This window comes from Cygnus olor, chromosome 20 (genome assembly GCF_009769625.2).
Source record: "Cygnus olor isolate bCygOlo1 chromosome 20, bCygOlo1.pri.v2, whole genome shotgun sequence".
Lineage (NCBI taxonomy): Eukaryota > Metazoa > Chordata > Aves > Anseriformes > Anatidae > Cygnus > Cygnus olor.
The window spans coordinates 3,695,155-3,967,500 of NC_049188.1; the positions used below are offsets into that span (position 1 = coordinate 3,695,155).

A 272,346-nucleotide genomic window follows, 5' to 3' on the forward strand; every position below is an offset into this window, starting at 1 on the left:
AGCTTGCGGTAATATAGATGATGTTCAAGTTAACTTGTCTGAATCTAGAGAAATTTATTTACCCCATAACAGCATTTGCAGTTCAGATTTGACTGACTGCATGGCAAAGTTTATACTGACAAGACTGCTTCTTTACATTCCCACTAATTTCATTATTCAAGTGGTATATGAGGTATACGTGGTTCTGAGGGTTCAGGAAGTTCCTCAGAGGCCAGCCAAAGTATCCAGGATCCCTCACAGGTCGGCTCAGCATGGTCTGCTCCAAAGTCTGTTCCACACCACTTGTGCTCCCCATGGGCATTGCATACAGTCCCCAAAGACTAGTCCTGTTTTGCAAACAGAGGACACTGTGTTTAGAAGATGTTAACAAGGTTAACAGGTAAGGCAAAATTAAAGACCTTAGTTTTATGCATGAAAATGCTTCCTCTGAAAGCAATTAGGAAAGGACAGTTTTCTTGATAAGCAGAAGTTTAATTTTTTTTTTTCCATTTCTAACCAATATCAAGTACACAAACACAGCTGATAATGAAGTTAAGGTGGCTTGCTGCACATTAAAATAGCTGCCTAAAAAGATTGTGGAGTGGCTTCTCCAAATCCCCTGGATCCAACAAATGCCCAAGAGGAGAGTGATCAGCCCAAATGCCAACTTGCTGTTGAAGGCTAACACACACTCAAAAGTCCAGGCAGGCTTCTGATGACCATTGAATATGGAGCAATGCAGAACTGAGCTGAAGGTGCTTCATGTAAGAGCATCCTTTTATTTCTGACACAGAGAGGAGCTTCAGCTCAGAAACATCTACAGATACAGCACAAAGAAGGAGGCATTGATCAGGTAGTTACTTCCACAGCCATGCAAGATCTTACAGCCAACCTTAACATCTTCAACTCTACATGACAATTCATGAACAGAGAAGATGCCAATACATAAATCGTGTGACATGGATGCAAAGGAAAAACAGAGGGAACTGGAAAAAATGTGATGGAATTGGCATTACTGGCATGATGATTCATGTGACTGAACTGCTAAAATCACTGGTTACTACCTCTTCAGAGGGGCAGAGTAGATTCCAGCTTAAATACACTGCTGTTTTTTTTGCTGTTACAGGTTGTTGAGAGGGGATTTGATTACAGAGTGCAAGTTCTGTCATGGGGAGAAAAATGCCAGTGCTAAGAGCTCTAATCAAGTGGAGAAGGGCATAGCAAGAACCAGAACAATGGCTCAGAGCTGGAGTTAGAAAAATCCTAATGAATCATCTGTTTCACATTTGTTAGAGTGATTATCCCCTGGAACAAAATGCTAAAGAAGGGGTGTATTCTCCATCCCTTTGTGTTCTTGGATACAGGTTGATTGCCTTTCTAGAAAGTGCGTTATTGAACTCAAACATGAGCTATTGCACACCACACAAAACTGGCTGTAATTTAATGATAGGAGGTCAAGTTAGATGGGTTAAAGTCCCAACCCTGAAGACAGAAATTCTTACACTGCCTACCAAGCACATGTTTTCTGCACCCACTTCAGTCTCTAGAGTGATCTGAGCGTAGCCCCGGGGAAAACACATTACAACAACCTGATCTTGAAATGGTGTTTGCTAAACAGTAGTGTTCTCATAGCCATGGTCATAGAGATGGACAGCACCTTTCCAGAAACTGGTGATACTGTGTTCTCTCTAGAAACTCACTCTGGAAACGCTACCAGGAAGTGAACAGATAGAAGACAATGACAGATCTCTCTCCAGTCCTATCCATTTTGGGGTTTTGAACAGATTGTAACTCTGCAAGAACAAGAATAACCTGCAATTGCCCACTGTCTCCTGGCTTCTTTTTTCTTCAGTAATTTCTTAGCTGAATTGACCTGTTACTAGGAGTTGATCTTACACAGCAGCATTTATAAGCTCACCCACTTCAGAGGTGTCTTGTACCATATGTTGTAATGGGTAGAACTGCTGAGAATCAAGCAGGTCTTCCAAATCAGCCAAAGGGGCTACACATTAGCATATACCTCCACATTTTCCAACAGTCACTCTTTCAAACAGACTCTATCTCTAAGCTATCTGAGGAGACCACACTCCTAATTTGTGCGTTCAGTGCTCAGCGATGTGAGGAACCCCCTGGTCAACATCCTTCTCCCTCCACTCTCTTATATGACATGTCTCACTGAGGAGAGCTTTGGGCACCAGTGCACCGAAACCTCTTTGCACAGGGTGCCACATGCACAGAGCAACACAGCCAGACCATGTCCCCTTCAGAAGCGTTTAATTATGCAGAGAAGATATGAACAATGCTCCAAGATAAACAGAAGTTTTACAAAGCTCTCAGAAGGCAGATTAGACTTCATCTCAATGTCAAAATGTATTGGTCTTTTAATCGGTTCCCTTGATCCAACAGGTATGTGATGGAGGCAGAGATAGTGAATCAAAGGAAAAATCCATGAACAGGAGCTGCCATCCCAAGGCTCAGTTGCTTTCTAACCCTCATGCTGTAGTGCTTGAAATGATAAAATGGATGCAGAAGAAGCTGTATTGCCATGAAAACATTTAGCTTTTGCAGAATACTAGCAGCCACTCTCTCCCTCTACTGCAATCCTACATAAGTGCCTGAATATTTGTTTGGGAATTTTTTGGTTACAATATTTTTTCGAGTTCTAGTCTGTCTAGCATTGTATATCTCATGCCAACCACGACGGAAAAAAAATAATTCCTTCCCACACCCAACAAGAAAAAACACAACATACACAAACACCATACCAAAAATCTACAGGCCTAGCAGACTGTTCAGAATCACAGCATCCAGAGGAGTTGTTACAGCAGGCAAACGCACCGTTATCCTTTGCAGTTTCTAGTGTATGGCCTTTGATGTTCAGGACTGTTGAATGTAGTAATCCATCTCCAAAAATACTGACCTTCATTATACTCAGAGGAGGCTCAGTGCTCCAAATAAACAGAGCTTGTGGTCTTGCCTCAGGTCCCAGCGGGACTACAATTACTAGCACACCACATTTTTGGCAAGTTTTGTCCCATGTTTGAATGGAAGATGTTGAGCCTGAACTACTGCCTCCCCCCACCAGAGGAGTCAGATTCTGCAGATGATAACATGCGTATTTGCTGTTAGTGTCCCACTTCTCAGAACAGCTAAATACTTGAGGTCTGATTAACTAGCATTTAAGAATCCAGAGTGGAATGGAGAGTTACAGAAATAGCATTCTTACACCACCCCAGCATTTTAGGAAGGCACTGCCAGGTCCATGTGGGAGCAGAGGAATCCCAAAACAATAGGGACAGACCCAGCAGTTACCAGTTTATAAACAGCTTCCTGGCATCTTACAAAAGAGCTTAAGCCACGAGAAGGGGATCCTTACAAAAACAACATCAACAGAAATGGTTGCACCGTTTGCCTTTGCCCACATAAGGACAGATAAGAAATGAGGTCACACAAAGTGGAGCAGGCTGAAACTCTACAGCTCTAACTGCATGGTTTTCACAGTCAACTTAACTCATTTCAAGACCAAATTTCCTCGAGGAACTTGGAAAATTCCAGCTCATTGCTAGCAGCTGTAATTAGGGCCAAGCATCCATTGTCCCAAACATTGTCCCCAAAATCACAATCCCAGTCCCATAACCTCATCTGATTTATGTTAATACTTCATCAGGGTCACTTGAATTTATAGTACTCCATGTGGGCTCAAGCATTTGCATTTAAAAACAGCTATAGCCTCAGCACCTGTAGGGTCAATCTGTATATTCAGAAGAGGGATTTATTTTATTTCACATTTAGTAATTTTCATGCCTCTTCAGCATTTACAGTGAAGCCCTTTGGTTTATAATGTGATACTGGGGACGGACTCTCTAGGACTGAACAGCAGTTACATTCTTGGACTGAATGATTGCTTACAAGTATAGAGGACAGGATTTGACAACTCAATCTATAGGATGGAGGGCACCATCTTTTATTCTTCAGCAGTTCAACTTAAGTCTCCAGAGTCCACAGCGGTGATTGGCCCACTTGATCAAAGAAAACTGAACACACACACAGGTTGCTTCCCTAGTGAATTGCTCTGCCCAACTTGTAAGATCAAGAACATGCAGAGAGCTCTTTGACCAGTTACAGCAAATTCTGTACCACAAGCATGATAAAAGTCATTCAAAGCTAAACCACTACTCCAAAATTAGAAAGCTGAGCTAGGTTTCTACTCAAGGTAATGGTGGCTACACATACTAGCAAGATTCTTTGAAGGGGGCACAGTTTGAATGCAAGCAAGATCAGGGAATGTAAAAATGTTCTAAAGAAGAGCATCCAAATTATTCTGGGATCATTCAGGTCTTGAAAGAGAAAGAAGGAGGTTCTCAATCCACTGTCAATGTAAAGTAGCATGGAGTAGGGGGTGGGCAGATTTGAATTTAAGCTTATATTTTATTTCATGGAAAGCAAAGAAGAGAACACTTCCGTGAGATAGATGCAGAGTAAAGGGACACGTGTTGTGGGTTACAAAACTAACTGCAACTCTATAAATTATTATCAACTACTATTTCGTAGTTCAAGCAATCTTGTTTCCTAATCAGAGAAATTTTAAATTAAGCATCATCTTCAACAAGAAAGAGAGCTGATCACGTAATTGTTTGTTATGATTTGTGTAGGAGTGCTCCTACCTGGATTGTCTTTCTTGTATGCAAACAGAATATAGCTCATGAGTAATTTCCACTTCTGTGTATAGTGTCTGGTGTTTTAACAGGGCCTATTTCACAAAGCTGAAACAATCATGAGTCCAATTAGGAGAGAAATAATAACAACCAAGGAAGCCACTCACTGAGAAAGAGGCTACAAAATGCATACTATAACCACAAAACGGACATTTTTTGGTAAATTCAAAACCATAGATAAAACAAATTGATAACGAAGCAAAAGGACAAAATATTCTGTAAACAATATTTTCATTTTCAAGTCTATTTTAACATAAGAGTAGTATTGACAGTGTACTACCTCCATCATTAGATAAAGGAGTAGAGCTGTCAACAACAGACTGTGCTGCAGTCTGAAGGTAAGGCTTAAGATGCTTTTAAGTCAGAACTTCGGAGATTGTTAAAAGAGCTGGATGAGGGCTCTCTGCTCTGCTGACACAAGACATGCTGATAACAGTTAACATGGAGAGCTTCCAGAAGCCTGGAAGCGAGTTCATGTTGTGCTGATATTTTATAAGTATAAATACAGGTCTGCCAACCTGGCAGCAGTTGTGAGTAAAATAACATAAAGACTGACATGGGACTTGATTAATCGAGAAATATGGGGATCATGTAATTAGTATCAATGCACAAACATTTATTAAAAAGTAAAAAGGTAATAATTACCAAATGAAATTAATTTTTATTCTAATGGGATCAAAAATTTGCCTGCCTGCCGAAAGGTAACAACATCACTATAATGGACTTTTGCACAACACTTAATTTGGTATTATATAACATGCTGATTAGGGATCCACAACAATTCAGACTTAACATGAGACGTTAAATGAATTAGGCTTGGCTATATAACAAGTCACAAGATATAATTGTAAGGGGAGATATATTACTAAACGTATTTCTGAAGGAGTCCCTCAGGAAGTTTAGCTCCGTTTGTTTTGATATATTGTTAGTGACAAGAAGAAAAGCAATCAACAACCAGGGCTACAGTATCTAGTAAAGTAAGAGTGGCAGAGCTTACTGCTGGAACGATCAGGATTGGTTGGTAAGCTGGAATAATACATTTTAACAGCTAGGAACGCAGAACATAGGTCTTACAGGACAAAAGATTTTAGTCTGGAAACGTGACTGGGCAGACAGCGAAAGCTCAATTGAATGTGAGCTCCCAACTGAGTGCTGTAGAAAAAATGGGCTATGAACATTACAGAAACCTGGAGTAGGAAGCGAGTGACATCACCTTTTAATTGTGGTGCCACATCCACTGCTGACACAACAAGTACAGTTTCGTTGACTACCACTCCAGAGCGCTCTTGATAAATAGAAGAGTGAGTACTCAGGAAACAGCTGCAAGAAAGATGAAGGGGCTGGGAATGACGTTTTAAAATGAAAAATTCAAGAAGCTCAATGGGTTTAGATTTTTAGGCCAAGGGCTTACTCGCACAGATTTTTGAGCATATATACGGGAAAATGAATTCTGTTGCTACAGCTCTATCTGTGTAACTGTAAAAATTTTAAAAAAATAAAAATAAATCTTTTCCAGCTAGGATGTGAAGCTACATAGATTTGAAGTACAAACAAAATTCATGTTTATCGATAAAGATAATTAGCTGAACCAATTCACCAGCAATTGTCGCAGTTCTACTTTACGAAAAATTATTTAAGTCAAAATCAGATACTTTTCTAAAACCTGTATAGTTCCAACAGGAAACTGTTGCCAGCTAGCCCTTTTTAGAAGGTAATTCTTCTAAGACAGGTACATTGCATACCTGGTGCTCATTGGAGATGCCAAAGCTGATCTTCTCCAACTTCATTCTGAAATGTAATCTACAGCCAGACCAACGTGCAATCACATAACCATGCAAGCCAAGACAAAAGAACAAGGTAATCTCATGTCTACAGGTGAGAGAAGACTGAGCATCATTGGCAGACTGCTCCACTGTAAAGAAGGCTGGGCTGCATAATGGAAAAACTCACCGCAGCAGGAAGAATATTGCAAGCTCTTCAACCTGCATCATTTCCTAAAGCGACTCAATCAGCAATATTCACACAGATGTATCCTATGCCTTATTCTATGAATTACAGTGATACTGGTGAATGTGTGGAAAGAACATTAAAAATAAAACCTTTGCAAGTGAGGTCCATGTCTTGCAGTAGAGGATCTGGTTGAATACTACTGTAACTCACTTTTTCCTGCCATTCATAAGCTGCACAAATTGCCATCAGCAGTTCCTTTAATTGAATTACAGCGTGGCTGTGGAATCAGGAAATGTGTTTTCTACTCAGGGGAAGAGAATGTAGAGGTAGAGATTGGCACATCCTTTCAGGATACATATATTCAATGTTGATTCATGGGCAGGTCTGAAATTCTTTTAGCAAAAGCTGTCAGGAACAGTTATCCCAAAAAACAGAGGTGCGGGGCATTTAGTAACCACTGATGGAAATAACCAGACTCCACCTTAATACTGCTCCTAAAAATAGTTCAGTTTCCAGCCAACTAGAAAAAAAATAGAATTATCTCCTGATGGCACCTGGTGCTTATGATGGTAGCTAGTTCAGCTGCATCTCTTTTATCCTTTCCATAAAACATGGGACTGGAAAAGCCTTCCAGACCTTCATATTCTAAAAACTTTCCCACAGCTCCCATACCCTTTTGCTCTTTGACTCATGCTATCTTTTGGGTTAAATATATTTAGTTTCCTGTTGTTCATTCCTATGATATATTTATAGACAGAATCTTGCCCCTCACAGGGTAGGCTCTTACCTTCACTCATAAAACTGGTTCTTAGGATGACTGGGAAATGGATAACCTTTTTCTGCACTTGTTTCCGAGCTAAGAGCCCCATGCAGAACTCTAGAGATTTCATTCCTACTTTTTGCCATATATTAATAACCCTTTATCTTTTCCTGATTACTAGAACTACAATTGCATGTTTCCTGTCTGACAGACTGGATCCACCCTTTGACTGGCCTTATATCTAGTCTTCTTCCTCATTTGATTGCACCTAAGTGTTCTGTATAGCAGAAATCCTTGCTGACTTATAGGTTCATAATCCCGCACCTTGTATTGCTGAATTGTATCCATTTCAGTTGCATTAAATTTAAAAATTCTCCATAAATGTAAAACAATACAAAACATGCATTGTTAGGAATTTCATTTCTCAATACTCTCATCTCATTTCAATGCTGCTTGTCTCATCTTTTAAAGATACAGCCTAAAATGCACTTATTCTCACATCCTCACTTGCAAATTATTCCCTTGGTAATCCTATATGAATTGTTTTACTTGGATCCATATCTCTTATTATCTTCCCTGTCTTATGAAAGGAATTGCACAGCTAAACTGAGCATTATTCCTGTTTCATAAAACCAGATGGGACTTTGTCCCTTTGTCCATTTGCCCCCTTCCCTTCCAATTACTCTTTCAATATTCTCAATTTATGATGACCCAAGACCTGTTAGCCAGATCACTTTTTCCTAACTCTTAAATATAGGAGTTCTTCTCTTCTCTGCTTGTAGGGTCCTATTCTCAAAATGCAGATTTGTTCAAACACTCTGCAGCTATATTCTAGTTCTTTCAGTATGCTGGAGTGAAGAGTCATGCATTCAGGAGGAATTCCAGTAATATTTGTAAAATAGCTGACAAAAATTCCAGGCCTTCTCCATATTTAACTAAGTTGGGCTCCCTAATCAGTTTTCCTCCTGAAACAGAAAATCTGATTCACAAACCTACTTTTGTTTATCCTTTCATTTAATTTAAATAGAACCAACTTATGATCACCCAAGCTAGGATAATGTTTTTCAGCAGCTTTTTTATAATATCCTTACCACTTGCAGAAATCATATTTGAAATTATATAATCTCTTGTTGATTCAGGCACATTTTGATGAGAAAGATCTGTTAGATATAATATCCAGGACAATCTGACCTTACATTTAATAGCATCTTCTCTCCGGTCTATTATCTGGGAGGTTTGTCTTCATATGATAGTCACCAGTAATATGTCTCTTTTTAATAATCCTAGAAAGATTTTATGCAGATATGATTCTAATAAAAGAGAGAAGCCTTCTAGCACCAACCTGGCAGAGCTTTTTATCCATGCTGTCTCTTTCTGATTCCTTACAGCCTGTCTTGTCTTTAGCACAGGAGAAAGGGGAGCAGTTGTCCTACATGGATTTTTCTGGACAATGCAAATGGATTTCAGAGCTGTAGTTTACACATAACTTCCATGTTGCAAGGAAGACTGAGAAAGTTAAAAGCTCATCACAAAGTCAACAGTTTATGCTAGAAACATCTAATAAGTCAGGGCCTGCCATTAGCTCTGTTTGCAGCTTTAGACTATGCCACAGCCAGACAGTAGCTAGAGGATGATGAGAGATAGCAGTGAAGATTTCTCATCACCATTGATCATATCTGAAAAACATTTTTCACCATTATGAAAAACATGTTCACTGATGCCCTTGACTCCTTGGCTTTTGCTTATAGAAAAATAACCCAGGCCTTGGAAATACTAGTGTTGAAAAAAACAGCCAGAGCTTTCTTTGTGAAGAAACCACAACTTGTGAAGGACTTCACAATTCAACAATACCCAAGCCACAGCACTTTTATCACCACAAAGTAGCTGGCCCTTAATACCACATGAATGTTTTGTGAGCTCTTTTCCAGAGAAACATTTTTAGCATTTGGGTTTTCCTTCATTTTTGTGGACTGAACTCCCTGTGGAATGGGCGATGAAACACAATGCCATTTTTCACATCTGAGCACCATGGGAATAGCACTGCCCTTCTCCACCTCCAGCCCATGAAGAAGTGTGCCCTAAAAGCAATGTAATTATGTAACTGACCTCTTAACAGTAACTTTCCCTCTTAGCACTTGGAAACATCCTCCTCCCACACAAGCATGGCAGGGTTAACCGGCAGCTTGTTTGGATCGTCCAGGTAGGAGTCGATTTGCTCTTGTCGCAGTTATCACTGAGGGTGAGAAAAACTAGTTCAACAAGATGCAAAACCTGAGCTGACTTCAGGCCATAAGAATGCCCTGCTCCATCTAAGCAGCTCCCTGGAGAGGTGTGGTTTGGCACAGCATCAGGCAGAATTATACTAGATAACTAAAGGCAGTTCTGACAGCCCCCGTTGCTGGCCCTGAACAAGCCACTTCATTTCCTTTCTTCCTCCATTCAATGGTCACTAAGTAAAACAAAGGTCTCTGACGAGATGAAAAAGTATTACTATTCCAGAGGAAACCTTCAAAAGTTGGGCGAGCCAAACTGTGCAAGCCTTTGCAGAGATAAACCTACAGAAGGCTTTGTGTATAGGTTATATCTGCACAACTTTCTGATGCTGACGCTCTCCAGCTCATCCACTAGCATCTCCAAGAAAAACACAACATCTGTAACGTTCTTTGAAGCGACACACAAATACTAAAACATCATGACAGTCCAAACCATATTTCAGGTAAGCAGCAAGTTACTGTCTCTGCTGAGCTTTGATTAGCCTGAACAGCTAGAAAGCAAACGACTAGGAAAGCTGTCGCCGCCAACCAGCATAGCAGGCATTCCCCAGATGGGTGATAACGGCTGTGCAGTCTTCCCAGTGATGTTTTATTTCCTTACATATGAAATCCAAGGCTTCTTTCAGAATCATCATCTAGGTTTGCAGACATGAAAAGAAGCACCTTTAGAAAGAGCTCATGAGCAACCTGGCTTGTCCTTCTGACCTTAGTGGTGACAGAGACCTCCAGGCCAGGTGTTCTGCGGTGACGATGCAGGGGCGGGTTTACCAAAATGCTTAAAGGTGGCTGTAGTTCTTTGCTGCTGGCACTTCCTTCTAAGTCGTACGGCTGTCTGTGCCACGAGTCAGGCCCCTCATCCCTACCACAGCTTCCTCCAGCCCTGTGTTCGGAAAACACAGGAACAGAGTGAGGGCTGTGCAGAAGAACAGCCCATTTTGCACTTGCTGCATTCTGCTTGGCCCTGCACTCCTTCCCCAGAACTGGCTGCACGTTGGTGGTACGCACAGTAACGTGTTTGTCCTCTCTGGCAATACCGACACACCACATCAAGGATCCCAGTGAGCACATTCACACTGCAGACTCCAATGCCGAGGAATCCAGCCAAACAGCCAGCTGCAGCGTGCTTCAGCTGACTGGCTGGAGAGCACGGGGCCCCTAATTCAAGCTGCAGCTGAGAAAGGCAGGCATATCATGAAGCAAAGCCTGCTAACAGCCTGCTAAGGTAGCTACCATCATGTATCAGGCCTCAAACAGGTGCATCTAGCACCAGCTGTGAGCCTAGATATTGAAAGTACCCTAAAAGCAAGAAGGTGGGAAAAAAAAATAGAGAGTAGCTAGCCCTGCATGAGCAAACAGAGTTCATTGCACTGCAAGACCTAACATTAAGCTGGAAAATATGTGAGCCATCCACGGACAGGTTCAGGACTTATATTAGCCTCCAGATAAGCCACTCGCAGCCTGCTCCTGCTTGTATCTAGAGGCAGAGAGAATTCCCTCTGAACCAGCCATCCACAGGCTGCTGCCCTCCTGCTGTGGTGTGAGCTTGGATAAAACACTAAACCTAAGGGGCTTCCAATGGGGAGCATCAGCCCACACTCCTAACATACTTTTGGGCTGCAACACCTTTAGTCAAGGTCTTTCACACCGACATCTTTACTTTTCCCCCCCCCCCATTTCTTTAGAAAAGAGGTATCTCCGTGTGAGGTTAGAGGCAGGGGCTGCATCCTTTATCTTTAGGCACAGTGTGCTTCTTGAGGCACTACACTGACACAGCCTACTCTGCGGGATGCTCTTGTTTCAAAGCATTGTGACTGAATCAGATCAGGCTACTTCCTTGGTACTTGTTGCAAGGACAGAATATTTTCTAACTGCAGATTTATTTACAGGGAGCAGAGTGAAGAAAGAAGTACCCAAGAGTTTTAGTTAAGGTATTTGAGTATAAGGTGTAATATACAGGAAACCGCAGAAATCTCTTGCTAAACTGTGGATGAAGCAGTAACCTCTTGGGAGGTTCGCCGTACCAGCTGGTGCGAGGTCCCAGGGAAGGATTGCTGTCACCGTGCGATGTGAAGGAAGGTGCAACATCCCGCCCAGTGGGCATTTGTGGTACAGCAAGCCCGCGAACACCAATATTTACAAATAAAGTCTAAAAAATCACTGAGCAATCTGGTAGCACTTCCAATTTCTTGAAATTGCCGTGTCGAGGCGTCTAACTTGCTGTGCTCCATCCTCAGCTGAGAGTTCATAGTGCAAGCCTGAAAGTGGAAATACGGACATCGACTCCACCAGTTCCTCATTGCCCAGGGATAAGTCTGCTCTCTGCATCTCCCAGTTTGCACACTACCAGACCACACAAGAATGTGCTCCCATTTCCAAGCGGCAGCAGGACTTCAGCATAACTCAAAAAACACTTCACCACTCTCTGATGGCAGGTGCAATAGAAACGTTATTTACTACTGTATTTTCCTGGCAGCTTTCCTCGATCTTCCTTGGAGCAGATGGAGAATGAGCAGCACTAACCGTGAAGCTGTGGGTGTAATCATTCACACATGCCTAATACTCCTTGAGCAGCAATCACTTCACTCAGTATGGAAAAGCGTGCCTGCCATGGGCAGCCAGAGCCCTTCCCTTACGCAGCAGCCCAGAAGACCCTAATCACCAGAGCTCCCCCAGGCATTTACAAAAGGGGCTTGTTGATGCCACCAGCTGTAAGAGACCAGGGATGAGAGTTACAGAAAAGGAGCAATGATGAGGAAAAATGTGAACTATTTTCCCACACCCCCAGGGGACAGGTGGCAATCCCGTTACCGTAGTGGGGTGGGGCAGGGTGGGGGGAAGAAGACTCTGAGTGCAGTAATCAAACAACCTTGTGAGGACAAGGAAATACTCTGTTTCTTGCAACAACACCGTGAGCAACCAGATGCATTAGAAACTCCAAGCCCTCGGTACGTGACTCACTCTCAAATTCCTTCTGGTACTTCCTCACACTTTGTTTCACAGCCCCTAGCCAGCAGCACGTGCCCCATGCATGAGCCAGACACCAGCTTGCTCAGCCTGGGAGGTCAGCAGCAGGCGCAGGGCAAACCTTCGTGGGGAATGCTTCCCTGGGTGTAACCCTACTGCGTGCTGTGTCGTACCCGGAACGCAGGTTGGGTTTCCTGGGTTAGTTCAGATTTCTTACAGAAAGTGACAGAACAAATAGCGGAGAAATACTCAAAAGAACTTAAAAATATTCATAGGCTGAAGCCTGTTGTTTCACCTCAGCCACAGAGATTTCAGCACGTGCCCTGGTGTATGCTGGCATCCCTTGTGCACATGCACAGGGCTCCCAGAGCTACCACCCTGCAGTATCCTGCACTCTGATTCTGCTGTGGCCGCCCCAAGCAGACAAGCAGAATACCAATCATCTGCATCGCAGCCTCCTTGTTTGCTCTGAGGACATCAGCGAGACTCCTATACAAGGATTAACACATCTCAGCCTTGAAAATGGCCAAGGCAAGACCTGTCCTAACTCCGCCTCCCTTCATCCCTGGCCTCCCTCCAGCTTTGCAAGAAGCAGGCATAGGTGACGAACTGTACTTTCCCCTACAACCACATCGCCCTGTGTGCTCCACCAGAGGGCAGGCAGCTCCCTCTCCTGGCACATGGCCACCTGCCATCCTGGGCTCACCCACAGACGTGGTGCTGAGGGTCACGTCCCCCGGCCCCTTAGTTTCTGCTGACGGGAGCCAGTCCGGCAAGCACAGCCTGACTTCTCTGCGTACAACCAACACGCTGCAGATGAAAAGCAAAAATATATTGAAAGGGCACCTGATGAATATCTTTCATCCATCAGACAGCCTCCATCCTGTAGCTGGACCTCCTTTGTTAGGCCAGGTTAACCAAGTTTTTCTGGTTGAAGAAAATGCTCGGAGATAAGAGAAGTGGTGAATGTCCTGCATTTCGGTCAGCCCCAGGGGATGGTGGGGCCCTATTCTTCTTCCCTCTATGGGGGAAGACAATCACTGCCCTACAGTGCTTGATGTGAATGAAGAAAACACAACGTGCAGCAGAAATCTGAGTGACAGATGGGGGTCTGTGGCATAGAGCAATCAGGTGTCTTGTAAAGGTCTTGCTGGAAATCTGCAGCAAAACCAGGGACCGAAGAAAGATGTCAAATACCAGTAACACTCCTGTGTTTCATTACAAGGTTGTCTAGAAAAATCAATGCTCTCAAAGTTAGCCTAAATCATATAGCCACAGAGAAACGCCTCCTTTGCCGAACTTTATCCTCACCTCCATTTTTCAGGGGGTCTCCCTGCCTGTTCCTCCCCTGACCTCTAGTGGTTTAGGCTTTGTCCAAAGTAGCGGAGTGACGGAGCTGAAGTGAAAAGTTACGGTGCTAGTTCTGGCCCAGTCTCCCTGTAGTAGAAAGCTCCCTGTAGTAGAAAGAAATGTTTAAATAGAAACTGAATCCTAACAGCCTCTAAATAACATTCTGAACTTGTAGAGTTTGAACTAGACAAGCCTGGTTCATTTTCACAAATTTGTAGCCTGCTCCTGCAGAAAGAGAATGTTTTTCAGAGGAAATATTAACCTTGGTTTAGTCCTTCCTAACCTCAAGTGTGTAGGTTTCTATGGAATCTGTCTGTTCTTCTTGCAGACTAAACACAGGAGAGGGGAAGAATTTGGGAGGTGCTTTGATTCTCCAAACCTGGATAATGCAGGGACATCAGGACTCGGGAGAGCACTCAAGATCTCAGTCTCCTCAGATACGTGCACCAACATAATTGTAGCCAATCAAAATAATCATGTTTCTGTAACCCACATGCAGTTGACTATAAAATATTATTGCATGGATAACTGGGTAAAGGAATGTCATGCTTTGATTTTGACCTTTCTGGGTAGCGGGTGCCATAGATATTCAAAGTACTGTTTGCTGCTATAGTAAGTGCATAGGATGTCTCTGGACACTTCATGAAGAAGTAAGACTTGAGGCACAACATGTCAGATACCCAGCTTCTTCAGTGAATTAATGCACTGCTTGTCAAGATGACTATAAGGTCATTATGCCTCAGCTCTAATTGCTATATGACACAAATGTAGCTATGCCAGCAGAAAGCCCTGAGCTATTAAAGGAACATATGCGCCCTTCCCAAAGGAGCATTTGCTCCCATCTAATTGAACTTATCGTAAGTTGGAGCAAGCCCTCCTCTTCCACTTCATCTGTCTAGATCTCAAAAAGAGCAAGGAAAAGAACAATTCCCCCCTTCGTTCCATCCTATATATTTGCCACTGCAAATAGAGCCGAGGCAAAGGAAGAAGTCTGGCTCACCCATCCAAATCATCTGGAAATGGTCAAAACACGCTTTTAGCTGTATCATGTTCTAACAATGCCTTGGTCTTCAGACCCTTCAGGGAAGGACTGTCATTACTCTGTTAGGGATCCAACGCACACCTATCCCTATACACTAAATAATTAATACCGAACATGTTTACAAACTGAATCTTTTTCCTGTCTCCACGCATTTCAGTCAGCGCGGATGAGATCTCAGCAGGCTGTGGAGTTCCGAAGCTTCACCCCAGCAGCTGACCTTGACAGCGCACACTGTGAGGAGCAGGGGAAGACCTCGCACGGTAAGCCTTGGAAGAACACTGGTGATGCTGCCTCCGAAGCTGTGCTATAAGGTCCTTGCCAGATTTGGCAGCCTCGTTTCAGGGTAAAGAACAAAGAGGATACTTATCCTCTGCTAATTGGAAGATGGCAAGCACTTTATAGATGCTGCTGTATGCACTGTTAAGTGCTATTCCTCTCCTGGGAGTGCTTCCCATATGCCTCCTGTGGTCATTCGGATGGATGAAGGTGTAGATTTTTTATTTTTATTTTTGGAGCTGCCTCGTATATGCAAGCTTCCATTCACCTGCATACAGCCTCTGAGCTCCATTTTCTCTTCAGGCTAGTCCCAGAATGAGAACTGTTAGGCTACTGATAGCTGGCTTTGTTTTGTTAACAGAACTTAAAAACAAAAACAAACACATTTAGAGATGATCCAGCTTTTTTTTTTTTTTTCATTTGTTTTCCAGGAAACTAAACCAGAACAAAATTTGAGTGGAACACATTTAAAAACTTACTAAATCAGAGTAAATATCTACACTATGTATTGTTTTCAAATGAAAAGTTTTCCTGCCAAAAGAACAAGTTCAGCATTTTCAGGAAACAAGATATTTTTCGAGTAAGCAACAGAAGCATGGCACTCCTTGAGAATTATGTCAAGACACAGCATACTGCGCCATAGTTGATTAATCCCATCATGTCAACCAAACACATAAGGGTAGAGCATTTACAGTAGCATCTCCAAATTGTCTATGAACGTAAGATCCCATTCTGCTGAGAACAGTTACACTTCATATATTTTATATCAGTGTGTAGCTAATCATATCAACAGATCAGGCAGAGCAATCAAAAGCATCTAGAACAAGCAGTTTGAGCAGATCTGGGATTTAAACTTGGTCATTATGTAGTCCAGTGCTATATTAAACTCTAAATTCACGTTTTTGTAGCTTATGAGACCTGTTAATGCAGAAGGTGGTCACTGCAGGTATCTCCCCTCTAGCTTAGCAGAGGCGTAAAGCAGTCTTTGGACCTAAGGAAAGAAAATGTTAAAATAAGAGATGTAGCTTGCTATGCTTGGAGCATCATAGGGTCCCTTACTGGGTTAGGGAAAGTAACCGGCCTTGTGAGAGTAACTTTTGTTTCTGATGGAAACTCTTGCACAACCAGTCCTGCATGCTAAATAATTAACATCGAACACATTTACAAATTGAATTTTTCTGCTGTCTCCATGCATTTCACTGAGCCAGGCTGAGGAACCTCACTGAGATGTTAAACACTGTAGCCTCCCCCTGCAGCTGACCTGACAGCTTGCACCGTGACAAGCAGAGAATCGTCTTGCACCCAAGTAATTACTTCTATTAATTTCCAAAGACTTGTTCCCCCTTTTAGTGACAATACTTCAAAAGGGACTTTCATTATTAGTTCAAGAATTCAATTAATATATAAACAAAATTAAAACAGCTGGATACCAGTGTGTATCAGGGCTGTGATCTTCGTTACCAGTGTTTTGGATAAAACCACAAATGATGCTCTTAACCAAGCTGTCCAGTTTTCCTACACCAACACAACTGGAAACTGCTCACTGCTGGCTCTGCTCCCTTAGCTAAAGCAGTCCTTGCAAAAGGCACAGGGACAGGGGAAAGATAGCAGCAGAAATTGTCTCTGCGTCTTCTAACCAGGAATAGTTCCAGGTGGTCAAAGGCTTATAATTTGCTATTGACTTAGGAATGGATTCCTAATAATCTCCTTCTGTGGAAGATACAGGAAAAAAATAAATAAAAGAGAATGATGTGCAGAGGAGCCTGGGAAAGATGTTTTATTGCTCAGAAAGAGGCAAAGCAGGTCTTCACCGCTATTTTTAACTCCAAGGACCTGCTCTCCTTCCCAGCTCCAAGTCTGGAAGCTTCAGCCAAGAAACAGATCCCAGACCACCTTCAGAGCCCTTACACTGGATGTCTAAAACATTAGGGCAACAGCTGGAGACTTTACGTGTACTTGTCAGTAATGCTGAGAATAAAAACATTGGCAGGAACAATAATCTGTGAATGGAAGGAGGGTAACAATTTTCCTGTATCTTTGCAGCCAGTTCTAAGTTCTCTCTATATAACAACATTCTTTAAAGCAAAGTGAAATTATCTTCCACTACAAAATACATTTTCTAATATCAGAATAAAAGAAGCATGAGTGGAAGCTGATGCAACAGCCGTTCACTTTGCTTTGAAGTATCCATTAGCCACATACCTGCAGAACATGCAAGTGTCACATAGGACGTGGCAGGTGAAAAAAATAATCCAAGCTGCAGGCCAAGAGGTTGGGTGCATGGACAAATACAAAGCATTCCAGCTTGTCTACGTAAATGCTCCTACTATCTTTTAGAAATAGAAAAATCACTTAAAACTATTAGCTATATAGCAGTTTTTAAAAAATTATTAGTTTGCCTTCATCCATGAACATTCACAGAAGAGATTGTTATTTCAGCCTTTCTTCTACCTAACCCGTGCGGATGTCTGAGAGCAACCCCATTCTGCTAAAAGCTCGCAGAGAGACGAAGTTGCTTCCGCACAACCTGGCACAGGTTGATGTGAGTGGAAACACAGCCAGATCCTGCTGGGCATTTCCAGCTGATGTGAGTCAAAACAGCCTTCACGTTGCAACATTCCTTCCCCAGCCCTTGCACTCAGATGTACAAAAATAACCAAATGCCCCTCAGTCCCCAGTTCCCCTGAGACAAGGCTCCCTGTACCACGTGCCACTTGCTTTTCCTCCAACACTCCTCTGTTGTCGCAGGGTTGTTTATGGCCATGTGTTGTTTTTGAAGGGACAAAGAACCACACTTTGGGCTGGATGAGATTTTCATGTGCTTTCAGTTTTGTTTTCTTGTCTGCCAATCTTGTGCTGAAGATACTGCTTAGAGGCGAGTAGAATTATTGGGTTAAAAGTAGTAGTTATTAGCTATTTCTATGTTTTTTTACATACCCCTCGCTGGAGTGAGGGTCAGACAGAAGTGCCACCGCTCCCTAAAAGCCTCTCACAGTTTAGCAGCTGACATACAGCCTGACTCCCCGACTCCTGCCACCAGGGCAGACAATTTCATGCAGGGCATTCAGTCCAGAGGGAGCCACCGTACACACATCATACACCCTTCCTCAAGCCTGGCCCAAAATTTGGCGAGTCCACAGCTGTCAGGTGTTAAAGACCACAGAAAAGGTCAAGTCACTGCAAGTGTCTCTGGTTTCTATAGAATACTGCTGAATGGGAAATGCTCAAGTGGTCCTGGGAAGCTATCACAGTACAGGGGAGACCTAATGAGCCCCAACGGCACCACGTAATTTGAACATGAAAATTTGTTCCTAACCTGAAATTTGATAATCAGTTTAACCTTGAATACAACAAGATATACAGCACTTGAAAGATTTTAACATCACTCACAGCAGGAGCCCTTGTGAGGCATTTAGGGTGGATCTATACGCACTTACCCAGCCAGCAGATACCCAGCACACACTATTCGATCTCTGAAGGCTGCCGATAAGGTTTCCCTGCAACAAACTACCAGAGGCACAGGCTGAGCCAGCTTTCAAGTCCCTACAAAGCCTCCCACTGGCCTCGTTCTTTAAAGAGGTCAGACAGGTTCCTTGAGACTTTAATATGGGATTTTTCTAAATGCACCTAACAGGAACACATATTTCATAGAAGAATTCACTCAATGCTATAGAAAATACCACTTCCCGCAGGCCATTGTGTTTTGTTACCAGACCTCTTTTTTCTGGCTGTTATTTAACACAGGCTCCATTACCTTAGCTGCTGTCCAGCTCATGTTCTTCAATGCACTCAGCCTCACAAACACCCAGTGGCACAAGGCCCAAGGCATAACTGTAGCTCCACCGGATTGCAGAGGGAGTAAGGCACCTCAGTAAATTAGGATAACTGGGTTTTAGAGACTGGGTACTACCACACAGGAAGGTTGTGGTAGAGCAGGACTTCTCAGAGGCCTTGGTGAATGACTACCCTTGGAAACCTTCTTCCATAAATCCTTCAAAAATATCTCTGAAGAGCCTATGGTGAGGAGTTTTCCAGGAGGAGAGTACTGTCAGCTGGGGTATAATTGTGGGAGTACTGCTGTCTCTCTAACATGTGCACTTCGTCAGCACAGACACATAGGAGGAGACTAAAACCAACAGCCAGAAATAAGAACGTGGAAACAATTTCCTCCTCACTGCTCACTCTTGGGAGTTCTCGTTCAGATCTATTTTGACATGATTGCTTTGGGGTTTAATGCTAATAAGGTTGAATTTAATTGCAGTCTTGCTATTCCCTCTGAAATCATAAGGTTTACATGTGAATAATTTGAAGGGAATCATTTTTTCACTGCACTTTCCCATAAAGGAAACCAATGAGGGGAGAAACAGCCATATATTGGTGTTGATAATATGTCCCTCCAGAGAGGTATTCACTGCATACCAGACGGCACCAGGCCAGATTGCATCCTCGGTAGCATTAATTTACGTGCAGGGTTGCCAAAGACTGGATTTGGGAAGCCCTCCAGCTAATGAAGAGATTCCCTGTGGTCACTTCTAAGTGGTACACAGTGATTTTTTTTCCTTTCTCTTTCCCTGTTTTGAGGAGGTTGGGGTTATGCTATGTACGCTGCCAGTTCCCGTTCATTTATCTTTTTACCATCTGCTTCTGGTAACTTCAGTGGGCCAAACACTTTGGATTTTTATTGTCCATATTTAACGTGACTATCTGGGAGGCTCTTCCTCTATTTCCCCCCCTCCTTTTATTTTTTTACAGTCCTGAGCAAGCAATATTGGAAAAAAAGAGATGAAAAATGATCCTGTTATTCACAAGCTGCCTTGAACTTGGACTTAGCGTCTTTTACTTAACAGAATCTTCATCAACACATCCTGATACACTAGCAAAAAGTTATTAACTCTTTGCGTAGAGTCCATGGAACTGTTCGTATCTTTGTACCGGCTGGAAGAAGAGGCCCCAGCAAAGCAGCAGGCCAGGACAAGTAAGAGGTGTCAAGGGTGAACCCTTTGGGGAGAAAAAAAAGTAAAATAAATATATGAAAAGCTTCCTCCTGTATGTAATCTTATTGCCATGGAGTTAATATAGCCATCTGAGTGTCTGGTCTTCAGCTGGCAGACCATGCACTGGGCTGCTCCCACCTGCTCAGAGCACAGGAGTGCTCCAAGAGGTGCCCCTCAGGTTCAGATTTGGTGGGACTGAGAGAGATCTGAAGGTCACTTCAGTGTTACAAGTTCTGGAGAGGCTGCTAGTCATGCCACAACTTCATCCTTCAACAAAAAAAAACGTGCAGATAGCCAGTGGAGCTGTTACGTTAAAAATAAAATTAAAAATAAAATAAAATAAAATAAAATGAAATAAAATAAAATAATAAAATAAAATAAAATAAAATAAAATAAAATAAAATAAAATAAAAGGGAAAAAGGCATAGCTAGATGTCCTGGTTGAAAACAGCCTACAGAGAAATTCAACTTTGGCTTACCTTCACTTGGAACCTACAAGTGTGCTCTCACCCCAATAAAGATAAATAGAAACCTTGCCATTGTAAAGCCTTGCTCTGAAAACTAAATCTATAAAATGATGCTGGTAGAACAGCAGATTTCTCGTGATATTTTGTTTTAATAAGCTTCGCATACTTAATGACATGACATAATAAAGGGACTGCTTCCACCTGCTCCTCAAACTACGTGAAGCTCTCACATAATGCAGAAAAGTAAAAAGTCAAGTTTAATGCCCATTACAGATTTTTTTAAACTGAATTCTGCTTTCAGTGAAAAGCTACTTATCAAACCCAATTGCAAGCTGTCAAGTTGTGTGTATTTAGGTTCAAAAAGCACAGCTAGTATTGCAGGGGGGTTAATCCATTTGTGGGAAGTCACCGGGAGGATGTAACTAGCCTTCATAGTGACGATGATACCTTGTCCTCAATAGCTACAAGTGCTCCAGACTCCCAAATTCCTCACCACTGCCCAGCAATGTTTATCTTCACCTTAAGTACAGACACTGATGCAGTTTTGTTATAAAGAGAATAGCACAACTTTCACAGAAAGCAAATTCATCATCTTCCTTAGGAGACTCTAAGTGTGATAAATGGCATTCAGTTAGGTGGGTAGAGAAAGGGCAGGAGTCTGTACTGAGAGCAAGAGAACAGAGATAATTCCTACCTTGGACAGGGAATAAAAGAATAGTACAAGGGGACACAGTTGTCGTCTTTTTCCGTTCTAAAGGCAAAGAGGAGTGGGCAGCTGCCTTTGCCTTCTACTGAGAAGCAGGGGGAAAAGGTCAGTGAGGAGAAGCTGTCCGGCAGATAGCAGGTCCAGACCCTGCACTGAATTTCGTGTTGCCAATGGTTAGTAGTAGATCGCTGCATCTTAACAGCAGAAGTGAATTAGTGAAACAAAAAGGGAAGATGATTTGCCCTGTCCTCTTTTGCTGTACAAGAAAACACGGGGGCTAGCAAGTGTGATGCTCAAAGGCATAACACAGAGTTAGAGAATACGGGCTGCGGGAGCTAATCGGGTTTTTGCTAAAATGTGTATGCAACTAAATAACATTTCAAGTGATATAAATACATCTGTCTCGATTCATTCCACTCTGCCAGGAAAGCTCAGCAGCATTTACAGCTTCACGAGGGCTTTCTTCTGCACGCCACTGAACTTCAATACTCGGCTGTTTTATGCCTGGCAGCTTCATGAGAAGGACGTTCTGCTGACAGATATCGATCGTGTTAGGGGCTTTCCCAGCACAGCTGTCCATGCTGTTAAGCTCCTGGGATTGCTTCTGAGCTGACTGTAGGGTTTTGGTTTTAAGCAGACCATTATGAGCTGACTGTGTGGGTCTCTAACTTCTAAAATCCCTTGAATTCTCTGGTTTGTGTGATGAGACAAAAAACACTACATCATAACGGGCTTCGAAGAGTCCTAGTTAGGACTCTTACCAGGTGAAGGTCAATGCACGTTAAGTAACACCAGGTGCAAATGTCAAAGTGCTACATTAGCCTTTGCACAAAGGCCTATTCCACCTCAGTCCCCACGCAGCACAATTGGATTCACCACTCCAATGCACTTTGTAAATGGGGTCTGACAAACAGCTGCTGAGAGCCACAAGCTACGACACTTCACATCAGCCCCCTTTTAAGCCCCTGCTTGCAAGCAGGGGGCAAAGCAAGGTTAAAGCACCTCTCACAGGTGCCTCCCAGGCACAGCTGCCACGTGCCCATTCTTTCAGCGACTTGCCCCACAGAGCTGCCTCCTGCTTTAGCCTCTGCAGGGCACATGCTGGGGCTGTGCAGGAGCGGTGATCCTTTACAGCAGCAGAAAAGAAGGGGGGAAGCAGGGTGCTGCCACTCAGACGGCACACAAGCACTAATCCATTCTCCCTTGAAGAAAACTTTGCCATTTCCTCAAGGCTGAAGGCATTTTGGGTTAATAGGTAACTTCTCTGTGTTCCTTTAGGATTTATTTTTTTTCCAAGGGATGGTTGTTTCTGGGTTCTAGAACATTGATTATTGATTTATTTCTTTTATGCTGACTCCGAGAGGTCATAGGCAGAGCTGCATCCCCAGCACCTCCCTCTCCATCACACTTGTGCATCCTCTGGCACACCTCGGTTTACAGCAAAGTACAAACCATCTCTGACACAGAGCTCTAGCACTGCGTACCACGTATCATTCAGGGCCAGCAAGCTTCTAGCCATGAAGAGTGAAGTTCAAACATCTTGTATTAATCATATTGGGGCAGAATGGCAGCTTTTGATCCCTTTCCATACTCTCCATCCTAACAGAGCACACCTCAATGTAGCTGTCCCTGCAGGAGCTGGGGAAAGGAGCAGAGGCCAGGAATTCTCCGGGGGAAGTTAGCTCTAGTTCAAATTGAGCTGACCTGGCTTTCCTGACAGGAAAAAGCTGTCAGGGTGCCTTTGTGATTTATGAGCAGGGGCGGTTTTATAACATGAAAAATAAAAGCCCCTCAGATCAATAACAAATGGAGATACAAAACATTGAGATGGATCCGTGTTCTTCAGACTAACAGCGCATCTGGTTGAAAGAAACATCACTCTTAAGTTTTGTGTTTTGTTTTTTGTTGTTGTTTTGTTTTCGCAACTCGATCTAGTTATTTTGGGCAATGCAGTCCCTGACCTTAAGTATCTGCATAAACGTCATTCACACAGAAACAGCTGTTCTGATTCACTTTGCACACTCATCTGTGCTTCTCCAAGGCAGAAATAGGATGCAAGCGAAGATGAAGAATGACTCAGGCTCTATCTACCCTGTAGGTTTCCAACTGGGAAAATAAGATAAAGGGTCTGGAGTGGTTAGGAAGGCATAATGTAGCATGGTTCCCATGCAGTTTTACATTCTGACCAATGGCTAGGTGAAGGCAAAAGCAAATCCTGTAGAAGACAGGCAAAAATGTTATGGGTTTGACCAGTTTCTGACATAGGAGGTAATATAACCAGGGACTTTTTACCAGTTGTGAACACTGAGAAGTCTCAGAACATCCTTGATAGAAGTATTTGCTCCCCAAGCTTATGCTTGATATTTCTGTGATAGGGCCCAATTCTCCTCTCCAGCAATCCATCAGAACTGCACAAACAACAGCTTCAGCCCTCTGTATTTAATAGCAGACTGTTCTGCCCCTCATGCCCTGCCCCAAGAGCAATAAATGGCATTTTTGTTAAGCGTCTTTTATGACTTCACTCCCACAGCTACAGCTTTATGAAACCGCAATTTATCTGTTTTTCCAACCTTTCCAATAGAGGGGCATATTTACCCAATGCTTTCTACCATTCAGTTCAACCACGGTTTTTGAGGGTCTGGTGAAACCAGGTTATTTGGTGTTGACAGATGTGAAAGAGAGCTTCCCATTGTAATCAGAGGAGTACCCATCTATACCGTGAGATGCAGATACAGCTTTGCTAAGTAAGAGCTAGGATTTTGAGATTTCTCCACATTTCTGGAGTTCAAATTCATTTTGTGAAATCCCCCGAGTATGACAGAAGAACAAAGTTCATTATATTCCTTTCTGTGTTAGTGCTTAAGATAAGGAAATGCAGCAGGACTTGGTCATTTTGCTTTTCAGTGCTCAAAGGGAAACAATTTGCTGAGTGAGAATAGGAAAGCTTTTTATAGCCTGTTTTCAGGGAAGAATAAAAATGCAAGGAAAAAAAAATCAAGTGAGTTAGAGGGATGAATACTTTTACTTATTTTTTTTTTTTAAATGAAAAACTGTAGAACAGACAAAAGCCTAGAAAAAAAAAATCTGTCCTCCCATGAGTGAAGCATGGGGCTGTGACTTATGGCTTGTGGTTCACACATCCAATCCCTTTGGCTGGGCACCACGTTGCACTTATGCAGCCCACACATTTCCACCCATATTCAGACCAAGGACACTGTTAGACCTGCACCAGGATGTGACTGACGCCCTGCACAAACAAAACCTACCCCAAGTCTCCACATGAGCAGGCACATAGTGGTGCAGGTTGCCCAGCTCCAGAAGACATGAAGAACAAAGTGCATTTTGAAGATGTCATACTCTCAGCTGGCCTGGAAAGGTGTTTTATTTCTTTGCACTATTGGCCCTAAACGTCATGAGACCCACAGCCTGCATTAGGTAAACAAAGGTGCCTAATGCTCATCAGTACTGACTCGAGGTTGCTTTTGGTAGAGATTGAGATGAAAGCTCCCAATCAGCTATAATTTCTGTTGCCCAGTTGAGTCCTTTTCTGAGCACAAGTCTGAGCTGTGAGGCTAATTTCTGAAGCTACAGAGAGAAATTTATTCAGGGTCTGTTAGCCATCGTAGCAGCAGGAAAGACATTACCATGGAATGGCTCAAAGAAAATAGCCTGGATTTACAACACAACTGAACAAATTGGAAAATTAAGTAGCCTCAGGAGTTGCCTGCATAAGCTCCTTAAAACAGAAAACAAGATCAAGTAAAAACCAAACAGGAATGTCTCCAGGAAGGTTTCTCATTTTCCTAGAGATTTAATATTTAATATTGTAGATCCTATGCAAGTCTACTGTAATCTTGTGTATATAAATTCTCTTCCAAATACATATTGGCCCACTACACATGGATAGAAATAAATGCATTTATGCCGATAATATTGTACAAAAGAGAGCAAGCTACATTCCTGTACGTGAGCAATTCTTTACCAAAATGTGGCTTTTTGAAATACTACAATCTAAATCTAGAACAGAGAAACACGTTCACGTGAGTGGATCGGAGCCCTGCACTGTCATGATAACATGATGCTCAACGCTCGTAGAGGGCTGAAAACTCAGTGAAGTGAGAAGGATGTGGGGGGAATACTTCCACAAGGTTTACAGTGGTAGTCAAAATTAAAAAACAACAGGGGAAGAATATCAACTGCAATTTCCAGTACACAATGCTGTACACATTACATGGTTGAACAAATAGCAAAATACTCTCAAGAGCTCTTTACCCTTCCTGTAGTGCAATCCGCATCCTTGAACAAAGTTCAGATATAACCCCCCTGCATATGCCTGCAGGGGAGAGAGCAGCTGGGAGGCAAACCCTTTATCCTGCACAGGATACCTCTGTTGTAACACCTTTTGCAAGGCAGCACAACAGGGAGCCGCTGCTGGACATGGAGTCTGTAAAGGTAGGGGACGCCTGCACGTGTTGATTTTTTGCACCATGCAGAACTCACTTGTAACTCCTAAACTAGCACAGGCTGTGTCCAAATCTGCACTAGCAAAAGAGCCAGCATTGCTTACCTCCAGCTGCAGCAAAGGAAAGGATAATCCAACCACAGCACCAGCCCTGCTCCACCTCGGGGACGGAGAAATGGGTGCCTTTTCTCTCAGGCTGGACATGATGACACAAATCTGCAAGTCCCTGTATGTAACATCCCCAGTGGCATCTTTAACAATTATTTACTGGGCAAAGGAGGAAAAGGATTCCACATGTTTATCTTTTGTAAAGTGTAATTGTTTTGTCCATTTGGGGGAAAAAGTGAAACAACACAGCCACACTTACTCTCCTCACCTTTCACAGATCTCAGTCACAGAACTGCACTACACCAAAGCTCGAAGGATTTTAGAACTAGTCCTAAGGTGTTAGTGCTGCTTACATCTAAACTACAAGGAAAAAAAAAAAAAGCAAAAACACCACACACACACACACACAGAACTCCAAGACAACAGCAAAAATCCCCACAAAAATTGAAGACCACAGCACCAGGACAGGGCTTGATAGCCCCCCCCATCTCTGGGTTTCCACAGAGAAGTTCTGTAAATGGGCAAGTTTTTACTGTTCCTACTCCATTTTGATTTGCATACAAACCATTACAAACAAAAACAAGCTATTTACATACATAATATATGAAATTCCTCCACTGCATCTTCATGACCTTGACTGCTACCTGCCCTGCTTCTCATAGATGATTTGAATTTGTTAGCCATATTTTTCATGCTCCAACTACTTTGCCTTGCCTAATCCTAAAGTGTCTTATTTTCATTAAGGCATTTGGAGTCCCAACATATAATTGACATATGCTTTTGAGACAGATTTACCCAAGGCAAAACTGAAAATTCTGATTTGCACATCAAGTAGTACCTCATCTGCAGCACCAGGTACAGACAATTAAATATAGAAGAGTTTTCTTTTCCAAGGCTCTGTTCCAAAACTTACTGCACTCACTGCTCCAGTTTGGAGTTTTGTGCAAGGGAGCAAGCAAAGCCTAGACAGTTACAGTCTTGAAATAGGATCACTTCTATTAAGAATAAATGAAAGTACATCTGAGATGAGCATCTTTAGCCTGACAGAGTAGCAGTGCCTCTGCATATTACTAATAAAACGAGTCATTGAAAGAATATTGGTTTGTAATATGGTTGTATTTATAAAAAATACTTACTGCAAACACTGCTAAAATGTGTTGATCCCTTAAAGACAATTACGGACTTTTTAATTACAATTCAGATTGGTAATGTGTTTATCCTTCTGGGAAATACTCAAGAACAGAAATCAAATTGAAGATTTTAGTTTTACTGTACATCCTTTCTGCTTTGAATTTGAAGAATTTCAGTTCAAAAAAAAAATAATTGGGTGCTTCAGCATGAAATCCTGTTATGCCTCTAACGTTATAGCCCAGTAGAGAAGTGTCTCCCAATGGGCAGTACAGCTAGAGTGACCATCTCAAAGCTGAAAGGCAGCCTGCTTTGGCATGAAATAAAATGCTTCACTAGGTAAGTTAGATGATGTAGAGAAGTCAACATGGCAAAAAAAAAAAAATGGCATTAAGGAAAAAACAGATCTCTACAGGCAAAAATAAATTCCCCATGAGATAACCAGAGCAGCATCAAGACAAACCTGCCGGTGTTAGCCTCTACATTGGAACAAAATTCATCTGTTTGGCAGGATTGCTGAGCAAGGATTGCCTCTGCTTCTGAAACGGAAATATTTTGGTGTAAATCCTGGCCTTTCACTTGAATCCTGTCACTTGTACCTGTCCTTACCCTTCATAAGCTGCTGTACTGAGTGTGCAGGAAGACTGCCCACATCTGTCAGTAAGGCATAACAGTCTCTTGGAAAAATCAGCTTGGGAGGGGTTACAGGATAGACTATTCCCAAGCCATCCCGCATGGATCCGTACTGATGTAAATACCTGGTATACACGTGTGGCCACATTCATTTAAAATGAGATAAACACAATCGTAATTGATGGATGCATGGCAGGAGACTGACAGCCAGTTGTACCAAAGTTAAGAGCAACCGTCAGACAAAAAGGGGAAAGCATAACTCAGAAATCCCTTCATCACACCACAACAGTTTTACTTGCATCTCATTCTAATGCTTTGCTGGAAATCACATAATTCCTTGTCACAAGGAGAACAGAGGCCTCGGTCAGGACTTGGATGATTGCTTCTTAGACATGGCTCGCTGTACAGTAATGCTCAGTTAATACCAGTCTGAAACGCTCCTGACGTGTCATTAGATTTAAAGGTGTGATCTTATTAGGAGGCCAGAAGGACTAAGTTGCAAATAAATACAACAGGAGGGAGTCACCTTCTGCAGTAAAAAAATAAAATAAAAATCAAATACCAATTCTAGTCATAACACAAGTATCTTACTTTCTCAGTATTGCTCATGATGGCAAAGTGTTTACACACAACAGAAGAGAAGCAGCTGGAAGGGAATGACTTGGCTGCTCACAGACTTTACAAGTTAGGCCAGTGGTACAAAAGGAGGGGACTTCACTGTCTTACCAAAAGCTGGCTGCAGTCAGGCTTCCTGAGCAAGGAATTACCAGTGAGAGTCCTTGCTGGGGTCAATGGGATACCTTTGACAACTACGCAGTGAAGGCACATCTGCTGCTACTGCCCTGCAAGCTATTGCCCACTGCAGCCTCCTCGGTCTGGTAACCTCTGGGGGGCTACAGCAGTAGGAAACACAGCAACAACTCAGCTCGGCATGTTTATGAAAATACTTACTGCTTTGTGTTCTTTCATCCTTTGGATCCTGAAGTGCTTTGGCACATAAGCATTGCAACTCATCCTACGCGCAGCCAAGCTACAGATCTTTGTTTCCTGGCCAGTGTCACACACGAGCTGGAGACTTTGTGTCTAGCTTTGTCCTTCAGTTCCCTGTCACACCTCAGATATCCTGCTCTTGCTCAAATGCTAGATACACATGACAAGGAAAGAAAGCTGCTGAAACATTTCACCTGGAAGCATGGAGGATATCCAGATGCTAAACCTTTTTTTCACAGTAAGGAGCAGCACAACACCAAAGAGGGCACCTCCCACAGGAGTGCTGATAAGCAAATTTGGGTAAATCAGCCCCAAATGTATCCCACCAGGAGGAACAAGGCACCTTTCTGACAGAAGCTCTCAAAAATGTGAGAGCTTTTCCCAATGGTCTCTCTCCATGAGACTTTACCCTGGATCCCAGGGCAATTCCTGTTAGGAGAGCACTGAAACCTTGCAATATCACTGAGAAAGCAGACCAGGAACTCCTTGAGCCACAGCTTTCAAATGTTTGAAACAACCTAGGACAGAACGAAATCAAACATTCACCATGCCTTGGAAGAACACACAGTCACTTTAAGACACTAATAGCACAGTCTGTCATTAAAGTGATTACTTAATTCTTCTACTACTGTCTGGAAAGCAAATCCTTCAGCAATGACAGACCTAAGCTTTGGGGGTTAGCAGTCAGGACTTTAATTCTGCTGTTTCCTCACCCAGACTTTACCAGTCTGCTCCACATATCACATCAAGGTTCATCCCAGAACTCACTGCACTTTTAATCACCATTTTAAAATCTCCGCGAATGGAAAACACTGCATGAAGTGTCAGGGATTTCCTTCCCCTCTCCTTCTCTAAATGAGCTGCTCTTCTTTTTCTTTAAGAGGTTTAGTTCTCACCAATGCCCAATTCTTACTGATTTGTTAAGTCTAATTAGTCAGTATTCAAATGTGCCATGCATTAATTTGGACATTTTTCAAATCCCACACAGATTTCATATGAAAATGGACTATTTGAATTTTAAACACAGTCTGTTCCGCCAATTTTGACGTATTAAGCAAGCTCACAAGCCATTAAAGCCGAAAATGCCCGTTGACCTAACAACCTGCGATGGTAGGGAATGAACAAAGCTATTTATTAACCGATGCTCAGGAGCAGAAGCTACATGCATGGTCTGGTTCTGACTGCTTTGATTTTCTTCAGGATGTGTGAGCTTCAGATGCTGGTCTGTGCACGCAACTGTTGGCCATCCCAACAGGGAAGCAGAGCACTAACAATCAGCTGCCCGCATGCCCCAGCACCAGAAAGCTCTCCAGCCTTCCCAGGCTGCAGCCACACAATGCAAATCACCCTGCCTGCTTTGTCTTTTTTAAATGGTAATTGATTCATTTTAGCTAATAGGCTTTAAATACATCTTTTATGATCTAGGTAGCTCCTGGAGATTACTCCTTAGCACTGTTTGCAGAGCAAGAACGTAACTTTTATATTTCCATGTCAATTTCTGCTGCAGAGAATGCACAGGGCCATCAGAGCTCAGAGTAAGCAGCAAAAGCCCAAGACAACCAGCTCGAGCCCAAGACACGCCACCCTCTCCCTGCCCACCGCTCCTCTCACTGATGCCAACTGCAGCGAAGTTGACCAAGGTTTTGCCTCCCCCGACATCTCTACACAGAGTTCTGGGCTAAAATTCTCCTTTTTGCATTGAAGGAGCAGTGACGAAGGGCAGCCCTTCGAGGCTCACCCATTGTCCCTGGCACATCAAACTGGACAAATAACCTTGTCTAGACTAGGAGTGTATACAGTGGCAGCCAGGCTGCTGTGTTGAGCACAGACAGAGACGAGTACATTTTAACACCCGCATTAAAGCCTGCTGTACCTCTGCTGGTGCATTTTTAGCAACCCAGCGCAGACACTACCTCTAGACCCAGTCTAGACAAGGCCACTGAGACTCTTTGGAATCTGGGCCGAGTACTTAGCATCCGTTTCCCAGAATTGCAATAGCTTTATTTTAATTCAGCATGCTAACGCCTCCGAAACACAGCAACCTGCGCCATAAACTTCTCAGGGTTCATAAGAGGGTTCGCCTGACACCCCTGGCAACACTTCCTCTACTGAACAAGTGCAGAAATTACAGGAGAAAAGCAAATCCAAGCTGATGGCAACAAGCCAGGGGAAGAATGATTAGAAAAATTATTTGAGGTGTAAAAATGCAGGGCTACTAGGATGTTGGTAAATAGCAAGCCCTATATTTTCACCACTGAAGCTTCCATAAGGCAGCAATATTCATAAAGGTGATGGAATCCTCAAATTATGCAATGGTAAATGAAAGGAAAACTCTCTCAGCTCTGCTTGTCTCTCAGAATAAAGCTAAGGGAAACCTCAGAGAAGTAGGATTGTTGCGGATGCCACAGTCTTTAGGCCTCACTTGCTAGTTTTCAGAATTGAACATGGGACCAAATAGAGAAGGGGGCTTGACGTCTGCAAAATGTTTCACAACACTGCCCTGCCAACAAGATCAGTTCCACATATCAGCATGACCAAAACCTATTAACTTCTTTAGGTCCAATGGACCCAGAGATGAGCAAGAGATTTCTTAATTACTTCAGTGGAACTGCACATGCATGTGAGAGTTTTCAGGGCAGGGATGTGCAGAAATGGATTTGCTTTGGGGTAAACAAGCAAACAAGTTTTTCCAAGTGCACAGGAAAAAATAAAGGTCAGCTTTTGACCAAAGAGCATATCTCTAACCTAAAATTAAGTATTTTACTTTGTCTTTGTAATATGTAACACTTAAAGAGTTAAGATTAATACTTTTTCAATTCCAAATCTTCCATCTCTACAGTAGAAAAACTTTGTCTTGTACTTAAGTTATTAGAACAAAATGCTTTGGCATTTTAAAAATGCTGTCCCTTTTACCTTTATCATTTTTAGCTGAAATTATTCGCAAACTGCTTCACTCTTCTTTCAGTAAATCTAAAAGACAGCATTGCTGTCACACATTTAATGCTGAGCACAACGATGCTGTTTCTTTTAGGAACTGTCCCCTGGGATTAAGGCACATCGTGGTATGGACACATCATTGATAAACATGTCTGATAATTTTTAAGCTACCAAGGATTCCCCGTATGCAAAAGCGAGTTCAGACCCTCTTCGCTCCCAGGGTGAGTGAATGGGAAAGGGACCAACCCTCGGCAGGACACCCCTGTGCACTGGGGGCAACAGCTGTAAGAAGCTGCTTCACCACTTGCTGTGCCAGCTGACACCTCGTTAGCGAGGGTCTGATTTACACCTGCTCTGCTGCTCCTCTTCATGAGCTCCTGGTCACTGCTGTGCCAAATTACCTGTGGCCAAGGGGTTTCAGGCCTTCAGGATAATCATCACAAGGCAGATCTTCAGAAATAGTGATTTTTTTTTTCCTCCTTCACTCTCTGCATATTAATTATACATTTAGAAATGCTGATATAAGGAGAAGAAAAACCCTTCCCCTTCAGGGCAGTCACAGCAGGCACCTTCTATGGTCCCCCTACAAGAAGAATTGGCTTTATGCTTTGCTAAATGACTGAGCAGCAATGCACCAGGCAAGTGATCTGTTGAGATACAAGCACCACTGTCCACAGGTTTAGACCCTCCACATCTCAGACACTCGCAAGCTCTCATCCTGCTCTCAGTGCCGCAGAGGATCCACCTCTCAGTACTTTCCCCACCCCATAGGCTGCAGGGACCTACCAGACATTCACAGACAGGTGAATTTGCCAGGCACCCACTGGGATTAATCAGCGCCAAGATGAGGCTAGAGCTCAGATGTCTAAATTCCTTTCCCAGTGTTCACCAAAACCCACTTGGCAAGCAAGAATTGCCAAAGCTTCAGTTCTGAACCAAACTGATCATAAAAGGTGAAGTCAGAGAAAATCTAAGCCAAAGAAATTAAAGAGGTACAAAAGCTGTTCCACCTCACTGCCAGGTGAGGCCAGATGTGTAAGAAAAGGTGCTTCACTGTCTGAATGGAAAAAATGAAGCAACGGAGTATGCTTTGAAATGAAAGATCAAACTTTTATTGCCCTTGCCATCTATAGGTCAAAATCATCAAAATTCCCTAAAGCAAAAGAGGAAAGAAAGATGCATCCATACTACTAGAGAATGAAAAACAAGGATAAAGAAGTAAAAATAGAGATGGTCAGGCCTTTGATGCTCAGGAGAGAAAGGCTTTTTTCAGGGATTTAATTTAAAACTGTGTGAGGAAGGCACTTGGAGAGAAGACGGATGGCTGTCATTAGCATGAATAAGCTCGTCTGACACATTTCGTCTGCAACAGGAAAGGCAGAAACCTTGCCAGACTGTTGTGGCTAAAATACTCGCCAGAATAATGGTGAAACTAAGTCACTGAAAAAATGCTCAGTTTTAAAAGTCTACTTACCACACTGCTATTAATGATGTGACTCCAACACTATTTTTTTTTTAAACTGTTTCTAAGGAGGAATTCTTTTTGCCTTATTTATAGAGGAAATAAGGCACATGCAATTGCAATCCATGCACCTGTAAGGGTCTGTGCCCGCTGCTGCCAGTGATTACTCAGATCCCCACCAAAAGGTTAGCAACGTCACCCTAGTAATGCACAAGTCTGACTTGGGATAATGAAAGTACAAATAGTACCTGAAAAGTAGAATGCCTTAAGGAATGCCACTCCAAATTGTATTTACCAACACTGAAATACACATTCCTATCTCTGGTTTGGGAGACATCTTAATTAGGTTTGAGGCATGCGTGGGTCTGCCAGTTCGGAACATGCAAGTACCTACAGAGCAGCAACAGGCAGTTTGTGGGATGGGTTTCTTTGCAGGGGAGAAAGCAGGAAAGACACAGTAAAGGAGCGGGTTGCTTGTTTTCTCTGCACATTTAAATAGCGGTTAAATGCTATAAGCTTGCTCAGTCAGCATTTGGTACCAGTTATAGAAAGGTTTTCTCTCTGTTGGTGCAGCATCACCAGCACTGTTGCAGAACTGTTCACTGACATGCCTGAGTTTGCAGAGACAGAACAGACACTGGTGCTGGCAGCAGGACTATTTAAAACTAAATTTCATCACTAGAATTAAGGCTTGAGGAAGGTAAAAACCCTAATCCATCAACAATAGAAAACAGTTTAAAAGGAAGCACTTCTATTTCTACTGCAATTGGAGTGACAAAAAAACAGCACATGTGCGAAGCAGCTTTCCACTCACCGTATTCTTTTATCCAGTAAATGAGATGAAGGGCATCTGATGTCTCTGATGCATTTTGCTCCTAGATTTGTACTGCTGAACAAGCGAAAGCATGACTAGTTTTGGGTGCACGCCTGACCAGATAAAAAAGACTTCCCCGCACTTTCCCTGACCTCTTCAATTTGGTTCTGCTGACTACCTGTGCCAGCTGCTGCCGGTGCCAGCATGCTGCCAGGTACTCGAAGGACTTTGCTCTCTCAGGGCGTTCGCTTCCCTCTCCCATGCTGAAAGGAGCTTTATTTCACAATCTTAGCACAGGCGCCCATTTGTCTAGCAATCCAGACTGATCTAGCACCGTATCCCATCCGTGACAATACCTCATCCCATTGCCAGAACACACCCCTAAGCCCCTCAGGTGTTATAATGATGAAACACTAAACTTCACGTTCTTGGCTATTGAACACTTGAAGCAGATACCATATCACACCCAAATGATGTATTTAACTTGTACCACGCCATGTCTTTCCCATGTTAGCAAGGCAAGATGTATGACAGAGGCATAGAGCAGAGGTTTGTTTGCTGGCTGGCAGTGCTGATGCCAAGAGAGTTTACATCAGTGTGGTGCAGTCCTGGCAGCGCAGCTTCTGCTGCAGAGGAGAGGGCAGAGGCAGGCTCTGATAAGCATGTCAGGAGGAAACAGAAGGTATTTTCACCTTTGTTCTTTAAATGTTCTTGAAGATTTAAATACTCAGTACTCTGTAGAAGCAGCGAGCAGGCCTGACTGTTCGTTAGTCAGCAGGCAGCCCTCCAAAGCACATTGGTACATCCCGAGCTTTCAGCCTTCTTCCTGCTGGGCTGTCTGCTTCGTTTATATTTTGTTCTGTTCCCGTCAGGAGAGGGGTCTGACTGACTCCTTCCAAAAGCAACCTGCACACAACGAGCACAGGAGCTTGGTAAATGCCTCAGGCCAACAGCATTGAACACAAAGTACCAGCTGCTGGTGAGCAAGAAGCATCCAAAGAGAGGAGGTCAGCTAGAGAAGTGTCCTGACATTCAATAACTCAGTCTCACACATCACACACCCCCACGTTCACAAGCACAGACTCACAGGAAGGCAGAAGTTCAGCAGTTTCAGGCTGTTCCAGCACACTGCAAGTCAAAGATCCAAGACACTTGACCTTAGACTCAATGATCCTTGCAGGTCCCTTCCAGCTCAGGATGTTCTACGAGTCCAGGTTCAGCAAGAGGCTGTATCACTTAGCCCAGTTCTTCCATGAAGCTGAAGCCAATCATCACTGCTAGCAAGAGAAATCAACAGCAACCTTAGGTTGTTAAAACTTCTGAAGGCCTCTGGTTTTCCAGATGTGATAGGGAAAAATAGGTTATTCCTGAAACCCATCAGAGGGATTACAATTAGAGATCCTTTAAAGGTCATTTTCCAGAGAGCTCAGTGTTGCATATGCCACACTATTGGACACACCTGGCACATACTTGGGGTAATGGAAAAGACATCATAACACTGAGGCCAAATTTTTTATTTTTAACTTTATTTTTTTTTTTTTTTGTAAGTGACTGAGATGTTTTCGAGAAAACAGCATTTAAAGCTGATGTCAACCAATGGAATTGCCTGGACTTGTCAGTAGGCAGTAATAGGTATTACACACAAGTGCTCTAGATTTAACTCAGTTCTCTTTCATGTGATCTCATTCCCTGGTGAGCAAAAACCTTTATTTAAAGGAGCACTGCAATTAGCTTGATCCTGCAGCAGCACAACTGACTTACTGTGTAAAGAAGTTGCTGCAGAGCAAACAAGGCAAAGAAAAGGAAGCTGTACTGCGATCTTTCAGAGAGATTTTACGATTACAAAAAAATCAAGAGTTAATCTAATTCTTATTTGATCTGTTTATCAATAAAAGCTTATGTAGGACTTGGAACAGCTTCTTCACCTTTCAACCAAAATCTGGAACAGACATTTTATTTTTGCTTTTTCAAAAAGAAAAAAAAAAATCAATCTAACATTAAAGGAAGACTGCAAAAGTAACTTAATTCACTGCTCTTACCCTTTCACTGGTGGTATCCCAAGGCACCACCTTACATTAGATATCTTTCAGTGCCAGGTACACTTCTATAAACAAGACTTCACACTGATGGGGTTCACTGCAGGGATTATCGCTACAAACACAAAGGAGATGAGCAGCAGCGTGGTGACAGTTTGTAACAGTCTAACGGCTTTACATACCCTACCTGTCAGCAAAAACTCTACTACCTGTATTCACTGCCTGGTAGTGGCAAAGGATTTTAGTCTTTTTATTTAAATCCACACAATTGTTTAAAAAAAAAAAAAGTCACTTTTCAGCATTTACCTGGAATAAATTTTAGGGGAACTTTGGGTTTACTGCAACTAGCAATAAGTGAAGATTAAAGATAGTAAAGGAGAGATATATAGGAAAGGATAGGTCTAGCAAATAGTATAGTGGCCTCCTCATTGCCATGAAATGATTTTTCCATTCAGTAGACTGAGCAATGCGTAGAATATTCATGTAGTGTGTTTGCAATAGAATCAGAAGTGGATTCCATTTCTGGTTATTTTATCTGGAGAGGACCATACATAAACCAAAAGACTTTATAACCTAAGTCCTTCCCACTAAAGCAGCATATCAGACCTCTTTGCAAACTCTAGGCAGGTGTAATGCCTCTGAATAGGAAGCGTTACCTTTTCTCCAACAGGTGAGAAAACAAGACAAACTCACTAGCTTGTCTTAAAAATCCATAAATCCTGGATTCTAGTACAATTCCCCAGCCAGCAGCATCTCCTTCCCTCCTGTTGTTAAACGATAGCACATACAGAGCACCCTGGATCAGCTGGCAGAGAGCAATTGGGGAAAAGCTAGCTTCAAGTCCTCTTTCAAGATGAAGTAGAAAATAGAGCGATTTCCAGTTACCTACTATTCATTATTAGAGAAAGAAGAATCTCACTGTGTAAGCTATCATGTTAAGACATACAAAACTAGGTCAGCTGTCATACCACGGCCTTTTTGTCTTACTTTCGTCAGCCTCCTCTGCTAGTTAATCTCAATCTAGTCAGCAGAAAGCAGTACACATACCAGCCACTTTATTATGTTCCAGGAAGGAAAAGTACATCCGAAGTGCTTGCATAGCTTCTCCAGCCTCCTCCTGCAGCTGCACAGCTGTCCCAGACCTTGATGGAGTTAGGAAACGTCCCAGCATCACTGTTCATTACCTGGACTTCAGGACCCTGCTGCCACTGATAGGCAAAAGCATTTGGGAATGGGCGCACTTCATAGCAGAATAATATGCTCAGAACAATTCCCTGGTAAATCACATGAAAACAAAAATCACATGAGAAGAGACCTCACAAACACCACAACCAGCCCTTAATTTAATGTACCGAGGGGTGGACGCAGAGTGAAACGGCGGCTATATTGTCTGTAGCATGTGCTGCCTTCAGTTGTGTCGTCTCATTTAGACGGTGTCACTTACAGCACGAGTTAAACAAGCCATTACAGAAAGCAGGGTTGTCAGACAAACAAGGATTCCAGGCAATATCCTAATTCTTGAACACAACCTATTGACAATGAGCTACATATGACATGAAAGCACCCTGGCAGATGGGAAACTGGCAGGCTGTTTTGATAGCTGTAGTCAAAGGAAGATTTCCACAGAAAATTATGACAGCTCTATAACAGCATTGACAAAGTAAAAACGCAACCTGTAAACATAATTAAAGGGACTAGAAAGATTGGTTATCAAGGGAAAAATAAAAGGATTCGAAAGGTATACAGGGAAAATATTTAGGCTAACACACAGGAGTTGTATGACAACATTAAAATATGAGAATGATGAATATCAGGAAAAAATACATTTATGGTGAAATCCACAAGGCTGTTTACTGAAACTGCAGATACACTTAACTCGGGTAATTAAAGCTATAAGCAGACATGGCATTTAAGAAAAAAAGTATAGGAAACAATCTGGCATTAGCAAAGAATAAGCGCTCCAAGATAATGCTACACCCAAGTCTTACAAAGGACACGCAGCAGACCAGAGACCCAATATGCACGCACACACAGCTGCTCTCTCTTCACACTTACTTGGAGTTCACATTTGTAGGTCTCTTCATTCAGCACTGATAGCAGCATTTCTCATGATATTAGGGCTTGGGTACCCAGAGCCAACGTTTAGCTTTGTCTGCAAGGAATACATACCCAAACCACAGTGCATGCCAGCAGGAGAAAGAAAGAAGCAGGGAGCAGCCTTCTCTGTGGCTCAGATAACCTACGGCTCAGGTTTCTTTGGGACAGAATGAGCAGATCAGCACAGCAGGCATTCACACAGGGCTCTGCAAAGACAAAGATGGTGACAAGGTGGATTTGGATAGCCCATCTACCTGCAAGGCAGACATGACACACAAGACTGTTCCACATTTTATCTTCAGAATTTGTCTTCAAGATTATATAGTCACAGGTCAACTCACTCAAAACATAGTTAACAAAATAAAATTAAAAAAAAAACCTTACCATCATTCTTAAGATTCCCTTTTATTGTCAGCAGCCTAGCTGTAGCTAAACAGATACATTTCCTGAAGGATGCTTTCTTTTAGTTCCCTCACAGGACTATTCCTTATTCCACAACACTTCTTGTACTTCCTCTCTCTCATACAGGTAGCTACGGACTTGAAGCTATATGACTTTTCATTTCATTACACATACACAAATTTCTCTTAACACTTCAGCTTTATCGGTACATGTAAAAATAGTTTTGAACATCCCAACACATACCCATTACTGGATACTCTGGTTAGCAATATCCTGAGCAAGATAAAAACCAGAACTGCTTCTCAGACCTAACAGCTGTTGCTACGTTAAAGTATTTATCATTCACTTTTTTTTTTTTTTTTTAACATTACTGAAAATGTACTAAGAGAAAAGAGCTAAGAGGCCTTGTATGAGCTCTTATAAGATTTCAAGGACTACTTGTACTTAGGACAACTGAAATAAGCTGGTAGCGGTCTAATTTAAAAATGAGTGAGAACATATGGTTGCTATTAAAGGTGTAATCAGCATAATTGAAGTCACAGTATTTTCACCTGTAATATTTTGAGGACTTGTAAACTAGAAAAAAAAGGATGCCTGAGCACCTGTACCTTTATAAAACATTAGCAAAGTTAGTATTTGACAAGATTGTTTTATAGTATTTTAATATAGGAGTGATGCAAGTGCAACACAAACTGATCAATAAAGTTATACTAAATGTAGGCAAAGTACATAACTCGAGATGTAGTTTGTAAGTATGTAAAATATGTAGTTTATGGGTTTAAAATATACTTCTAGTTTCATCAGTTTTCCTGCAAAGAGATTGATGCTGGATAATCATTCCTGCTACTCTTTTATTAAGTCAAAGAGCTTGTGATTCTGAAATTGTTAGGGTGTGGATGTTAGAAGTTCAACATCCCTCTTCTGGTTTCTACTGTACATACATAATGTAGCATTATTAATTTTCATGAAAACTTTTGGAGGTGAAATGTAATGAAATGACATATTTAACAGCAGTCTCTAGCAGCACTTTGAACCACTGCTTTAAGGAGTAGCACTGTAATAAATGAACTGCTACCCTGGAGTGTGTTTCTCTGTAGGAGCTGCTTGGAGACCTACAAAATTTGGAGTTCCCACTCCAGCAGTGCTGGGCCAGTAGTTCCCCCAGGACTGTGTCACACAGGTGAGTGGTTCCTGCCCTGGAGAGAGAGATGGACAGGCAGACAGGCAGGAACTCACACACTGATCTTAAAATAACGCCACCCTTAGCTGTAAGGGAGCGTGTAGCTATTTCACCCCCTTATAGCCAGCATACTATCTTTTCTTTAAAAGCAGGTGGATATATTTTTCCTTTGCCTCTTACCAGTGCAAGTCTTTTCACCACAGACCATACCAAGGCTGTTACTTTTTAAATCAGTGTGTTCAGTGAATGCCCTCTGCCGGGGCTGGCACGTCTCCCTGGCTGCATGATTGTTTATTCTTGACAGGCTGGGGCACACTCCAGCCACCGATGGAAATGAATCTTCATTCGCATTTCATCTTTCCACTTAACTAATTCCCTTTCTACTCCAAGTCACTATATTTTTTTTTTAAAGTAATCAAACACATATATATTCTCCTTGTATTCTTTAATTTGTTTTATCTCACAATACAGAAAATGGGCTTGTTGCCACTGAAGCTTTACAAAAACACTTCTAAAGCTGATTTTGACTAGGTTAGGTTTTTTAAAAGCAGGAGCTGTGTCTGGCCACAGACACTTTTCTGTGTTCCCTACACCCCTCCTGCTGTTACAAGAAGACAGATGGCCCTTCTGAGCACCGTATCAGACTCAAGTAAGAGCATGCTTCTCTCAAGCTCCAACAGTTTGGAAGCCACACTCAAAACTCACTTCTCGCCCCTGCCCCAAATTAATATGAGTGACCAGATTTTCCAAGCTACTCTGCACAGTGTGTCCATCCTGTAGGACTGCAGGCCAAAAGTATAACAGTCTCAGCTGAAGATACAAAGCTTTTTGGAAAACTTAGCATTTGTTTAAGTAGAACATGTGAAAAATCTATTCCTGCTTGTGGACCACTGGCTTTACAATCTGTACTGCCATTCAGTCCTTTTGAAAGCAAGAAGAGACTTAAATGAAAAGGTAAATCTGATTTTAGAATGGGAAACGGACCTTTGGAGTCATCTTAAAGGTCACTTACTGCTGGTGAAAGGAACTCAGCAATTTACAGGGACCTCAAACTCTTCTCAGGTCCAACCACCAGCTGCATTTTTTGTCCTTCTTTCTCTAGTCACTCCCTATGTATTTATATAGAACCTCCTAGGGATTGTGCAGCACTTTCCAGTGGTTAAATCTGTATACTTCTGATGTGTCAGATTCATTTCAGGTGAGATCTTGCACCTTGTCCAACCAGACCATGACAATATAAATCAATTCAATGTTAGTCTCAAGCTTCATCACTGCTGTGTATCAGCATTTCTTGCAGATACTAACAAAAAATCTTGCTTCCACCAACATTTTGACAGCATCTTCAATCACCAGGGAGACACAGGAGTAATTTTATCAGATTAGACCAGTGAAAAAACAATATCTTGCCTCCATCTGGGACCAGCTTGAGTTACTTCAGGAAAAAAAATGCAAGAAACATTGTATAGGGATAAAACTACTCTTAATTTTGTAATAAAACAGTTCCCTCAGAAAGTTCAAAGTAACAGTCATTTTTTTCATGGATTGTTTTCTTGTAGCCCACCAAAAAGCTTTGGAAATATTTCTTTCAAGCTGGAGAAGAAGAAGGTCAAGGGGGACCTTATCAATGCCTATAAACACCTGAAGGAAGGGTGCAACAAAGACGATGCCAGGTGCTTTTCAGTGGTGCTCAGTGCCAGGACAAGAGACAAAGGGCACAAACTGGAGCACAGGAGGTTCCCTCTGCACACCAGGAAGCACTTGTGTGCTGTGCAGGTGACAAACCACTAGAACAGGCTGCCCAGAGAGGTGGTGGAATTTCCCTTCTTGGAGATCTGCAAAAGCCACCTGGAAATGAAACAAGTGTTTCACAAGCCGGTTGTGCAAGGACAAAAATTTTAAATAGCTTTGATTTTAACATCATAGTCTTTCTGGGATTTCATGCTCCTGTCATGATTCTTTGCTCTTCTACTACGGCTGAAGTGTGTAAATCACATCATCTTTGTTGTGATTGAGCAGCAAAGTTTTAGAGAACCCTTTTATACCAGGCAGCACACAAGTGCAGCCCTTTCACTTTCTTTTGTGTGTCCCCTTTTCAGAGCAAGTGGTCACAAACATCCAGGAACCACGTCTTCCGGGTAATAATGGCATTTGTGTGATACACACAGATTTGACACTTGCTATGTCTTGGGTGAAGGAGTTCAAATTCACCTTACTGCTCCAAGTCTAACTATCCTCTTATAACTGTATTTTGTGTACCTAAGTGCTAAGCACCAGACTGCAATACTTTATGTAGACATAAGATTACAATGCCACCAGTAACAGATACATATTAAACACCCTGATTTTACAAACAGACCTAAATTGTATGCAAACTGACTGCTGCTTCACTTGCCATTCATAACAAAACCACCATTTTATAAAAATGGAGCATCTCAGACATCATACCTCCTAAAAGAAGAACACAGCCCAGCGTTATTGCAAGGTATGAAGTAAAACAGTGTTTGGATAGCAATTATAACATTTTTCACTGTTACATATAAATATCAGGAATGCAAATTACTTTGATCTAAGGAAGATGCAATGCAATGCAATATTCCAGGTGCAGTTTAGCAGAAATTTATTTCTTGAAAAGCTTCGTTAGCCTGAGTCGTTTCACATCACAGTAGCTTCAGGCACTTGGGTTTAGCATATGTTCATTTTCTTCCACTCTTACATTTCTTCCTTATCTGTCAGAACCTTCCTGAATGCTTTTTCTACACATCATCATTAGCTTCCATCACCACCTGCTGCATGCTACACCATTAAGAGATGCTGACTCAGAAGGTACTTCATCTGGCACTAGAGATGCCCTCTCATAGGAAGGATGAAAGCAGGATTCTTTTTCTTTACAGAAAATTCATTTTTTCTAAAATTTAACTTTGCATACTAAATTCCCTCTCACATCCTTCACAACATAAGATCAAGTTAACTACAAATGGTAAAACTTCCCCATCCCCTAGTTACAAAGATCACTATTCTCAAGAGACAGAGACCATCAAGTCTTTGTCCTGGAATTCCTGTGTGGAAGCCAGTAACTTTCTACTTACCTAGAGTACATCTTTTAATCAGACATTTGGCAGCCTCTTTTCTCCTTTCCGTGGATCCCTACTTTCTGCCTCTAATCTTATCATCTCTCCTCCATCTTCAGCTTTCTTTTTGTTACAGTCCTGGCTTTGTGTGTTGTTTCCTGCCTTTAAGTTACGGAACTGAGCATGTTTAAATTCCTGCCAATTAAAACTGCAGAGCATTGAGCCCTTCTAAGAAAATGTGCCTGTTTTCTGCTCTTTTAGGCTCTTAGAGCTGAGCATTTGAAAGCTTTACTTCAGTCTCTGTGAAGATCTGATCTTGAAGAAGGCACCCTGCTGGCCCTTTGCTGACCCACATCCCCTGCCATGGTAGCTGACATTTCAAAGCCCTGAAGCCCAGTCTTGTCCCCAGTTTCGTTCAGAGCAAAGACAGCAAGTGAAAGTTGTGACGGGGTCTCACGAGGCAGTCTGGGCAGGAGACTCATGTGGTGTTGCTCACTTCCCTGTGATGCTGAGGTTCTCAAAGTGGCCATTTTGCACATTCAGAATCATAGGAACAAACTTGTGGATTTTTTTAATATGTAAAAGAGAAATTGAAGAAGTCCAGAGGAAAGTCAGCACTTAAGCACTATGAAGCTTAGGTACTCCACCTTTACTCACTGCAGGACACTTTTCTAGTTCAAAGAGCAATAGAAAGATAATTGAAATCTCACCTGCCCTGACAACACTATTAGTGAATACCATTGGGAACATTTTTAATTAGCATTTTAATTATTAGCATCTACTTTGGAGCCCTCTTAAAATCTTTCTAAACAGATCTGTATACAGAGTACTTTTCTACTATAAGAAAAGGTAAGGCTGGATCATGTGTTTTTTGGGTTTCCATCCCTACCAGTGCATCAGTCAATTTTCTGCAGAGAATGTGCAGGGATGCTCATTTATTCTTCTGATCTACATTAGGAATAGTGCTGTGAATGCAAGGGTAAAACTGCAAGGGATAAATGTAACGGATGCTGTAAACCCCTCTGTGGTCGCTGCAACAACCTGAGCTCTGGACACTCAGAGGGAAGCATTAAGCACTAGCAGGGAAAATACCAGCCTGAGAATTAAGACAGTCAGGTTCAAACCCCAGCTGTACCTTGACTCTTACACTTCTCTGGGCTTTGGGGTTCTATTGCTGTTAAACAAAACAGAGATGACACTGACCCATTCCAGTGAAATAATACTGTTTTGGTAGATACACATTAACTGAGTGTTATATTCCTTCCTCCTTCCCATTTCATTCTTTTAACAGATGTGACCTCATAAAGTGGTAGAAAACTGCAACACTGGTGCCAGAGTCCTCCTGTTAGTCCCTTCAGAAGACACAAGGACTACTGGCAGTAACTCAGAGAATGTAACAAAGAAGAGAACAAGTCTGGATAGTAGCTAGGCTTGCAAACCTAAGAGCAATGCAAAGTAAATCAAGCACAACATAGTTAGAATGATGATTGGCAGAAATATGATGACTCTACTGCTGGAAATGAAAGTACTGTGAATAATTAGCCACCTCTGACCCAGGAAAACATTGACTTCATTTGCAGCACAAAACTGATTGCAAATGGTATTGGGGAGGAGAATCAAGCTATTCACTGTGCTTTCCCCTCATCAGAAAAATTAATTTCCTCTCTACCGTTGAGCAATGAAATATACCTGATTGGATCTGCTGAGACAACTTCACACGGAAGATTTAGAATGGGGTGAAGCTAAAGGTAATGCTATTAGAACAGGTTGGGGCTGGAGCGGGAAATGCACACATACCTGCTTTTATTATAGAATTAAAATAAATACCTCAAAGGAACAAAATTTATTTGAATATTTCTTTGAAATCTTAATGTTATTTTTGTTGAATAGGATGCTGAATATCTGTGCAAGAATGAGGACTTTTTGTATTCCCTCCTCCTCCTGTTTGTTCCCATTACTACTCCCTCCTGCACTGCCAGCTGCTTTCTGCCTCCTACTGCACCGCTTTCTCTGCACGCCTGCCAGCCCTCTCTCTATCTGACTCACGTCCTTGCTGAGTGCCAGTGCCTGGCCAGCCTCGTCTGCTGACAGGTCTCACCTCCACATGGATGACAGCTTCATTTTGGGCTCTCAGCACTTCCTGGCAAGTGTAATATGTTTCTTATAGCCATGGTTCCAAGGCTTAAGAGAGAAAAAGCAAAGTTATGTTCTTACAGTAGGGTGAGAGACTTGTCTCCTCTTTCCTCTTGTCTCCTCCTTGACCTTTACGTCGCCATCAGAAATCTGAGGCATCTCAGGACAGAGACCTGAAGATTCCACATTAACACTATCCCTCGCTACAGCCTTTGGCTAGTGGAGGATAGGGCTGAGCAAATCCTGGAAGAAAATACAGATAGCTCAAACTTACTGCTGTCTGCCAGTCTCCTCTGCCTTTAGCACGTACAACATATCTGACATATATAGGTACTCACTGGAAATCAGATGATCACAGCCCCTTTCCTAAATGCTGCCTCAGGACAAATAAGTTTTAATGTTGGTTTTCCAGGGCCATTAGAAATAAAGACTAAGGGCAGTGATAAGGAGGAATTTGGTTCCTTTTCTCGCACCCCTGCAGCATCATTAGAAGGCAGAATTTTCCCCCATCAGGAATTAAAATCAGCGTTTTATAGAAGGCTGCTCAGCGTGGTTTTAAGGCAATTTTGCAGTGCTCAAGAAGCTAAATGCGCTTGTAGTTAAAGAAGTCTGCTCTGGAACTGCAGGGATCACGAACAGGACAACCAGTTCTCTAAGCAGACCCATGCCGTGGCATCTTCTCTAGGGTGCAACAAGCTCCCTACAAGATCTCTCTCTTAAACAAGCTGTTCTTTTCTGGTCAAACATTTGCTTCTTATGGAACATCAGCAAATGCAAATCTTTCCCCTTTCCTCACATACATTCCCCTTTTAAAAATTATGTAAATTCTTCAATAAAGACGGCAAGTCCCCACAGCCCCAGTAAGCATGAAGATTTTCTTCCCCCCTAGACGCAGTAACTGACTTCCTTCAGAGTCACTGATGTCCGTGCTGGCCTGTTGCTTCTGTCAGTCTCACCCTTCCCAGGAATGCTTTGAGCTGCTGGTAGGGTGCAGCAAAGAACATTAATCATCACACTAAATTAGGAGACACAGACCTCTTAAGACAACATGACAGTGTTTAACAATCTAAACTAAATTTACAGGAGAAAGCAGCTGGTATGAAAGTAACTGCATCTGCTGCGCTACCAACGTTCTCCCACTTGCATGCGCTTAGCGGAGATGATGATGAATCTCATTTAATCACATGCTATTAGAGGAGGATCAGACTGTACAGTGAGACCAGGTTAATAGGTTGGAGATGCACATATCTGATGCCCAATTAAAACAATTCCAAAGATAAAACTCAAACTGAATTTCACTTTAGGAGTTGTGAAAGAAGTTGTGAAACACGCAAGGAACAAGTTCTTTCATTGAAAATACAAACTCTCAGAGCAAAAAGCTACAAAGAACAATTGGAACATCTACCAGATTGAAGATCAAGAAGTACTCTCCGATCAGCATTTCTTTAAGTTCTGTTGTCATTCAGCCAGAGATATCCCCGAAAAGAATGCCTACAACCAAGATTTCAAAAATTAGGAGTCCAATATTAGGCACCTAAACACATAATTAAGTCTTTAAGCAAATGGGCCTGATTTTCTTGGCTTTCAGACTGCCTTCGTTAGGAACAGAGGGATGTATGGCTCTTTGAAAAAGAGAGGAATGAAGAAAGAAAAGAATCAGGCCCCTTACTGGGGTACATTATGGTGGGAATTAATAGCTGGCTTGAAGTCAGTACTTTCCAAAGTGGTTACCTTCATCCTTTTTACATCAATTTCAAACCTACGGCCCAACATATTAAGTACTGAAAAGAAAATTATACTTGCATACACGAATGCATGAATTTACCTTTCAACTCCACTTAAAAGCATTTTTCATAATAATACAGAAAATACTAACTGTAGGGAAAAAAAGAAAAAAAAAAAAAGCACAATATATAAGGAGATAAAGTCAGACCTTAAAGTCAGATGAGTCAAGTCCTGTGCAGGACAGATTTGTTCATTGGATAGGATCCTGATTTTGGACGCAATGTACGTTTCTTGAGCCCTGCACTAGCTCCATTGGCAAGGTTGAGCCCCCTGGGATTCAATCACATTCCAAATCCATACACACTTAACAGCGCATTTACAAAGGACCATCCTGCAGTGTGATCTGACAGCACTCACATTAATCTCTCAAAATTACAGACATTTCATTACTGCAGAATACGTGGACAACTTACATACTAATAACAACACTGTTATGCAAACACGAAATTACACAAAGTGAGATCAATACAATTATGGTCAGCTATACAGCATTAGAATCAGTCTTTTCATTGCGACCTTTGTGTCCCTTATAAACAAAAGCTTTCGAAGAACCTTTCCAAGGCGTTATTGGATTACAATGAAGATAATTATAGAACCGAGATGAACCCAGTGGCTGCCTTGCAATGGAATAAAGCCAGTTCCAGCTGCTTGAATGCCAGCACAGATTGGCAAGGACCCAAAGATACTGGTCTTTCTTTTTTTTTTTTTTGGTTTTTTTTTTTTTGCCTATCTGAAGGGAGCAGGTGACCTGTCTCCATGTCCTAGGGGAAGGCATGTCCAAGTTTGCCACCTTCATTGACAGCAGTAACTTACAACATTGCAGGCATGGTAGGAGCATCCAGTACTTGAAGGAGACTGGAAGAATGAATAATGTTTGCAAAACAGCAGAAAGATCTCTGAAGAAAAATGTTGCCATAAAAGTTTTAGAGTAATGGACGATCTCTAGGTTTCTTAGTTATTTCAGAATCTATTTCAACAGACATTGCATCTGCATTTTAACATGAGGAGGGGAAAGTACTGTATCTACTGCTAAAAAAAATCTTATGTTGGCTACAGCATAAATCAGTGTCTAATTCTTTTAGATTTCTTTCCTACTGATGAAGGCACTAGGTAAATCTTTATTCACTAAACAACACAGGGAGCAGAAGGGAAGACAAGTACAGGGGAGAACAGCAAGACAGAATTCAGCCAGTTTTTCTGCAACAGAATAGTAAGGGGAAAAAGCTGGTTCTTTGGTGATGGAGTCCAGGCACAGGCCACCTGTGAAGGCGATGAAGCCTTGTTCTGTGGAACGAGGTAGTAAAACAGCCATCGGGGTTGGCACAGTCCTAACGGATCCTGTCTAGGCACGGGTACCTCAGAATGACAGCAGCAACTCCGAGCTTTTTCTTCAAAGCTAAAAGATGCCTTTGACACCTATGGCTACATCACTAACGTTATAAAGGATCACAGCTATTCTGCAAAATATTTTACAAAAGACAATTTGGCTGCATAAGTTATTAGGGCAAAGAGGAATAAAACACAAGATATTCTCAGAAGTGAGCAGCCCAGACAATATATATAAATCTGTAGCCTGGAAAGCCATGGTCTGCCATCTGCACACCTTCATCTGCAGTACAGAAAGAATTCCTAGGTGCTGTGAAACCCCTTTCAGCAGCAGTGCACATGGCAACTTATTTGGGAAGGAAAGGGGAAGGAAAAGTTAGATGAAAGGCCTTTGAAAATCAAAATTCTGCTGATAGAAATCTCACACAATATCACCGGTGGAACGAACCTGTGGAGTAGCAGTTACACACCATGGTACTGTTGTATCTTAGACATGTCCTGCCCACTTGATGGCTTAACAGGCATTTTGCAGAAGCTAGAAATAATCACAACTTTGAAAGCAGTTTTTATGCCAAGCAGAGTTCTGAAGCTTCTTTAAAAAATATCCACATAAAGAGCACTAAAGGTGAAGACCAATCACCCGCCCCTGCTTTGGGGAACGGAGGCAGGGCAGGAAGATGAAAAGATCAAAATCATTACCTGACTGTGCTTATAAAATCACACCTTTGGGCGCTGCTCCAAAGTGCCTCTTACCCACTATTTTGGTCAGAAAGAACAAAGATGAAATGTTAGAAGTAGGACGAGAGTATAGAAACGGTTACAGAAAATATTTGTTCAGTTCAGAAATTGTCAACCTGTTCAATTGTCGTTTGTTTGCTGCAGGGGCCACAAATTCCAAGCAGCTAGGGTACTGCAGAACAAGCTATCTCAATAACCAGCAGCTTCCAGCAGCAGCTCTTTCCAATCAAGTCAGAGCAGCAAATTAAATACCTTCTTTAAGCCACGCATTTTGCTTACTTCTACCCACTTGGAACCATAGGAAACGACTGGCAATTCAATTGACACCCAAAGAGAAATTTTAGCTGGCAGCGTGGCAGGACTCTGTGACTTTCTCTACTACAGGATTTTGATGGCATACAAAAAGTTTAACATCTTAAATAGCTACTTTGCACAACAGCCCCCTCCAGCACTAAGAAACTGTTGCCTTAACCCCTTAGTGCAGAATTTGGTGCCACCTGCTAAGAAGCAAATTCAAGACATGCAGAAACTTTTAAGAAATTCTACTACTTTTAGATATCCTAGCAAAGAGATTACATCTTTTTTTAAGACAGGATCAAGCAGAGCCTGCCAGGGCTGCTTCACAGCATCACTGCATCCCTGCAGCAGTGCTGAGTCAGCAGTTCTCAGCAAGGCAGAGGACAGTGCAGTTCCAGGGAGAGCCAGGCTTGGCTCAGAGCATCCAGCCTCTTGGCTTGGATGTCAGGCTTGCTAAAATGCAGAAAAAAGCCCTAACGAAAATAAAAGTCCTCTCCCTGTACATTACAGAGAAAAGCGAGAAGCATTTGGAAAGATGGAACTGAACTAGTCAGTGCGATCCTGCTAATTTCTAGGCGCTGACTTTCACAAGGGAGATGAGAGTAGGAGTTGGAATGAGTTTGTCAAGGACTTCACGTACCATCACAGAACAGCATGTGGCGTCTCTTACTCATATGTCAAGTGTGTGCCTCCACAGTGTTCCAGCTACATTTCTGAATATGTTTATAAAATAATTTAATAAATAATAAATTTTATAAATCTAATTTAATAAATAGATCATCTGTTTACAGGGCAAATCATGAAGATGCCAATAGAGAAGTACTATCGAGCTGCTTAAACCCTACCATTCTCAAGATCTTGGCCTGTCTGCCTGCTTTTCAAGGAATCAGCTGTGGTGTTGGGGACATCTGGTTTGCAGTTGTCAATGATTTTAGCAATTGCAAACTTTAATTCTAGAGTATGTCAACACAGAGGCAGAATATCATGGTTCTGTTACTGATGTGAGCTCTCTAAATGCAAGTTCAACATCTTTCACAGTATCAGGTTACCTTGAGTTCTTTACCAAAACCAAATTATGAACTAATACCAATATCCCCAAGCAATTTCATAATTAGACTGTACAGAATATAAATATCTACATATTGTGTACAAGAGACTTGAAGCACAATACAAATCTTTATGACAGTAAGCTTATATGCAGCTTCTGAGAAATTTTGATAAAATACTCAGGAAGGATCTGGCACTAAGTTATTACTAGCAAATTTCATAAAGTTAAACAAAATCGAAGTAATTTTATGGCCTCACATACTGACATGTACTTGTCACTGAACTCTTCCATCACTTTCTGGGCATGTAGTGATGTAACAGTAAATGGTATCTACTGAAGATACCACTCACTGTACAATATACTGCATTTTCACCTCATCTCAGAATTCAACTTTTCCAAGTACCATTTTGCTAGAGCCAAGTGGATATCTTCAAACATCACATGTGGTCCAGCAACAGCATACCAGATGAATCTCAGGCTCTTGCAAGTCCAACCTCAAGTGTGCAGCAAGTTGAGAAGGCCTTAAAGAATGTTTTTAGACCTCCTAAATTCATCCTACAATTAGGAATTCTGTTAAGAACAATGGGATTTGTGCCAAGTGAATTCTTCTCCCTCTAGCTGGAAGACAACTGCTGCAAACTTCACTAGGTTTGTCAAAAATAAGCAAGGAATTTCAGTCTAAACACTGCCCCCAGGTAGCTTAAAAATAGACTGAAAATGTTAAGACAAACACTTACAATCTTTGCAAGCTGATGTGTCCGTATCCAATATTAAGAATCCTCTGCTGGACATGGGTTCTCTGGCACCACATAAATTTCCAAAAAGGCAGCGGTATAATGGCTTTGGTAGGCTTTTACAACCAGAAAGAGTTCTAAGTCTTCAAGAACACCAACTTTTATTTTAAAGACAATTATTACATTCTTACTGAGTATCACAGAAAACGTCATTGTTTCTCATAATGGAATAAGCTCTGGCCAAATTTGACTATATGGGTTTAAGGCTGGTTTCAAAACAGACTTCAAAAAATGAGAGGAAGGTAGGGAGGGAAGGAAAGAGAGGGAGAAACCACAGTTGTTGAATTATGCTATTTATAATCGCAGTCAATAGTCACTGTCATTACAGGAATTTTGTGCTTTATGACCCTAATTATTTAGGATCCTTCATGATCCTTATCATACTGTGAGAATCAGGTAAGATTCACAATACTTCGCTTAATGAGGGTTTGACATCAAGGTGCTGCAGGGAACTACACCACCACAAACAATAAAAGTTGGCCACACTAATCATGTCATATTTGGTGCCTGGCATAATATTATGACAATAGTTACCACATCCAATGTCCTATGCACTTTAAGACCTCAAATGGGTAATTATATTTAAGTGTTTTTATAACTGCCACTGTTCACTTGTGAGAGGAAATACTTACCCATAGCTTGAGGATGCACTGAAGAGCCTCAAAGGATTATAAAGAGACCATTAACATATTATATTGTGGTTTAACCTGGCAGGCAGCTAAGCACCACACAGCTGTTCGCTCAGGCCCTCACAGTGGGATCAGGGAGATAATTGAAAAAGGTAAAAGTGTGAGAACTCATGGGCTGAGATAAGAACAGTTAATAAGAAAGAGGAGAAAAATAAAATATAAAATAAAATAAAATAAAATAAAATAAATAAAAACTAGAAAAGAATAAAAGCAAAAACAAGTGATGCACAACACAATACTCACGACCAGCTGACTGATGCCCAGCCAGTCCCCCAAGCACCAGCAGCGCCCTTGACTACCTCCCCCCAGTTTTATTGTTCAGCATGACGCCATCTGGTATGGAATATTTCTCTGGTCAGTTGAGGCCAGCTGTCCTGGCTCTGTCCCCTCCCAGCTTCTTGTGCAACCCCAGACTCCTTGCTGGCAGGGCAGCATGAGAAGCTGAAAAGTTCTTGAGCAGTTACTCTGCAGTGCTCAGTAACAACTAAAACATCGGTGTTATTGACACCATTTTCATCATCGTAAATCCAAAACACAGCACCACATCAGCTACTGTGAAGAAAATTAACTCTATCCCTGACAAAACCAGGACATGCATATAGACATACAGACTGACCACAACCCTCCACTCTTGAACCTGGCATTGACTTTGGTAGTCTGCTTCCCTTGGTCATTTCAGACAAATGAAAACACTGTTTGAAATATCTAGATTTTCCAAATTCTATAGACAAATCTTATCCTCTTGAGAATTCATAGGCCTCCCCTCCTAATCTCCACAAGACATTCTGCCTTAAATGCTAGTCTTGTTTAGGTTGACAGTCATGCTTGTGACAGCTCTATACTCTACCTTCTGGAGCTCCCCAGCTCCGCAGAATACTCATGCCCGTTTTGCAGATTGAGAGAGGGCTGCCATATGCCAATTCAGCAGCAATTTTTGACTCACAGTCAAAAGCATCCAAAAAAGTCAGTACACAGGATTTTCTGCCATATGGATGAATTGTTATTTGGCCTTTTCTCTAGCTGTATCTCATTAAGCAAAAAGGAAAGGAAAGAAAAAGAGGAGGACATTATTTTATTCTTTTTTTTTTCCAAATCTTGCCCTGGAGTTCATCTTCACTTCAAAGACAGCATTCATTTCTGGTACCTAGGAAACCAAGTCAGAGCAGAAGGAAGCTGTAAGAATCTAGGTGATTGAGGACAGTGTTCCATCCAATTCAACAGATTTTCTTTAAGTCATACACTTTGTATATGACTTCTTTCAGGGGAGAGAGAGAAATATTACAGAGAGCTAGGAATGGTTCTAGTGGGCTCCAAAGACCAGAGGAGAGAAAGAAACACCTTCCATGAAGATACATTACCTGCAGTAAAGCTATTTTATTACCTTCATATTTTGAAGGGGTCAGTAATAGCACTTCTGTGATCTTTGTGTGTTCCGTAAAGTCTGTTTTTCTCAATATGAGAGATTTGTTTAATCTGAGGCCTTGCTGGGATTTTGCATTTCTTTTATTTATAGAAACTATTGTACTATTACCACAACACATACATTTGTGTTTTAACTTTACAGAGTCAATATCATGGCTGGTATACAAACAGGAAAGTTATCAGATAAAGGTTTAAAAGATACATAGAAACCTTAGAGCTTCTCTGCTTCCTTACGATCGTCTTCAACGTAGAAAGATGTTAGGAGGAAAAAACCTCCTCCAATGACACCAACAAAAACACAGATGATGAAGCTGTACTGCAGGCTCCTGAAACTCCACTGGACTGAGTGATTGTTCTTGGCCTGAATAACATTGGAGATCTAGGGAATGAAAATTGCTGTCATTAATGTGGTGTAACACCATACTTCTCTCTCGATTTAAGCAAGCTCTTTCCACTGTGGCCCTTGAATAGAATAAAACTGAGCAGGTAGGGACAAAAAGCTTGCTACCTTGGTTTGTCAACCCCAATACACCTATACTGCACTGCAGTTCAATTTCCATTTGGTTGGGGAATCTTGTTCTTTTATATCATTAGTGCCTCCAGTCACAGGAACACGATATACTGCAACCAGTGTTTATCACGACTGGTAAACATTAACTCATTTTACCATTTTCTAGCCCATCTCCAGAGAGCCAGCACAGGACAAACATTTGGCAATGACCTTTATCATTTCTTGGTGCTATTTGATAACTTTATCCATCCTTAATCAGAATCAAATGAATAGAAACTGGTTTGGCAAAAATGCAGCCATGAGCAGCAACACACATTAAAAAGGGAAGAGCTGGAAACTGATTTCAGAGACAAGAGTGGAGTCTGGTTTTGAGCCAAAAGGCATTTCAGGAGTCATGGAATGACATTATGAGGAACTGGGAAGAAGATACCAGACAGCTGCTTTTTGCACTGGCTAGACGATGAGGTTGTAAAAGCTATATGTGACACACAGGAATTTTATTTTTGCAGACAGAAAGAAAAGCTGATTTCAAGAAACCCATAAGGTTCAATACTTAACCTAGGAACTTAAAAACTCTTCTTAGTACAAACAAAAAGATGGATGCTGAATGCAGTCATTGCTATTCCCACATATGTCCTTGATTACAATATGCTTCGTGTTTTGAAATACACAAATATGAGACTCTTCAACCTTTTCTGGGTTGAATATGATTATTTATGACAGTTTAAGGAGATAAGAGTGAGATCAACTCTAAATGGGCACCTAGGGACTACAGCAAACATAACAGCCAAAATACATACCTAATGCATTTAATTTTAAAATGTTCAGTAAAAAAAAAATCTCTAGAGTGCAAAGGGAAGAAACACAGACTCTGAAAAAGACTATTCACTGATTCTCCAGACAATTTATAAGCTAAAGGGTTAGTTGAAGTAGGTCAGCAAACAATAGCAAGACCTGAATACAGAAGATACGGTGTTTAATCAACAGCAGACATGGGCAGCGTTGGTATACTGGTTCACAGAAGCCTTCCAGAACACAATGTAGTGCTCATTGCACCACACATGGATATACAACAGTTCTATTCCTGGATTCATCATCTCTGTTCTTTGTAAAGGAGCAAGGTTACATGAGGATAATCTCATCTGGATATACCATGACAAACTTTTTTTGTCTTATACCTTTCAATTAGCTGCTATTTTAGTCAACTGCATGCAAAGTATTGCAAAAGAAGTATTCTGTCCATAGTTACTAGCAGGATGCAGCAGCACATTCAGCAGGAAGCCTCAGTTCTGCCTGTGCCTCAAAGATGGCAAAGAACAGTGGGTAAGAAATGATACTGTCTTTGCAAAAATGTATGCCTTCAAAATTTAAGAATTTTCAAATTTTAAATCAAAATTAATTTCTACACACTGCAGGAAACTACTCACGTCTATACAGATATAGGATTATATTCTACGTACCTGCAGCGTCACAGGACCAGAAGTTGCATGCAAGTAAAATCATTTACAAAAACGTCCCCTTGGATTCCAGAATCAAGGTTATTCAAGGCTACCAACTTGACTAATTTCTAAGCTTTGGACCAGGAATTGCCTAGATTTCTGTGAGTGTCTGTCTTTCAGTTTCTAAAAGTTTTACCCTAAAGAAAACTCAGATAAGCAGAGAATTCACTTACAGTCCCAACAAGATATGGGCTGCCTGCATCTCCCAGCAAATGGCTCACCAAAATCTGCAGGGCAATAGCTGTAGACTGCCGCCTCGGTGTCACGACATACTGAAACAAAACACAACCCACAGGAGAATGAGTATTAACAGAATGAATCTCAAAAATGGCCACCTACTTATATGAAAACCTAGTGGGATGGATATATTCATTTTTTTTATATTTCATATTCAAACACTGTTTGGAGACAGAGAGGTTATTCTGAGCAATACAGTACACTGGATGTTTTATTTAGGAAGAAAATGATCAAGAAAGCAACACAAAAGAGGGAATGACAAAAAAGCATGAAAAACGTTACTCCCCTGCCTCCATTCACAGACTCACAGCAACTTGTACACATTCACTTGGCCATGCCACTAATGGAAAACTCCAGCCAGTAACCCCTGCAGTTGTACCAATTTACTAGTACCGATTTACTTGTAAGGAGGTTCAGCAGTGACAGCCTCTGAGAAAAATCTCTCGTAACACTGTGTCAGCAGGCCTGGTCTAGCCTGCTGAGAAACTGGGGTACCAGAACGAGCTGCCACAGCTATAGGGGATGTCAGCTGAGACCTTGCAAACTGTGTGGAGACTCAGGGATGGACCAGAAGGTGGCTGATGGTGGTTTGATGACAGATTTGATGGCAGAAGTTTGCTGCTTGTAACCGGAGAGCACCTGAGATATAGCTACTCTAATAACCATACCTCAGAATGATTGTGCTTTCGAGTGCGCGCAGTTTAAATAACAAGTTGAAGAAGATGGTACAGGTACAGAACACGGCAAAGCATCACATAGATTATAACCAATTTTAAGATTAAATATAGTCATTTTGGGGTGATAGGAGCTTTTATGTCTGCGCTACTAAAGAAGATCAACAATGCCTGAAGTACAGCATGATTCTATATAATTTGTTTGTGTCTCTCTCGGTAATGCATTTACATTATTACACACTTAAAGGAGAAGCATTCACAGTCAGAATGAGGCAGAGGCAATTTTAAACCTTCATACATTTGTTTTCCAACCAATTGCTCATATCAGAGACAAAACACTTAATATTCCCCCACTCCTCTACTCCCGTTTTGTTTTTTGTTTTGTTTGTTTGTTTGTGGGAAATTGATTGGAGCATCACTTAGACGTCTCAAACGTTAATTAATAGGGTGATGTGTTTTGCCAAGAGGCAAACACAAGGTATATAAGTTATTGTGGCTTTATTTCTGCCTTCAAAGAAACACTAACATGCATGACAACAAGTTGGGCATAGAAGAAGAAAAAGATCTTGCTCCCACATTTAACTTGAAGTTTTATCATCACTCTGCGTGTATAAGGAGGTCTCACAATATTAGGTAAGGAAATACTCACCTATCACTAAGACATAGCTATATCCCAATAGCAATATCAGTGCCACATCTTTAGGGTGGGTATAAGGAGCTGCATTAATGGAAATTAAAACTGGAAGGTAAGGAAGCAGCATTGCCCAAGACACCAAGGTTAATTACTCTTGTGAGAACAAGAGTATCAAATATATCAGTCTCACTTTCCAAGTGAGAGAGAGAAACAAATTACAGTAGAAAACTCTAGGTTGGGAAATAGACCTTGCTATGACAGAGCTAGACAGGAGTTTGACTGTTCTTGGCTCTCTAAGGTTATCCTGCCAACTGCCCTAGACTCAGTTTTCTTTTCTTTTATTGATAATGATAGGTTGTTTTTGAGCAATACAAATCAAACATTGTTATGTACTTAACATATTGTGGGCATTGCAGGCACCAGAGAATATAAATGCACTTTCACACTCTCAGTGTCCTGCACTGCTTTCTTGCAGCATGCATTTAATCTCTCATACCTGTACCTACGGAACAAAGCTGTAACAAGAAAAATGGACAAGAAGGACAGAAGCTTCCTATAGTTAACAGGCTTCCACATACTCTGACTGTGCTATTACTGAGGTTCTTCTGCACAATGGAAACAGTATGCAAAAGCGCAACACACTGTAGGCTTCTCTAGGAAAATAAACTGAACACTCCCACAAACCTGGGCTTTGAAGCAGCCTGTCCACAGTAACTGCCCAGCTACTCACACCACATCAACAACGCAGATGACATCCTATGCACTGTCATCTCCTAGGAGATGACAGTCCAGATGCCTTGACAGATAAGCAGGGTGCCCCCACAAATTTGATTTGCAAGCCCTGTCATGCTGTCTCTGGAGGTTTTAGAGATCCTCCTGCAGACTATGTGACAGAGCTGTCAGCTAAAAAAGCAGATGGAAGAGACAGGCTGGTAAATGCTTCTATACCTCCCAGGGCACTTCCAAAGAAAGACAGGGACATGTTGGTAGCCTTCCCAAGCCCAATATTAGCTTCCAGTTCCAGCAGCTTTTATGCTTTTAGCTGCCAAAAGCCTAAAATATAGAGTACCGGTACCTCACAGATGGTAAACAGCTATTTCATTAGGGACACTCCATTACAGCCTCCTACTTAGCCGGAGAACTGTAAGCAAGGCGGCTACAGCACTTCCCTACGTGCACGTTCTGATTGCAGTCAGCCAGTAGATACCTTATGTTTACAGCTGAATAAGGGGCACAAAGCTTGCTACATGCACTGCATCTTGATGTAGGATCCACAAAGGAAGAAAGTCCTTATCATTCAGTCAGCGTCTTCCTTTGTCTTTGTCTCCACAGGCTGCAGGATAAATAAATTCCTAACTCTGTTCTGCCTAGCAGTGCCATATAGGGAGAACGAAAAGTCATTTTCATGGCAGAATAAGAACATGCATTAGCAAATCCAGCCACAATATCAGAAAGTCTACCAGCTCACACAGGAAACAATGCAAAAAGAGAAATTTCTGTTGTTATCTACGGCATCCTTAAGTCAACGTAGTAGCAGTGATACACTGAGCCCATGGATTTTCAGCAGGATGAAACAAAACTCTCAGATAAGATTGCCGCTGAATGAGCAGACATCCACAAATTCATCTAAATTCCATCATTTTTCTAACAAAACAATTAGTAACATTTAGAATTCAACAGATTCAACCAAAAGCACATTCATGGTAGTACACTGTATGTCTGCTCTCAGGGGGAGCACACCACTACAGGGCTCTGCTCTGCCAAACTTTTCACCTTCCTGCTTGATGCAGTATTGCTTGCACCTAAAACCAAAGCTTTCTAAAATAAATACAAAAGAAGTTTGCCAGTGACATGGGAGACAAGAACTTCCTCCTCTTCTCAGTTCACATGGATCAAGGATATGGCAATGACACTCCAAATAGATTTTGTGTGGGCTGGAATATGATGCAGCATTCCCTAAGCAAGCTGAGACCTAAGTGACTGAACTGAATGCAAACACAGCTCCTTGCAGATTTTGCAGGTTGGGTTCAGAAAGGAATCTAAAGAAGGAGCTGACAGTACTGACTTGTGCCTTACTTCCTATCCTGTATCAACTGTATCTAACTGAGCAATGTCATCTTCCTCTTTAACAATGACAGAGGAAATAATTAAAACACAAATGTAGGAGTTCAAACAAAAGTAAATTGAGAGACTTTAAGAAAATCTTTCAGTGGAGGCTCAAGTGATGTAAGAAGAATACTAACTGTAATAGTGCTTTGTTCTCTTGGAAAAAAAAAAAACAGTGATTTAAAAATAATCTGAAATAGAAACTAATAAAAAATTATTTTGAAGCAGTTATAGTTTTGCTGTACCTGTTCACTGCTTCAAGGCTATACCTCTTGTCTCAAAGGATAATTGTTTCTGACCATTCTTTGGGAGTCAAAGAAGAAACAAAACTCTCTTGCAGCAGGCTGAGCTTTTCAGCGGGCAACCAATTCACTAATGCTGACTGCAATTTTTATTTTTTCTTAAAATTCCAGACTGCAGAAAACTGACATGTAGAGAGCAGTACCGTGAAAGAGTAACTTGAGACCATAACACAACAGTCAACACCAGTGCTTTGTTGAAGAACCATAAAATATGAGTTGTTTTATTCCTTTATCTCAATCAGAATGTAAAGAAAGACTCTTCAAGCTATGAAGTTTGAAGATAAACAGGCTCAAGGCAAGGTCAAGTCAGCTGAAGCAGAGTTCTATAGTGCTTCACAGCTAGTCCCTTTTGCCATTAGCAGGTGCTCAGTGTTTGGCTATATACTTTCACATCCTTCTTTTACACCAAAGACTGTAATAGAGATACTTTTATCTCTGCACAGTTTTTTACCACTCATTTTTAGGTAGCTGTTAGGAATATCAAGCAAGTTGTATACACTGAGTAACTAAGACTATAGTGACAGTAACCTTGGTAGTACATTTTCAATTTCTGTGGCAGCAAGAAACAATGGCAGCCTTGTAGACAACTATTTTCATCATGAGCCATGGGCTGCAAGTTTTCTTTACTGTCCTAAATTCTTGTGACATGTTATTGGGCATCACTATGCGTTGTGCTACACATTAATGCATTCACTGTGGTTCTTATATGAAAGATTTCTTATGACAGTGGAGTTTGCTTTAGCAATCTGCAAATAGATTTGAACTCCCTCGAAATGAGAAACTATTAAATAAAAGAGATGTTCATGTGAATCTTGCTTAGGATCTCTTCAGCTACCAGTTTTCCATGATTAGCCTGAAGGTGGGAAACTACAGAGTTATTTTCTGCTTTGCCTTTACATTTGACCCTTCTCTCACCTGTCCCGAGGGCTTTAAACAACTGCTCTACTTTGTCTTCTATTAGCACCAGCTGCATCAGAATTTTACCAGTACCACACCTCTCTCAGCTCTCTCTCTTTCAGGTAACATCCTGCTTTCAATGTTTGGGTTCTGGTCATGCTCACTGTTCTGCAACACAATCACCCCACAGAAGAAGATTCTAAAAAGTACAAAATCTGTGTTTCATTGCAATACAGTGCTTCATTCTTTGTAGAAAAGGATAGAGCCAATTTAAATATCCTATCTTATGCCCATGGGGAGCAATGAAAGGATTTTCAGTCATTCTAATAGCTCTGGCTGTGGTATTTAAATCAGCTTTCTGCAGTCAGATTACTAGATACGAACAAGGTAGACTATTTCCTTGCTTGTTTGACTGGTAAACTGTATTGAGCTTGTTTGTACTATGACTTTCCAAAAAAAGTCACATAAGCTACTTCATAAGACTGTGATAATCTGCGTAGTTCAGTGATGGTAGAAAATCTCTCTAGCATAACAATACCTGTCCCATATTTTATACAGACATCGATTAGTGACTGTGGAGCTACAGTATAATACAAGGGTTGCCAAATTCTCCCTTTGAGTGAAACCTCAAGGATATTAAAAAAGTGTTAATCCTTAAAGCCTTTGCAATAATTAATAGAAAAAGCTAGCTGCTTGTTGAAACCAAGACTAATTGTGCCACAAGATCTGTGCTTTTCACACCACTCCTTTCTAAAGAAAGTTGCTGATGACATAATTGAAATGAAATAGGCACTGCTATTCTTTGGGCTTGTGGTGGCACTCCTGGAACCCCCAAGAGTATCGTAAGCATTACTGCTTTGCCAATGCTTTGGCAGTGTAGCATCATTTATTAATTTAACTTGTAAGTACTGGAATTTATCTGAACTGTATTCTTGAGTGAGGGAAGTTGCGAACAGTTCACAGAATGAAGAATTCTAACAGATACACTACCTTTAGTTTGTAGAATATTGGCTTTCCCTCATTTGGCTCATCTTTACAGAGCTTTGGAGCACAAATACAAAATCCCTGAATACAGACAGAAAGTGATTCTTTTTTTGGTGTAGACCATTTTCTGGAAGACATCCAACAACACAGGGCTGTACACAAAATTCAGACTAGTGTGGGTACCAGAAACACTAGATAGTTACACGTGCGTGAATTCCATCCAGTACATCTCCTTTCTGGGCTTACGGTGAGCTTGGACTACTGCACTACTACACCCATATTGTTAGTGGTATCTCTGCATAGCACTACACTACAGCACTACGTTACAACCCTAATATTAGCAGAGTACCAATAAGGGTATTCTTAGTTAGGTTTCACTCATCTCTTCCTGGAAGGAGAAATTTGGTCCTCCTGGCTACCAAGTTGCACACTTATGAACAATATTGTTGTGAAAAGCTGAAAAGCCAGAAATAAGCAAATAGTTTCACAAGCACTTACCAGCAGTATGTCTGTCACAACAGCCCAGTTTGCAGATAAAAATAGTTCTCCAAATGCAATAAAAATCTGCAAAAAAAGAAGAAAGCAGTAACTATGCACACTACACTGCTATTTTTTAGTGTGAAGATGAAGGCAGGCTTATCAACTATGCTCATCTCTATGAGTTGCTGTACATACCCATCTCTTTATAAATTAAACATCTGCTCTGCCTATACTTACAAACACCATCTTCCTCTTAAATAAGAGGAAAGGAACTAGGGAAGGTATGTGATTTGCTTTGGTTCACATACCCTCAGCAGAAGAGCCAAAAGAGGAAACATATCACCCTCACAAATAAATTGGAATGAACTGCTGAACCCAAGAAGAGGGAGACAAAAGCCTGTGAAGGGAAACCTCCAGCACAGGTTTAAAATTTTCTCAAAGATCTCCCTTACCATAGGTTTCCAAATGAAACCAACAGAACATCCCTGTGCCAGGACAAGTTCTGTTAAAGGCTCCTTCAGAGAGGTCAGTTCCAAAATGAAATGGACTCCTAGAGTCAGACAGCCTCAAGGTCTTGGTGTCCTGTGGGAATTCCATAATTCACCACAGATGGAGATGCAGCCATCAGGAAAAAGGGGTAGGGCTCGCAACAGTTCTTACACCTGTGGTCATATAGAACATTAACCCTTTCAGCCAGCCCTGGACATGGATTTCAGCAGGCTGTACAGACTAATCAATACTTGAAGAAAACATTAAAGCTACACTGTAAAGCTGGAGTAGTTCTAGAAGTCAGAATCTGCTTAGTGACACAGGCCACCAAGTCAGATGGCACCTACAAAATAAACTCCATTATAATAACAAGTGCTAGCATCTTGACTGGGTGGGCTTTGATCAAGATATTCTCCCTGGTTGATGAAAGAAAGGCACAGTGCAAACTATCAGATGTTTTCAGAGGGGTAGCTTTCATGCTCCCAAGAGGAATCAGACATACATCTGAATCACTGCATCTTCCTGTTATACACCTACTTCCTCTGCATTTCTTGCCTGTGCTATTCATGTTTTCTCCTCCAAACCAGTCTGGGGAAAAAGTGCTTTGAAGACCGGAGGTACAGAGCACAGACCTTTATCCAGACATCTTTTCCTTCCAAATGCTTTATACAGTTTTTCTAATTTGCAGCTGAATCTATGCCTCCATATATAATTACTTTTCATTAAGTTTTTTAACAGGTATCACCAGTTTCACATACTCTTTGACTATGTCTTAGTTCTTGGATTTGTGCATCCCACTATCAAAGTCTTTCTACTGATTTAACTTTGGTGGACCTTGCCCTTGCAAGAGGCAGAATGCAGTCAGTCTCCAATTCCATGACTGTAGCAATAACAGCCTATTGACTACAGAAATGATTCTACATGCCAGTCTTGGCTGGAGAGCAAGAGACACAGCCTTTTATTAGAGAACTTTGGGACAAACACAAAATGAAATGTGTTGGTAACACGGTTAGCAGTATCACATAGTTCAGCTTATTGCCAAGCTGCCTGGCAATAAGGACCAACAATGGCAAACCTTGCAAATCACCACAAAGTATTAGCCCTTCACCATCGTATCTCATGCTAATACTCTCTGATCTCTCTTGGAAGATCCATATTAATTAAGAACCTTCCTTTCTTTTTTCCCCTGATTCTATACAAATAAACTTTAAATGTGCCATCGCTAACTTAGGATCACAACCTATGAAGTGGTCAAAGCAGTACTCAGGGAAATTAGAGGCAAATCCAGAAGTGCAGAAGTACCCTGCTATACAGCAACAACAGCTTGAACTTAGTAAATTCTGTTGGTCATGCCATAGCTAACAAGAGATATGACAGGTTAAAGTGAAACAGGAAGGAAACAAAGAACAAAGATTTATTTAAATCCTGGCTGATACTTTAGATATAACTAGATGCAAATACAATGGTTAGAGCAGAAGGTTCTGAAGTCTCCCAAACTGTTCCTAGATACCATCAATGTAATATATGACTACCTGCTTTCACACACCAGATGAGGGATTGATCTATCTCCCTCACATTTTTAGTGCTTTTAAAGTGTTGTTTCAGGTTTTTCTTTTTCTTCAAGATTTTTCAAGTTATTTAATCTCTTCAGGTGCTTAAGAACAAGAGCCTGGTATGAGAAACATGCTTAATGTGAGAAAAGAATGTAAAATTCATCTTTAGGAAACAAATTATGCTCTCAACCCAGAGTTCAAAGGAATGGGAATTAATGAAAAGTTATCCATGATAAGAAAATGTGACACTCCAGAGAGGAATTTTATACAGAATTTTGTTAATGTTTGAGACACAGCTTTGTCAGTTTTTCTTTTCTTTCCTAATGTCTTGTGTGGATTGCAGTTGTAGGGCACCAGAAAAAAATTAAGCCAGACAGTTTTGGGAAACAATAAACCATTCTGCAAACTATATTAAAGTATTCTTTCTAAAACCAATATCAAATTTGTATTTTCTCATGCAGAATAAATTCAAGATGGTTGAATAGCTGGTGTATTCACCCATCCAACTGCAGAACAACTGCAATCTGTAAATATGAGACAGCTATATGTACTTTTCTCTAAAACAAGTAAAGATATTCTGGAAGTACTGTACTTGGCAAGGGAGAAGGGCTGATGATGGCAGGAAAGCAATAGTAATGCTTTATTTAAAGTGTATCCTTCAGTTTCTACCATGTCTCAATATTCCTCCCACTGTCTCAAGTTCTTATTTGAAACTAATATGGAAAATGTTTCCATTGAATTTGTGCAATTGTGTTTGTGACATGCCCTTTCTAATCTGCTAAGTGTATCCAGATACACTACATTTTATTGCTGTCACCTCCTCCAGGATCCCCAATTTTTTAGCAGACTGAATACTTGAAGTTGGTCTTCAAAGGATGCAACCAGAACAATGTCCCAAATTTTAAGGAGATTTTGCTTTGTAGATGACTGTTTACATTCATACCTAAAGCTAAAAGAGAATTAGATTGTAATCAATGTCAAACACACAATTTGCTTTTAAAAAGTTGCACGTCTAGACAGAAAAGAAGGGAGTCAAAATGGCTGGACCATATGTGATCACCCATTTCTGTTTTTTTGTGGTTTTTGTTTTGTTTTGTTTTTTTTTTTTTCGGAAAAAAAAAACACAAACAGCATGCAGGTGTACCAGAGACAAGAGCTGCAGAATGCGTCCTTCAAAGGCAATTTGCAGGGCAAGACTGCATCCTGAGACAGCATTACCATTAAAGGTAAGTCCATTTAAATCAAAGTTCCCCCAACACTAAATACAGTCCAACTTTCCCAGCTGCAGGGTTCAGTCATGACTTTCCAAAGCACCTGCTGCAATGCGGAGAGCATGTCTTTTGTTTTCTTTTGGAGAGAGGAACAGATTTAGACAGAGACTCCTCTGACATAACAAAGTCAGATCATTTTTCTGTCTTTTCAAAGATTGCTTTTGAAATCAAGAACTGTGTGTCCAGAAAGAACAGAGAAATCTCATGACATTTCAGTTTATCTATCCCAACAGAGACCCTGGAAATCCTGCCATGTTTACGTGTTAACTTGAGAATTCTTGTGCTTTGAAACATTTCGTCCAGCTTTGTCCATAGCTGATGAAACCACTCATTCCTTTTCATTATCCACTCAAGACAGTGGCAAGTACCATATAAAACCTACTACGATTGGAAGCCAATGCATGTATGTTTTTTGCTTCAGTAGTTTCCAGACTGAAGTGAAGTGATGGAGACAGGTCTGCTGACATCAGTGTGCCTGAGTAGACAGTGACTGGAAAGCCAGTTTCCTGCTAGTGTCCTACACAAATGGAAGACTTGTTTCAGTGGGACCTTCAAATTAGATGCACCAGCTGGCACACCACTCCAATTCTCACACCAGTATGACTAGTGTCAGATCTTGTTTAGAAAGCAAGGAGAGGCACGGCTGCTGCCGGAGAAGGCAACAGTTAAACAGTCACGGTGGTAAAAATATTAGAAGAAACAGGTGCTTAGATTATGTAGAATTTATTACCACTGCGCATTGCTGACATTACATGTGGGAACACCTGAATCAAGCACATCAAACAGAAGATAAAGTGGTGAAGTCTTTGTTCATAAGACCAACTGCTCTGCCCATGGGAAGAAACTTAAAGAATACAGTTATCCACATCCCAGTTCAGAACTTCCTCCCAGATAACGGCATGAAGACAGAATGCTGTTTGCAAGGACAGAAATATTTAAAACAAATTTTATCAGTCCTAATAAAAGGTATATTTTGGAAAAGGGTAATTGAAAACTGATACATTAATTCATTTGTCTAGTATAGACTGGCGAATCAAACACAGTTGTGGTTGCGTGCTACAATTTTAATGACAAAACAGAACTGAAGAACACACTCAGAGCAGGACTATGTGGGAACCTGAGATGCAGAAAAAGAAAATGGCTAATTCTTTTGGCACTGAGATATCTGCTCTTGAACCCAAAAATAATCTTTAATTTCACATTTTGCTTTGTGTACATACACACAGACATGCAAATCCATTTGTTTTTAGCTTTGGTTTAAAGGTGTTTTTCCACAGGAATTCCTGAGGAATGTCTAAAGGAAAACCTCTTTGGACAAGTGTTATTCTTAGAAGCAAAAAAAGCTGCAAAAATACCTTTTTGCAGAGGACTGTTGATTACTGTAATTAACTTTACTTGGATCCTCTTATTTATGTTAATCATGGTAATGGTGGCTATGGATTCACAGAAAAAAAGCTTGGAGTCTTTTCCTAGCTGTTACCAGATTATAGTTAAAATAAGGTTTACATTCAGTTCTCTCTCACAGGGAGTTTTTGGAACTATTTTTCATTCCTAAGTAAGTTTCTGTTTTTCCCTTTACTGAGACCTTATGTTATTTATACTTCAGGTTGCATTGCCAAAAGTTTGACGTTGAAGATTAGCTAGTGACTTGGGACACTGAAGGTGATGGCTAAGTTATTGTTAGCAAGAACTGTGCATATTGTACAGTCTCAAGTACACCAATCTTTAAGTATTCAGGGAGCAAAAAGAAGAATTCTAAATTAGTCACATAGCATTAAAAATTAACATAAGATCAAGACTTCCTTTAACTACACTTTTGCATATGGACACTCCAGCTTCATGCAGCTAGCTACATAGGCTTACTCTTCTCCTCTTCTCTAGTCCGGGAAGATTCCACAGGTCCTGAGTTCCAGTTTATAATGCTCTGACTGACTGCCCTCTTTACTGGGACAAGTAATGCACAGTGGGGCCCTCACAAGACACACTGACACTGCAGGTAATACTAGAGCACCATGCACATTGCCTAGCTAGTGGGCCACTTTGTCTCATTTGCTGAACCTTCTTAATGGTCTAGATGACTGCAGGAATCCAGAAATAGCGATCCTTCTCCTCCTCTTCCCCCTTCCCTGTCTCCCCAGGATCCCAGAAGACATTTTGCTAGTGATAGACAGATTGACACTTACAAAAGTGGAAGTGATGTTCCTCTGTGCCATCATCAGCGCTATGAATAAGCACAGAGCAGAAACAAACATGCTTGTGGCACAGATCAGAGGATCAGCTCTGTTGTTTATCTTCCTTAATCTTCTTGCAGCTTCTGCCCCAGCAATGACACCCAAGATTCCTGTCCCAATGGTGATGCCTCCAAATATTAGGCTGTCGACAAAGCACAGGAGACAGTTGAGCGCAGTAAAATCATACTCTGGAAAAAGGTTGGTGTTGGGTGTCCCATTGTTAGCTTATACCTTCAGTTTCAGAGAAATCTTTAATGGGCAACTTGGATTTTACTTTACTTGATCTAACCTTCCCACTCCTTCCAAATGGATTTAGTCCCAATGCCTCAATTGCAGCTATGCCCCCTGCAACTGACGCTCTACCCTGAGGAACAGATATTCTCCCATTTACAGAGCTGGTGTTATACAACCAGCCTCAAGGAGGACTCTTCTGAGTACAATCTGCTTTGGACATCCAGTGATTCAGAGGAGACACAGTTATCTTGGTTAGCCTAGGAATAAATTTACTCAGTCATCCCTAAAACACAGATGGAATAACTCTGTATCACAATCTGCTGTCCTGGAAGAGATTCTATCACATGGAATTATATACATTTAAAATACAGCCCTCCAGTTAGCACAGCTGAGATAACTCACTTCTCTGATTACGGGAAACAGCTACCACCATCCAAAACTGTTCAAAGAATAGTTAACCAATAGGAGGTCCACGTCATATTTTCTGAATGCAAAATTTCAAGTGCCACCCAGCTTTGTGCATCTGCAAATGCGAACATGTTCTGCAGGAACAGCAAGTTATTAAAAGTATGTGTTCAAATAGCATAGAAGATTCAGATTCCAGAGGGACTTCCATATATGCTTTTCTCTCTGTCCCAAATGAGATCCTAATGACAAAGCAAGTCTCTTGAAACAAGACTAGTGGTGCCACTGATTGTTTAATGCATTATAACTCCCCTGAGGCAAATGGTGACAGGAGCATGGTGTTCTGAGCACAAGTGCTTCTAAATATTTCAGAGTGCTACGTGGAAAGTTTTGTACACTGCCCTAAGCTTTTTCTGAATGCAAAGCAAAGTAACCAGTTAGGATATGATCTGTTCCTTTAATTTACAGTGCACCTGCTTAAATGCCTAGTAAAATTATTATTCTGGGAGTTATTGAAAAACACTTGAAAGACAATGCAGTTATTGGTCATAACCAACACAGGTTCACAAGGGGAAAGTCCTGCTTAATTACCTAAATTTTCTTTTAGGGCAATGTTACCCATCTAGTTGACCAATGGAAGCCAGCAGACGTGATCTTTTTGGATTTTAGCAAGGCTTTTGATACTGTCTCTGACACTATCCTTCTAGACAAAATATCCAGCATATACCTTGATGAGTACATGATATGATAGGTGAACAATCGGCTGATAGGTCAGGTTCAAAGGGTTATAGTAAATGGGGTTACACCAGGCTGGCAGCCAGTCAGTAGTGGGGTTCCCCAGGGCTCCATTTTAGGGCCAGTTCTCTTCAATGTTTTTATAAATGATCTGGAAGCCAGACTTGAATGAATACTGGGTTTGCAGACGATACTAAATTAGGAGGAGCTGTTGACTTCTTGAGAGTAGAGAAGTCTTGCAGAAAGATCTTGATAAATTAGAGAGCTGGGCAATAGCCAGCCGTATGAAATTTAACAGGAGCAAAAGCCACAACCTGTACCTGGGACATGGTAATGCTGGATATGATATACATACAGACTGGGGGATGAGAGGCTGGAGAACAGCCCCCCTGAAAAGGGATCTGGGGGTTTTGGTCGATGGCAAGTTGAATATGAGTGAGAAAAGGCCAACCATATCCTGGTGTGCAGCAAACACAGCATTGCTAGCCAGCTGAGGAACATGATTGTCTCACTCCACTCCGCCCTGGTAGAGCCTCACCTCGAGTACTGTGTGCAGTTTGGGGCACCACAATATAAGAAAGACATAAAACTATTAGAGAGTGTCCAAAGGAGGGCAACAAAGATGGTGAAGGGTCTAGAGGGCACAACATATGAAGAGCAGCTGAGGTCTCTGGGTTTGTTCAGCCCACAACAGAGCAGGCTGAGGGGAGGCCTCATGGCGGCCTGCAGCTCCCTCACGAAGGGAGTGGAGGGGCAGGCGCTGAGCTCTGCTCTCTGGGGACAGCGACAGGACCCGAGGGAATGGCATGGAGCTGGGGCAGGGGAGGGTCAGGTTGGATGTTAGAAAAGGGTACCTCACTGAGAGTACGGTTGGGCACTGGAGCAGGCTCCCAAGGGAAATGGTCAAAGACTAAGCCTGACAGAGTTCAAGAAGCATTTGGACAATGCTCTCAGACACATGGTTTAAATTTTAGGGAGTCCTGTGTGGAGCCAGGAGTTGGATTCAATGATCCCTGTGGGTTCCTTCCAACCTGAGATATTCTATGATGCTGTGATTCTGTGATTCCTCTTTTTCATCTCCTTCTGGCTGATTAGGAAGAACTCAGTAATTCTACAAGAAAAAACAATACTGCTATACTAGATAACAAATCTTAAGCACAGCTGTACTCTGTAAGTTTTTCAGGATTCTGATCCGTCACTCACTATAGCTTGTTAGTGACAATATAGATTGAACAGACAGAGTAAGTAATTTACAGGTTTGTCCAGGAGAGGCAAGTTCCAAGGTGACATTACTTTATCTAAGCATTCATGGAATTGTGTTTAGAAAATTTGTGTGTTATACACTTCAGTTGAAATAAACCTACACCTGGAAGAAAAGGGAACAGCCAAAACTAAATCAGAGCACAGCTCAATTGACAGGGAAAAGGGAAGCAGTGAAGCCTAATCCCAGGGAAAGAACTCTATAGGATCTTTTAGGGTTTGAGAATGCTCACATACCTCTCTGATCTGTTTGAAGGTGTCTGCACAAAGACCAGAATAAAAATTTCATACTGCCTATTTATCTACCTTGAAAGGATTGAGACCTGAGTCAGCTGTGGTGTTATTTGAATTTGTGTTTCCAGGGAGTCCAAGTGACACGGCCCTATCCTTAATAAAAGTGTACAACTGCTGAACGGCCATAGGGGACAGCGTCCTTAAAGTATCCCTGGGCAGGTCTGGGAATGTGCATCTCAGTTCTCCCAGCATTGTCAGCTACAGGGCTGCCATAACTGTTTATATTATTTTTCTTTCTATCCCCCTGGAATAACAGTCTAAAATCAGCCTTATGCTGCCTCTGGCACCAGCTTATGCCAAGGTTATTTTTAAAGCATCCTGTAAGATGCAGTACATGAGGTTAAACTATCAGGTGCTCCCTTTTACTTCCCTGGGGACTAAGTCTGCTCTAACAACACTACTGTGGAATAATAATTGAGAAGGAGGATTAGAAAGCGTAAGATTAACATCATCAGCTTAAAAAATGAAGTATTTAAACTGTATCTGAAGGTTCAGCTTCCCCTCTCTGCCTACCCTGAGCCAAACTCCTAATTCACTCATTTCCTCAGCATTATTCACTATTAAATAATGTGCCAGTGGTGGTATCCACGGAAGGACAACTGCATTTCCCATTGAAGTACCTGTGGATGACTTTTCAATATATCTTCCACTAGCTCAAAACTGGACAGCTCCTCTCAGACTTGGCTCAAGTCTGTATTGAAAATGAAGCAGGAAGGGAAAAATGTGTACGTTTAAGGCCTTGCTGCAGTGGTCATCTCCTATCAGGCTAGCCATCTGGTTATGCTACAACTCAGAAACAACTTTTGAGTTGACTTGGTTATACCCTTGGGAAAAAAAAAAAAAAAAAAAAAAAAAACAGTTTTTGGTTACTGTTTTTGCCTTTACTTGTCTATGTGGAAAGAGAAGATTGTAAGCAGGCAGTTCTTGGAAATCCATCATGAAGATAGGGACTGAAACCAGATCTGGATACTTCCAGAAGAAATGTAGGGACACTTGCATGGAGGCCACTGGTAGGGAGTCAGTACATAGCTGAAAAGTACAACAGTGCTCAGTGTTGTTAAGGGCAGCCATGAAGACTCAAGGGCAACACTGAATATCTTTTTCTGTTCTGGACAACACACTGTAAGGAAAAGAATTCTCTTGCAAGCTGGGCAAAAGAGATCTCCACCAAGTTGTATTATGATTACTTCAGATTCCTCTCCTGTTGCAAATTCACCTTGCCAGCTCAACATTTGACACTTTTTCATGAATCTCTATTGGTCTGGACAGTCTCTGTAAGTTGAGCTCTGCTGGCAGTTCCTCACAAATTATCCTGGTTTGATGCAATACGATACTAGATCAAATTCATCAAGCTTGCTTCATGCTGGGACTCACAATCATCTAGCCAACATGAGAGTAGTTTTAAAAACAGACTATCGACTATCAGGAAGGTAATAGCAAAGTTACAAAAACGTAAAACTTAAACATGCTTAAATGTGTATTTAAGTTACTTGGGGTACAAAGTCAATAGTCAACTGAAATCTCCTTTCTACAGCTGATTTTTTTTCCTTGTAAATGTTCCTGTTACTGCTTATTTCCCTTTACTTAAATAGGTTTGGCAGCATCTTTCCAGTTAACTGCATGATTATAAACAAACAAATAAATAGGAGTGTCTCAGCATACCTGGAAGCAATTTAGTCTAACATTCACACCCATTTGCCTTCACAAAAAGTATTCACAGTTACATCCTACCTTCTGTCTTTGGAAACAAACTGTGATTTAGCACTGTACAGTGTTTCCATGTGAATTTCCACAGTTGTGCACACCTCACCTGTTAGATAAACTGCATGATTTTTCAAGGCATGGTGATACAGTGCCCTGGACAACCTGAGCCCTGTGAAGAAACATCGGTACCCACACTCCCAGCGCTCCAGTAACGAAGGCCATGGCAGTCAAACCCAGTGAGGACCAGACAAAACTGCAACTGAAAGTCAAAAGAAAGAAACGAGAGAGATTTGAAAGAATGGGATGTGAGGTGTGCCTATGTGCACCGTCCAGGATTTCAAGCGATAACAAAACAGTCCACTCAGATATCTTATAATCAAAATGCACTCACTTGAAGATAGGCATTTTGATGACACTTTATCCATGAACTTTGACAGCAAAATACTAGTTAAGAGTGAAGAGTATGACCACTGATTTCATGTTAAATCCCAGTCATGGTCTCTTGCAGATTTTATTGTCAACTTCTGCTAAAACAATTGTTGTGACCTTTTGTTAGCAGAACTACATCAACAGAGAGTGGGCAACAATTTAGTGGCTTAGTAGCTAAATGAAAGGGTTCTATGTGCAAGTCTAAATGCCTTAGGATGGTTTTCAGGTGCTTGTGTAACCAATATAAATGAGAGTAACTTCTGGGTCTTTCAAACTGTTAAGATGCAGTGGTTTGAGCACTGCTTAACTCTACTTGAGTAAATTGACTTTCAGTCTGCACAGAGAGCTAGCAGATAAAAGAAGAAACATTTTTTAAATTGTCCAAACCACGTCACCTTACTGCCCTATTGTAGTAGAAAATCAACTTTTTACCTGTCCTTTTCTAGCTAATATTTTATAGAAAGTCTCCTCTGAGGTCAATGAGAAGTCTTGAAGTCTTAAGATTTCACAGTGCTGCAGATGACCAGCTGACCACTGGGCAAGAAGATTTGTTAGGATATGAATCTAATTCTTCATCTTTTAAAGATAAATGGCTCTTGCACTTACTTAAGTGTGGAACCACCTGGCTTTAGACAGTATGTCCTTATGCTTTGGGAATCAGTACCAAAAGGACAAGAAAATGAAAATCTATTTTTACAACATTGCTGGAGGTTATAAGGAACATCGTCACAGGAAAAACAACTTTGACATTAGTCTGGCTGCTGAAATGTCAGGAAGGTTCCTCTTTGATTCACCTCAGACTGCTACTGCCTTCAAATTGTGATCCAACAAACAGGATTTCTAATGTACTTGCTGTTCCAGATGCAAATTGGATGCAAATCTAATCACCAATTAGAAAATGCTGGCTCCTCCAGAAGAGGAACGCTCCGAAGAAATCTCCCAGGGAGGCAAGAGGTGCATGTCTTTAACTAAAAGCATTTAATCGGGACTCCTGGGAAAGCAGCCTGCAGGCACAGGCAGTGTTGAGCAGATCTGGCGCAGGTGCACAGCGGCACCTGCTGTTCTCAAACCAGATCCATCTTTTACTCCCTGACCCTGGGAGGGTTTTCACTAACTACAGGGTAACCTGGCTGCAATCAGCGTTTTACTTCGTCCTGCAGGTCAGATGGTGTTGACTTTAATTTCTGTGTGGTTACAACGAAGAGGTCATCTGCCAGACCCCGGTTAGCTGGTTGAAACACATGTACAATTACTTTTTAAACCATATTGGGGTCTTGCAGAATCGGACCTCTTTTATCAGAGGCACAGCAGGCTCTCCAATACCATATAAAGACTGCCTGAGACATGCTGATAACTTTCCTTGGGCATTGAGAATTACAGATAAAGTTACACCTGCAAAATGTGCACTTTTACCTATCTAGCCTACCCTATATGTTAAAGCAAGAGGGAAGGGGAAACTTAGTAGAAAAGTAGAATTGGATTTAAACAGGAGCACACTGCCATCATAACTTTTCCTTCCTCCCCCTCCTCAAAATGGAAGGATAGTAGAAAAAAAAGCAAATTTTAATCTCTTACATACTATTTCTGTAAATGAGTGGAAGAAAGCTTTTATTAATGGTGTCAATCATCTTGCATACAGCATGTAGTACAGAAGAACTGAGCAGAATTCGAAGGCCATATTTCTAATAGTGGAATGGTCATTTTTCAATGGAAGAAACCTTTGTTGTTAAATCACTTACTTCTTGCCAAGTGATATGACATCTTGCCACCAAGTAGTCTTGGCAGATCTCTGTACACCAGGTTTTTCAGCTGCTACTCGTATTGTGCCAGATATGCTCAATGCTCTGTGTGCTTCTGTCCTTCTCTGGATCTTGTGAGGGACGAGTTTAATCAGAAGAACCAGTGCTATACCTCCCAGGCAAGGAGTTACCTGTAGACACAAAGCTGGTTAGGTCCAGGATACCTTTTTTCTTACAGCAAAAACTCAACAGCAATTTAAATTCAATGCTACAATTACATATTGGAGAATTAGAGATATGCTCAGAAATTGATGTGACTTTCTGTCTGTAAGTCATATTTGTAAAGAAGAAGAGTGGATTTTGGTAGTTTATGGTGACTTTGGAGGAAGGACAATAGATTCCCTCTCCCCATCATCCAGATACATGATTGCTTGGGATTGTTTAGTCTGGAGAAGAGGAGGCTCAGGACCTTATGCTCCCTACAACTACCTGAAAGGAAGTTGTGGGGAGCTGAGGATCAGCCTTTTCTCACAGACAACTGGTGACAGGACAAGAGGGAATGGCTCTCAAGTTGTGCTAGGAGAATTTCAGGTTGGAAATTAGGAGAAATTTCTTCTGAGAAGGAGTCATTAGGCATTGGGACAGGTTGCCCAGGGAGGTGGTGGAGTCACCGTCCCTGGGGGTGTTCAAGAGAAGGTTGGACGTGGTGCTTAGGGACATGATTTAGTGGGTGATGGTGGTGGTAGGGGTTGGTTGGACCAGAGGCTCCTGGAGGGCTTTTCCAACCTTAATGATTCTAGGATTCTGTGATTTTGGAGGAAAACATGAAGAAAACTATATTGGAGTACTCTGATCACAAATGATGCAGCCATAAAAGACTGTCATACCAGTAAACATTCTTACATATCCTGTAATTGGTACTTAACTTTATAGATAGGCTAGGAGGATCTGGTAAAGTATTTCCAAAGCACTAGGTGCTCAATATGGGGAGACATCATGATGACATGACCAAAACAGAAGTGTTTTTTTCTTGAAACCCTCAAATAATAGAAGTTATTCCTAACAGCATCTCAGAAAAGAAATAAAAAAAAAAACTGGCTACCTTCTCTTTATTTTCCTGTAGAATTATACTGGTGCTACCAGTACAAAGATCATTTTACCTTCAGTTTCCCCTGTTTGAGGATGTCTTGGTGCACTGACAACCATTCCAAGTGTGTCCTCAGGTATGAGGAACAACACCTGCCCTGGCTGCTGTACAATTTCACCTATGCCTGCTTTCATTCTGCAGGAGCTATGCATATGTATTCCATTTGTCTTGCAGGAAGAGTTCTCTTAAACACCAAGTTCATGACCAGTCAGAGAATAGAAAGCTCCTCCACCACTCAACACTACACAATGCACACGAGTAATCCAAACCCCAGCCAAAATTATGATTTTACAGTGAAAGGCTCAGCCCCATGAGTGAAAGTGAATAACTCACCCGGAATGCCCAGTGCCAATCACCTGTGACACCTGCCATGCCGGATGCTAGGACATAACCAAGACCACTGTAAGCAACAGAAAGGGATTATCAGTAGGCACTAATGGACTCTTGCTGGCTGAAATGACATTTCTCATCAGCTAAGGAGAGCACAGGGAACTGTTCTGTCATAGTTTTCAAAATAGGTAAGCAGAAACAACCCACATGGTCTATGCTACTCTACTTGCCAATGGGTATTAAAAAGAGAGTCTAACGTCAGAGCAGACTTTAGACAGTAGTAATAATGTCCCAGATTTCACTCGGAATATATGTTCTGTAGGATGACACTGCAAACCTAGATTAGACAGCCTACAAAGCACTTTATTATTTGCTCCTTTCTGTGCTAGCCATGTGAAATACACCCTGCAGGAATTCCTTTAGTTTTAATCTGGCTTCAGGCCTCAACCTTGACTGCCTGCTCTAATAAAGAGTATGAACCATTTACAAAGCCCTTTTCCACCTCTCCTTCACACATGCCACTTTAACTAAAAGAGGAGAGGAAAGTGCCAGTTCTTCCTTGGAAGATGTTTAATGGAGGGATCTCAAAAATTTGTCAGGTAAACAAATATCTGAAAGCTTGTTCTCAAATAAACAAATAAATAAATAAAAAACTACACATTTCTTTTAGAATTGATTTGATGTTTTATACAAAGCCTATCTGTCTTCAGAGTTTAGATTCTCCCTTAAATTTGAGAAAAAAAGCATTTTTTCCTTCAAAGTAAATATAGAAATAAATCTAATCAGTGCTATTTAAAGATGCTATTAAGTGACAAATCCTTTTGCAAGAGCCAATGCAGATATATGTAAAAATCTGTTTAATCAAGGTTGAGGATATATTGAATTACAGGCCTGGTCACACAGAATTTCAAAAGGCAAGTCAATTACCAGCAAGAAAACCAACCTTCCCACTGGAATGCAGATATAGAAGACAGATAACATTGTGGTCCTTTTTCCCTCATCAAATTGGTCTGCAATGATGGTAGGTGCTACTGTGGAATAACTGGCCGTGCCAATGCCAACTAGTCCCCGTGAAAGAAAGAATATCCAGTGATACTGCAGACAAAAGATATATTATAGTCCAAAAAAGTCCATTCAAGAAAGAAAGCTTACTACTAAAGAGGTGTATTTTAGTGGGTCAAATGTAGCATACGAGATAAGAATTCAGCTGCCTATTGCATATGTCTATAGCCCCTCTGTTCACACCTGCTTCCCTCAACATCCCGCTGCTGTTTCTTTCTTACAGTGACACACCGACAGAATTTCAGGATATGGTCAATAGATTGTCCAGGCTTGCTGGAAAATGCATTACACCCTAATGTCATAATCAATAGAATGTGGGAGAGAAATAAGATCCCATCAATTGCAACAGTAATGTGTAGGTGCTCCATTGTCTTGGCTGGACTTTACCGTCCTATAAAGCATTCCAGTACAAAGTTCATTTAGTCCAGGCTTGGGGAGCGAGTGCTCACTGACAGCTTTTCCAAATGTGATCAGAGGAGGACTGTATCAAATCCTGCAGATATATGCAGGTGATTTATTAGTACCCTCTAAAAAACTAACATACCGATTCACTGATGAATGAGGTTCCTAATGTTACAACAGACCAGAAGAAAATACCAGCTCCAAGGATGATTTTCCTGTTGTACCGGTCACCAAGGTATCCAAAGAAGGGGGCAGCCAGCATGTAACACAAGATGAAGACTAGAAATCCAAGAAGGCATAAGTACAATATTGGTCAAATTACTCTTATGGTTCTCCTCAGCCCTCAGACAAACTCAATTTATTTTTTAGTGTAAAGATTGAAGGCTGGCTGAGTTTGAAGAAACAGTAGGCATTTAGAAAAAGAACAACATAGATGTATTTATATATATATATATATATTTATGTAAAATAAAACAGGCACAAATTGCTCAAGTTCTGTATTTCTTAACTGAGAAATTCTTTAATACATGCTGTGTGATTCTTGAAGAACTTAAGTCTACTCTTTCTTGAACCAAAGACTTTCAGTTTCACATTTTAGTCTGCCTGCCCACAAGAGTAATACCACACACAAGTAGGAACTAGAAAAGATAAGTTATAGACTGTATTTTAGGAACAGACCATATAGACACTAGGCAAAGCAAGCTATCTGAATTTAAGAGATTTTATTACCTGTGTGCAGTAGACCTGCCTCCCCATCGCTGAGACTAAAGTATTGCTGTATATCCAAGAGGATCCCTGCAATAGAGTCAAACACTGAATGACAGCAAAGTACACTATTTATTCTTTGTGATTCTACTCATTTGCCAACTCAGATTCATTTCAAGAAGGGGGCTTGCAAGAATGGCAGCACATTTAGCTTCCCATTTTACATGTAAACCATTACCACAAACTTAGATACAAAGAGATTTAGATTTCTTATCACTGTAGATAAAATTCATGATCTTCTACTATCTATATAGGCTTACAAGAGTCAGTTTACTGACTATCGCAATCACAACCGTTGTATTTCTTTTTGAAAGTGTTAACAGTTTCAGAATATACAACATTCAAATTAATGAATATTGGGTTTTCCAGAATGCAAATGGCTACAGTCCTCCTCAGCCAATGGTGGCAAAATCAGCCAGAGAAATACTACTGTAATTCAGAGAGAAGTTATTTTGATTGGACCATGGTTCCATCACAGTTTTGCAGAGATCAGCTGAGATGTAAATAACCATGGATTTACAAATTAATGTTTTTCTAGTGGTGACAGTGACAGACAAACTTCACCAAAAGTGATTATTTCCATTTGTGATAAATAGCTGACAGAAATTCTGTCTCAATTTCTAACCATTCAATAGCTGTGGAAAACGTTAGAAGAATTGTCAAAAAGTGTGGAAGCAAGCCACAAAAGCAATAATCGGAGGGAAGATCCATGGATCTGGCACTTCATGGATGCATGAATGCTTCTGAGACAAAAAGCTCATTTTCATCTCTGTGTCATTCCAAGGCTGCAGATCTACCATCACACCCAGCCTGCATTTTTGCATTGTATTTCTGAAATAGAAAGTAAAAAGTCAAAGATATTATTTTGAATAACCATACTTTGAAGACATTGAAAGATCTCAACACAGAAGCGTGTTCTCATGCAGCTTTAGTTTTGCTATTATTATAGTCTAAATCAAAATGTTATTCAGAGATGGAGCCACCACTTAAGAAAATGCATTCTGTGAAATTGTCTGCCCTGCCTCTAGAAGCTGATCTGGAGCGGAATGGAGCTCAGCGTGAGGTTAGCAAAAGGTACCTACTATGCTCCTACAGTGGATTTTAAATGTAATGCCATGTCCTGTACTGCTGCAGCCAACTGAAAAGCACTCTTGAGACAGCTAGTTTAAAGCTAAATGCATGCTCTCCAACAGCCCTCGTGGCTGCAGCGTAATCAGTCTCCTCACTATTTACTGATGGGACTTCAAGTCAGTATAGACCAAGGTCTAGCATAACAGCAGCACTGGGGGTTTTATAGCTGTTTCTCAATGACTGTTGAACATATTTAGAGTTTTCTGAATGGTCTCAGAAGTTAAAGTCTGCGACCTCATTCAGAACAACAAATACCTGCTAAAGGTCTGTCTTAGGCAAGGGAAATTGGCAGAATTAAAACACAGCAATTGACAGTATCTATTCTCCTGGTAGGTGATTATCAACACACAGAAATACTGCATTACAGGAACTTCAACTGTTAACTACTAGAGTATTTAGTACAAACCACAGCTATTACAAGACCTGGTCTGAACCACAATTTCAGCTCAAACTAATGTTCAAACTGAGCACCATTAAAACATTATCCCCTCCAGACAACTGAACAACTGGCCTGACCAGATATTGGCAAATGCCAAGGCATTGATGTGAGCAGCTTGGAACAGGGTAACAGATTAGAGGGGCAAAAGTCTGCATGATCACTATTTTTAATGAATTGAAGTCTCAATTCTAGCAGACAACTAAATGGAAGAGCTTATTTACCATGTGAAGATCGATGAAAACTCTGTCAAATCTTGTGAGCAAAAGTGCCTGGAAACCACAACCTCTTAACTGCCACCAGATTACTTACCAGATTACTAAACAAGTACTTGAGCCTCTGCTTTTTTACCTTCCTGTTAACTTATATTTAACAAGATATCTTACCTATGGGCAGCCAAACTCAAAAGTACTGATGCAAGAATTCGGCACTGCAGCTAAATTCTGGCAGATAAGAGTAGATTGCTGTGGTACAAACTGAGATTTGTAAATATAATTCCCTCATGGACTAAGAGGTCATAGAGTTGATTAAAAAGTGCTTTAGGCATATATTGTAATTAAAATAGATGTCTGTTATTTCAAGGGCCTGGATATAACCCCCACCTCTGCTCTTGAATTTTACAAGTCCCCGAAGGTAGCTTGCACACAAGAAACTGAGCACGTCAACTGGTAGGCCACCTTTACTTCGCAGGCCTTCTTGAAAATTTAAAACTCTTAACATGTACAGGAGTCAAAGAATAGTTCAAAGCCAGGAATGAGCCAAATGACTGTTGACACTTTATACTTCCAAGTGCATACCCTCCTAGCATTCCAGTTCTTGCTCAAAGGTATTTTTGTCCTCTCCTGTCCCCTACCCTTCTCCAGGGAAAGTTATTTGACAACAGCATTCATACACAGGATTTTTTTTCACTAGCAGTCTTGCAATATCATGCAGCATGCACCCCTACTTGTTTCCTTCCCTCTTACATGTGTGGTTAATAAGCGTTCAGTAGAAAAAAGTTTTAACTCCTAAACCCACTAGCCTCTCAATTTTCAAAGATACTGACTGAATGTCTTAAATTTGCTAATGGTCTAAATAGTGAAAATAACTACTTTGTGTACTAACACTAGATATTAATTCCAGATTTAACAATCCATCCTTGAGGTTTTTGCAAGGTTTTAAAACATTTATGATTTCCAGGACACTCAGAAGTAAAATACAGCAAGCTCACAAGTGTTTCCTGCACATTTCTAAATAAGATCCCTGGAAGCCTGATAGATGCTTAGAGGTGATTCTAAGCAGAAGAATTTATACAGGCCACAGTTTACATGAGTGGAAAAAAAAAATCTCATTAGTTTAATAGAAGAAATGCTTTGTTGTTCATGGTTAGATCGAAAACCAAATGTTTTGGAAGAAGGATATTATTTATTAGAAAACAACTTCTAAATTTGGTAGGTGATACTTAGAGAAATGGGTTTCCATTCTTTTTACACTGTCATGTTACACTCCTCATTGCAGAAATCACATACATCCCACCAGCTCATAAGGAAGTTAAACCTTCCTTAAACAAACTTGCACAATGAAAACATAATTTTTTGTACTTTCAATGGAGGGAATGTCATCACTTCAGATACAGGAATACCACATCTAATGTATTTAAGCCAAGGAAGGCTTCGTAAACTGCTGTATACAATAAAGAGAAGTTTCTTAGTCATGTCTCTGGAATCCAGACACGAAAATAGATTATTTGCTCTGTATACCAAAGTCTGTTTATAACATAGCTTTAAAACTATGACTCTTAAGCATTTAACAGACATGATTTGTATAAGAGTTCTATTAACAACTAATAACTAATAGATCATTTATTCATCTTTCAAATGTATAGTTGCAAGTTTCATAGAGAGCATGAGCAACAGGCTAAAGCAGATAAGCAAGAAAGATTAAACTGACATATAGAAGTATACCATTAGATTACAAAACATTTGTAGCTAAGGAATAAGTAGAACTGTCGAGAAATTTCTTTTTCCTTAGAAAGAGGAAATAGTCTCTCACCTGGTACAATAAACCAATCCATGAAATTTATTAAATTCGCATAGCATAGCACACCAACTATCAGGTAATCTCTCTTTGCTGGACTGTTCCTTGACACTGACACAAATGGACCTTGTCTCTCATGGGCTTCAGTAGCTCCATAATTCTGCTCCTCAGGAGGTGGCTGGGACTGCAAGCCTGTGCTTTCATGTGCACTAGGGTTCTGCATATTTCCCAGCGCAGAAAGGCACCATATATTATAAAGTGCTTCCTTAGTGCAACAAGCTACAAGCCAATTTTGCATTCAAGCTATGAGGAACTTCAATCACTATAGTCATTTCCGGTGATGAAGCCCAGCCACTAAAAACTGAAATTATATGTTCCTCTCAGTAGGAAGAACTTTACAAAAAAAAAAAAAGAAGAAGAAGCTTTAGTCCTGTGTTTTTGCTAATCAAAAGTGCTATAGAAGAAGACAACTTAAACAGAAGCAAAATAATCCATTGTGCATCCAAGAAATAAAAGTGCACAGTTCTGCAATGATCTCAGAGACATCATGTATAAAAAAAAAAAAAAATTAACAATCTTTGCCAAGGTCTCATTGAGTTGTTAGAGCTAAAAGCAGCCTTTCTACAGGAGAGAGGGAAAGAAAAAAGGGACGCTAGAGAAGCTGGTTCAGTAGACCAGTTACCTATCTTGGACTTGAGCCCTCTTTTACCACAGACTTCTTGTGCTGCTCTGGACAAGTCATTTGCTTTCTCTGCAGCTCAGATCTTTACCGCCACATCACACACTCACTCACATATCCATCTCCATTAAAATAGAAAAAAAATATGTAATAAAACCTTTGTCCCTGCCACCTAACCAGTCACTTCTCCCTGTTACCTCCCATCCGCTTTGCAGTGGCCAGATCTGCCCCCAGAACAGAATCCTTTCCAAGAAGATCCTGAGCTTTGAGGTCAAATCAGCAATTTAAGCAAACAACTCACATTGCAGGCTACTTTCTGTTTGGGGTAGGGGTGTGGGAACGACACCAAACAAAAAACAACCTGCACTCCTCTGCTCCCTTGCTGGAACCATGCATGTTCCACAGTTCTGAACTGAGCAACAGGATTTCTTCCCCTTTCTCCCCCAAAAAGGGGACTGAAAGGGGAAGAAAGGACACAGGAAGGCATTCTGGTTTCTCTAGTGTGTGTAGATACCTTTCTTCCCTGCCTTTCTTCTGTCCATTCAGATTTGAAAAAGGTTTTTATTTAACTTTGCCAGCATGAATTTTCCTATTATATTATTTTTTTTTAGAAAAATAATTAGTCACGTGTCTTTTGAGCCATTTCGTGGATTACCAGCTTCAGAGGGTAATTTATTTTTGCACCCTGTTAAGAAAGTTTAAAGTGAAAATCAACAGTAAACTGTAAGAGTTTAAGAGTAAGGCAGCTAATTGGAACCATTACAGATCGGTTTGTGACTCACAGATTAAGACAAGTCTATGTTGTGGTATTTCGGTTTTTTTTTTTGAAGACCATGTGTTTCACACTTCAGACTAAACTGAAAATGAAATGGCATCTAGTATTCTTGGCCATTTTGTGAAATCTGGACTCCTCTACTTTTGTGTGCTCAACAGTGCAGTATTGCATTCTATCCTCTTTTCACGAACCAGAAGGCACAGTCCTGCTCTGTGTAACTTAATTGTGAATAAATCTACATTAATTTTATTTCAAGAGGGGACTTTTTTTTTTTTGGTAACATCTTAGCTCTCAACTTTCTAAGGGAGGATTTAGATATAGATTATGGGCATCTCTCCCACTCCAACATGGCAACTCCACTGAAGTCAGCTTGCCCCTGAAAACAATTCCGTGTGCCATTTTACCACATCAGTAAGCAGTTGTTGCTGTCTAGTCAGTATTTCCCTGCTACTTTTTCTCTACAGAACCTCCAGTGAGTAATGTTCTATTATCCACACATCCCACCGCTTTATTAATGGAGCGAAGTCAAGAACTGACTACGCTTGGAAGCAACAAGGAACCAGCGCCGCTTTGTAGAAATTAAAAAGTTTATCTGCAGCCACAACCGCGGGTAAAAAAGCTGAAGAAATGCTCAAATCACCCCGAAGACCAGCTGGCTTTAAAAGTAGGGGAGGCAAACACCAGCTCCGCTTATTTCAGCCGGGCGGCCGGGGCTGCTCCGGGCAGTGCCGCGGGGAGGCGCCCGAGGAGCGGCGGCCGGGCAGAGCCCAGCGCGCACACGGGCACGGGCACGAGCACAGGCAGACAGACAGCCGCCCAGACAGACAGGCAGACACACGCACGCACACACACACTGCAACAGCAGGCCAAATAATTCTGCGGAGCTTTGCGACAACGCGCTTCTGCTGAGCGGGCTGCAGAGCGCTGCCCGGTATCATTTCGCTTTTGTTTTTTTTCTTTTTAGGCAAGCTTACAGCTCGTTTCTTTACAGCCAGATATTGTTCTGGCCGACTTGTTCCTTTCTGTGGGTCGGGATATGCAATGTCCTGGCAGTGTTTGCCTGTGTCACTTAGAGGAGTGCCGAGCAGTGCAAGCACAGCTCGCTGGCCCCAGCAGACTGCCTCCAGCAGCGCCTCTCCCCTCGGTTCCTTTAGGCATGAGGTCTCGTGGCCGTGTCATGCAAGAAGCCACCAGCAGCCAAATCCTTCTATGGTAGCAGCAAGTCAGCCCCTGTTTATGTGAGGCATTTGGCACTAGCCACGCGTGCAGCAGCGTATTTTCTTACCCTGTTCCCGACCTGCCTGCGGTAGCAGACGTGGTGAGGGCTGAACCTGAGAAGCATGACTGGAACTGCCGGGGGAAGCAGCACTTTTGGTGGCAGTTGAACTGGTCGGTGGACACTTAGCAGGCCAAGCCCTGGCAGTTTTATGTGCTTAGGAAGCTGGCTTATTCCAAACCGACCGTGCAACTGAGTTCTTCTTGGCTGTTACTCATCCAGAGAGCCCTCGGCTGTGACTCGCCCGCAGTGTCCTGGCTGTCCAGGCGTCTGCTCAGCGCCTGGGCAGCAGTCCTGGTGGGTCTCCACTCCGTGCTGTGTGCTCCACCTGCGGCTGAGGCACCCACAGTGTCGTGGCCACAGCCAAACCTGTGCTGCTATTCTCATTAGCAAGCGGCAAGGCCATGGTGTGAGTAGGAGGCAGCTGACGATGAGGTGCCTTGCGCACTCACATGCAGTGCTACATTACCAACCAAGGCTCGCAGGAGCAGCCTGCACTGCAGCCGCTGGTGTGTTCCTGTCAGTTTGATTAAATCCAGGTGAGACGCCGCCAACAAACGTGCCGTGCCTGCAATCTAGACAGGGCTGTTCACAGACAACTGATGTGAGAGCCTCCAGTTTCCCCTGAAAGGATTCTCAAGTATCTACTGCAAAAAGCCTTCGAATGTATTTATTTATCCAAATACCCCTTCAAAATCAAACATTCTGCGTACCGAGGCTGCCGCATCCATGAACAGCTTTGAAGGCTTTGCCAGAGCTTTCTCAGAGAGCTAGGTCAGAAGGGCTGTTATTAGTGAACCAAGTTGTCCATAAGATATAAATTGAGGAATATTTTATTATCCTGATTAACTCCAAAGCATTTCTATACATAAAACGAAAGGAAGCTTATTAAACCCCTGACTAGCAAATAGCAACAAAGAGTATGAAAGAACTGAATATGGAAATAACATTAATCATTGACCAGATTTACCAATACTGATTTTAAGAGGAAAGAAGCAAGCTGCATGTGGTATCTTCCCTCTCACATCCATCATGCAGACAAAAAACATAAAGTAGCCAAAAGAGAATATATGCTTGTGTGTGTTCGTACACATATGTGGAAATGGTCAGCATTTTGAGACATAGCCATTATGTATTTTAAACCTATGTGATGGAAACAAATCCAAAAATGTTAAGGTTCTACAAATAACTGCAATATGGATTGCCACAAGACTTAGTAAATTTAGTGTCTGAAAAGTTCAGAAAATAAAACAATGCAATTCAGCAAGGTAGTGAGCCTAACAAATAGCTGCCTGGACCTACCTGAAATGTTCCACTCCAAAGAGGCATAAAGACAATGATGATAACTATGAAGGAGCTGCAGAAGGAAATAAACTTAGGTAAGAGGTTGTCTTCTTTTTAAGGTTTGTCACTGTGGTCTCTGAACCACAACTGCACAATAAATCACTTTTGGTTTTGAACCCACTCTGCACTGATAATATGTAAAGGCACACTTGGACTTAACACATTACTATCTCGGTTGCGTGTCTGTAGGAATGGCAGTTTGATTTACAGTTTAAACCAAACAGTGACAGATCTGTCATGAGAGCAAGCTACTCAAGTAATGTAATCATGCGCAAAATTCAACATGATTTTCAGTTTCAGATGTATTATAGAATCAATAGTCTACCCTGTTCTCGTAAAAGACCATAGTGCAAAACTCCAGAGATTACTCATCTACTAACGTGTACATTTTTCTTGCATTATGGTCCTCCTGACTGTTGCATTTACCAAATTTTTATTCCCTTCAGCTATACATCCTGTCCTGACCAGAAAGAAGGAAACTTCAGTGCTCTACTTCTGACCGAAGTTTGAGAAAGTCTGCACCTGTAGTTTATTGAATCTACTCTATCTCAGTGTGTTGTTTGTGGCCACAATTAGATGTGATTAACATTAAGGTAGCAACTGGTAATAGATTAAAATGGTGTTATGAAATACTTAATATTTTAGAATAAAATTTAGTAGCTAAATAATCAGGAATCAACCATACATGACTGGACTGCCAACTTTTTTCCAAATCTTTGCAGGCAAAGCTAACAGTATGAGCCATTACTCAATTTGTCTGTCTCTCCCTTTTGTATGGAACAAATATGTACCAAGGGACTGAACAATCCAGACTAACAATAATTGTGAGACCAGTATGCTTCACAAGCAGTCCTCTGTTACTAGAAAATTGCAACAAAACCGATTGGACCACCTGTTTCACTATAGACTTAATTGGAAAATACCTGCCTGGAAGCTTCTCATTCTGTGAGTTTTAATAAATACCACTTTTTTTTTCTTTTTTTTTTAGTAACCTCATCCTTTTACCACCTCAGCCAGTATTTTTGTTTGAAATGCTTTCTCTCATGTTGCTTGGGTAATGGCATAAAACTTAGTGTGGATCCAGTGTAAGCATACTTTAGCCTTGAGATAGGAGCAAATAAAATTTACACATTCAATACTGTAAACTCCACCTTTTTCATTATTACTTACATTTAATCCATATATAGCTTTAAACTTCCAGGGATGCAGATCATGCTTTTGTCTGGGGAAGGACACTAGTTCAAGAGTCTTCTCCTCACTTTTAAATCAGGAAACAAAATTCAACTTTATGAAAACTTCTTGAGGGACTTATCCAAATAACTCATTTCATAGGTAAGATTCTCCTCATTTGTATCCACATATTTCTGCCTCAAAAGGTATAGCAGGAGAACTTACTGTTCCAGCACATTCTCACAGATCTGTAAAAGATAAAGACACTCAAATTCTACTAATCATTCCCTCCTTCTCAAAATAAAATAAATAAATAAATAAAATAAAAAGGAAAAAGGATAAAAGAAATAAAAAGGAAAAGGGAAAGGAGAAGGAAACGGAAACAGAAAAGGAAAAGGAAGAAAGAAAAAACCTTCTTTGTGAGTTAGCACATTTTGCATTAACATCAGACAAAGGAGGAAGCTGCACATCACTGGAACAGAGCTTCCTCTTCTAGCTGAGATTTATTCAAACACAGAACAGCTTGTGGAGGTCAAGGGAAGTGAGGCATTACAGTTAACATGCATCAAAGACACTATCTTGCTAACCAATTTAACTGGTTTTGCCTCTACCATTATTTTTTTTTTTTGGCTCAAACTCACTTTTACTGGTATACCTGATAACTGGATTTATTGCATTTCAGGATTGAGGATGATTCTGCCACAATTACAGCAGAAAATGGCTGTGAAATCTGCATGGATTTGGGAAAAAAAAAAACTATGGGATTAAATGTCTATTTAACCTATGTTTTGACCTTTCTTCCACAGTGAAACATTAATCCCCAGAAGAACCATTGGGTGATCATTGCAGTCTTCATTTTTATACACCAGAGCCCTCTTAATTAAGAAGACAGCATAACAGATAAGGAGCCATTTATTGTGAGTAATGACACACAGACAAGCATTGACAGAACAAAAAATAAGAGGCCTTTCCTCGTGAGGTCTTTCTCTTCCTAGGCTTGCTAGCTTCAGACCAAAAAGAGAGACCATTCTGCAAATGAACACAGTATTTTAATCGCTGCAGAGAATGTTAAACTTAAGCTTAACTGAAAACTTGCATAAACATAGATTTAAATTAAGAATAATCTAATTTAGTGTTGAGAATGCCTTTATTTCCCAGAAGAGTGTCCTGCACAAAGCAAATTAACTGCCACTTAAAGCTTCCAGTAAAGCCACAGGCAACCTCTATTCACCATTTTGGTAAGGGTAAGTACATGAACTCTCTACTGCCATGCATTGCCCATCAGCACTGGGAAATTCTGACAGCAACAGAGAAAACTTTTGTCATTTCTGGGCTCTTACTTATAATAACCCCAGGATGCTGTTGTTTATGACAGCTATTGAGCAAATATTTGGAAGGACTTATAAAATGATCTAGAGAGAAAATAGGGATTAAAAGATATTTATAGTATCACTGATAGTTACCCACCTTAGGCAGTGCGTAGCTTCCATTCCAACATGAGAGCAGATGCCGAAAGTGGCCAGACTCACTTATTTCCTGTGCATCTTTTGATTTTAATCAACTACTGGTAATGAAGTCTGTAAAACCTTGGCCAGTCAAACATCTGCTTTTAATGAAACAAAGAAAAAACAAAACCGTAAAAATGGGGCAAAATAGCATTACGTGTGGGCAGAAGTCTATCAGTTATATTTGTAACCTGGGAGCGGAGTAGTTGGGAAGAATTCCTTGCTCTGTTCCATACCTCTAAAGCAAATGATACCACCAATAGTTAACAGGGAGAAAGAAAACAATAAATACTAAAGCTTTGAAACAATTACACAGTCCTACTTAGCTTCTGATTTTTGTTAATTAACGCACAAGACATTTTCAGACTTCAGCACTTGGATCTTCAGGCTGTTTTGCATATACTATTCTTTACAAAATTTGCAAGCACACTAGTAAAACCACAATATGAATCATTGTTATTTATTAAATACTCAGCAATAGTAAACATTTGCAAGCAATCACTAACACAAATCTGTTCCTTGGTATCATTTCCAATAAAAACATGCATTATAGCTTACATACTCTCGGCAGGATTTAGGGATGGCCATCTTCTCAGTGTTACGAGAGAAAGAGGTGTAGCCCAGAGGACCCTTTATTCTTATTTAGAAAATAATTATTATGTCTTTCATTCTTCTGTCTCCCACATACTTAGTGTTTCACTTTGCATGCTTCACTTTTCTTATGTCTACATAAGATTTCATTGTTGTTTACTCCATTTTCCCTATGATAAAAGGTCTCTTTTTATTTCTGTAGTAAGATGTGATTCTTCTCTGGCATCTTTTGCTATTATAATGCTTTTCTTTATTCATTCATCTCATACAATTGCACTGTTCCCAAGCCCATAAAATTCTGAACACCAACATAGACTGCAAGATGCTCAGTAATGTATTCAACCGATATACTGCCTACAGATGGTTGTGATCTTCAGCAGTAAAGGAGCTGTGGAAATAACTCTAATGTAGAACACAGATAATAGAAAGCCAGGGATGCTTCATAATGAGACATCAGAACTGATCTGAGTCTTATTTAAAATAAGAATTAGAACTTAGTCTTGATTGGAGAAGACTCAGGCCAGGGTTTCTGATTGTCTGGGAGCCACAAAATATTTGGGGGCAGATCAGGGAAGGACAACCAAAGCTAAGGTGCTAGGCTAGGATTTGAATCACTGCTCTGCCATCCAGTTTCTGATCGTAGACAAACCATTTGGTATCTCTAGATCTTCCCTCAGTAAGACTGGGACAATTGCATATTTCTGTTAAAATAGGATTTGTTAACATTGCCAGGGATTCTCGCTTCACGAGAGGGCCTACATGTATCTAACACAGACCAATCACAAAGCTCTTTCCAGGTACTCATCCTGAGAGAACTCTTACTTCTGTAGGTGCATGAAGGTATTTCATCTTCTTGAAATACAGAATGATGTTTAGGTGGTATCAAGCATAAAAGGCGCTGAAGTATTCAACAACCTTCCTTCACACCATTTGACTGGTATTTGTAGCACTGTATTCCACTAGAAGTCTAGACACATTCATGTCTTATACCTTTCAGTCAATTCATTCCATTCATAACCTCCTTCCATCCACCCCCTATACTACTAGTAATTTTACCTGGTCTGAAGACGGTCTCGAAAGGTCTTCCATATAAAATTAAAAGGTGTGGGAACAAAAGGAGGGCATTCTTTCTTTCTTGCCTGGAATCATGGTGGCATTTGCACACTTTGTGTGCTTTCAATCCAACATTGTAATACAGACTCTCCGGCTACTAGTAACAGAATTTTATTTTCATGGCTCGAGTAGCAACTTCTGTTTCAAACAAATTCAGGACCAGTGAAGAAACTACCATCTCTTTGTTCTTACGAGTCAGAAGCGTGGCAAAGTCCCTGCTCCATACTCAAAGTAGCACTTCTGATGCTTTTCATTAATATCCAATATTTAGTCATGTTCCCTTGTCATGTAACACTGTAACTGCTAAAAATAACACATAGCAGAAAATAATGCTCACATTAGGCTAGAACTCTTATCAATAAGAGCGCTAATATCAACTTCATCCGGCATATCTACTTGAAAAAATACTATGAAAATTTCCTATTGTAAATCAGCAAGTTAAATGAAGCTAAGAAGAACCTTTGTCTTTGAAGTTTAGAACAGTTGCGAGAGTTTAACTGACTTTATCAAAGTTGTGGAAGAACTGCAGTCACTCAATCTTCCAATCAGTAAAAAAAAATATTTTCAGTACCTCACAATAAAGCTTGTGTTGGTGGACAGTATAAATCAGCAGAGTGATTAATCTGTTCAAAAAAGACAAATATAACTCAAGCCACCTGTGTTTTCACTGCCTCCATTACTCCCTCCCCCTTTTTCACCTCCTCTGAGAAGTTCACAGCCTAGTACTTACGCAAGAACAAACCAGTCATACACAGCAAGAAATTAAGATCAGAAAAATCCAGTGCTGAAGCAAGGTCGCAGCAAGAAGTGACCAGAACTCCCTAGGCTGGAGGCGCTCCTCCCTTTCGTCCATTCACCTGCTTCCAGCAACAGGCCTAGCTGGTATTTCCTTCTCTGCTTCAAAGCCCAGTTTTACCTTGGGCTTCTGTAGAAATTAAATTTGTTGCCAGAGTACCTGTGTACATTATAATTACAGCAGTATAATTTTCCAGTAGACGCAAATGTTGTACTATATGATAATACTACAGGCCACAGATGTCTGTAGTTACACTATCTTAACCCATTTTGCTTCCCATGTGGGACTAATCTTCACGTGTTGTGTAACTGCATTCGCATTAAGGGATTTGCCCCTTGAACTACAACACCATAGGCTGTGCTGCTCGTTTCCATGTCCTACCCCTGTGCAGGTTACAATTATATCCATTGCTCAATCAGTCTCTATAGCAATTTGCTATGAAATGCATACCCATCATGCATATGTGCTTTCTTCCCTTTTGCGCACTGTACTATTTTCGTACTAGCAAAGGCACTAGAACACGTCACACGTACAAATATGAGTATATCTCAAAGAACTGCAAGTTGCCGTTCTAGACTATTCCAGGAAAAAAAAGAACCTTGCCAAGTACTTTATATACCTCCTAAACAGCAGCTGTTAGCCACAGTTTGAAGTAAGTGATGAGCACTTTGCAAAATGTGAGCAAAAATAAAGAAATAAATAAATAGAAATTTACCAGCTTAAAGGGCAAAACAAATTTTAAAGTGTCGTGCTTTGATTTAAACCAAACATGTCTATCCCTTAAAAAAAAAAAAGTCCTATTTAAAATAAAATGTGAAATCAGGACAGCCAACACTAAAGTGAAATCTAGAATCATTAAGTACAAAATATACATGCAGTCCAGGCTTGCTGCAGAAATTTCAGAGAAAGTCAGAACACCAAACGGGTGGGTGTTGCTAAGTAAGTGACTAGAAATAGCTTGGTGAGCGCTGAACTAGCTTTTTATAACAGTAGCTTCATCTGCAGGTGCAGAAAGAAAGTGAATTCTTCATTTCAGTTTATTCAACAAGTTCATTTTGGTGACTGGTTCATTCAGAGTTGAGAACTCGAGAGGGATTTGAAAAAGGAAGACAGCTTGCTTTTTCCTTTTCCAAACTATGGGTAGAATCAAGCAGTAGGATGATTAGCTCAAACATGTGGAAGGACAAGATCTGCTGGTATTAATATTTTGGAAGTTGGGGGAGCTAAAGACAAATTTTCATCTCTCATTAATTCCTTTGCACATTTTAATTGAATCTTAGATCCCATCTAAATGTAACTTAACAGAAATAATCAGTTAAAAATCACAGTAACTAATAAACAAAGGATATCAAACAGTACTTAATGACTAAAAGACATAAACAAAAGTGTGAATAGATACACGTTGACATAGCTTAAATCAAGGATTACTCCTGGCCTTCTGACTAAAAGTAACATCCTGCAAAGCACAAGGAATCTGCTTTTGTTCAAGTAAAGAGTTAAGGATTATAAATGTAAAATATGATTAAAATAAATTATGTAGATTAAGATTTCCTACTTGCCATTTTAAATCATTAATCAATTATTTAAATATCTAGTTTCAGCCTACAGTAGAAAAAGGAAGTATGAAAACTGTATTTTAACCTCTGGCTTCAAATTTATATACAAATAACCATTCTCAAATATGTGCCATTGTTTTTTTCAAGTAAGAATACTGATGTTTGTTTCTTTCCAGTAACATCCCAGCATTTCAGAAAAGGCAAATCAATTACTATCTGCCTCATATTTCACATCCTTGTATTTGTTCCAAGGATTGAAAACTGACACAGCAGTGGATCTTATGACTGCTTTCCATCAGGCATATTAAACTGATTGTCAATTAGGTCAGGCTTTGCAGGTGGCAAAGCAAAAATTTCTCAGACTCAGTTCTGTAGAAATATGAGTTAGAAAACTGCATTTTTCGCTTGAGCTTAACACTTCCCATAACTATTTTGGCACTCAAGGCAGTCATTTCATCATTAATTGCTGCTGCTTTCATCTTCTGTTTGATTCTGAAGTTAACTGTTTCTCACTAATAGTGAAGGAAGAAATGCAATGTGCTGCCCAAAAAGCATGTCCATGTTGCCTAAAGCGACCACCTCTCAAGTGGGCATTTTGCCCTAATTCTGACGTTAATGAGCAAGGAAATCCTCAATTTCCCAGCTGAGAGGGCTATCTCTTTAAGTAATAATATAAGCCTATACAAATAAAGTTTAGAACAAGGTCATTCTGGTTTACGGAGGTATTAAACAGAGCCACCCTGCCAAGAGTCTGAGTCAACACCACCATAAGGCTCCTTAAGGATTTCCTGCAGTTCCAGAGACACTTTTACCATGACCATTCCCCTCAAAGTTGATCCAAACCAGGAATCTTATCCAAAAGCCATATCAAAACGCTTTGTTTAGGTGTCACCCTTCAGTGAACAACTTAGGTTACATCCACATCTTTTCTCCCTGGCTCAAGCAATCATCTTCCACTCTTCATGCTCCTACCAAAACCCTTATCTGTGGTCAGTGACCTAGGTGGAATACTGCTGGGTTTAGGGAATGACAGACAGACACACGGTGAGGTTTGAACATCAAAGCCATTGTGGTTTCATGTATCAGGGAATGGAAGACAGGACTAGCTCCTATTTCTGGCTCCAGTACAGGCTTGCTCTGGCATCTTGGGCAAGTCATTTTAGCACCACAGACTGCCACCCATGTCCAGTCTAACTATTTGGACAGTTATGGAAGAATGGAGATTCTTACCTCTACAGGAGATCATCGAGGATTAGTGTTAACCCAGCTGGACTCTGATCTCAGTTGGAGAATCTGAACATTGCTACAATACAAGTAAATATAAACATTTTCATCATGCTGTGCACTGAGGTATGTTCTGAGAAGATGCGCTGTAGCAGCTGCAATGATTCCTGCACCAGGTTTCTCTCTGTTTGCCATGCTACTGGTTCACTTGTCCATTTTTTTCCAGGAAACCCCCCTTCCTCACATGCACACACACTTCCCAGTGAAACATGAGCCCAACAACATTTGAGTAACAGTTGAACTTTTGAACCTGCTCTGTAGGAGTAGCCTTGAACTTACACAAAATACTTCTGGCCAGACTGGGGTGTTCAGCCCCAGGTTTAGTCTCCTACTTTATTTATAGGTCATACCTAATTGGAAACAAAACAGCTTTTAGTTTTTTGTTACGCTCTTATTCAAGATGGCAGGGAGCTATGAATCAAAGACAAAATAACTGAGTTGCTGTCTCCTTTTCCTCAAATTCTCTCTGATAAGCAATTTCCAGAGAATTTACATTTATGATACACATCCAGGGTAATGGTGGAATGTTACCTTTGCATATGAAGAACTAATATGGATTTTACTATTCACATGCAAACTCAGTCAAGGCTTGTTCAAAAAGAATCTCCTTATATATGAAGGAGTGCACAGACAAAACAGTTGTAAAGGGGTAGAGTGGTACACCACAGCTCAACAAACTTTTTCCTGGTAACAATTTGGATCCAGAAATAAGCCCTGAAAAATATATAACCTTTACTGTTAAGAAAACAACCTGTTTGCTAGATATCAACTGCATGAAACTCAAACTTACAAATGTTCTAATGGGCACAATATGGTCCCCATTTGCCTAAGACGATCCTTTTTAAAGCCTAAAACTGATACCTCATGTTGTTACCATTTGAAATGTCTTCTTGCTGATTCCAGCATGTAAAATCAGATGAACATTGCTGAACATGTTACAGGGAGCTATGTCTATCTTACCGTCAGCTTATTGTTTTTGCCAAGAAGCTGAAGTAGAGGAGCAGATGTTGCTAACAGTGTGAATCCAGCCAGAAGACTCTTTACTGAGCAGAAACTATCTACCAGTGTAATCTGTGATTTGTGTTGTGTGTGAGGAATTGGGGGAGAAAGTCAAACAAAAGGCGTTCAACCAAAGTAAGATGCTGAAGGTGAAACCTCGATTCTTTTTAAGGTGACAAAAAACTCCCAGAATCTCCTACAAAATGAATGATTATGAATACGCCCTTGCCACAGGAAAAGATTGATGCAGAAAGGACCACAGTGAATGGCTGTAAGATCAGAATAGTCATCATACGAGGAATGGTCACAGGAAAGAGAAAGTAATCTAAATTCTTGTTGTCCTTCCATTTAATGCAGAGATGGGAGAGACTGTTGCAGAGAGGCAGCATGTCAGAGACAGGAAAACAAATTTAAGTAAACAATCTCTCCTATCTTGAGACCTTTTTCTAAAATGTACTGCATGTTGCCTCAGCAAACAATAGGGAGGTGTTTGCACATAAGGAGTACAGAAGTAGGATATGAACAGAAGAGATCACTTCATCTAGCCACAGAACGGGTCTTACCTCTTTACAGATAGCCAGTTGTGGTCAAGGACAGGCAACACGAACTGCAAGCCAACAGAGTGCCCATTCTGCCGTGGCATGACAGCTTCATTTTCATGATGGGATTCCATGGAGTCTTTATTGCTGTAAGGAAACACTAGACTAGTTTATGTCACAGGCACACACCTGCCCTGACCAGCAGTTGACATGTTCTACATTTTGGAGTTGTGAGGTGATTTGACAGAGCAAGGTTAGGGTACTTTGCCAGAGCTTTTGTACCCTTTGCCAGGGTACAGTTGCCAGAGCTTCCTATAAAGAAACACATATTACTTTTATATTCCAAGGTTGAATCTGCTGCCAGAATAAAGGAATACAGGTCATCCATGCCAGCTTAAACCGTATCTTTTCTCTCCCAGCCCACAGTGTTCAATGTTCCTCACAAGGAATTCATACATAAGCCATAGGAGTCTTCCCTTTTTAAGTAAGATGACTTCCAGTGAGTGACCTAATGGTGAAATTCAGGATTCTTTTCATTATGATATAATCGAAATAGAGTTGTTTTATGTAACCTTTCAGTCTGCAATGCTGTAGTTAGGCCTTCTATTAATAGAACTGTCAGAAATGTGTGCTCATGCCTGAATTGATATCAGGTACAGAAAGTTGAGTGAATTTAGTGCTGGCTTAACTGACATTGTGAACAAAGCCTACCTTTTATTCCTGAAAGAGGAATACATCCACAGTCATGTCACTTCCCATCGACATGCCTGGATTCCAATCTGGGTGACTGTCTCTTAGCATATTAAGTTTACAAAATGAACTTGCACATGATAGCCTTCTATGTTTAAATAGCTAGATTGTTGTTTTTTTTTAAGATTGAATAAGCGTGCCTGACTGAAGCAATACAAAATACAAACACAAAATACATTTGGGAATTAGGGTTAACCTACAAAGCAGAAAGACCTTCATAAAGACTTTCTTTGGCTAAGAACACCATTTCTGAGATGAATTTCAGTGACAGAAGCATATGCTGTGGGATGTCTTATTTCATCCTAGTTTAATCATTGAAGAGGACACAGATTTAATCAGAGTTGCCAGAATATCTGGGAATAGTGTTCTGATTAATTGTACTAGTACAGTAATGAAACTTGCAGACTATACTAGGACTTCCAAATTGCAGCAGGGAAAATGACTTTAGCATTGCCAACTAAAACCATCTTTTATAGGCTAGTTATCTGCTTTCATTGCAAAGTCAAGTTTGATGTTCAGCAACAAACTATACTCCTTGTAGCAGAAAAAAATAAAGAGGTCTGTTTTTGTAATGGATTTGAGCATTTTGGCGAACTGTTAGAGGATAAATTCTTTTAGTAACTTCTTGCAATATAGCAAGGAGTTTCCTAATATCTATCACTGATAATAATTATTCACACAATTAGCCAGAAACTGCATTTCTTTGACAATTAAAATGCAAAATTGAAGAATCCAATAGGATGCTCACAGCCTATGCAGAGGAGCAGCAAAGCCCACACCTTTTATTTCAGTCTCATGCACCAATTTATCACAGTGCCTTTGTTTCCGACAACACATGAATATCGAGGCAATTTTTATTTCTGTCAGTCCTTCTCTGGTCATTTACTTCATTCTTTGGCATAAACTACCCCAGATTTTAGCTCTTCCTCTCAGCAGTTCCTTTCCTCAGACTTGCAGTCACCTCCTGAAGGCTTTTGGTGGAGATCCAAACTCAAGACTACATTCCCCGAGGAGAAACCAATCCAGGAGACCCCCTTTACCTCATAAGTGCAACAAGGGGTTTTACTTCAGCATTTTATACCTTTTTTTTTCCTTCCCGGGCGCACCTCCAGCGCTGGCAGCCTGCCGGGCGCCGCTGTTCTCCTCAGCGCGCTCCCCCTCATACAAGCGTCCCCATCACACCCACAGCCAAATCCTCCTACATTTTGCAGCAATCCTGCACTGACTGCGTTAAGCAACTTTTCCAGAAGCAGACACCTCATTACAAAGCCGCTCTTTTTAGCCCCCTCTGAAAAACTCGTGTGTTTTACTGGATCTGGGAAATGGCAGCAGTGTGAGAGGAAGCAGGGCTTTGAGCAGGGACAGAATGATCAGATAGTTTTTATTACACACAGCCCTGAACCTGAGAATAGTCTCGTGCAGTGTCTTAGCTCAGGAAAGCGGTGAGGAAACTGAGGAAAGCTCACGGGTAGCTGTCGCTGCCCTCAGGAGGAGCCCCCCTGCCCTCAGCGAGACAGCCAAGAAAGCGGCCGTCAGCACTGAGCTATGGAAGAACAGCTCTCAAAGCCCCGCCAGACGCAAGTCCTCCTCAGCAGCAGCTCCTTTCTTACCTGCAGGCTAGGGCTTTACAGAAGGGGAAGAAAAAGAAAAAAAAAAAAAAAAAGAGAGAGAGAGGGAGATAGAGAGAAGTGACCTTCTCAAGATGGCAGCCGAGGCCAGGCTCGCCCCGCCTCCCCGCCCGATATCCCCTCTCAAGATGGCGGCGCGGAAGGGCCGGCGGCGGCGCGGAGTGCGCCTGCGCGCCGGGCCCGGAGTGCAGCGAAATTCCTGGCGGGCGGGGGGAGGAGGAGGAGGAGGTGGTGGAGGAGGGCGGCTCGGAGCCACGGCCGCTCGCCCCTGGCAGGGACCCTGCGTGCTGTGGCGGCGGCCGGCGCGGAGCCAGACCCCCGGGGGGCGCCGTGCGGGCGGGCTGAGGGCCACTCGCCGCCTCCTCGGACGCTCGCAGCACCGGGAGCCGCGCCGTCCCCGGGACTCCCTCCCCGGGCGGAGAGGGGGAGAATGACGGAGCTCCAGTCCGCCCTGTTACTGCGGAGACAACTGGCAGGTACCGGCCTGGGGGGGCGGCCGGCGGCGGTGGGCGACCGGGGGGAGACCAGAGGCGATCGGCTGCGGGAGGGGGGCGGGGGGGAGCGGAGGACGGCCTCTGAGGGACGGGGCCTGCGCTTGGGGGGCGGGAGGGGACGGGTGTGAGGGGGGAGAGCCCCCCTGAGCCCCCCCCCAAATCCCCCCTCCCGCCGCCCCCCTGCCCAGCCTGGAGCTGAGGGAACTAGGCCGAGGGGGGGAGGGGGAGCTGCCTGGCCGGGGGGAGGGGTGCGGAGGGGCCGGCACGGCGGGGGGGTAGGGGGGGTGTTAACCTCCTCCGCTGTCCCCGGCTCCTCGGGGGGCTGAGGAGGGGGAACACAACGGCCCCGTTCGGCCGCCGCCCCCCCCCCCTTTACCCTTGTCTTCCTGGCAAAGGAAGGGGGCCAGGGGCGGGGGGGGGGGGGTTTCCGGGGTGTCTCGGTGGGGTTTTGCCAGCTGCCGGAGCGCAGCGGAGGAGGGAGGGCTGGTTGTTGTGTTTTATATATTTATTTATCTTTTTACACCCCCCCCCCCCTCAGAAACAGTACTTCAGGCCTTCGCACCTTCCCGCGGGGACCTGAGGTGCCCCCGTCCCTCTCCCCTCCCCTCACCCCCCGTGCCCTGCCGCCCGGGGAGGCGGGACGGGAACGGGGAGGGGTGGGCACACGCCGCTTCCCCCTTTGTTGGAGGCCCGGGGGGGGGGGGGGCTGCACCGGGGCTGCCCCCGCTGTGCGTGTGGGGGTAGGACCGCCGGCGGAGGGAGGAGCCGGCGGCCGGGCCCGGGGCCGCGAAGGGCCGGGAGCGGGGCTGCGAACGGGCCCCAGCCCCCTCCCTTTGTCGCCGGGCCGCGCCGCCGCCGAGGGGCCTCAGCCGGGCTTGGTTGGACTCGGGTAGACTCGGCCGGGTTCGGCTGGGCTCGGCCCGGCTCGGTTGGCCTCGGCCCGGCTCGGCCCGGCCCCGTTGCGCATGCGCGGGGCGCACAATGCGGCTCCATGTGCCGCCCGCTGCCAGATTTAAAGAGAAACGCGGCCGGGAGCCCCCCCCCCCCCCCCCCCAGCCCCTGAGGCGCGGCCGGGCGCCCCGCGGTGCCTCCCCTCACAGCTCCTCCGTGCCCACATGAGACGCCTGCTAGGTGCACCCAAACACGTCCCAGGCATGCCCAGAGGGACAATTTGGGGTGACACGGGGGGTCAGGGGGAGGTTTGGGCGGACATTTAGGGCGGTGGGTTTGGGGTGCAGTGGGGGACCACAGGACCCTGTCAGCGGGAGGGAGGGGAGTTGTGTAACTGGCTCCCTTCAGTTGTGCTCGGTGCTAGTAAGGGTGAGAAACTGAAGTATAGCCAACCACTAGCACAGGAGTTTTTTGGTCCCTTTAACATGACGTTCTCTTTCATAAAAACAAGCTTACCTTACATCTGCTCGTGTTCAGGAGTGTAGCCACATACTTCTTGAGTGCCTTGGTGGCTACCAAGCTGCTGGCATCTGGTGAGGTGTCCATGTGGTCAGATATGCCAATAAGAGTAGGTATAAGTCCTGTAAGCACAGGACAATAACAGGAGGTATGTGCTGTAGTATGGGACAATAACAATAGGTATATGTCCTGTAAGCACAGGACAATAACAGTAGGTATATGTGCTGTAGCACGGGACAGTAACAATAGCTATATGTTCTGTAAGCATGGGCCAGTTGGATGTGGAAGTGGACTTGCACACTCTTAGGTAGACTGCCGTTAACCCCCAAACCTTCCTGCTCACTGCCTTCTGAAGGTTTCACATGTAATGGCAAAAGCTGGTAAACTTTTCCAGTTGCCATCTTACTGATTCAGCTGTGCTGACTCAAGTGCTGTAGCTGTGTGACATAAAACCCTGCGTGGGGTTTTTGTGTTTGAAGTACTGTCAGTACTGTTGGTATTCTTCTTAATGTACTTTTAAAAAAAAAAAAAGTACTAAGAGTGGTTGTGGCAAGTGTTGAAGGAGAGCCTTGAATTCTTCGAGAGTCCTGTCTGGAAGAGTTACTGACCTGAGAAGGAGAACCATTTCTTCCTTATTTGATAACCTAAACAGTATCTGAACTGAGCTGAAACTAGACTCTGACACTGCTTTTTCTGATGGCAGGCTACTTGAAATCGCAATGCAGAGACTGAGCTTCATGATGTCTGATCTTCCTACCCTACTGCTGACTGTCTTCTTCCAAGTCTCAGCTGCTCCAATGTGTCTCTTTGTTTACACTCACACTGCTTGTTCTACCTCAAAACAAAAATCAACACTGTGGTATTCTTTCTTCTGGTGGGGCTGGTATTTCAGCCCTTCTACATGCAGCTTTTGCATTATATCGAGTGTGGTGAGTCATTGGGTTGTACTTAGTGGTTGGGTTTTGGAGGACAGCAGACTGGCAGTGGAGGTGAGTTATGTGATCTAAACTTGTTTAAATTGCTCTAGATCACTTGCTTATCAAGGCAGCTGTATTCAAACCACAAGAGGTCTGAGGTTGGAGCTGTTAGACTTGGAGCAAGTCATCAGGAGGTGGAGGAAGGCTGAAGGGGGGACATGAAGCCCATGCAGTTGCGGAGCAGTTGAGAAATATGGAACTTCTTTAATGAGTGATGAGACCCTAGATAGTTATTCTCGCATTGAGAGAGGTAAAAAAAAAAAAAAGTCTCCAGAGGAGAAAGAAAGGTAAAACAGTAGTCCTCAGAACTGTTGTCTGTTTTGTCTCCCCATATGCTGTGTCTTTTAAAAAAGGCATTATGGGGAAAATAGGTGTCTGTGACATGTAGCACTTTAATGAGTTGTTTTAGTTCTTGAAGCCTCTGTTAAAGTGAAGGTCAGCTGGTGAACTTTTTTTTTTCTTTTGTCAGTGAGACTTAAAGCTAAGGGTTTTATCAGAGTGCATTAAAGAAACGTGACAACGTAGCCCTAAGATTTTCCAGTAAGTGTATAAAAACTGCTCGCTTCTCTAGAGTGAGCTGGCTTGTATTGTAACTTGAGGAGGTAACTGGTACCACTGTACCATATGTACAACATGCTTGTCCGTGTAAGCAGCACGTTCTGGATGCTGATAATGCTCTAAGAAGGGATATTCAGCAACAGTCACAAAGTGGGTGTAAAGTTAGATGTTGTGGGCTTTTCATACTAAGTAGCTTCAATATCTCTGCGAGTGAAGTAGCCATATTGCCAGGGAATTAGTAACTGGTTTAGTATCTGTGTGCTTGCCCACCATCTAGGCACAAGAACAGTTCAAATCAAGATAGCTGGAACTTCGGGCGCTTTTTAAAAACTGTTCAAAGGCACTGCTGAATGGGGATCTTTGACTACCAAAGGCAGGCAGTGCACTGGCACTAAGAGTGGAGCCCTAGAGGTTTTCCTGTGTGAATGTCTGTAAAGCTAAATGTCTTTTTCTTCTCAAATCAACTTAATTGTAAGCTCTAGCAGCTTCTGGGAATCTCTTAAACTTCAATAAACATGTGTTCTTGCAGATGTATGTTTGATCCCGATTTTTGGATCGCTAGTGCTGTGGAAGAGAAGCCATGGCCTACCCATTTCCTCTTATGGATAAGGTGCAAGGAAAATTAAAAGAATGAAGTGCCTCTGAACTTTGGGGGGTAGGGTATGATGGACAGACAGACATGCAGGGTCAGGTATGTAGATCAGTATAATACTGGATCAGCAGAGTTTATCCCCCTAAGAGGCGATGGGGTAAAATGTGTTCTCCCTACAGTCCAAATACATCATGCTCTTTAAAAAGAGATGGAACAAAGAAGAGCAGCTTTACACTCTCAGGTCTCCAGATCTGTTGAGCCCAAGGGTTTTGTAGACTGAGGCGTTTTCTCTAAATGTTCTTATTCCATCTTTGTGCACAATCGTTGCTGACACAGAGTAGGCAGACTTGTCTAGTTCATCTGGCAAGATCGTGTAGGGAGGATGCAGTTAAATCAGTGGTGTACAGTGGAACCAGAAGTGCGAGTAGTCTGACACAAACACGGCTTGCTGAAAAACAGGGGAATAACCTTGCCCTCGTTGGCCAAAGTTCTGCTGCATTGTATATATTCTCCAACTTAGGATACCAAAAATCATGCTAATAACTTTCTCAAACACGAGAAACACAGCATTGCTTCAATTTCAAGTGTTTATAACTCTCATTTCAAAGCAAAAATGTCTAGTTAAAAATTAACAAATTGGAAAACTATATTAAATACTTAACGTGGCAGTTCAACAGTCTTTTGTGGAAAAATCTTGTAGTATGACACTGAACTAGTTGAATTTCTGGCAGTTACACAGGGTTTCCTTCAAAATATTTTAGTAGTAAATTCTGAGGGAATTACAGAATTGAGATTGTTTTATAGATTAAAGTTGAGATGGCGTATCTCTTGGCTGGCTGGTAGTACAAGAAGCCTTTGTTTACAGTTGAATACTGGCTACTTTCTGCCTTAGAGTAGGTTAGTCCACGAGATAATACCATCTGAGTGGTACTTACTCAAAGTAATAAGTTGATGCTAATCTTCGTATTAGCTTCCTTGGAGAGGTATGTTTCTGTGATAACTATTCATGATAACACAGAATATTACTTAAGTTTTACACCTGCAGGACCTTGGAATCTTAGCTCCAGTATCACTTAAATGCTGTACGACTGCTGTGTTTAAAAAAAAGTTTCATTTTTAGATGAGAATCAGTCTTCATTGCTGTCATGCTTTTGGGATGCGTAGATATAGCATGTGCATACTGATTATGTTAACACTCTTGTAGTGTAGCCCCCCTTCATAGCAGATAATCCTGTTTTCTTGTAAGAAAGTGGCTGAAGCATTAAAGCTACCTCGCTCACACTGGCTTTATAGATAACATCACTGCTAAAAAACATGCATTGTTACAGCGACTGCAGTCTGAACAGCGTGAGCAGACTGAATTTCTGTTGCACCACAAGTAACACAATGGATGTGACTCGTGGCAAACTTTACTAGCCACACATGTTGGTTTTTCAGATGCTCGTGCTGCATGAATGAGCTGAACGGTGCTTTTTTGACTGCAATCACAACAGCAAAAAATCCAGGGATGCTGGTAGTTTTGGAGAGTGACGTCTAGCTAAACCTCAGAATGGAGGGGCTTGATGACTCAACCAGCTACTTGAACAAATGAGATGAGCTACCAGTAACAACCTGCTTCAGCACGTTGCCCCTTGAAGGGCTGTCTGTGGTCACAGCCAGTTGGCTCTGGTTAGGTCAGTTCAGTAACCTTTTGGGGAAAGAACCAAGCTGACTGGAAACAGTTCTGTTCCCTTCTCTGCTCCCCCCAAATGGGGCATTGTAATTTGCACCACACTGTGGATGTATCTGGATCTGACAGTGGAATGACTTATTTCTGTTCTGTTAGGGGATACTGGGATGGGAGAGTACTGCTGGAGATGTCGTAAAATAAGGAGTGGAAATAATACCTGTTGAGAAAATACTTCCATTAGAATTCCTGATTTATCAGTAAGATTTTTATTTGGAGATGTTAAATCGTCCAAATCCTGCTAAAATGTCTTGCCTTGTGTAACTGTTGATAATAATTCCAACTTCAGTGTCAATGAGTTGTCTGCTGTAGAAATGTAAACTGTAAAGATTGGTTGTCTTGCCATAGATTACTCTTTATTTCGGTCTAAGAGAAATTGAATTGAGATGGACCGAGTAGAGTAAGTAGTCCTCAAATAAAATATGTTGTGACTATAATGGATTCTGCTTTGATTTTTCTGCATCTCATGCCACTTTTTTTATGCAAGACTTGGAACAGCACATGCACATGCAAGTAAGATAGGATTACTTGTGCCCTTTCATGGTTGGTACACATCTCTTTTCTGAAGTCCTGTTATTATAAGCAGTTTGAGAATGAGTGGACTTTGTAGATGAAACTTGCTTGCCTCAAATAGGCATTCTGCTAAATCTTCTTCCCCTAGTGTGTTTAATGTAATCTTTGTTCTAATCTAGGTGTTTTTGTTTGCCACCTTCGAGGCGGGGGTTTTATGAAGGTCTTTAAGCATGTGAGGTATTCTGCAGAAGTAAGCTTTTAAGTATTGGTGCAGAGTGGGATGGAAGCATTTAAAAAAAATAAAATGCAGCTGTTTCTTTTCAGCGTAAAGATTGGGTTCTGATGAAGCAGAACTTCTGAACTAGAAGGCTGCTGCTGTGCTGAAAGTATGAACTAACCAAATACTGAAATGTGTGTGAAGTCAGATGCCTGGAGAAGGAAGAGCAGGTGCTTTGGGTGAGGAAGGAGGGCATGTAGCTCTTGAAACTCTCACAGTCTCACTTTTGTCCCAGTGTATGGGAACAGAATCTGGTAATGCTTCACGTTGCGGGTCTGTGCTATCACCGTGCTGCACCTGCTTTGTGCTTCAGTTTTCAGTGGTGTGTGGCTATCTGTCAGTAGACTGGTCTTGGCATGATCTGTCGCGTAAGGAATCTAGTAGGTCTGCGCTCTAGGCTACCTACCCTGCAAGTGTAAGTGTTCGTACTTAGTTCTCTTCTCCTTCCCGCTCTCAGGTCCAAGGCACATCAGCTGGAACAGAGATCAGATATCCAGACCCTGTAAGAACACTAAGTATAGCAATCTAAACAAAATAGGATTCCATAAAAATAACTGCTGTTGTGGGGGTGAATGTTAGCAGTGCTTGTTCTGGTTTAGATTGATAGTAAAGACTCTGATAGAAGCCCTTTGTAAAAGCTTTCCCATGCAGTCTTTCTATGTGTGGTGACTGTTAAGGGAAACACGTTTTCTTGCAATCATCACACCACCTAGTATGTCAACCCGGCTGGAATTTTAGTTGCCTTGCTCTTGGTACTGATCTGAAAGATGATGCTGTCGAGAGTCAGTTAAAGGCAGATTTCTTAAACAATTCCGAATAACAACATAATTCAAATTCAGGTGCAAACCTGTTATTCGTATGAGTGAGAGAAGAGAACAAGCAGGAAGTGTGTCCTTGGTTTGTACACCAGCTTACACATATGATGAAGAAAGTTTCTGAACTCTTCGGATGCCAGCATCTCCCTATGGCAGTGCTGTGCTACAGCCTTTCTATTAGACTTCATAGAATCGTGTTTTATTCTCGTATGTGAACACGGATCCTAGAGCTTTTCATTCTGTTCAGCAGTGCTGTTCCATAACTAATGCATGTGAGGGTTGTTCAGAAGATACTTAAATGGATTTTTTGTATCCTTAGGCTGTCAGTAGTTTGTAAACAGCTGTTTAATAAAATTTTCCTACTATCCATGGCAAACTCGTCAACTATATGAACGAGTGACAAGTAGGATGACAGTTGCCTTGCAGAATTCTAGCAGTGTATGTGGTAGACATCTGAAGCTCTGGAGGCTCCTTTGTTTGCGAGAGAAATAAGCAATTGTGGAACGTGATTCATCTGACCTGTTTTTGACGTCTGCTTTGGGATGAGATAACTGGAGTCTTGAACTCCTTATCCTGATAAGATCTCTACTGAATGCTGTCGAGGGAGCATCTCAAATGTGTGTGTACCCACCTCATACTTCTGTGACTGAAGAGTGCACGCTAAGGGCAGGACGAGGGTGGCACTTGTGTTATTACTGAGTACAGTGGGTGAATGTGGCCCCATGCTGTGACTGACTCTTTGGGCAAACCTGCTGAAGGTGTTCTGGTGAGAAACGTGCTGCTTCTCAGGCGTGACCCTGAGAATCAAGCTTCTTCTGATCTTCTTGACTCCCTGTTCTTCCCATCCTCCCTCCTGCCCAAAGCTCAGACCTTACTAGGACTCTTTCACAGGCTTGTTCAACCTCAGTATTAACCCGGCTGAGGTAACTGCTGGATTCTGGTGTGACTGGAATAGAAAAGCATGCTTCAAGCAGTCTAGTCGCAGGAGCTCTTGAGGAAATGGTTTGTTTTTCAATTTCTACCGAAATGAGTGTTCATTGTAATTTGAACACTGGTTATACATTTACTGCTGAGAGTCTGTATTCCAGAAGCATGTTTCAAAGCCTTAAACAGTACTTTGAAATTCAGAGATTTTGGTCAGCTGTGGCCCTGGCTAGGAAGTTTATTGGGGCTGAAAACAAAAACCAAACAAGAAACCTCTAACTCTGTCCTCCCTCCTTCCCAGACCTGCTCTCCTGCGCGCATCCTTGGAAGGCTGTGCAGGTGTAGCTGAGGAGACAGTAAGAGGAGCACAATTTGCAGCTGTGGAGCGTTGCGTTAGGCTGATGCCCTGAGCAGCTTGCATGTTGATGCTAAAAATGTACCAGAGGAGAGCTAGGGCTGTAGAAGGCTGTGATGCTGCCCTCCTCAACAGGGGACAGCACGTGGAGCACTGCTAATCAGTTGCCAGGCTGAAGTTAAGAGTCAAATCTAGAGATGCTACTGAAGTGGTTGATAGAGATCTCTCCTTAGGGCAGGTTTGTATTTACTGCTTCGGTCTCAGTGCAAAATAAATAAAAATGTCCTTAGAACAAAACTGTTCTGTCTTAACTGCTCTCTGGTTTGTCACTGCCGGAGTGGCAGCCAGGAATGCATGTGCATCATGTGCTATGTTTTGACTGAACTTCTTGGATGAGCTCGTGGAGCAAGACCGAACATGATGAAAGCAGATAACATGGAGAGCTCTGGGAGCAAGTCTGTATGAGGAGATCGTGTTACTTCAGCAGTATCCCAGCACTGATCTTCTAGATTCAAAGTCCTGCCGCTGCATACGTAGGCAGAACGAAGAGTCTTGAAAATCATACCTGACCTCGGTTCATCTAACTGTGGAAGTCACCGTGTGGGGTATGGAGGAGAGGAGCCTAGGAGGGTTTTCAGGCTCACCAGCTGGTGCTAAAAGCTCCTGGACTAGCGCTGAGGCTCACAAAAGGCACCCAAGAAGAAGCAAGCCTAATCTGTAGCTAACTGAAGCCTCTGGTACGTCCCATACCTGCCTGTGCTGGGAAACGGCTGCGGGTCAGGGAGATGACTTCTCTGGAAGCCTCAGCTGGGACTTGGTCTGTCCTCATTTTGTTTCTGCTTTGGACTCAGTCCCCTGGCAGCACAAACCTCAACCACTGTGCAGCTCGCTGAAGAGGCTGCTATTTAAAAATACTGTAGAAGCTTGTATTTCTGAAAGCTTTGTTCGGTGGTGTAACTTAACCTCGGCAGTGTTGGTGTGCAGCGGTTGGCAGCCGAAGCGTCAGGCTGAAACGCTGAGATGCCGCACATAGCTGCTGCCTGCAGCCACGGGGCTCTTTCTGCTTAGTCACTTCTGTTGACGCTGTTGCTTTTGGATTTCTAAAAGTCTCCTGGTTTCAATAAATGCAGCTTTAGCGAGTGTGGAAACATCAGTAGCTTGGTGTAAACTGAACACAAACTGGCAGCATGGCATAGGGTATGGTATCGGCTCCAGCTTAAGGCGATGGGATCTGGTTCTGAGCTAACCCACCACGGGAGCACCGGGGTGCTGGCAGGCGGTGTGAGAAGCCAGGCGTTGGGCATTAAAGCCTCTTCTGGACTTAAACAACTCTGTCATGGGCCTGCTGGCATCTCCCAAAACAGGTATTGATTCAGGACTGGGACTAAAGGAACCGACAGCCTGATTTACGAGCAGCCACAGGATTCTTTTCCCTGCGCGTTGCTGCCTGGCAGCTGCCCAGGCTGGTGTGCGCTGGCTGTCAGCTGCGGCTTGAGCTGCTGAGAACTCTACCTGAGGGTGCTTCTAGAGGGAATGTAAGAAATTTTCCACTGGGAAGAAAAGTTTCTGTTACATCAAACTATCAGAAACGCAGATAATTTTGAACTAAATACTAAACAGTAGTGTACAGTGCATAGCAGCAAGTAACCTGCACTGAAGTTTGAGCATGGACGTGATGGAGATGTGTTAGTGTGCACAGATTTACACTGAAAAAGTACGGGATGTCTCCAGTTAAATAAAGGTATTGCAGAGAAATAGTGTGTCGAAAAATAACCTGGACGGACGCGGTTCTCTGTAGGTGTCTGACTTCTCGGCTTTTCCAGGACTTAGAGCCCAGCCCTGCTCTCCAGCGGGGCTCTGCAGAGGACCTGCACCAAGCGCTGGTTCCCTCTGCCTGGCAGGAGGAGGGAAGCGAATCCTTTGCTCGCCATCCACGGGTTTGTCTGGGAAAGCTCCCTCCCATTCAGTTCACAAGCAGTTAAGTGCCGGGGGTGGTGGGAAGTGACAGACGGAACAGGTGTCTGCTCTGGGAGCAGTGTCAGTGTCACCGCTCCGCCTGGCAGCAGCCTGCCGGAGCCTGGTGCCTATGCTCCTCGCATCCTTGCGTGAGCTGTGGTGTGGGTACGTGGATTGGGGGAAAGATTTTACTGCTTTGTGAGCCTTAGCTCATGGAGAGAGGTGTTCCTACCTCTTCTGATAAGCAGCGGTGGCTCTGTCCAGGAAAAATAATTAAACAAGGCTTCGGTGTTCACAAGCTTTAATGAGTACTAGCTCGTAACTGTCCACGGTAAAACAACCAAGGACGATGATTTTCACATCCCAGTGCAAAACTTGGCTGAGCTATCCTTTTTTTGTCTGCTAACTAGCCATTGGTGGATGTTCTGTTTAGCATAAAATTAGCTTTTCCATCCAGACTGTCTAACTTGCTTGTGGTAATGCTGCGTGCCTCTACTGGAGAAGGTGCTCGAGCTCATAGCCATTGTTCTCCCTCACGTTGAATTGTTTGTGCAGTAGCTATTTAAACCGTGCTTCGGTATTGCTACAGAGAAAAGAAAGCGGGAGAATTTCTTGCAAGCAGAGGCTGATGCCACCTCCAGTAAAAGACGTAACGTCACAATTTGCTTTATAGGTGACGTCCCCTAAGCAGATTTTCCTAATCGCTGCCACCGAGGGTGTTTGTCAATGGCTGTCCCTCTCGTACAGCTTAGAGGTTTCTGTGTTACAACAGTTGGTATCCAGCAACCTTACTCCTTCTCACAAGATCTCTTGCCATACAGCGCTGCAAGGTCTTCGGTATGAGTCAGAATGCAAGAGCTGGCTTTCATTGGGAACAAGTATGTGAAAAATGCTTCAGAGGAGCTAAGGATTAAAAAAGCTGTTATCTGGAGGCTGAGGCAGATATAAAAAGAAATGGAAGTAGCACAAATCAGGAAAGAAGAAAAGATGTGCCTGCTGGACTTTAAAATAGTGTGGCATGCTGAATACTTCAGCATTCAGAAGCATCCTTAATTTTCCACTTTTAACTTTTTGTTCAGCGTTATCACTGACAAGTGATAACGGGCAACCAGTAAGGAAGCTAAATGGGAACAGCTCTGTTAGCAGTTTACACAGGAAACTTGCCATAAACTGATTTCTCCCTCTGGAGATGTAGAAATGAGGGAACTTGTTTTGGAGGCTTACTTTCAAATTTGAAAGTCTTAGGATGCGATACTCAAATCTAACATCTGCACTTTCTGTTGACTCCTGTAGTTGTGCTGGATGTTCTTCCTGCATCACACTACTCATACCCTAGTGGGCAACTTCAGCATCCTGAACAGAGGCATTAGGACAAATCCTTTCTTTTTGCACAAGCAATAGACAACTTCTAATAAAACCCCATGAGCAAAAGCAGATCATGTTCAAGTATTAATGTCATAGATCATTTAATATCTGGTGCTGAAGGAATGTCTGTAGCAGGGAGGTGTTAGGGGACTGGTGAAGCACAGTATTTTTTTTGGGTGGGATGGGCTTGCTCTTCTACAGCAACTGCTTCTGACTCCACGTGATATGCTTATTCTCTCTGTCCCTTTAACCTAAAATTGGATGGGATTGTTACTCAAGCTTATGCAGTTGTTTCAACAAAGGCCCTGAGATCTTGGAGGGTGAGAACTGGCCTGCTTAGCAGAGGTGTGGTTGTGCTATAGGTTTGGGTTTTTGAAACTTGCATCTTGGTTAGGCAGCCTGTGGTATTACCTTTGTTTTAGGCATTGTTTAATGAAAATATGATGTGGTTCAACACTTCGGTCTGTTCTGTGCTGCAACTCAGAGCGAATGTTTGACTTCATCTGTTGACTGAACCACTGCTGTGTAGGTTCTAAGAAAAGCCCTTCCAACATACTGCCAAGAAATGAAACATTTCTTGGGATTTTAGCACTGACTCATCTGTGTGGATAAACTTGACTCTGAATTACCAGTGGCTGAGTGAAGTCAATATTACTGCTATCCACCTCCTCAGGATCTCGATCCTTCGTATGAGCTGAGCACTCTTAGTGTTTGGACTTACTTGTCTCTATAGAGCTTGAATTGATTATTGTGTCTTTTTTTAACAATGCTTTGAATAGTTTAATTCTTAGTTAGAGCAAACACTGACTGCAACCTTATGGACCACTGGGTTTGGATGTAATGGTAGCCTCCTTTCCGTAAAGGTACGAAGCTCTCACTTGAGGTTCTTCTCTGTGTAGCTGAGGGCATTACAAGGAGCCCTAAACTCAAGTCTGATACCTAGAAACCAACACAAAATACAGCCGTTGCTATGCATTTTACGTAGAAGGAATGTATATAGACTAAGTGGGGGGGATACAGTGACCTCTAATGGGGGCTGTGTGATGCCTGGCAGGATTTAAAATGCATGCAGTAGCAGCTGTAAAACAAAACGAACCCTGATGTCATATGGAAGACAGACCAGTTGAATGAATAATTTCTTCTCCCATTCCCCTATTCTAAATGCCGAAGATCCATCTATCATGAGTTTGTACTGTTTGAAATGCTGTATCAAGAACTTAAATTTGGCATCAGTTGGCATTTAAATTGGTGTCTGACCCGCAGCAATCAGCTGAGACATTCTTTTCCCTACCCCAACTTCCCTCTTTAGGCAGTACTCATTTGAGGTGTTTCTTCCCAGATCTTGTGCTTTTTACTGGAGCAGGCTGAACACAGTTGGTAGAGTCTGTATCCAGGCCTGACTTCTGCATTGCTATTTCCAGATAACTTCCTATCTGGCTGTAACTATATGAAGTAGCTTACAAACTTAGAATCCTGTTTTGCTTATCACTAGTGGATAAAACTGTAAAACAAACAAATGAAAAACATAACAAGCTTATCTTCTAGGCTCACTTCTAATAGTTCAGAATTTAGTAAATTATCATCTCTAAAATGCACTGGGCACGTATCTCAAATCTTTTCAGAATCTGAAAAGAATCATTTAAGGGACGTAGGATGTTAGTTTTAAATAAAGAATATGTGACTCTTCTGTTAACATTTTTCTAGACCTAAAAATACACTTGAGTTTAATCTGGCTGCTCAGGGTTCTTGTGAAATAGTGTGGCTCTTTAACTAGTAGCAAACGTGGCTTTTCTTCATTTGCATGCACACCTGGTGGCAGCTAGTTTAGGAGAACATGTCTGAAGGTGCTGAGTACAGCTTGGTCATCCTGCTCCCGATGCACTCAGCTGATGGTGTGAGTCAGGCTGGGTCTCCACTCTGGCAGCATGCAGCTGTATGTGGCAGGGAGTTGAGGATACTCATCCAGATCATAAATCCATCAGTAGACACCAGGTTGCTGAAAGTCGTGGGGTTTTTTTGGTCACTACAGAGGCATGAGCAAAACCAGCGAATAAATACAATAGGCACCTAAAGTCACTCTTAAATTCTTTTTCCTACACAGAGCTCAACAAAAATCCAGTGGAAGGCTTTTCAGCGGGCTTAATAGATGACAATGATCTTTATCGATGGGAAGTCCTTATTATTGGTCCTCCAGATACACTATAGTAAGTACTACTACTTATATAGAAACTTAAGTAGAACTCTTATTTACTAGTTCTAGCTCCGTCTAAGTAGAGATGACCTAAATCTTCCTACGAAGTTAGGTAATGCTGTTTAGTTGCTAGTAAAGTATTTGTAAATAGCTGAATTTGCTATGAAGTTCTAAACCTCTTTGCTCCCCTGGGAAGCTGCAGCACTGATCCTGTTGTGCACTTGTGTGGAAAAGAGAGAGGATAGGCTATGCTTAGGGGCAGCTTGGTTTCTATGCATTGAAGTAAGGCAGGTGTAATCTGCTTGCTGTCACTGCTGCGAGGCTCTAGCTTAGCTGATAGCACAACTTCAAACCATTCCAACTTCATGCTGGCCACTGTAGGAAAATATTTGAGAAGGATGCAGTTGGGAAACTGCAGCAGGCCACAGAACAAGCCTCAAGTCCTTGCAGTTTGAGATGGGTCAACCCTTACAGTGATCACTGTTTGCTGAAGGAGAATTTCCCAGTGTGACCTGGAGTACTTTAACGCTGATCAGATTTGTGTTGTAGGCAAACCTTGCATGGTAGGCTTCAAAAAGCTTGAATCTTTATCCTTGCTCCTAAGGGCAAGATTCTTTAATGGACGCTTGCACAAAAATGCGTGCAGTTCACAGTGTAAGTTCTTTTTGCTGGACTTGAGTTTGCTGCACTTGTGAAGCTACACACACGTGTGTGTGTGTGTATATATATATATATATATATATATATATATCTGAAGCACTCCGGCACATGCAGTGCAGTAGCCTTTTAGAAAACAAAAAAACCAAACCTCTGGCTAATTGAGAGAATAACTTCTCTTTCTCAGAGGTTGCATATGATCATTTATTCTAGCTCCTGGGAAAAGGTTTTATGCCCTGAAAAGGTCAGCTTAAAGTGTAGCTCTCAAAGATGAACTCTGTTCTCCTTTATTAAGCTGTTCCAGTAGTAAATTACTGATACAGAAAGCCTTTTAGTGGCATTTACTCGAGGTCAATTTTAGTTCCAATATCAAATCATTGTATACCTTTGTCTGCAGGCTTCTGAGAAAGTAGTTAAGCACAACAATCAAATTGCTTTGGCTTCTCAAGCTCGCTACATTGTGATTCTCAAGTCTTGCATGAGAGGAATTCTCCAACTTGTGTTGACCTCTTTTTGAACAGTGTTGTAGTGGCTACGTTATATTCTCATGGCCACTTTATAAATACTGTCAGTAAAGACATATTGCTTTTAATTGACCTTTTCCTTATATGTTTAAAATTGCAGTAGCATTTTTTTCCCTACTTCAGTAAGGTGCTGAGCTTGTTTTGAGGCTTGTTAGATAGCAAGCTCTCTTCTGCTCTAGTCCTTAGCCACTTTTTGTGTTGTAAACTCAGGAAAACTAGACTTTAGACTTAGTGCATGATGCTACTGATAGAGGCTCCTTTATCAGAAATATTGCTAAAAATGGTACTGGTCTCTCTTGATTGACAACTCAATTAATTGGGTACACGTTACAAACCAGGTACAACTTTATTTATATGCTGTTGATGAGGGGCAACCAGGTACCGCCTGGTTTACAGCCTGGATTTATTATCTGCTCCTTTAAGAAGGGAAGGTGGAACTCTTTTCACTGTGAAATGTAGAATTTAATTGGTTTGGGGCTATCAACAAATGTAATTTAACCTTCCTTTATCTTGCCTAGTATGGATGTTAAAATATCTGGTGTTTCTGGAATTCTTACCCTTCCTAGGAAGAGTAATAATTCTTTGGAATTTACATTCCTGAAACTTGTTAAAAATGAATACTGTGGGTTCAGATCCCCTCAGCTGCTCTCATTTTAAAAGCCAAGTCATTTAGATATAGTGTTGTTTTTTGAGACACCTGCAAGAATTATACATCTTCTTTTATTGTTGGTGGTAAAAACTTATTTTCTCAGTAGCCTGTGAGCTCTGGATGCAGGCTTCTACTCCATTATGAACAGAGAAAAATAGATGCACAGAACAGCTCTTTCTTACTCCAATTCTCATGGGAGTGGCTGTTGAGGAGTAGCTTGTCATACTGCATATCTCATGCCACCTTCTTTGGAGGTTATGTTCTAGTTTTGTAACGTCTGCCTCTGCAACTTCAAACTTGGTAACAAACTTCAGTTACAAGAAACGATTATATTTGCTAAGTATTCCATCTGTAAGACTTCCTTTGAGTACAGGCCTTCACTTTTCTCAGAAAGGAGTATTTCTAGGTATTGAAACCTAGCTACTTAAACTGTTACTTCAGTTAATGTGGACCTGACTTTATGCAACTCCCACATAAAAACTGGATGTCTCATTTGTTGCTGTTCTCCAGTTTAGTGGGTAAATGTAATGCTGAAGACTTCACTGTTGTGCCTGAGTCCATTTAGATGAGTATTGAAAAGGTATTACTGGTAGACACAAACTATAAAGCTTTCTGTAACTTTTCACTGAGGCTGATACTGAGAGATTAGGACAGAGGTGTTTAAAGGATAAAGGAAGAATATAAACAGATACCTGTGGGGCTGTACTTGAGAGTTATTGGCAATATTTTTGTTGTTAACAAATGTGCTGGGAGGAAAAATGAGTTGTAATTCCAGATAGTGAATTCCCTGTCACTTTTTTCCTATGGAATATCATTCCAACTCTTTAAAAAACAAACAAAAAAAGGCGTTGGGGAACTGGCAGCATCTTGTGAAAGGATCTTCTCAGTCTAGAAACTCCTTTCATTGCCTATGGGAATGTTGGTACTGCTAATTAACAACATGTTAAGCTGTATGAGGGGTAAACGTAGAGTTTTTGGTGCATCAGTAAGTTCCAGCCTTCAGCTTAAGCTTACAAGAAACTCTACTAAGATATTTTTGATTCCCCAGTGAAGGTGGTGTTTTCAAGGCTCATCTTACTTTTCCAAAAGACTATCCACTGAGGCCACCAAAAATGAAGTTCATCACAGAAATCTGGCATCCGAATGGTAAGCAATGTCAAAGTTTCCGCTTCTTGCAATTAAGAATGAAAATATGAGCAAGACAAATGAATACAATTCTGTTTGTGTTAGAGGTATTAAAATATTTGTCTTCCTTATGCGAAGACAGCAATAACTAAACGTGGAAGAGTTTGTAATAGTGCTGCTCTGAGAGACTGCTCCTAGAGTATTTTTCACTAGCTTATTGGATTCTTGGTAACTGTTCTGATTTTTATATATTTAAGTGCAAAGTTCTGGTCTGAGGAGAGAGTTAACTTCTATACTTGCCTTCTGTTATATCTTCAAGTGCTTCATTTTTACTGTATTACCAACTTGACAGTTCAGTGTAGAAGGCCCAAGGTTGTCCTCCTTCAGTGAAGCATGGAAGGAAATAACAGCATCTCTTAGTCGCTCCAAAGATGACTCTTCCTAAGGTTTCTTTTATTTCTAGTCTGCTGGACATAGATGGGAAGGTGAAATAAACTGGAAGAGGGTTTTTACTGGGAAGTAGGAATGTTTTTTAGGTTTTAAGTCGCTAGTGGAGATGTAGATATTGAAAGCTGGGAGGAGACCAGCACACTGCTCCTGTCATAAGGGAATGTGAATGTGTTGGTGCTATGTCAGTTTCAGCTCCGGAAATGTCAGAGTACTTGCCAGCAGTTTCTGATTCTAGCAACTTAAGTGATATTCCAATACATTGCAGTAGTATCCAGCTGATGCTTATGCTGTGGAAGAAGTCATCCTCCGATTTGTTAAACTTTAACAGGAAAAAAAAAGACCTTCAGTGGAAGCCTAGTTAAATTAGTTTTGAGAGTTGTTAGCCTGGTGTTAAAAAATAATTTCTTCCCACCCATGTATTGCCTCCTCCCCCAGAAGTCTAGGCACAGTAAGACTTCCACCAAGCCTTGTTTCTTAGAGATTGAGCTCTGTAACATATAATTACTTTCCTTTTTATAAACTTTATTTTACCAACATGTTTTTAGGCTAGCTGGAGTGAAGGTTAACGGTTCCATAAGTATCCTGAAGAAATGCCAGCGTGTTGTTCATTACTGAAGTATGCCTCGTTCTATTTTGTAGTTGACAAGAATGGTGATGTCTGCATTTCAATTCTTCATGAGCCTGGAGAAGACAAATATGGCTATGAAAAACCTGAGGAACGCTGGCTTCCTATTCACACAGTGGAAACTATAATGATTAGTGTAATTTCTATGCTGGCAGATCCCAATGGTGATTCTCCTGCTAATGTTGATGCAGCGGTAAGATTTTTTTATTCTTAGCCTGCAAATTGTCATTAGTGTAGAAACAAACTTGAGATAGTATTTTGCTTCTACTTTGACAAACAGTACAATAATTTTTCAGGTGAACTTTGTACAGCATGGACTAAGGCTACCTTTTTGTTGCGAAAAGCACTCATGTTGTGAAATAGAATTTCCAGCTAGCCCTGGTAAATGTCTTAGAGAATGCAAGGGAGAGATGCTGTCAAGCTTCATAGGCACTGGTTTGATTTCTCCTGTGCAGTAATGCAGTTACTTGTAGTAAATAACTTGAACACAGATGTATTTGAGTAGGCCTTGGCTGCTTTGGTCTCATGGAAGCTGGCTGTAAAATCCTGTGTGGTTATATATGTGTAACAGTTACAAGTGCTGTTAAGTTTAGCTGTGGAAATAGACATATTCTAGAACCTGTTTTTGTTGGTAGTACGTTATTTGTATAAATTAACAACATTTTGTCTTAATGAATCTATTAATGGCTTAAATAACTCACTTTGAAGGGAAGGAGAAAATTTAGTGGGGGTACCTCAGTATAATTTTGTTGTGACTTTTTTTGTATTTACCTCTTTAAAACAGTCTTAACCTGAGCATGGAGTAAAACTGTAGGGTTGTCTGTGCAGGTCTGCTTAGAGAAAATACTTGAAGGCTTCACTGGGCATCCGGCCTTTAAGTCTGGTGTTGTCCCAGACTTGAATGCTTGAGCAAGGGAGAAGGGCACAACTTACAGTCAGAGGCTGGGGTGAATCTGCAGTGAGGATCCTGTCATAAGTGTTTGCAGGAGTTCCGTGCAGCAAGCACAATGTTTCTGGAGCATGGCCTGTGCTGCGTGGGTGTATAAACACAGCTATTGGATCTCTAGAAGAGCTGCTTTTATAACAGAACAGCAATCAGACTAATAACTGTTTGCGGTGGGGAGGGAAAAATTCTCAGTTCTGGGGGAAGTGGGAGAACAGACTTCTGGCCCTATTCATCTGAGAGATGCTAACATAGTTACTTTCCTTTGAATTACTCTTGAATTGCAGTACAGAACTGACTAATACATGCAACGTGGTTGAAAAAGAAGTTCCAGGTTTAACTGGAAGAGTAAGGAAAGGGAGATAGCAATTGGAAGACACAAAGTTTTCTAGAAGCATGTTAACTTCCTCTGTCAAGCTAGCTTTTCCTTCCTAAGGTGGGCAGGAGTTTAGTTTCTGGAAGCCTTTCATCTGCTGTGCTGTTAGTGTTTCCAAAGGTGGTTGAGCTTTGCTGAAAAATCGTGTGAACAGTCTTATGTGGAACAAACTTAATGGGGTAAGAAAAACAAAGCCGCCAGAAATTGTAGTGAAGAATTTCCACATTTAATATTCTTTTGTGTTGGACCTCCCCTTCTCTCAACACTTGTGGAAACAAATATCCAGGACATGTGGATGTTTTCTGTTGGCATACTTGAGAGCACTGGAAGGAGCGAGTTATTAATGAAATGCTAAAAGTACCATTAGAATTCCTCAGCTTACGAACTCGTGTGTTGAATGTAGGTGACCTAACTCTGGAGAAAGCTTGTACTTCTAGCTATACTTATCACCAACTAGCATCATAAGTTTTGTTTTTAAATCTTTCTATACTGTACCCCACTCTCTATCAGATGCCTCAGGAGCAACTTTGTACATGAGAGCTGTCTTAGAGACAAAATTATGCATTTGTTTACTGGCTGGTAAGTTGGTCCAACCTTAGGGTAAAGATTGAAAATGCCTTAAGGAAACAATTTTCTTTTACCCCAGCCTGAAAGAACAAAACTTTAAACCAATCTCAGACTAAAGACAGTACCGAGGCATGACTGATATAACTTTGGATGCCAGTAACTCTTTTTCTGACTGTAAGATGTTAAGTAACTTTTAAATTTAGTGTGCTGCTTCAGCAGCTTAGCATCTCCTGCTGGACTGTAGATTGCATCCCCTTTGTGTTAACCAGAACATCCTCATCAGGGTAGTAAAGACTTGGCGGCTCATGTCCTCTTTTCTGGTCTGCTTATCGAGGAGTCTTCTAGTTTACTGCAGCAACAGTATTTGGCAGTTACTAAAAGTTATTTTGCTCTCCTTAACTTTTAGTCTTCAGTGAATCTAGAAAATGAGGTGTTTACAGGCAGGTCATGGCAGTAAAGAGCAGGGGGAATAGCTGCTTCCTGGAAAACTGAAAAATGTGGGTTGGAATACTCTCTTGGGGTGGGGAAAGTGAGGGACAGGAACCTGAGTACATGCTGTGAGAAGCAGATGGAACTAGTTTGTAACCTGAAATGAGAGTTTTGGAGAGTGTTGTCAAATTGGGAACTTAACTTGGTACTTAATTCTGAACACTTGTCTCATAGAACTACAAATAAAGGGTAGGAAAACAAAATACCAAGAGTCTGAAGCTAGGAAAGCGCACATTCAAAGCTTTTCTTGGCCTTAAGTACTCTTGTGTAAGCTGTCCTGTGTCCCCATCCAGGGAACCACATGCTTCAGGATTAATTACTGAAAATGGAGAACAAACTAATTAGTAGCCTTGTTTGTGCTTTCTTTGGAAAGATAAAACACGCTGGGCTTTCCAAGATGCTGACTGGTTAGGTGAGCGTGGAGGTGGTGAATGTTGGGATGTACCAGTTATCCCAGTTTTCTCTCTCGCATGTGCTATGGCCTTCACCCCATGCGGGGGGGTGGAAAGGTGTTGCCTGCCAGGTTACCTCAGGAAGAAAATGTGATTATTTTTTTTTCCCAACCCCATAAGAATGTTGATAATATATTAAAAAAAAAAAGAAAAACAAACTTACAAAGAACCCTGTATTTCATAAAATATTTCCTGTCACTTCCTTGCTGAACTGTAAGGCTGTAAGGCAGCAGACAAGATGTGAACCTGTGTCTCAGTGTGTGCTAACTCCTGTGCTTTCATCTGAGTGCTTCGTGAAGCTGACACAAAATAGCTTAGAGTGACTGCACTTCTTCCTGTGAGGTTTTAGTGATACTATGGTTTGCACATCTCTGGGTTCAGACTTATCTCTTGCCTATCTTCATGTTCGTCTTTGTTCTTAATCTGTGTAGTTCTGAAATCAAGTACATGTCCCAGGGACCATCTCTGTAGGTATGCTGAGTATTCTGTTAAGGTCTTCCTTGTGGAGATGATATTGTGCAGCTGCACCTAACTAGGAGTTTTTTCATTCTAAAGATACTGTTGTGCCTCTTCTGAATACTCTGACTTCTGTACTTCTATCCTGGAGTGTACTAGCTAGATGTAGAGAGTTGAACTGTCCTAAAAATTGCAGAACTACTGGCTCTACAGTAGCTGTGTGCCTTTTTGTTCATCACTGCAGTTCAAGCCAGTTCCTATAACCCATAACAATAGCTTGTGGTCTGCAGTTTGCTTCTGCTTGTCAGGCTGAAATAAATGGATTTCAGCCCAGGCATTGCAAAATGCTGGTAGCTACTAGATTAGTCTTGGGGAATGCCTAAAAGCCAAGGGGGGGGGGGGAGTCTAAATCTTTGCTGTCTTGTGAGCAACTTGCATGAAAACCCAGAGCAAGTGTTCAAGCCCTGAATGTTACAGGTATTTAGTGAATAGCTCAATGATTGTAAGCAAACTTAGGTGTTGACTAGATGGTAAATGTCTGAGAACAAACACCAAGATTCTTCCTAGAGCTTGTATATGGTTATAGCACTGACATCTGAAAGCTGTCTATTCAATTACAGAAAGAATGGAGAGAAGACAGAAATGGAGAATTTAAAAGAAAAGTTGCCCGCTGTGTAAGAAAAAGCCAAGAAACTGCTTTTGAGTGACACTTATTCAGCAGCTAGTAGCTTCACTTTTTCAGGGTAAGTATCCTTTTGAAGAAGAGTTAGTTTACCTGAGTTGAGGATTTTCTAAGTGTTGCTGAGTTCAGTTTTTTCTCAGAAAGGAAAAAAAATCTTCTCAGCTGCTTGGTCTTAGTGGAGTTCTTTGGCTGTGTGCAGCCAAATGACTTCATAGTTAAAGCAATGCTTAAACTTCCTAGTGCAGTAACAGCCCTTCTGTCTAGATTGGGGAACTTCTGAATAGAATAAATACAAGAGTACTAGAGAAGTTGCGATTCCCTTCAGCAGTATTCATCTTGCTTCCCTAATAGGACTTAAGGATTACTAGTGTTGTACTAGAAAGGAATACTCATTCCTTCATATTCATTATTGTGAAGAATGCTTTTTTTGGAATATTAAAAACATCCTGTATTGCTACCTTAAGTTTATATGTATGTATGTGGCACTTCTCTTGCAGTTATTGGTGGCGTGTTGCTTGTTTTAACTAAGCTTTTACTGCCATTGTTAGGAACTATTCAGATAAGATTGTTTCAGGTATCTATGGGACTTTTTTTAACAAAGTCTGCTAGTATGTCAGAAAGAACTAAGTTGAGATATTAGCCATAGATTATATCAAGAAAAGTGATATTCTCTTCAGCAGCCCCAGAATGACTTTTTCACTGGGGAAGCTTTAGGAATAGTTTCAGAAAAAGATTCTGCTTGAAAACTGAACTAGCATATCTGAGAACCTGTTTTCATGTCAGAGTAGCTGATGTGGTATTTACACTCTTTCACCCTAATAAAATGAATTCCTGATTCCAGATGCTTACTGTAATTTGAACAATCCCATCTTCAGTGTTTTTTTTAAACAATAAGTACTCATAGAAAGTGCTGTATTAAAATGTGGCCTTTAAATACATGGCCTTTGGGTACTTTAATCTTGGTACGCCAGAAAATTCAACTAGCTAATTTTCCACTCTTGCTTTTTCAAAGCAAAACAGAACTTCATGTTGAAGCTGCCCTTTCTTAATGGTTGGCTTGGCAAGTAAACTATTCTAACCCATTTTGCTGGGGAAGCCCAAAAACATGTAATACTAGAGCGCCCATATAAAACTTGGGGGGGGGGGATATGGTACTGTGTATTGTACAGAAGGGTTGTGCTGTCTGGACAACTAGAAAAGCTTGTCAGATGTTCCCGCTACTCAGTTTTTCTTCACCAAGGTTGCATAGGAAGTATTTGCTTGCTTTACACTCTTGGTCGTACTGCTTCTGGGAGGAGTCAGGGGGTGTATGTGCTCTGTGACAAAGTAGTACTGCAGCATCTCTCCTGTGAAGAAATGCTTTGATTGAACTGAACTCTCTCCAGAATAGAGAAAGCATGAGAAGTTCATAATTCTGTCCAAAGACTAGGCAAAGGAACTGAATGGCTTATACAACTGCCCTGAACCAGAGTGTAATAGTTTGTAATGTAACTGGCAGTTCTTCCTTAGGGAATAACTGAGCAATACTCCAGAATATCCTGAATTAACCTTAACTCTGTTGCCATGTTAAACTCGGCCATAGTGACACAATGCTTCTGACAAATACTAAGAAATTGGTTGTAGTACTTTTTTGGAAGGCAAAAGTTTTTCTTAAATCCTGTTGACTCCTAAGTAAGCTGTGGGTGATGAATTGGATGAGAAGGGGCTTTGTAGCTGGCTTCAAACACTGCTTGGTGCTTAATGAAGCACTGCTGTGCCACTTTGTACCGTACTTCGCTGTTGAAACAGCATCCATCCTTCACAGTAAGTGGTGCACAGAAGCTTCGATGAAAAACCTATAGGTGTTTAGTTTTGTGTGAATAATCAAACCTTTACACACTATGAACTTGGCAAGCAACACAAGTGACAGGAGCCTGAAAGACTGATAGTTGGGCTGAGTCGCACAGTATGCTGAACCTAACTCAAGTCTTTCTCAGGTGATGCTTTTGGATGTATGCATCTTCTGTATAGAGGTAGGTAGACTTCTTGAATAAGTAATAAGTATCTTCCTTGAGTTTGAAACACTAAAGTTTTAAAAATAGTTAAGGATCATGAGTGTTTTTATTCTAATAATTGTGATTTCTTTGTAGGTCTCCAATTGAGAAACATGGCACTGTTTTTTTCCTGCACTCTACCCACCTATTGCTGGACTTCTGTTGTTACGAGTTGGCAAACACTGGCTGGAACTGGGCTGCAATAAAACATGCCAGTTATCAATGCTGACAAGAGCCTAACAAGTGCCAACACAAGATGATTACGCATTTTGAAATCTAATGAACTGCTTTAACCTTCAGGAAGAATTGTAAAGATGTGTACATAGCACAACATGATCCGGATAATATATATACTGTTCATGTACATCCACAAATACACATTGTACCAAATAATGCTGTCTGTAGTTAGGAATAGAATCGTGTAAATTCTAAAGATTTTAGCAGGTTTTTCTTTCCCTACTCATTGTTTCCTATCAGTTTAAAAAAATCGAAACAACAAACAACAACTTGTGAAGCATGTCAGACTAAAACCAATTAGGATTAAAGTCTTTTTTCCACTTTAATTTTCCTTTGACCCACTGAGGCTTAATTAAAATCTCTTGCTTATTGAAGTTTAGTATCTCTTTTGTTTTTTGGAAATGTGCTCCCTTTTATTCCCTCATCAGAACTTAAAATTTTCCTAATTAAACCTGAAGGGATTTGCTATCAATTACTTGTGTCTTCTTTTATGATGACCTTTGTAGTCTCAAAGGTGCTCTTTTTTCCTTCAACCCTCTTTTTTTAAAAAAACAAAACAAAACAAAAACAAAAAACCCAATTGCACATGCTTCTTGAATTGGGTATAGCAATAAAACTGGCCATGGAGCACCCTTGAGCAGCCTGCTGGGTTTTTCCCTTCCAAGGGACTTAAGTGTTTTCATTTGGAAGTTGAATTGACTAAGTTAGTCCAAGATGGGATGAGCTGCTTTTTTTTAATGGGTGACTTTTTTTTTTTTTTTGCCTTTTGCATTGCCTGTTTGTGGGGTGGGGTGTGTGAGGGAGACTTGTTTTATCTCAAGGTTGAATTCAAGCATGCGCATCTGTAGGCTTTCAAATGACTAACTTCTGGGTTTGGTATCAAAAATAGTTTTCTCCTTATCCCTTTTCTCTCTTCTGTGGCCCTTCATATTCTTTGCCTTCTACTTCAGAGTTTCCTCACCTAATGTACAAAGAAAATTGCGATGTATATTTTCATGTAATTTGATTTTTTGGAATTCTGTCACCTTCTGTAGTGAGTTCTTCCAAAATATAATTTTTTCCAATAATAATGTGTCAAACTGGCTGTCTTCAGTATCTAAATAGGAAGGGGGAGCTGCAGTTGGAATGCAGTTTACCTGAACATCTTCAGCAACCTGACATAAGCAAACTTCCGTTTAACTTGACATACTGTGTTTAATCTTGAAATTAAAAAAAAAAACAACAAAACACTTTTCTTCCAGTTGGAACCATCCTTGTCCCTCCAGTGAGCAAATATTAATCTCACAGTATCTGATACTGGAGTTTCCCAAGCATGCCTGAAACACCTTTCTACCAAAGAAACTTTATAGAAGATTTTGCAACTACCTGACTGTTCTCTGCTCTGTCACAGGTTTGTTTTATCACAGCTTTTAACAGCAGAGTAACTCTACTAATAAATAAAGAGTTCAGTGTTAAGAATTATCTTTTAAGAAGCATTCAATACTAACTTGCTAGCTGTGGCTGGACTTCATTTCAGGTTGCACCATGCATATACTAAAAGGCATAGCTGCAGGTTTCTTGTGGGGATGGCTGAGGTGGGAGAAAGGAGATGGTTAACAGTGGCAAGATAGGGTATGGGACAAAAAAAGCCATTGAAGTATAATAATTAAGACTTAGAAGTGGAGGCATTACTTCCTCCTACAGGTATTTTAGATAAACAGATGTGTTTAATGTTCATATTTACATATTTGCTAACAAAGTATTTTGAGAAACCATTATTTATATTTGCTTTTAGTTGGATAGCCTCCTCCTATGTAGAGAGAAATGCACAGTATTTCAGATCTATTAGTGTTCAGACACAATTGCTAATTCTAGTTCCCTTTTGAATGCTCATCTAAAACTGTCTGGGAGGAATTTTCTTGCCTACCAGCTGGCTGCCCTTTTTCAGTTACTGAAGAGTTAGGACTATGCAGGATCCCAGCAGCATGGTGCTATTCTTTCCATAAACAAAGTATTGGAAGAAGCTGCTGCTCCTGAATCAAGTAGTGGAGGACTACTTCACTGGTTGTCCTTCTACCTTTCCATAGTATATCTAAAGAGCTGGCAGTAATGCAAGATAATTGTTACATGCTGCTTTCATCAAGTTGAGTGTTCCATGCTTTGTCTTGCTGAGTAACATACATAGTTCAGAATTGATTCATCTGTAGACTTCACAAAATAGTTCAAAGCTTTTTGTTTTTCTCATTTCCTCTCTAAAAGAGCTACTTGTGTATTCCTTTTAGGGAAGGCCTGGAAATGTTAGTCTTGCACTAGTTGTATGGAAGAACTGTTCATTCCATAGCAGGGTTGCTTCTGCTCTTGTAAATTATTTGAATACAAAAGCACTTGCAGTCAGCTTACCCAAGGTGGTTTGTGATTCTACACAACCCAGGTATTCCAAAGGAAGGAGTGTTAATGTGAGATGCTGTTAAGAGGTGCAAGATGCAGGTATTGTTGATGATGTGACTTAATGAAGTGACTTAATGAAAGAGACACATAGGATATTGGGGGCCGAGTGTCTAGTTTGTAGAAAGCTTCTGGTAGGCACAGGAGGGACCTATTCAACTTTTCTGTGATCACAGTTGGCTTTTTCTTCCTGGCCCACACATCAAGGGGATCTGGCTACGATGCTGACTGATAGGACCAGAAATTTCTGACTTAGCTCAAGATATGAACGCCATTGAAGAGATGCAGCATGTGCAAGTAGTACTAGAATACTTGTTGAGCAATCAAGTAAACAGGCATTTTAAATCATTTTCACTTGTACCAAGATCTTGCATTTAGTTTGATTTATGTAGACAATCAGAGTACCAGATGATTAATTACTTTCTTAGTTCTCTGGAGACTTGGCTGAGGTTTTGTTCTGTTTTTTATTCCCAACACACAGTGGCTTGCTTTCCAGATAATACTGCATCACTGGGGGAGGGGGTAGGAAAAGCATGGAATTTTAATAAATATCGAAGTATTATGGCCATCCTAGTTCCTTTTTATCTCTCTCCATGCTGTCCCTTATGCATCAGAGAAGACTGTAAAAATCAGGCTGTTAAGCTGTTATTCTAAAATTCTTTCCTGCTGCTGTGATGCCTGGAAGATGCTTACTGAAACTAGAAGATCAATAAACATAGAATGTTAATTCTGAAGTGAGTGTAAGTGCGTTTGTTATAGTCACTTTTATTTGTAGGCTGCTGGGGGATGGACTTTTTATTGCATCTGTACCGTCTGGTGCATGGTTGTTGGTATGGTGCCACCACAATGCAAACGGGAGCACTACAACTCTTACAGTTTCTGAGTATCTTCAGAAGTACGCACTAGTGATTTCAAACTGAAACTGAAGGTACTTGGGTTTTAAAGACAGGTTGTAATAAGGCTGTTTTCTGCCCTGTCAAACAGGACAGACATGACTGCTGATTCTCCAGATGCAAAGTATAGCAGAAGTTTGACACCTGAGTTCTGTTACAAAGAAATTGAACCAAGACTAAAATCTCATCAGGCAATGACTGTTTCCTCACAGATGATTAATAGCACCCACAAACAGTGATTTACGTTAGCTGTGTACTAAAGCTGTATGTATTTGTCACTGAGCTGTGAAAAATGAGGTGGGGCATGTTTCATGTTTTGTCTAGAAACAACACCAGGTCTGTGGCTGTCCTGCGGCCAATTCTACTTGTGCTACTTTGTCCAACGTGGGCAGAAAGCTAAGATTGGAGGCACAGGGACTTTCAACCATTGCTTAATGAAGTCAGGAGAAAACGATGTAATTGTAAAATGATACTGTGATAAAAAATTTACTTGAAAATGGCTCTTTAGAGCAAACCAAAACATTGCTGCTAGGTCAGGCATATGAAAGGTGCTGAATATGCATGGAGCCCGGTGGTGTTTCTGTTCTGTTGGGGCAGGAAAGCTCATGAGCAAGGGGACCAGCTGCGGGTGAGCTATATGGCACACGAGGTTTAAGAAAGCATCTCGCTGCTGCTCTTGGGTCGCTGTCTGTCTCGATCCCAACCCCACTATGCACCCGCCGGGCACAGATCCAGTTGCTGAAGTGAAACTGAAGTGAAAACTGTGTGCGGGAGCTTAAGTAACGGTGAGGTAAGGGGTAGCCGTGTGCCAGACACCCATCGGCTCAAAACCCACGGCACCCCATCCCTTTTCTCTAACAGCACCGGGTGAGCGGGCAGGAGCCACTCGCTGCTCGGGGCGGGGGGGGGGGGACCGAGCCCTCAAGCACCTCAGCGCCCTGAGGCGGGAGGGGTCCGCGCTACTCTCGCGAGAACTCCCGCCCGCCCCGCCGGCCGAGCGCGGCGCTCTCGCGAGAGCTGCGGCCGCGGACCCAAGATGGCGGAAGGTGAGGGGGGGAGCCCGGGCGGGGCCGTGGCCGCCGGGCGCAGCGGCAGCGCCGCCGGCTGGGGAGGCTCCAGGGGGGCACCGGGGGCGGCCCCCGTGTGGGGCCGGCTGGGCTGTGCCCGCCGAGGCTGGGCTGGGCTCGGCTGAGGCGGGCAGACCCCGAGGTGAACGTGAAATGGCGGGGGGGGGGGGGCGCCCCGGCTGCCGGTTTACCCTCAGGGAGCGCCCCGCGGCAGGGCCGGCCGTGCCCCTCGGGACGGGGGCGGTTTGGGAAGAAGTTGCCGCTTCGGGAGCCCCGAGGGGCCTGCTGTGGTGTGGGGGGCGGGGCGGGGCGGGGGCCCCGGGTCCCTCAGGATGAGTAGGGGGACCTGCCGTCCCCCGCTGCTGCCAGGCCTCCTGGGTCTGGGCTCGGCTTGGAGCTGTAACTCCTAAAGAACACCCGAAGTGCTTTTGTACAGCTCACAGGTTGTCAGTTACACCCTTCCACAATGAACCGAGGTAGTGGGGTTTGAAAAACGCTGGGATGTCTAAAGTCCTTTTCCTTAACGCGAGACAGAAGCTTCCTCTTTTCCTCCTTGGAGGAAACTGAATCAGCAAACTGAGCTGAAAGTCCCAAGTTACAGGCATGATAAAAGCTCTGACTTCCAGTCTTAACAGCGCTGCCTTCAACTCCTAAACTCCAGTGATCAGACTGGTAGAATTTCAGAAGTGCTTGTTAAAGGTTAACCAGCATGTGCTGATCTGGTGTGCATCAGCTGAGAAGATGCTCTGTTCAAGCTTGCTTAATAAATCCTTAGAGCAACATCTTAACTTGTAGTTAGCTGACCAGCTTACTGGGCTCACCTTTAAACTTCAGGGGCCCACCACCTCTGATGTCAAAGATGCCAGCAGGTCATAAAACTTCCTCACCAAGACCCTCAAAGATCTGGTCTGCGATCCTGCTCTGGCAGATGACCCTGTGGCTGATGCAGGTCCTTTTTTAGATATCCGCACTTCTCAAAGATTCCTCCCTAGCAATTCCCTGAGCTTTCAGCTGAAGAAAGCACACAATCATTTGAGAGAGTCTGTGTAAACAGGAGTAGTGAGCTGGAGTTGTAGCTCTCCTCACTCAATTTGTTATGAGACCTGTGTGGAGGGACTCATTTTGTCCGTTCAAATAAAGTACTCATCTTCAGCAGTGTTTTTTTATAATTATGAACTGTTGATACTGGAGAGTCAAATCGGAAATGAAGGTTTATTAAGGAAGGGAGGTTGTCAGATTGTGGTCATCTGCCCAGAAGCAGGCAGAGCGCTTTTTCTTGTGGAGGTGTTCCCTCTGCGTGCGGAAATCTTGAATTAGATTTATTGCAATTGCTAGGTACAAATTATTCAAAGCTCATAAAGGCGAGTGCAGAGCTTGCTTTTGGAGCTTCTGTAAGAGTTCTGTCCCACTAATGTCAGAGGATACGAGGGGCGTGCAGGCAGGGGTAAAAACAGTTGGAGTAATGCTTGAGTCTAGAGCAGCAGGAAGCATGCTGCAGTATTTTTGGAATGGTCGTCAGGGTAAAGATTATAAGTGGACAAAACTGAGGGGGAACAAGGAAGCCATGATTTGGACAGCTGCGGGGAGAAGGTGGGTCAAAGTGGAGCACTGGATGATAGACCTGACTTTGGGAAAGGAAATAATGTGTTTTTCTGTAATATTTCCCTGAGACGCTCATTTCAGAAGTAAAGAGCTTATCCATGCTGCTCTGGAAGGGTGGGATGGACACCTGGTTCCACCAGGCCCTCCCTCTGGTTTTCGGTACATGCTATCTGCCACCCCGTTGCCTATTGCCTCCTTTCTTATCTCTTTGGATTCAGCTGACAAATCGCTCTCGAGACTTCTGTTCCTTCTGCTGTAAGAAAACTCCACTAGCCTCTCTGAAGTCTGTGATAAGGACCTTAAACTTCTGCCAGTTCATGAGATACTAGTGCATCTGCCAGGAATGTGTTAACAAACACTGCTTTTATTTTCTCATCTAGCCATCTGTTAACTCTACACCTAGGGTATGAGCTCCGAAAAGGAGTCGCTCTGTGTATGCCTCTCTGCCAAACCCAGCCATCCTGTTCATGTGTGCACCGGGTTTGTGTTTAGCCAGAGACTTCCCTGCAAGTAAGGCTGTCTTTTCAGGGCCTTGATCCAAGGCTCTTTGTTATTGTGCGGTTACTGCACACATAGGTGCGTACATCTGTGCTTGGAAGACAGCCAGAGAAATGTCCATGCTTAACGTGGACTGGCAATATTGTGCACTCTGTCAAAATGACTCTCAACTTGGAGATGCTGTGGTCATTTTACATTGATTTTTAAGTGCTGACCTCCCCTGAGATTTGAGGACTGTAAATAGCAAGCTTGGAGCTGTGGTGCCATTGCTTTAAGCAGATGATGCTTCTCCCTGCGTGTCAGTGTGCTGTCCTTTCGAAGTGATAATGCAGTGTGAACTCTTCAAATGAACAACATGCAGGGAAAAGTTGATGTTCTGCTCTTTTGCACTGAATGCTGGTTAGGTGGATGTTGAGGACTGTCTTGAATGTGCACCTGAAAGGTGCTGTAAGATGCAATGGTCTGCAGGTGTGCAGCTGTAAGTAATACACAGCTGTTATGCATGCTCCTGTGTGTAGAAGAAGAAACTCTGGGTTTATGGCTCCTGCAGTCCTTGCAGAAACTGGATATCGATCAATCTGTCTCACTGTGGTTACAGGAAGTATATACAGGAGTCGCCATCCCTGGGGGTGTTCAAGGAAAGGTTGGACATGATGCTTAGGGACATGGTTCAGTGGGTGATGGTGGTGGTAGGGGGACGGTTGCACCAGAGGATCTTGGAGGGCTTTTCCAACCCTAATGATTCTGTGATTCTACATGCCATCGATCTGAAAGCAAGACTTCTCAAAGCTTCAGTTCTTTCAGGTGTTTTCACTGCCAGTAGTGGTTGTCTTGGGTTGCCCTGGAAGCAACAGTGAAATGAGCTTGATTTTCTGTGTAAAACTGAAGCTGCTGCTGCTTTAAGCTACAAGGTAGTTCTGCATCATGTCCCAGTGACTTCAGGGTTCACTGGCTCCAAGTTACTTAGGTAAAATGAGAGAACCTGAGGTGTTACCTTCTGATACTGATTCTTTATTCCCCCATTCACACTTCCATTGCTTGGCTTGAAGATGCAGTGTTTATTTGAGGTTATACGTGCTGGGAGGTTCAGCAGGCAACTTCTTGTTCCTACCACTTGAGTTGAGATGGCTCCTTGGAATCTCAGTGTATGAACAGCAGTGTTGGTGCACTAATTTTTGCAGTAGTTCTCTCAAAGTGTCTTTCAGGATCACTCTTGGCTCTTACCAGGCATCGCTGTCCTTCCTGTAGCAGCAGGGTTTGCTTTGTGCCACCCTTGGCACCTTCCTTATGAATCACTCAGGAAGGAGTGGTTGCTTCAGAGACGTGTCCCTCTAGTTCTGGGAACACGGGCACTGCATCGTCTTCAGGTGGAAGGAACAGAGCAGAGCTTCAGCTCCCTTTGAGGGCTTCTCTGGTAGCACAGTTTTGGAATCACAGCATACCTCGGCAGAGTCAGTATCCCAGAGGAGGCGATATCTATTAACTGGTAAAGGATGGAGCTGAGTAATTGGCTGTTGAAGCAAGTGCACTGCCAACCTTGCTTAAGCAGTATTAACTGAAGAGTCAAACAGGGTAAATTACCTCCTCTTTGTCCATTACAGTCATTAAGTTAAAAGACTTACAGGGAGGGAGCGTTTGCCACAGCAGTCGTGGAGGAAAGGCTAAATGAGGCATTCAGCCCCCAGCTGAGCGAGGGGAGGATGCTGTGCCCTGGGGACCTGCTGGAGCGAGGCCAAGGCCAGCTCTGCTGTTGAACTTTTCTCTAGGAGCAGAAAGAAAACACTGGTCGCAGAGCTCGGCTTCTCCTTGTTTCTAATACTGTTTTACATTTTGTAAATATTTGAGAAAAACTTGTTGGACAGTGAATTCCTGGCTAGCAGGGAGGAATCTTGTGAAAACTTTCCCATTGGTTACCTTCCAAATTTCTCCTCCCTGCTCCGTTCTCGTTTTAGGACTGACTTTGGATGTGTACCTTGTTTGGAAACTTGCCTTATTGGTGTGGATTGTTATGGGTGGGTAATAGTCAGCTAACCACAGTGATAGCTGCATGTAGCCTATGCACCTCATCCATGAATGCTCCTCAGTTAGTCTGGTTTTAAGCACCTGTAAAGACTTTTACATCCAGCAGTGAAGTAGAGGGTTTTCATATGAGTGTCCCAGGTCAAGTTCTACACGGCCGTTCAGCAAAGGGCCTCACCACAGCTCTTCGGTGTGGTGGAGGAGCAGGCTCTGCAGTGGGATGGGAACGCTTGGTCAGGGATCTGATGGCCAGGTGCTGCTGCTGTGCCTGTGAATTGCAGTGCCCGCCACGGACCCAACTCTGCACCACGATGCCTCGCCACTGCAGAGCCTCCGCTGGGGGAGTGTGTTGATCGAGAGTAACCGGCTTTATATATTTTTTGACTGGCCTTTAGAAACACAGGTTCTGGGGAAACTTTGCTTTCTCTGGCTATTTCTTAAGGGTCTTCTTAGCTGACAGTGCAAAAAGCTCTAGACAGGTAAGTTAAGCGCTCTGGGTTAGATGTTGTACTGCCAGCAGCTCTTCTGATGCTTGCTTGTGCTCGATGACTGCTGTCAAGGCAGGCAGCATCGTAACTGAATTGATTGGTCACTGCTGCCAAGCGAGTCTGTGCTCTACCCCACCACAATTCCGTGGCTTTAGAAAGCTTGTGGTGCACCTGACTGGATAGCATTCAGGAACTCTATTTAGGAGTAGCTTTCATCAGTGTGTTCTGTTTTTCTATGTTTTTTGTTTGTTTGTTTTTTCAATGTTCTTATGGCTAGCAGTGATATAAAATAAAAGGTTTAATACTGGGGATGAATTACTCAAGTAGTGTGGAAGAGGTGTTTACTGGAATGCCCCATGACTAAAGTAAGTGTGTAATGCACCTGTAGAGTGAAGTTACTCCCAGATGCAGTGCACAGATGTGCAACGTTTCAGCCTTGTAGTAACACTGTGTGCCTCTGCAGAGGAGGTGGCCAAGCTGGAAAAGCACCTGATGCTTCTCCGCCAGGAGTATGTGAAGTTGCAGAAGAAACTTGCTGATACAGAAAGGAGATGCAACCTTCTGGCTGCCCAGGCTAACCAAGACAACGCCAGTGACACTTTCATTAGTCGACTTCTTGCCATTGTATCTGAACTCTATCAGCAGGAGCAGTACAGGTAAGAAATGTTCCTTTGGGGAAGGGGGGATTACAGGAAACTTTGACTTTATAATATGTGCTAATATTGGACAAGAAAAATGCTTTCACTTCTGCCTGGTGTGAGCAGGGTCCTCGGGTAGATGTTGCAAAAGCACTCTAAGATCAGGCAGCATCTCGAATCCAATTCTTGGATCAAGAGCTCTAAGCTCAAGTTTATCTTTGAGGCTGGCATTTAAGACAAGCTTAAAGAAAGTTGGCTGCTTTCACGGTCGATGGCTGAGCTTCCTTTGAGCAGAAGTTATTTTACACTGTCCTACAGCTAGTTGACACATTAATTATGCAGTGTATCTTACAATTGGAAAGCCCTACTTTTTTGAAGGACTATCTCCTGCACGCTTTCTGCTCTTTTTTTATGTGTAAAGAAGCCTGATTTAATTGGCTTGTCTGTTTGTATGGCGTAACAAGCTTTGGGCAGTTAGGACTTGACAGTGTAAATGATACTGTATTTCTGAGTTTTAATGTAAAATTAGGTTTCATCGTTTATCTTCCATATGAACATTAAGGATCACTGTTAATACTCTAGATGCTTCAACGGATTTAGTTCCAAGACCACACCTGACACTTAGCAATTTCTTTGCTATTACTGAAACCAACTCCAGTATCGCAAAGGAGGCTAGGCATGTAAGGGAAAATAGGTAGTTTTGTTTAAAATGTGTTCCCACCGTGTCTCAGGTTTCTCTGAGAAGTCTGTATGTCCGATGAGAAAATTGCATGCTTGGTAAAAGATGAGATTTGTTAGATGCCTTATGTCAGAAGAGTTGGATTATTTCTTCAGATTCTAGGTTTAAAGTTGTAGAATAGTGGCCGAACAAGAAAAGGAGAAAGGAAGCAAGTCCCAGTGAAAGCTTAAAGTAACATCTGTGTATTTTGTACTTCAGTTCATAGAGGTGTTTTGGTTTAGAAAATTGTCTGAAAATACACCTACATAGGAGTAACACTTGCAAGACATGGAACTTTAAAATAAACAGGGCAAGTACTTTTTAAGTACAAAGGATAACCTGGTGTTAAAAGGTTTAGTATGAAATTAAAGTGTTCTTGACAGCTGGTCTCTGAGGAACTGGGCATTCTTGGAGTCTGCGTTGTCCTCAAGACTACTGTCAAACATCGTTTGTTCTGTTACTGCTCTTGCATGAAACCTTTGGTGCTTAGCTGACAGTGCTAGAATGGACTCTGCAACCTAAATATTTAACCTCAAGATTGCTGGATTTTCCTGTCTTCTGCAGTAGTTCCCTAGCAGTTTACTGTGAAACTGTTAAACATTTAAATACTAGAGACTAATTTCATTCATATAAAAATAATAATTGCATCATTTGGTGAAGTATTCCACTTCAGCAAATGTGTTTTGATATCTCAAACAATCTGAATCTAAATGTGGATGCAAGGACAGATACTAGGAGACACTGAATCCTTGCATATCTAAGAATGGGGAAAGCCTGCATAATAAATGGATGTGCTTTTTTCTCCTCTTATCAGTGATCTGAAGATAAAGGTCAGAGACAAGCACATCAGGGCTCACAAGTTTGTCTTAGCGGCACGCAGTGATGCTTGGAGTCTAGCCAACCTTGCCTCAACAGAGGAGCTGGATCTGTCAGGTCAGTCATTGCTTAGTGTAATACGTGATACTTCACTTGTCTTTAGGATGACTGGTGAAAGAGCCTGTTGAGAAAAGGTTACTCTTGCACCTTTTGGACTAGTGCTGTTCGCAAAAAGTGGTGTTTAGTCAGTTGATAATGAAGCTTTCTCTGAAACATGGTGGTAGACTTGCGAACGTGATGCTAGTGCTAGTTAAATCAATAACCTACCTTCTTTCTCTGTAATGAACAGGGGTTGAGCATGGTGGCCTGTTTGTCTTTTCTAGAGTCAGCTAAACATAATGACAGTCAAATCTATATGGAGGAGCTTGACTTCTTCCTTTCTAAGGACAGGGCTTTTTGAGGTAGTGTGCATAATTTTTCTGAAGTGTGTAATGGAAATACCTTGCTTCTTGTTAACAGCGTGTGTGGAAGAAATAAATACAAAGATTGATCTTACAAAAGTGATTTGCTTTGGCATTTTGATACCTTTGCAAAATAGGCTAAGGAAAAAGAAGTTTTTGAAAGGCTGTCTTCTGTAAGATGGTGTTTTGTTCCAGTGTAGCTGTTTCTTGCATATGCTTACACTGGGCAGCATTCCTGCAAATTGAGACTTTCTTCTGTACTTAACGGTATAGGAAAGTCTTGCACAATTAATTTGTGAGCAATAAAAATGGGTATGAAGTTAAGCAGGTTTGCAGGCTTGCATGTTGAATACCAAGCTCTGGCCTGACTTTCCGTGCTGTATCTTATCATGAGTCCTAAATGCAGACAAACTGGAAGGAAGCAAGTCACAGCAAGCCAGTTCTGTGAGACAGCATAGCAACTTTCCTGCAGAAGGATTTAAGGATCTTTCTGCAGCTGCAAGAGAACAGATGCCAAGGAGTTTTTTTTTGAATTGAGTGCTATGTTAGCATAAGATTTATTACCAAAAAGCCCTAACGCTAATTGTGGCTTTGTTGCAAGTCTTTAAGTGGTAGTCCATAGCACTTGTATCTTCCCATTCGTGCTAATCTGAGAATCTCAAATGTAGTTGTGGTCTTGCATGTTTAGCAATGTAAACGGTTCCTCTTATTGAATGATGCTTAGAACAAGTTATGTAAAGAATACCACCTACTGTTACAGAACTAATTTTAAAAAAAAAAAAAAAAGCACCATCAGAACAACACTTTGATACATAGCGCAAAGGTTAGTTTTATGAAGTAGTTCTAGCAAGCAACAAGCTGTTCCCCCAAAAACTATGTCAGGGTTTTCTTTAAAATAAAATAAAAAAGTCCTTTCTAGAACTTGCAAGTTAAGATTGCCTAAATCCTAATTTCAAAATACAGGCAGCATTTGAAACTGAGTATTTTCAGAGTTCACGTATTCTGCGGAATGAACATAAAAGATAAGCACAGGTTCTCGTGTTGGGAGGGAGGACATGTACTCTTTTCTCTGCCAAGGCAGAGCTGATATTACAGTTCAAGTAGGCTTTTCTGATAACTTCAAGTTAGGCCAAAGATACTTGCCTTATTAAAGTCTCCTGTTTCTTAGGAGACAGTCTACATGCTATGTCAAGTACTGTCTGGTATTTTGCAAATAATCTGAGACAACTCTGTGTAAAGACGTTTTAGGATGGGTTTTTCAGTCTTGAACATCTGTCTTTTATCTTTAAAAACAAAACAGCTTAAGAGACTATTGTTACTTTGAAAAAAAAAAAAAAAACCACCAACCACTATTAGTTTAGAAATTGGTCTGATCTGATGTTATATAGTAATTCTCATCTATATCCTTGCAGGCAGGACTGTCAGTACAGTGCTTCTGCGTAGGTGCCGAGGCCCTGGCTGTTGGGGCTGCATCGCTTGTGTCCTGTGCATAGTTTTCTGTAGTTTTTGCTGTGTTAACAACGTGCGGCCTTGGTTGGGATCAGTATTACAAACACCTGAAGTCTATCCAGCTTCTTAAACTGACTTTCACCTTTCTTAGAAATGGTTCCTAGCAGTTCTAACTACTTTGTAGTCATTCCTAAGATGTAAGCAAGCTTATTGACATGCCACAGTTTATAACACGCATGACTGCAATATGCCAGAAAGGGTTCTGAAAATGAAAGAGGGATTTGGGCATGTCACATAGAGATGTGGATTTAGCCGTATGTGAGGGAGCAAAGACTTCAAAGGGGCATCGCTGGCCCTTAAAAGTGATGTTCATTTAGCAACTGGGAGATGGTACAGGGCTCCCTGTATTCTGCACAGTGTTCCAATGGAAGAAAGGTTTTCCTGATTGGTGCCCACCCTGCTGCTAGCTTTGACTTCTGCCCAGTTTTGTCTCTTTATTTTGCCGTTTTGATTAAGCTAAAGCAGTGTGGTTTCAATGAGATGATATTCTTCCTGGTAGCTGTGACTTTAACAGTCAGAGGAACAGCAACTACTTGAATAGGTGATTGTTCTTTGGGTATTTTATTAATCCCTGTTGCTCCCTGTACCAGATGCTGACCAAGAGGTAACCATGGCAATGCTGCGCTGGATCTACACAGATGAACTTGAGCTACGAGAAGATGATATCTTTTTGACAGAGCTCATGAAACTAGCTAATAAATTTCAGCTCCAGCTGCTTAGGGAAAGGTGAGTCTTGGTAAATACAGTGGTTATTCTTGAACTCTTTAACCTTGTTTGAATAGAAATAAGTTGACAGCTGCTAGCAGTTGGCTGCAGCTTTGCTTTTCTCAAAGACTTGAGGTTTTTGGTAATGCAGCAGGACATTCAGCTGGTCACAGGAAATGAAGCCTTGCACTATAGTTATGCTGTAGCAGTTTTTCCTTACAGCTTTTATGTTTACTTCCCAGTTCTTCTTCCAGTCAAACTAATAACCCTAATTTGCCAGTGAGAGGAAGTGGAGAGCAATATATTAATAACAAGCTCTGGAGAATTGCAAGAAAGGAAGAGTCAATGACAGTATCTTGTAATATTAAAAGGCCACAGGTGAAAACTCTAACTTAAATAGGTGTTCTGTGTGTCTTGATAGCAACTTTTCACGAAGAAGGGTAATGTTATGCTAAATACTTCCCCTTTATGGAGAGGATGATCACACCATTTTAGTAGGGGATGGCTTGTTATCTTGAATGTCTAATGTTCTTAACCACTTAGTGACAAGTCTGAATGTGCAAAATGAAACCTCTTCAAGTTTTGTTCAACTCTGAAGCTTTGAATTTTATCAAAGATGAAGTATCCTTTGATAATCTCTTGCCTAAGGGGTGTCTGGTGCTGTAGTAGTACTTAAGGTCCTTACTCAATCTAATATTTGTGATACAACGTGAAGCAGACTAAATTGTTAATAGTAATTTAAAACAAGTGTTTGACATCTGTATGGCCAGTGCTGAAACTACCTTCAGACTTTGTACTACCAAAATATTCCTCTGCATGATAGTCTGGTGGCAAGGAAAAAGCCCAAGTACAGCATGCTGCTGGTGATTAGTATATGTCTTCAGGTGCAGACACCCAAATAAAAGTGTTTCCTTTTTGTATTGAAAACTACCTGGAGTTCACTGCCATGCTTAACGTCAAGTTCAGTTTGCAGTTTTCTTCCAACAAACTCGACTAATAGCTTCACACCTCTAAAGATGATTTGGTGGATCTAATGCTAAACCCTGTCCCTTCTCTTCATGAAACAAACAGTTATTTGGCATGCTTGTGATACTGTAGTACTTAGGAAGTAGGGAAGATGTCTAAGAACTGCAGCTTGTTCCCCTGGGAGAACTGGCATGCCTCTATTTACTTGCAGGCTCCTACAGTGAGTAGTGCTATTATGGGACCTCAGCTTAGACAAACTCTGCCTTAATAGGAGTCTGCTTTTGCGGTAACTGTCTTATAGGGCTTCTGATTAAAGTATATTTATGCTGCATGGCATTACAGTAAAGTAAGTCCAGGGCTACTTCTGTTGGCATCCAGGAGAAGAGTATATAGAAACCTGTAACAGCATGGGAGGGTGATTACTGTAAAGCTGTTTACTGAACCCTTTTTTTTTTTTTTTTTTTTTTTTTCCCCTATTTTGACAGATGTGAAAAAGGAGTTATGTCACTAGTTAATGTCAGGAACTGCATTCGTTTCTATCAGACTGCTGAGGAGCTGAATGCTAGCACTCTTCTCAATTATTGTGCAGAGATAATTGCTAGTCACTGGGTAAGTACTGCTAGAAGGAAGCAAAAGGAAAAATGTTTACAGAGAATAGAAACTTAAGCACTAGAACTTCACTTACTGCGCTGTCTAACCTCAGAAATTTGTCTTTGTATGCTACCATTCAAGCATTCCAGCTGGGATAGGGATTACGTGGATTCCTGATGCCTTTCAGTGACTAAGGCAACCTGTTGCCCTGACCCTTAGGTTTTTCAAGGGGTCAAAGTGTTAAGCGTGAATGAAGGGGCTTTTCCTGAGGCAGGAATCACTTTCCCTTCCCCTCTTTCTCACTTATCTTTATAATACGTTGCTTTTGGCAGTGCATTATTTAGTATTTTATACAGTGTTAAATCATAATTATTTTTGAAACAATGTACGTTAAATGGCTATTCCCCTAAGTTTTTTTCATTGTTGTCTCTGGAGGTTATGCCCCTTATCCATCTTTGTATAAATGTCTTGATGGGGCAGGGGGAGGTAGCTTGTAGCCTGAAGAGTTGTTCTGTTCACAGGAAATACTTCACTGTCAAAAGCCTCTTACTTTCATAAACATGAAACAAACCAAAGCCATTGTGATAGGCAAGAGGATCGTATTATCAAATCTGGACTCTAAATTGTTCAGAGGTTCACCCATAGTTTGATCCCTGTCTATATAGGATTACAAATCCCAGGCCTGCATTTACTTCTACAAATAATCCTTGTAAGTAAGAGCCAAGCCAGGAGAGAGTTTATCTTCTCTAGCAGGGGGAGTGGCAAGCAATCTTGCAACTGACTTCGAAGTTTCATTTGCTCTGATATTTTGAGGAAACCTTGATTAATTGTGTAATGGATTAGTCTTTAAAATAAATCTGTTTGCCAACAGCAGACTGGTGTATGAGGATTTAGGTTATCCTATATCTAAGACAGCACATCCAGGGATCAGATGTAGATACTGCTTTGTATTCAGAGATCAAATTTCAAACTTAAGTGGAGTTGTCATTCCTCAATAGCTCTTTTGACAATGAGGCTTAATACTAACCTGTGACTAGAGTCCAGATAGAGAATTAGTTTAGGAACTAGATGTTTATCTACTGTAATGGATGGTAAAATGCTTGTTTTCTGTACCTGTCACAACAGGGAGGAAAAATACCTCACTGTACCAGATCTCAAAACTAAAATGTAAGACTTCCTCTGAGTTTCCTCCTAGTCTTAACAGGATATCTTGGATTGTTCCTGCTTGTTGTAATGTTGTGCATGTTACCAAAATGGAGCTTTTAACTGAGCTTGTTTTGTGAATTTCGTAATAGCATTGTGCAATGCCTTGTTTATAAACAAAACAAAAATACTGCTTACCCTTTGTTTTTTTATTGGTTCTAGGATGACTTGCGTAAAGAAGACTTCAGTAGCATGAGTGCTCAGTTATTGTATAAAATGTTCAAGTCAAAGACAGAATATCCTTTGCATAAGGCTATTAAAGTTGAGAGAGAAGATGTAGTCTTCTTATATCTTATTGAAATGGATTCACAGGTATAGTGAGACTAACTCTTACTGTCTTCTGTAACTTCATGTTTTAAATAACTAGTTTCTAACTGCTAGTGTAAGCTATTTCTGTCACCAATTCTTACTTGTATGTTTATTGTTGTAGCTACTTTTATGTCTGTAATAGAGGCTGAGTGATAAAGGCTCTATAAAGACATAATTAAGAAGTGAGTCAACACTTTTGATGTAATCCATTGCATGCAAGATGTTTTAAATAAAATCTATAGCTGATATTTATACCATGCAACTTCAGATGTGCATGGCTTAGTAAACTTTGCTACTTCGTGGCAGTTCGGTAAGCATTATTTCTTTGAACAGGCATCTGTTCTGTTCAGATGAACATTCTAAACTAGCAAATAAGCTTTCCAGTAGATTTTAGGATTTGAGACATCTTAAAAAGGAATGCGTGAAGAATTCTTCCTATTACCGTGTTGACTGTGCCTAGATAGGCAGAATCTTTACAACTGCCAGTCTTGCTTCCTGCGAGTTAAACAAGACTTGTAGGTAGAACTCCTGTTTTCTCATGGAACCAGTCTCCTGCTAAGACTTGCATTTGGTGACTCAGCTAGCCTTCTGATTATTTTCCTGTGTAAGGTGTGCTTACCTAAATGCAACAGTAGCATTTAGAATTAGAGTTTAGGGTCTACTCTTATGGTAGTTGAAATGGACTGTTAAAAATGTTATGTTGGGCCGTTGAGCATACCTGTTTAACTAGTGTCATCTTGGTTAAATTTGTGTTGTAGCTTCCTGGGAAGCTTAATGAATTGGATCAAAATGGAGATCTTGCTTTGGATTTAGCCCTCTCCCAAAGACTGGAGAGTATTGCAACTACGCTGGTCAACTACAAGGCTGATGTAGATAGGGCAGACAAGAAAGGCTGGAGTCTATTACATAAAGCCATCCAAAGAGGTAAGTAAATAGGATATGAAGCTCTTTAACTTGCAGTTCCAGTGTGGAATATATATTCCATAGTCTATTTTTGTCTCACTCTGTAGTTGACACTTTAGTTAGAAACCTCTAGTCACAGATAAATGTTGTCCCGTTTTTTTGCTAAACTTATAAAAAGGGTGTGTTTGTTAGTTTTTTTGTTTTTAGGATCTAAAGGCTAGCCTGCTGGCTGTTGCATTAAACTTGTACTACATAACATCAAGAAGCAATCCTAGTAGAGTATTTTATTCTGAAGGAAGAAATATGGGGAGATGCAGAGAGTATTTTAATGTGGCAACTTGCTTAATGCCCCTGACAAATGGTTGAATCAAGCAAGGGCAACCTAGCTATAAAACAAAGATAAAGCCTTCTAAACATGTTTCATATGCAGCATCTGCTTCTTACTGATCATGGTTAACCGCAAGGGACCTCTCCCTACTGAACAGCAGTTTGAGGGGAGGAGAAACCCTCTGGAAAAAGACGAGGAGCAGAGGGACGTGCTATGCCAATCTAAATATCTGCAAATTTAAGTTTTGTTAGCTCAGTGCAGCTTGCGACTTCTTCCTTTAATCTCCTACATATCTAAACAGGGTAGTGCTGGTGTCTGGTCCGGTGAACGAAGCTTCAGCAGCAGGAGTAGGAGGTCTTCTAGGCATAGGTCAGTGTTGTGGTGGCTGCAGCACTGAAAAGTTTGCAGCAGGCTTCTCTTAATACTAGCATTTGTGTTCCACTTCTAATGTCTGCTTTCAGCCTAAGCTAGAGCTCTGAGAATGCTTGCTTTTCAGTAACAAAAACTTCAGTGACTCCATCACTGTTAACAGTCGTGTTCTGGAAATGGAGCTTAAGCAAATTGTCTGAACTTGCCACGTGATTCTTATTTCTGATCACTAAAGAGTGGGGGAATATCAGATAAGGAAATGGGGGGGGCAGTTGGATTTTATTTCTTGATGCCAGAGATGACAGCAATCCATACTGCTTTTTCAGGCAGTTTTCTTTGTTATCCAGTCTTGCTGTCAGGACAAGCAACTTGTGAATGCATGTACTCAAACTAGTATTTGGAATAAGGGAAACTAGTAATATGCTGAAGGCATTCTGTATGTCTTGTTTCAAGTTCAAGGTCTTGTGCACCTTGAAGCAGGCCTAAGTTCTGACTTCTGAGAAGATCTAAGGAAGGATTTCTTAGGAATGCCTTTCACGATAGGTCCTGGCTGTTGAAGCCATTACTTCATGGGGGCCTACGTTTTCAAGAGCAAGGACTGCATTACTGCTTGTTTATATAGCAGCACTGAACAGATTGCAACTAACTTCTGCATTCTTCTGACTGCCCTGGAATAGCACCTTTCATTCAGAACTGTGGGCAGTCTCACAACTTGCCTGGTAGCGCATTAAAGCTGCAGTGGATTTATCTTGATACAGAAGCTAACAAACTTAGTATCACCATACCAAGTGAACTAGTGCGTGAACTTGAGTTGCATGTAACCTTAGGGCAAAACGCAAAAGGGAGAGGTAGTTATGAAATATCTTAATCCTGGCTTTGCAGTGGAGTGTTCCTGAAATTATCTATTACTGAGGTGCAGACTGTTCTATTGGAATGATTGTATGATATAGAAGGAAGTCACGTATCCATTTTCTAGGCTTGTTTAGAACATACAGGGTTCACAGTGTATCCATAAATAACTTTATCCTTTTTCACGAAAGGAGACAAATTTGCTGCAAACTTTCTCATTAAAAACGGTGCCCGTGTGAATGCTGCTACGCTGGGAGACCAGGAGACTCCTCTGCACCTTGTGGCGTCATACAGCCCCAAGAAGCATTTGCCAGATGTCATGGCAGAGATGGCACAGATAGCAGAATCCCTCCTACAGGCAGGAGCCAATCCAAATATGCAAGACAGCAAAGGAAGGTAAATACTGGATGGGGTAAAGTCTGCTACCAGTTTAACAGATAACAGTGCAGCTGTCAGATACAGCCCACTGGGAACCTTCTCAGGTCTCAGCAAAGCACAGGTGATGGTGGAAGCAGGGAAGGTGAAGTCATTTATTTCAGTTTGAGACCTGCAGGTAGCACTCAGAGCAGAAGCTGTTGCAGGCTGAACAGTACATTGTCATGACCAATTTTCCCTATAGAAAGCTGGGGGGTGAGTTGACTGCTGGAACAGATGGCAAGCAGTTTTTTGCCTTTATTGGATCACTGAACAGTAAAGTAAGCTAACCAAGATGACAAATGACATTCCTAAAAATCTGCCTCTTCGAAGCTCTGTCAATACAATAGAAATTATCTCAAATAGCCAATATGTGCAGCATGTTTATATGAAGTGCAGGGTCTCTAAACTGCTTTAGAGGTTACGTTGGACTGGCAAACAAGTACATAAAATGATGTAGAAACCTCAGAGTGTATTAGCTACTCGATTTGGGTAAGTCAAGCTTTTGTGCTCTTTCCTTGAAGGTTAGCTCTTCTATTAGGGTGAAGAGTTGCTAACTTCTAAATCCACTGGAACCATACCCGCTAAAAGGGAAGCTTGCTTTTCTGTCAAGATGTACTTGGGCCCTTCACCTGAAAGCAGAGGTGAAGGTTAGCCCCATAAATGATAGGGACATGTTGGCAAGCACAGACAAATCTTAAATGCCTCTCTTATTGATGTAACTGTACTTTGCTCCAATTGCAGGACCCCATTACATGTGTCGGTTGTGGTCAGGAATGAACCTGTTTTCAGTCAGCTTCTCCAGTGCAAACAGTAAGTTCTGCGTACATGTAAAATACACTGAGTACCTATTTCAGTGAAGGTATGAAAACTGTTTAACAGCTCTTTAGGGCTTTTTGCTGTATCATAAGGCCAGCAGTAGGCTAGAGATGCAAAACTGTGAAGGCTTTGCATAACTTGAGATGCCAGAAGCCAAGCAAGTTTACCCTCCTGTAAAGAGGAAGCAAACTGCATCTCAGTGTTTTTCTTAGAGAGCTAGATGAAATGTGGCAATATCTTCATTTGTAGTGGAACCAAAAAGAGTAATAAGAATATATTCAGACATTTTAAGTCTTGAGTTCAACTTGGATTATGCTTAAAGCTATCACGTGACATTATAGGGTCAGGAAGCAAAATACTTCATTTAATTCAGTTTCTCCATCGTTGACTTTACAGTTCTTGTATGTGACTTTAAAGAGGACTTGCCTGTTTGAGACAGTTTGTTACAAGCCAAATCTAGCAAGACCACACTTCTCTTAAGAGTCATGGGCTTAAATTTTGTAGTCAATAAAAGGCATCTTGCTTGTTTCAGAGTATTCACAAATTCTACTGTAGCTCCAGTTACTTTGGAAGTTTTTAAGTAAGCAGAAGTTGTCAGTGAGGTATTGAATAAACTTGCACAGCTTTTCAGACACTTGAAACTTAAGCAGCACCTGGGACCGCTTTCTAAGGCATAAGTTGAGGAATATTAACTCTTACTTTTAGACTAGACCTGGAGCTGAAGGATCATGAGGGAAGCACAGCTCTGTGGCTTGCGGTTCAGTATATCACTGTATCGTCTGATCAATCTGTAAACCCTTTTGAGGATGCCCCTGTTGTAAATGGAACTTCGTTCGACGAGAACAGTTTTGCAGCAAGGTTGATCCAACGAGGCAGCAATACAGATGCTCCAGACACAGTAACAGGTAAAACAGAGGTTTGTATTTCCATGTAGGTGGAAGGCTTGTGAGTTAAATGCCTAGTGCTGGCTGCACTCTGTGGTCCAAATTACTCTAGCATGTCCAAATAGCATGGAACTAGGCAAAATTTTTGTGTAGTTGAATGAAGTTTTGACAGTTATTGCTACGTAATGAATGGTATGGGTAGGTGGTAATATCTTACCCCAGAGCAGGAACACTGACAGGTCGTGAGTAGAACTTGACCTGCAGGAAGTGACAGAAAATCTGGACTGCTTGCTAGGTCCTAACATCCTCTTTACAGTTTCAAAATGTGTAACTACTAAGTAGTGTATGTGACAGTCCGGTGTTTCAAAGGCATAACTAATAGGTAGGATTTTCCTTTTTGGCTTCAAGTTTCAATGTAGAAAGGTAGTGGGGAATGTGCCAACTAACACTTCTTAGTGTCAAGGTATGGTTGCAATAGTACTCTAATAGTATTTGTGTTTTTCCTTAGGGAACTGCTTGCTTCAGAGGGCAGCTGGTGCAGGAAATGAGGCAGCTTCTCTCTTCCTAGCAACTCATGGAGCGAAAGTCAACCACCAAAACAAATGGGTAAAAACAGAAACTTTTAGACTGTATGAAAATTCCCTTATTTCCTTCCAGAAATAAGATGGCAGAGGTCTTTGTTGCTAACCCTAGCTTAAAGCAAGTTTAAACGTCTGCTGAGCCTTCTGTAGGTTTTCAGGTATTTACTAGTGATCAGACAACTGTAGTATAATGGTTCTAGCACTGTTCTAGCAGCATTGCAAGTTTAACTCTTCCTTTAATGCTTGTTGTAATAAAGTCCTTAGTATATGTTAACTCGTGTAGCTGAAGGTCTGAAAGAGCTTCAACTACTAGCGCTTAAGTTTTTTCACACCCATGTGTGGGCACAGTAGTTTAAAAGCTATCTTTCTGGTTTCTCAAGCTGTTAACCGAGTCCCCTATTTTGTTTAAGGGGGAAACACCACTGCATACTGCCTGTAGGCATGGCCTAGCAAACCTGACAGCAGAACTTCTGCAACAAGGAGCCAATCCAAACATCCAGACTGCAGAAGCAGCACATGGTCAGAAGGATGCATCTTCTCCAACAGCAGAGAATGTTTCTCGGCAAACTCCCCTTCACATGGCTATTGCTCACAATCACCCAGATGTGGTATCAGTCATCCTGGAACAAAAAGGTAATGTTTTTCTAGTTCAAACTGTATTGATGCTTTAGCGGACTGGTATGCCAAGATGCCATCTAAACTGTGTTTTGACAAGCTACTAATCAAACACGCTTTCCTGTAAACCTTGTTTAAGTAGAGCAATTAACAAGACTGGTTAAACAGTTGTGTCAAAACTCAAATCGCCTGCTTGTTGAGACTAGATAATTAACTTGCTCTAAATAGTCTCTGTTACTGATCTCTCCAAACTTTCCACTGTACATAATGGACTTGAATTTTAGCCCCAGGTTGTATTCTGACTGTACAACTGAGATTCTCTTTCTCTCCTTGTCCAAGTATATAGTTCAGGTAAATGCAGGAATTGTATACAGATAAAGGCATCTTTCTGTGGTGAGACTTCTGCCTCCTTCAATTGTCAGTAAGATGATTTTGTACAGAGTAGTACTAGAATTGAGACAGAGTTGAGTCTCAAATGCTGAAAAACTGGTGGATGACAGTTCTACACTTAAGGAACCTGGGGTATTTGTTAGATGCTACTAGTTCAGCTTTTCCTGTACAGCACCAGGAAGTGAAATGGGCCTTGCTTCAGCTGTTAATTTTATCTCCTACCAGAGAAGGCATTTGGAGGGAATAGGTGAACTGGGGAGAATATCCTCCATCCCAGGGAGCTGAGAAGGAGGGATGCTGCCACCATATTGCAGTATAGCTTACACAGTGAGATCTTCATTCTCAGAGCTTTGGGTAAATGGCTGTTTGGAAACAGATAGCAAGGGAAGGAGGTTAAGCATCTTAGAATGTTGGATGTTTTTTAGTGTAAGTGTTAAGATTAGGGAGTATTGTTACTACTGCTTAGGACCTCCCAAGAAGCATTAGCACCTAGGAAATTGAAAGTAACTTGCTCAGGAAGAGATCTTTCAAGAGATCTTTCCCTAAAAGGGAAATGGTTTAGCAGTGGACTTCTAGTGTTAGGTGGTTGGTTAGACTTGATGACCTTAAAGGTCTTTTCCAACCTAAATGATCCTATGACACTTCAAAATTTGACACTGTTACTCCTGCAACCTTCAATCTGCAACTGCAGGTCAAATACAAGAATGCTCTAACAGAATGATTATTTTTTTTCCTAGCTAATGCTCTTCATGCTACCAATAACTTGCAAATCATTCCTGACTTTAGTCTAAAGGACTCGAGAGACCAGACTGTGCTGGGATTGGCTCTTTGGACAGGTATGTGCCTATGGAACAAGATAAAAAAACTTTACTATGATAAAGGGGCTATGATGTGAGAGATTTTTGGGACACGCCAGTGGTTGTGTGTTCATGGCCTGGCTTGTGCTGCTGATGAAAAGCTGTCAAGGAGAGCTTTAAATGATTGTTTAGCTTCTAAAATGATGTTCACATCTGGCTTGCCAATAGATTTCCAGCTGTACAGCTTCACTTGTTCAGTAGGGGATAGCCTGAAGCCTCTTGCCTACAACTGTACTTGAAGTTGTGTGGAATCGTACCACTGCGAACTTTTGGTGGTTTTCGTTTGTGTCCATTTATATTGTCTCTTCATGGTTAACTCTATAAAGGTCAGCATTACTGTATTATCCAGCTTCTAGAACAAAGGGAAGGTGAGCTACTTTAAGTAGCTGTGAAGTGGAATGGAACTTGGAATACCGCTTCAGAAGATTTTCTTCTCTGAAATGTGAGGGGGAATGTTTTGTGGAAAAATAGATGCTTGCAGACAAGTGGCGCTTCTACCATACTAGGTTATACCCATAAGAGAGTGGTTGTGTGGTCACCACAGGATCAGTATGGTTCTACTGAGCTGGAGACAGTAGCTGTATGGGGAATGCCTGCTCATATCTTGGGCTTAAGAGATGAGGCAGAAAGCTTAGTGAAGTGCTCTGCACAGAAGTGCTAGATGTCGTCCATGTGTAACAAACATCTTTATGCTCAAGGCTCTTGTTTTTTTTTCCATTTCCAATGAAAGGAAACAAACATAGCTTTATCCTTACTATTGTCCTGATCCACCTGTGAGGTAAGGAAGAACTAAGCTAAATATCTAAATACAGTAATATTCATGTGAATGGCTTATGAATGTAATACTAAAAGCTAATATGATTGCTGGACAAAAGTCTGAGGTGGTATGAAGCATTAGGCTAGGTGTGGTCACGGAGGACCATATTAAATTTAGGTTGGCAAAACTAATGGGGAATCTGCTGTATATCATACCATAACTTTTTTCTTAAAGCAAGGCCAAAAGGAGTCAGTAACCAGTATTTGACAGGTTTGTAAATGCATTTTTAAGCTGGGTGGAGTCATGAGTTGGCTTAGCTCATGTATGTGTATTTTAATAGGCTCTACACTGATTCAATACATCTCTTTTTTGTAATTATTGAAGCTGAAAGCTTGAAGCTTTATTTTTTATGCTTCAGAGGGTGTCTATTTTATAGAACTGAAGGCAAAATATTAACGAGCTGTAACTCTTCAGGCATGCACACGATAGCAGCTCAGCTGCTTGGATCTGGGGCATCCATCAATGACACAATGTCAGACGGACAGACTCTACTACATATGGCAATACAGAGACAAGATAGTAAGAGTGCACTCTTCCTGCTGGAACATCAGGCAGATATAAATGTCAGGTAAGATCTTAACTGATACAACACTGAACAGGGTATGTATTTAGGAGCAGGTGTGATGACTGCCTTGCTCACAAGCAGGAGCAAACGGGGAGATGCTGCTCTCTTCTCCCTGCTGACTCGCGATAGGACCTAAGAGAACAGCATGAAGCTGTGTCAAGGGAGGTTCAGACTGGACACTAGGAAAAGGTTCTTCACCAGTGGGTGGTCGGGCACTGGAACAGGCTGACCTGGGAAGTGCTCAAGGCACCAAGCCTGCTGGAGTTCAAAAAGTGTTTGGACAATGTTCTCAGAAGTAGTTTGATCTTTGGGTGGTCCTGTGTGGAGCCAGGAGTTGGACTGGATCATTGTAGTGGGTCCCTTCCGAATCAGGATATTCTAAGATTCTATATAAAGGCTTGAAATTGTTAGCAAATCATGGTTTGTGCACAGTTATGGATATGGCCCTTTTTATGGCACTAGTTAATGCCGAGGAACCTATGTGAACATGGATCTACGTATAGCTCCGTCAGTCCAGTTGAGGCTGCAGAGGGAGGTTTCACGTGGCTCTAGGTAGACTACAATCTTCTGTAACAGACTCAAGTCCTAGAGACATGGTACTGTCTCATCTGTACTATCTACTCATACTGTAGTCTCATCTATTTGCCTGTGGAGCTGCATGTGTTCTGCTGTCTAAACTAATTAGATGTAGTCCCAACAACAAGATTCAGATAGAACTAGTCTCATGAGTATCTCTAGACAACTGATACTAGACTTAACAAAACGTTTATGTGCTTACATGACTGACAGGCTTTGAAATTTGGCTAGCTATACCTAATGAGTGTCATGGGGACAAACTGCCTAATAGGGCTAACTAACTTCAGTTCTTTAACGGTTGGTATTTCTCAACCATTTGAAGTGTTACCACAGTGCAGATAAACATGTTCCCTTCTGTGATGTTAGGTAAAGGGAACTCTGTTCAAACAGTGGCTGTAATTAAGGAAAGGAAGGTAACTCTGGGCCAAGAACGTTAACACGATTCTCAAACTTTAGAAGTCACTCCTTTGCTATTAAAGGGGAAAAAAAAGGTAAACTACATAGCTGCAGTGAAAAACTAACATGGTAGGTTTGCCTGACTGAACATATTACCACAGAAAAAACACAAATGTGGAGATATTTATTGGCAAAGCCAAGAATTTACTGTAACAGAGATCTAACTCTTTAATGGGGTAGTAACATGCTTTAAACTATACCTATTGCAGAACACAGGATGGAGAAACTGCATTACAGCTAGCTATAAAAAACCAGCTCCCTCTTGTGGTTGATGCTATCTGTACCAGGGGAGCAGATATGTCTGTACCAGATGAAAAAGGAAATCCTCCTTTGTGGCTTGCCTTAGAAAATAACCTGGAAGATATTGCGTCAACTCTGGTAAGACTGTTAGTTGACTTAATTTAGTCATGTTCTTTGAGTATGTCACTAGTGGCAGAGGTCTCACCAGCAGAAATGAACTCAAATGCCTGAAAAGAACAGAGTAATCCTGTACTATTTAACTTCTAGAGTTTTTCCTTCACCAGAAGTTCCTTTTTCTTGGGTAATCTTTTATAAACACTGTAGCTTACGTAGCTAAATACCTCACAGCCACTATAATAACATTGAATGAGCCATCTGGATTCCTGATGCTGCAAAACAGATAAAGGATTTACCAAAAGCATCAGGCTGTAGCATGCCTGGCTTGTGTAATGATCAGCTTCCTGAGTAAAACTACTATGAATCTGGATTTTATTGCATCTTAAAGTTTCATCAAAGCCTTTAGAGGCTCACCTTTATTCCTTTTAAAATTAGGTTCTATTCAGGCATAGGTGATCCAGGAGGAAACTTAGTCAAACTTCCTTATGACTCCTAATAAATGTTATCTCCAGCAGGCTTCTAGTACTTTATATCAAAAACTTCACTGCTTCATTGTGCGTTTCTTTCCAGGTTAGACATGGCTGTGATTCGACCTGTTGGGGATCAGGACCAAGTGGATGCTTACAAACTCTTCTTCATAGAGCTATTGATGAAAACAGTGAACAAATAGCATGCTTCCTTATTCGCAGGTCAGACACTCCCTACTCTTCCCCCACCCCCAAAATGCAAACTTTCTAATGTGCTTGTACTTATTTTCCTAGTGTAAACTAATTGAATGCTATTTTGAGCCAGTAACAGGTGTGTGCTTCATTAGACTTTTGGTGAGTGAATGGCACTTATGGAAGCCTGACTAATCTTGAAGACACTGACACATTCTATTATCTAAATTGTCATGTTCTTGATGATGAGTCAAATTAAAACTAGGAGTTTGTGTTTATATAGGATGTGTTAGCAGATGCTGAATCAGCTCTTGCAGAAACCTTTTTATGACCTTTGTTTGGAACTGTTTAAGTCTAGATGAAATTTAATAAATTGACTGTGTTGTGCTTCTTTTAGTGGCTGTGATGTGAACAGTCCCAGAAAGCCTGGCCCTAATGGAGAAGGAGAAGAAGAAGCTCATGATGGACAGACGCCCCTACACCTGGCGGCCTGCTGGGGTCTAGAAGAAGTGATCCAGTGCCTTTTGGAGTTTGGTGCCAATGTCAATGCTCAGGTATGTATTAAAATGGTGCAGTTTCTTTGAAGCTGGTTCTTTAACTTCAATACAGTGAAAACAAATCTCCCTTACCTGTGTATTTTGTTTCATAAACAAAGAACAGCCTACTGCTATGACTGAGCTAGTGCAAGGACTGGCTGCAGTTCTGCTTTTTTCCTGTCCCTTGCTACCAGGTCTGGTGCTCATCTGTCCACGTGTATGGTTCTTTCAGGAAGCCATAGTGAAGGAAAACAGTGATACAGAAAACTTCTTGTAGTGCTAGTTTTTTTTTTTGGTGATGTAATGATCCAAGTTGGACTCTTCTGTTCTTAGCGTGAACAAAGCTGATCATTAGATCAGCTGTAGTGTAAAACTCCAGAATATTTGACTGTTAGTTTACCTGGGAAGCATTTCCTGTTATCAAATAAACCAAGGTGAAGCAATTGTGAGCTACTCTTCATAATTCTTGATCACACAGTAGTCCTTAAATAGAAGCTAGACAAATTGCAGCAAAAGAAATAAATGCATAGCATTTCCAGGTGCTGATGCTTTTGAAAGTGGCAGTAAAGAGCAACAGAACAGTGACAAAGCTGCTGTGGTTGTAAACTCTTTCTTCATTCAGACAAATGATTAAAGGCCTTATTCAAATTTGATAGACTGTACTGTTTGCATAACAAACATGACTAACACTTAACTTTTTTCGGTGAGTGAACTTCCAAGTGTCTAGCTTCTTTCAGAAAATTTAGCACAAGTGCCTGAGAGTCAAGCCAGGGACATACCTGCGCTGATGAATGTATGAAAATGATACCTCAGATTTGAATAATATTTTTGGACATTGTTCTTTCAGTTAAAAATAAAATCTACAAATGTTTAATAATATAAGGTGTTAACATAAAAATAAAATAACTAATATCAGTTTAAAGCATTCTCGTAGAATGCTTGGCTACTGTCGTGAGTGAATGCTCATCCAAAATGTCTGGCTGCATGGGAAAAGTTACCCTGAGCTACTTAAAAGGCTATATAACACAGAGGATTGAGGTCAGCCTATTTGGAGGAGCAAATACCAATTTGCCTCACTTACATCGTGGATGTGAGCTCCCACTGCAACTGCTTTGTGTTCCAGCTGAAGGCTACGGGGTATGTCACAAGAGCTAAGCAAAAAGCTTCCTTTGTTTTTCAGACATGGGAAAGATTTATTTATTGCTGCATCTTCATGTAATGAACTTCCTGGTTTCCTTCTAGGATGCAGAAGGAAGAACTCCAATCCATGTCGCCATTAGCAACCAACATAATGTTATAATTCAGCTTATGATTTCACATCCAGAAATTAAGCTAAATGTGCGTGACAGGCAAGGAATGACTCCCTTTGCATGTGCGATGACGTATAAAAATAACAAGGCGGCTGAAGCAATTTTGAAGAGGGAGCCAGGAGCTGCTGAACAGGTAAACTGGGAGCATTTAAAGCATACTGGTCTTGTTGCTGTACAAGTCTACAGTGACAGGCATTCACAAGCAAGTTCTGCTGTATTCTTTTGTGGCTTTATATGTCACAATGTTTGCCCAATTTCAGTTTTCTATGGCAGGATTTATTAGGAAACTAGATAGGCACATGCTATGTGTGAGAACGTTGAGGGTTAGTGTCTCATCAAACCTTGTCAGTACTAAACTGAGGTACAGGCAGAGGAATATAAGGAGAAAGTTCTAACTACTCGCATGTCTTGTTTCTGTAATAGTGCATCACAATGTATGACCTAGCTCTCATAAAGCTATCCGAAACAAACTCTGTCCTGTAATAATTGAATAATAGCTGTTAACACTGCACTGCTGAACTGGAAAACCTCCAAATGTATCTTCAGACTTCTAGTGTGACACTTCAGGCAGCTGTTCAGGAATTTCTTCCTACACTGTAAGTTTAATTACTAGTGATTACTAGAGTGCTTAGGGAGCTCTTGTATCCATGTTTCAGATGTATCACATACACAGCCAGTTCTGAATATGCTTTAACATCAGCTTCAGGACAAAGATGAACAGCATGCCCTTGGCATTTAGCCAAAAAACGAGCATATTTTGCATTAGTATGGCAGAATCGCGTGTTGCTTCCTTCTGTGGTGTTAACTGCCAGATTGACTGAAGTTTGTCTCATTTAATAGAGTTTATCATCAACTGCTGCCCCATACTTAGTACAAAAGCTAACTTTTGCTTGTAATACTCTCCAGTGTGTTGTCAAGAAGTGACAAGGTTAAACTAGAAATAAAGGGGTTTGAAGCAGACTAGAGCAAGCACATGCAGCTGATAATTTCTTAGTTCAGTGTGTTTGATAGTGACATAAATAAGTCTCTAATGCCAAGCAGCAAAAGGAGCAAAACTACAGTTTACCTCAGGTAGAGGGAATAAGTATCGTATCTCTTGGTAGAAATATGTTCTGTGCATAACTCTTTGCTGTTCTACAGAAATAACAGGGGGTTTGTTTTGTGACCTCTTTGCCACAGGTGGATAACAAAGGTCGAAATTTTCTACATGTAGCTGTTCAGAACTCTGACATTGAGAGTGTGCTGTTCCTGATAAGTGTACACGCTCATGTAAATTCTCGCGTCCAGGATGCATCCAAACTAACACCTCTCCACCTGGCCGTACAAGCCGGCTCAGAGATCATTGTGCGTAATTTGGTATGTACTGGAGAATCACTTTTCCCTTTTGCTTAGAAATACATATTCTGCTTTAATGCAGACTGCTTATAGGCTGGAGAAGTCAGCTGAGGGTGGTGCTACTTCTGAAGCAGAACTCTGTCTTGCGTAAACTTAGCTTGGCTCAGACTGTCAGCTGAGCTGCAGGTTAAAGCGGGAACCTTACTTTGTACTTGCTGCAGATCAGAACGCGTACACAAGTTGCAGGAGCTCAGTGATAGCATTTTGTGTATATTGGGTGGAGGCCTAGAAATATTTCTGTGCAGTGAAGTCTTGTGGGCTTCATTCAGAAAGAAAATGTTGGCTCATAGCCCTGGAAAACATTGAATGTATTCCTTCTTGCATCTTGACAGCTGCTTGCAGGTGCCCAGGTGAATGAACTGACAAAGCATCGTCAGACTGCTCTTCACTTAGCAGCTCAGCAAGATTTGCCCACAATTTGTTCAGTCCTTCTGGAGAATGGAGTAGACTTTGCAGCTGTGGATGAAAATGGAAACAATGGTAAACTTCTAAAGTTTCACAAGTAGATGTACAGAACTTCAGTAGGCCTGCTACTAATTTCTCCTGCTGGTAGAGGGAACCCATTGAATGGGCTCACTTCTCAAAGATTAAAAGGAAAATCCAAGAAATCAAAGCTGGTGGAAGGAGTTTTGGAGAGGGAAGGTGGGGAAGTAGAAAGGGACCACTTAATTTTATTGGGGTGTAAGTACTGCTGACGTGAACTACTCAAATTCTTGAAGCTTCTCTTCTACTTTTCAGCTCTTCATCTGGCAGTGATGCATGGCCGTCTAAACAATATCCGGGTCCTCCTCACGGAGTGCAATGTAGATGCTGAAGCCTTTAATATTAGGTAACTACTGTAGTCTTAACAGGCTAAAAGAATGATTTAATTAAAATGAGTGCTGGTGTGACTGGATACTGTACAGTATAGTGAGCTGATTGAGGGAAGTGATTGTTCTACTCTAGTACTGCATGCAGTTTTGGGTACCACGGCATGAGAAGGACATAAGACTACTAGAGAGTGTCTGACGGCAACAAAGATGGTGAGGGGATCAGAGGGCAAGATGTATGAGGAACAGCTGAGGTCCCTTGGTTTGTTCAGCTTAGAGAAAAGGTGACTCATGGCAGCCTGCAGCTCCCTCACGGGAGGCGGAGGGGCAGATGCTGAGCTCTGCTCTCTGGGGATAGCGACAGGACCCGAGGGAACAGCATGGAGCTGGGACAGGGGCGGGTCAGGTTGGATAGTAGAAAAAGGTTCTTCACTGAGAGTACGGTTGGGCGCTGGAACAGGCTTCCCAGTGAAGTGGTCATAGCACCAAGCCTGCCAGAGTTCAAGAAGCATTTGGACAATGCCCTCAGACATACAGTTTTACATTTTAGGAAGTCCTGTGTGGAGCCAGGAGTTAGACGCTGATCGCTGATCCTTGTGGGTCCCTTCCAGCTCAGGATATTACAATTCTATAATCAAAGCCAAATGTTTTATTTTTTATTTGTACACCACTTTCACAGTGAAGTGCACAGACAATGCTGTGTGTAAACAGTATCAAAATTAACTCCTTCTTGGTATGCATAAAGTAGGCAGTTGTATATGAGGTACTGAGGTGTATATATGTGAGGTGTAGCATTGTTTAAGTGTGAAACAATTTCTAAAAGATGATGGCTAGTTGGATGAGTAACTGTAGTTGCAAACAGACTTTGATCAAGTTAATAAACTCCTTTCCCCAGAGGCCAGTCACCAATGCATATTTTGGGACAATACGGAAAAGATAACGCAGCAGCCATCTGTGACCTTTTCTTGGAGTGCATGCCAGAATACCCTCTAGACAAACCTGATGCCGAAGGAAACACAGGTAGGTGAGACTGAACGGCCGTTAAGCTTGAAAGTCACTCAAGTCATATCAATGGTATGTCATTTTAAAGCTGCACTAATTGGCAATAGTATGTTAAATACAGAAAGATGCAAACACTGCACTGAAACTGTCCTGTTCTGGACTGAGTAAAATAATACTACCTCCACTCCATTAGCTCTGACATGTCTGGCTTTTATTTTTTCAGTGCTTCTCCTGGCTTATATGAAGGGAAATGCTAACTTGTGCCGTGCAATAGTGAGAGCTGGGGCTCGTCTTGGAGTTAACAATAATCAGGGAGTAAATATCTTCAACTACCAAGTTGCTACAAAACAGCTTCTCTTTAGATTACTGGGTAAGTACTGCTTGCTATGGTTGGAAGGTGGTTTAGCTTACAATTCTGAGATTCCTAGGTAAAGAAAAAGAACTCTGGACAGCTGATTTAGATGACACTAATTCCAGACAGGCTGAACTTCTGAATATTCTAGTGCTTGAAATGAGGTAGAAATACTCATTTTCTAACGATAAACTGAAAAATTGTCCAGTGCAGCCCTGTCAAACATCTCCATCCTTCCAGAAAAAAGAAGTAATGTTCATGGGGAATGCTGGCTGGTATAGTAGTCAAATGTAGCTTAAAACTAGATGCTGCTTTATAACTTGTACTGTATTCATCTCAGTGACTATACATCTTCAACAAACAAGATGGCAGCTACTGCAAGAGAATCAATTATACTGAATATTACCTAAAGCTGTGGGAAAAGTCTCCTTAATCTTACAGTATACTTGAGAGGTGTCAGAGCCCATTTTGCCTTTACGTTTTTACCTCTAACAGATATGCTGACAAAGGAACCTCCCTGGTGTGATGGCTCCAACTGCTACGAATGCACTGCCAAATTTGGAGTCACAACAAGAAAGCATCACTGGTAATGTGTGACACATCTTGCTGTGCTTACAAGGAGACAGATTCCCATTCCAAATGTTGCTAGGCTTGTTCCTTCTGGTGCTTTAGAAAGCCTCCATCCTAATGTAGGTGTATAACCAGTAATCCAGTTGAAATATTCCACCCTGATTTAGTTAACTTGGGTCTGGCTTGTGCTCTGGCTTAGGTCATATCTTAAGCAGTTTGTGCACTTAAAATATTCTGGATTTGCTGGAAATTAGAAGTCAAGTCAAAGTTCCTGTAGTAGAATAGATGACTTCAATGCCTATTTTCATTAGTGGTGCTGACTTGCTCTGAAAGAGGTGACAAAAACCTATCATTTCACTTGCTACTCTACCTTTTTAATGATGCTGTCATTGATAAAGGATATCAAGCAATAAAACCCTGGTGTTTACTGCAAGGAGAGCTCACTTCTGTCCTACCCCTCTTCTTTCAACAGCCGACACTGTGGACGTCTGCTCTGCCATAAGTGCTCAACAAAGGAGATTCCTATCATAAAATTTGATCTGAACAAGCCAGTTCGAGTTTGCAACATCTGCTTTGATGTCCTGACTCTGGGAGGAGTTTCCTAGTATGCAGTGGAAGCAAAGGGATTCCTGGTCAGTTCTCCTGACAGCAGCTGTGCTTACAAGCCCTCTGGATAGGGAAGAGGAGGCCTATACATGTCTTCTGCAATAGACTCAACTAATTAAGGACCCTGTTATGATATATTCTGGTATAAATGACTTCGTATGACTGTAAATGTATTGGGCTGTGATAGACTTCACTAGGAATTCGAGTGGATTGTTGAAACCAAGTGACGAGAGAATTTAGACCCTCTTCTAGTTGCAGTGGGGTATGGAAGCTGAAATGTAAGACTGGTGTTTGAGTTGACATAAAACAGGTCTGTCCTTGACATGGTGCTTTGCACTGAGCAACTCTATTAAGTCCTGTTGCTTTCAGGCTGCTTAGTAGAGATGGCATTAAGTTTCAGGGTAACCAGGTATCTTTCTTTGCTTTGTCTTAAAGATTAATGTTCCCTTTCTCTAGAGAAGACTTCTTGTGAAGCTAGGCTGAGCTGTTACAACCACTGTTCATTTCAAGAAACTTCAAAAATGGGAGTTAGTTCTAAGCATAGCTCAAGAATTGTGGCCTTACAACAGAAAGCTTTACAACATCTGATGCAAAGCAGTCAGAATTGCAGATCCACATCTTGATACCTCCTCATTAGTGTTAGCATGTTCAAGAGAAGTGCAAGATTGTTTAACCAGTAAATACTCTTGCTCGTACCTGCTAGAGCTGTCAGATCCTACCTTGTTGCACTTTAATATCTACCTTGCTAGTCCTTCCAAGTCATAAAACTTGTGTAAATGACCTTAAATGTGCTGAAAGGCCTAAGCTTATGCTAAATGGAGAAACACTAAAACTGGTTAAGTAATCTAACTCGCAATACAGCAATAAATGCTGAAGTGCATTATGAATCCCGTGAGGGAGAGTAGCACTTTCCTTTGGTTTAAAGACCCTGGTTAACTGCTGCAGAAGAGCCAGTAAACCTACCAGTGTCGAATGTGCTGCACCTTTAAGCATTAAATTTGGGTTCAGTCTCAGCAGGGTTGCCAGCAAGTGGGAGCATATTTGGAGGTTTCCTATTAACATAAAGCCTCTGGCCTTGAAGGAAGAATTCTGGATTAAGCTGCAGTGTTTTAATCGAAGCTGGTCGTGTTCTCTTAAACATGCTGAATCTGAAACTCCTACACCACGTTTTCTAGGTAAACAGGAAATCACTTTGCTGATAAACAGGGTTGTGGTTTGGTGGGCAAAGGCTTGTCAGAAGAAAATGTGTGCTTAAGCAAAAGTACATGGCATGTTAAGGTTTTCTTTTCATCCCAAGAGATAAATCTAGTTTAGACTCAACTTGGCATTCCTCATCTCTGTTCCCTGAACTGGTATGTTTACTTATGGACTGGCATATGAGGTGTGCAGTATGGAAGAGATGATGACACATTGCTCTGTTTGGAATACTGACTTGTCAGTCTTAAGATTAAGATGAGATGATGATAAACCACACTGCTGCTTTTATAGGAGACTTGCCTGAGGGTTTTTCTCAAACTTGTACAAAAAATAATGGGAAAGGGTATAAACACTGTCATTTGCACAATGAATTTCACATCAACTCTCACTTGATCTGCACTTCGATCTTCGAATATGCAGATATTGTAACTGGAATCTCACTCTTGTAACGCTAGAAAAGACTAATGGATGATGCAATACAAATTTGCCTCACTATTTTATGTCTGCTGCTGGCATGTTCCAATAGAACGCCCTGGGTAATAGAACTGGTCTGTGTAACACAATTCCTAATATAGATGATGCATCTGTTATTTTATTGTCAACTGCATTTTAGGCTGAGATGAATGAGATGGTAAATAATGGTGTCTGAAGCATTAAACTGCAAGCTAAAGCTTGTTTTTTTTGAGTGGAATAGGTTGTGGAAAAGATTCTAGTCCATGTCCTTCCATGTTTCAAAATATCATTGAGTGCAAGTCTCTAGCAATGAAAGATAGTGATGGATAGAGTGTGTTAGGCTACAGAATTCTTGACTATAGCACATCCCATAACACATTAACTTCCTTCCTGGCTTGGAGCTGCGATGCTGTGAAGTAGTAAGTGACTGAAAGACTGAACATAGTGATAGAGGAGCGTTCTTCCAGGGCTGCAGCTGATGGACTTGAACTTAATTGGAAAGCTGCACAACGCGAAATTGCTGAAGCACTTAAATTTGACCTTTTCAGCGACTTCCCTGATGGAAGGTTCAAGGGAACAGTGGCTCTATTCCAACAGATTAAATAGCCTTTTAAATGTTTTTAAAAATGCAGATCTTGTGAAGATTCAGCTTAACTGAATGTGAGTTGAAGGCTGGCTGGTTGATCTTTTTAAAAGTAGAATGTGAAATAAGACTGCCTGAAACTTTGACAAGGATCTGGGAAACTGTACTTAATGCTCCATTTGTCCTTTCCAGCCAATATTCTACTAGCTTTATCTTTCTTACTGAAGTCTGCAAGGAAAGTTACGGTTATTGATAAGCTAATATACAGCCTGAAGCGTTCATTAATTTCAAAGCAACTAAATCCAGCAAATCTGATCATTTTTAAAGTGCCTTTGTGATAGTTTCCTTACAGCCAATTCTCAATAGCTTGCTTTCTGTCATAGTTAAAGGGGAAAAGCCTCACAACTTGAACCAAAATCCCACTTTAGTTTTCTTCTTCTAATTCTAACCAGCTAAAGAGACCGACCCTGCCAAACAACTGGTGGGGTCAGTCCTTTATGCACTCTGCCAAGTATTGGTCCGAAGCTCAGATCTCTGAGATTCTTTTTGGAGTTTTGCTGGCAATGCTCCACTGCAGAGTACAGATGTGAATGGAGGCACTTGGTAATTTAGTAGTGGTCAACACATTTCTAGCTCCATTAGCAAATGCACTTCCTTTTTGTAGCATACTGCAGTTGTGACCAAAAACCCCACCCCTCTTTTCCCCGCTGTCTTTAGGCGGTGTCTAATAACTTGAGACTTGAGTCTGCCAAGCGTTGAACAAAAGGGTATAAAGAAAACAAACTTTCTGTCCCTGGAAAGTGATGCTGTCAAACCAGGCTTAAGGCACTTCAACAGGGCTAGATGGAAAGTCTGTGGTAGTTCATAATGTAGCTTTTTGTTCCGAGTCTGGATTCCTTTTGATTGTAGTCATCCAGCACTTTTATACAAGCACAAAATGTGGTCTGGCTTAAATTTTAATTTGTGTATCTATCTGAGGAAGGTGTAATCACTGTTTCACACCACTAAGTGGAGTGAGAACATTAGTGTTAAAGGTACTAACAGAGCGTGGCGAGTTGCTTGCTAAAAGCTGACAGATGCCTTAATGACTTCCTGTGCTGGAGATCAATGGCTTGTACAACTTCTCACATAGTGCTTATAAATTAACACGTAACAACAAGGGAGGCCATGGCTGGATTTTTTTTCTTGTAGATCAAATGTTAGTAGGCAACTCCTTTTTTTTCCTTTAGCCAGCAGAGTTGAATACTGCAGCATACTCCGTTCAATCAAAGCATGTATGAGTGATTAAAAAGTAACCGAACCTTCTAATACCCTCTGTTGAATAGAAAAGGAAGTCTTAGAACAATGGCATTTTATCTGCAATGTTTGTCTGGAGTCATTGTAAAAATGTATTTTTCCAATATGCATTACTTTGTTGTGTAACGATTCTACTTGTAATAAAATGCATACTTAGATAATGCATCATGAGGTGGAAACCTTGCTAAGAAAGTATTTTCTCTTGTAGAGACAGCTGCCCCGCCCCAAGCTATGGTTACTGAGTCTGACAACCCCTGAGGAAAGCTAGAGATACAATACCCAGTCAGGCATGACAACTTATTCTCTGTTCTGAAGTTATTCTAGGTATTTATTTCCATGCTGTGGAACTGCTACAGTTTTCTTTTGGCTGACGAGGTCTGGTGTTCTCCTAGTTTATACCACGTAAGTCATCTTGAATGCCTTATAGAAGACATACCTATAATCCTTATAAAAGAATCCAAACTTCCTACAGGCCAGAGCTGTTCTGCTGACTGAGCTGCTCAGCCCAGATGCACTTAAATGGACACGCTGAGCCGAGCTGCCTCTAAGTAGCATTTGTTTGGGCATTCAGTCATGTACTGGCAGGCACCTTCTCTTTCTCAGAGCATGCAATTGCTGTCGCTTTGCTCCAGAAAAAGGAAAGTAGCAGTGGCAAGACCAACCAAAACATTCTGAGGTTGATGCATTAGTCTTATTAATAAAAAAACTTAAGTACAGCTAATAGAGGTGAGTTGTGAGCTTTATTAAGCATTGTCTCTGTTTACTTGACCCTGCGTAACTTTTTTCTCCCCATGGGAGAATTTAGCCAAGCTTTTGAATTAGAATAGTGAAAACAAGATAATCTTGGAGCACTTCAGGTCAGTAAGGGAGTCTCCTTCTTTGCTTTAATAGATGACTTATTCCTGGTGGAAGACAAACTTTTTCCTCTAGTGGTTCCAGCTAAACTGAGGAATAAACTGTGAATTAATTTTCAAGTTGGTTGACAAATAGGGTGGAAGTTAAAGCAACACCAACACAGTTTCTAAAAATCAGTCTTGCCTTCTTACTTATTTTTGTGTAACTGTTAAGATCAATTCCTTCCCCTCAGCAGTTCATGCTATTTACTGAAGAGTAAGAAGAGCAGTCTCAGCTACACAGGATGAAACTTGCTAAGAAGCTGCAGAGCTGGTACCTTTATTGGGAATCCAGCTTGTGAAAGTGATTTGCACTTAAAAACCTTCTGATTTTAATATTTAATAAATTTGGAATCTCTTTAAACTTATGGAGGTATTTTCAAAAGACACTTGTCACTTGCTTCAGTTGTAATCTGAATGAATTCTTGAGGGTGGTTTGAGGTCAGTTGTGTTGCTGACCTTTAAAAGCAAGTTCTTGCTAAGAGAGCACGTGTCCAAAACCAAATACCATGCTGACCTTTATAATGCTTCCACCGAGTTGAGACAAAGCAGCACTGCTCTGCAGCCCTTCCTACAGCTTTCACACAGTTTTAGTGCCTTCAGGATTGCTCAATGAAGTAGGTGAGTCCACTCCCACAGATGGCATAAGCCCAAGGCAGCACTTCAGTTGTGGAAGGATGACTGAGGACTTGAACAGTGCGATGGCTCCACTGCCCCCACGTAGATGTACAACTACCAGTGACAACCAGTAAGAGCTTGCACATCATCCTGAAAGAGCCACAGAGGACTTACCTGAAAGATGGCGATGGAAAAGAAACACAACAGAACCAGGTTTAAAAAAAACAAAACATTTATTACAATGAAGTATGTACATGTTTAGATTGCTGTATGGTTCTCATCCATGACAGCTGTAGCCTCATTAAACACAACAGGTGAAAAGTGCTCTAACACGTTCCTGCTGTCACTGCAATGATTATTCTTGCTTTTAAGGAATGTTGCTCAGCCTCCCATAATCCCACTACTTCATTAACGAATTACTTCAATTTGTGAGATTTTTTCTTAGGGGTAGTGGCAGCTCAAAACAGAATGAGTTTATAAATGCCTCCCAGCTGTTTATAAATAGGTGTTGAGTTGCCTTGAGGAAAAAGAGCTGAATACAGCGCAGCACAGATTTTTGTGGGTTTGTAGGTAACCTGAGCGCCTCTCCCGCAGCTACACCACCAACCCATTCTACCAGTAACCAGCCCCTGCCTCCCCCAGCCGGCATTAACAGCACCAAGGCCCCTCATCCTCAGCCCTGCACAAAATTGTGATGATTTGACTTGCTCTTCTGGGAGTAACAGATTAACAAATTCTGCCAGCTCTGATAAAATATGTACAGCCTTTAAAGGAGCTGGGTCTCGTGAGGATACATCAAGGTTATAGCCTGATGGACACGTAAATTAGATTATAATCCAGGATGGAAACAGGAGGCAAATTACAGCAGGAGGGTCATGTTGCTACATAGCTTTTATTATCGCCTAGTTCGAGCTACCAATTCTTGAAGTTTAAAAGCAGTGAATGAGAGGATCAGGGTGGTGAGGTTAATTTAAAGCAGCAATCCTCATAGGTGGCTTCAATATCTTCTTTGCTCCCTATCTAATACAAACACTGAATGAGGAAATGCTGCTCTGACCTTTGCCTCCTGTATTCCAAGGATCTGATAAGCAGAGCTTGTGTGTAACAACCACACAAGCTCCTAGATGCTACGTACCTTAGTTGTAGGGGAAAGTGAGGCTTTTCCCTCCTACCTGTAAATTCTTTGGAGCAAAGCAAGTGACTGGGAAAGAGCATTAACACTACAATGCAGTGAGCACATTTCAAGTGACAGTGGGTGGTTGTGCATAAACCTGTGCTGCTGCTGCAGCAGTTCCTGTGCTTGCTGCCTTACTGTCCTGAAGCACAACACGTTACCCTCCCTGTCATGCACACAAGCAGCTATTTTCTGACTGTACAAGAAATCCATTTTTAAGTATAGTTCAGGTTGTGCATCTTATGGTTTGTCACCAGATATAAAAATGCTGTAAGCAAAAACACTTAAGAAAAATTGCTGATGTTTTTAGCCAGTGTGACTTGGCTAAAGTGTTTCTTCCTTCTCTCACCTCCATCTCCACATTAAGAAAAGTGACAACACAAATTGCCGCCACTCCCTTTGCACAGACAGATGGAAAGGAACGGAGCTGAAGTGCTCACCCCAAGTACAACATTTCACTGGAGGACTCCACGGCCCTCAGATCCAGTACTCAGTCACACATTCAGGACACACTGCTCGGCCAGTGGATGGCAGCCATCATATTCCTCCAGGTGAGGGTTATCCAGATCACCTCTGTCACTGTGCTCCGTTGAGTCCGGCTGTCCCCAAGGGGGCCCAGTAGTTCTCACGCACACACACTGAGTCCCCTTCGAACCAGGTCTGTACAGCTTCCGGGGGACTCCAATCCAGTCTCTGTTCACTCCCCCACTAGAAACAGAAAATTAAAATCGATTACAATTCAAACACCCAATTCAAAACCATGAAAATGTTTCCAGTAAATAGAGAATCATCTAGGTTAAGAAAGAAAAAAAAAAAAGACCATCTGGGAGAGGCAAACTAACAATATGTACTCTGGGGTAGACTTTGCCCCCAACATCTCACTGCCTTCTGATACCCATTTATTGGCTGCACTTCAGAAACCTGTGGCTTGAACCTGTTTTCATCAGTGCTGCTGCACTCACCCTTCTGGGAGCAACTAACTTCTGCTTCCTTTGTTTCTATTACTGGAAAAGGAATATAGCTCTACTTAGCACAGGGTGCCTAATGGAAAAATGCCTTTTTTGGGGCAGCTAATTGCTCACAGATGACCACATGCCTTCTTCTGTGAACGCTGATTTTGAGAACTAGGGCAAAAGCAAAGAAACCCTCAACTACTTCTCCAAGTATTTCATAGTGTCTCTTTGCAGGCTAAATCCTGCCTGTTCCCCTAACTCCAGGCTTAAGAAAAGATGCAGTAAACTCTTACACAGGAGACCACCACACAACACCCAGTTCAGAGACTGCAACCAAGCTCATTCAAGTGTAGGAGCAGATTCCCAAGGTACACAGCGCTAATGTGTACTTGTGTACTTCAAGTGAAGCCCAAGCATCCTGCAATACAGTCCGCAATGTGATTTCAGCTAAGAACAAAACAGTCCCTAAACTGAGAGAGGTACACAACTAAATAGGTCTAGTAGGAAATGACTGTTCAAAGTCATTTTAACGTAGCTTTAAGAGAAAGCTGTTGTGGCAATAGCCTGAGAGACGGGCTTCAAAACAGTCTGAAAAACATGAGTTGATCCTTGGATTCCTGATAGGTGAGAAAGCCTGCCTGAATGCTGCCAGCAGTCCCAGTGGGATTTCTGGCTTGCTTCCCTGAGAACAGGTTGATCACGTGCACGTGTGGCAACTGCTGAAACATGATTTTGTTTCCAGTGCAACAAGAGTTTGTCTCAGAAACAAATTTCCTGGAAGTGCCAACTATCAGGAGGAAATTTTATTTTCCTTTTGCCCACTTACCAGGTCAGTGAGCAGACCTCCTCTCTGCTACCTCCCACTTGAAAACACTGACCAGCCAAGCCTGCACCTGTGTGCTCATCCAGCCTGCATGGAGGCTTTCAGCTCCTGCTGAACCAGCAGAGGAAACCTCTGTTCACACAGCAGCAGTGGTTAAACCTGGCACAGCGGAGAACAGCACCACTGCTCCTTGCAGGTTGGCTCTGCCTCTGCCAGAAAGCACAGCCGCAGGAATGCGGACAGGCGAAGGGACCAGGGCTGCCATATCCCAGCCATGCCAGCCCTCAGCACGTTAGGATCAACCTATGCTCTTCTGTGGGGAGGTCACTAGAGCTCACCCAAGACTACAGAGTCTGGTGGCTGAAGGAGCCAGAACGTCTTCCCATGCCACTCCTGCTATGACAGAACTCGGGGTGTCCAAGCAAAGGGGCAGAAGTGCTCTGCTCTGCTCCAAAGACTCCGAGCACAGTGGCAGGAAAGCCAAATTTACCTCTGTCTGGAGCACCAGAATCGGCTGCCCTTGGCAGAGCTCCACTCCGAGTTGCAGGGTGGAAACTGCTCCTTCCTGCGGTCGCTTTCTGCTTTCAGCCTCAGACCTTCTTCCATCGCTGCCTCAGCCTGCCGCAGGGCTTCTGTCGGTGCCCCGTTTTCGTCATAGAATCTGCCCACCAGCTTCCCTTGGAGAGAGGGGGATCGATTAAGACCGTAATATGGAAACAAGGAAAAGCAAGGAAAATAACCGGTTTATATTTCTGTTAATTAAAGAAAAAAGAGAACTACACCAGAGGATCTTCCCAGCGGCCCCATTTTACAGCAGGCCTGGGCTTACACCCCTCCCATTTTTTGGCCTCGCAGCGATGTACCCACACTAACAAACCCCTGCAGGACGAGCTCAGGACCCCTCACAGACCCCAAAGGGCACTTCCAGACAAAACCCCCTCCCCTCCTCCCAGCCCCTGCCCCTCGCTGCCACCACAGCTCCCATCCCCTCAGCGCTCTCCCCGTTCCCCCCTCACACCGCCCGGCGGGGCACAGCCCCGGGAGCCCCGTCCCTACCCACGAAGGCGTAGCGGGCGCTGTAGAAGTCCATCCAGCCGCGGAGGGCGGCCAGCTCCGCCGGGGTCAGCGCCGAGACGTCGTCCACCAGGCCCGCGGGGCTGAAGTCGCCGGTGGCGAGCGCCCTGCTCGCGTCCCTCCCTGCGGGCGGCCAGGGCCGGACGGTCAACCCCGCGCCCCCTCACACACTCACGCGCCCCCCCTCCCCCCACCCCGCAGCCGGCCCCACGCACCTGCCAAGCCCTCGTACGCCCCGCCGGGGCCGTAGTGCTTGCGGCCGCTCCCCACGTCGAAGACCCGGCCCAGCAGGGCGAGGTAGAGGCCGGGCTCGCCCTCAGCGCCTCGGTGCCGCCGCAGCTCGGCCGCGCTCAGCAGGCGGCCGCGGGGCTCGAACCCGCGACCCAGCAGCCAGGCGGCGCCCAGGCACAGCGCGGCCGCTACCGCCGCGCCCCTCCACATGGCCGCTCTTTGCGACGCTTTCCGCGCCGCACGGCGGTGTGGCGCCGCGCCGCTCTCCCTCCCCGGAGGGTGTCGCGCGGAAGAGCGGCGCGGCCGGGCGGAGGGGGGGGTTTGCGACACCGCGCCGCGCTTGGCGGCAGTGTGGCGGGGCCGCCGCCGGCCGGGCGCTGACAGGTGCGGCCGGGCCGGGAAGTTGCTGACTAAGGCGGGCCGGGCCGGGCCGGGCCGGGCAGGGCAGGGCGGCGGGGCGAGGAGGAGGAGGGCGAGAAGCGGCAAGCGGCGGCAGGAGGACAAGGAGAAGGGGCAGGGACAGCCGGGCCGCGCCGCCGGGAGGGCTCATGGGGACGGCGGGCAGCCGCAGCAGCGAGGAGGAGGAGGAGGGAGCCGAGGAAGGCATGGAGGGGGCGGCCGCCGCGCCTCAGCCCGGTTCCCCCTTCCCGGCCGCCGCCGCCCCCGGCCCGGCGCCGCCGCTGCCGCCGGCCGAGGTGCTGCTGGAGCAGGGCCGGCTGCGGGAGGCCACGGCCCGGCTGCGGGAGGCGGCGCTGCCCGAGCCGCTGGTGTCGCGGCACCACAGCACGCTGGTGCGCTGGCTGGAGGAGCGCCTGAGCCGCGGCGACGAGGCCGTCAGCCTGGAGCAGTTCTGCGAGGTGCTCGAGAGCGTGTCCCGCCTGGCTGCGGGCTCCCGGGGCGAGAGCGAGGAGGTGAGGGGGCTGGGGGGGGGGGGTAAAGGGGTGCTGATGGGGGCTACGGGGAGCTGAGAGGGCCTGGGGGGGCTGAGAGGGGCTGGGGGGGCTGATAGGGCAGAGGGGGTGCTGTTAGAGGCTTTGGGGGGCCTCCTAGGGGCTAAGGGGGGCCTCCTAGGGGCTAAGGGGGGCTTCATAGAGTCTAGGGGGAGCTTCACAGAGTCTAGGGGGGGCTCAGGGGCTGGGGGGGCTCATAGGGGCTAGGGATGCTGAGGGGCCAGAGGGGGGTGCTGTTAGAGGATTTGGGGGCCTCATAGGGGCTAACGGGGACTCAGAGGGAGGTTCAGACTGGAAATGAGGAGACATTTCTTCTCAGAAAGAGCAGTCAGGTGTTGGGATGGGTTGCCCGGGGAGGTGGAGTCACTGTCCCTGGGGGTGTTCAAGGAATGGGTAGATGTGGTACTTAGGGACGCGGCTTACCCCTGGGGGTGTTTAAGGGAAGGTTGGATGTGGTGCTTAGGGACATGGTTCAGTGGGTGATAGTGGTGGTAGCGGAATGGTTGGACCAGAGGATCTTGGAGGCCTTTTCCAACCTTAATGATTCTAGGATTCTCTAGGGGCTGGGGGGTGCTGACAGGGGCTAGGGGGGAATGAAGGGGCCGGGGCACCCCAGTCAGCCCCACCCAGGATCCACAGCAGGCCTGGGGCAAAGAGCTGTGCTTACCGAGGCTGGAGGCACCACGCTGCTGTCGGGCCAGCTGTCAGCCTGCTGAGGTCCCTTCCACTCTTTCCCATTCCCAGTGACTGTGCTCAGCAGCCACTCCTCAGTTGGAGCCCGTTTACATCGGCGGTGTGCCTGAGGATGCCCCCAGCGCAGGTGGCACAGCTGGGAGAGCCCGGGGAGTGATCCCTCAGAGGGACCTCGTAACGGGAAGGTCCAAGTTTGCTAGACGTAATTTTATCGCTGCTTTTCAAAATCAGCAGTGAAATTGCCAACTGTCCCATCGGTGTCCTGTCACTTGCTGGAAAGTTAGAGTGTTGGAGAACTTGGAAGCAAGTAGCATACCAGTTCCCTCGGCAGGCAGAAGGCCTTAAGATAAGGTTTTAGTGTTAGAAGAGAGCAGTGTCCTTTCACCTGTGGGAAGGGGTATGGGGAACTTAACATTTAGAGCATTTAGTTGTGCAGCTTTAATCTCTAGCTAACGTAAGCCCAGCTGGACTGCCCTGTTGGGAATTTCACACTCAGTTAAGGAAGCGGTCGTGTCTGGATTTCTTACTGCATGGAGTTCCTGAGCCTCACCAGTGACTTCCTTCTGTCTTTGTCGTGCTCCTGAGTAGCAGAGCAGCGTGGTAAACTGACTATTAAATTGCACGTGCACTCCTTGAAGTCAGTGCTGACATGGAAACAAGACTGCTGGAAACTGGGAAGGGATTAACGTTGTGGTACGAGTCGGTACATTTGTACCAGACTGTTTTACGTAGCATGCTAAAACGCTGCCTCTGAGTTTCCAGTTCCTTTTCAAGAAGCGATAAACAACAATTCTTCATTTGTCACAACAGCAAAAGCATGAAATTAGTACATCGGGGTTCTTTCTGTTACTACAAGCAGCTGAGCTTTGTAGGCTGCAGAAATACTTAGAGTCCAGGGTTTTTCCACGCTCTTGGGAGTGGGAGAAGACTAGCTGCAGGATTTATGATGGCACAGACTTGTGGCCACATCTCGTCTAACCTGCAACGTGGAGATGTTGGGAGCTGTGTGGGAAACCCTGGTGTCATTACTTCTGCAACTGGCACTAGCCCATGGGCTGGAGCAGTTTAGATTTCTGGGATGTGTTTTACGGGGATGAGACATTAGTATGTGGCTCTCTGACGTGTACATGGACTACATTTTGATCTCCCATTAAGCTTTTCTGCTCTCAGCGTGGGGCCTGTGAACACATGTTGAATGCTTTATGGGCAACATGTACGTCTGTTTAAATACACAGTCTATTTGCTAGATAAACCGAACCTCGGAATCCTTTTTCATCCATTAGTGCTTCAGCAGCTGTCATGTAACATACCCGACTTTTGCTTGAGACATGAATGCTTCGGTTCTGCTGAGAGCGAAGGATGGAACACAGAATTTTCCTAAGTTACACTTGCGATGTTCTGTCGTGCTGCCCTGCGATGAGCGGTGATTTATCCCTGTGCTGCGTTTCTGAGAATGTCTGCGTTGTCATATTGCCTCTCTCCATGGGCACGGTTGAACTCGGTAGGAAGCGTGCAGACTTAATGCCTTTATTAAGAAGCAAAATTAATCTGGACTTTAATAAAGCTGTTCCTGCCTTTGTACCACGTCCCACACATGGACACAGGAGCTCCGAGTGCTGGCTTGCGTACGGGTGTTTTGTTGGCTGCCCGTGTATAGCGTTCTTGCACAGAGCAGCTTGGCTGAGCAGTGGGAATTGCGCGTGCTTGTGTCAAATACAGAGTTTAAGTTATCCCAAACGATCAAAAATAGTTTTAGGCTTTAGGGTCAGTGAGATTATAGATCTGCTGAGATCATAGGAAGAGTTTGCAAAGCAAGTTGCAGACCAGTGCGTTCATGTGCGAAGACAGGCATGCACATGGCAATCTCTCCGCAGGTGAAATAGCCAGATATCGCCTTAAAGTAGCGCTCAGCAGCTCCAGCTCGTCTTGTTTGCAGTTTGTTTTGACCAGCAGCATCACAAAACTCGCTCACCTGTTCACTTCATGCCGTAGTCATTACGGTTTGACTTCAAGTAAGAGGAGCAGAAGTGAGGCAGTGGCAAGAGCCTTGGTACGAAACTGCACCCTGATTTGCTTGGGCAACAGTTATATTAAACTTAATCCCTCTGTGCTGTAGACCTCAAACAAAGGTCTGTGTTTTGCTCTCTACCTGATGCCAGCTCCGGCCCTCTCTGCCAGCGAGATGTTTTGGGAAGGGCTGGGTGTTAGCACAGGCTGGGCTTTGACAGGAGCCTACCAACGTGCCGGGCTTTGCTAGGCTCCGCGCACCCACGCACTGCTGGAGCTGTGGGCACTCCGATACGGTACTGAGCCCTCTTACCTCCGGAGGACTTTGCTCTCATTAAGGTGCTGTAATTATGTCACGGTTAATTGGCAGGTTATTTTGATCTAATCGCTTCAGATTATTTCTCTCCAGGATAGTGTTTTAATGGTACGTCAGGCCTGATAGTCAGCCAGCAAAAAGGAGGTTCAAGCAGAAGCTTCTGCCGAAAGAGCAGCCGTGGCTTCGCCCTGTCCGACACCCGGCAAGCTGCTTCCCTCTCAGAGGCCACCCTGACCTGGCTGTGTAGCTGAACGTCAAAAACCAAGTGCAGAGCTGGGAGACTCGAGTCTCTTTTGTTTTTTAAATCTCTTTTATAAGCCCATTCCCAGTTTGTATGAAAAAAGGTGGTTCTGGAAATTTCGCTTCTCTTCTTTGGGTATACTCAGATAACTTTTTTTGAGCATTGAACAGAAGGTCATTTCAAAATTACTTGTGAAAATATAGCTAGTTTATTTATACATATAATATATACTGATATATATATCTCAGTGTGTCACTGGTTTACGAGTTCTCTGAAGTAGCTAGTTTAAACCATTTACGTTTATGAACTCAGTTCTCTTTTAGAGGCTTAAGCTGGATAAAAATGTCGTGTAATTTTGTTACCACAAAGACGTGAAATAAACAGTTGTGTAAATTACTTTTTATAGATGCTCAACACACCTTTTTATATTATAAATTTATATTCAGGTCAAAATTAATAAATCTGGCAGCGGTTCCCTTCAATAAGAAAAGAAATCTTATAGACTTCTAACTTGTTCCGTTGTTTCAGTGCAGGAGGACAGCATATGGAAGGAAATGCACTTTAAAAATCTGGTTCTAGGGATACTTTCTTTATTTAAATACAGATTTAAAACCTGAAAGAATTTGAATGGGCGCAGCGTGAGGTAGGTGTAGCACTAATGAGTAACGGATTGTAATGCTTCTAGAAGAAACTTGCCATGTAATGGAGGAGATTTTTAACGTTCTTTTGTGAGCTCCTTCTCAGTCACAGATGCTGGGTGGACGGATAGTGCTGATTCACTGGTATAGAAGACGTGCTGTCTCCACCTAAGTATAACTACAGTTGACTTTTATAGGAAGGCAGTGTAAATGCCTTAAAACTTGCTAAAGACTGCAGATTTTCAACCAGGCTGTTTGCCATTGTCTTTAACTCAATACTGCAGAAAACTGATTATTTTGATTTCATTTAATGGTGTTTTAATGTTTACTGCTAAGGCTTATATGCAATACCTTGAATTTCTGCTTGAAGTACTCATGCTGAAATAAATTTTCCTTTTTTTGTTCCTCTTCAGGCTTTTGCACAATTTGATGCTGAAGGAGATGGCACCGTGGATGTGGAGAATATGCTGGAGGCTCTCAAGAATTCTAGTGGAGCTAATCTTCAAGGGGAGCTGAGCCATGTCATCAGGCAGCTGCAAGCTTGTTCCCTTGTTCCAGGTGAGAACAGAGTGGCACAAAAATGTTTTCCCAAGTCCTGCCTCTATATAAGGAATGCTGCTTCAATAAACTGCTTTAATAGTGTTTCTTGTCCTAATCTTGTCAAACCTCTAGTCCGAGCTGTTCTTGCTTCCCTAGCATCAGACAAGTGAAGTTGTAAATTAAAAATGTCCTATAAATACATCCAGCTGACTTACTTTCATAAATAACTGTTATTTTTTTCTCTGTGTGACTGAGGAGCTTCTTCTCCTTGTTTAGTTTATCTCACAGACAGAAAACAGTTTCTTGCAAAATTCTGGGGAGTACTTAACTGATGCAGTAATAGTCTTGTACTTGCTAGCTGGAAGAATAAATCTTCCACCGAGTCTGTTTCAGGTGATGAGTCATGTACTTTATCATTATATTGTTATGTAGCTTTTGGAATCCTGCTAAAACATATTTCACGTTTGATATCATATATTCTGGGAAGTGTCAGTTTCCAGAATTTGAATTCTGGGATAAGTATCAGTTACTGTCTTTCCTTCCAAGCTTTTAATGCTAAGTGGCTAAAGGGGATTTGCCTTAGAGGATCAGACAAGAAGTGTTAGAACTGCCTGATAGAGAAGTCAGCAGAGAGTACTTATGGGGTATTATTTGATACACCTAAATATGCTGTGATTCAGAATACCACCAGTAAGAACCTGAAATTTCTTATGTAGGTGGTAGAAAACATTAGGCACCTCTTTGGGAATAATCCATAGTGCCAAAGGGAGATGCCTAGTGTAGCTCAAGGTGAGTGATGTGAATACATCACCTCTACAGCCAAGCAGCATGTTTCACCTAAATATTCAAGGTAAGGGTTTAGAACTTTTGCGACAGAAAAGTAAGTATAAAACTAAGATTTTTGGTGATTGTTTTGAACCCTTTCAGACATTTCAATTAACCGGCAAGTTATTTACAGTCCTGCTGTAGAGGTTGTAAACTTGAGCTACTGCATATGGTGGAATATGGTTCCATTATTGGCTCTCATGCTTCATTTGAATTTACAGGGTAGTAAGAGGTAAAGGGTAAAAATAATGACCTGGTTGCTGAAAGGTCAAGCCAGATGTTGCAACAAAAATGGAAATAATATCTCTTTCTAGGTTTTATTGATATATTTTCTGAATCAAAAGAGCGCCTCGGTCTTCATGCTTCAATGATATTGAGATTCTTGCACCGGAATCGAATTTCTAGTACTGCCATCCCATACCCGGTGTTGGAGTACTTCAACAACATCTGTACTATGCGGTCTTCTGTGTTGAAGGATTCTTTAGATCGACTTCTCCTAAAAGAGAGAGGTATGTAACGTTTTCTCTTTTTTTCCAGAATGGTAGCATAACCATAGCTTGAAGAAGAGATTGCAGATACATTCTTTACCGTTAAATCTTTAATAGGCACGACTTTCTATTTTTATGAAGTTGATCTGATTTTTATTTATTTAAACTGTGGATGCTCATAAGTTGATTGCCTAACGGCCTAGCATTCCAAGTAACACACTTGGGTGTTTCTCCTCTTTCTCCTGACCTGTTTCAGAATGGCAATTACTAATTTGTGTTATTCTTTATCTAGTCAAATATCTCTACTAGTTGCGGGAAACAGATATTCCATGTGAACGTGAACATTTTCTGAAGCTGACTGTTCAGTGTTAAAATAACTTACTGTTCTGGGGTGGCAGTAGTGAAAATTTTGTTATATTTCAGATGAGACTGTCTTGGTGGTTTCCCTAGAGGAAGAGATCGTTTTCTTCCTCTTGAAGCTTGATTTCATGATATTTTCAGATCTCTGCGCTTTTCTTGAAACAGATCAAGTTATTTGGGGAAACAGTCTGCTTTGTCCTTTCCCTAGAATAGCTGGATTAAGGTTTTCTCCATCATAAGTTACTTTTTCCTCATCTTTTTGGATTTTGGCATAAAAATAATAAAGTGCTGATGAAATCAGGAAGGAAATGAGGAGATAAAGGCTATTGAACTAGAGGTAAAGTCAGTATTTTCATACTGCAAGTGGTAAAGTAGGACTGTTGTGATTTCATCTGAAGTAAAACTTTTCTGTCTTTCTTTTTCTGTCAGAAACTCTTCCCCAGGAGCTCTGTTCTATACCACCAAGTCAATTCATATGAGATTATAATAAAAGTATAATGATTCTTGAAAACAAGGAAAAGAAGAATGTTAGGAGTGCTTTTTTAATTTTTTTTAAATTTTTTTCAGAATACCCCAGTGACTTGAATGGCAATCAGGAGCTGGACAAACTGAAGTCTGTCACAAAGTGCTATACTCACATAGAAACCTCATCCAATTCTGCTGATATTGACAAGATGACAAACGGAGAAACAACGTCCTTCTGGCAGTCAGATGGGAGTGCTCGCTCGCACTGGATACGGTGAGTGTCACAGCAATGTCCAGCCGAGTTTTGTAGGTCTCACAGCGAGTGTGATGTAACTGGAAAAAATCTGAGAATTACTGAGTGACAGATGAATCTATCTGAAAACATGTCGTGGATTTCTGCATAAAGTTTAAAGGCCTAATGAAGCCTTTAAAGGCCGTGCATCTTCCATGCTGATGCACATGGTTGTTTAGCTAAACTTTCCAACCCATATTACTGTGTTTAGTGCTTGAATGGAAGTGCTTTGACACCAGCTAGACAGTTACTGCTCCTTCAAACAGAAATGTTTAGTGGTTGTTTGGTAGTAGATCTAGGAACTTGGTGGTCAGGGGCAGTTTGTTTGTTTTAGACCAAAAAAATAATTTTTGTCCATTATTAACACTACACTTTTATTCCTGAGGAATGAATTCTCAGTTGAAAAGCTGAACAACAGAAAGTTATACGGTCTGTCTATCAGAGGTGATGGTCTTTTAAGCCAACTACAAGTTTTCTAACACGTATACCATGGTACAGGGTTCGTAATGCCTATGAAGCATTAGATAACTTCCAGTGGATTTATTTATGTTTGCAAATGTGGAAACTGTGTGAGGCTCAGCTAAAAATGAAGCGCTTGATTTATCTTTTTCAAAAAATGTTTTTTCTTTGCTTTGCAGTTTAAAGATGAAACCAGATGTTGTTTTGAGACATCTGTCCATTGCAGTGGCAGCTAATGACCAGAGCTACATGCCACAGCAAGTTACAGTGGCAGTGGGAAGGAATGCCAGCAGTCTCCAGGAGGTCCGAGATGTTCACATTCCAAGCAATATCACTGGCTACGTAACACTGTTGGAAAACGCTAACATTAGTCAGATGTGTGAGTCAATAAAGATACCATTGGTGTATTGTTTCATTGCTTTTTTGAAGGTGAAAGTTTGGCTAGGTTACAGAATGATGTGTTGAAATGTCGATCATTCGAGCAGAAACTCTTGGCCTTCCCCTTGAGTCAGAGAAATTGTTTTAACTGTAGCTTAATTTCTAGCCTGTAAGAGAGTCTTCTGAGCCTTTATCGTGTTGTCTGTAACTCAGGTGAAGGGTTGAAGAGCTAAAATGATTAAAACACGTTTTCAGCCTCTCACTTTGAAAGCATCGTGCAGTGTTAAAATATCTTTGATTGAAGAGTGAAAGCATGTTAGATAATAGTATCTAGCAAAAAAATGTATCTGGGAGGCTATTTTTTGTAGCAAAAGTCTGAAGAGTTGGTTAGGCGGTTCTTGTAAAACAGTTTATATGCTAAGAGTTTCTAAGTAGTGTTATTTTTAAGTCTGGTAGATCTGTGATGGCTATATTGTAATTAATCAGAGGAAAGCTGCTCCTTCCTAAGATGTTTCTGAAGCTTTAGAAACTTTGTCCCTTCAGCTCAAATAGATACTTTTCCCAAAGGCAGACTTTGAGGGGCACAGAAGCAGGCAACAAGGATGTTTTTCGTCACAAGTAACTAAGAGAATGTTATCTTTGCAAAATGGTCAAAAAATTATGTGAACATTTTAATGTAATTTAATCATTTGCATTTAGGCTTTACTCTTTCCTTACCTTTCCCATCCCCTCCTGACCCAAGACACTTCCTATGTATGTAGGTAAAAAGGTATGATTAGTAGTGGTGAAATAATCTGCAATAATTTTCCACTTTGAGGTTCTTTTACTACTTTTTTCCTAATCTGTAGCAGTATAATATATAATGGATCACATAAGCAATTTCAAAGGCTGAATTTTCCAAATCATAGCGTGCATGGTTAAGAAGCATGCAAGTGCTAGTTGCCCATATGTGGGAGTACTCTTGTATGTCTGCTGCTATTTTTCTCTGAGATTTTGCAGTATTTGTGGTTTTAAATATCTGGATTCTTCTATATCTAATGCAACAGAAGCAATGGAAAAAAATCTGCTTTCTGTTTTGACAGATGTACAGATAAACATCAAGCGTTGCCTTAGTGATGGATGCGACACTAGAATCCATGGACTCAGGGCGATTGGTTATCAAAGAGTTAAGAAGGTGGGCGTCTCAGTCTGTGATGCTTCGGCTATCTGGTACTGGTCTCTGCTGACCTCTCTGGTAACAGCTTCCATGGAAACAAATCCAGCATTTGTTCACACTATCTTACAAAATACTCAGTAAGTACCAAACTTCATAGTCGGATTTTTTTTCACTACTTCCAGCTTTTGTAAACTAATCTACCTTGTGTAACTGGTTTCCACTCCCTCTATTAAGGTATTTAAATGTCTTTTTAGCTACCACATTGTTTAAATTTTTATATTTTACCTTCACATACCAGAACAAGTATAATTCTCATATCTATTTTAACCAATCTAGTTGTTAAGCCATGATTGAATGGCTTTGACTCCTTATGTTTTCAAGAAGCCTAGAATTAAATAGCTTTCTTCGTAATTTCTTCGTAAATTTCATTGATTATAAATATTGAACAACTTCCACTTACGAATGGAGCTTAATTTAGCTTATTTTTCACCATTTTTTGCTTGTGTAATGCCTTGTCATTCATTACATGGGAATACGGTGGTGTGTATGCAATATCTCTGCAGATGCTTGCTTGTGGTGATTGGCTGTTTTCTCTGTAACGTTTCCTTGTTTGACTGCCAAACAGTTCAGCCTGATGACTTGAAGGATTGGAATCCTAATAACATCGCTACACACCCACGTTGACTTTTATAGAGCTTAGTTAGCGTGATACCACTGCCTTTAAGAACACCACTGTCATTACCTAATGAATACTGTAGGCTGAAGTCCATTACTGCTATCTTTAATTTCTGTCATCTATTCAAACTCTTTAGCGTTTAGGTGACTTCATATGTGTTCATGTCTGCTCGAGGAATGTTCATAGCTACTTTACTATAGTTCATAGTTCCTACATAGTTTAGCTTTATTGAAACTGAGGGCCTTCAGTTTTGCTACAGTGTAGGTATTTGTTAGCTCAGAATTCTTCTTATGTTTCTAATAAGGCCTAAAAACAGTTTTAAAAGAGAAATCTTGACAAAAATATAAACACTCAGGAATTACAAATTCAGTGTTTGGAGTTATGAAGTCCCAAACCAAACTTTGTTGTTGGATAGAATGTCTTTGATGTAACCAATTAGAATTCCTATTTCCTATTTCCAGGGGTTATTACATTACCTTAGGAAATCAAACAAAAAATCATGTTGAGATTGGTCTGAAAGAATTTAAAATCAATTTTCCCCTTGTTAATGGGCTCTTGCTCAATTCTGGAACTATTTAAAATAAGGTAGTGTTTAGACATTAAGTTATTTCTAATTCTGTCATAGATTTAATTCAAAACACCTTGATTTATTTCTCATTAAATGTGAGATTGAGACTGAGATTCAAGACTACCTAACAATCACTGAAGTTTCCCTACCTACAACACAATATTGTTTTTAACTTTTGAGAAGATTATCTGTGTAAATAGATTTTCTTCATTCAGCAGCTATTTGTAGAGACCTACTTGTAAAAAGTGTAAAGATTTAAATGTGTAATTATAGAAGTCTATTTTCTTTGATTGAAGTTACATTCCATCCTTTTTTCCAGGAAAGCACTGCAACACATGCCACCTCTGTCACTAACGCCAGGCTCTACAGATTTTTCAAGCTTCTTATCTCCAAATGTTTTGCAAGAAGTAGACAGCTTCCTTATAAGAATAACAAGGTGAGATTGTGTTAATGTATTTTGATACAGTGGAAAAGGCTTTAGAAGAATTTGTATAGCAAATGTATCTTGTTTGTTACTTACCTGCTCTTTATTTTACAATCTTGAAAACTTTAAAGGCCTTAAGAAACAGGTACCTTAGGTTTTCTGTGTGAACGTTAGTTGTCTTCATTTAAAAGCAGTGTCTGCTCCGCTGTATTTGGTTTGAAATGTTGTGTGCTAATGTAATTTAATATTAAGATGGTGTCCAGTGGCTTAAATGGGGCTAGAGGAGCTTTGATCAAGGAAAAGAAATTTCAACTCCCAGTAATTTCAAAGGTCAAAGACTAGTTTTGATTGCGTGGTGCTGTATTGTGATGGAGCACCGAAGGCAACGGTTAGCAGGCCCAGCTGGGACTACTGATAATATGAAAAAGAAAACTGAGCTGGGATAGCTGTGGTTTTTTGTTGTTGTTGTTGTTTTTTGTTTTTTTTTTTAAGAAAAAAAATAGTCCTCAGAGCCTGGCTGCTAATACTAAAGGGAATGAACATTTTGCAAGTGTTACTGTGTCACCGCTGTTTCAAGAAACCACTCTTTCACAGAGTGTTGCAAAGCACAGTCCAAGAACCTAGTGTCCATTGGTGCAGGCAGTTTAGGCTGTGTTTGCTAGTCATGATGTTGTCTGGGAAATGTTGGAGCATCCAGATGGCCAAATTCAGGTCATAGGTTCCCTGCTGGGAACTGGATCTGCACAGAACAGGATGTTTTATTCCTCTGCAGAACTCTCTCTAAAATACCCGATATTTATTATAGCAACTGCAACAAGCCACGCAGCTACTAGGTTTGATAATTTGGTGGTTTAAAGACTTCACCAATTAGGTTACCACAGAAGAAACAGATATCCCATATTAAAATTGTACTTAATGCACTTGTCCTGAGTTTTCTTTTCATATTGTTTTTTTTTGTTCCCCTGCCCCTCTTTTCTTTCCTCTCCCCAGTTGTTGTACTACTCCAGAGGTTGAACTTACACTCTTGGCCTTTGCCTTAGCCAGGGGGAGTGTTGCTAAAGTGATAAGTTCCCTTTGTACAATCACTGATCATCTGGACACTCCATACAAGGCTTCATCGCTTATCGCTTCTATGGCAACGGTTAGACAGAACCTGCTGTATAAATACGGTAAACGAATAATTGTTGTTTTTTTTTCTGTATGTATGTAAGACAATAGACAGCTTTCACAGTTGTTTTACTTGTTGTTTTGCTGGGGTTTAAAATGATATAAGACGTACAAGTTAATGACTGTTACTGAGAAGATAGAGCTAGTGCAACTGAACTGCCCTAGGAGTTTGTGATTAGATAAGCTTTCTGTGATTCGTGAATTGAACCAGGTGGCATGATCTTGAGGGAGAAGACATGAACTTTGTAGGCAGTGGGCCCTTTATCAAGACGGTGGTAGTGTTTCTATAGTATTAAAACATCAGATGCCATTTTCCTTTTATTCTTCCAGTAACATACTTAATTTTTTGTATGTTTAGCCTCAGTAAATGGTCTCTCTTGCAGATACATGGACATACACAAATTTAAAATATTTTAAATATAATGCCATTAACATCTATTTACAGTTCTTTTATTCTTGCTTTTATAAATTAATCTGAGTATTTGTCATAACTGTAGAGCCATACATGCTCTGGCATAAGGCAGCAAGATTTTGCTGTATAGACTGTGCTTGTTTGATAAATCTGTATTTTCAGGTATCAGTTCCTGAGATTATCATTCGTATCTCATGAAGAATCTTCCCCTTTGTTTGCCTTTTAGTACCTTTTGTCAGGACTTTTTGGCTTGTGCCTAAGAGTACACTAATTATTTTATAATTATGGTATCAGTATTTGCTTTCAAAATTTTTGAAAATCACTTTGTTTTCCCTGTAGTAGCTGCTGCTTTTTGCAAGGCAAGAGTGGTGTATCATATATAGTGAATTCCACACAGCTGAAGGACCAGTCAGTTGTTCATTCTCCTTCTGTACATATCTAAGGCTCTAGCTATGGTAATCTAACATGACTTCTTATACTGCTGTTTCTTTCTCCTTTTTCTATCTGACAGTGGTAAAAAGCTCATAGTATTGCAATATTTGCAGTCGCTCTTTGTATGAAGAACTTAAATCAGGCAAATAAGCTGTATATTTTATGAATTTGAGAAGCCTTGTTCTTCTTGTTTAGGAAAACCATTACGACTAACTTTGCAAGCATGTGATGTAAAGGGAAAAGAAGATAAATCAGGGCCTGAAAACCTCCTTGTAGAGCCGTGGACTGGGGATGGTAAGAGCCTGGACTTAAAATCCAGAACATTCAACCATACACAAAGGCTATTAACAAGGCTGCGGAGCTATTGCATATATATTTGGCAATACTCAATAGTTTTATGATGTGGAAGATCTGTAAAAGCAAACAAACAAAAAACTATGTGCAAATTCTGTTTTACAACAAGGTGAATCTTTCAGGAACCAGTTTATTGTCAAAACAACAAAAGGATATGATCTGGGGGAGAATTATTGATACTTTGTGTGAAAGTAAGCAATAAACTGTCACATACAAAATTACACTATAGCACATTTTGTGGCTTGAAGTCATGAATCATTCACTGATGGTTTCCCAAATATTGATGGAGAGCTATGGTGGAAATCACTGAGATTTTTACTGACTGCGCATACCTATTAATTCTTCGCTAAGGCCTGTTTTTGTTAATAGAATGTTTTTATGTACTGGACACAACCTAAAGAAAGAGAGTTGTGTTTCTTGACCTCCTTTTTAACTGAAATGCCACATAACCTTTCTGAAAGAAAAACCCTGTATACCGTCTTGTGCAGTGCTACTTATAAATGAAAGCTATTGTGACAGAAAATCAGGCATGTTCTAAATACTTATTTTACCCCTTTGTATACTTGTGCATATTATTTATTTTTTTAGTTATTTTGTGGATTGTTTCTGGTGTTTTGTAGATCAGTTTGAAGAACAGTGAGTTGTATCAGTGAGCAGAACCACAAGCTAAAGTCATATTTGGGTGTTACTAATAACCTTTAATGGGTAACACTCAGAAAATTGCTGCAAATACTGCTATCCCAAGAGATACACTGCTGGAGAGACCTATGTATACTCTGTGGGAGTGTATACTAACATGATACATTTTTTTAGTTGTCTTTTACTCTCTTATTTAGAAACGTGTCCTAATGAGCTACAGCATTTCACTAGGAACACATCTTGTTCTTGTTTCCCCCCTATTAGTCCACCATCTTGGTGTTCTCTTTCAAATGTTTTGCCCTAGCAGTCCCTCCAGCCTCATTCTGTTTCCACTGCTGCTTTAGGTTTCCTTACTGAAACCGGGAAGACCAGAGCAAGTATCATTCTTTCTACTGGCAATGAATCTTCATTTCAAGTGACACAAATTAGAATAAAGGTATGTAGTTTCTTTATGTTTTTCAAGGGGAAGGCTCTCTCTTTTCTCTTTTCCCTAATGGTAGAGTTGAGTCTGATTTTTTTTTTTTCTTTTGTATCAACTAAATTTTAAATTCATCATGAAACAGTGGTATTTTGGGGTTTTACTTTTGTGTAAATCACAGGGATCTGAAGGAAATGGAGATCTAAAATTGCATGGAGTCAAGACATTTATTTTCTTGCTTTTGTCTGTCTTGTACTATACTCAAGTTATTAAGGTGTAGAGTATTAATTTATTTGTAAGGTCATATACCTAGTATTTAAAGTAATTTTTCAACTCTGAATCGCAGAGTTTCAAGATATAGTATGTGAGTTCAGATTAAACGGAGGGTTTCTCAAATTCTTTTCAGAGACATCAGTGTAATTTGAACACTCAGTGCAATTTTATCTGGTTTGAAAACAAGATCTTGTGATTAAATCTTGTGGCCAGGAGAAATCTTCAGTGAGATTTCTGCAGCTGAATTTATTTATTTAAGGCAAAGAAATAATTGAATTCCTGGAACAAGAATGCGTATTTCAATGTCCAAGGGAATCAAATAAGAATGGAATTCTGGCAAGTAAATTCTAACTGGAGCCATAGAGGCAACTAAACTGTTGCAAAGCAGTGCAGGGATACTGGGATACAATTTTTTTTTTCATTTTTAAGTATACAAAAATTAGAATGAGAATTAATATTTGGAAGTATAGTTATTGTTAGGGTATTAGCAGAGTAATAACTGTAGCAAACATTAACCATGCACACGATCCAATGGATTACAAAAGCTTCCATAACACTTCTCCAAACTGTGTTTCATTTCCTTCTTTAGGTTAAAAGGTGTTATTCCAGAGATCAGTTTTGTTAGTACTTAGTTACTTACTGTAACTTTCTTTTTTTTCTGTGAAAACAACACCTTCTTTTATTGTCAGTTTTTATGTATGTTTCTCTGTATTTGTTCTTTTAGGTTCGAAGAGGTGCCATTGGAGCCCAGTGTGGGCTGGTGTTTGCTTACAATAGTGCTTCAGAAAAGTTCCATGCAGAGGAACACTTCAAAAGATTTGAAAGCTATGACAAATGGAAGCTACAGGAATTCAAACAATTTTTAAAAAACAGGTAAAGGGGCACTTTTCCTAATGAAGGGAATATAAATGCTATATTAGGTCGTTTTGCAGTGGCACTTGAGCTACTGAGAATTGCTCCAAATGACTTAAAAATGATGCATGTGTCATTTAACGGTTACCTGTTTGATTTTAATGAGCCTTGGTTTGATGTGTTTGAGGAAATATATACATAGGTGTTGATTTCAACCTCTTGATTTAAAAACCTGTTCAGAAAAACATGTAACAAAACAAACATTCTACTTACAGTGCAGATCTCTGATAACAAACCATTTATAGGAAGACGTATTTTAATTAGTTTTATTAAGTTACTTTCTCAGAATTGTCGCTTAGGAGTGAGGGGAGGTTAGGGACCATGACTATGAAGACTTTGTTCATTGTAATACACAAACTGTAGCATATATAAGGTATGCGAAAGTTTCTCTTCCTTCTCTGTCATCTTTACAACCATAATGTGTTAAAAATATTTTGGTAGCATATTCAGCTTTGCAGCAGTTTCTTTTCTTTACAAAGTTTATGTTCTTCTATACATAGAAGCAGCTGTTCGTGTGATGATTTGGGAGATGATGATCCTATTGGCTGGTTTGAAGTGGAAGAAGAGTGGGATGAAGTGGATGTCAAAATGCAACAATGCAGAGTTTCCCAGGTAAGAAATTATGAAAATCCATTAGCCCAGTCACAGTGAGCAGAGGCTCATCACTGCGCTTTGTTGTTATGCCAATTGAAATAAACATAACTTTTTTGTGCAAGCAGAACTCTTCTGGGTGGGAATCAATTGGCTTCTTGCTGAAAGGATGATTTGACTTTTGTTCTCTGTGTTATGTTCTTTTCCTCTGCATGTACACATATATTGTTGCAGTTAAATGGTTCTTCAGGTTTAGAGTTAATGCAAAATTATGTGATTATGCACAGATTAGTGGTTTTATGAGTGAATATTTCTAAGGATGATGTGGTTCTTGCTTTATTCTAGTATCTTTATTTTATATTCTGTTTTTATATTTCAAATATATATATGACTTTGATATTTATATAGATAGATACACATTTAGTTAACTAGATATCTAGTTGAAATATATAGTATCTTAACTGCATAGTTACAGATTTTATTCTTCTAGAGGCAGATTCTTCAACCCTTGTTTTAAGGGACAAATAATTAATAAGCAGTTCAGTGAGTTAGATCAAATACCTTGAGGAATGTGGGACTTTCCTGTTTTGAGAGTGGCAGAAAATGGGTTTCGTTTTATATTGTTTAAGTAGGAAGCTTTGATTTTCAGTTGCATTTATCTTGTTTCTGGCATAAGCTGTTGAATAGTTCCCCTGAACTTTTTTGGACTCTGAAAATTAGCAGAAGTGGTTGTGGGACCTTTCTGAAACCATCATTGCTTGTTAAAGCATTCAGCTGTTGTCTGTGTAACCATTAACCCCTTGAGTGAGTGGGGTTAGTAAATACCTTTGGATGACAACACTTGCTCTTCCTTTCAGCTTTACGTTTCGTATCTTAATGTGGACAGATTGAATAAAACTGTTTTAGATATTACATGCTGATGCTCTGCTTGCTTTTAAATGCAGATAATAATTTTTTCTACCTGCAAAAATGCTGTAATTATAGAGCTAAGAAACAGAGTATACAGAATGAATGGAACTGATAATTAACTAACTTTGCAGATACATGCAGAGGTCACAGAACCAGTACTGTGACTTTTTGAGAGTCCAAGCTTAGCCTGAATCTTGAGCTCATTATTTTAAGCTTCTGGGGGTGGTTGGCAGGGAACAAGGCATAAGGCTTGTCTCTCTCCCTAACCTGCAGTCTCCTCATACATGTGCTCTCATGTCTTGTAAAAGCCAAGTTTAGAGTAACTTTTAAAACCCACTCTTGTGCTGTGTTTTATGTTCTTTTAGTACTTAATGATAAAGTTCCTCTGCACAAGACAAGACACAGCAGAAAGGCTCGGAGTTCAGGGCCTGAATGTTCTCGGGTATCTTCGGCCTGTGCGAGAGGAGCCCAACAGGAGCATGAACTGCTTGCAGTGCAGGAAAACTGATGATGATACAGTGTGTGGCACAACTCTTCTCCTGAAGACGCTTCATTTCATTCAGCAGCTTGCACAAGACCTGGTATTTTTACTTCTGTTTTGTTTAAGCCTGTATTTTCCATGCTAAAAGTAATAAGGCTATGCTGACAGTAACTGTAAGTGGATGAAGCACAGTCTTACTAGTGAGTAGTAATAATTATTAGAACTATGCTGTGGAAAAAAAAATGCTCCCTGGAAAAAGGCATTCTGTTATGGTTGCTGAAGTTGATTGGCAATATGCTCACTTTGGATTCTGGAGAGAGTTAACTATTTTTCGGCATCAATGCTGAAATAGCAGTGCTGGGTGAAATAGATGCAAGAGAAGGACACTGCACTGTCTATTAGTGTAACTGTTTCTGAAGCAAGTGTAGGAAAGGTATAGAGTCACAGAATGGCTTGGGTTGGAAGGGACTCAAAGATCATCTAGTTCAAACCCCCATATGTAGAGAGGTAGCTAGGCAGGTTGCATAGATTAAAACACGTTCTCTTTCTTTCAGATAACGTCAGTGTCCAAGGTGAGATGTATATAGTTAAGAGGTGTATCAGTGCTGGTATGCACTGATTTATGTCAGCATTGATGTACCCTACTTCAAGGATACATGTCAAAATCATGTTTTTGTTCATACCGTACATGATTCAGTGGCTTTTCAACTTAGATTCTGAGTTGTGGGCAGTCTCATTTTGTCTATTACTTAATTTTAGTCAAATTAGAAGAGGTAGGGGTTGTAAAGACTCTTGATGGGGTGGCGCAGGATGGGGATGTTGTGCTAGACATCTGGAAGGAGGAGACAGAGACAGGAGGAGGCAGTGATGATGTTGAAAAGAGAAGCCTCAAGGCTATCAAACAGGACTATAGGGGGCTGGGACGATTGGTGGAGGGAGCGGGAGTGCAGGTGGTGTTTTCGTCTATCCCTACGGGGGAAGGGAGAGGCACGGAGAGGACACGGAAAGCTCACATGGTTAATAGGTGGCTCAGAGGCTGGTGCCAGCACAGAAATTTTGGGTTTTTTCACCATGGGGAGCTTTACTCGGCACCTGGCCTGATGGCCCCAGACGGGTCCCTATCTCCAAGGGGAAAACGGATCCTAGGCCAGGAGCTGGCGGCGCTCATAGAGAGCGCTTTAAACTAGGTAAGAAGGGGGACGGGGCTCAAACAACGCTTGTTGGAGCTGTGCCGGGGGAAACAATGGCTAGGCTGGGGAAGAAGGCGATGGCCCAGCTGAAGTGCATCTACACTAATGCACGCAGCATGGGTAACAAACAGGAGGAGCTGGAAGCCATCATGCAGCAGGCAGGCTACGACTTGGTTGCCATCACAGAGATGTGGTGGGACCGCTCCCACGACTGGAGTGCTGCAATGCCTGGCTATCGGCTCTTCAGAAGGGACAGGCAGCACAGAGGGGGTGGTGGCGTGGCTCTCTACATTAGAGAATCTTTTGATGTTGTGGAACTCCAGGCTGGGAATGATAAGGTTGAATCCCTGTGGGTTAGGATCCGCGGGAAGGCCGGCAAGGCTAGCATCCTGGTCGGGGTCTGTTATAGACCGCCGAACCAGGATGAGGAGACGGATGAGGAGTTTTATAGGCAACTGACAGAAGTTGCAAAATCGTCGGCGCTTGTCCTCGTGGGGGACTTCAACTTCCCGGACATATCCTGGAAACACGGCACAGAGAAAGCAGTCTAGGAGGTTTCTGGAGAGCGTGGGAGATAGCTTCCTGACGCAGCTGGTCAGTGAACCTACCAGGGGTGGTGCCCCGCTAGACCTTCTCTTCACAAACAGAGAAGGACTGGTGGGAGATGTGGTGGTCGGAAGCTGTCTTGGGCAGAGTGACCACGAAATGGTAGAGTTCTCTATTCTTGGCGAGGCCAGGAAGGGGACCAGTAAAACTGCTGTATTGGACTTCCGGAGGGCTGACTTTGAGCTGCTCAGGACGCTGGTTGGCCGAGTCCCTTGGGAGGCGGTTCTGAAGGGCAGAGGAGTCCAGGAAGGCTGGGCGCTCCTCAAGAAGGAAATCTTAACGGCACAGGAGCGGTCCGTCCCCACGTGCCCAAAGACGAGCCGGCGTGGAAGAAGACCAGCCTGGCTCAACAGAGAGTTGCGGCTTGTGCTTAGCAGAAAAAAGAGGGTTTATAATCTTTGGAAAAAAGGGCGGGCCACTGAGGAGGACTACAAGGATGTAGCGAGGCTGTGCAGGGAGAAAATTAGAAAGGCCAAAGCTCATCTGGAGCTCAACCTGGCTACTGCCGTTAAAGACAAAAAATCCTTTTACAAATATATCAACGCGAAACAGAGGACTAAGGAGAATCTCCATCCTTTACTGGATGCGAGGGGAAACCTAGTTACTAAGGATGAGGAAAAGGCTGAGGTGCTTAATGCCGCCTTTGCCTCAGTCTTTAGCAGCAATACCGGTTGTTCTCTGGATACCCAGTGCCCTGAGCTGGTGGAAGGGGATGGGGAGCAGGATGTGGCCTTCGCTATTCATGAGGAAATGGTTGGCGACCTGCTACGGAGCTTGGATGTGCGCAAGTCGATGGGGCCGGATGGGATGCACCCGAGGGTACTGAAAGAACTGGCAGAGGAGCTGGCCGAGCCGCTTTCCATCATTTATCGGCAGTCCTGGCTATCGGGGGAGGTCCCAGTTGACTGGCGGCTAGCCAATGTGACGCCCATCTATAAGAAGGGCCGGAGGGCAGACCCGGGGAACTATAGGCCTGTCAGTTTGACCTCAGTGCCAGGAAAGCTCATGGAGCAGATTATCTTGAGTGTCATCACGCGGCACTTGCAGGGCAAGCAGGCGATCAGGCCCAGTCAGCATGGGTTTATGAAAGGCAGGTCCTGCTTGACGAACCTGATCTCCTTCTATGACAAAGTGACGCGCTTGGTGGATGAGGGAAAGGCTGTGGATGTGGTTTACCCTGACCTCAGTAAGGCTTTTGACACCGTTCCCCACAACATTCTCCTCAAGAAACTGGCTGCTCGGGGCTTGGACTGGCGTACGCTTCGCTGGGTTAGAAACTGGCTGGATAGCCGGGCCCAGAGAGTTGTGGTGAATGGAGTCAAATCTGGTTGGAGGCTTGTCACTAGTGGTGTCCCCCAGGGCTCGGTACTGGGGCCGGTCCTCTTTAATATCTTTATCAATGATCTGGATGAGGGCGTCCAGTGCACCCTCAGTAAGTTTGCAGATGACACCAAGCTAAGTGCGTGTGTCGATCTGCTCGAGGGCAGGAAGGCTCTGCAGGAGGATCTGGATAGGCTGGAGCGATGGGCTGAGGTCAACTGTATGAAGTTCAACAAGGCCAAGTGCCGGGTCCTGCACCTGGGGCGCAACAACCCTAAGCAGAGCTACAGGCTGGGAGATGAGTAGCTGGAAAGCTGCCTGGCCGAGAAGGACCTGGGAGTATTGGTTGATAGTCGGCTGAATATGAGCCAGCCGTGTGCTCAGGTGGCCAAGAAGGCCAACAGCATCCTGGCCTGTATAAGAAGCAGTGTGGCCAGCAGGTCTAGGGAAGTGATTGTCCCCCTGTACTCGGCTCTGGTGAGGCCGCACCTTGAGTACTGTGTTCAGTTTTGGGCCCCTCGCTACAGGAAGGACATGGACGTGCTCGAGCGAGTCCAGAGAAGGGCGACCAAGCTGGTGAGGGGTCTGGAGAACAAGTCTTACGAGGAGCGGCTGAGGGAGCTGGGCTTGTTCAGCCTGGAGAAGAGGAGGCTCAGGGGCGACCTTATCGCTCTCTACAGTTACCTTAAAGGAGGCTGTAGAGAGGTGGGGGTGGGGTTGGTCTGTTCTCCCACGTGCCTGGTGACAGGACGAGGGGGAATGGGCGAAAGTTGCGACAGGGGAGTTTTAGGTTGGATGTTAGGAAGTACTTCTTTACCGAAAGGGTTATTAAGCATTGGAACGGGCTGCCCAGGGGGGTGGTGGAGTCACCATCCCTGGAGGTCTTTAAAAGACGTTTAGATGTAGAGCTTAGCGATATGGTTTAGTGGAGTACTTAGTGTTAGGTCGGAGGTTGGACTCGATGATCTTGAGGTCTCTTCCAATCTAGAAATCTGTGTCTGTGTCTGTGTATCTGGAAGGAGGAGACAGAGTCCCTGTTAGTAGCTCTGTGAAGGGGAAGATTTCAGCCAAAATCACCAGAATATTTATGATGGTGAGAGAACTACACTGGAACTCATGTTAGATGCAAATTTATAGCAAGCTAGGCTGCTTTAAATCCAGTGCTCAGATAACTATTTTTTGTAAATTTGTTTTGTTCAGATTTAACTTTCCTATCCTGCATTTTCTTTGTCTTTTTTAAGGTTCATCAGAAGGAGAGTGGATTAAAATACAAGTCATTTTTAGATTTCACAGGCCTTGATCTGCAGCTGTTCTGGAATTTTTACAATAAACTTCAACAAAAGTAAGTTGCATCTTTACTGTGTGGTGAAGCACTAATCTGTGTGTGCATGTGTAAGTAAAGTATGCTTAGTTGTGTTGCAGCAGGTTTTTTTTTCCTAAAGTGCATCACTTACATAAATAACATTTTCCTTCTTCTGCCATATGGGTATTTAACTATAATGTTGTAGAGAAGCTTGAGGTGTAGATTTAGCTGTTAGCAACACTTTTTTTTTGGCTATGCTGTCAGCATTTTTTTTTTATCTATCTGAGATAGTAAATCTCATAGCATTATTTATTTGCTATAAAAGAGCTTCTCCTTTCTAGTTTTTGCTTCTGTTTGTTTTCTCTGTTCTTACAGCCCGAGGGAAGAATGCATCTTTGCTCAAACATTGCTGTTGCAGCTACTCCAGAGCTGCTTCTCTGTACTTACTGGAGACAATAAAATTGCTAAACCTCAGGAAACTTCTCAGAACAAAACACCTGGTCACACAGAAGCTGCTGAAGAGCTTTACAGACATCTGTGTGAAGGTAATGTATACTGAATGTATTAACAATTGTTGCTGTTCTGGCTTACAAGTATGTTACAGTAGTTAGAATTTGGGAAAATGCATTTATTTCTAAAGACTAAGCCAGTTACTCATTCCTTTGTTTCTTTTTCAGGTCAGTGTGTACTAATTAGTCTATCACAATAAAACTTCTCTTGGCCTGTGAAACAGTTTTATAGGCTTTCTGACAACTTATGGCCTGGAAGCAGCTGCAGTAGGAAACTTCTTTTGAACCTGTCACCTGCTCAAACCAGCAGGGAATGTGATCCTTTAACTGAATGAAGTTCATTCAATTCAGATATTTCACGTATATAAAAATGATCTTAGGAGGAGCCTGTAATGTGTACACAAACATGAAAGAATCTGGAGCCAGTGAAGAGAATGGCAATTACACATTAGATTTGGCTGGAAATAGGATTTTACCCTCTTTATTGAAGTATATATATATTTTTTTTGTTAATTAGCTGACAGTCTCCTGAAAAGTAAGCTAGAGATAAAAATTTATACAGAATCTGTCACATCTTGAAAGGTTTATTAGCTTTGATAGTTGTCAGGCCTTAATGTTCCTTGAATTAATTTATTCACTGAATAAATATATCCTCAGAGAAATCTTTCTTGCTAAAAGTCAAAATGTTTTCCCCCATTTTTTGGTGTATAATATGGGACTGCAAAGACTTGAAGTTGTGACAATTATGCATTTAATTCAGTTGTACCTCTAACGTATTAAGTATTGATTTGAACTTACCATTTTGTTTTCTTTTTGTATGAGCAGTAGTGGATATGGGGGACAGTAACCTCATGCCAGTGAAAATGCTAAAACAGGAAGTTAAGAACACCTTACTCAGTGGAGCAGCAATCTTCTTCCCAGACAGACAGACCAGGCGAAACCAGCTTTTCACCATGATGGTAAACCATTAAGTGAGAAATTGATTGTTTAGTACCTGCTTTCTTTATGCAGAAAACACCAAATCTGAGTTCTTGTTGTCAAATAATGTATGCTTTGTCTGATTCAAGTAACGTGTTCTTTGTCTCTTTTTACCATCCCCCTGCCCCTGTAGCTTATCTAAAGAAAGAAAAGCTATACTTGCCTTTTTGTTACCAAAAACGAATAGTAAAGCTCAGAAATTATAATTCTTTCTCATAGAGGAAGGAAACAGAACATATCATAAAAATAAATCTTTTTCATTTTCTAGAAAAACATCACAGAGCAAGAACATAAGCAATCTGTACATCTTGCCTTCAGATCCTTGTGTACCCATTTCAGGTAAGGGGGTTTGAAACTGAAAATACTTGTCTGATACCCCTCCTCTCTTAATAAATTCCTCTTTAATCTTTTTTATAAATATAATTCCGTTGGATAACAGTTCTTCATAATAATCAACTGACTTTGCTTTAGAGAATACTGCCAGTTAGGATATTTATTAACGGAATAGCTATATAAAATATTCAAGGATTACCATTGGTGCTGAAATCACAGTATGCTACTCAAAGGCTTTTACTAGGCTGTCTTTCAAGTTTTTAAGTGGCTCTTTGGATTGTTTGTCCCTCATGATGGTTGGCATTGCTTTAATCAGTTTGGATTCATCAGAACCCAGTCGCTTTTAATAGTAATGATTCAGTAGGTTCTCTACAGGTTTATCCTTGTCACAAGGATAGCTACATTTGTATTTTGGAACTATGCTACTTGGTTTTGGTTAGTAAGAAGGTCTTTGTTTTGTAGTGATCAAGATCCAGGTGGACTCTTACTATTACCAGAGAAGGGAGTTTCTGCAGATTTTGACATAAGTGAAGTGCTGTCAGTCATGGAAACCCTTTTGCTAGTGGCAGCAAGAGAGGTAAGTGTCTTCATACTGTTCCTCTTCCTGCTTCTTTGCTGTGATTTTTGTCTGTGTTCAAACACAAGCTGCATGCCTTAGATGTGTGCTTAAAGAAACTAGTTTTCCAGAATGTCCCTCTGGATGAAGCTATTAATATCTACTAAGGACTGTAGGTCTAGGTCTTCCAAACGACTGAAATCTTTTCTTTTAAGCATTAATATTTTGTAACAGAAGGGTAAGTAATGTATGGGATAAGGTGTTTTGTTTCTGTTTTGCGGGGCTTTTATGTTTGTTTTTTTCCTGTAGCATATAAGAAAATCTATGGCACCCTATTAACACTAGGAAACAGAAGTAGTCATTCCATATTGAGAGGTTAGATTTGGTCATGCCTCTCAGGGAGGTGTAAATGGAGGAGGGTCATTTACATATGCAGAAAAATGTGCTGAGAACATCGAATGATTCACATGTAGCTGTTCCTACTTAAAATTGTGATTTATCAAAACAAAATACATTACTTGGCTCATGAAGTTATATGGTTTCATGATGTTATACACAGTTTGTCAGTTGCATTTAATCTTTTATGTGGGAAGAGCGGGCTGATTATGTCCGTCACAGTTTACTGAGTTACACAATGTGTCATTCTGCAGCAGAAGAAAATATCCTTTTGTTACATTATTTTTTTTCAGTGTGAGATGATGATGCTGGATGTTGCACAGCAAGAAAGTGGCACAGTCCTGTCTTCCTTATTCTGGTCTGTTCAAGGTAGCCTCCTTTCATGGTGCTACCTGCAACTTAAGGGAAGTGATAATTCAGCCAAGGATCTTGCTGTAGAAATACTTAAAAACTGTAAGTGCTGGGACCAAATACAGACTTAAATGTGGTACAATATGTGACTTTACAATCTGATTTAAGTAATAGCAGTACAGTAAAGGTTCACCAACAGTTGCCTGGCATATCAGGCAACTTAGAATTTTAGCTGTACTGATAATTTTTAGTTGGAAGAATATTCAGAAAACATATCAGTAAGCTTGGGGATTTTACATTGAAAGAAAAAAATGCAATTACAGAATATCACTTGAACGTTTTGTCTTTTTTATATGTCCCTTATTTTGATAGGCTCCTGGTGTGGTAGTATGTTTTTTCGTAGATGTTTGTGACAGCAAGAAGAAAGGAACTTACTTAGGAAGCTGGACACTTATAAGGGATGTTCTACAACAGCATCTTTTAAAATTATGTTTATTTTTCTTAATGCAGCAGTACAGTATTGAATAGTTAATTTGGCCAAGTATTTAATAGAGAAGTGATACTTGGAATTTTATGTAAAGTCACTTCTTATTTATGTTATTTTTGTATAAATAAGTTCATTGTTTCTCTGTATTGCCTTTAAAAATGTTGTAAGGCTATAGTTAATATTTATTAGTGTTATTTTTCTTAGTTTTGAAGAGAGGCTGGTTACTCAGATTCTATCATCATTTTTGGAGTGTTTGATTTAAATTCTGGTCATTCTTCTTTTTTTGAGTTAGTGGATGAGTGTGAGTTGTTTCCATAATAGAAATATCCCAGAAAAGGTCTCTGAACTTTCTCCCAAGTGTCAGTTTTTTGGGGCAGCGGATGCCTTCCCTGTTGTCTTTCCTGTTCTGCATGTCACCGTGCACTTTAAATAGCATTCAGTAAAGCAGGTTGTGGTAGCAAATCTCTCCAGGTTTATCCACCATCCTTAAGGTGGCTATTAAGTTGAATTTTGTTTCTCTTTAGATGTAGGCCAGTTCCTGTCGAATATGAGGAGGATTCTGCAGTCACTTTTATCCCAATATAGTGGCAAAACAATAGTAGAAAAAATAAGTAACTCTGTCTTTGCAATGGCAACTCGTCAGCTGGTAAGTGAACACTGGTGTTTTGTACTATACCCAGGTTGCATGGCTATGGCTACGTGTGTTTTAACAAGAACTGTGTTTTCCCCTAGGTCATCTTCTTGTTGGATTTTTGCACTTTAGACATTCCATATTGTACTCTGCTACAGGGATTCAGCACTCTGGTAGAACCACTGAAAAACCTTTGTAGTGAGCCTCATAAGGTAACTAAAGATATAGGCAGACAGTTCTGAATTCTGTATTTCATGTTCTGGTTGTTCTTTGTGATCATCTACTACCTCCAAATATTATTAATGCTTTTGAGTATTTTGCTTGACTGGAACTCTGGTCAATTCTTCTGGGCATTCTAAAAGTGATTTTTAATGCTTATTAAATAATGTGTGTGCATAAATGCTATTTAATTGTACCATGAAATTTTGCAGTGCATTGCAAAACACAATAAAGCACTAGTAAGTACAATGAAACAAAAGGAAAATTGCAAGAAAGGCATAGGAAACTCAGATGATTCTATTACTGAGCATTTTGAAAGGAGCTGGAAAGCTTTTACAAGTAATGGGATGTGCAGTGATATATTGAGTAAAGAACTGGAAATATATCTCTTTGGATATGGAAGTTGAGCAATGTGACCAGAAGATGCAACTGGAATGAGAATAGAAGGTGGATAGGAGGAGGAGGGAGTCTGAGAATGAAAGAGGAAGATAAATTAAAAATAGCATATGCTCAGCATTTTAGCTTCATTGCTTGTAGTGATGCTAATAGAGTTTGTATGTCTGTAGTGTAGATGTTTAAATCGGCGTTAGTCATCCAGACACTTTTGTTGTCATTGGAGACTTACAGGAACTTCTGGGGTGAGACTGTCTCCTCCCCTGGTAGACTAGATGAATCTTGCATTAGAAGTGCTTCTCTACCCTGATTATCAGAGATGTTGTTGTGACTGATCTAGGTGTAAGTCAGTGCTGTAACTTCTTAAATGCCACCCTGTATGTACATCTGGCAGCTTAAATGTATAGACACAAAAATCTAGTGTGGTGTTTTTTTGTTTGTTTGTTTTTAATGCTTTACATTTGTATCTCAAGAGTGTATTTTCATTATACAGATGGAAATGGAAAGCTGGCAGCAAGAACAGCCTGTAGTATTGCGAACATGGACAATGGAATCTCCTCATAACTATGAAAATAATTGCCATGAGGTCTCAGTCTTCCTATGTCATGGGGCAACTTACTTTGAGGTGGAATTTGATGAAAAATGTGAAACTGAAAGGAGGTAACTTGATCTTGTGCTGTGTTAGATATCAATATCTATTTGCAGGATTCCAGTATCTATGTGCAGAGGGGCAAATCATGTTCCGCTGTGCAAGGAATACTTCTTTCACCCCAAGTGTGCCCTCTCAGTTTCTTCATTGTCCTGCTTACCATACAAGACGTTATTTTGAATGACTTAGTCTTGTGCTGAAAGGCACCTCTCCTGGCAAATGTGCAGACATGCTGTTTGTATGAATTTTGCTTCCTTTGATCTGTTTTGCAATGTTGCAGTGACTACTCCAATTCATGAAATTTCTCAATGTGGTATTTATTTTGCCTTCTTTAGACAAAACTCTTTTTTTGTTTGCTTGTTTTGTCTTTTTTGTTTGTTTTGTTTGTTTCTTTCATAGCATAGTAGGTTACTGTTTCCTTAAGGCATATGACAAATGTTAAAATTAGTACCCGTTACCAGTTCTGAAGGATTGGGAAAGTTCTACAGGAAAGCAAGTCTGTGTTTGCCAGGACTATTGCACTGAGACATGAAATAAATTCCTTAGCAATGTAGTTGTAGTTCTGAGAGATGTGGTGGGATACTTGGACTATGAGATGCAGCACTTGTGAAAATGCAGAAGGAAATATTTTCCCCCAGAATTTAAGAAGTAAATTTGGAAGTAATGAAATGCAATTTTCACAGGTATGATTACCTGGAGTTTACTGATGCCAGGGGTGCAAAAACTCGTTACGATACAAAGGTTGGCACTGAGAAGTGGCCTAAGGTGAGCACCTTTAAAATTCTGAACCCAATGACATATCTAATCTTTGGAAATTCTTACGATTCTTGTGGAAAACCTATTGTTTAAAAATACATCTGCTTTCCTGCATGTGTGTGCTTAGTCTCCCTCCAAGATGTGGGCAGGAGGTGGGGAAGAAATTCTGCAATGATTCAAATAAAAAGAGCAAATGAATAAAGAATCCCTTTCTGTTCCAGTTACCAAAGGAGCAATCAGTCAAAATTAAAAGTAATAATCATGTTTAACTGTTAGCATGGGCAAAATTTATTCTTTGATACTCTGCCCTCACAATTTTTAACATGAGATGAGCTTCATGCTTCCCATAGCTACTCCCTTTCTTTGATGACACCTACTGCTTCTGTATTGTTTTATGGGTCCAGCTTCAAAAGCTCAATCAACTATAAAATTTCGTATTAAGCTATTGATTAGAAATATTACTGGCTTATTGTTAGGGGTTTCTCATTTGCATGGTGGGGAAATCAGATCCGTTATGGAGAAAAGATAATATTGAAAAACCACGATTGCTGAAGGGAATTCATTACCCTGAAACGTCTTCCTGTCATGTACATTTGGCAAAATGACTGTTTTGTTGCTCTGTAGAAAGTGACCTTTAAGGCTGGCCCACGGCTGCAGTTTCTCTTTCACTCTGACAGCAGTAATAATGAGTGGGGCTACAAGTTTTCCGTCACTGCTTATGGCCTACCAGATGTTGCCGTTTCTTGGGGCTTGGATTTACAGCTTCTTGTATCCCGGTTGATGGGGCGCTTGGCTTCCCGAAGCATGGCACTGAAATCTCTACGAGGTGAGTGCACTTCATGGCTCCAGAAGTTGTGGTGTCATATAAGGATAAGGTACCTTGTGTTTTGAATCCCATGAAAGGATGAAGTTCCTTTTTATTTATCTCTTGACTGACGATGCAAGACTGCTTAACGAAGTCTGGTTGTTGGGCTAAACCTGGTTTTGTGGTCTCTGTGCAGCAAGCCTGATTGCTGTTCTGCTGAACTACTGAGAATGTCACAGGGTTCACTGTGATCTTTCTAATGTTCAGAAGCCAATATTAGGAAGAGACAGACGCCTGGAAGTCATCATATTAAGCTGCATTATATTTATAAATTAATATCAGGGTTCATCCAATCTCCTTCTGTTCTTTTTTTCTTTTAAAATTGTTCCCTAGTGCTGTGATTCACCCCTAGTGGTGGAGTTAATATGGAGCCAGAAAGCTGAAAAAAATACAGAGCAGAGAACAGAAATTTCAGTGATTTAAAATACTTCATGTGAGCATTTGGTATTGATTTAAATTTGAATTCACAAGTAAACTTTAGCTAACTCCAAAAGATGAACACACTTAAGATTTGGGCAAGTGAAGATAACAAGATGTGAGATGGGTGTCGTAAGAAAAAATAGATGTAGTTTATTGTTTAATTTCAAAACCAGAACACTTCTAGCTAGCTTCCTAAATCTGAATTCATTCACTACTTTGCAGCAGTTAAAGAGTGAGAGTTCTTGCTTCAATCAACTGGTCAGGACTTATCTTGGAAAATCAGTCATGTACTGTTCTTTCCTGTGAATTTAGGGAACTAATTGAACTGCTCTTATCATGGAATATTTTACTCCTTTGTTAATATGAACATGCTTACACCTAGCAAATTATTGTATGTATTTAGTAGGAGAAGAATAAAAACATGTTTTCTGTACCACATTAGAGAAATTGAAGTTAGAAAATGTTGTTCAATTACTTGTTCAGTTTGTGTGCTTTATTTTTTCCCCACTGGATGTTCAACATATTATTTCATTGGTCTGTAAAAATAAATGAAAATATTCAGTAACTGAAGTGTCCGTTCTGAATTTCTTGCAGAACTAGGTAGTGAAGCAGATTTGCCTCCTTTGAAAGTAACATCAGTTCTTAACTCTCCTTTGTGGAAACCTGTCTTCAGGCATCAGATGTGTCCTGAGGCTATCCCAGGAGCCAGTCAAACCAGTAGACTGCACCAAAATAAAAAAGAGGTACTTTGGTCATTGCTTTTATTTCATTGGCTTGAAATCTCTGTGTATGACATGCTTTCATTCAGCCTTAATTAGCTGATGCATCATTAAGTGTATGCTGTTGTGCTACAGTTGTTACCATTTGCACTGGATAAATATCAAGGAGGAGGGAAACTGTTGTTCTGTGCCGTTTTATTAGTTTCCACTTAAACTGCTGTAGATTTACTGCAAGTTGACCTAATTGTAGAAACAAGCTGCAGCAATTTTTCAGACAATATTAAAGTAAATGTGTTCTAACATTCTTTCCAGGCTAGGAACTCTCACCAAGATGACTGCCGTAACTTTCTTATCGACTTTGCAAAATCAGATCCTGCCCAGGATTTCAGTGGGCAAAAATCTGAACTTTTCAAAGGACTTATACAGGCATGTAAAAAACAGACCCCAAAGACAGATATAGTTGCTGGTTCTACTGTTGATCAAGCTGTGAACTCAACGTTTGCTGCTTTGGTGTATCTCACTCCAGATTTATATGAGAAGCTTCAAAAATATGGTAACTCTAACATTAGACTATCTTAATAATGAAGACTTAAAGTTTGTAAGAGGCTGTCTTATAGTTCAGTTTATAAACTTTGAAAAAACAGTTTAGCGTGACGACTTTTAAAAAGATGTTTTGTCCTGTACAAAGAAGTCATCATTTAGGCAGACTAGGTAAGCCTTATCTTTAGAGTGTTTGTTTTATTAATATATGCTTTTATCTTCAGAGCTTTGTCCAAATATTAATAACCATCATAAACTACTAAGTCTTATTATAAAAGTGAGCCAAAGTGGGCAGTGATTTCCCCTGTGGTTTTAATTCAGAGGGATGTAGTTCCCAGTGATTAGCAGTTCTTACATAATTTTCTAGTCTCGTAGTGTCTTTTCTAAAAAGCCAGCATCAATTTGTACAGGTTTTTAAACTTTGGGGCTTGAGGAGGTGTGAATTATCTCCCAACATGTTTGGCATCCTCAAAAGTTTTTTTGGTTGCTTGGTTGTTTTTTGTTTTTTATAAAAGAAAATGATTTGCTTTTAACTTGTATAATGTCCTTTGTTACTACAATTTTTATATCTTTAGTAGGTAGAGTAAACAACTGATTAGTTTACATCATATTTTCATTAAGCTTATTGATGCATTTGAAATATTGGATAATAAGGTGTTACTTGGTTTTGAAGGGTTTTATTTTAGGAGAAGCTAATCACCTTCAGTTTCTGTCACAATCTTGAAGTTAAACATCTTTTTGAGCTTTAAAGTTACGGGTAAAAATGATTGACATAAAGACTGACTTGATGACTAAAGTGGTTATTGCCTTTAGTCGTTTTTGTCTATGTCTGACAGTTGATATTTTCTGAGTAAGATTGAACACTGGTAACTCAGGAATATATCAAGGAGTGGGTAAGATATCTGTCCTACTATTATGTTAGTAGGTTCATCTGTCTTAGTCTTGCTGGGGCAGATTAATTTCAGGACCCATGTTGCCCTGTGCAATGTTAAGTATGTACAGTTGATACTGTAAAGAAGAGGGGGGGGGAGAGGGAGGAAGAAACGAGGCAACATTTGAGTAGTTGGAGGGGGAAGACCCTGAACAGGAACATCTTTTTCCACATAGTCATTGTCAGGCCACTTTTGATGGGAACTGTTTTGTCATGTATTTAATTTTTGTAAATCGATTTTGAAGGTCTATTCTAGAAACAGCATAAAACAAAAGGGAAAAAAGATAACTAAATATATCTGTATAGCTTTAAGTTAACACTAAGCAGTTTTGAATGTTCTGATATCAGTTTGCATTAGTAACATTTGCATGTATAGGGAGAAGTTTTTATTTTTCATGACTGCAGGCATCAATTTTGGAGGAGATGAGAGAGATTCATAATTTAACTTTGCAAATAGCTCTGTCGTGGTGCAGTTAATGTATTCAAGGCTCAGTAAAGTTGGCAGTTTTTATTCCCTATTTTTCTTACAGGCATAATTCCAAGTATTGACTAAGAGACAAAGGCTCTAGCATAATTTTTTAGTTAAGTAGTCAAATTGTGTAAAAATGGAGCTGTAAATAAACAGGACTCTTCTTTCTCTCGTTTCCAGTCAACAGTGGAGGCAAGGTGCCTTTGAGCGATGAGTTTGCACAAGTATATTCCCTGGCTGATTCAATTAGAATATGGATGGTAAGATCGCTCAGGAGGCTATCCGTTGATGTCGTTTACCTTAATATATTACAATGCACTGTTAAGGAGTCGTGTGGAGCCATGTTTTCCATCAGTGATTCTAGGTCAAATATTTTCACTTAGGAAAAACATGTATTCACTTCTAAACTTTGAACTAAACATTTAAATGCTTTCTTACACTCCCCTCCTTTCATCGGCCCCAGATGTTTGATCATGAGTATTTAGGACTGAATTGGACTCAAAATCAGTTATATCTGTGTTATTTTTCAGCAGGAATGTGTGTTGTTAATTAGGAATATTCTTGCATAGCAGTTGAGAGTTCTTCTGAAGTATAGCTTAGAGATCTGTCTTAAACATCATTCTCTCGGTTCTGCAGCACTAACAGGAAAGGGAATAATTGCTTCTTTGACAAGCAAGTAACTGGCTGTGGTTCAGGATATGTTCTTTGCACATAATTTTCCTTTAAAACATAAGGCTTATGTCAAGAGCTGGTGTCACCAGCTCACAACCTGGTGAGAGGTGTCTGCATCACCACCTGCAGCTGCAGAGAGCCAAACTTCACTTAAATTTCAGAAGTCTGCAGGAGATTCTAAATGTTAACAACTTTGTGGCCTTTGAGAACAGCTAATTCAGTTTATGGCCCGCTTTTCTGCTGCTCTTGCAAACCCATCAGCCATAGGCTGGCCGATTTAACTGTTTGAGTCACTTGTGACCTCTTCCTTCCTCTTTCTTGCCTGCAAGAATTCCCTGCAGCATGAATATGGGCTGGTGATACGATGAGTGGAGATGCACGTTAAGATGAGTAATAGCACCGTACCTGTTACTAGACAGGTGATGTTTGCATTCCATTTGTAGTCCATTTACATAGTGGGTGGGGCTCCAGTGACAATGACATCTGAAAGTACTCTGTAGTTAGATGACATGATGCCTTTGGAGAATCTTATCTCATGACTAGATGTACATTTTTTCCTGAGCGATAGGGGTAGTGGGGAAGCCTTTTTCTTACAGGGCAGAGGGTAAACATCCAGGCATATGACAGGGAAGGCTCACAGCCAACAAGCAGTGAGCATCTTGGTACAAGGCTATGTTACCTGCTCTGCCAGTTTAGGTACTGCTCTTTTAGACTATTAATTTTTTTTTTTTTGTTCTGTGCTAGGGAATAATAAATATTGTCATCTGCTCCTGAAAGTTGAATTCCTTTATTGCAATGCAATCTTCTTACTGTCTTGCTGTATAGATATATATATTTTAACTATTTTAACGTCCTGTCTACAGTTGGAAATGAAACAGAAATCCCTGATGGGTAGGGGAAATGATACCGAGGAGAAGCAGAACACAGAAGCAAGTGAGGTGAACCCAGAAACTCTTGGTAAGTGGTGCTTTTCCAAATGTATAAGCATTCCATATGGTTTAGTAGAGCATTACCTTGTAAACCTCAGTCACTATTTTTCCTGTGAAAGGTGAGTTAGTGACGTGGGTTACTTCTTAATTCCTTAAGAGAGAAACTAGTGTACTTTATATGAACTATCTGAGATTGTGTTTTGCTGTTCTTTGCAGAGAATAGTATGTGAGAAAATTCTGCAGGGTGTGCCCCATCACTTGGGTCACCTAGTTCTGAACTTATGTTCATCTATTTTTGCAGATACTCATTGCCACAAATAATTGCTGTTAGAGTAGCAGCTGATTGTTATTAGAATAAAATGTGTTCACGTTGACTACTGTATGCTTTGTATGGTTTGATGTAATTATTCAAGGCATTTGCAATCTAGAATTACATAGCTGATAGCATCATGATCAATATAATAAGAAAAACAGTATTTTCGTTCTCTCTTGGCTCAGAAGGAACAAGATAAACTGCTTTCTTCCTAAGCAAAAGATAGCAAGTTTGGTGTTCTGCTGTGATGAGTTTAACGCTTTTAATTTTTATCCTGCAGCAAAACTTTGTATGCAGAAGAGCCTTTTGTTACTGAATTTTTTGCCTGTGAGAGCAAAGACAAAAAGTTCTTCAGACAGTTCGGAAGCCCAAGATATTGATAATATCCAACAGCATGTCAGTGATAAATGCCAAAGAATAGGTTCTGTTGTGGAAACAGACTTCCAGGCAGCATCCTCATTGTCTTCCAGTAGAGTAACTCATCCTGTTTCAGAGAGGGGGCAAATAACAAAATCCGATACAAAGACTAAACAAGTTCCAGACCCTCTCCAAACAGAAGAAGCATCTGCATTTCATAGCAAGCCTGCTGAAAATGCAACTTCACAGCAAGAAGATGTATCATCACCTCCTTCCACTCCTACACGAAAATCTCAGTTCAGCCGTGGAAGACTAAGGCTGCTGTCTTTTAGATCAATGGAAGAGCCAAGAGCAGTGCCTACTGTGAAGGAGAAATATCCCATATTGAAAAACATATTAGATTTTATTAAGGATCAATCACTTTCCCATGAAAGGTAAGCAAATTGAAAATGTTGTCAATTATAAGATACTGGAACTTGTCTTCAGACCTCTTCAGATAGAATAAAACATGACATCGAAAAACAGTTTGTACTTAAGCAGTTTTCAGATTTATGTTTCAAACCTCTGTTGTTTCCATCCATGTAGAGTCTTGTAGAGCATATTATTTCCTCTGGTTCCTTTCTATCATGTAGATCTTCAGAATGCGAAAAACAATATGTGGTTGTTTCTTGTCTTCCTTCCTGAAATCTGTTTTCAATGGCGTTTTGCTTCCTATCTACAAACAGGGAAGACATGGTATATCAGTTCTAGAAATCATTGATAACAAATTCTAGGCTAATTGCACCTTTCATTAAATTGCCTGGTATTCTGAATGTAAATGGAAAACGAAACCTCCAGTGTCTATTACAGTCTCTAAAACTTAGACTGGTGCAGGAGATGCTGGATTCTATTTGAAGCTTTCTCGTTCATTCCAACTGTTGTTAAAGTGAATGCTTTTGTAATAAATCACTGCTGTAATATAAGGTTGCTGAAATACAATTGAAAATGTAGACACTAATCTCTTGAATCGTGATTTTTTTGGTGGATTACTTTAAGCAAGGTATTTTGAAGTCCTCATTGTTTGTTTGTTTTGGTTTTGCTCATAGTGTTTTAAAGGTTCTTGCTTTGAGAAAATCCCAAGGGCAGAGTATCATGGAAGTGCTCAAGACAATCCGCCAGTGCCTAGACTCACTTGGGCAGCCACACTGTTTTCATCCACCCTGTGTACTTTTTCTCTTAGAACTTCTAGCCTGTCAGAAAGATTTTACAAAGTAAGTAATTATTAGAAAATAATTTGTCTAATACAATTTATTTGAGCCCTTGTGTTCTCCCAGTCATGAAAGCTGAAAACAGTAAAATGTTGTTGCTTATTATTCATATGGATAATTAAAATGTGACATGAAGATTAGCTTTTAGGCTACTGTGTGTATCTTGCGTGCTTAATTAAAAAATTAATTATTATTTTAAAGTGGGAGTCAGTTGGACCTATTCATGCCGTTAGGTGTCATGCAGTTGAATCACAGCGTGGATGCCTACATACATACACCTTTACAGTTCCAACCTGCAAGCTCAGAAAGATTGTAGGGTCTGGTTATTGCTCTAGTGTAAATTCTTGTCTAATTCTTGGTTGGTTTCTTTCTCATCCAGTAAAGCTGGAGTAATCTAACCCATTTTACTGGCTCCTAGTACAGGATTCTTTTACTTTCCTTTGAAAGTGACAGACTACATTTTAAACAAAGTTAACATCCTTACCACTTGCAGCAAGTGTTGAAAATATTGCCCACTGGTAAAAGTTGCGCAAAGCATTTTATATAATATGTGACAGTGAATTTTAGACTACTAAACTGACTCTTTAATTTCTAGCTACTTTGGAAACTTGGAAGGCTGTGGTGCTGAGCTACACAAAGAGATTCGAGAGTCCTACTATCAGCTTGTTTTGTTCCTGGTAAACTCTGTGAAGGGATTTAGTACCATTAATGACAGGTATAAGCACATTGATTACCTAAGTAATGTGAGATTTTTTTTTCTCTTTTCTTCCTCACCCCTTCCCTTCTCATTTGTTGTTGTTTAATGTTCAATGAAGTTTGATTATACTTTGCATTACCTACGCAACTAAATAAGGAATCTTGATCTTGTGGCCCAGAATGCTAAATTACATTTTTTATTAAAACTATGCATGAAAGAGCAATACGTTTATCAGTGTTAAAACTTCAACTTAGTATGGCATTTTGGAGATATGATTCTGCCATATGTTTCTGAAGCTTAGTAATGACATACTAGAAATAGCAAATTTATTGCAAAATACTTTGGCAAGAGTATTGCAATGAGAAATAGTTCTGCAGACATGCTCTAACTTTAAAGCTTATGTTTTGGTAATATTCTGATCAGAATTGTTGGGATTTATAGCTAGGTGTCCTAGAGGAATGAGGATTTTATGAATATTATGCCAATTTCTCTACTCATAACTTCCAAATCCTTTGTCCAGTTTCAACTGGAAATGGCAAACATTTTCAAAGAGAACAAGTCCCTACGGGTATTGAGGAAATGTACTGCAGAGAAGAGAGAGATCCTCTTGCTAATGCTACAGCATAATTTCAACTCTGTCCATAGGAGTTTATTCAATCTTTATTTCAAAATGTCTTGGCTGTGCTTCTTGTTAAATTGTGTAAGTTTGTGCATTAGTAAACCTGAGGTTCTGCCACATAGTTATTTTAATGTGTAGTAAACCTTGGAACTCAGTGTATAGTAATTGTACCCCTTTAATCCCCATAATATGCTATTTTTTTGTTTTGTTTTTGGTTTTTAGATCATTACTTCCTGCCTTGTCATGTGTGCAGACAACTCTCCTTCATCTTTTGGATATGAGTTGGGAACCGAGTGATCTTTCCTTCTTTGTTGAGATTCAGTTACCCCAGCTTCTGATGACAACATCACAAGAAAACATAAGTATTCATGATAGTGTGATTTGGTGAGTCAGGAACAATGCAGCCTTCACATGGTACTAACTATTGATGCCATTTTTGCCAAGAAAGAGTCCTGAACTGTGTTGGAGCAAGAAGTAAAAGGTTTAACTATTATCAAATATGGCAAAACTTGGCCAGTATTCAAGTGCTTAATACTGCAAAAAATTCAAATACTTACTAGTGCTAAAAACATTAAAAACTTATCTTTAATGTGATTACTGCTGGAATGCTTCACTTGTTTAGCTGTGTACAAGGACATATATAATGCTATTTCTCTTCTTGATAAATATAAAATGTTTTTAGCAGCTGCATGTTATATTTTTATAATGCTTGTATATCTTACATCTGAGCAAATGTAAAGGCCAAGAAGCTTTTAAAACTTCTCACCGGCTCTGCCAGCATTACCAAAAGCAGTTTTGTAAATGTGGATTTTTCTGATTTTGGCATTATGCTCTGCATATGTACGTAAGAACTTGTCACAGAGGCAAGAAGGTGGTGTCTATGTGGTCAGTTATTAACCAAGTGAACAAGTTCTTACAGTTTTATTTTTATTAGTATATTATAGCACTCTTTTTTTATAAAGGTATCCCTAGTTATATCTAGTTATCTTAGAAAGGAGCCTAATTGCATTCAAACTTAATTTTGAGCTTGCTTTTCTTTTAGTCAGTGGAGTGAAGAAGATGAAATTGCAGACTACAAGCAAAACTGTGAGTGGATGGATGAATGTCAGGATGTAATGTTTGAGACCTGGTATGAAAAGATAGCTCAAGCTGACCCAGAGAAGCAGAGAAAGGTGACCTCATGATTTGCTTATTTATCTGCAGAAGGGGTAAATAGGAGACTTTTAAAAGCATAAAGGAGAGAAAGGCATCTGGCTTAAACTGATTTTTCATGAGTTGGATCCCTGGCTCCCTGTAGGCCTTCAAAAGTCTAGAATCATTAAAAGATCCCCATCCTTTTTCAGCAGGGGGAGCGTTCCGCTTTCTTTCTAGAAAGCGCTCTCTCAGAAAATAATGCTCAAGTAAATTATGTCCATTTATTCCTCTAGATGCATATGTTTGTCGCCCGTTACTGTGACCTGTTAAACGTGGACATATCCTGTGATGGCTGTGATGAAATCGCACCATGGCATCGCTACCGCTGTCTGCAATGCAATGACATGGATTTATGCAAAACTTGTTTTCTCGGTAAGAATCTTTTAAAAGACCCTAAATACCCTATAGTTGAAGGCAAAATAGTCTCTTTTAAATTACATATAAAGTCAAAGATTTTTCTGTTGGGTATTTTAGAAATGTTAGGCTTTTCTTTTCCTAATCTGAATATAAAGTTGAAATTAAGAAAGATCCTTTATCAACAAAGGTTTTCAGAGGAATTGTAAAATCTTTCTTTACAGGTGGAGTTAAACCTGAAGGACATGAGGATGACCATGAAATGGTTAACATGGAGTATGCCTGTGATCACTGCCAGGGGGTCATCATAGGTCGGCGAATGAACTGCAATGTGTGTGATGACTTTGACCTTTGCTATGGATGTTACTCTGCAAAGAAATACTCTGACAGGTATTAAATGTGACATTTTTTTCCCTTACACTTTACTTGCCAGAAAAGTGATAATTAGCAACTAAATACAGTCGGTCATTCTCATATCACATCCTACAAGGTTGTGTCTGACATCAGAACATCTAATAGCTGTCCTTAGGGAAAACTTAGGAAATGTAGGACCAGTTCAGCAAAAAATTCTGTAGTTTGCAAATGTGCCCCAAGTTCTGAAGTAACTTATTTATGACTGTTTTCTAGCCATGGCTGTGTAAGGTGCAGAGGGAGGATTGTACACCCTGAATGATAGGATGGAAGGAGTGCATACAGTGGTGTGGTTAGACAACATAGATTTCAGCGTTTGACCAAAGATGTTCACAAATTTTATTTCTAGAGCAGGAGCGCGCAGCACAGTACAAGTTCTGTTAAATGAGCACTGCTAGTGTCAGTGAGGGGCTGACAGTGTACAACTCTTGAAGGTCTACAGTTTGAAACTGTGGAATGAGTTGGGTTTTTCATAGTTTCCTGTAAAGGAATCTTACGTTTCTAACTACACTGGTTGTCAGGAATGCAGCTGCATTTCAAAATTATATACCTTCTTCTTACCTTCTTTCAGTCACTTGCCCACTCACAGCATCACAGTGTATCCAATGGTGACTATTCGAATCAGTGATCGACAGAGGCTCATCCAACCGTATGTCCACAACTATTCCTGGCTGTTGTTTGCAGCTTTGACTCTCTACAGTGCAGATCTGGCAAATGGGGAGGAAGTAGAAGGAGAGAAACTAGATTCACAGGTCCTCAATCATGCCAGAGTTCTCCAACATCAATGCATACAGCTCATTGGAGATTGTTTGATGAAAGCACAGCACGGAAAAGGTGAGTCAGCTCCTCCTTCAGTGAAACAATGGCTTCTAGCAAGTGTCAGAAAAGTCTGTGATTACTCACTTTGAAGTTTCCAAAGGAAAGGGGAAGCTACTGTGTACTTCACTGAAAATAATTGTTTATGTAGAACAAGTGTCATTCAGGGTCATTGGAGACATGGAAAATAGGGTGCTTGAGAAAATTAATGTGCTGCTTACATAAATGCTGAAGACAACTTGGCAACTCTTTGGTAATTTTTCTTTTTTTTTTTTTTTTCTTCCTTCCCATCATGAATGTTGTAAATGGATCAGTAGAGCTTCATGTTCTGTTACTTATGTGTTACTGACAATTGAAGGACTCAAAGGAAAGCAAATAGCTTGGTGCAAAATGGTTCTTGTTCCTTATCTATTGGCAAGAATTTTTTAACTTTATTTGTGATAAGTCGCTGGGGATGATGTCCCTTTGCCTGGAAATGAGGATTTCTGTGAACTGAGACCTACTTACAGAAAATAGGGTGATAAAATAGAGACCTATGTTGAATTTATCAAAATCTGATACTCAGATTTATTGGCATTTTTTGAGCAGCACTAGTATTGCTGAAATATAACCACCACCAAACACTTATGCATACTCATTATTTCATCTGTTTTTAATATGCGGTTTAGTTTTATTGTATAAATATTTAAGTGTTCAGAAGATTAAAAAGAAGACAAATCTACCCTCATAATTCACACTGCTGGGAGGTATCCCTGATACTTTTTGAAATTAGTTAGGACTTCTGCCCTGATGGCATCTCTGTGAGGCAAAAAATGTCTCTACCTGCTCATCACAGAAGCACTTAATGGAACTACATGGTTAAGTGAACATGATGGGGAACATCTTTTTGATGGAGTTGTACTCAACAGTATTAAAAAAATAAAAAAAGTGTGAGGGGAAGTTTGAAGTTCTCTTTCAATATGTTTCAGTTCTGCTTTTTGGCTATCTTGCCACTCAAAAGCTAAACAGCTTTTGTAACTTTTTTGCTTTCAGGTCTGAAAAATTTAGCTCTCCTCTGTATGTTACCAGAAGGTGAATCCTTCTCGGAGAATGACACTCTTTCAGTCAGTCCTCCCACAGATGGTGCTCCAAAAAGCTGTGTTGGTGATAAAGAAGTGAAGGGAAAAGATGAGAAACCAAGTGTAGGCTCCTTTATGCACTGCAATGTAAGTACTCATTATACACAGACCCCTGATACCAATTAGCTGTGTCATCTTCAGAAGCTTAAATGTCCTATTGCGGAAATGTAGCCAAAATGATGGATAGTAATGATTTCATTTGTAGGTAAAAGTTGGGAGGCAAGGGGAGGGTGATTGGTTGGTTTGTTTTTAATTAAATCCAAGCGGTCAAAGACTAAGGCATCACTTTATGTTCTCATAGGCAACTTTGATTCTCAAAAATTTTGGAGGAAAGGGGCAAAGGACATAATTTCCGAAAGGGTAGTGGTTCCCCTAGTTGTTAGCACTGCTTAGGTACGAAAAAAGATTTTCTACAGTTTTGTATGGTGTGTAAAGTATGACAGTATAACTTTATGCATAGATACAAGCAAAATAGAAAAATATATATTCACTGTATGGGAGCTTGAGACGTATATGTCAAGAAATTGCTAACCAATTAAAGGTTTTGGTATTCTAGGAAAGATGTTTGTCAAGAGCAGATTTCTTGTTTTCTTTTTTCATGGCTGTTTTTGCAAGTATTAAATTTTGTTTTAATCTTTCGGTATCTTCGTTTTATTTTAGGGGAAAGCAGACACTCGCAATGAAATCCAGTCTCCTGCAGAAGATAAAGTACAAAAACAAGGAAGTGAAAGCAATCATAGTGCTGTCTTAGCAAAGAAAGCTGTTCTGAGACAAGAATCAGACTTGTCTGTGGATGATAACGTTTCTCCAACAGGTAAGAGGTTATTTCTCATTTTCCCTATCACAGGAATATCTGTGTGTATGCAAAGAAAACAGCTGTATTTTTTTATTCCTAACCCATTTTTGTGTATTTGCAAATGTCTTTAATGCAAGTGAGCTGTTTGCTTTGTAAAAACCTGCCAAGCATAACTCTTTGAACAACTGCTACCTTGCAATCTGTTTAAAGGATTCTAGAAATCAGAGTAGAATTCCAGCAATGTATATTCATGCTGGGAGATGATACTTCCTGCTGATCTAACACAATACTAGTGTGGTCTTACATATTCAGAACCAGAAGATAGGTGCCTTATTCTATTAAAGACTAGTATTATTAGAATTAGGATAAGAAAACAGATCTGTACGTAGTACTGTCCTGTATACACTTTTAAATAAATGGTGTAGATAAATCTCTTTACCTGATATGTTATTTACTTTTTATAAAGATTTATCAGTTTTTTTAATAAAAAATTGGAAAAAAATCATCCTTGCATTTTTGTAACCATAAAAAAAAATAACTATCACTTTCTTCTTTTATTTTTAATGTCATTTTATGGGATTTTCTTCTTTTGCTTTAATTTAAAAAGCAGATGACTGCGCTTCAGAGGATTCAGCCCAGAAGCAAGCAGAGAAGGTTTTAATACCTAGCCAGGAACAAGTTTTTGCTGAATGCTCTCAGAAGAGGATTTTAGGATTGCTGGCTGCTATGTTACCACCTTTCAAATCAGTTAGTTCTTTTTACTTTCTATCTGTGTAGTTTGCTAGGTGTTACAAATAACATGAATAAAATTCATAGCAAATAAATTGTTGTGGGAAATGGGCTTTATTTGCTTACGTGTAGCAAAATGCAAATGTCAGAATCAGAATGTCTTAAACCATTCCACATTACTAAGGAATGTAGGGCCTTGTTCCCAAGCGGGGGGAGAGGGAAGGGAATTAGAATTTAGAAGCTTACCTTAAGTATTCGACATCTGCAAACTTTAAAACATCACCTTAGATTTACACGTCAGGTGTTACTACTGGATACTGTTTATACTGTGCCTTCATTCAGTTTGACAGAACATTTCTCATACGGAAAATCCTGATGTAACAAATCTGCGTAAAGATGTTTGATTTGAGGTTTTATGCCAATGTAACACAAGTGTATCGGAACCTAGTTTCTCATGTCCTTTTGTCCCGTTGGAAGGAGCATTAGAACAGAAGGTTTTGTACATGCTATGATTTTGACTAAAAATCTTGTTTTCTTTCCTTGCCTTACTGAGATTTTTTTTTTCCATAGGGCTCTACAATGTCTCTGATTAACCTGGAACAAATACTTCCACTGATGTTTCAGGTTGTCATCTCAAATGCTGGCCACCTAAATGAAACTTACCATTTAACACTGGGACTTCTGGGCCAGTTAATCCTGAGACTTATGCCTGCAGAAGTGGATGCTGCAGTGGCTAAAGTCCTTTCAGCCAAACATAATTTGTTTGCTGCGGGAGATGGGTCTACAGTGCCAGAAGGCTGGAAGACAACTCATCTTCTATTCAGTCTGGGAGCTGTGTGTTTAGACAGGTGCTTTTTAATTTAAACCTATTAGTTGCTCTCTGATGACTAGCACTAATTTTCTTTCATGCTTGCCTCATGCATACAGTTGTTGTTGTTTGTTTTTTTTTTAACAGAAAGCCAGTTAAACTTACATCTTGATCATGGGAAGGGCATAGCATCTGCAGCCCTTGTTGCAGTCAGAATATTTTAATTTCCTTCCAAAAGAAGGCTGTCTGTTGAAGAATGGCTTAACTTCCTGTGCTTATGTAGATAGCATGTTATGGTGAAAGCAAGGTTTTGGAACTTCTAGGGGAAACAAGATAGTCCTCCTTTTTTATTATTTTTTATTTTTATGATGTTAATTCTCTCATTTTAAATTAGATACTCCTTCTGTGACTTGGGAAAGAGGAGTGTCATGTGGTAGCTGTCACAAGTGCTGAGTTCTGAATCTGGCCTTTTTATGTAAGAGTATTAGAGACAGAGATTTTGTATACTAAAATTGCACTGGAAACAGGAGGGGCAGGGAATATGTTCCATTTTGAAGATCTTGAGAAAGCTCTTAAGCATTCTAAGATTAATATTCTGTTTGTTAAATACAACAGTATTCATTTTCATTATAGCTATGTTTTATAGGGAAGGTTGATAAATGAATATAAAAGCATGTAAAAGGCAAAATATCCAGAGGATCATCTGAGAGAAAGGAGTTTCTCAAAGACTCACTTTAGAGCAAGGAGGCTAATCTCTCTAGAGATAGTAGTCCACAGAGAGCAGGTAGTCATATATGTGGGAAATAGACCACTTGCTGTTGTGCAAAGTCTCGAGCTCTAAACTAAAATTAGGATTTCAAGGTGACAACATTTATTCAAACTTTGACTTGGGACTGTAAACCTTTTAACAAAAATAGAATAGTATTTATGCTCTAATGATGAAAAACAAAAGAGAATGTGTCAGCTGACATGAAAGCTTCAAATGTTTGGATAAGCGCGCTGGTATTAATGATATGAAAGCTACAGCTCTGACAGATCAACAGTGGTGTGGTGTCTTGAGGAAAAATAGTTTCAGGTAAGTGTGTAGTCAGCCCTCCTAATACAGACTGCTCTTGCTTTCCAGTCGTGTAGGTCTGGACTGGGCAAGTTCCATGGCAGATATTCTCCGATCTTTGAACTCTTCTGCGCAGTGGCATAATGTGATCGCTGCTTTCACTGACCATTGCATTAAGCAACTGCCCTTCCAACTAAAGCACACCAATATCTTCACTTTATTGGTGCTGGTTGGGTTTCCTGAGGTAAGTGGCCTATCGATAGTAAAGGAAACAAAATTGGTTAGAGTTTTTAGGTTTGTTTCTAATACTACAGATCTTATCAATTGGAGACATCCATTATAAACCATTAAAACACGGTGCATGTCAGAGCTCACATCTTTCCACTTGCGCACAATTAGTGTTTGTCTAATGAAGAATAACGTAGCTGGTTTTGCTTCGTGTTTCCTTGAGTTCTGCTTTAAACTACATTGAGAAAACCAGCTTAGTACGTTTGAGTATCAAAAAGGGCTTTTTGTAAAAGTGAAATGAATAATCTCATTCTTGATAGTTGTAACTCTGATATATTGCCTGTGCAGGATTAAGTTATTTGTTGTAGCCATTTCTTTGTAGAAATTAACTGCTGTTTTCTAAAGATCAGCAAATATCTAGCAGCAAGCAGATTGTTCAGCTAAAAAATACAACACCAAGTATACGCCAATGTAACCAACATAAAAGTTGGCAGTATCTTTTTAAGTAAGTATTCTAAATCATAACTGAATCTTTTGTTGCAATTTCAGGTGCTGTGCATGGGGACTCGTTCTGTGTACATGGATAATGCTAACGAGCCTCATAACGTGATCATCCTGAAACATTTCACTGAGAAAAACAGGGCAGTTGTTGTAGACATCAAAACCCGAAAGAGGAAAACAGGTTCTGTGACATTCTTATCTTGTTAAAGGATTACAGAGTATTTCCTTGCACTTTCTTGAATACCCAAAAGTATGTTTGAAATAGAACACTTTATGCAGGTCTGCAAAGTTTGACTTCTGTTATTGAGTCACCTGATTTTCTGCTCATAGTTTAAGCCAAATTGTGACACTTCTGCAGTAAAGATTATGGAAATCTCTCTTCTTTTTAAAACTCTGATATTAGTTTTTATTCAGGAGAGAGGATTTAAGAAACTGTCAACCATTTTATTAATTGAGTAATCTCAGAAATAGGCCTTTTTTTAAGCAACTATTTTTGTTTTGAGGTTTGCTTGTTACTTTTGTCTTATCACTTGTAAACATGTGCTTAATGTTTTAAAACAATGGCAAATCTTAAAAATGCACATGCTCCCTTTGTGTAGTTAAGTGCTGCTGTATGAAGGCAAGCTACTCAGAACCAGAATGTGTATGGGATAGTCCATTTTGTTGCTCCCAAAATACTCTGAGTTTTTATGAAGTGCCTGTTTCCACTGTCAGCAAGGTGTGCTACCTACTAGCAAATGAAGACTAAAAGCAAACAAAAGCATACTCATTATTTATCGTTTCCACGTGAAGCAAAGCCATCTTGGCTGTTCTTTTCCGGTGCTGTAAGAAAGCATGCGATGAAGATAGGCCCAACTTAATCGCATCTTCTATAAAGTGTCAGGAGCCTGGTTTTGCTCTGCTTTCCTCCAGTCTGGAAGAACTTTTCAAAACAGTTTGATAACCCTAAAATTTGAGACAAAAAAGTCAAGAGGTAGACGATATGAAATACTGTGTACTCCTGGGAAAGTGTCTGGGTGTTCTTGTATAGACTATTCTAGGACACATCGATGAGCTCTTTTTGCTGTTATGGTCTCTAGAGGCTATTTTAAAATAAAAGAGCAACAACGAACAAACAAACAAACCCTAGATGCTGCTTCCTGGGTCGTTGTACCAGAGAGAATTTTCTTTCTGTGTTTCACCTTGTTAAATGGTTCTGTCAAGCTAAATATTTAATATACAACAAATCAGTTGGATTCATAGGAGCAAGGGTTTTCAACTCTGGCATTCATGACCTAATGTTGTGAAGTTAATAAAGCAAAGGTTGTCCAAATTTAACTGTTGAAGTCGTTTAAAAGACACTTGGAAAACCCAACAAACTAAGCTGCGTTTTGATGCTAAGGAAAGATTTGAATGTAAAAGCTTGACTATTATTATTTTTTTAGTATATAGGGTTTTTTAATTGATATCTTGAACAGTAATTATCCGCACATTTTATTTTATCGTATCAGTTGCAGGTCAGAATTTTCCCCATAGTAATTGTAAAATAGGACACCAGCTGATTTGTATACTGAGCTGTGTGTGTTCAGATATGTGCAGGCAAACAACTGTTGCAAGAAGATATGTATTCTATTTAGATAAAAATATTTTCTTGACTGTTCAACAAATTTGAAATAATTTCTGTACAAGGCCATAATTTTGCCACAGCAAAGCAGAGAGGTGGTTCTTGTTAATAATGTTAATATGTTAATATTTCAGTCTTGTTAATATGACTCTGGTTATTAGTATGTACTTCACATGTGGGTTGTGTTCACATCTTGGCTTACTAATATGGACTCGTAAGAGATGACTTCACAACATTTTAAGATGAACCTAGTGAATTGTCTTTTCTTTCTTGTAGTGAAAGACTATCAGTTGATTCAGAAATGTGGACAAGAAGGCAGCGATTCCCAGACCCAGCTGAGACAGTACCTCCAGCACTTTGTTCTTATATCCACACACCTCTTGCAAACCAGCATTGACAGCAGTTATGCTGAGGCAGTGGAAGCAACGTGGGTCTTGTCACTTGCTTTAAAGGGGCTTTACAGAACACTTAAGGTATCTTTTGCCTGACACGTAGAATATAATAGATCAGTGCCAGAAGTTTGTATTCTGCCTTTCTCAACAGCAACTTGCGTGTTGACTAAGCCCATTGGGAAACTAACATAAGCTCCTGTATCTTTTGTCTCCATTTATTCCCTGTCTGTAGGGGTTGAAACTGTAGCTAAACTTTAAACAGCATTAGTGAGACTAAAGTTGGGTTGTTTTTCCTCTGGGGGGGCTGATCATTCATGAAAACTGATGAAGAAATTGCAGGGATAATGCTTCACGGACTGAAGCTCACTTGCCCCTTTTCTTATTCCTGATTTATATGAAGAGGGAGGTCTGTAGTGTTTTAGACTGTCAGAGCAAAACAGACACCCAGTTAGTACTGTGTGTCATGGTTTATACTATTAAGGTATCTGAAGTGGGGTTTTATGTTTTTTTTTTTTTTTTACTTGTTTTTTGTTTTTAAGGAAATAAATGAAAATTACTTGTACCATAGATAGGCTGTGTGTTGAGGCCTGGCAAGCATTGTGATACGTTGTCTGTTTGTATGTGCAGATTCATGGTTTTAAGGAGATCCAAGCTGCTTTTCTTCAGTCTGGTTTACTCAAGCTTCTTGTGAAGAAATGTAGCAAAGGAACTGGCTTCAGTAAGACCTGGCTTCTCAGAGACTTGGAGGTGAGGAAATAAGCTTTTGACTTTTTGCAAAATGTAGCTTCACCTGGTGACATGAAATTTTAATGGCATTGCACTTTCCTTTTATGAACAAAGTCCTAAGAATATTTTTGAAAAAATGTTCATTTCCTGTATCCCTGGATCTGCCTTTCTCTGTCATAATTGTGTAGATAATAGTCTAACTTTATTAAAGATGGAGTTGATATTAATTAATCTGATCATATTTGAAAGAAATTTGGAAGATGAGGAATTAACCTACTCAGTTTCATTTATAAATTTTATTTAGACTGTTCTTGAAGATTCCATTCTTCAATTTTAAAAAATAATTAATCTAAAAGAAAAATATTAGTTGTGTTACTCACTGGCATGTGCAAGATATTACTGCCGTGCAATATAGGGACATCAATATGTATGTGGGCACATTGTTTCTGAATATTTAATTGCAGAAAGATAAAAGTGGTTCAATCATTAGTTGTGCTTTATCATAGGCATGAAGAGTGTGTAGGGGCAGCTCTGGCTTATTGGTGATAGTTATCTCTCTTCTGTTTTTGTCTAAGAATCCTGAAACCTTTGATGTTCTAAAATGGTTAAATGTTTTCTCAATTTTTTATGCTTTTGGCTAATTACTGAAGTTGTCTTTAGTAACCTGGAAGGTGTAACTTATTTGTGAAGTGGGAAATGGTTTAAGTTCATGTTGCTTTTCTTAGGTGTTGTTTCTTTTTAGAATAGTATGTGCTAAACTCTGTCCAAGTCTTACAATGTTCTTAAAATGCTGATTGCTGATACACTAATGATATCTACAGCTGTCACACCATATGCTACCTTTTTCTGTATAGATTTTGTCAATAATGCTGTATTCCTCAAAGAAAGAGATCAGTTCCCTGGCTGAACGTGAGGATACTGAATTGGAGGAAAGAGAACAAGATCAAGATGTGGAGCAATCCGTTGTTGGTTCTGCTGATTTAGAGCAGAACAAACTTGATCCTCTGGAGGGTTTGGATGAAGCCACCAAAATATGTTTCTTGGTACTTATTTTTCCCTCCTTGGAAGTTACTATAGATTTGCTAGTTGCAGGAAATATTTGGTAGTTTATATGGCTGATTTTCTTCTAGATTTATATACTATAGGTCTATGATTTCAAGAAATAAAAAGGAAGGAAACAAAGAAAATAAAACTTCATACTGGGAACACAATAATGAATGCTATAAAATCATTATAAAGGTTTTTGCTAAACTACTCTTCATTTCTACTAATCCAGATATTATTAAATTCATTAATTTTTTATGTATATGATAAATAGAAAATAGTACCTCGGTCTCCATTAAAGAAACACATCTTTCATCTTAACCTGAAATGTCTCTTTTTTTTTTTTAATCTTTCTCAGATGACACATGATGCACTTAATGCACCTCTCCATATTCTTCGAGCCATGTATGAGTTGCAAATGAAAAGAACAGATTCTTTTTTCCTAGAAGTTCAAAAGAGGTATGTGAAAGACTGGGTCCAATCAAAAACAAAGTTACTGTAAGATAGAGGTTGTAACTTAAAACGTGAAAGGTGCTGAATGGAAGTTGTTCCATGGTTTTGTTCTTGGTTTTCGTGTGTGAAAAGTAAGGAATTGAACTCCTGTTGAGTTTTAGTTGTAGTTATGGAAACAAGTCACCATCTTCTGAAATATGCTGCATGTTCTTTTCAATACAATAACTCCTATATGTAGGTCTACTATATCTCTAAATTATTCTAACTGAGAAAGAATGAACAGACCTTCATGTGACTTCTAGTAATCAAAGCATGTCTTGGAGCCATCGTGTTTTTACAGAGATGAGCAATTTTATGTCATGTAAAACCCTCTACTTGTTCAAGCAGGGAAGCTAGTTAACATAATGTGACAAAATAGGTTGAGTTTAATGAATCTTTTTAAAATAGGCAGTGGGAAGACTTTAATTTGTATTTAATTGTGTTAATTTTTTGCATTAATTTCAAACACATTTATACTTTTTTTCTTTTGTCGTATTTTTTTTTTAAGGTTTGATGGAGATGTAATTACAACAGATGAGAGGATCCGAACACTAGCTCAGAAATGGCAACCCAGCAAGCGTTTGAGGTTGGAGGAGCAGAGTTCAAAAGCAGTTGATACAGATATGATCATCTTACCATGTTTGGTGTGTATGTCTCCACTAAAAGGCACTGTTTATAAATAATTAGTTTCGGCATTTAGTAACTTCAGTTCTGTTTAGAAACTTCAGAATTTTTTTAACAACTGGAGTAATCTGTTGTTAATGTTTTATGTCAAAATGAATGAGCAGATGCAACAAGAAGCAAGTATTTCTTCCTTTTAAATTCTTCTGTAAGGAAGTAAGAGAACTTGATTCTCAGGTCAGGAAAACAAATTACGATTGCATGCTGTGATTTCCTCTCCTTATACAGGAGAGATTGTATCTAATTGCTGTAAGCTTGTGCAGTTACCGTTTTACCATTGTAATGCTATCTTACAGTAACTGCAGCAGAACAAGGAAGCAATGTTGTTTTCCAGAGTAGACACTACACTTGCAACACTGAGGTTTTATATTCAGTAGCGTGGTTACGCAGCTTTTTGCTTTATTTGGGTGCAAGTTCCTGGCCACGTGGTATCACCAGCACAATTTTACATCAGTTGTGTAGAGAAGTGGTTTGAGGACCTCCTGAAGTAGTTTCAAGTAATTATAAGAAAAAATTTTAGATGTTACAACAGTTCATACAGGAGTCGTCAAATATCCACCCCTGGAAACACTCCAAACTTGACTGGACAAAGCCTTGAGGAGCATAATATAATTATGAATATGGCTCAGCTTCAAGTCTATTTTGGACCAAATGATGTCCAAAGGTTCCTCCCAACTTGCATCATTCTGTGATTATATTCTAGGGTCGCAAATAGCATGGCACTATGTTGCTTTACCTCTGTAGTTCAGCTTAAAGTAACACTTCAGGTTAGAATTCTAACTGCTGTTCCTGATCATATGTACAATCATGAATGTATCAGTGTATGGGGAAGTCTCTTGATATAAACAGGGTTTTTTGAGGAACTTGGTCCCTCTAGGTGCATGAGAGATTGTACTTTGTGCTCTTTGCATCTGATTTTCAGTATGTAAAAGACATAAATTTTTAAATTCAGCTTTCAGTCTGATGGACTGGTCAGATATCCAAACATAATCAAGGAAGAATATTGTTGAGAGTGTATTTTCAAACTTTTTCTTTCTTTTTCAGTCAAAGCCTGTGCTCTGTGATAAAGCAACAGAAGAAACCAATCCAGTCGCCCAGAAACTGATAACTAACACGGAGAGTGATCTTCAGCTTAGTTATGCCAAGCAGCGTCGCACTAAGAGTTCCATACTCTTGCATAAGGAGCTGGACTCCAGAAGCAAAAAGTCTGTGAGGGACTACTTGTATCGTGTAAATGAGGCAACTGCTGTTCTTTATGCCAGGCACGTGCTGGCATCGTTGTTAGCCGAATGGCCAGATGATGTGGCAATAAATGAGGAAATCCTAGATCTTAGTGGCCCAGCCCATATGACATACATACTGGACATGCTTATGCAGCTAGAGGAAAAGCAATTATGGGAAAAAGTAAGTGGATTTCACTTATGCATGTGAGCAAGCCCTGTACCTACATTCTACAAGCCTCTGACTAACAAAAATACGTGCAGTTCTTTTTTTAAGCTAAATTGAAACTCCAAAATTTAAATTAATTCTGAAAAAGCAGTCAGAATCTGTCAGTGTCTTAATGTACTGTAATTTTTTTAACAGGAAATGAAAAAAACTAGCTCCTTGGAGACGACTCTTTCAGTTACATGGGGATAAATCTTGTAGAGAAATTGGCAAACTAGGCAGTCCATTTTGAAAACTGATTTTTGTTAGATCTCAATGTGTGTATTGTAATACCTGCAACCCCATTGATGGGCTGAGTGTTACTGTGGTGGAAGTGATCTCAGAATTATAATAGAATATTGTAATGAAAATGTCAGTTGAATGCTTCACAGCAGTCGACGCAAATCAAGTGCTAGAAATCTTCAAAGAAGGAATTAAAAATAAAACAGAAGGCATCAGTATGCCACTGAACCAATACTGAGCTCTCATCTGGACTGCATAACACAACCTGACTCCCTCATCTTAAGAAAAAGATGCAATGCAACTAGAAAAGATCTGCAGAAGAGTGGCAGGGATTATTATAGCCATGGAATAACTTCCTTGTGAGGAACCAACTGGTTTTCTTGACCCTGGATCTTTGTCCTGTGGGTACTGAGGGAGGAGAAATAATAAAAAGTCTGTTCCTCCTTCTCTATAGTCTTAAAATCATGAGCAGCATAGAAAAAGTAAACAGCAAGTCTTATTCACTGGCCCTCCCGGTAAGAAAACAAAGGAGTGTCAGATTAAGGTAGTCAGTAGAAAGTCCAAAACAAACCTAAAGAGCTGATGTTTGACACAGCATGTCATTAAAGTTGTTGCCACAGGGTGTTTATATAGGATCAGAAAATGACAGGATGAACTGATGTAATAAAAATCTGTTAAGGCATATAAAATACAAAGGCGTAGCCTTTGACTTAGGCCATTCTACAAGTTTGTGGAGGCAAAGAATGTATTCAGGGAACCATGCTGTGTACTTCCTGTGTTTTTTATATTCATTTTTCTCAAAAAAATCTACTGCTGGCTGATTTGGAGGAGAAACTTTTGGCCTGAGCTAGTATGGCTAGTTTTATTGGAGGAGATAGCAAATTACAGGTGAAGCAATGCAATGGGTTGCTAGAACGACCTGTAAAGGACCTTTGAGTAATAGGACTCCTGATAAAGAACTTCTGTGCACTTTTGAAAAATAAGAAACAGTGGAGAGTTAAGGTTGTTCTGAATTATTACTTAACGTGTCCTGATAGACTCAGTGGAATTTATGTGTATTTGTAGTGATACAACTCTTGCATCTAGCTCTTTCAAACACTGCAACCATTTGACTGATACTTAATCCTTCCTTTTTATACGTGGACTTGTACATTTTGAAGACTAAAATATAGGATGTGTTCTGTTCACGTTCTGTTCAAATTGAAACCTGTAGATATGGCAGGTAAAGGTGTTTGTTTAGCATGTTATCAAAGTTTTTAAATGATATTCCTTATTTACAGCTTCAGTTCACTGTGAGTTACTCTGTGAATTAATCTTTATTCTAGCATTTATGGAAAGAGACATAGCTAGTAGCTGTCATGTTTTTATCACTTAAAGGCTGAAAGGTCTGAAACAGAGAATAGAGTAAAATCTTCTGCACCTCTAGGTGCTTGTAGACATGTGAATTTGTCTCATTTCTTGCTGGTACCTTGAGTCTCTATTCTGAAATGTTATGCGACTAGAAACGCATCAGTCATCAGAGTGTAAGTTTGCAAATGTTGCTTAGATAGCAATTTGCATTTACACGATGTGCTGCTTCTCCTCAGATTCTGCAGAAAGTGCTGCATGGATGCAGTGAGAGCATGCTGGGAACGATGGCGCTGACAGCTTGCCAGTTCATGGAGGAACCTGGGATGGCAGTCCAGATGCGTGAGTCTAAACATCCTTACAACAACAATACGAATTTTGAGGTAAGTTATAACTATTGCAGTGCAGTGGGCTTACATGTCTTGAAGACTGAAAAATATCAAGGTGTTTGAAGCAGAAATGTCACGGGGTTCCATTTGTATAACCATGGGACTTCTGTGCTTGAGCTACCTGCGAAATATCCTGTTGTTTTTGAAGAAGTCAATGCCAGATGGCTGAAGACTTGCCCTGCAAAGAAATATGTTCAATAAGGCACTTCAATAGCTACTTTAATATACTAATTTGATCATATGAAAAGTCCATAACTTTAATGGTTTTAATATGCATGTGTTTGAAGCAGTTCATATACTTAATCAGGGCCTTAATGAGCAAATATTTCTACCTTTCATCCAAAGGTTTGTTTCTATTGGCCTGTTACTTTCTTTTGCTGTTAGGTGAAAGCTAGGAGTGGAATCTTTCTTTTTTTCCTTTTTTTTCCATTGTATTTCTCATTTTAGAGTATATTCTGACACAGTTTCTGATTGTTCTTTTCTTGATATTGTTTGAAAGCATTTTTCTGAGCATGCTCATGCAAATAGTGTTTGGTAAGTAATTACTGCCTCTGGGCAGTATTGGGATTTTTACTTCCCTGCAGCTAAGACTCTTCTATTTTTTTTTAAACGCATGTAAGCCCTTAGGATCTGGCAATACAATCAATATCAGAAACAAATACCACCACTAGCATTGCTAGTAATTAATTTTTACACTCTTAATATCTAATGCAAGCAGTAGGACATGCTTTACATTTGTTAGATTAGTTCCCTATTAAACTAACAAAGACTTTTTTTCTTGCTGTGGAGGTACTGTAATATTCTCTATACCACTTCTGTTTGTAAGGTGAAAGTTAAATAGCTTCTTGGTAATATAGCATTACAGTATACATAGATAACGTGTTTATTTCTCAGGATAAAGTTCAAATTCCCGGTGCTATCTACCTCTCAATCAAATTTGACTCTCAGTGTAATACAGAAGAAGGCTGTGATGAGCTGCTCATGTCCAGCAGCAGCGATTTCCAGCAGGATCGGCACAGCTTCAGTGGGTCTCCACAGAAATGGAACGATTTTGAGCTTCCAGGTGAGCATGCAGTGCTTTAAAGCAAAAAAATGTTGGGAATTGCTGGTACCTGGCACTCTTGAGAGAAACTACTGAAAATGCAGATGTTACTGAGACATGTGAGGGAAAAACCTCCTTTTCTTGTCCCTGTCTGTTTACTCTCACAGGCTTCTCCTGCATTTATTTTTTAGAAGTGGGCTTATCTGTTGTTTTGCTACTTGACACATTCCATACTGTTTTATTTCTGACCTTTTCTTCCCCACCTCAGTCAAAGTAAGCACTTAGCTACTGGAAACAAATTTTGATCTTGATTCTGTTCCAACACAGTCCTTGTTCTGCATGATATTCACTTACATTGTTTCTGCCTTGTCTTACTTTCCACAGGAAGCACTTTTTTTTTTTAAACAGATAGGCTTATCTCTCGTCTCCGTACTACACTAGTGCTCAGAGCAAATAAAGAGAGTGTGCCAATGCCTTGTCTCCAGTTGTTGCCACTGAGCGTAGCTGAAAAAGTCAGTCCCTTCACTGACAACTTTGGTCTGTATTCTGTAAGCACATTTTTGGTAGCACGGTACCAAATGCCAGTGATCTGAGGGGCTACATGGAGAAAGCAGCACAGATCTCATGCTTCTCAGGTTAAGCTGTTTTAACCCACCGAGTTAAATGCTCTGTGGCGTTGCTGGAAACTTGACATTGCATGTTGTCAGTAGCTGTAAATAGATCTAGGAACTTTCTCAGCAAAGGAGTTTGGGTTATAGGGTGCAAGTTAGAAATCATGTCTGTTCTGTAGACATATTTTGGATTTTTTATGAACTTTTTTTCCTTCCTCTTCTTCCTCCCAAGTAGTTGCAGAGGTTTGCCAGGAAACTGAACTTTGAGGCCCATTGTTTTGGAGCAGCCTTGGCTGTGAAACTTGAGTCTCACCCTGTGAAACTTCAGTTCCAGCTACAGCTCTTTGGGTTGAGGCTCGTGATTTCACTCAGCAGGGTCTAGCTGAATCCAGGCACTTGAAGGCGGCTTCTGGGCTTTACATTTGATGGCAGGGTTTTCTCCAGGCAGTCATTGCTGTGTAGGAGTAGGAGGGAGCAGTGACTCCGTTTCATGATGAAAAGGGGAAAATGAATGGATTTGTTTATTTTTTTATTATTATTAAAAAAAAAAAAACACTTTTGTTTTGGTTTTCTTTCTTAACAAATGTTTTTGAAGTTTTTCCTCCACTTGAAACTTAGAAAATTCCACACCCAGTGAAAACTAGCATGTCTGCCCAGAGTGAGTTTTCAAAGGAAAAGAAGGAAATTGTAAGTTTTAGCCAGATCTGACGTTACAGAGCACAACAGATAAAGATCTGTTTTGTTTAGCACTACAGCTAACTACCAGTAGTCGACTTTGTTAAGCTGTAGATAACTACAATGACAAGAACTTCTTGAATGTTCCACTGCACAATTGTAAACTGGTCAAGCATTTTGGTAGTTGTTCCAGCTTCAGGTGGCTAACAATTTTGTTCTGTAATGTAGAAGTCTGCAATTTTGTTTTCTGACACAAGAGTAATGCAACTTTACTTTCACAATTTTTTCCCTTTTGCTTAGTGGACTGTGAACTTGGCTGCTCATGCAGAGGTTGTTTCTTCATAAATCATAACTGATCCATTACACAAGTGGGAAAAGTGAAGTTCAGTTGTGTTCTTTAACTCCCTCATCTTCTGTGTAGTTGACAAAAATGTAAGAGACATTGCAAGTGTTTTTATACAGTGGAAATCATTCTGTATTTTGCTTCAGTCTCCTGTTCTGCACATTTCATAATTACAGGGAAAAAAAATCACCTGTCTTGAATGACAATATCTAGGATTAGTTTATTTTAATGACAAAGTGCATTTGTGACAGCAAAACTAACTCAGTAGTAATGTGTATTTTCTCCATTCCCTCATACACAGGAGACACGCTGTATTACCGATTTACTTCTGACATGAGTAACACTGAGTGGGGTTATAAGTTTACAGTGACTGCAGGTCATCTTGGAAGGTTTCAGACAGGTGAGTGTTGTTCAGACTGTAACTGAAAGGACTTCTTGGAGTTATTTTGCAGGAGCTTTGACAGACTTGTGTTTATCTGTTTTTGTTGTTGCTGGCTTTTTTTTTAATCTGCTTCCTTCAGAATTTTGGAAATATGTGATTTGTCTCGTTCAAGCTGAAACTTGGCTAATGTCTCTTATATGCTGTGACTGTATGCTAGAAATACCAAATCTTTCTAGAGGCTTGGAGATAACAGTTATAATAACATTACTTGCATTCAAAGTCTTGTTATATGACAGTAATTGCACACAGGATTTAGTAAGCACTCACAGGTGCCATAATTGGAAACAGATATCATTTTAATTGTCTTTTTAAAAAGTACTTGTCCATTAGAATAGGTTGTTTCTGGGTCTAATTTGTAGATATGGCATGGAAGGCTTTGTTAGTTTATTTTAGAGTTTAGATGTTTTTAACAGAATTGAGGATGGTGGGTGATTTGTAATCAGCAAAACTCTACTGAATATCACATAATAGTGAGGACCTGTGTTTGTTTTTCCTTATTTGGGGTAAAACTTCAATTTCAGATAGGATTCTTGCTAACTTTTTATTTAATTTTAGTCCCAGAAAAGACTGGCGATGTCAGACTGTAGTCTGGAGTTATCTCAGATTTTTGTTCTTTGTTTTTATTCTTGCTTGCCAGAGCAATGCTTAATATATGGAGAAAACCATGGGTGTATGAGCAAAATGGGTCCCTACAAAGTAATAGCTGTTTGATTTTTTTTTTTTTTTTTTTTAACCAGGGTTTGAAATTCTGAAGCAGATGCTGTCTGAGGAAAGGGTAGTTCCTCACCTCCCACTGGCCAAAATCTGGGAATGGCAGGTTGGGGTAGCGTGCCGCCAGACCGGTCACCAGCGTTTGAAGGCTATCCACTTGCTCTTGAAGATCGTGCAATGCAGTGCCCAGAGGTAAGTGCCCTGTTCTACGTTGTATACTGGAAGGCTGTATGCTGTTTTTTGTTGTTGGTGGTTTTTGTCAGTTTTTTTATTTTTTTTAATAAGCCAAAACAGGAAAAAAAAATAGTTTCCACTTGATTTTCTAGAAATTGATTCTCTTTCTATTAGATGTCCTTCAGAATTAAGGTGAGGATGGAATCATAAACTGGTGAAAATGATGATCTGATTCGCTAATCAAGTAAATAACTTTTTAATGATTATTATAGTTGTACCATTGCAAAGCCTGTAATTGAGTTTCAGAAAGGATAGGTGTGCTAATGCATCAAGTATGCATGGCCTGGGTATTTCTGAAAATAGATGTTGTAAAAGATACTGAGTTTTTATAGTCTCGAAAAAATGTATAGTTGCATTAACTCATTAGCACATCACAGCTGACACTTACCTCAGTTATGCCCTTTTGGTTTAGAGCAAACAAAACCAATAAAATGACAGCATCCTACTAGCTTACTTTGATAAAAAGAAGTCAGAAAGTGTATTTGCATATAGTAATAAAAATGGACAATTACATAGAACCATTGCTTACCTCTTTGTGTACTCCAATCTGCATCAAAGTCTGAAAAACTGATTTTGCTTTTATTTGTAATTACAAATTTATGATATTTTCAAGTTCCTCTAGCTTTTTTTTTTTTTAATTAGAAAATGTCTGATTTGTCCTGTGGACAACAAATTTAATTGGTAAAAGATCAAGTCTCCATTGTGCTTATATTTTATACTTTCCTTGTATTAATCTGATGACAGATTCTGATAGATTCTTTCCCCTCTACGTAACCATATTTATCATCCTGTCTGTATAATTAGTGACGTTTGAATTGGCTTGCTTTAACTCGGGAGTAGGAAGGAGGCAGGGCTGGAACTGTTTGTAAAGCATTATCTGTCTGCCCTAAACCAGGATGTCAGCTGCCTGGTGTTGCAGGTTGATATTGTACAATTTCAAGCAGCTGAGCTAGAGCATTAAGCAAAATGATGTATGTAGTTATTTTGAAGTCCTCATTTCAGGAGGCTGCTCGATTTTAGAAGAGTCATTTAGATGTGTCCATGAATATAAGGTTTTCTTCACTTGACTGATTCAGAATGAAATTAATTGTGCTGAAACACCTGACTTGAATTTGGATTTAAAATGGTTCTTGTGCTTCTCCCTTGCTTTATACATCTAACTGTCAGAAATGTATGTTTTTGTTCCCTTAAATTGTGGGGGGGGTTGTTTTGTTTTCTCCTACGAGTAGGCTTAAGATCACGGTTACTCACTATTTCATTTAAATGACCTCTTTTCAGGGACTGTGACCTCACCTTGTTGAAGCCACTCTGGCAGCTTTTCACCCATATGGAAAACAACTTGTGTCATGATGTGACCAAGCCTGGTATTCTCCTTCCTCTTCATCGTGCACTTGCAGAACTCTTTTTTGTTACAGAAAATAGAGTTACTGTAAGCAGTTCCTTTATTTATCTCTCTCCTCTCCCCAGTGCTGGGAATGTTATGTAGTTCAGTGTCAAGCTAAATGCATTTTTCCTTTATCTTGGCAAAGTTCATCAGAGCTTTTGTATGCTTTAGAAATATGAGCAGCTTTCTCTTGTGGAGTCTGGTAGCAAATTCTAATTAAGGGGAATGTAGTTGCCTTATCTGTCATGGTCTGTAAGTAATAGTCATGACTCTTCCTTGTGCAATTAAGGCGTAGGCCATAAAGCCACTCTTAAATCAGCATTCCTCTCAGAATAAATAATTAATTTAAAGGCATTTGAATGCAGTTCCCTTTGGGTTGATTTTGGACATTACATATGAACAGTCTGTAATTAACTGATTTCTGTAATCACAAACTCTGTTCTAGTCCAGGAGTCTTGTGTGTAGTTCAGATGCATTTGGTTCTTAGGGACTGCTAGTGATCAGTATTTTAATGTTTGTTAGTAGGGTGATATTTTTGGTAGAAGTGTTAGTGATCATTGAATGCTTTGTGGCTGCAGGAGCTTGGATCTCTACAGGAGTATTTGCTTGCCTTAAATACTGAAGATCATCTTCATCGCTGCACAGCACAGGTAATTACAAGATTGCACAACCGCAGAGATGTGTTTTTTGTATATTTTTCTGGCAGATGGAAATAATGAACAATTTCTGATTGCCCATAGCGTTTTATAAAATATGGGCTTTATTATACCATGACAGGCCTCTGAAATTTGTCTGTGATGAACTGCACACAAATGCTTTTCTCCTTTAATAGTCAGATGATGTGGCACAAACTGACTGTTAGGAAACAACACTAACTCATTCTAATACAAGTAGTTTAATTGGGTTTATCTAATTTAATTGTTTTGACCTCTCAACTGCCAAAACATGGAAAGGGGGGTAGGGTAGGTGTGGTCTTTCAGCCACTGAAAATGCAGTTGCCTTGCTGAAACTGCATGGATGTGTGACAATTAATGGAGTACCAGGAGGTAACCAGGTAGAGACAGGATGGTTAGTTAATTTTTTCTTTTAAATTCATACAAGAATTTCTTCACAGTTTTGAAATGGGAGAATATGTGACATGATTAACTTTTTTTCTTCTCTCTTCTAGGCCCTGAAAAACATTGCTGCTATCAGCCTTGCCATTAACTATCCAAACAAATCAACAAGTTTCTGGAATGTTTAATACTGGCTCAGGCCGGAGTGCATGGGATAGAGTAGTTTGTCCATAGGAACCTTGGAACAAACATCTTAACTCCGTTCAGGAAAAGTTCCTTCAGCTTCAGTGTATGAGCACTCTGCAGCCTTCCTTCCTTCCACCTTGATGTAGAATTTGTAAAAGTAAAAGCGCACTTCAATGAAAAAGCACATCTTGAAGTAACTCACGCGTCGCCTACAGTTATGTATGCACATATTGTAGCATGTTAGAGTAAACAGAACAATTCTTTTTTTTTTTTTAAATTCAAAGAAAGTAAATGAAAAAAGGTAGCTGAAGTATGGGAATGGAAGGCCCCCCATTGGTATCATCTGCTCCCAAGGAAACGATTGATGAAACCTGAAAGCTTTGTAAAGATTACTGAACTTAGAACGATGCAGTCAGCAGCACCTATGTTATCATTGGAGTGAAACAGGCAAACCAGAATCTGGTGGGCTGATGCGGAAATGGTCCACACTTGAATCCTGTCGTGTTTACTTTTGCCTTGAAGGCTACTACCCAGGGAGAAGAACTTTAATTATTGGTAAACTACAGGTTGTAGAACAAATTCCGGGTGATCGCATAGCAGTTAAAGAATTCCAGCTTCAGAGCATCCTTGTGCAAGAGGTTAATGTTTCTCCTGTTCTTTGATTCAATCAGCTGGATCATCTGTTCTTACCTTAATTTATCTCCGATGGTATTATTCTAAATAGTACATTATTCTAGGGCAGAGAGCAAAGGCAGGCCTCCATTCACTAAGCAGTGATGATATGAAGAACTGAGGAACTTGCATGTTTCTCAATCATAGAAGAAATTATTCATGAGGGTTTTTTTCTTTTAATTATTTGGGTACTAGTGGCTTAAGGAGGTCCTTCTCAGCAATGGTGGGAACCTGGACTCCCAGCACTCAGGGTGGGGGTTAATGATCAATCCGGTCTTATCTTACACAGCAATAACTGCATTTCTCTTAATGAACGTGGAATGAATTGCAGACCTTCTATGTTGAAATAAATTGGCTTTCTTCCTTCTCAACTACACTGGTTATTCCCTTTCCAAAGAGTTATAAAAGGATTTAGGGATGAATTTTGTATACTGTTATGCAGTACCTATAGCTGGTCTTGTCAACCGTCAATTCAGAGAACTTCCAGTGAGAATTATTTTCTTCTTCCCTTCCCCACTTCAACAATAAAATGCAAAAAAAGGCAACCAAAAACTTCAGTAGTGGAGTCTAGGTGACTGATTTAAGTTGGGTAAAGGCAGCGGCTCTGTGAGAAGGGAATATGCTTCTTGACCTTGCTTGGTGAAAAGGTAAGTGGTGCCTAAATAGCGTTGTGCCATTGGCACAGCAGCACCGCTTCTGTAGATGACCTCTGAATTGATGGTCTTAGCAGCTGGGTCTGGATGTACTTTAAGGGCGGTCCAGTCTCCCTCTGAGAGGGAATTGTGCAGTATGCATCCCCATTTCTTGGATGACCTCTAGGGCTGTAGTTAAAGACGTCTTGACTTCTTTCTGTTCAGCCAGGGGAGTGTAAAGTGAGTGCTGCTTCAGGGGATGAGGTTCAATCAGAATGTCATTATTCTGCCTGAAAGACTTAAAACTGAAGACCAAGCTGTGCTGAAGCCGTTACCTTCAGGAATGGAGTGGTCCTCTTAGCAAGTGAGAATGCCAGAATTCAGGAAAAACATACCATTTATCAATGACTGAAAGGATGCAGAGATACTGCTCTGAAGCGCCTCTCTGAGTATATTGCAACTGAAAGTCGAAGCCCTTCTTCCTTCCAGAAGGAGCTCGTGATGGGAAGGGAGTTATCAGAGTTCTGGCGTATGTTGAACGCATGGATCATTTTGTTCCCACATCTGAGTAATGTATTGGAGTTTGCAGTCTCACTGCAAGGGTGTCTGAGAGACCCATTCGTGAGAAACCAACTAGTTCACACTTGCCGAGAGCGTGAACAGATTCTGAGTTGCTACACCAAAACGAGATGTTATTATTAAGCCTGCTGTAGGGAGTCGCATCAATGGGACAGGTGAGCTTTTGAAATTGCTCTTCTTGAGCAGTAGGACTTCCTATTCACTGCCTCAGTGGGAATCCAGGACTAAGCAGTCAAGGATGTGCAACGGGCTGATTTGCTAGGGCATGTAGCATGCTGCTGAGATCTTCCTATGTTTTAGTCAAAAGATGGCTTTTTTCTTGTTTTCACATCAGGGATGAAGACTGTAAATAAACCATTCATAGAACCTGTGATGGCTCTACCATACTCACAGTTTTCAGTTGGACTGTCTTTTTGCTTTCTGTATGAAGACACACGAGGCTGCAAGGATGACACAGGAGTGGCCAGTGTTCCTTACTAGGCGCACCACCTACTTACTCTACCAGCAGTAACTGGCCTTGAGTCAGTCATCTTGCCCTGAAGGGACTGTCTAGAAACGTTGTCCACTAAATATTATTTCTACCCACTAGATGGAACTGAAGGACTGTGACCTGAGTTGACACTGAATCTGTTGCTGCCTTACAACTCAATCATTCATTACGGATTTTTAAGAGACAAGAAACACTTTTCTTTTTTTTTTCCTGATAGTTTTAAAGAGGAAGAGAATACCAATAATGAATATTCATGATCAATCACATCTTAAAAATCCCCCAGGACTTCCAAGTTGGATGCAGGTGATGATGCTATTGAATAGTATAAAACTGGCTGGAAAACAGGTATGCTGAAAAAAAAAATGTGCCTAATATTAAAAATAAAATAAAATAAAATAGTTGTCCTGCCTGAATCACCTATGATGCGTTTAAGACAAACCACATTGTTCGTAATGATACCTTTGACTTGCTTTCATTAAACACTTTAAAAAGTTTTATAATTTCTTTTATTACGGGTTTACTACTTTGCAATTTTTATCAGTTGTTAAAATATATCAAACCTTTAGATTTATTCCAGTTCAGTTCAACATGTAAAAAGAAAGCTACAGATGTGGGTAAAATATGCAAATGAAGAGAAATATATTGTAAAAATTATATAAAAACAAAAAAGTAACAACACAGTGTCTGTTTTTTGTTTGCTTTCCTGCTCTCCTCTCCTCACTGAGTGTTAAATGTTTGAATTTGCAGTGAGATCCAAGGTTTTTCTTAGGAATCTTCATTTTTGGTGCCTATAAGTAAACCTGCTTATCCTCACCCAGTGGGAATACATCTGCCATTGCATCAAACTATGCAGGACACGTACAACTGGAGTCTTCTTTTAAATTCCAGCCCTGCTGTTTACATTCCAGTGGCCTTATCCTAAAAACAAAGTTTTGCCATGGATACCCCTGGGGTTCAGAGCCGGTGGTTGTTTGCCTTCAGGCCTGAAATGCAAATCTGGGGCCCCAGGTGTTGCCTCGTGCTAAACTGAGATTTGTCTCAGGACCTCTGTTCTAATAAGCAGTACTTATCAAGGGCTGGTGCCCACCTTGTCCCCTGGGCTTAGCTTCACAGCACCAGTGCCTTAGTTTTAGCTCGAGGGAGGTTGGTCAGGGAAGGGTAAGCGAGGAAGCCGACACCATTCTTGTATTTACCCAATGACTTGAGTTGTTTCCACTGCTTCCACATGCTCAGAGAATGGTCTCGATGGGTGATTTCACTAAATACAAATAAATAGCAGGGGTTGTGGAAGAGTGGGGACTTCACTGAGAGCCAGGTCTGAGGTTTCAGGTGCTGTAAGCAAGTTTACGAGCGGAACAGATTCAGCTCCCTCTGCTGCTAAAGTCAGTGGGGTCCCAGCCCCTGGAACGTAACAAAGCTCACAACCAAAAGGGCTGGGAGCTGTTGTTCGGATGCCCTGAATCAAAACCATTTTTCTCCCAAAAGCTCAACGTCAGGCTGTAAGCCAGTTTACAGGGGGAGATTTGTTAACCTGCCTTCAGGAGCCAGCCACGCTGTGCTTACACAGGAGTAAGCGATGCCGGGTCTCCGCTGAGGCAGCCACTGGCCCTTAGGTAAATAGGGTAATAGCGTAAAGCAGTGTAAGGCCATAAATAGGGCGCTTGGCACCCTCCTGCAGCCACCCCGGGGGCACCAGCTGGCCCGAGGGGTGTGTGGGGCCGCATCCAGCAGGAGCTGTGGGGTTCTGGGGGAAAGGAGCGTGACCCACCCCAGGGTTAGAGCCAAGAAGGCATTTCCCATCCAAGTGAATAAGGGAGATCTGCTGTGAATAGGAGAGGAGTTAAACAAGAGGTGAAGGAAATCAGATTAAAGCTCATTCTTTCCCTGATGGTTGGGTCTGATTTATTTAGGTCCTTCTACTGAAGAAAGCACAAATAATGAAAAGCTGCCACCCAGCTCAAACCCAGGCTGCAGTGTTGTGCTGGGACTCATAAGCAAGTATGCAATCCAAAGAAGAATATACATTTAAAAACCAAAAAAATCTCCCTTCCTCTACCCAGAAACATCAATAAGCATTCCTGACAAAGAGGTGGAAATCTCACAGGGCTTTGTAGCAGCCCTATGCATTTAGAGCTATGTTCCCTTTGGGTTCATGGGCTGAGAAGCACATTTAGATACAGGATGCGCATGAAAAGAAGTGGAAAAAGGATTGAAATTCAAAATTCAAATTGAAATTAGACCTTGCTGCATTGCTCAGCGGTCCACTGGGTTCCCTGGGTGGTGTTGCGAGGCACACCAAAGGTGCAGGGAACACGGCCCACCAGACCCCCAGGGCACGACCAGGGCACCAGAACCCAGAACCGCTCTGCCCCTGCCCTCAGCAGCACCTTGCATGCAACAGCTCTCCTCTTCTGCCTCCAGGACTGTCACAGACGGGGTCTCTCCACCTCTGAACTGGGCAGTTTGCTCGGGAGCTTCTCCTCTTGGTGTTTTGCTGGCAATTCGCATGAGTTTTTGAAATTGGTTTCTTGCTTCACTCCCTATAAATACTGCAACTATGCAATATGTGAGCTTGCATTGCACAGACAAAGTCAGTTTTAGAACTAAAGAAATATGAAATTAAAGTGTCTGCAAATATACCTGCTCCTGCAGGCTTTTTTCCAGGGCTTTGGCACTTTCCAGGGCCTGAGGTTTAGGTGGCAGAGCCGTGCCGGGCTTCTTAGCAGCTCCGGGGGCTCAGCCAGGCGGCACTGCCGCAGGGTGGGGGCTGCACCAAAGCTTTCCCCTGGTTTCTGGAAGCAGCCCCGTGCTGCTCTCGGGTGCTGGTTGTTCTCCTCCAGGAGCTAACTTGGTGCTGCACAGCATGCCTTCTTGCTGTGCTGTCCCGAATATCTGCCCTGCAAAGGGCTTCTAGCTCTTTGCAACGAGTCATCACCATTAAGGAGCTGCTGTGGAGGTGCTGGGAGCACAAATTTCACCTCGCTGCCTTCCTGGGGCTGTGGCACTCACAGGTTTTGGCCACTTGGCCATGGAGCAGCTGGGGGAAGCAGCAGGAGGCCCCTCTGCACCCAAAGGAGCTGCTGCTCTGCTGCTGCTCTGCTCCTCTGGTGCTGGCACCACGCGTGTGGGCAAATCGAAACGGATGCAAAAGTGAGAGACAAGGTGGTGTGCTGGGCTTCGTGCCATGCTGGGAATTATTTTGGTTAAATGTGTTCCCCCTGCATTTTCAGCCAGAGCCAGTAAAACTTCCTCTGCCAGTGGGTTTAGCGGCGGTGGCTTGCCGTGCCGTTCCTGGCCCCGGGCTGCTGAGTTTCTGTTGGGGTTTCTGGGTGAAAGATCCCACGTCAGTGCCCGAGGAACCACAGGAAACGCTTCCCCTTCTGACCTTATGCTTTCTAATCCATTCAAGCACCCCACAGAGGTTTTACTCTCTCCAAGCAGAAGTCTCACCCCTGCGATGGGTGCAGGAGGGGACTTCACCGTGCATGTAAAGGTGGGCATTTAGTAGGGCTTCAATCCCTCGTAACACTTGTTTTACACTGAATTAAGCAAGGAATCAAGGTGTAATCTTAAGCACACCTAGTTAAGCGATCAAAGGTAGACTTTAAATTGCTTCTGTTGCCCTGAAACCTGAGCAGACCAGTTGATAGGAAGTTCACAGGCTGTAGGACCTGCTCTTGCATCTAGCCAGGGCCGCAAAGGCAGGAAAAAAAAGGGGTGAGTTCTCGAGCCAGGAGACCGCTAGTCTCATCGGCTTGCTTCAGACAAGTCGTGTCTGCATTTCTTACCCTTCTCCTTTACATAAACCACCCACAGAAAGCTCATTAATCAAAAATGTCAATGGTTTCACAGCCGTCTTCCCACTCAGACCCTGGGTTTTACATTCCTGTGAGTGGCAGACTGGGCTTTTTTCTTCCTAACAATTGTAATTTTTCTTTCTTAAATGTTTTTGTTCCTCCTTACTGTGAGAGTTAATATTTAAAGAGAAGAGAGTGTTTCGTACCCTGTTGGTCAATTCAGGATACACTGCTGGGTTTTAAACATGGCTTTGCCTCCAGGAACCACCCTTCTCGCCTTGCTTTGAGAAATGGCGTTTTCCTCCACTTGTTTGCTGGGCCCAAAGTACATCAAGATGAGTTTGAGCTTTGGCACCTCTCTTGCTAGAAGGGGACTTGGCTTCCTCAACACTTTTTGAGTCCGTGCTCCTTGCTCGCCCTGAGGTTCCTGCATTTCCATCCCACTGGGGGAAGCAAACCTCTCGCAGGGGCAGGACCCGGGGAGCCTAAAATAGCAGCTTATTTACCATAAACTCACTGGGCAAAGCAAATCCCGCATGAATTTTACTCTGATGATGCTTAAGACTGCAGATGGGCTATAGCTTTGCTTTAATTAGATTTGCACAGCGCCCAGAGGGGCTGCCCACGGGTGAGAGGTTGGTGTCCAGGAGGTCTCCGCATGGTGGCACCGCCACCAACTGCCCAGCCTGGCCCCGGCACATGGTGGCAGGAGGTAGAGACACTGCTCTGCTCCGTGCAGCAAGAATTGGTGCCAGAAGCACACAAGAAAGGTCCCTTCTGTTGCTTCTGGGTTCTCACCCACTTTCTATATGGTGCTCAGCGCTCCTTTGTGCCCTTGGGGCCAGCAGAGCTTGCACAGGGTGCAGGAGCTGCCGGTGCTACCGCCGGCTGCTGCTGTCAGAGGGTTTCTTCTGCAAAAAAAAAAAATAATTTAAAAAATCACGTGTTTTCTTCCCAGCTTGTTCCTGCAAACACCCAGAGCTCTCGCCAGGCAGCCGAGTGCTGGGGCTTGCTGGCTGGGAACAGCCTGTCCCCGCGGGCCCGGGAAGCGCCTGTTCCCGGTGCGGCGACTGCGGCAGCATACGGCCCCACGGGGCTGCACGCCCCCAGAGCAGCTGCCGGCGGCGCCGGGAGCAAGGAGCATCCCCGGGATCTGTGGCATTTTGGTGCTGTAACCCTCCCGGTGTCACTGCTCAGATGGCTTCGCCATCCGCGTTTGATTTATTGGCTTGTGAGCAATGTCGTGGGGCACGGTCTTGATTTCCCCCCCTGAAAATGGGGAAAATTCCCCCCGCCTTGCACCAGCTGCGCTGGTGGTTGCTGGGCTTGGGCCAGGTTTGTGTCCCCCCCTTGGGATGTGGCTCCTGGGACACACAGGGAGGTTCAATGCCCCAAGGCCCCCCCCTGGCTCTTGCCCCTTTCCTCCTGTGAGGATTTCGGGTGATTGCCACTCTCCCCTCACCTCGCACCATTTCAGCGCAGCTGAAGGAGATGAGGGACACGCGACATTGCTGGCACAGCCCCGGGGGGACCAGCATAAGGTGACTTCCAGCTCCTGAGTTCCACCTCCCCCTTTGCACAAGGCTGTGTGGGGGCTGCTGGGGGACGCAGCCTCCTGTGGGTGGGCTCCTCCCGCACTTTGGGGACTGGCTCCCACCACCTTTCTGTGGTCACCTAGACAGCCTTTTCTACCAGCAATGAGCCACTGCCCTCCAGGCTGCCAGGGCCCAAGGGAGAGGCACCGCTGCTTGCTCATTTTCTCAAATATCCCCCCCCCCCCCCAAATTTTCTGGATTGCGAGGGCTGGGCTCCTCTCAGCCCCGCTCAAGTGGCGTCAAGAGCCTGTATGCGGAGTCACGCAGATGTCAGCGCTGATCTATGGCTTTAATTACGAGCCCGTCTTCGGGTAAGGCTCAGATAAGTCAAAACGGAGAATTGTGGCTCAGCCCCAGCCTGCGAGCGGCTCGGTTCATTATTCACGAGCCCTCGTCTGTGGCAAAGCTCGCCCCGAATGTGAATCTTCTTGTGCCGAGGACGCTGCAGCCCCAGAGGCTGGCTCCGTCCCCTGGCCCCAGGCACCGGCTCGCCCCAGTGTCGGTCACGGCTTCGCTTTGGGTGCTGCACCGGGGCTGTCGGAGCACCCAAAGGCTCGGGAGCCTTTTGCCTCTCCTGCTAGGGGTGCCCGTGGTTGGAGCGGTGAGGGGGACACCCAGCTCAGGCACCGAGCAGCACCCAGGCTCCGGAGACCTCAAAAAGCCGGCGAGCGCTCACCCCAGGTTACAACCACAAGAGGAGGAAGAGGAAGAGGAAGAGCAGTGCCCAGGGGGACCCCAAATAACCCCTTCCCTGCCTGCTGCAGAGCCGGGACCCCACTGCAGCGATGAGAGAGCCCCCCCCCCCCCCCCCCCCCCCCCGCACAAATGCCCCATTTCCACGGACCACAAAGAAATGCCACAGGGGGATGCAGGGCGCAGCAGGTTGGCACCCAGTGCTCGCTCGCCCGGTGCTGCTTTTTTGGCTCCCCAGCCCTGCGTGGCCAGCTCGTGAGCCACTTTTAATCCATAAAGAAGGTCTTTTGTGCAGCCTTTTGTCAACAGGGCTGTCCCATTGCTATAGCTACGGCCCCTCCGGTGCCGGACACACCTGTTTGTTTTTCCAGCTCCTTTCTATTGCCGTCAGATTTCTCTGCCACCTAAATAAAAATAATGAGAAAAGCCCTGCCCTGGCCCTGCGCGGTGGCTCTCATGGCCCTTCCCTCCTAAGGAAACTCCCAGCTCCCCTGGGACTTGTTTTGTGCAGGCAAAACAGCCTGCTCAGCGAGCTGACCCCTGCACAGCTCTCGTTATTTCTGGTTTTTACCCTTAAAAGTGCTGCGCTTGTGGTGGCGCGGGGCTGAGGATGTCGTGGTTGCAGCGAGGTCCCCGGGCAGTCTGAGGTCCCCCTCAGAAAGGACAGAGGACAGTGGTGCAGGGATTGTGCAGCTGCACTGTGGGGTTTTCTCACAGAATGCTTTTTCTCCTCCTGGACGACTCCAAAACTGGTGCTTTGGGGATGTCAGCCCCAAGTTGCCCAGGATCTGCCCCAGCTCCTGGTTTCAGCGGCACTGTGCGCCTTTCCCACTGGGCCTGTGCTGGCCCCGTCACCATGAGCTTTCCCAGGGCTCGGCATCACCCTTTCGGAATATTAAAAATTCCCCCGCCCAAACCCACCGTCCGTATACACAGCAGCTTCAAGCAAGGCCCCTGAAAGCACTTCCACGAGCCGCCAGCCTCTGCTTTCCCCACTCCGCGCGCCGCAGCTCGGCGAGGCTGAGTCAGGCTGAGTCACACCAGCGCTGAGATCGCACAGAAACCTCCAGAGCCAGCAGAGAAATCCACCCCCGGGCTCTGTCCTTCTAGCCGAGACCCAAAAGGATGCTAAAAAGGAGAGGGCAGAAGCCTCTGAGGGACACACAGTCCTAAGGTGTTGTGGTCCCACTGCCGGGCACGGTGCAGGATGCCAGGATTTGGCCGCACTTTTGCCAAAAAGGTGCGAGCTGGGAATGCAATAATTAAACCAAACCTCCTCCTTATTTCCCATGAATATTAGTGCTATTTATTGTCCTGCTGCTTTGCTGCTTCTAAATATTTCATGCCCTTGAAATTGTATTTTTTGATGAACGTGGTGTGTGATGTGCACGGTGCGTGCGTTACCACTTGCAGAAATAAAAACCTTCCACGATCCTCATGAAACAACCCAGGTTTCACCACGCTGGTGAGGTCCTGCACCTCGTCCAGCCCCACGCTCAGCATCCATCCCGAGCCTCTGAGCAAGCTGGCCTGAAACTCTGGCTGTTTGGGACCTGCTGCCCGTGGGGACGTGCTCGGGGGCGCTGCACACCTGGAGCACAGCTGCACATCTGGGCAGCTGCTGCGGGCTGGACGGAGAGGTTTGGGGTGCACAACCCAGGCAGGAGGTGGGAACAGTTGGGAGATTTCAGCGCTGCCCCAGCTCTCCTGCACACGGTCAGTCCAAGCATCTCAGGTGAAAAAATAACAAAACCCAAGCTTTTTGCAAGAAATTGGTCACACTCATTTTAATGTTTCTGTAAGCAGAGAAGGGTGAAGGGAGCGCGGTGAGCGAGCGGGCCGACGCGCCGTGCAGCCGCAGCTGCTGGCTTGCCCCGCAGCCCCATTTATCTTGTAGAAAAACATCCAGTTTTGATATTTAAGATTTCCAGTAATGGAAAATTCACAGCAGCCTCGGGGCCCGGGAGCCAAGAGCTAATTGGCGGAACTTGTTGAAAAAGCTTCCCTCGAGCTCTTTTCCACTGGAAAATCCAAAAGCTTTCTAAAACTGTTGATTTCTCATAAAAACTAAAGCAAAACACTCTTGGGGGGAAAACAGGGGTGAGAAAAGGTCTTGACAATGTCGGAGCAGCCTGTGTCACACTGTCAGGACAAATATTTACATTTTTTGTTGTAAAGTTACCCTTGTTTTGAAAACGTTTGTTTTATTTGCACTCCGTTACCACACTTTAAAAAAACCACAAGGAAAACAAAGTGATTTTGCAGAAATACAATGTTCTGGCCGAAGCAGAATGACTTTTTTTTTTTTTTTTCTTTTTCTGTGAATTTTCCCTGGGAAAGTTGACATTTTGGGGCTTTTTCCAAAGCAGAAATCTCAGCGCAGTCTCCAGCCCCCATTTGCCCGGCTGTGTCTTGTAGGAATAATGGCAATTCTCAGGGGGTTAATGAAGGCTTTCAAAAGAGCTTAATCAATGCTCGGCGGCCATCAGGCAGTTTCACTGCCAGTTTCTCCGGCCCAGAGCCATCTGTACCGCTTCCTCCCAGCGTGCTCAAACCCACCCAGAGCATATGCTGCTCGTGGCTGGGTGGCATTTCGGTAATTCATTAAAATAGCTCACCAGCCATCAAGGAGGGAGCGCTGCAGGTAGGACCTGGAGAGCACGCAGGCATTGTTTAAATAGGAAATCTTTCCTGATGGCAAATTCATGCCGAAAGCAGCAGGTTTGGGGAGCGCGTGTGCATCCCCCACGCAGGTGATGCGCCGTCCCACCAGGTGTGGGAGTTGCAGCAATTATTTTCCTTGCCTGGGGGAGGATGGGAGCAATTTGGGGATTTGGGTAATTAGCGCAATTGGGGCTTGGAATAGACAGTTAATTATTTGGGTGAAATGGAGATATGAATGCCGTGGTGACACAGGAAATGGCTCCGGTGGGGTCTCGTCATGGCAAAGTCTGAGTCCCAGCCTGGGGTTTTAGGCTGAGAGGTGGCTTCCCATGTCCTGACCCCGGCACGGGATGCAGCAAGGAGGGTGTGAGTGCTCTGCAGCCCCAAATTCATCCGTCCCCAGGGCAGAGGCTCCCTCAGGCTCCTGCACACCCAACCTCCTCCCACCCAAAGATCTCTCCAGCTGTTATCGAAGCATGTTTCGATGCACACATGGCCCAAGACATCGGGGTTGGGATGGATCCTGCACAGGTAGGGGTAAGCTTTCTGCTGGAAAACTGCCTTTGGGGGTAAAATATGCCCTTGTGCTGGGTGGGGGAGAGCTGCTCAGAGCCTTCAGGTGTGGGTCTCTGGCTCAGGTGCGTGATTTAGGGCAAAGCCCTGCCCATTCAGCAGGGGTGGAGAAGCGGGATTCCTGCCTTTAAAAGCCCCTCACAGGGTCTAGATGCCTCCAGGGTGTATGGTGATGGGTCCAGTGCTGCCTTGTGTCACTGCTTCCAGGTCCCCTGGTGAGCTCCCATGTTGCACCCTGGGTCCTTTATGCAGGTTTTGGGGATGCTGAGGGCCCCAAAAAGGGCCCTGGGGTCACGGTGCAGCTGCACTCAGCACTGATCCCCCTGTGAGCTCCCACTGCTGAGCTCCTGGGCAGGGGGGGCACTGTGGGACGCCCCCATATCCTGCACTAGCAGCATGAGCTGGGGACCAGCACCTGGGTAGGACACCCTCTCCAGCACCTGCTTTTGGGATGCTCAGGGGAAAAGGCTGACAGAGGGACCACCTGGGGGCTGTGCCCCCTCTGCCACCCCTGCTCCTGAGCTCTTCCTTCCTCCCGTCCTGCTCCGACGGTGATGCTTCCCCTCGGCGCCTGCCTCCTGTCCCAGCAGCTGTTTCGTAGCACCGGCTATTTTGACTGCTCGGTTAACTATTTATCCAGACGGAGTGGGGCTGCTGTCCTTCTCCTGGCAGGTTTTTTTCCATATACAAATCCCGTGCCGAAGCAGGGAGGATGAAGCCTGACCAGCTCTGAGCTGTCCCCAGCGCCCCGCAGGTCGCAGCCCTGCTCCTCCCGGTCCCTGCAGCTGCTGCAGAGCTCTTGTGGGGCTGTGCTGAGGGACTGGTGTGCCTTCATTTCCCTAGCACTTGATTTTAAGCAAATGTGAAGCCAAAGCACTTTGCAAGCCCCGTGCGGATGTTGATTGCTGCTGCTGGGGATGCCGTTTGCCCCGGGAAGGGGCAGGATGCGACCTGTGCGCGCTGACCTCCCTCCTGGGGCGCAGTCCTGCTGCACAGCTCCACTCCCAAAGAGGCTTTTTTTTTAGCCTGTTTCTGCTGCTGGATGCAGGCTTTGGGAGCAGAAGCTGCCTTTCCCCTGCAGCACACCCTCCGTGACCCTCCCCAGGGCCAAGAAATGGCTCTGCCCGAGCAGACCCCAGGGAGGGTTTTGCACCGTCCCATACCCCCAGCCTGCCCCTTGGTGTCCAAGAAGTCACCCTCCAGTGAAACGTGTGGCTTGCAGCCAGCGGGGCCAAGTCCGTGCTGGCACCTGAGCTTCACGAGGCTGGGGCTCAGCAGCATTTGCATTGAAAATCCTGACTTTGAAATGCAAAAGGCGCCCAGCCCGGGTGCGGAGCACTGCAGCAGGGAGCTCAGAGCACAGCCTAGGGGGTTGTCCAGACAGCTCGTGTTTCCCTCAGCGCCCGAGGTTCGTGGCATTTATTTCCCGTGAGCGGGGGCAGTCCCAGCTCGGGCAAGAGAGGGACCTGAATGGCAGAAAAAGGCACCGTGCCCAGGCGCTGCCCTTTGGCGGGGTTTCTTTGCTTTTTCTGCTCTTTTCCTTGCGGGGCCCTGCCGTTTCCGAGCACTTGTCGCTCCGTGCGCGAGAGGAAAGTTGGCAGCGCCTCGCGCTATTGTCACACGACTTATGAAACCCAAGGATTTCAGCCCCGTTTCCTACCCACCGGCCTTATCGGGGCCCTGCATGCTCTTGGCACCTCCTCGTGCCCCGGGGCGGTTGCAGGGCGCAAAGCGCGCGGTGCAAAGTGCCGCTGCCCTTGTGCAAGGGGAGAGCGAAGCCGCTCTCGGCCCGCAGCCAGTGCTGGGACTGCAAGCTGTCTGCACCGAGGTTGTGTCCCCAAGGGCAAGGGGTGGCATCCCCGGCACCTGCCTGCGTAACCCCACGTAGCTGGGCCATGAGGAAAGAGCCTGCGGGGTCAGGGTTTCCCCGCCCTGGAAGTGGATGTCAAACTCGTTTGAGAATTACAAAGCTGGTGGTGCTCTTTGATGGGGGTTGCTTTTCCTCTTTTTTTTTTTTTTTTTCCTTCCATTAATCTGGAGAGGAAGATGCCAGCAGAGGCTCCAGGTGTTTTTCCAAAAACAGTTTTTTTTGTATCTATTGGCTTCTGCTGAGTGCTGGCAGGGCAGATAGAGGGCAAAGAAGTGACGGAGCCGGCAGGCACAGGGTTGTGCCGTGTGGTGAATTGCTGCCGCAGGCTCTGCCTGATCCTCCCCCAGCTACTCATGGGTTTTAGGGATCATTTCCATTGCTTTGCAAAGCATCTGAAAAATGCAAACCCACTCTATAGCCCTGACTATGGAGTGTGCGTTGGCCTTGGTGCATCCCTGGGAACACGGGGCTGTCCCCAAACAGGGCTGTGCACCCTGCGTGTGGGTATTTCCGCAGAGATAAGTGCCTCCTGCACAACTTATTTAGCAAATCCCGTGCTATTTCTGTCTGTGAGCTGCCAGCCAAGGCTTGCTGAGCACCTTGTGCTCTTCTCTCGCTCACAGCTGCTTGCAGACACTGCCACCACCCTGTCCCAGGTGGCCGTGAGGTCCCTGGAGGGACCCACGCCAGGGCACACACATCCTATTCCCTCCCAAAATATGTGGTGCTGTCCCTCTGCAGGACCCGCAGTGCCCCAGGAGCCTGGGAGGAGGCCGACATCTCCTCTGCCTTTCTCGGGGCTGCCTCAGGGCACTCGGCATCGTCGGATGAGCAGCAAGGACGTGTCCCCGCTGATTTACATGATACACCAGCGAGATAAAGTCAAAAATATTTATCTTCGGTCTGCATCACGACACCCACGCTGTGCACGGCGGGGGCACACTGCTGCCCTGCAGTGCTGCCCTGAAATACCCAGCATCTGCCCCAGCCGGGGACTGGTATCACGCCCAAAATACCCAGCCCCAGCTTGTGGTGTCTGTGCGTGCACGGAGCAGTGGCACGAGGGTGCTGGGCTTCCTCGGGGCCTCCTGGGTGTGGAGATAAGCCCAGGGCAGGAAGCTGCTAGGGCTGTGCTGGTGCAGAGCGTGGTGCAGCTCCTGCTCAGCTCCCCAGCGGGGCCAGGCAGCACCCCGGGACCTCCACAGTGGGGTGGGGACAGTGGGGACGTCCCCAGGGCTTGGTGTGCAGTGTGGGTACGGTGTGACTGGGAGGTGCTGGAGGAGGCAGGGGGAAGGGATGGGCTGCAAGGACACCTCCGTGTGCTCAGCATCACCACCGATGGCCAGTTTTGTGAGGGGGAGATTTACAGGCTGGAGAAAGCTGCTCCATCTACCAGCAAGCTGCTGCAGAGAGCCCTTGGCTGGGACGTGGTGTCCCATGTCACTGCCGTGACATCTGGGGGACAAGAATTGCTCCCTGCTGGCGTGGCCACCTCGGGCAGGGGACAGGCTTTGGAGGAGCAAGCGGTCCTTACGGCCCGGCTGTGCCTCCAGCTGCAGCACAGCTTGCAGAACAACAGCTCTCATTAACATCCCTGATATTGATGCAAAGCCTGCTTATTATTATTTATTATTTTCTTTTCCTAAAGGGCTCTGGCGCACAGAAAGAAAATAATTCTAATGCTGATGGGAGTAATAAAGGAGGGCGTGCAGGGGGCTGAGCACCAGCTAGCCCAGCACCACGGCAGCAGAGCATCCTCGCTTTATTTCTACCGAGGAGGGACAACGGGAGAGAGCCAGGGGCCAGCTCAGCATGGCCAGCACTGGCCCTGCTGCTCCCAGGCTCAGCCGGGTGCTGCGGTGCTGGGAGGAGAGGGATCAGGCTAACGCAGTCACTCGCAGATCGTTTAGGGGGTTTATTTCTTTATTGGTGATTAATGGCCGTGTTTCGTTTCTAATGGAAGGAAATAGGGAGGAAATGGTTTCTCGTGTTCATTTATCAGGGGTTTGTTTAAACGGTGCTGGAAATAGGTCAGGATTGTGTACTTTTGAGAAGAAAAAGCCGGTGGGGCTGGGGCTGGATGTCAGATATTTGGACTCTTTCCCTGCATGAGGCCGGCCCCGCCACTCCCCGCCCGGCACCGTGCCGTCCTGCTGCCTGTGGCAGGAGTGAAGCGGTTCCCAAACTGGCCTCTCGCTGTTGTTCCCCGGCTGTGTAAAGGGATCTGCTCTTAATTAGGTGGGAATTAATTGTTTTACACCTGCCCCAGCCCTGCAGTGGGGAGTGCAGAAGAGGGGGCATCACCTCCAGGAGATGTGTCCCATCCAAGTGCTTTTGGGGCCAGTGCCCTCTGGGCGCTGCTTTTCCTGCTGAATTTAAAATAAATCCCACTTCTGAATAAGTGATGGTGTTACCCCCAAACTCTCCTGTCACATGGGGGCTTGGAAGAGTCTCCAAAAACTCTCTGACCCCCTCTGGGAGCCTGCGTGGGTGCTTTAGGTGCTGGAGCACCTAAAGCTTGGAGCATGGTGAGCCTCGTGGTACCCAAACACCCCCAAACTCCGGTCCTGTGGGTGCCAGCACCCAGTTCTGTGCTTTGTGGGGTCGGGGGGAATCCACTGCTCGTAGCTACCAAAAAGCAATGCTCCAGCCAGCTACTTTTGTCTGCTTTTGGATTATGGGGGGAATCCAAGGCTTTTTGCAGCACAGGAGCTACCAACACCTGAGAGCCCAGCTGCCTAAAAATGGATTCACACCCTGGATGAGAAAAGTTACTCATCTCCCTCTTCATCTGGAACAACATCATTCCTCGTGGCCGTCCTTCCCCGAGCATCACCACCCGCTCTCAGGCTGGCCAGGCAGCCAGAGCCCAAAAATCCTAGCAACAATGACATTGTTTGCTATATTTGCATCCCTTAGGGCTGCACGGCAGCGATGACACACCGCCGAGCTGGCAGCGGGTCTGCTATTGATGCCATCTGCAGAGAGCCTCCTACTCACCCCGTTAAAATTACATTCCCCAAGCAGGTTGCCTTGCAGAGAATTGGGGTGCAGGGGACTCGGGGTGGGGACCCCGGGGTAGCCCCAGATTCCCCCGGGGCTCTCTGCCATCGCGTCTCGTCCCTTCCTTGGCGAGCGCCCAGAGGCACGCTGTGTGCTCAGACGCCTCCCAGACATCGCACCCTTCCCCTTAGCAGTTTCCAGCAGTAAATGTTCCTCTGATTTTATTTTTTTCGTCCTTTTCTGGCTTTATCGCAGGCTTCTGATGTGGAGAAGAGGGGCTCAGCTCCTCTTGGTCTTCGGGGATGAGAGCTGGGCAGCTCAGGAGCTCCCTTAGGGTTTGTGCACCTTGGGATGCCTGCATTTGAAAAGTAAATTTGGCTCTTTTGTATTCTACTTTAAGTGCTCTTAGGGACTTTTGTGGTTGTGAAATTCAGGTTGAGGGGACAGCGCAGGTCAGTAGGAAAGCTTGAAGACAGGCAGGAGGCATTTTGCAGCTGGGAATGTGGACAGGAACCACTATGGGCTTTGCTTTTGTGTTTTGGGGTTGAGCAATGTCACCCGCTGTGTTCAGCATCCCCCTGGAATACCCAACCTTGGGGGAACAGCCTCCCGAGGGGGCGATGCCTCCCGAGCCCCAGCTGGCCTCGCTTGCGGAGGCCGAGGAGGGGGAGCCCCGTGGCTGCATCCCACCAGCAAGGTGCAGGAGCTCTGCTCCTGGTGGGGCAGTCCATGCCACCCAGAATGTGAGTTTGGGCCTACAGAAGTTAAGGTGCTGAGCTTTTTATCTTAAAAGCTGGATTCTATTTTTCCCTTAAATGCTGGATTCTGAAGGTATGGATCCTGGGGTTTGCATTTAGCGAACGTTTGCTGCATGGCTACAGCCAGAAATCTGGGATGTAAAAAGAGTGCAAAAGCCAAGAGTGTGGAGGAAGGCTTCCAGAAGGACAGGTTGGGACCAAATGGCACCAAATGCCCGTGCTGAGCTCAGCACCCCCAGCCTCCCCATCAACCCTCGGGCACCGTTATGACCTCCCATTTTTGGGGTCCAACACAAGCAGAGGCCCCTCCAGCACAGGAGAGCGCTTTCTTGGTGGTGGGCACCTGGGAGCCTGTTTTAACTGGCAGAAGCTGATCAGCCCCATGAGTGCTGCGCCTGATTCTCACTGCCGTGTGTACAACAGGCACATTTCTGCTCTTACAGCCAGGGCAGGAGCCATGAGAAGCCTCCGCGGCCGTGCCAGGACCAAGTCACCCTGGTTTAGGAGGACAAGGAGCCATGAGGGGGAAATGAAACAGTCGGTCATGCTTAAAAGGAACTGAAATCGGCCCCATGGCTTTATTAGGATGGGATGTGGTGGTTCCCTTCAGTAAAGCCCCAACAGCTCCACGAGAGGTTTGGGTCTGTGCAGAGCCCTGCCCTAGGGATGGTGAGCACCAGGCTGTGATGCTGCCAGTGGACACCTGCACTCCTCCTGGGTTTGGGATCTGTCCCATGGGCAGGACCAGCACAAATTCAGCAGAAATCAGGTCTGTGCTACAGAAAGCTGGCTGGTGCCCCAGAGATCTGCTGCAGTCCCTGAGACCAGGCTCCAGGCGTTGGGCAACAGTGGTGCCATTTCTCAGGATTTCCTGTTCACCTGGGGAATACGGTCCCCAAGCCCAGCTGTGCAAAGCCATGAGCTGCCCAGGGTTGGTTTTTGGGGCATAATCTTTATTTTCCACCTCCTTTTCCCCTGGCTGCTGGGGGAAGCGCAGACACAGCCTGGACCCACTTACCCAGAGCTCCCTCTGCCCCTGCCATGGAGGGGTGCTGGGGCGATGACTGGAAACACCACTGCTTCCTCCAGCTGGAAACGGAGAGGCCAAAAATGGTGTAAAAAAGCTTCCCATCCGCAGCCTGCCATGTGTGGAGCCCTGGCAGTGCGGGGCAGCATCCAAAGCGACACCAACTGAGTAGTCGCGCGTGTGCCGCCTCTGCGGAGCCCAGATCTGTCCCTATAACCCTATACAGCTAACGATGTATATTTGCTTGCTGATCAATAGAAGTTGTGGGTTTTTTTTTCTTTTTTTTTTTTTTTCTTTTTTCCCAGGGAAAAGGATTGTGGAAAGCAACAGCAGCCCGTGAAGTATTTGGCAAACAGCTCCTTTTGTGTTGCGCGTAGGTAGCTCTGGCTGTATCTGTGAGCTATATATAGATAAATACATATATATCTCCCTCCATGTAATGTTTCCACTTTTTTTTTGCAGACTACCTGCAAAACACAGACACTACCACAAGCCGTAAATGCAGGAATCATACCACTGACTGACAGGCAGTTCTGTAAAGCTTTTTGGTACAAAACTTTGTATTTTCCAGGGAAAAACGATGGGGTTTTGGTCCTGTCTGTCCCACCTGGCAGGAGGGGATGTGACCCCTGCATTTTGGGGTATTGCTGCACTAAGAGGAAGGTCCTGGGGTTGTAGATACATGCTGGTAACGTGGGATGCATTTTTCAGGAGGTATTTGGGGAATTCTAGGAAGCACGAAGCATGGAGAGAAACTTGCTGGGAGAAGTGGGCAGGTATCAGAGGGGCGTGGGGTCGCTTTGGCTTCTACTCTCAGAATGAAAAATGAGGCAAAAACTTCAGGAAAGGGAGCTACACCAAACACAACTTTTAATTTTTACTATATTGGATCCCTACCCTTCCTAAACAGAGCTTAATCTGTGTGCCTTGATTATGAAAAATTCCCACTCATTCATTTAGGAAGGGTTGAAACAAGATCCTTGGACTGCTGGAAAAAAAGTTCTGCTGCTGTTTTTTTACTTCCACCTGCAGTGCCTGCTCCCACCAGCCCCACCCGAAACCAAACCAAACCCTTTTACCCCTGGGTGCATTTTCCGCTCAGAAGGCAGCGGCAGAGCCCTGGCCGTGCTCTCTTGACTTGTGCACTCCCTCAGCACCCAGCCTGCCCCCTCCATCCCGAAGTTGCACCGAAGCGTGCTTTGCCCAAGTCGCCTTTTTTTTTTTCTTCTTTTTTTATTTTTTTCTCATGGGCTTCCCTGCCTCGGCGCGGAGGTTTATCTGGTTTCCCTTTGTTCAGCGCGCACGAAAGAGAAAGAGGAAGGAAACCCGCCATCGCCTGGCCTGATGCGGGGTTAAAAATAGCAGCGCGGGCTCGGCCGGGGTTCCCGAGCTCGTGAAAGGTCACTTGTCCCGGCCCCGTGGTGCAAACAGGGTGCCGGGCTCCTTGCAGATCGCATCTCCCCTCTGTGCCTGTTTTCCTTGCGAGCCCTTAAAGCCAAAGCAGCTCCAGCAAACCGCCTGGTGCAGCACCGTGGGTGACGGTGGCCGTCCTGCCGCCAAAAGGGTCACTCTGTGCTTGGGTGACTGCTCATCCCCCAGTTGCTGAGGGCACAGCACATCATCCATCCATGGAATCCCGGAGGGTTTTTGGTGTGTGGTTTTAGGTCCCACTCGCTTGGAGAGAGGGCAGCAGCACAGCTGCAAAGGAAGCAGGAGGCAGCCCTTACCCACCCTCCGCACATCACATCTCCATGGAGAGCCCAAATTTCTCACGCAACCCAAAACTGGGAATTTTTCCCTGGAGGGGGATGCGGATGGAAAGTGTGGGACAGCGAGGGGGGTGCGGGAACCTCCTCATGCAGCAGCCCCGCAGGGCTCGCCGCCACCTTGGAGCCTCCTCTGTGTTGTTTGCTTCTGCCGCTTCCTAAACTCCAGCAAAACCGCTGGGAATGGCACGCCAGAAAGGCAGGTTTTTTTTTTTTTTTTTTTTTTTTTTCCAGGAGGTATTTTACAGAAGGGAAAAAAAGCATTAGAGCGTCAGGACGAGTGTCACGGTGCTCCCCCTCAATGGATATTAATGGGTTTTCCTACCTTTGAGAGAGATCGGAATATGGTGTAAAAAAAAACAATAATTATTGCCCAATATAGGTCAGGAGTCATAAACAGACACTCCTAAGTGAAGTGCTGCTGCTGGGTTCAGAGCAAATGCCAGGAAATTCGGTCACGACACGGGATCCTCGCTCCAAGCCAGCCCTGGGGAGCTTCCCACTGGGAAACAGCCTCCGGGCTCGGCTGGGTGCTCCAGATCTGCCCCGATCAGGGCGGAGGAAAACCCCACTTTCAGCTTAATTACAGAAAAAAGCACGTGGTTTACAGCTGGAGAATCCTGCCCTGCCCCATCCAATTTATTATCCAAGAAGCCAAATTTATTATCCAAGATAATAATTTATTATATCATATCATATGTTATATTTATTTATATCCAATTTATTATCCAAGAAGCCAAATCCCAATGGTACCCACGCTCCTACGACCCCTTGAATTGCACGTGTCGGCAGCATGGGATGCGGGTATACGTCTCTAGCAAGGATGGAAATACCTGAGCTGCAGCCCTGGGCATGGCCAAGGTGAGGGCTGATGCCATTTTTGGGTGCATTTCAGTGGTTTTTGGGATCCATCCCCCGGGAGCAGAACCCAGCGTGCAGCTGCTGGGAGTCCTGGCTGGGGGATTAAAAATAACACCCAAAGCCTGGCTCTGAAAGGTCGGCCGGCGTGTAACATTTAAAAGAGCCTCAAACTGTTATTTCAAGGTGGTTTTTATTTTTTTTTCTCCATAGGAAAAGCAAATATCAAAGTTGCTGTGGAAAAAAAAAAAAAGCCATTCCTAGCCTTCCCCTGCGGACAGGGGCTTGTGGCACAGGGAGAGGGGACATGAGGGGCTGGGAGCGGGGTGGGAGATGTGGCCCCATCACCTCCCGTTATGAAATAATGGCACTTGGTGGGATGGGGCTGCAGCCCCTCGGGTGTGATGCTGCAGAAGTGACAGGGGTGAAGTATTGCCCATGCCATCCCTGTCCCTCAGCCCCGCTGCCAGCCCCTGCCTCCGAAGCCCTCAGCTTGGCACCGGCTGCTATCGGCCTTGCCAGAAAACCTCGTTTTTTTCCCCACTTTCTGCGAGCAGAGCAGGGATAAAAGCGGACTCTCCCACAGATTGCAAAAATCCCCGCACCATCCGATGGGATTGGGAGCCGGCTCCAGCACTGCAAATCCCAGGGTTTTGGTAGAGTTCCTCCTGGTTTCCCTTTGTAGAACCAGGAGGAAAATCAAAACCATGGGCAGGTTTCCAGGCCCTCGGTGACCGTCGGTGCCCTGGTGCCGCAGCCAGGGCTGTGAGAGGGCTTCAGGAGATTGGGGGTGTTAAAATCATGTTGTTCATTTTTTTTTTTTTTTTAATGACCCCATTAAGCTTTTCTAACTCCAGAACTTACTACCAAGAGGAAGCCAGGACAAATGAGCAGGTTTGCCTTTTGTTTTGAAGGTGGCGAGACGTGGGGCTGATGTGCTGCAGGGGGGAATCCCGAATCAGTGGGCTCCATCCCCTACCCCATGGTCTTGCTCAAGCACCCCCGAGCCCTTCCTTGGCCACCTTGAGGCTGTTTTCACTCCAGACCAGTTTCCCTCATTGCTCATTATTGGACTAATTTACTGCTCCAAGCTGCTAATAATTCTCACGAATTGCTTAATTACAGGTGGGGTCGATGCTGCTGCCGTTCACCAGGGCTGCCAGCTGGTTCCCCGTGTAAATCTATTTTTGTTTGCTTGCAACTTGGTGAAACTTTAACCTTTGGGGCCCGGACATCGCCTTCCTGCTGGCTTCCAGCACCAGGACTGGCAGCAGCTGGTGAAACTGGAAGGAACCCGGAGCCCCAGCATGGTCTGGGTGCTGTGCCCAGCAGATCCACGATGCTCTCCAGCCCCAGGGGCTGCCAAGATGAGGGTTTTGGAGGGATCCTCTGGTGGTGCCAAACAAAATGCAGCAGGCATGGAAAGGGCAAGGAGCTCCAAGGGCACGTGCTAGTGGAAAACACCGGGCTTGTGTCCACACCTTGGCTGGTAAATCCCAAGGGGCAGGGGCTGGGGCCGGGGGACGCTGGGGAAGGGAGTGGGGGACTCCTGTTTGCTCCCACACGGCCCCGGGGGGCTCTGCCTCTCCGCATCCCTGCTGCGCCCCCAGCACCAAGCCAGGCCTTGGCAGGTGCAGGGAAGGTGATACTGGTCCCTGACGTCGTGGTGTGGGAGCATCCCTGAATCACGGCCAGGAGGACATCGAGATCTCCCCTTCCCAAAAACTGTGCCCTGGAGCAGCAGGATGAGGTGGGGGGAGCCCCTTGCCGTGCTCTATTTATTGGCACCCCCAGGGGAGGGGAGAGCACGGCGAGGGCAGGGCATCAACCGCAGGCCCCAGCAAGCAGCACGGAGAAAAAAAACACCCAAACACTACTTTCTCCCCCAAACGAGAGGCAGGCGACCGCTTGAAGCCAGGCCAGGCCGCAGGGCTCAGAGCCGCGTTTCCTGCAGCAGGGCCGCAGGGGGGGGCCCGGCCGCGGCTCACAGCCCTGCACCTCCCACCCCGCCGGAAAACTTAATTTAGCGGGCTGAGAAACGCGAAGCCACGCTTCCTCCAGGACCTCCATGCCGGTGGGATCGGCGAAAGGCTTTCCATAAATAAACGCACCGATAAATAAATAAACTGGAGCTCCTCCCTGCGCTGCGCGCCGCCACTTCCTCCTGCTTGCAGCCCGCGGGCCCAGCACCGGCTGGGGTTGTGTGGGGCTGGGGTTGTGTGGGGCTGGCGTTGTGTGGGGCTGGCGTTGTGTGGGGCTCGGCTCTGTCACCCACCGGCTCCTGTTCCCACCAGTCTCCGCCTGTGGAGGCCGTGGGGTGAGGCCTGGACGTACCTGGAGGCTGGGGGAGGCTGCTGGAAGCCCACCTTGGCTGGGGCACGGGGACACCGCTGGAGCACAGGGTTTGGGCAACCACAGGCGTGGGCTGGCCGCTGTCCTCAGCTGGTTGTACCCAGGGGTTTGGGGCAGCCTTGTGTTTGTAGGCGAGGGGAAACTTGTCCTGTGCACATTGAGGGCTGCTGAAGGGATGTTTGGGTGCCAGAAAGTGACATTTGGGTGCCAGGAAGTGACATTTGGGTGCAAGAAAGTGATGTTTGGCTGCCAGAAACTGACATTTGGCTACTAGAAACTGATGTCTGGCTATTAGAACCTGACATTTGGCTACTGGTAGCTGACGTTTGGCTGCCAGAAACTGATATTTGGCTACTAGAAGCTGATGCCCGGCTACTAGAAGCTGACGTTTGGCTACCAGAAGCTGACGTCTGGCTGCAAGAACCCCTCATTCCGGCAGAGCATTAACAGCAAGCACAGCCCCCCCGGCACAGACGGGTGCCCCCCGGGAGCAGGGACCGGGGACCCCCGGGCCGGGGGGTGGGGGGGCACCACGGGCACGGCCCCGGGGCCGGGCAGCGCTGTCCCGGGCCGACCCGGGCACGATCCGGGGGGGGCCCGGGGGGGCGGGGAGGGGCGGGGAGGGCCGGGAGGAGGGGCCGGGCGGCGGCTCCGCTCCCCGAGGTGCCGGCGGAGGGTGAGCGGCGGCGGCGGCCCCCGAGTGCGCTCCCTGCGCGGCCCCGGAGCCCGGTGCCCGGTCCCTGCGCCCCCCCCCCCCCCCCCCCATCCCCGGACCCCCCCTCCCCGGGCCGTTGTTGGGGCATGGAGGCGGCGCACAGCCTGCCCGTGCTCGACGTGCTGCGCCGCTTCGGCGTGGCCGAGAGCTGCGGGCTCAGCCCCGAGCAGGTCCGGAGGAGCCGGGAGAAGTACGGCCCTAATGGTGAGTGGGGTGGGGTGCGGTGGGGTGGGGTGGGATGGGATGGGGTGTTAGGCTGAGCGGAGGGACCCCGAGGGACGCCCGGTGGTGGGCATGGGGGGGTCCGGAGGCACCGAGCGCTGCGCTAGGGCTGGGGGGAGGTTTGGGGTGGGTGTGGGGGGCTCTGGGGGAAGTTTTTGTCCCGGCCGGGGTGCAGGGGGTGCCCCAAAATTGGCCCGGGGGGGGGGCCCGCTGCTGGCTTGATGTGGGGTGGCAACGGGGTGGCAGCAGGACATGGGGTGACAGCGGGGTGGCAGCGGGATGTGGCCTGGCAGCAGGTGGCAGTGGGGTGTGGGGTGACAGCAAGGTGGCAGCGGGGTAGCAGCAGGACGTAGAGTGGCAGTGGGGTGGCAGTAGGGTGGCAGTGGGACACAGGGTGGCAGCAGGGTGTGGGGTGGCAGCAGGGCTCGGGTCCCTGTGTGGCCGTTGGGTGCTGCTGCGGCTCCTTCTGGGCGAGCAGCGAAGGGCAGCATCTCTCTGGAAGCTCTCAGCATGACCACCAGCCTGGGGACCCACTGGGCTCCCCCCACCCATTGAGTGGGGATAGGGTCTTGGGTAGCGCCCCAGCCCCAGGGGGGTCCCATCCTGCCCGGCAGCACCTGCCCTGAGCCCCCCCAGCTGCAGGGAGCGGAGCCTCCCACCCACTGTCTGCTTTGGGGTCAGAATCCCCCAAAAGTGCCGGTTCCAACCCTGACTACAACCGCTCCCCAAATTCCCCCCGGTCCCAGGGCGGCCTCCGGGTGCTCCTTGCCGCGGGGCAGTGTCACCTGCAGGCCTGGCCGCTGCGGGGCTCGCGGTGCCTGCTCCTGTTTGCCCAAGTGAATCATCCTCCCTGAGTCAGGCTGCTCGGTGGCACCAGGCTCTCTGCCTCCGGAGAGGTGCCTCAAACGTGTGGCGTAGGTGCCAAGCAAAGGCTTAGTGGTGGCAATCCATTTTTCTTTGAATTTTTTTCTTTTTCACCCCCCACCTCCCTCAAGCAGTGGCCGTGCGCTTGCCCCCTCCATCTGCGGTGCAGCAAATTTTGCTCCAGACCGCAAATTTCTTGCAAAGTGGTGATTCGTGAGAGCTTCTCGCCTGGGGATGTTCCGTGGCTGTCGCCTTCACGGCGCAGCCCTGTGCCTGCTGCCCAGTGCAACGTGCGGGCAGCAGCATTGGTGGAAATGTGGCAGAAGGCTTCAAAAAATAATGGCTTTTTGCGCTTTTGTGCAAATCTTGAGTTTTCCTTGTGTGTGGCTCAGGTGTGACCACTTTCGTGTTAAAATGGTGAAGAATGGGACCCTGTGTGGCTTGTTCTTTTTGTTTTAAAAGCTCATTTTTAAGCAAAGGGCCTTTTTTCCAGCACGATGAGGGCTTGCAGGCTGTGTCGTGGCCGCAGGAGCCGGCACCTGTGCACCCTGGGTGCCCAGTCTGCTGCGGGAGCAGCGTGGGACAGCACGGTGGGCTCGAAGGTGGCTCTTATTAAATCATGTTTTAATTTAAGCTTAAATTAAATTTTGGCAGCGGAAGTGCGGGGCAGTTTGGCGTCTCGCTTGAGCTCGCACAGAGCTCAGAAGGGGGAAGAAAATTCAAATCTCGCGTCGCTTGCAGCGCGGAGCAGCCCCGCGGCTCTGGCGGGTTTCGTTTTCGCACCCTCCCGGCTCACGTTCATTCATTTCCTTCCACACCTGAAATCCAACTGCCAGCGGCGACGTGAATCACGGCCCGAAATACAGCGTCTTCCGTAAAAAGTTCTCCTGACATACGCTGGGGAGCTGCCTTCTTCATTTTATTTTAATTTTATTTCTGATTGGGTTGATGCATTTCAGAAATAAGAGCTGCAGCGAGCTGCACCATTGAGCAAGAAGCAGTGGCCGCTGGCATGCTTTATTTAAGTGTGTGTAGGTATTTTGGGGGGCCACATTTATTTGTGTATATGTATTTTTTGGGGGGGCACATTCTTTAGGAGCCTAAAATCGCTTTTCAGTTCCAGCGCTCGCAGCTCCCTTTGTAGGAGGAAGCAGAGTGCAATGCTGATTATTTAATATCTCCAATTAGCGGCTTGGCAGCCGAGCAGCGCGCTATAGATTACTGGGCTCGGAGAAGATAATTCTCCGTTCGGAAGAGCTCATGTTCGAGTTTCAAATCTGTCATCGGCGCTGGCAGCGCGGCGATTTTGTTTGCCAGGGGAGCTGGAGGAGCCGCAGCGCGCTGAGGTCTCGCCGTGGCCACTGGCAAAAGGCTCCCGAGCGTTCAAGCTCCGAGGCGCAGCTGCTTTCAGGCCACCTGAAACAAGAGCTCTGCCTTCTTTTATTTTTTTATTTTTTTAAAATTTTATAATAGACAGGGCTGGAGGGTACGGGAGTGCAAATGTGTTTTTTTTTATTTCTGAACTTAAAAAACAAAGGCTGAATTTTCTCTGAAATGATTCCAGCTCTGCCGAGGAGTGACAGATGTAAGCAGGAGCTGCCCCGCGGCCAGCCGAGTGATTTTTCTGATTTAAATATAGCCGTGATTTCTCTTCTAAATGGATTTCCATGTGTAAATGAGCGCACATTTCGGGCACGGTATTGCCAACCTTAATGCATATGCATAATTTTATTTGCCTCATCAGTAACCTAAATGGACTGTGAATGTCAGTGGAGTCAAGTGCCGGGATGTTTGCAGCATAGGGGCATTTATCTCTTTGCGTGCTACCTCCTCCAGCACCGAAGCAAAAACCCTTCTGCAGTGGCGATGGCAGCAGCCAGGATCAGGCCCTTCTCCTCGGCCTTTCACCAATCCCCTCCGGGACCCCAGCTGTGCCTGGGATGACCCCAAAACCCTTCCTGGTGGCCTCCAGAGCCTCGTGCACCCCATTGCGAGGTGCAACAGTAACGGCATTACCCGCTGGCTGTCCTAAGGGTTATTATTGTTATTAGATGATTATTAAGAGCCAGCTCCAGCACCGGGGAAACACCCCGGCTGCCTCCCGTCCCGGGTTAGTGCTCCGGCTCGCTCCTGACAGTTTTAAAAAAGAAAGAGAGAAATTTCTGTTTCGTGCTGAAACGTTTGAGGTGCCGGCAAGGAGGGGAAAAGCAGCATTTTCTGACTCATCTCACTCTGCTCTCTGTTCCTCTGCGCATCGCCCACCTTTTCCACCCCCGAAACACACGCTTAGCAGTCTGATTCATAAACACACTACGTGGTTTTTTGTGTGTTTTTTTCTTTCTTTTTTTTTTTTCTTCTCCTCCTCCAAATCCTCTCCCTTAGGAGAAATGCTGATGCACTCAAACAGTGTGAGCGCCTTCAGGATTGTGGAGAGACCACGTAATTTTCCTAATTGGACGATAGGAAATTCGGGCTTTGAGCCCCACACCTTCCTCTGGGGTTGCCCAATTCCATTCCTATCTTTTTATTAAAATAAATAAATAAATAAATAAACGTGAATGAAGAGCAACGTTCAGAAAACCTCCCATCTGTCCTGTCCTGCCTGGCTCCTGCAGCAGTTTAATACATCCAGGGTAAGCAGAGGCAGGGGCTGCACTGGTGTGGAAGGGATTTTTGTGCAGGTGCACTCACGGGCCTTTACCCAGGGGTTTACCCTTGGGGTTTCCCCCCACCTCATGCACAAGTGTTATTTCTTTAATGTTTGTATTTTCCTACTGTTTTTTGAGCTGGTCACCGCTGTGCTGCAGAGCATTGAGGTAGGATATGGGGTGCGCAGCGGGTGCTCGGGTGCCCGCTCAGGGTGTGCAGCTTCCCAGAAGTGCACCCCATGCACACGGATCCTCTTGTCCCCGTATTTCAGGTGCCTGTTTTAACAGAGCCGAGCGGTTTTGCCCATTCGGTGTCGTTTTTGCCATATAGCCCCAAGCCTGTTTGCTCTTCCCTCTCTTGCAGCTTGGTCTGTCTGCCTGTTTCAGCCTCTTGCAATCACCAGATCCAGTTCTGAGCTACTGAGTCGCTTTTCTACAGTTGTCTCTCATGGCTAAGCCTTAAAAAATGTTGTTGATGTTTAGGTTGCAAGTTAGTTTAAATATTTTCTCTTTTCTCCTTCCTCGAACACAAAACAATTTTGTTGCTTTGGATTTCTTTCTACCGGAGAGATTTTCTCTGCTGGAGGAACGTGCATATCGCTGCGTTTTCCCTCTGCGTTTTCTCTCCTCTTGCAGACCTGCTGGTGGGAGAGCAGGGCCCCGTGCTGCCGATGGAGCTCCCGTCCTGCAGCTCGCTCTGTGCTGGTACATCCTTGCCCTGCACACGTGTGTGGCCGGCATCACCGCTTGCACAAACGCTGCTACGTGCCGCCAGCGCCAGGCTTGCAGAGCCCTTCATCCACGCATGTCCCCTGGGACCACGTGTACGTGGCATGTTGGGTGACCCCCCAGTGCAGCTGGTTCTCTGCCCTGTAACACTTTAATTCACCTGCTCCTAAAAGAAATGAGGGTATTTGGTGCTTTTTGTATGCTCAAACCTCTGCAGGCTCCACCTTCGATTTTTCTCCCACGTGCAGTGTTTGCAGACCTGGGTGGGATGGTGATGCCCCACCAAAATGTCTTTTATTTATTTATTTATTTATTTTAAGGATAATTCATTGCAAACCATCAGCCTGAAGCTCGGCACAGGCACGCCATGCCTGTCACCCAGCTGGGTGCTGGACAGGGAGCACCCCCTCGGGGGGTCCAAGGGGCAGCACGCTGAGCCCCCCAGGCACCCCGTCCCCACCGACTTCTATTATTGTGCGTGTGATATGTTGTTGGTATCGTGACTCACGATCTTTTTTTTTTTTTTTTCCAACATCTCAGTGCTGTAGTATCGGAGGCAGAACTTATAACAGTAACCTACATTAAGAAAAAAAAAAAAAAAAACTAAAATAAAATTGCCAAGCACTGCAGCGAAGCGTCTGCAGCGATTATCGCGCTGTAAAACAGGTAGCGGGAGAAGGCTGGAAGTGCTGAGGGGCTGGAGCCAAAAAGCAATAGAGAAAATTGTGGTTACTTGAGTGTTTCCATGACGTGAGCGCGCCGCCTCCGTGGGCGTCGAACCCCGCGGGTTAACCGGCTGCAGGCAGGGCTGCTGCGATGGGCGACGCCAGGGCGGGAGGCTCCCTGCTCCTCTTGGGATTAACACAATTAGCGCTCATGGATATTTTCCGGGGGCTTGAAGCCGTGGTTTGGGGGGTGGGGAGGCTGCTCGCCTTGTGCAGCCCACGGGGGAGAGGGGTCGCATCCCGAATTTTGCTCTTTTGCGAAGATTTTTGTGTGTTGAATGAATCCTCGCCGGCGGTTCACCTCGTGCCTGTAGCTGGTGTTTGTGGGAACCTCCCAGCATTGAGGTCTGGCTGCTATCATCCTATAAAAGCCCTTTTTCTCTATTTATTTCACTTCATTGCTTATTTATTTCCCCACTATCGCCGTTACTTGCAGCACCCCTGGGCTGGAGCACGTCCCCGTGGGCTGCGTGCTTGGGTGCAGCCACCAGTGCTGTGCTTTTTTGGGGTGAAACGCCGGCTTCTCTGGGGGCATGTGAACCTCCTGCACCCCCAAACGTAGGTGTCTCTGCTGTCCTCACAGCAACCCTCCTAAAATTTAAATGTTCAACTACCTGCTGCTCGTGCAGCTGGATATGCTGATGTGGGTCACCCCATTTGATTATTTCATCCCCCCCTGCACGCTTGGGCTGCATTTGCAAATCACCGTGGCCTTTTGGCTCAAAGATCCCCTAACGGAGGGGAAACAACCCAGGGGCAATAAAAAGAAGACCTAGACCTCTTTCCTAGCCAGAGCTGCCGTGCCTGTGCCCAGCTGGGGCTCGGAGGGCGCGTGCCCTGCGCACCAGGGGCACCGGCGGCACTGCAACGTTTTGGGGAGGAAATCCGCTCCTTGCTTCTTGCGCCGCCCCTGCGCCCCGGGGTTCCTGTCCGCGGTGTTTTGGCATCGGGTGTTTCCTGCTATTTAGCGACCGGGCGTATTTTAAACCAGCCCTGAGGAGGGGAGGCAGGGAAGGGACAGGAGTTACTGGGGGCCACAGGGCAGGGCTGCGGTAGAGCCAAATATGAGGAGCTAAGGCTGAGTGATGGTTGGTTGTGGTTCCCCCTCCCCATATTTTTATCCTGCTTTTTCTTTCTAAAATGCCCCCAGGTGCCCCCACATCCCACTGCCATCACCCCCTTTGCCCCAGCCTGTGCAACGCCGTGCCCGCCTTTAATTTTTATTTTTTAATTATTATTATTTCTGCTTTGGAAACTTTTTTTTTTTGTGCTTGTGGCCGATAAAAATCGGTTGGTTCCTTTTTGGGAGGGGTGCGTGGGCGGGGGAGATTCTCTTCCTTCGCTGCGGGGAGCGAAGCACAGAGCTGCGAGGAGGAACTCGGGCAGCAGTGACTCGGTCCCCTCTGCCTGCCTGGGGGAGCCAAATCCCCAGGGTTTTGCCCCAAAACCATTGGCTTGGTTGCCCACGCTTCCCCTTGGCCAAGCTGGACCGAGGGGGACAGCATCCGAGGTGGGGACACCCCTCGTGCTGCCCGGCGCCGTTACCTGCCTGTGCTCCCTTCTTTTTTTTTTTTTTCCATTTTGCAACCTCCAAGTCAACAAAACGCACTAAAATAAGGTAAATGTGGTGAGCGAGTGGAAAAAGGAAAACAGACCTGCAGGGGAGAGGCGGCAGCGGCCCCGAGCCTGCTCGCTCCGTGGAGGACGGCGTTCCCCAGGGCTCCGCGTGGTTTGGGTTTTGCTGCTTTTCTGCACTTTTGCGTGGTTTTTCCCTTTTTCACCTCTTCTTGACACTTGTCTTCTTGACGCTAAGTCTTCTTAAACTTGTTTATTGGTACCTTTATAGGTCTCTGCGTAGGTACCTGTATCCTTGTAGGTCCATTCCAAGTGAACCATTCTATTCTATATTCCGTATCTGTCTGTAGGTATCATATATGTACATATCATATACATATGTGTGAATCTATAAAAATAAAATTCCATCCCTTACATGCACGCACTATACACAGTGGGAAGGAGGTCACAGAAATAAGATTAAATGGGACCAACTCTTCCAGTGACCTGCCTCCTTATGGGAAGGGAATGGGCTCAACTACACAGGGATGCGTGATCCCCGGAGAGTTCATCCCTGAAAAGTATTAATTGCCTAGCTCATCCCTTTTTCCCATCCAGAAAGACTTTTTTTTTCTATTCTGCAGGATATATATATTTTTTTCTTCTGATATAATCTAAACTCAGCGCCGTGCATACTTCGTTTTCCACAAACACCCATCCAAGGCGATCGCTGAAAATAGCCCCGAGAGCGGGGAGCAGGAAAAGCCAGCGTGTGTTTGGGGAGCGGGGTTGGCTGGGGCAAGGAGTTCTGAAAAAAACAAACAAACAAACAAAAACCGTAATAATAATCTCTGCTGAAGCTAATTGAGTTTAAAAGCAGCTCATTAGCTGCCGTGCGGGGCAGGGCTGGTGGGCGCTGCGCCGCCTTAGCCTGGCCACGTGTTGCCAGCCAGCCTTGCTCTGCCAGCAGATGGGAGTCGCCTCGAGATGTGAATATTCCGGCTGTCGGATTTCACAAACGCTTTCTGGAGTGGGAGGCGTTTCCTCCAGAAGACAAACAAATGGAGAACAACAAAAACAAAACCCACACCCTACCCCGTCCGAGCCTGTGCATATTGGGATGGGGTCACCCCTGGAAGCCCGCAGTTTCGGGCAGGGCTTTCTTGTCTTGACAAAGAAAGGAACGAGCAGTGTTTGGGTTGAAAAGCAATATATTTCAGGGCTTTAGGTATTTACCGAGGTTGCTGGCTTTGCTTTTGGGGGGTTGCACCTTGCAAACGTCTCCCCCTGGTTTGGTAGCGCTGGGTCCGTGCTGGTTGCAATTCAGCCCCGAGCCTGCAGTGTGCCAGAGGTCAAGCAAAAAATGTGGAAAAGCAAATGGTTTTGCTTGTTTTGGTGGGCGAGAGTGCTGCAGAGAGCCCCTCCTGGGAGGGAAGGGAGGAAGCTTGGTCTTGTTCTGCCTCTGTCCCCCTGCCCCGTGCCGCAGCAGCCCCTCGCTGCCTGCTAAGCAACATCGCTCCGCCAGGAGCAAGTGCATCCCATTCTGGAGACGCACCCTGCTCTCATTTTCCCGCCTGTTTTTCTTACCTTTGCAGCCCAGTAAGCCATTTCTTCTGTTTTTTAAGGAAAAGAGCCATGAACACGTTTCCACCCGGCTCTTCCCCAGATCTCACAGAAATCAGCCGAAAGGCAGCAAGCAGTGCAATTCCCAGCACCAAATTCCCTCCCCGGGGATATTTAAAGCCTGCTGGGGCTTTGCAGGGGCTGAACCGGCATCGTGAGGGCTCGGGCACTGCCGCCTCTGCAGCTTGGCGTGTTTGGTTTGCTAAGCTGTTATGTTAGCATTATTTAATCCTAAACGTTATTAAATTTTATGCCGCTGGGTGTTTGACTCGCTGGCTGGCTTGCAGCACGGTGTGGCGGTCCCAGAAGTGTTGCAAAGTTGGTGTTTTGCTTGCCGTGGCTTGGATGGGGCTTTGGTTTCTGAACATTTGCTGGTTTGGGGAGATTTTGGCTCAGGGGTGGCATCGGGGTATCATGATTGATGGTGATGGTGGCCAAGGGCAGAGCCCACAGGGATGGAGATCCATTTGTGCGCCAGCAGAACCGACTGAGTTAAAAGTAAGCACTGGAGCATCAGTGGGAAATTCTCTGGAAAAAAAAAATAGTTGTAGGGCAATAAAATGAAACCTGCAAGAAGAGGATCGCAGTGTGCCCCTGGGCTGGGATTGCGGCACTTCTGAGCTTGCAGGAGGCAGCGGGCCTCCCTCACCGAGGCCGTGGTGAGGCTGAGCCAGGGCTGAGCTGGGCAGGGGAAGCTGTGCCTGGCTGTGGGGATTGCCCCCTTAAGGTTTGGGGTTCAATCAGGTGAAAAAAGCCCCATCTTAAGTTTTATTTTGTTCCCGTGTCTTTATTTTAATTTATTTTCTTTCAAATGCCCCCGAAGCTGTGACTGTTTAAATGCAGATTTTTAGCTTTTCCACCCGGGAGCCAGAGCTGGAAATTCTTTCCGCTGTGTTGGTGCAGGAGGGAACAAAACCTGCCTTTAGCTCGCTCACATCACCCGTCCAAGGCCGGGGCCGCACGTTCCCTCTGCCACGCGCCCCCCTGTCCCCTGGGGACCCGCGGGAACCACTGGGGGGATGAGGCCACCGCGTGCAGCCCTGGGCTGGGGAGTCCCATTTCCCCATGTTTTTCCCCGAAATTTCCCCAGGCATTGTTAAAGGGACTTTAGTTTTGCAAATAAGGCTTCTGGCCTGACTGGTGACTTGATTTTTCAGGGGAAATGGGTGAAATATTCTCCCCTTGTTCTCTTAGCCTTAAGAAAAGGAGGAGAAAGGACTTGCCATGTGGGTTTTCCATACAAAATGATTTGCTCTCCTCCATGGAGGAGGATGTTTGGGGCTTTGCAGCCCCATTGCAGGATCCCTGTGCATGGTGTTGGAGGGGAGCTGCCCTTTGCAGGATGCTCAGGCCACGCAGTGTTTTGGGGCTGAGCCATTCCCAGGAGCAAAGGAAGGGGAGTTTGGGGTGGGACAGGCAGGTTTCTCCTGATGCCTTATGCCTTCTGCTCAGCTCTTGGGACTCGGGGGCCACCCTCGCTGCTTGAACCATCACCCTGCCTTGAACACTTCCTTATTTTTTTTTTTTATTTTTTCCTTATTTTGGGGCTGCCATTGCCCCGCCAGGCAGGATGCTGGGCTCCTGCAGGGCTCGGGGATGCTGCCGGAGCAGCGATCCCAGGGTGTTTGCCGTGGGAGGGGTGCTCGTCCCTCGGCCCTTTTATCTCGGTGCTGCTCCACCAGATGGGTGCCACGGGCGCAGGAGGCAGGTGCAGAGCAGTAGGCAAATCAGGCTCCCCCCAGCACGGCGCACCCAGGGCTTTGCTTATGGGGGGGGGTGGAAACGGGTGGCAAAGCTTTTGGGGCTGTCCCCGTGGGGAGGGTGGCACCTGGGAGCAGGCTGGGTGGTGGTATGTGCTCAGGAGGCTCCAGCACGAAGCTGCACGTGAAAGGAAAGCTGAATGGCTTCTTTTGGCAGCTGCACAGCAGAGGCTCTCGGATAACTCCACATTGTCCCCTGCGAGCATCGCGCAGCGTTAGCACCATTAGTCCTTGAGTGCTCGTCATCCACGATAATGCTAAAACACAACGGATCAGCCTTCAAACATGTTGCTTTCCGCACTTGCAACTCAAGAGTGGTGGTGAAAAAGCACCTGAGCACCCGCCCCCAGGTGGGATTCCCACCGAGCAGGGGATGGGGAAACCCAGCAGAGGGTTTTGGGGGCTGCAAAACCCCGCGCGGTGCCGGCCGCCACCAGGGCAGGGAGCGGGGCCTCGCAGTGCGGCTGGAAATAACAATTTGTTCTGCGGGGTGAAGGATCCCAGAGCAGCTCCTGCTTTGTGTCACTGGGGGAGGCTGCTGTCCCAGCTGGGGATGTTTTAGGGGCTTATCTTACTCTTTTTACCACTTTTTTCCTGCCTGCTGGTGAAGTCTGGGAATCAGATGCATCGTTTGTTTTACCCATCCATTTCCCCTTCCCTGCGTATGGAAAAATAAATTAAAGGAAGGAAAAAAATAAAAAGAGAGTTTACAGCATAGAAATATGGCAAGGAATAAGGAAGTTTTGGAGTGGAGTCTGGGGGTGATGCTGGTCCTTAGCCCTAGGCTGGGTGCTGTGCTCCCTCGTGCGGGGCGAGACGGGTCCAGGTCCCACCTGGTCCGCACTGCCTGCACCGTGCTCACCTCGCCTGGGCTCTGGGACATCACCCTTCTCTCCCTACTCAGCAGCAGGCGTGTTTCCCATAAGGGAAATATGATTTTATCCTAGAGAAGCTCCAGAAACGTTGGGATAAGGGTGTTTCAGTGCTCACCTGCCACGATGCTCAGTGTTGGGGCTCACGCTCTGGGTATGTGCATGCACCTCAAGCGTTTCCTTCCAGTGCCCCCTGTGCCACCCTGCCATGTTTTATTTGTTTGCTCTGACCCGGAAAACAGGGCCGGATCTCCCCCAAGGGCACTCAGCTGGCACCGTGCTGCCAGCAGGTGGTACCTGGGCTGCTTTGCCTCGCTGTCACCTGCTCGCCGTGCCCTCCACGTCACCGGTGCCAGCCCTGCTGGGCTGTGTGAGTTGGCAGGAGCTGGCGATACTGGCCCCGTGCCCGCCCCACCTCTGCCTCGTGCCTGCCTTTGGAGCATCCCGTACCCATATAGCCTGGCAGCAGGAATTCCCATTGCAGCCCATCTGCGCTCACTGTGCTGTCCCACGGGACTCGTGGCTTTGGGCTTTTGCTGCTCCGCGTTGGGTTTTGTTGTGACTCGGCAGCGCTGCGGCCACGGTGTGGCACTGGCTGCTCTGCGCTGCCTGGTACCACGGGGCTGACCCAATAAAACCTGGGGTTTGGAGAGTGGTGAATCCTCTTATTTCTAGTGAGGCACTGGAAGTGAGAGAAGGGGGCTTCAACCCCAAACTTTCCCATTTTCAGGTGGTTTTAGGCGGATGCAGACCCAAAAATGACAGTGCATTATGGCTTTCGGCCCTTTTTTGCAGGATGCAAAGTGGGTGCTGAGCTGTCATGCGAAGGGAGGCGGAAGGGGCACCACTCGTAGGAGGTTTGCCTAGTTCCCAGTATGCTCAAAATTGGCTTTTTTTGGGGAAGTAGCCGCAACAGCACTGCTGCTGGTTGGGGTTCGGTGACAGCGGTGGCACAGTGTCACCCTGGTGGCGGTGAGACCCGTGCTGCCAGCAGGGTGTTGGCTTCCTCCTGAGTTCACGGTAACCCATTTTCCTGCCCCGTCCGCAGAGCTCATGCAAAGTCCCCGCTCTGCAAACAGCCTCGCCACGACTCCTCATGCAAACGATGCCCGGCAGAGGCGCAACAGGCTGGCGGCGTTACGCACGGCTGCTCGGGGTGCAACGTCACCACGGGGTGCCACGGCGGAGCTGGGACCTGGCTGAGCCCTGGGTCCCCCCCGGTCTGTCACCTTGCACGGTCACACCCCTAAAAACCCAGCCTGGATGGGGAAAACGGCCCCGGGTGCCCCCTGCCCTTCGTTTTGGGGCTGGGGAGAGGAAGCTGCGGGTGGGGAGGAAGCTGCTTGCAAAAGGGAGAAGAGCAGCTTTCCTTCTGGTGCTCTGTAGAACAAGCCGAAATGGTGAAGCCGCTCCAAGAATTTCATTTTTTTTTTTTTTTCGCTGTGAGAATAACTACGGGTGTTACGTTGCGGTCTGTGCCCTCCTCACGGTGGCAGGGCTTCAGAGCATCGTTATTTAGGATTTTAGGAGGGACACGGGCTTAAAAAACCTCCCAGCGAGTGCCTCTGCCAGCAGTTGAGGGGTAAACACGCAGGGTGCTTGTTTTCACCGTTTTGCTCAGTGAAGGTTGCTGGGGCTTTTTGTTGTGTTTTTTTTTTTTTTCCTTTCTCGTTTCTCTGAATGAAAATAAAGGGTGGAAAACAGCCGAGCTGGTTTCGCTTCCTGCTCTCGCACGTAGGGCTCTGCGTGGGGGGCTTGGGTCGGCCGGCGGCACCCCGCGTCTCACCCCACGTCTGCCCTCGGCCCCCTATTCCCTTAAAAACACAAGGAGCCGGAGAAACATCTTCTTTTGCTGGACAGCTGCAGGAATCTTACTGATGTGGGATAGGGTAAACCCTTACTGAAAGGGCGCAGGTGGGCTATGATGGGTTCGTGGGGCTATCAGGGTCTTTTGGTGCCATTTTGGGCTCGGCTTGGCTGGGAGCAGTGTGGCAGGAGGACAGCTTGGACCAGCACAGCATTGGCTTTGGATTTCCTTCCCAGAGTGTTGCAGGCTGTGAAATACAAGGGGATAATAGGAAACATGGTGGGGAATTTATGGGCCCCAGCAGGTCCCTACTGGTCCCTGGCAGTGTGTTTTATGGGATGCTCAGAGCTTTCTGCCCTGGGACCAGACAGGGCAGCTCCCGGGGGTGCTGGGCTCTTAGGAGGCATGCGTTTTTTAGGCAGGCTGAGTGCAGGGATGGATGCTGCCGCGCCCCGGCTGCAGCAGGGAAATGACATTTCCCTGGCACGGGGAGCAGCCGGTGCTGCTTGCCTGATGTCAGGCTTTGAAGTCTGATCACAAGCAGCCTTCTTGTGGCAATATGTGCAGCACGAGCTGCGTTTGGGGTACTTGGTGAACTGCTGGGGTATAAGGGGTTGCTTTAATCCCAAATTAACGATTTTTTTTTCTCTCCCCATTTTTTCCCTTCCTGCTCGTTGGGCTATGGATGAAAACCCCCAGAGCTCCCTGCAGAAGAAGGTAAGTGGGGGCACGGGCCCAGGGTGGGACGGGGAGGGGTGAAAGCTGGGGACAAGGCTGCTGGAGGAAGGGGAGTGTGCGGGGTCATTTCTCCTAATCTCAATTTTAATCCCAGAGACAGCTGGGCTGAGAGCAGAGCCTTCCTCTGACGGAAAGGCTACCAGGTGGGAGTAGGAACACAGAGGATTTGGTTTCTTTAGTTACAAACAAGCGTAGTAGAAACAGGGCAATGCCAGAAAGGAAGGCATTTCATATTAGAGAGAAAAATCCCTTGCTGCTGCAGGTGGAGCTGGTGATGAACTGCAGATTCAGGACATTACTTTCATTTGATTCAACACTGCCCGCAACAATGGGTGTCCCCTGTAGTGCCCGGAGCAGCGATGCTGCAAGCAAGGGACAGGCTCTGTGAGCCCTAGTGGTCTCCATGTCCTAAATTCCCTGCCTTCTGGGGCATTTTGGGCACTGACGATGCTTGGGCTTGTGTTTTTCCACCAGGAAAGTCCCTCTGGGAGCTGGTGCTGGAGCAGTTCGAAGATCTCCTGGTCCGCATCCTTCTGATGGCCGCTTTCCTCTCCTTCGTGAGTACCGCGGGCTGAGCGCGGGCACCAAGCGCGGGCGGGCTGCGGCATCCCTGGGTGGTGGTGGGAGCTCGGGTGAGGGGGGAGCTGCGGACCCACACCCATGCTTGAAAGGTGCTGTGTCTAAACAGAGCATCACGTTTCCATCAGCACTGGTGAAATAGGACAGAGTTGTTTATTTTTAGGGGGAGTAAAGAGGCCAGAGGGATGCACGTGCTGGATGGAGGGGATGTGGTTGTGCAGGGCACAGCGATCGTAGCGATGGCACCATATGTGCTTAGGTGAGACTGGAGAACTCAGCACTGCTGATCCATCCAAAAGCGATATCCTGCAGCTCTCCAGCCTTCCTTACATTTCCCTAAGACCTTACAGGCAGAAAGGGGCCCAGGGGCACGGTTCCATCAGCTGATCCCAGCGTTGCTGCTTAAAGTTAATGCCAATAGCGTGAATTAAATTAGAAGCCCTGGAGTAATCTGCGTGCCTTGAAGCTTTGCCACTGCCAGATTCTTCTGCCGCAGTTTAATGATGTCTTGGCAGCCTTGACTCCTTTCATTCAAGTAATCCATGCTGAAAAATTCATGTCAAGCTGTTGAAGAAGTCACAGCTGGATGGTTTTTCTCTTTTCATTTGGAAGATGCTCTGTCCCCACCCGTTCATTCAGCTTGGGACTTCTGACACAACCTAGAGCCCAACTAAATAATGCTGAGGAGATGGGCAGGGGAGATCTGGAGATGACTTCTAGCCCAAGGGAAGCATCAGACCTACTCGTGTTGTTGCTCACTGAGTGTCTTTCAAAACTTCTGATGGGGATCTCCGATGGTGGAGACCTGACAGAGGTGGATCGAGCCCTTCGCTACCCTGGCAGTAATTACACCTGGCTCTGCTGCGCTGCCTGCTGAGCCCTGGCACTATTTCCTGGCTCAGACCTGGGCAAGGAGATCACGTTGTGTGTTTCCAGCTGCAGAGCAGACTGTGCTCCTCTGGAGGCTGTTGTTGTGCCCCCCTGGGGCTACCAGAAGGCTGCAGTGCTGGGGTTGTAGGGTTGGGGCTTGGGGACAGAGCCCCAGCGGGAGCGGGTTGGGAAGGGGCTGCTAGGGGACAGTGAGATTTCTCAAAGCTTTTTTGTGTGATCTGTCAATATTGTCTGACCCTAATTTGATGAGCAGTATGGGTTGTATGTGTTCTTGTTGTCAGGTCAGAACATGCATCATTTTTCCTATATTTCCTAGGTTGAGGGAAGCATTTTAATTTTCCCATTTGTCATCCCGTGTGAATCTGTGATGCATTCACTGATGTTTTCCAGGGTTTCAGCCTTCTTCCCCCTACTTTGTTAGCACTGTGCTAAATGTTTTCATTGATTTGGGCCCAAAGAGCCTCTTTTGGTGTCCCTTCTCTGCTCCTAATTCTTCCCAATTTCTTTTCAACACTACTTTTCATCCAGTGCAAAGTGTGCTGTGCCTCTGGGTGCATGGATGTTAAATAGTTAGGGAAAATTACTTCCCTTTGCATCTTTTCTTTGGGAGCTTTGGAAAGTAAGGACTGGCAGCACAAAAACATCCAAAAGTGTGTGTGCAGCACCTGCCTTGGAGTCTGGCCATGACTCGGTAGCTGTTGCTGTGCTGCTGGGGTCAGGTACAACGGCACCGTTTCTCTAGCAGAAAATGGTGATGCAGGATGGAGTGCAGGTTTTGAGGGCAGGAGAGAAGGCAAAGGGTCTGCGGAGATGTCTGTCCACGGGGCAATTGCAAGTGCTCAGGGAATATCTGTGCCTATCTGGCAAGCAAAGTCCAGGTGGCCCCCAGGGAGGGCACGAGAGGAGGAAGAGGAGGGAGGGAGGCAAAGCTCGACTGCGAAGTAACCCCCTGGTCTTGCCATGAGGAGGTGTTGGGTGGGTGGCAAGAGGTGAGGGCAGCGGCACGGATACATGAAGTGAGCCCTGAAATTCCCCGTGCCGTGTTCGGGTGCTGCCAGCAGCGATGGGCACCGGGCTGATGCACGTGCCCAGGCCAGGAGGGTCTGGGAGCATTTCCAGCCCTCTGTGGCTTCTCTCCTGGGAGTAACATCTCCCTCCTGAAGCCCTTCTGCTGCTGCGTGGAGGCATTCAGATTCTGGATTTGAAATGAAAATCCAATCTGTTGTTTCATTTTTATTTTTTTATTCTTCCTCTGGCCTGGCAGCGTTTCGGCTGCTTGTGTGGGAGCTGGCTCTTGCTGCTGCTTGCGTCCTTCCCATCCTGCTGGCATGGCCGGGAAGGTTTGGGCATCCCAGGGCAGATCCACGGGGCAGGGCAGGGCTCTCACTTATGGCCAGACACGATGCATGGGGTACAGCTTTCCTTTAAACCTCTGCTTTTGGGAATGTCACTGGGAGCAGCTTCTGGTAGCGTCCAGCCCCCATAGCAGCACATGGTGCTGTTGCTTGTCCCCAGATGCTGCCTTCTCCAGCAGCACGGCTTCAGCAGGGCTCTTCCCTCACCTCTGCTGGGGGAGATGCTCCCAGCCTCGCCACCTCCACCCAGAGCATCATTTTTTTGCTGATTTTGGTCCTTATTTGTGGTGCCTGAGCATTGCACCCCATGAGCTGAACTGGGGAGCAGTTCCTGGTGGGGCAGTGGCTGGATGAGGTTGCACTGTTTCCTTTGCTGTGAAGTCAGCGCATGAAAACCTCTCCCCAGGGGTTGCCTTTAGCTCGGTTTTGCCCACATTTTACCTCGGGAGCAGCTCGGTGGGGAGATGTTTCCCACCAAGCTGCTGGAGGAATATGTGGGTTTGGGTGCTGCCACTTAAGGCAGTAGGATGACAAAATGTGTCTCGTGTCTCCTCCTTTTGGCTAACTTAGCAACCAGCTGACCAATTTCATTTTAATAATTCAATTTATTTATTTATATTTAATTAAAAAATAGGGAATTCCTTAAAGTTTCCCAGGAAAGGGAGGCCACGTTACTGTCTCTGCTGGAGGAAGAGCTGAAATGCTCACCCTCTCCTTGGCATGTGCATGGAGGAGAGGCACAAAACCGAGATTTTTCTAGGTGAATATGAGAAGATGCTTTTTCAGTTCCTAAACAGTGAATCCCTGGCAGCGAAACACTGGGGCTAATGGGGCACAAGGGACACGGGGAGTGCGCCCTTCAGATGTCACCACCACTGGTGGTTCTCCCGTGGGCTATGATTGAGCCCGGAGCGGGGGCAGTGCTGGTGCTGGCAGCACGAGCCATCTCCTGCTGAACTAAGTCATGCGACACTTATTTTGGGATCCCTTCTCACATAGTCACGACGTTTTGAATAAAGGTTTTAGCACCAGTATTGTGTGTCCTACTGGTCTGAAAGCATTGGGTGGTAGGGCACCCAACTGGTGGGGCACCCATGGGAAAAGTGAACGGCAGGGGTAAGACTTGTGGGGAGGTAAGGAGGGATGTTGGACCCCTACGAGATAAAAATACATTCCCAAAATAGCACACGGCAACATATTTGCTGGTGATTTGCTTGGTGGTTGAGTCTCCTGGCATGGCTCAGCTCCTAGAGCACATGCAAAGCCCCATGACAAAGGTTTTTGTGCCGGTGCTCGCTGCAGCGGAGCAGCCCGGTGGCGTTGTATTGACACAGCAGGGGTGACAAGCAGTTAAATGGAGTGAAAATATTTGTACACACTTATTTCTCTTATGGCGTTGGGTCTTAGTGGGATGATCTCACCAGTAAGAAGCTGCAGGGTCAGTCCCTGCCACGTGTTAGCTGCCTTCTCCTCTGAGTCTCTCTTAAGACGTTGGTGCTTGCTCTTTCAACTGCTCTGCGCTCCTTCTCTCCTCCTGCTACCAGATCCTGGCCTGGTTTGAAGAAGGAGAGGAGAGCATGACAGCCTTTGTGGAGCCCATCGTCATCATCATGATCCTGATCGCCAATGCCGTGGTGGGTGTGTGGCAGGTAAGGGACAGCCCCGTGTCTTTCTGCTCTGTGTAGGGCGTTATTTATCCATGCCTTACCAGCAGTGAGGCTCCTGGAGGTGGTAAAGTATGTTGCTGGCTAGTGAAAAACACATCCAGGTGGGAAGTACTGCTTCTCAAACCAAGCGAGAAAACCAGACCCAGAGATTCAGGTGGTGTCCAGGAACTGTTGTGATTTAACCCAGCAGGGATCGTTTCAGAGCAAGTAGGGGCAGCTGGGGAAGGTGCAGCACGTTCCCCAGCCATGGTGCCAGTGGATGCTGGTTGGGGTCTGGGTGCACCCATTTCTGCAGCTCGAAGGAGCCTCCCCACTTGGACAGCCCCACCACTGCAGCTCTGTTCCTCCTCTGTTTGCAGGAGAGGAATGCCGAGAGCGCCATCGAGGCCTTGAAGGAGTACGAGCCGGAGATGGGGAAGGTGATCCGTGCCGACCGCAGCGGGGTGCAGAGGATCCGCGCCCGGGACATCGTCCCCGGGGACATCGTGGAGGTAGCAGGTAGGGCACTGTCACCTAGCAGCACGGAGGGAAGGGAGCTGGGGGTGGGATGGGGATGCTGGCTGGGGGATGAAGGCACCCTGTGCCCCGTGACCCCTTGTTGCAGTAGGGAGAGGGCAGCAGCACTGGAGTGCACGCCCTTGGGAGACACAGGGTGGCCCAGCTGCTGAGTCCCCTTGGTTTTGCACACTTGAGGTTTTAGTTGCTGCTTTCAAATCCAGCTACACATTTGGGCCAAAATCGGGGCTTATCAACCTGCGGGGGCTTCATCCCTGTCTGTAGGGTGTGTATTGATTAAAGAGCAGCAACAAAAAGTGGGTTTCTGGCACAGGTGCTGTGTCTCAGGGGAACTTCTGGAAAAAGAGACTTCCCCTCGCGTTGCCCATCAAGCTTATTATCTGGATTTTGACATGGCAGGACCCCTCTGGCTCTTCTGTCTGGGCTTCGCCCTTGCTTATGGGTGCCTCAGCGTCTCCTACCTGCCATACCAGTTAGGAAGCGATGCGTTCCAGTTATCCTGTGTTGTCTGTGCGTTAAACTATGCTGTAAACCCCCAGAGCCCCTGTATTAATCCTCCCCTTTCCTCCTCATGGCCCTGCTAGTGGAAACAAGCTGCAATCCCTCCCGCCCCAAGCCAGCTCATTGTTATTTATGTCTTCCAGTTGTGCTTCGGCTGGAAGATGCACATAAAAACTGTGCGGAGGCTGGAGCTGAGCAGTGCCTCCAGCCACGGGCTCCAGCTGCTGACCTGGCCCTGGGGTCTGAAAAAGCTCTGAGAGACACGGGACAGAAGTGTGGCACTTAGGGACTAGCTCTGAGTGTCTCTCACAAGCTCTCCCAGGCCCAATTCCTCCCCGTTCACCAACCTAAGGGAGAAATACATGGCAGTGCTGAAATGGCACAGGGACCTGCACCCGCTACAGCACAGCTTAATTCAGCCCTGCCACCTCGCCCCAAATCAGGGGCTGGCTGCCTACACATCAGCTGCTGAATATTACTTTTTGATGGCTCTGTCTGTGTCACAGCTGGGAGGTAAAGAGCTGAGCTGGCCTCTGGAGCTGATTATTTACAAATTAATTAGCAAGTTGTGGTTTTAGCAGGTTAGAGCAAGGGGCAAGCAGGCTGCCAGGTGGGAGAGGTGGGTAGGTATTCCTGCCTACTTGGGACATGGCGTGTTCTGATTTTATCACGGCCACGAGTTCCAGATATATTTGTGCCAGTGATTTGTCCGTACATAAACACACATACATGTGTGTATGTGTGTGTGCACGCAGGGGACACTTTCCTGGCTGCAGAGGGCAGACAGCTGGCAAAGCTGGAAACTAAGACAAGCAGGGCTGGACAGTTGCAAGGGGGCTTTCTTGGTTTAAAAAACTGGCAATTCATTTAAAACAAGCCAACTTTGTCCCTAATAAGCCAATTGAAGTGAGTCCTTGTGCAGGCAGCTGCAGATGGGTTAAACTCATCACAGCTGAACAGCATTTTAAGAAAACAGTGTTTGCTTCTGTTTTCTTCCCTTAGCTTTCAGCATGGCACATCTCTGATAATCCCCCAAACAGCAGCTGCTGGGTCGGTACAGCGTGCCCGGCCTGCCATGCGAGGTTATCAGGCTACCTGCCCTGGAGTGGGTGCTACCCCTATAGCTCAACACAGCCTCCTGAGATGCTGTCAGCAGATTGTTAGCCTGCACTTCCAGCTCAGGTTTTGCAAACCCTCTCTGCCCTTCCCATGGGGGAGGACGAGCCCTTCGCCCCTTTCGAGGGGCTCAGGCTCCCTCGAGCATCTCCAAAGCCTGCGCCTGATGGGTTTGGGGGAGTCTGCGGGTCCCCATGTTTGGCATCCAAAAGCACAGGGAGCCACACCTGGGATAAACAGCTGCACCGTGGAGCGGTGCCAGGGCAGCCCGGCCCTGAGCTCGGCAGGGTTTATGAGCCCCGCAAGGAAGCGCTCCTTGAAATCTGGGACTGGAGATGTTCTCTCGCGGCCAGGCGCTGTGCGGTGTGATGTAAGTCCTTGCGAGAGAGGGCTCTGCTGACCTCAGTGTTTCCGAAAAGCAGTTGCGTTCAGGCGATAAGGGAGCACGAGGGAGAGCCGTGACATGCCAAGAAGCCGGGAGGAGGAAACCCAGCAGGAAAAGCAGTTTTCAACACTTCTTTTTTTTTTTTTTGGTTTTGTTTTGTTTGCTAACATGCACTTCGGTGGGCAGCAAACAATGGCTGTCAGGTGGCCAGGCTGCTTTCACCCGCGACCGCCGCGCCGGGGAACCCACAGGCAGCTGTTTGTCTTGGCCTCGAAAGGTCCTGGAGAGCTGCTGGCTGGATTGGTGCTTCAGCAGCACCTCCAAGGCCTTGCCGTGCCCCTTCCTGGCATCTGACTGAGCTGCCCTGCTCTTTTTCTTGCAGTCGGTGACAAGGTGCCGGCGGACATCCGCATCATTGAAATCCGCTCCACCACGTTGCGGGTCGACCAGTCCATCCTCACAGGTGCGTTGGGGTGGGTGCTGAAGGCACTTTGCCCCTGTCTTCTGCCAAGAGCAAATTTTGGGGGCTGATGCTGGGCTGAACACTTTGCTGGGGTGAGAAACAAGTGGAAGAAGAAGATTTGGGGCTTGGGGAGGACTCAGCACCTCACCTAAAGCTCGTGGCACAGGTGGGCTGTGCGCGGTGCTTGTGCATCCCTCTGCTAAATGCAAAGCGAGGGGTGTTCCCAGGTGTTCCCATGCGCTGTTTAACCAGAGATTCCCAGCCCCCCCGTGCAGCCATCGCATGGTAGCCACTGGTGCACGAGGCCTCGTGACATTAGGGGGATGTGATACCACTGGGGCTTTCTTTTAATTATATTATCTTTGTGATAAGCAGTGGAAAAGCCCTTAGAGCTGATAACCCATAATATTTCAAAAATTATCAAACATGGCATTATAAAGGCTCCTCCCTCAGTCCTTAGCTCCTTATCCTGGAGATAAAGAGGTCGTTGTTCTGCAGCCCTCATCTTCAGAGCGCTCTGCGATCCCCGTGATGGATGTTCTGATGATTTTGTGGCCGAGTGCTGCTGTGGGGTTTGTGATGGAGGCATTGAGCAGTTCATCTCCCCGCTCTTGTCTCGGCAGGGGAGTCCATGTCAGTGATCAAACATGCGGACCCCATCCCCGACCTGCGTGCTGTCAACCAGGACAAGAAGAACATGCTGTTCTCCGTAAGTCACCACCTCACCCGTGGTTTTGCAAAGAGATGGTGGGCAAAGAGCCCGATGGACACAGGAGGTCTCTGGCTGGGCACAGTAGAAGCTGCATGTGCAAGACCCAGATCCATAGAAAGGGTCCCAAATCCATAAAAATGGGGACCTGCTTCCACAGGACTTCATTTGGGTTGTGGCATGTGTTTCCCTGAAACACCTTGAACAATCTCAGCTGTTTTTTCATCTTGTAGGGTGTATTATTAGGGCGTATTATAGGGTGGAAGGAGAGAAGGTTTATGGTTGAACCTGGGGCTGTTGCAGGTTTGGGTTTCCTCCATGCTCATGCCCCTTGGACAGAAGTCATGCCATTTGACATAAATAATCCAGGCTCATTATGGCTGAAAGAAATTAGGAGATGAAGTTCACTTCTCTGTAACCGAGTAACGGCCAGGGACCATGCATGGGTTTAGGATGGGCAAAGATTTGTCCCAGGTTTTAGCAGATGGAGAACTTGTGGGGCCTGATGTCTCATTTTCTCCTTACCTGAGATCTCGTATTCTCCTTTCATAAGAAGCCACACATTTCCCTGCTCAGGCTGGGAGATTTCATGCCCATGTATTTACTCTGTTCCCTTCCATCCCTTCCAGGGCACCAACATTGCCGCTGGGAAGGCCGTGGGGGTTGTCATTGCAACAGGGGTGTACACAGAGATCGGGAAGATCCGAAACCAGATGGTGGAGACAGAGCCTGAGAAGACCCCCTTGCAGCAGAAGCTCGATGAGTTCAGCCAGCAGCTCTCCAAAGTGATTTTCCTGGTGTGCATCGCCGTCTGGGTCATCAACATCAGCCACTTCAGCGACCCCGTCCATGGCGGCTCCTGGTTTCGAGGTGCCATCTACTATTTCAAGACCTCAGTGGCCCTGGCAGTGGCCGCAATCCCCGAGGGCCTCCCGGCCGTCATCACCACGTGTCTGGCGCTTGGCACGCGCCGCATGGCCAAGAAGAATGCCATTGTGCGGAGCCTGCCCTCGGTGGAGACCCTGGGCTGCACCTCCGTCATCTGCTCCGACAAGACTGGCACCCTCACCACCAACCAGATGTCTGTCTGCCGGGTGAGTGCCAGCGGCGTTTTGGGGTGCGAGGGGGGTGCTGGAGCATGGCCCCATCCCCATCCTGGGATTAAGGGGCTTGATGTCTCCACTGGCCAGTTGCAAAGCTCAGGCTTGTTTTGTCCCCGTGCAAACGTTGTGTTTTGCTCAGTAGGAATTCCAAGGTGAACTTGGAAGGTGTTTTGTTGGATGGTGGAGGGAGCCCCAAGCTTCCTTCCTACCCAACTGGGGGTGAGGTTTATGGTGTACCTTGGTGCGCTCTGAGTATAAAACTCACTTTTTCATCAGTACCAGCATGGAAGTGCGGT

The 272,346-nt window shown here is 43.3% G+C and overlaps 6 protein-coding genes and 1 long non-coding RNA gene across 19 annotated transcripts in view; 4 read left to right on the top strand and 3 right to left on the bottom strand.

Moving 5' to 3' along the window:
* Positions 1–33,287: 33,287 nt before the first annotated feature.
* LOC121057725 lies at positions 33,288–38,954 on the bottom strand. Of its 3 annotated transcripts, none has more exons than XR_005813903.1 (5): positions 38,528–38,954; positions 38,102–38,349; positions 36,050–36,161; positions 35,168–35,284; positions 33,288–34,916 (listed from the first exon to the last, which is right to left on the bottom strand). It is a non-coding gene; the product is annotated as an uncharacterized LOC121057725 (long non-coding RNA). The 3 variants fall into 3 exon arrangements; XR_005813902.1 differs by having other exon boundaries at positions 35,168–35,287; XR_005813904.1 differs by having other exon boundaries at positions 35,168–35,287; positions 38,216–38,349; positions 38,528–38,952.
* Positions 38,955–51,833: 12,879 nt separating this feature from the next.
* Positions 51,834–97,089, bottom strand: SPNS3 (sphingolipid transporter 3 (putative)). Of its 5 annotated transcripts, XM_040532292.1 has the most exons (15): positions 95,321–95,866; positions 94,634–94,756; positions 86,227–86,314; positions 85,015–85,069; positions 77,364–77,429; positions 76,777–76,913; positions 76,114–76,265; positions 75,174–75,240; positions 73,694–73,884; positions 71,632–71,784; positions 66,846–67,035; positions 61,368–61,433; positions 55,209–55,307; positions 53,236–53,404; positions 51,834–52,747 (listed from the first exon to the last, which is right to left on the bottom strand). In XM_040532292.1, exons 1-14 carry the CDS (start codon positions 95,344–95,346, stop codon positions 53,237–53,239), a joined length of 1,581 nt encoding a protein of 526 aa, XP_040388226.1. In that variant the 5' UTR covers positions 95,347–95,866; the 3' UTR covers positions 51,834–52,747; position 53,236. The 5 variants fall into 5 exon arrangements, with proteins under 5 accessions (XP_040388226.1, XP_040388229.1, XP_040388225.1 ...); XM_040532295.1 differs by lacking the exons at positions 51,834–52,747; positions 95,321–95,866 and adding an exon at positions 96,970–97,089 and having other exon boundaries at positions 52,848–53,404; XM_040532291.1 differs by lacking the exon at positions 51,834–52,747 and having other exon boundaries at positions 52,848–53,404.
* Positions 97,090–97,172: 83 nt separating this feature from the next.
* Positions 97,173–122,470, top strand: UBE2G1 (ubiquitin conjugating enzyme E2 G1). 3 transcript variants are annotated; one of them, XM_040532297.1, is made up of 6 exons: positions 97,179–97,463; positions 111,051–111,153; positions 114,019–114,116; positions 115,185–115,363; positions 119,074–119,196; positions 121,265–122,470. In XM_040532297.1, the coding sequence occupies exons 1-5, from the start codon at positions 97,418–97,420 to the stop codon at positions 119,158–119,160; spliced, it is 513 nt and encodes a 170-aa protein (XP_040388231.1). In that variant the 5' UTR covers positions 97,179–97,417; the 3' UTR covers positions 119,161–119,196; positions 121,265–122,470. The 3 variants fall into 3 exon arrangements, with proteins under 3 accessions (XP_040388232.1, XP_040388231.1, XP_040388233.1); XM_040532298.1 differs by lacking the exon at positions 119,074–119,196 and having other exon boundaries at positions 97,173–97,463; XM_040532299.1 differs by lacking the exon at positions 97,179–97,463 and having other exon boundaries at positions 114,024–114,116.
* A 3,250-nt stretch (positions 122,471–125,720) lies between these two features.
* ANKFY1 (ankyrin repeat and FYVE domain containing 1) lies at positions 125,721–159,023 on the top strand. The gene is made up of 25 exons (XM_040533099.1): positions 125,721–125,768; positions 130,860–131,052; positions 132,567–132,685; positions 135,129–135,264; positions 136,695–136,818; positions 138,166–138,315; positions 139,071–139,236; positions 140,953–141,157; positions 141,920–141,988; positions 142,700–142,899; positions 143,387–143,484; positions 143,870–144,092; positions 145,202–145,300; positions 146,553–146,706; positions 147,945–148,113; positions 148,663–148,781; positions 149,149–149,305; positions 150,530–150,730; positions 151,777–151,953; positions 152,325–152,472; positions 152,731–152,821; positions 153,697–153,821; positions 154,027–154,173; positions 154,651–154,741; positions 155,198–159,023. The coding sequence occupies exons 1-25, from the start codon at positions 125,759–125,761 to the stop codon at positions 155,328–155,330; spliced, it is 3,504 nt and encodes a 1,167-aa protein (XP_040389033.1). The 5' UTR covers positions 125,721–125,758; the 3' UTR covers positions 155,331–159,023.
* Positions 159,024–160,585: 1,562 nt separating this feature from the next.
* LOC121058077 (neuferricin) lies at positions 160,586–165,038 on the bottom strand. 2 transcript variants are annotated; one of them, XM_040533100.1, is made up of 4 exons: positions 164,611–165,038; positions 164,378–164,518; positions 163,812–163,998; positions 160,586–162,253 (listed from the first exon to the last, which is right to left on the bottom strand). In XM_040533100.1, exons 1-4 carry the CDS (start codon positions 164,834–164,836, stop codon positions 162,040–162,042), a joined length of 768 nt encoding a protein of 255 aa, XP_040389034.1. In that variant the 5' UTR covers positions 164,837–165,038; the 3' UTR covers positions 160,586–162,039. The 2 variants fall into 2 exon arrangements, with proteins under 2 accessions (XP_040389034.1, XP_040389035.1); XM_040533101.1 differs by lacking the exon at positions 164,378–164,518 and having other exon boundaries at positions 164,611–164,902.
* A 25-nt stretch (positions 165,039–165,063) lies between these two features.
* On the top strand, positions 165,064–227,924 carry ZZEF1 (zinc finger ZZ-type and EF-hand domain containing 1). 2 transcript variants are annotated; one of them, XM_040533097.1, is made up of 55 exons: positions 165,064–165,537; positions 169,885–170,029; positions 171,151–171,345; positions 172,252–172,423; positions 173,080–173,279; positions 174,361–174,571; positions 175,998–176,114; positions 177,093–177,271; positions 178,309–178,407; positions 179,451–179,542; positions 180,522–180,670; positions 181,210–181,321; positions 182,575–182,790; positions 187,048–187,148; positions 187,485–187,654; positions 188,444–188,577; positions 188,865–188,935; positions 189,392–189,506; positions 190,175–190,334; positions 191,244–191,365; positions 191,452–191,562; positions 192,456–192,622; positions 193,295–193,376; positions 193,992–194,193; positions 195,247–195,395; positions 195,684–195,924; positions 197,492–197,571; positions 198,847–198,940; positions 199,506–200,016; positions 200,668–200,832; positions 201,425–201,544; positions 202,368–202,529; positions 203,188–203,317; positions 203,573–203,711; positions 203,918–204,083; positions 204,676–204,938; positions 205,953–206,125; positions 206,699–206,852; positions 207,442–207,581; positions 208,134–208,411; positions 209,495–209,669; positions 210,203–210,335; positions 212,034–212,230; positions 212,777–212,896; positions 213,730–213,918; positions 214,278–214,378; positions 214,920–215,055; positions 216,137–216,496; positions 218,347–218,490; positions 219,391–219,559; positions 221,469–221,567; positions 222,347–222,512; positions 223,833–223,983; positions 224,517–224,588; positions 225,107–227,924. In XM_040533097.1, exons 1-55 carry the CDS (start codon positions 165,175–165,177, stop codon positions 225,179–225,181), a joined length of 8,937 nt encoding a protein of 2,978 aa, XP_040389031.1. In that variant the 5' UTR covers positions 165,064–165,174; the 3' UTR covers positions 225,182–227,924. The 2 variants fall into 2 exon arrangements, with proteins under 2 accessions (XP_040389031.1, XP_040389032.1); XM_040533098.1 differs by having other exon boundaries at positions 207,445–207,581.
* Positions 227,925–249,138: 21,214 nt separating this feature from the next.
* The window catches only part of ATP2A3 (ATPase sarcoplasmic/endoplasmic reticulum Ca2+ transporting 3), a 45,099-nt gene continuing 21,891 nt past the window's right edge, over positions 249,139–272,346 (top strand). For 2 of the 3 annotated variants that reach the window (XM_040532101.1, XM_040532102.1), the window contains exons 1-8: positions 249,139–249,427; positions 262,727–262,744; positions 263,240–263,322; positions 267,135–267,239; positions 267,617–267,755; positions 270,158–270,238; positions 270,862–270,947; positions 271,577–272,041. In XM_040532101.1, coding sequence (XP_040388035.1) covers positions 249,310–249,427; positions 262,727–262,744; positions 263,240–263,322; positions 267,135–267,239; positions 267,617–267,755; positions 270,158–270,238; positions 270,862–270,947; positions 271,577–272,041 — 1,095 coding nt within the window. In that variant the 5' untranslated portion in view covers positions 249,139–249,309. Of the gene's footprint in view, positions 249,428–262,090; positions 262,110–262,726; positions 262,745–263,239; positions 263,323–267,134; positions 267,240–267,616; positions 267,756–270,157; positions 270,239–270,861; positions 270,948–271,576; positions 272,042–272,346 lie in introns of those variants that run through there. The other variant, XM_040532103.1, reaches the window with a different exon arrangement.

Coding starts and splice junctions, on each gene's coding strand:
- SPNS3 (XM_040532292.1), bottom strand. CDS start 95,346: ATGTATTCCTCTTTCAGGAATAAAAG. Junction 94,757..95,320: donor TCCTCTTTCAGGAATAAAAG/GTAGGCTTTGTT, acceptor GTTTCCTTACAG/CAATAAAGACTCCATGGAAT. Junction 73,885..75,173: donor ATTGGCACTGGGCATTCCGG/GTGAGTTATTCA, acceptor TTGTGTCTACAG/GTAACTCCTTGCCTGGGAGG.
- UBE2G1 (XM_040532297.1), top strand. CDS start 97,418: ATGACGGAGCTCCAGTCCGCCCTGTTACTGCGGAGACAACTGGCAG. Junction 111,154..114,018: donor GGTCCTCCAGATACACTATA/GTAAGTACTACT, acceptor TTGATTCCCCAG/TGAAGGTGGTGTTTTCAAGG. Junction 115,364..119,073: donor CTGCTAATGTTGATGCAGCG/GTAAGATTTTTT, acceptor ATTCAATTACAG/AAAGAATGGAGAGAAGACAG.
- ANKFY1 (XM_040533099.1), top strand. Junction 141,989..142,699: donor CAGCTTCTCCAGTGCAAACA/GTAAGTTCTGCG, acceptor TCTTACTTTTAG/ACTAGACCTGGAGCTGAAGG. Junction 150,731..151,776: donor AGCCAGGAGCTGCTGAACAG/GTAAACTGGGAG, acceptor TCTTTGCCACAG/GTGGATAACAAAGGTCGAAA.
- LOC121058077 (XM_040533100.1), bottom strand. CDS start 164,836: ATGTGGAGGGGCGCGGCGGTAGCGGCCGCGCTGTGCCTGGGCGCCGCC. Junction 163,999..164,377: donor CGCCCGCTACGCCTTCGTGG/GTAGGGACGGGG, acceptor CCTCTCTCCAAG/GGAAGCTGGTGGGCAGATTC. Junction 162,254..163,811: donor TTCTGGTGCTCCAGACAGAG/GTAAATTTGGCT, acceptor TTCTGTTTCTAG/TGGGGGAGTGAACAGAGACT.
- ZZEF1 (XM_040533097.1), top strand. CDS start 165,175: ATGGGGACGGCGGGCAGCCGCAGCAGCGAGGAGGAGGAGGAGGGAGCC. Junction 170,030..171,150: donor AGCTTGTTCCCTTGTTCCAG/GTGAGAACAGAG, acceptor ATCTCTTTCTAG/GTTTTATTGATATATTTTCT. Junction 203,712..203,917: donor ATGCAAAACTTGTTTTCTCG/GTAAGAATCTTT, acceptor CTTTCTTTACAG/GTGGAGTTAAACCTGAAGGA.